We start from the raw sequence: 288,358 nt of genomic DNA on the forward strand, positions 1-288,358 counted from the left end.
AACTATCAAGAGCGCTAGTATATATATAACTAAATTAATACGTTTTAATGATGAATCTCGCTAGCAAGTTAGCTATTATTAGCTACCAATGCTAGCGATTGGTAGCTCTCAAACTGAAACCTTACGAAAGTTTACACAGCACGTCACTAATACATAGTTAACATTCATAGTTAGTATTCCATGAACATGAACACTTACCGATTTGTATGACTCAGAGGACGCTGTACTTTGCAGTTGCTGAGCAGTTCTGTGCAGTTGCCCGGTTCTATATGAACTCAAGTCCCGTGGGACCACTGTTGCCGACTTTTCAATAAGAAAAGTAGCTATTGGTTGTCCTGGAAGTCGCTTGATGACGTCACAATCAAATTGTATATAATTTGCTTGTGGTGCTGTAGGAAAAAAGCATAATCCAGTAAACACTTACAACACAAACTGCAGCACAGTATGTGATTTCACCATATTAGCAAACTCACCAAAAGTCGCTAACTTTGTCGCTAGTCGATTTTGAGAAAATATGTCGGCAAGGTTTGATCTAGCTCACAACACAGCCTACCTACTTTTGTTTAAATAATTATGTAAATCCTATAAACTTCATTTCACTTCTCATCTATGACTGCGTTCATCTGCTAAATAATATATTTAACTGATTTTTTTTATTAAACCAGTGATTTATAAAGGAAAATCTTTAAAATTATCAGGAGTGCCCAAACGTTTTCATATCGCTGCAAATGTCAGTCCTCCAATGATCCACTGAACGCTAGATGTCGCTGTAACACAAACAGGCTCATCGCTCATGACAATAGAAAGCTGCTTTCTCTACGTTTGTTTTCCCTGACATGGCAACCACAAGTGGCACATTAATCACTTTCAGCTGTCGGGATTCTGTAGCTAGCTGTGTATATTTTTACTTGGGCAAGTTTAGAAAGTTTAAAAGGTAGGTAGGCATTTAAACTGTATGTATACAATGTAGCTTAGTAAAGGAACCTACTTATGTTTCCAAGTTATTACCAGTACAACCTAATGGTTTAAAATGATGTAATCATTTTTGTAAACTTATCAAATTTTTCTCTTAAACCAAATCAAAACAAACAAACTCTTGTACATTAATACAGATTCACTCGAACACTGCTAAAGTAATGCAGGACATGTATTTTTTTATACTTCCTGATTTTTTTTCAACACTAACGTCAATACTTTGAATATAGAGGAACTAAATGCATAGATCTTTTTCAGATAGGTTGAATGGACTGATCACATGGACTAACTAATCCCCTCATGACCCTGCAAGCTGGACAACGGACTGACTGAGCGGAAGTCCACTTTGAAGCCATTCTGGACACCTTTGCTATCTGTCTTGCTTCCATCATGGGGGAGTGGAGGTCATCGTCACCTGCACCTCATTTGGACCTATACAATTTTGACTCTGCTGAGGCAGAAAAGAGCAGGTATGTTTTAACCAGTCCCCGCTCCTTGGAGTCCTGTGCACGACTGGGCATCAAACCAGTTGAGCTTCTTGTGAAATCCTTGAATGATTTACTATCCGAGCAGCGTGACGTGCCTTTGGAGATGGTCAGAGTGATGCATGAATCGTATGAAAAGGAGAGAAGCAAGTTATTGCAAATGTGCCGAGATGAGAGGGAGAGGATTATCCAGCAGGCTGCCAGGTGGCCGAGCACTAAGAAAGTCTCAAGGCTGGGGAAGCAACATGACAGCAAGCTGAAGGATGAACCTGCTATGGATGTTCCATATGCAGACCTGTGTTCTAAGGACAAATCTGTGAGAAAGACACCCTGCTCTGTTGCAGACAGGAGCACCATCTGCAGCTTAGGAGACCTCAGACATTCTCCTGCTATTGAGATGAAACTGCAGAAGCTCACCGATGACATCAGAAGGGAGATGTGTGTCCTGATATCACAGCGAGACCGCAAAATCGCTGCTCTCATGCTGGTGAAGCACCAGGTGGAGGAGGACCGTCTGAGTATTATGCAGCAGGAGGAAGAGGAGCGAGACGAGGCCCGTAGACGAGACGAGGCCCGGCGGGCACAGGCTGAGAAAAAAAGAAGGAAGAAACTGATGCAAAGCATGCAACGCTGGCATGAGGAGCTGGAGGCGCGCAGGAGGCTGAGATTGCATCGGGAAGATGAAAGAGTAGGGCAACTCAAACAGGAGGTGATGCTGCAGGAGGAGCGCTGGAGGAGGCTGAAGGAGCAGGTGGAGGCTCAACGTAGAGGGAAGACAGCAGCTGCACAGAAAGAAGCGGAGGGGAGGAGACGCTACCAGGAGAAGCTGCTGAGAAACTTTGAGGAGGTGGAGAAAAGGCAGCGAGAGATGGAGAGACAAGTGGCAATGGAGAGGGAGCAGAACGCAAGCAGGAGTAGGCTCCATCTTGAGAGGAAAGATAAGAAGCGTCTGCAGGAGGAGAATGGCAAGGAACTGCTGCGCCACCTCCTTATCAAGCGGCATGTGGAGCAACAGGTGGAGGAAGAAGAGTCACGTTTGAGGGAAACACTGGAAAGGAAGATGCAGCAGTCGTGTGAGAAGCACGGCCGCCACGTGGAGGCCCGACTGGCGGAGCTGCAGGAGCGAGCGGCTCGGGAGGAGAAGCAGACGCAGAAAGCCCGACTCAGGGCCAAGCTGCAGAGCATCCAGCAGCTCACACACAAACACCACCTGGTCAAGATGAGTCAGCAACGCATCCTCAGGGCAGCCGAGCACACATGGGCTCAGCACAGGAAGCGAGCCCAGCAGACACATCAGCACAACAAACACAGGCAGCTCCGCCACCAGAGGCTCAGAGAGAACGTGCAGAGAGCAGAGGAGGCGGTGAGGAACGTCAGGGAGAACAGCATCGTCATGAAGGAATGGAGGTGCGAGAGGCTGCGCCGAGAGCGAGAACACATCCAGCAGGAGGCGCACAAGCAGGCACTGGCATCCTTTCATTTTAGGGAGCGAGTGAGACAGCAGACACAAAGGCGCTCTTTTGCTCAAATGGCTCAGGAAGCTCAGCTGGCTGCCTCCATCAGTCGCTTGAACCTCTGACAACTCATTACAGTTTTTGGTCCATCGAGATGCTGAGCAATCAGGTCGACTTCAATGACCTCTGACCTTACAACTGTTCTTACAGATCAAAGGACACTGGGCAAACTCTCTATGAATGATTACATTAATGATGCCCATCCTTGGCGTAATTGCTTTGCAAAAAATAGAAAACACCTACTCATCCGCCTGGTGGTGTAATGCTACAGCTGCTGCCTCCAAATGAGTGCCCCAATTTGGCCTTGGGTGGCACTGGACACAAGTACTTTCATTCATTCATTCATTCATTTTCTACCGCTTTTCCTCACGAGGGTCGCGGGGGTGCTGGAGCCTATCCCAGCTGTCTTCGAGCAAGAGGCGGGGTACACCCTGGACTGGTCGCCAGCCAATCACAGGGCACATAGAGACAAACAACCATTCACACTCACATTCATACCTATAGACAATTTACCTAACTCAATTAACCTAGCGTGCATGTTTTTTTTTTTTGAATGTGGGAGGAAACCGGAGTCCCTGGAGAAAACCCACGCTCCACACAGAGATGGCCAAGGGTGGAATTGAACCCTGGTTTCCTAGCTGTGAGGTCTGCGCGCTAACCACTCAACCACCGTGCAACCCCACAAGTACTTTCAAACAGCTTTTTTTAAATTTTAGAAATAATTCTACACTGTGACCAAATACTGTATGTCATAATAAATGATAAGTTTGATATATGTATTTTTGTCATGTGACTTTATAGATTAGTGTTTAGTTATGTAGTGTGAGTGACACCCCACTGTAAGCATGGTGAAAAATATGGTACAATTAAGGTGCAATCGACAGTAGCAGTCAGTTTATGCAATTAAATGATTTGTAAAATTATGTTCTGTGGCCTAGTAGTTATAAAATATTGAAAGACATATATGTAATATTCTGGTCACTCGATGTCAGTGATGTTACATTGATGAGATATTACTTGATTTGCATTGCCTTAACACAGTGGGGGCAGCCATGGCATGTCTGACATGACAGCATTAAAACCCCCCATTCCTTGTGGAGGTGATAACATTTTGGTTTCTTACTTTATCCTTCTTCCCCACTGTCTGAAACCCTTTCTTAAGTTTAAATAAACATATTGAAGGCCAACTATTTAGCTCTGTATCTTCCTACCCTAAAAACCTGCACTTTAAAGTTGCACAATGTGGTGTAAACAAAGAATAATAGGAGTGTAAAGATGACTATAGGGGTGTTATTTCATGTCTACAGGGCTCTAATAATAGTAAAAACCATGTTACAGGTTTTCTATGCTCTATGAATATTCATTCATTTTCTACCGCTTATCCTCACGACGGTCGCAGGGGGTGCTGGAGCCTATCCCAACTGTCTTCGAGCGAGAGGCGGGGTACACTCTGGACTGGTCGCCAGCCAATCACAGGGCACATATAGACAAACAACCATTCACACTCACATTCATACCTATGGACAATTTAGAGTCGCTAATTAACCTAGCATGTTTTTGGAATGTGGGAGAAAACCGGAGTACCTGGAGAAAACCCACGCATGCACGGGGAGAACATGCAAACTCCACACAGAGATGGCCGAGGGTGGAATTGAACCCTGGTCTCCTAGCTGTGAGGTCTGCGCGCTAACCACTCGTCCGCCGTGCCGCCCCCTCTATGAATATATTTCATTGAAAATTCACTGAATTGAACACGAACAGTCCAAAACGCTTTTTGCAGCAATAGTTTGCACTATGCAAATATTATATACTGTATATACATGATTTTAAAACTGTGATATTTATCCATATATAGCTTTTTCACTAAGAGATGTGAAGAAAAAATGTGATTAAAAGCAACACATTCTTGTTACGTTCTTTCGGACAAAAGCTGAGGCTGATAAAACCACCTTATCTCAACTCCAGTAGATTTTCATGTTTTAGTTCCCACTTCAACTATTTAGACAAGCAATCGCATCAAATTTCTAATGAGACCAAACACAGTGGTATCTCAGAAGCAACAATACTTGTTACATACAAGTGTTCTCTCAGTCTTCTCTGATTACCAACATTTGGGAAGTCCTTACAGTGACATTCGAGTCGTGCATTTTGTTGTCTACCAAATTCATCAGTGCAGTATAGTACAACACCCAGTGGAAGGGTCATGTAATCCACAACAATTACTATCCCTCAGGGAAGGTTTCACTGAGATCAAGTTAACCAGGGTAAACTGGATCACAATGTGCTCTTTCATTGTGACGCAGGTCATTCACACCCACTTTGAATGCCAAGCGACAAGCAAAAGCAAACTAAACACTCATGTTCATTGAATAAACTAAATGTGCAGCATGTTCAGGGTGTCTGAGCTGTTACTTATCCCACTGCAAACATTTGCACATTTTTTTTTTTCTACAAGATGGTGATGTTATGGACAGAATGATGTCATGGCATTGCCCCAAGCACTTACAGTGCCATATTTATGAGACAATAACTGGCAGGGGACCAAATATTTTAGGCAGGCTGCCGCTGTGCAAGGAAGGAATAAACACAGTACATCCACTCATCCAACAAATCGTCATTCATTAAATAAAACTTATTTAGGTAGGTCGCGAGCGGTAACATTTTCCCTCTTCCCTTTTTTGTATCACTGTCTGTTGCTAGGAAGAGTTCATAGGGTTCATTTGTAACTTTAAAAAATTAAATAAATTAAAAATAAACTTAAGGAAGGCGGCACAGCGGTCTAGTGGTTAGCACGCAGACCTCACAGCTAGGAGACCAGGGCTCAATTCCACCCTTGGCCATCTCTGTGTGGAGTTTGCATGTTCTCCCCGTGCATGCGTGGGTTTTCTCCGGGTACTCCGGTTTCCTCCCACGTTCCAAAAAATATGCTAGGTTAATTGGCCACTCCAAATTGTCCATAGGTATGAATGTGAGTGTGAATGGTTGTTTGTCTATATGTGCCCTGTGATTGGCTGGCCACCAGTCCAGGGTGTACCCCGCCTTTTGCCCAAAGACAGCTGGGATAGGCTCCAGCACCCCCGCGACCCTCGTGAGGAAAAGCGGTAGAAAATGAATGAATGAATGAACTTAAGGAAAGGGGGCTCTTTTGTACCTTACAGAAGAGGAAGGACGGGGAGAGTTGGCAGGAACAGACAATATGAAATATAAGAAAAATAAGATTTTATTCATACAAATTAATTTAACTATTTAATCCCTTCTGTGTAAAATAAAGTAAACCTTTATCTTACAAATTCTGCTGGCTCAAGTTCCCACTGCCTGGTGTTACTAGCTCTACGCGGCTCTAATAGTAATTGATGAGAACATTTTAATTTTTCGTACCTGGTCTATATACTAAGTTCCCATAATGCAAAGCGGATACCATATTGTTGACGTAAACCACTACTGGTCGTTTATTTGACATCACCGTATACATGCTAATGTTGGCTTACTAATGTTGTACTTCACTTAACTGTGGCTGCCCTTAGTCTCCTCTTGAATAGGATTCATCTTACTGTGGTCAACATCCACAAACAGTAAAGTAAAGAGTGTCTTCTTCTAAGTGATGCGTTCAATGTTGTTGTTTTTTCTGCGTTTTCTCCAGCACCATTTGAGTTATATTTAGATTAGAGCAAAGTTGGTGCCGTGCAGTAGTAAGCATCCAGATACGCTTCTCTGAATATTTTGGGATTGCTATGATATGCGGTGATGTATTATCGAGTGGTATAGATCTCAATTGATTTTCCTTTGGCATGTTGGCTTAGCGACAGCATCTCTCATCATGCACACTTACACACCTTCTCAGTCATTATGAAGTCCCAGCGTAAGCAGCAGAGGAAGACCCACCCCGAGAACAAGAGTGAGGCTCTCCTGGGGGCCTAGGTTGCGCTGGTGCTGCTGCTGCTGCTGCTGCTGCTGGAGGTTACTGCTCGAGTGTTGTTGGTCTGCTAAACCGTGACTACTGCTGCCGATGATAACCTCAGGCAGAACGTGTACTGTGGCCACAAAGAGGAAAGTCCCAGCAGAAAAGAGCATTCCCACGCCGGTTGCAGTGAGCTGCTTTTCAGAGGATGCAGAAGACTGGTGGGGATGCAAAAACACTCCCTATCAATGCTGCAGTCTAAACTGGCAGGAGATGGTGTGTGCTATCTTACCGCGTGCAGTATGAAGTATGTGGCGATGGCAACTATCGGTGCGGCAGCTGAAAAGGCCAACAAATGTCCCTGGATGGACTTCTTTTCCAGGCCTGTATGCATCAGGAAGGCAACCAAACCAAAAGCTGCAGGGGCCTTGAAGACAAACGGGAGGTATTTTTAGATGCTGCTTCCAAGGTTTGTGGAATTCCAGAATACCGGGAAGTCATAAATTGCCTAACCTCTGACAAGGAAGATGTCACATTCTTATACTTCTACTTCACCAACATGCACAATAGCTGAGTCCATAGTAACACATTCAAAAAATACAAAACTATCTCTGTATTTATTCTTTACACTATAATGCCATTATATTCAGGGACACATATTCTATATCTCATTTCCCAGCAGTCTCAAATGCAGCATATGATACTCCACTGTGATAATATCCTCACCTTGTGTAGAATCACAGCAAAAAACACAATGATTTGCACAGTCACCTGGCCCGTGGCCACCACTGCACCCAGAGCGAATCCATCAGCTGTTTTCAAAGCAAAACACAAACACAAGTCACAACAGGAGCAGTCAGAGACCAAAATTCAGTTACAATATTTTGGCGTTTTTGTGTGCTTCACAACACAAAAACTATACTTATGGATCGACAGCAGGGGTTTCAAACCCCTGATCCTCTGAAAGTGACAGTAATAACTAGGCATTATCACACACTACAGTATTAATTGGCCCTGTACCCTAGAAACCGCCCATGAATGATACGGGAAAAGGCCGAAATAATACTGTGTCAAAGCCCAGGGCAGTGATACTGATAAAATATAGAGTTTAACCATGTCCAGTATCAGCCCCCGTAGCTGTCCACTCAGAGCGCGCTGCTCTGGTATCGTGCCCGTGAAACAACCAATCAGAACAGCACACGATCAACCCAAAACTTGATTAATGGAACTTTAATTGTCAGACATTGATAAGATAAGACTGTTAGTAAATATTGTTAAAATATACTGTTAAAATATTATTGTTGAAATATTTTTGCAATTGTTGTGTTTACACTGTTTAGATATAATACATGTATTAAACTGAACATTTTCTGGAAACAAAATGGTCTTCATCACATGGTTTGTCTGGTATCAGGCCCAGTATCATACCCCCGCGTGCCAGTATCAGCCCGAGACCCACTTGGGGGCATGATACCTGGCCTGATACCAGACAAACCATGTGATAACCTATAAGTATAGTGCTCTTACTATTGACATGGAAAGGTTTCTAGTGCTTTGCCTTTTATTTTATTACTGTTTCATTTGCCTGGTGGTTAGCATGTTAGCCACACAGTCAGGAGATCAGGAAGATGTGGGTTCGAATCAGAGTTTCAGCATCTCTGTGTGGAGTTTGCATGTTCTCCCCATGCATGCGTGGGTTTTCTCCGGGTACTCCGGGTTTCCTCCCACATTCCAAAAACATGCATATTAGGTTGGTTGCGAACTAAATTGTCCATAAGAATGTGAGTGTGTATGGTTGTTTGTCAATATGGGTTCTGCAATTGGCTGGCATCCAGTCGTTGGTGTACCCTGGAATTCAGTGCACATATAAGGCACACCGGATTATAAAATCGTTGATTTTTTAGAAATTGCAGCTTACAGTGCGGAAAATATAGAATTCTGTACGGTGGTCTAGTGGTTAGCGTGTAGGCCACATAGTGAGGAGACCCGAGTTCGATTCCGCCCTCTCGCATCTCGGTGTAGAGTTTGCATGTTCTCCACGTGCATGCATGGGTTTTCTCCGGCTTCCTCCCACATTCCAAAAACATGCTAGGTTAATTGGCGACTCCAAATTGTCCATAGGTATGAATGTGAGTGAGGATAAGCGGTAGAAAATGCATGAAAAGATCCGACTTAAACCAGAGTCAAAGAATAAAACTTGTCCATAACCCAAGAAACACCTATACTGCTCAACCCTGCAAAGATTATTTAAAAGGGTAATATTATGGAAAACTGACTTTTTAATTGCGTGTATTCACACACTTGGGACTCTGTGGCGCCTGCTCAATCATTATGTGTGGAATTACACTACCACACAATTTATAGTGTTTCAAATGTTTGCTACAATATATAATTTTACTAACCAATGATTTGCTCTTTTTCAAGCACATGAACGGCAAAACTACCAAGGCTTTAAAAGTGATTAAAGTGCACATGGTGAGTCACATGAAGTCTCCACAGTGCCTTTTGTGTTTGCGAACTGGAATTCATCAGGATGTGTTGTTGTACGCCTTGGGCAAACACAATATTACTTAATATTAAGTCAGGGATGTCCAGACTTTTCCCAGCGAGGGCCACAGTGGTGTTTGACTATTCATTATTTTATGTGCATGTATGTCACACTTAAATGTTTCAGATCACCAAACAAATTTAAATATTAGTCAATGACAACACAACTGAACACTGTTGTGGAGAAAAATATTTCTTAAGAAAAAAGAATGCCTGAAATAAAGATAGGGAGTTTGCAAATTGTGAAAGAAAAGAATCAGTTCTGAGATTCCACCTTATCATGAGGAGTAGCTGGCACTGTTTGTCACACCCATGCTACAGATAACCTCCTGATTGAGAGGTCAACTATGTGTGAAGGGACGCCCCCGAGGGCCTCATTGTCTATGGCATTAAATGGTAATACTTTTAATACTTTTTTTTCATGACACCCTACAAGTAAGTTTTTTTTTTGGGGTAGACCGCAGAAATCATGGTTGCATTTATAACAAGTCTTCCAGAAGTCACTTTTTCACACACGGCCACATTTTGTGTTCTGTTCTGACACATTTCAGTGTGACAAACATGCATAAAAAATAAGAATTCAGTAAAAGAGCAAACACTTTTTCACACCACTTTATGTGAAAGTGTGTGAGTATGAACGTATTTTCTCTTTGTTTTCCGTGTTTGTTGTTCTTTATTAAATATTCTAAATATTTCAACTTTCTTTAAAAAAAATCTGTACATTTTCTGACTGTAATATTATTCCCATATTTTGACATTTTCCCCATAATGTTGTAATTTATTTAATTAATTTATTAAATTTTAATAAATATATTTTATTTCTCATATGAATTATTAAATTTAAATATATTTTATTTTATTTCTCATATTACAACAAACTTATTACAACTAACAATTTGTGGCTTAATATTTTTACATTATCCTCATAAAATTACAGCTTTTTTAAAATTTTTGCTGTTAAGCACCCCCCCCCCCCCAAACCATTTTTTCTATTTTTTGTGATGTCACTTCTTGCGTGGAGGGACCAATCTCAAAGTTTTTAACTATTTTGGCACTTTTCCTGCCCATAGATAGACTTTCATTACAGGTCTCTGTTCTGACACCACTCACTTGTATACAGTCTAGCATGAGAAATTAACTCATTTTAACTTTATGCTACTAAAAAGTTATTTTTGTCATGTTATTCTTGTAAAATTACAAATAAAATTGTGAATTTTGTTAGATTAACTTTGTTTTCACTTTAAAATTACTGATGATTTTTCTAGTTTTGGTGTTTTTTTTTCTTGTTTTGTTCACTATATTTTTAGAATGTCCCACGCCAGTAAAAACACGATGAGTACTACAGTACCTGCTGCGTGGATCACCAGCCCTAATGTGGCTGTGATGGCGTTACTGTTTGGAGACGTTTGTCCTGAAATGACAAATAAGGTTGTAAAAAAAACAATAAACAATGACATCAAGTGACTGTGCTGCAAAAGGTGAGTTGCCAACTTGCCACACATGGAAAAGTAACTTCCGAGTTGAGCCACCATAAACATGAAGGTGAAGCCGAGCGTTAACGCCAACCCCATGTACACCTGAGGTGAGGGGCCTGTTGCTGTGGAGTTGGTACTGGCAGCAGAGGAAGAAGCTGAAAGAGAAGAGAGGTTGTTTACATAGTAGGTGATGAAATGGTATAATGATATGCTAATCACCTTGCCCATGCGTCCATGCGTCTTGCAGCAGATCCACTCCTTCAGGGATGGTTATGGCAAGAGCTGTCCCACACAGGAAGCCCGCACCCAGGATGGAGACAAAATGCAGGCTTCTCTAGAACACGTTTCTTTATTTAAACTTAGTTGAAAAACAACATTTCCACCAACCCCAATGACCAAATATGGGCATGGCTCTGCCCACTTGTTTTGGACGTCGGAGCAAATGAGGTTAACACACAGAGAGAGAGAAAGAATTCTTTTTCATACAACTTACCTGTGAAAGTTTAAACAAAAGAGGGATGAATCCGAGTAGGAAACAACCGACAAACATTGCGACCGATATCAAAGTAATGCTCAACCCTCCGTCCATTTTGACCGGTTCTTTAACGAGCGACCAATTTTTCTATTAAGCAGGGACTTCGTTCCCGTACGCTTTCATTGAAGGTGACAACGTCACTCCATGTCGCCTATATTGCTTCTAAAACCTGACGGTCTTGTCCTCCACGTCTTTCCTCTCGTCAACTTTCTCCTCCTCCCAAGCGCGCAATTTGCACGGAGGATAGGGGGGGTCACGACCCCAGCAAAAATCCGATCCCCCGAATTTAATCACATCACATCATCTGATTTAATAAAAATATGCATCATCTTGCATTGATATATTGTTAATTTTCTTTATTTATATAATTTAACAGCCAAACAGTAGCATGTTTAATCATCCGCTCATGTAATACCCCCACTGAATACTTGGTATTACCCAACCCGCTTCGGCATGGATGGAGACAGCAGAAGCGCGGAAACATGAAAAGAGAACTAAAAGGCGGACAGACAATACTTTTTTTTATTGTTGGTCGAGGTAAATAGCCGTTTTGTTAAGTTAAGTGATTTGTGACTGGGTTTGTCAAGCTAGTTGTTGGATTGCCAGTGTCCTGTGAGGTGAAGCCAGGCGGTGTCAGGGATGTACTGTGAAGGACCAATGTCAGTTTTGCTGACTTACACAGTACACAGTGTTCAGTAGCGGCGTTACTAGTTCAATTACATTTCTCGGTTTGAGTGTTTGTAACGTCGCCGTTTTCCACATCAAATATCTTGACAGTAGTGAAGGCATTTTACTGATCAAATAACGGAAGCTACATTCCTCCCAAGCATTTCTACATTTTAAATGCAGTGGAATTTCTGTTGCCATCGGGGCGGTAACCATGGTGATGACAGACGCTTCCTTCAGGTGACATTACGTACCAGTACTGCTACATACAACTTAGTTTCTCCTCTCTAAGAATGTGTTTGATACTTCCCAATCTGGATTTAGGCCCCACCGCAGCACTGAGACAGTGTCTCACTTTTAGTTCTACTAGACCTGAGCACTGCTCTTGACACAGATGACCATGTGATCTTATTAGAGGTTAGAAAACTGGGTGGGAAACTCTGGTACTGGCCTAAACTGGTTCAAGTCTTATCTGAAAGACGGTAAGAGCTTTGTTGGAATTGGTAACCGTGTCTCAGATCAAATGGGTATGACCTGCGGGGTTCAACAGGGGTCAATCCTGGGATCCCAAAAATTAATCATTGTCTGCAGCCCACAGAAACAAAGACAGTGATATTAGTCACGATCAGGTTAGAAATATAGGGATGATAATGGACTGAACTTTAAGAGCCAATCAATATTGTATTGTTTTAATTAATTTTTACTTTTTGTTTAATGGAATTTATGAAAGGATTTTATGTAACGGATGACAGGCAAACTTCATTCCGAAGGTCCCGTTCGAGTGTTTTATGGAATGATTAAGTGATCTTTCCCTTCTTTTCTGTAAAGCACTTTTAATTACCTCGTGTAGAAATTGTGCTCTATCAAAAATTTGCCTAATCACTTTTCAAAAGAGCAAGCTGACAACATCATTAACGAGTGCTTTGTTTAACAAAAAATACTAGTTTTATTTCCAGTGAGTCCACAGATGTATTGAAGATTAGGAAAGAGAACATGATTCACAAATGTGGATGAGTTAATGAATGGATGCAAGACAACTGTAAAATACTTGTCTAAAGCTAGGAGGGTGTGACACACAGCAGATGACATAAAACACCAGTCAGTTCAGTTCTATTACAAAATAGCAAATATCTCAACAAATGGTTTGTTATTTACTTATCAAAATTGTGGAGGTCAGCTCCTGTACATTCAAGGTTAAAGAAAGTGTTGTCAAAAGTACCCCCCCCCCCCCAGTTCCAGAGAGATTTCAAGACATGTTAGAGGTATACAAATGCTGAGGTATGACAAAACGATCTTATTACAAATCACACAAGAACACCACTTGAAGATTCTTTTGTAGTACCAAAATGATGTCACAGGGAGTCAGTCTTGATGAATCTATATGGTTTGTGTGTACCATGGCTTTGTGAGCAGCTCTTCATAGATTTGTCATTGTGAATGTAGTGGTCTGAAGCACGAGCTTTATCAAAAACTACAACAATGGCAGTCTCATGCTGTCATCTCCAAGAGATTATAAAATGAATGCCGAGTAAGGCCACAATCGTGTCACTTGGTGAAGCGTAAAAATTCTGATGTCAAGACGCATCTTACCGCACAGCTGTAGCTGTTAAGTACTTGTGTGATCTGCGTCACATTTTTTTAATAATAGATATGACAAGTTTGGTGATAAGTAATTAACAAAATCAGCTTTGGGAGGCTGTAACATTGCTGCCAACAACTCATAATAATATATCTAACAGGATCTACACAATCAAGTGCCTATACAAAAGTTAACAACCAGAAGGACCAGATTTTTCCAGCCACTAATTAATGCAAAATGTCCGAATCTGTGCGTAAAATGTAAACCTATGGGCAATATATGTGCATGTGTGCAAAATGACGAAGACAAAGGGAAATAGTGACAATGAGTATCATAACAGACGGATGCACCAACCTTCCTCTCCGTACTCATCAACTCAAAGTCCTCTTGTAGCAGCGGTCCAACAGCAGTCCCAACTGGCTGCTGTCATCTATTAACGTAGTGTGCTCACATATCAGGTCATCTTCCACACTACACTGTCTTCTCATAAATGCCCGAAGAGGCTTTTTGTCAATAATGTGCTAAAAATAGTGCTCTATAGAAATGTTTTAAGGCCTCTATGGGAAATGGTGAGCATTTTGGAAGCATCTACACCATCTTTGAACACTGTTTTCCAAGTGGGCGGGATATGTAGGGCTCCAGGGAGGGAATAGCGTATTACGTCGCCTCCACGGAAGTCTAGCTGACTGGACAAGTCTTCTCTTTTCAAGTGCACCAATGTCGAGAGAACCAGAAGCACATCACTTCTCTTCCAAGAGAGGCCCAAAGACTTTGTGATGCATGTGCTGGATCTTTGCAGCACATGCATTGCTTGTGCAAGAAGTAGTCTTTGATACGGACCTGGTGAAGTACTGTAAATGAAAGAATCCATGTAATCATTAGTCGACAATACATGTCTGTTAGTTCCTCGAGTCCCTCCATCAAGGTCGAGATGCTTTGGTGAACTTGTTTCCTGTTAGTTCATTTATTCAGTGCACTCTTCTCAAGTCAATCATCTGTTACTCAGTGTCGCACTTCATTATCAATGAGGCTGTCTTCCCCAGACTGGAAGTCCTCGTTCAGGCCATTTTCCATATTGATTATTTCCTCATCCTGTGACGACCCCTGACCGTCGTCCTCGCCACTGCCTGATCCGGCCTCCTCTGAGTTTCGATCTTGCAGAACCAGAGCAATGTACATCTGCTGTAGACAAAAAAATGTTTTGAGTTTAGATGTTGAAGTACATTCAGGTGTGTAAACAGCGACGGCCTAGTTAGCGTCTCTTGCATCCTCGGTGACAATATTATTTGGTTGCTTAACTTGAACTGCATCCTCTTCTATTTTTTTATGGACACAGGGATTTAATACATTTCATGAAACCTTTCTGTAAGATTTAGGTTATTGTTTCTCACATACCAATTATCAATGAATGCTGTTGCCATTAAGTTGACATACATATAAACAATTAAAAGAAATAGTCAAATATATTTGAACTCAACACCCATTGTAAATTATATTAATTTGCAAAATTGAACAAGTTTATTACTTTGCATTACTTGATAATGTAGTCGGAGGACATGTTATTTTAGTCTCTAAGGGACAAATAAAGGTATATCTTATCTACTACACAACATGTGACCTGACATTTTAGGTAAGAGATGCTGACTATATTGGTGTCAGAAATGAACAATATCGAGCATCTCTACTCTATTTTCATGAAAACGGTATTCTTTTATGACTATTAGGAACTAAGAGAAGTAAACAGACTACTTACTGCTGCTTTGTTGGAGTCAGTAGTGCACTCTGTCCGCCCATTCTCAGTCACCTCCAATTCGTCAGTGTCAATCTGAGAGACAAAAAGAGCACATAACTCAAGGTAAAAAACAAAAAAAACAAAACTTTTATCTGGCAGCCTTGTTACCTTATAGTTGTGAGCACTGAGATATTTGAAATGTCCAAAGCAGATATGAGAGAGGCAGACAGTAATTGTGATGATCAAAACTATGAACGTGAACATGGAGATTGCAGCTGAAAAACCTGCGGGAAAGAAAATCGGGGTGAAAATGTATTCATCGGTTACATTTTAAAAGAAAACTGCACTCCTTTTGTAGACAATTGGAGACATAGTGTAAGACATTCCAAATTCTGTGCGTCCTAAATAGAGAACAACTGCTCGCACGAGGCGACTAACAATGCAGGTAACTGGAATTCACCTATCACTGAACCCAGGAAAGAAGTTCTGGTAATACTTAAAATTACTCAAATTTACTCAAAAATACTGCGAGTATGAAATGTTATCATGAATGTGCCTCTTACAACATAGTCACAGCATGTATATAAAACATTGTTAGGTTAGAGGTGGAATTGGTGAATCCCAGTATGTGCATTATTAACTGCCTTATAATTCATTTTTTCCAATTTATAAAAACTACAGTTTTTCCTTTAAATGGTCTCAGACAAACAAGAAACTGATTATATGTGCTATTGACATGTATGGCCTGTAGATGGCATGCTCTCCTACCAGAACGCATAGTGGAGAAGAAAAGAAGCCAGAAGAGACAAAGAATTGGAGCAGCCACGACTTGGTTGACAGCTCCAGAATGAATCTTCTTGTCCAGTTTGGAAGGCAGGTAGGCGTAGTACATGTTATACCTGTCTGCTAGGTGTTTGAGAAGCATGTACATCAGCCCTGCACAGAGAAATGGAACATGAAGTCAGTGAAACAAATCTTGTTAGGGTGGCTGATGATTATCTATATGAAGAACAGAACAGCTTAATTGCATCAGGCAGCAGGAACAGAACAGCACAAACGGGGAAAAAAGGCAGAACTAACCGAAGGGGACAATGATTGGGCAGGTGATGCTGTAGGTCATAACCACTGTGAAGACACACATCATCCAAGCATAAGCCGCACCAAACTGGAACTCGTAGGCTTGATGCTGAAGAAAGACAGGATAAAATTAATCATATTATACTTAATTCCCACAATGATTTATTTACTCCTTTACATTGTTTTAATACTTCATCAAACATACAAATGTTCATAGGTGCAATGGAAATGAGCAAATTATATGCGGGTAGGTGTTGATAAAAAAGCTACATTACACTTTCTTCATCATAACAGAATTTTGAATAGAACGCCGATCGGATACAAACCCTCTTGACATTCCTCCGCTCAGCTGCAGATCGAGCTAGGCAAAGGCGGATCATGTACATGAGCAGACCAGGGATCCTGAGCAGGTCCATGGCATTACCGATGAACGCAGATGCAATAACATAGTTCACAAAGAAGGCTCCATTGTCAGGGAGGAACACACACCTGAAATGAATACAAAAGGATATTTTTAAATGAGGTTTATTTTGACCCAATACATACCCAATCGGTTACAGTAAATACCTATATCATTACTGACTACTACTATTACATAATGTACTCTTTAATTCATTTGTTCATTTTTAGATTGTCTCTATATTTGCAAGACTCAAAAAGAATGGCCCCTCTAGAACAACATATATATTTTCTGGTGAAAAAATGATTGTAAGACCTAATTGGGTTAGTAAAGGTGAGTGACTTTTGCAAATCTTTATTCAATGATCTGGAAGGTATGCTACTTACTCAAATCTGACTTTGGCATCTGCCAAGAATCGTTTGTCAAAAAGCCATCGGAAGAAAAGATCCAAACTGCAGAGCAAAATCAGAAATGTGGAAGTACATGAGCTGAGCGTGTATACGTGTATTTCACTGGGCCAAAATAAAATATATACCTGCTTAAACCAAGCGAGGGCAGCAAAAGAACCATAAAGATTAGGAAAGTGTAGCATTTATGCATAGTAGTTCTGTTCTCTCCAGACCTGCAAAAAGAAAAAAAACAAAAGATCCATCAGTAGCTAAATAAAACTAACAGGACACTGGCACAACATCAGATGACTGAAATAAGTGAGAACCTTACCGGGTCCAGTGGGCTTCGAAGAAGGCAGAGTAGTAGACAATGGTAGGAAGTAAGGCAGAGAAGGACCACAGGAGGAGGGTAGGGAAAAACTGAGTAATAATTGGATTCTGTGGACAAAACAAATACGACACTGACATGTTGAAACGTGCCTAAATTGAGCTTTTAAACTGAGGTTGAAGGTTAGTTTAGAACATACATGTTCATATACAACTTTTAATCAAACTTCATCAACCATTTGACAAAAACAGATATCTGCGGTCAGAAGCCAAATGTACATACTCCTTTATGGTCAACTGTCATTTTACAGTTTATATTCAAAACCTGTAAAGATTATTATTCAATGTAGAAGCACTTAAATGTCAATTTGAAATGCTATCTTACCCTAGCTGGTCAAGATAACTCGGGTTAAGGATCATATCAGTACATACAGTATTTGTCAGCACTCTACCGGTTGCAGTTTTAAACACGTTTTCCTGACTGATAATCAGTGATTGCGTCATGGGAACTGCACACAGTCATCAGCTCTCATTTAATATCTTTACTATCCTGTCATTCTTATTATTCTATCACTCTTGCAATATTTTTTGGGAAAATGATTAAGTACTTGAATGAATGGTGGTTGGAGAAGGAAATCAGTTATACATGATGAAAGACATGAAGAGTGCTGAAAACACATTGGCTCACGTTTAGGTATTCCACTGGTTTGGTAACGTTAAACTTGTCCATGGTCGAGATAATGATGGCAGGCGTGGTGAGGAAGAAGAGGAGGAGGAAGAGGACACAGTTGATGATCAAGCAGCGGATCCACCACGAGAATCCTCCCAACGATAAATGTTCCCTTCAGGGATGAAGGTTGCATATCGGTTATACGGACATTAGCCAGATGGACCAACACAGCTGTCCACTTAAGTAATATTGCTGATGCTGTCACTTTAATTCCCACTCACCAGTAGACATTGTGCGGATCAGGGGCGTAGCTTACAGTCCAGTTGTGTGTCTGCAGTTTCTCACTGAAAGGAGAGCTCTGAGGTTCTCTGCGACAGTGGCAGCCTTGACATTTGCAGGCATTGAAGTCCTTCAAGATTCTGAGATGAACCAAGAAACACGGTTAATCTGCATCTATCACTTTTCAAAAAAAAATTAAAAATCATCATTTAACTTACATAGCAGTTATGGACTCGTTTTGAAAGGTGACAAATGCCATTCCCAAAGGTTTCCTGTTGACCTTCTCTCTCTCCTTCCTGTAGCCATCTTTTAATTGGGCTTCCAGCTTGGTATAATAACTAACAGCTTCTTCCTGTTAGCGGCATGAAAATGCAAACAGAATGGGATTTGTACCTACTTCAGGATAAATTTACTTGAGCCAACACAGGATATATGCCATCATTTTTGTGGTGCTTTGAATGTCATAACAGCCAGCAGTTTCTATGTGACCACATAGACACATTGGGACAGAAAGATTTAAGTGTGTTATTTTCAGATAAAGCCAGGAAAACGGCCCTCTGACCTGTTCGCAACCTTTGATGATGCAACAGCAAAGATGTCCACAAGGCTTTGGGTTTATCATGGTGGTTATGTGCTCTTTGGCCTGCAGATCAAGGAAGAATTTCTTGCTGCGTTCTGCCTTCTTCCTGCATGCAAACAAATAAATACTATGTCATGCTACAATGGGAGGCACTTGACAATATCAGGATCACTTTTCAAATCTGTACAATTTTAATAGAAGGTAAACACACATTCATCTGCAGAACTGGTACCTTTCAGAGTTGAGATACATCAGCCTGGCTACATTGTAACAGATGCGGGCTTCCAGCACGGCACAGTTTTCATACGCCTGCCTATTAAACAAAAAGGAGAGATGAAATTGAATTATCGGTACAACAATCGCAGTTTTATAGTACAGAAAATCAATTGTCTGAAATATGTAGCAAAAGATAGAAGTGATAACAATGAAATGCTTATCGTTTGTAGTAAGAAAATAACTTACTGGCTAATGACATACTGGTGGGATAAGGGTCAAGCACCCCCTCCTTACTAGTTGCAAATGACACATGACTTGCATAATTGTTCTCATCTGGCTGGACATTTACACTGATAAGCCTACTATTGTGTTCAAGTTGTGGAAATGAACAATATTAAGAGGGAAACCATGTCTCTCATAACCACTAATACTGTTACAGAGTACATATGCAGGCAGCAAATGAGAATCTATGGAAGTCATTCAATGCAAAATTAGAAAACAGGCAGAGCAAAACAGGGTTCTTACTCAAAGTGTTGCTTTATGTCTGTCTCCTCCGCATATTTGGAGATTCCATTAACAAATAAAGTCCGTTTTACCTGTATTCAAATGGAAAAAATTACTAAGAAAAAGACATGTGGGTCTGTTGAGCGAATTTTGTGAAACGGCCGCCAAAACCTACCAGGTCATCCTCACGGTAATGCATCTTGGATGTGTGTCGTCTCATGCTGTATACCGTCAGTAGCAGGTAGAGGAATGCAAATATGGTGTGCAGCCATAAAAGGGCATCACTGGGTAAGACAAACAGTGTTATAGTGTAAATACGGCTAATGCGGCAATTACTACATAAAAAAAAAAACACTCACTCTGCATCCAGATTTCCTATTGTAGTTCTGCCAAAACTATAAGCATTATTTTCTGAAAAACAAATACACAATGATAATGATTTCTCTAGAAGGCTCCAGCTGAAATGCACTATATAGAGTACAGCAGAATGTGGCATATTTTTTAAAACATGATCTCTTTAAGGGGAAATGCCAAACCATGACACAAGATGGAAACAAGATAGCAGCATACTGTCCAACATGTTCATTGAACAGGCATTTTTGTGCAGCAGGAAGCACTGCTAAAACTGCAATTCCTTACCTCCTACATAACCATAGCGTACAAACAAATTGCAAAGCTTAGTTTACAGCTAGGAAGTTGATGACATATCTGTTCACTTGCCCTTCAAAACACAGTAAACTCACCAAGTAGGTTTCCAGAGAAGTTTACAGGCAAGACAATGCCCACAGAGAGTACCCCCACCACTACGAGTAGGCCGATGATGTGGCGCTGGAAGGACAAATAATGTACTGCATCCTCGCCACATTTCTCCCTTATCTCATCGTCCCTATAGGCAAATCACACCAAAAAATATAATTATTAAGTATCACTTCGTCTGAAGTACCACCTAAAATTGCATTCTTGCATTTTCTTATATCTATACAAATAGAGAGCAGCCTGACTCACTTGATGCGGAAGATGGCGGTAAGCCAGGAGCAGAAACCCTAAAACATATAACAGTAATGTAAATGAAACATGGCAGAAAAGACACCATTGTCCACCCTCTGAAAGGAAACGGCATGCTTACCGTGTCTCTTTGATCTATGTCCACTGAACTGGAAACTGAGGTGAGGCGCTCGTAGCGTTCAGGTGCCTCTGTCGTCATTGCAGCGGAAACGCTGTGTGAAGAAAACACAACATGCGGCATTTGCATGGTGTAACGATCAAAGATATTTGTGTCAACACACTGAGACTGTTGTTAGTAGTATGGGGAAGCTGATAATAGACACAACGCATGGTATAAAGGAATGCAGTAAAACTGGCTACACATAACCACAGGAGTACCTGCTTCAGTCCTGCTTGTAAATGTGTCATTGTGTGGATGCAATAGGAAGATATGTATAAGAAATTTTGAAAAAACAAGAAACCCAGTGATAAAGAGGCAGATCATTTGTGGGTTTGTGTCCAGCAAAGTCAACCTGCTATTCTGCTTAGTAAAAAGCATTTCTTTTTTTTTTATCCCAGACATTGTATGTACTGGCAGACACAAGCGCCACATTGGTACTTTCTGGACTATTTAAACAGGAAATTGGCTCTGCTAGAACTCAGACCATGTTTATTAAAAGAATGATACCACCCTGCGGTTTCAAACCTGTTCGCTCTCACTTCAATGAGAGACTTCAGACGGGGTTGTTCCAAGTGTACGATTCTACATGATGGGTAGAAAAAAGAAGCAAGCATGGCAACTATTCTGCCTTAGAGGATCCTGTCCGTGTGGCAAATGCAGAGCGAACACACAGAAGGAGGCCACGCTTCATAAAGAGGTTAATACAGAGATTAGTACAAACAAATCTGATTAAAGACACAAACACCCAGCAGCACAAGAATGACACTGACGAGGAGAGCAAAGAGAATCATTTAGGAGCCCTGGCACAGACTGGGAAACACCTGGAGGAGAAATACTGAGCCACCAAGAAGGGCAAAAATCTACAGCAGTTCAAGAGGAATGAATAAACTAAATGACCAAAAGTGACATATACACAGTATATATATGTAAACATAACATACTATTCCCGTTCATCCAGGCGACTGTAACGCTGATCCATTCTCCTGGTAAAAAGACAGGCAGAACAATGTCAGTTGGATATGTGGCAGGCCTGCTTGGTAGTACAGGCTCTGAGCTACATTGAAGAAACATCTCACACCACAGGCATACAGATGAGCTTCTCTGTGTGTTTTGGTGGAGCGCGTGCACACATGCAGGAACACGCTCTCTCTGACAGTGAATGGATATCAAACAGCAAATTTCTGTTTGAGACATTAAGCTTCAACACTGAGAAAACAGTCTGTTCATAAGATAACATTTGACAAATGATTTGAGCAGCTGCCACCCCCGCTTATTATCCCGCTACGCTGCAACCCAATTTCAGTTTAAGTGCAGCTGCAAAAATAGTGACGCTGTAATATCCCAAATACCGCAGCTGCAGTTTATGAAGCAGTGTGTCAGGGGGTAAAGCCTTTCGCATTCATGGAGGTCTGAAGTTATGTGCCTGGTGCTATGAATTGATTATTAACATAATCTTGTATGACAGCAAGGAAAATCAAATCAGACTAAGATGTATAAAGTTGAAATTTCTGAGTTGTAATTTAATTGTTATAAAACGGAAAATTAAACTGACAGAACTCACCTTTTATGTTGGGTTTATCCAGAAGTGTTTTGACCATATTCTTCATCATATTGGTTTATCAATATTTGGCAGTTCTCTTTGTGCATTTAATATTATGACTTTAATCCTGTAATCCTTTGTTGCAGGTTTTTTTCATGTTACAACTCGGACTTTATTCTTGTAAGATTGTGACTTTTTGTTGCCTAAACAATAATAATAAATTTCTATAAACCTTTAATGCTATCTTAATTTATTGTGTTAATTATATTTAGTAGCTGTATTTTTTTATTATAGGCCTGATAATCATTTGCAAAATCTGCTTGCATCATCTTCTGTCGGCAGTCCAGAAAATGTTTAAAGTTTTCCAAAGCTGTGTGGCAAAGAAAATGTTGGGAACCACTGAAGTAATATAAATAATGCATGCTTGAAAGAAGACAGAAGCTTTTTTTCAGTCTTTTGGGGAAAAGATTACAATACTTAACATATATTAATACTGTAGTTATCCATTACTATTACCTAGCTTTCAACCTTTAGGGCTCAGACTAAAAACCACACAAGTCAAGTGACCTTCATGCATCCATTCCTTATAAAAAACTACAGACATGAACTTCCTGTATGCGGCAGAACCCCTCATGAGATTTGCTTCTGATGTAAAGCTCTACCTTCAGAAGATATGTGACAAAAATAAATTTGAACAACACATTCACTTCCTTTGGTGCAATTCTGTCGCTGTTCAAAACCCACACTTCCCCACTGTGGCTTAATCATATAAAAGTATGACAATGGCTCGGTGTCTGTCTGCCACACAGGCACTCCAGAAAATGTCTCCCTGATTCTAACTGACCTCACATGTGTGGTTCTTCAGCAATGCTGAATAAACTGCACTTCCTAAATTCTTTCTATAAATACATTTATTTCACATTATAGGACTGCAGAAGTCAACATTTAAATACTTTCAGGGGAAAAATGTATAATATTTTAAAATGTATTACTTACTACTTCAACCTCTACTTAAAATGATTTACCTGTCAACGTCAGTCACTAGAGCGAGGCGTCCATAGTCCCATGCTACTTTTCTCAAGAAAGAGAACACAAATAGCAAGACCTGGAGGCACAAAATAAAATTTGAAATAAATTACTGAATTATGATGTAAATATAACCTATGTGGATTACATTTACAATGTCAAAACAACTCACCAAGAAGCACATAAAGTCCAGGGCGAGTACAGTCGGTACTCCACCAAAGGGTAAGCCCTGCAGCACTGTGCTGCGAATTCTTGCCGAGTAGCAGTACTCTTTGGAGGAAGAATTGGGTGGCGTTGTTGTTGTTGTGCAGGTCTGCGAATCCGAACAAGCCTGCGCCCCCAAGATGGCCATCCCTAATATCATGGCTTGCATCGCTCACTGTAACATGCTGACAACCTGTAAAAAGAGGCCAAGCTGTTGATAAACATTCTTCTTTTTTTCCCACTTTATTTTTTGGATATTGTTTTGTGGATTTATTTTTTGATAAACATTCAGTAAAGAGGACAATTCAGGTTAACTATCAATAATGTACAGAGAAAATAAGTAAGACAGAAAACATCAGCCAAAACAGAGAACCAAGTCTCAAGAAGTATCCCTGTGTTCTTTGACCAGAGTTGACATATCAGCCTTGTCATTTGTCACATGCCCGACTGCTGACAACACGTATGACAACTGGAACACGGTTGTTTCGATCAGCTTTCTCTTCCTGTTTCATGCTGTTCCAATACATTGGGCGGGTTCTCTCTACAAGAAAATGAGGATCTTACTTAACCTTTTATGTTCTTAATTATTGGAGATCGTATCATACTGCAAATTAACCCATGCTACCTAACATTCATTCATTCATTTTCTCACAAGGGTTGCGGGGGTGCTGGAGCCTATCCCAGCTGTCTTCGGGCGGGAAGCGGGGTACACCCTGGACTGGTGGCCAGCCAATCACAGGGCACATATAGACAAACAACCATTCACACTCACATTCATACCTACGGACAATTTGGAGTCGCCAATTAACCTAGCATGTTTTGGAATGTGGGAGGAAGAAGATTATTGAATTCATATGACTGTATGATTGATGATTACACAAATTAGCATATTGTACACAAATGACCAAAATAAATCCACTGGATGCTTCTTACAACCATATTAAATATGTTTTTCATTGGGGCTGCATGGCGGTCGGTGGTTAGCGCGCAGAACTCACAGCGAGGAGACCAGGATTCAATTCCACCCTCGGCCATCTCTGTGTGGAGTTTGCATGTTCTCCTCGTACATGTGTGGGTTTTCTCCGGGTACTCCGGTTTCCTCCCACATTCCAAAAAATTAATTGGCGACTCCAAATTGTCCATAGGTATGAATGTGAGTGTGAATGGTTGTGTGTCTATATGTGCCCTGTGATTGGTTGGCCACCAGTCCAGGGTGTACCCTGCCTCTTGCCAGAAGACAGCTGGGATAGGCTCTAGCACCCCCTTCGACCATTGTGAGGAAAAGCAGTAGAAAATGAATGAATGAATGTTTTTCATTGGTGACCAGTCCAATGTGAAACGCTGCCACTCACTCAAAGTCAGCTGGGATAGTATGCATCCCCCTGCTAAGAATAAGCAGTATAGAACAGGGATGGATGGATGGACAGATAAAAATCATCAATTGACTACAATTAATATTTAAGCACAATTTAAGCAACAACCTCAGCAACTTTGCCATTAACTTAACAAATTTCCAATGTTTTCATTGTTGAGAAAACATGAATAAATAGGTTAATAAATAAATCATTAAAATGTCATCATAAAAAACAGAACAGTGGCACAACACAGCGGCAGCAGTCCGCCCTCGCATTCATCCCACCACCATAGCTTCAAACAATTCTAGGGGAAACCTTGAATGTGAAGGTGAAAATGTGTTAACCAAAGGTGATAAATAAGGCAGAAAACCACTAAACCCTCGCACTGACTTTAGAAGTATGTTCTTCTTGAAATTTATGTTTAAATACCAAATTGTAACTTCACTGGCTGTAGAGATTTTACACTGAATTCCCCTAGTAATTCAACCTTGCCACATGCGAAGTAAGAATGTCATTGAAAACATCAGAGCTCTTTCATCTCCAATTTTCTACAAGATACAGTACATTCCAATACAATAAGCTGATTATACTATGTATGGTGGAACCTCAGTTTTCATAGGAATACATTTGAAAATAATCTCAACTTAAAACTATAAATGCTCTTTATGACAGTGTTTTGTGTTAACATTTTTGGGTGTCTGGAACTGATGCATTGAATTTACATTGTTTCCAATGGGGAAAAAAGTTTTGGAAAACTATGATCAAATGTTGTACTAGATGACACTGCTGTGGCAAATGTAATGTAAATGGTTTTGTGGCTGTGGATTACAGCTGCTGCATGTGTGCTGACGAGAACTAGAAGACAACATATCTCTTGTACTATCACTTGGGTTTTCTCTGGATAGTCTGGTTTCCTGCTATAGTCCAAAAGCATGAATGTAAAGTGACCTTAATGTAATGTGTTAATGTCAGGTTGGTTGGCTATATATGCGCTGTGATTTACTGGCAACCAGTCCAGCATGTACATTTCCTCTCATGTCATTTCCGATAGGCTCCGGCTTCCCCGTGATCCTGAACAGTATAAGTGGTAAAAAAAAAAGAAATGATGGATGAGATGGGGGATGTCTTTCTGTGTACTCCCACAAAAACACAGTACAAGAATACTTGGGAGGAGGCTTACTCAATCCAGAAATACCGTTTGTGGTAGAAGACGACCATCTGTTTAATATAGAGAGTATTTGTGTAGTAAAGGTTATCAGTTTGAGGGTCACATATTTTTGGCAAGATCCAAAACACAACAGTGGTCTCCAGGAGAGTACTGGCACACGTGTTTACTCAGTTGCACTCCTTGATATTTGCCCTTCGACCCACTCACTATTAGCAGCATTCACGATGCTGCTCATCTGCCCCAACACTAAATCGTTTATCCGCTCCCTGGAATGCTGTGACATCACTGGAGCAAGATGCAGCCCGAGTACAACAATAAACCAATAGAGACAGAAGGGTTCAAATGGGCCGATGTGAGCCCAAGGAGGACGCAGCATAGCTCACTATGCCTTCATCACCACGGCTGCACATCCTGAACCCCATGGCACAGTTTAGCCTGCTTAGCAGTCTCAGTCACCATTTTTAAAGAGCCTTAAGCAGATCTACTCCATATCTATTACAATGCAGTTAGTATTGTGTACATGTGTGTGTGTGTGTTTGGAGGGGGGGGGGGCAATGTCAGGTGGTTGTCTCAGGATTGTATTGCTAACGTCAAGCTGCCTGACGTGAACTACAGATTTGATATGGTCAAATTTCTACAGATAGAAAGTATAGCTACATTACCTAAAAGCGGTATCTTTACAATGCCCCCAAGCACACGCAGTCTTCATCAGCTGACAAACCACAGACGTCTGAGGTTAAGATACGTGTTCTAATGAGTTATTATCGGTTATATCATTAAAAACTATAATTCTAGTATAGGAGGATGAACGGGAATAGATTATGATGCGGTGATACCATAAATATCCCGATGTAATTCACAATGATAGCTCAAAAAGTAAAGTTTTTAATGGAATTCAATTTTTTGTGGATATGTGGCATTAGTTAGCGTGTCGCTAACGCTAACAGGATCAGTTCATTTATTGTTCTGTCAAGCGTGAACGTGACAATGAAGAACCAAGCCGACACCATGAAACTTTTAAGTTACGATATCGAAAGAAGTACAGTATTAATGAACAAAACAACACCGGCAAGCTTACCTTCCAAAATAGGTAGAGGTGATGAAAACTGCCACTTGTCAATGAGGACTAGCAGTCGACCATCGCGTTGACGCTAGCTATTAGCTGCTTGATGTAGCATTAGGCAGGTGGAGAATGTCGAACAACATCGAAGTGTTTTTGAAAAACAACAGTTAAAAAAACTCTCCTCCCAAGATACAGTTGAGAATTAAATAAAAGTTGAACAAATAGTCTAACATTAAGCTGTTTACAATGATACACTTGTCACCGTTGTGACTAATGCGACTGTCAGACAGCCGGTTGGACAACTCTCAAGACTCACCAGTCCAGCGGGTTGCGACGCCAATCATGTTTGGAGTACAGAAGTAAAATGTCTAGAACTTCAGCACAACTTCACACCAGTGTCGCTACCCCGCCTCTGTGGTTGGGTCATTTCTATTCTACGTATTTCTATGTTGCCTGAAGCGCATGCGCATGACGTAAAGAAAAAAAAACATGCTTTCTTCGTTGTTGTCCATATTAGAGATCACAACAAATTTGCTGTTTACGCAATGGTGTGTTGAAGTGCTACTTTTCATGTAGACATTTTAAAGAGAAATGTGTGTATTTCCAACATTATACATCTTTTCAAAAGTTAACATCACAACACACTGGTGCTGGTCGCTTATTAGTGACGTCACGTATTTGACATTGGCATGGGCTGTGCAAGAAGGGTAACGCAATTTTAAATTTCTAAATAATAGACATTAGAATGTTCATATCTTGATGTATTTAAATGGTAATTGATCATTAGGTTGTTATGAAATTTGAGAACACGACAGTCGACCATGTGATAATTCTCCATAGCTTGCCGTATAGCATTAGCTGATCTTGCTAATACTCTCTCGTATGTCCTTAAACAGCATCCCTTCTAGTTATGGCGATGCGTCAGTTTACAAGGTTGCTCTCTGGGCTCTCCGCCGAGAAGTCGTGCTTAAATCATCAGAGGTCATTCAGGTAAGTTTTCTGGTTATTTTACACAGCCACGAGGATTGCGTGTGTTGTGGTGATTCTTGTGTGTAAAGCTGGCAGATCATGCTGTAAAGTTCCATCAGGAGTATTTAAAATTTATATTATTTTAATTGTCGTTCCTGGGTTTTTAAATACTACTCCCTGAATTTAAATGTCATAATATTAGAATTAGAAAGCAGAGAATGTGTAGGGATGGATGGCTTATGCAGTGACGAATGGAAGAAAAGAAGGAAAAATGTTGAATAAATGATGTTAAAGGTAAAAAAAAAATGTAATAAGATAAAAATAATTAATGAGAAAAATAAGCACCAATAAGTACATTTATATAGGAAACATTGATAAGTGAACATTTATACAATACTGCACCAATAAAGAAATACAATAACAGTATTTAGTGTATCTTAATCAGTGTTAAGGGAAATAAATATGTAATCATTTTATATATTTGTATGACTATTATCCCAGAATCCCATCCCTCTCTTAAATGAATAAAATTTGCCTCAACAGTGTGTCAGCTGTATCAGCCGCCATTCAAAAGATGACCAGAGTGCGAGTGGTGGATAACAGCTCACTTGGAAATACACCATACCATCGGCCGCCAAGGGTGATCCATGCCTACACCAAGAATGGCGTTGGTAAAGTTGGTGACAAAGTTTTGCTGGCCATCAAAGGACAGAAGAAGGCAGCACTAATCGTCGGTCACAAAATGCCCGGAAAACCCATGACTCCTCGCTTTGATTCGAATAATGTCGTTCTAATTGAGGACAACGGGAACCCGACAGGAACAAGGATTAAGGTCCCAATACCTACACATTTACGTAAAATGGAAGGGGACTACTCAAAGCTGTTGGCAATTGCAAGTTCTTTTGTTTGAAAAAAAACTATTTTTCTTACTTCTCAGTTACATAACTATGTAAGAGGCTGAAGTTTTGTTGACAGTGATCACTGTGCTTACAATAAATATGACCTTTACCGTACTTGCATTTAGGTCAGCTTCATATTATGGACACAATGAACAAACATAAGAAAAAGTGATGTTAATGGTAATATTTATTGAAGGCACAACACACATTCTCAACACAAAACACAACTGGCACATTTTAATTGCTAATGACAGGTATAAGGCATTCAATATTGTGATCCCTGTGAATGTTAGCGACAGTGTTTCTCAATGTGAGGCATCTTTGCTAGCAGCTTCAACTAAAAATTCAGTGCAAAATAAAACCATAAGGTGAAACTTCATAGTTCAGCTGCTTGTTTTTAACAGAAAAAAAAATTGAGGAAAATTTAAGATCAAGTCTGTACTGCCACCTATGGATGAAAAACTGAATTAACACCTGTTAACTAGGGAAAAAAAAACACAAATACATGAGAATGGTTAGTGGAAACAATATGGTCACTATTTAAAGTACTAGCAAAACAAAGATCGGTTTCATTGCAAAATACTTCAGCAGACTCTTAAGAGGTAGCTGACCTAAAATGTATACTGTAGAATGTTAGGCTATCGTCATGCAAATAACTGCTGATTCTGTGGTTATGCATACTGTATACTCGTGCAGGACAGAGGTGACAGTGATAGCTGCATACTTTAGGTTTGCATAGTTTCTAAGCGTCTGGTTGGAGACACTTGGCTTGGAAGGACTATCCAGCTCCTTTGCTACTTTGGGTATGCTTAAGTGGGAAATGTTACTAGAGTATCAAGGCTGAGCGTTGAAACAGTCAGGGCAGTCTGCAGGGCACTGCGTCAGGGCATCCTTCACCCGGTAGGTACATAGCTGACTTCAACCACACATGGTCATGTAGAGCCACTGGCAATGAGATTTGAGGGGAAAGAAGTGGAAAACGGTCCACTATTAGGCAAAATTGACTTTTTCATCTTGATAACTAAAATGTATCCTTAGACCAAACAAGAGGAAAAGGTCACTTATTTGTGCAACTCTTGAGAAAAGATTTAGACTGTTCTGAAGTTTTCACAACATTAAACAATAGAGCATAGAAAACCAGTTTAACCTTCTAAATACGGTTTTTAACAGAGCCCACGGCGGTCTAGTGGTTAGCGCGCAGACCTCACAGCTAGGAGACCAGGGCTCAATTCCACCCTCGGCCATCTCTGTGTGGAGTTTGCATGTTCTCCCCATGCAAGCATGGGTTTTCTCCGGGTACTCCGGTTTCCTCCCACATTCCAAAAACATGCTAGGTTAATTGGTGACTCCAAATTGTCCATAGGTATGAATGTGAGTGTGAATGGTTGTTTGTCTATATGTGCCCTGTGATTGGCTGGCGACCAGTCCAGGGTGTACCCCGCCTCTCGCCCGAAGACAGCTGGGATAGGCTCCAGCACCCCCGCGACCCCCCCCTCGTGAAAAAGTGAAGAATGAACAAATGAATGAACATTAGAGCCCCCAAGACATGAAACAACACCCCTATAGTCACCTTTAGGCCCCTATTACTCAATATAGTAGACATTCATTCATTCATATAGACAGACAACCATTCACACTCACGTTCATACCTATTGACAATTTGGAGTCGCCAATTAACCTAGCATGTTTTTGGAATGTGGAGTACCGGAGTACCCGGAGAATAGTGCAAACTCCACACAGAGATGGCTGAGGGTGGAATTGAACCCTGGTCTCCTAGCTGTGAGGTCTGCGCGCTAACCACTCGACTGCCGTGCCGCCTACAGTAGACATATTAGGAGAAAATAAGACAGATACACTTTAGCATTGAGTTCCTTGTTCTGGTGGCTAATGTCTCACCAATGTAGCATTACTGACACCTAGTGACCAATGTGGAACATTACATATTCTAACATCTTTGAATGCAGAGTTAAATTTTGACACTTCAAATCTGAAGATGAAACTTGGAAAAAACACAAAAAGAATCACCTCTGTTAGAGTTAGTTCAGCAACTCCTGATGCCTCTTTGTCAAACTCCTGGAAAGATCCTGTTGAAAAAAAAGATGTTTATATGTTACTTGCATGACAACATGTATCCACGTGTAAAATAACACAAGTGACATCTGGTACTTACTGAACATGGCCTCCAGCTTGACTAAGCAGCAGATAAAGTTATCAAAGTCGATCATCTCATTCTCTGCATACCGGGCTACAAGAATCTGGTTCAGTTTGTTGTTCAGTTTAAAACCTGTTAAGAATGGTAACAATTAATATAAGGTTATGTAGTTAGTATAATATAAATGCAAAAAAAAAAATAGAATTGAGCATTTGTACCTGCTCCCTCTACCGCAAGACGCATCTCATAAGAACTCATGGCACCAGATTTGTCAAGGTCGAACTGTCTAAAGATAAGCTGCGGATAAAATGAAGATATATGCTCAGTGCAGGTAACATAAAAATGTTTGTTCTGCACATTTTACTCACTAACCAGCCACTTTCGAATCTTATTCCAAAGAATCTGGAACTCCACCATCCCCAGACGAGCACTTCCATCCTTCTGATGAACATGGTGTCATGGTGTTAACGACAATCAAGAGCTATGCTAAAATTACACACCAGTAAGAAAGTTTTTTTCTGTATTAATTCCCAAGGATACATCCATGAGGTTGACCATGGTTCTGCAGGATTCCATACTAAATCCATCCGTTTTCAAATCTTTGTCTGAAACAAAAAAGACTTAACATAAGTGGAGGTACACAGCTATTCCAGGAAATAGATAATATACAAAAAAGTGGAAACAGGCTACAAATGCATGATGCCAATCCATCACTGAAAATATACACAAAACTCACGACGGGTCACCACTCTGTTTAGAATGGTCCTCAGCTCCCGAATGGAAATCTCCATGTCCTGACAAAGACAAATAAGATATACTATTGTTAGGATTAAGGCTGCATAACCAGTGCAAATGTATAAAAAATACATTGGAATTGAGGATGTCTGATAATGGCATAAAAATGAGATATCACTTCATATCTGCCATAATGATATCGGCACAGGATTGTGCCTCATACAACAAGCTTGCTAGCACGGTGTGGAAATATATACCCTCGGCCATCTCTGTGTGGAGTTTGCATGTTCTCCCCGTGCATGCGTGGGTTTTCTCCATGTACTCCGGTTTCCTCCCACATTCCAAAAACATGCTAGGTTAATTAGTGACTCCAAATTGTCCATAGGTATGAATGTGAGTGTGAATGGTTGTTTGTCTATATGTGCCCTGTGATTGGCTGGCGACCAGTCCAGGGTGTACCCCGCCTCTCGTCCAAAGAGAGCTGGGATAGGCTCCAGCATCCTCAGCGACCCTCATGAGCATAACGGTAAAAAAATGAATGAATGAACTTTGTGTTGTAAATATGTAATTTGCAATAAATGTGCTAATATGCGAGGGGGGGGGGGTAGTAAAGCATCTTCATTACTTTAATTATCTGCAGAGATATGTACATTTCTGGCATGCTATGTTCATGTGTTACATGCAACATATAATCAGAAGAAGTGTAAATGTAACTATAGGGGTGTTATTTCATGTTTACAGGGCTCTAATATAATGTTTAAAAACTATATTTTGTAGGTGGTACGCCAGTTTTATGTGCTCTATAAACTCATTTGATGAATAAAGAAATCCTACTTGTGAATATTCATTTATCACGGTCTGGATGACTGTATACATGTTTGTAGTAACAAAAGTTCTGAATATGTACAGTAAGCATACCTCTCCTGCTAGTTGGGCAAACATGGACTTGAAGGAATCATCGATGTCACCTTCAGTTATTTCATCCTATAGGCAAAGTCGGTTGGTATTTCATAGAATGCACATAGTAAATTAGCAGATGCAATACTTTCCAATATAACATGTGTCACTCATACATACATCATCTCCTAAATCAGCTGAGATTTCATCGTCCAGCTCTCTGCAAGAAACAACAACGACAACATCACTCTTTGTTTCATGTACAACATGTTCTTAGAAGTAACCAAACACGGTGAAGAAAAACATACTCTGTTTCAGACTGCTTCTCGGTGAAGACTCGGAGGACAAAGTCGGCTTCTTTTCCGGGCTCAAATGTGGAGGGGACGATGAGGTACTCTCCAGGAGGTAGACGGAGCCGTGTGCTCACTTCCCGTAGGTTAATGAATGTCTCGGAGCGAGCGCACGATTGATTTCTCAGGAAGAAATTCTTTTTCAGGTGAACATTCTGGCAACCTCGAAACTGAAGGAAGTAAGAAACCGATGGAGTAAGAATCAGATGGACTTTCTCCTTTAATTGAAGCTGTTTTTCCTGCATATGCTCCTGTGAAATACTATGTGTATATTTTGGATATCTTGTATATATCTTGTTAAATTGTCTTTTTTACTCTACTTTTGTATATTTTTTTTTAAACTTGACTACTGCACTGAAAGGAGCTCTCCAATCTCGTTGTACATCTTGTATAATAACAATAAAGGCCATTCCATTCCATTTTTCAGGTTTTATCATAACAAAGCCATATTACTTTAACAATACTGTATCTTGTGGTTGTAATTAAAAGGAGAGAAATTTAGAGGAAGGGGATTAAAATGTTAAAATTACGTCATGGTGCACTTTTATACTACTGCTAACTACAAATATAACAAGTCTTTATTACACAATTGATACTGTGTGTGATGCTGTGCTTACCTCCTCTGGAATCTGCAAGAGCACACAAAAAGACACATGAAGCAGAGTTAATAACAGCTTCATAAAACCAAGGAAAAAACATACTAGATGGTCATCACTCTCACCTCGTACAACGCAAAGCCGATGGTGTGCATATCCTGACCCTGGCGCCGATATTTGCGGCGGTCCTTCTGCATTAGAGCTACCAAGAAACTACATGCGACATCATCATCCTCGGGGTCGTCATCTTCCTCCAGCAATGTGATCTTATACTGAGGGTTGATCCAGAATGTGTCTACAAAAAATGAGCCATTGGTGTGAAGATAATATCATGAAAAAGACGCATACGTATGTAGAAAGTAGGGGCTTACTGGGATGGTTCCTGCAGCCTCCGGCGGTGCTGCCTCTCCTCCACATGCCGTGAAACTTGATGGTGTTCCAGTGGCTGAGAGTATCCTCCTTCAGGGCGTCAGGAGTCAGGTTGCAGATTTCAAGACGGGAAAACTGCCTGAGAAACTCACTGAAGGCCATCCTGCATGGGAAGAAAAAAATGTCAAAAGTGTTTATAGACATTTTTGAATTGGTTTACAGTGGAACCTTGGTTAGTGTCGTTAAATTGTTCCAGAATACATTTTTCCTACAAGTTATACTGCAAATCTAATTAATCCATTCTAGAAAGTGGAAAATGTTAACACAAAATTAACACAATTTTTACAATTTCACTCCTGTACCTATGAAAATTTACAACGTAAACATCAACTTATAAACAACACTGGGCATCCATTGTTGTGTAAGTGTTCCACTTGCTTCATTTACTTAATAATTAATCTTTTTATTACAGTATTTTATATGTTTATTTAGGCATTGGTTAAGACAACCAGCATCAGTATACGCTCCTTTTTATGACATGTGTTTATTGCTTCACAGTGAAGCCATTTAAACTTCAGTTATCAAATAAGGTTCCCTACCAGTTAGAGCTAATCATGTTTAATTTGGTGCCATCACACATACCAGAACTCTCCATCTTCCATCTGCAGATGCAGTTCATCTCGTTCAGAAGAGTCAATTTGATCCCATTCGGATGAGCTAAACAGCGCAAGAGTGTAACATTGGACAACATTAAAAGAATAACTCCATTATCTGCTCATTAAAGGAGACAATATGGACATAGACTGACTCACTTGTCGCTCCAAGCGCCGGTCCACTCCACCTGACCCCAAGGATTACGAATTCGGATTAAACGCTCCAGTCTTCCTCGGTAATCCACCTGTGTGACACCAAAGCGGGAAATAACCTCCAACCTTGAATGTCATGGCACTCGTAGACGTACCTCTTTCAATCCGGTGACTGAATAGGCGTGGCCCTTCACCAGCTTCTTGAATGTTACAGCCTCCATGTCAAAAGCACTTGTGATCTGTAAGACAAATGATACACAGCAGTGTGAATTGCTAGTATAGAAAGATTGTGGAAGTGTTTTCAATGTACTCTAAATGACAAGAGCTAAACTGCTAATTTACACAACTATCTCTGCTTGATAAATAAGAGCCGAGCAGGGAGTAGTAAACCTTAAGTCAACAGTCTGTCTTGTTTTTTGCACCATGGACCGGACCAGCCACCGCCCTTGCATAATAAAGCAAATGCATAATTAATATAACAAACCACAACACTGAAAACATGGTAGCCCGGAGCTTGATCCTTGTCAAATTATGTTTTGAAGGCATTAGTGGGACTCTGTGTATTTTCCTTTCCATTCATCTTTGTTTTTTTGGAAGTAGTACTAGCTCTTCAGAGATATTTGTAAACTACCTTTAGCTAGGGTTAGGCAGTAAAGAGAATTGTGTGTAAAAAGCACAGACAAAAGGTGGTGTGAAGATAGTGTTATATTTCCCAACAAAAGAAGCCCTGTAGGCTTAGTCAAAAATAAATGTGCCACTGTATTTGCTTTTCAGGCAACTTTCAGGTTCATTAACGTGGAGGGTGCTTTTTTTCTGTGCAGCTCATTACCACATGATCAATATCCAAGCCATGATGCATTATGCTTAAAAGGCACACTAACAACATGTGCTATATGTTTCTTATGCTACATTTGAGACTCCTGGGAAGTCCAAATGCCCCACTTGCAACTTAAAAAGGTCCTCCAAGTGTTCCAAAAGTCAAAAGTAAACAAAACATACGGTTGATGAACGCAATAATTAGTGTTTGCTTTTCTTATTATACATTAAATACATTTTACTGAATGACTTCATGCAGAGATGATAAATATATCTCCACTCTAATTAGCATGTGAAAAGGAAATATACAGTAAAATCAGTACAGTCTTTTATATACAGTATAGATCAGGGGTCTCAAACATGCGGCCCTAGTTTGAGGCCCAAGCCTTGATATGAAAGTTTAATGTTAGTGCGGCCCGCGCAAGTTTGATATGGATGCTGTATGGTATCATGTACCCAGAAAAAATTATTACGTTCATGTTAAAGGTTAAATAACTTAATAATTATCCTCTCTATCCGTGTGGAAGTGGTAAGTTTTTGGCTTTTTAAGTTTAAAGGAAATAACTTGGAGGCTACCGTTTAGGTCGCTAGCTCTTTTTTTTATTATTATTTAATTTTACAGACTTCTTACAGGCTTCTTGTAGAGTGCTGTATCATTCCCTCTGTTATTTTCTGAAATCCGCAGTATTTGTGCTTTTATTGTCAATTTATTAGCCCACTTTTTTGTGACATTTACATATCATTTTCTGGATTGCATGTGTAAAGTTCTTGGTAAAGTTGAAGTACTGATTTGTGATGAGCCTAACTTTGAGCAACGTGCCAATTAACCAGGTGTCGGAAACGTCTGGCGTCTGAGTTTCCTGGAAAGCAACATTAGCTACGTCAGTGAGTTGAGCACTTACATCAATTGAGCATCCCAGCAGGGAACCCCTCTCTAGCGCTTTGCCCATGATCTTGTACAGATCTCTGGGAGCTTTGCTTAACTCGTACATCTCCGACACGCCGCCCGTGAAGTCCTCGAAACCTTCAGTGGTGCTTCCTCCAGACAGAGCCTCATAAGAGCCATTCAGCCTGATGGAAAAAAAAAAACCAACACTCTCGTTGTTCAGCATTGATGGGAAACTGCAGCACTTCCTGATGCGTTTTGAGATTTACACTTTCCTCTTACAGTGCATGCACTCAGCTTAATAATTTAAAGCTTCTAAACTACCTACTTGGCATAAGCCTTCTCCAGCAATGCACTCCAGAACTCATTGCCCTCAGCGGAATGGACAAACATCAGCTCGCCGTCTTTGACAGGGAGTCGGTCATCTATGACAACATCTACCCATTCACCAAACTGCCAGAACTATCAAAAAACATGAATTAACACAAATTAACAACAGCATCTATAAAAGAAATATGTTTGTTATGTTTTTTATATACCTGAAAGTGGAAAATTCCAGCATAGTTATCTTGGAAGGACTGGCCATGTGGAACAACCCGATGAAGCAGCTTATCATTTAGGGTGAGAGAGCCAATAGCTGCCAAGAGCCAGCAGTCTCCTACAAAGCAGGAAATGTTATGTATGATGAGTTTGGAAATTTCGGAAAAAAACAGCCTCTCACCTCGTCCTCTTTGCAGAATAGGTAAATAAAGCATTTACTGTACGTTGGAATCACAAACTACTTCTTCCTTCTTAAGTTTGAGCTACAAATATCAAAACTATATTTGAGCCAAAAGAGTGCAGGCTTTTAGAAATGACAGCATAATGATGCATAGGTCGTGTTAATTGAGACATATGTGAAGGTTATGAAAAGACTTCTCATTGGATGTAAGGCTGAGTGGAAGTGTGGAAGCAGCAGAGTGGGGTGAAGGGCCAGATGAATAGACTGATAGTGTCATCAAAATAATGGTGTATCCGTGAGGCATAATTTTTTTTTTAATTAAAAACAGAAAAATGAAAAAAACTTTGCTTTGGTTCAAATTTCCTCCAAGAAAAGCTCTGATAAAACATTTCACTGTTCTCAAATATCTTAATTTTTATTTTTCTGCACAAAATAAGATGAAAAATAAATAAACAAATCAAGAATAAAGAAAAGCAATCAATCAGTAATAAATAAATAAATAAATATAATAATCATAATCACAATCATAATAATCATAATAATCATAATACTACTACTACTACTACTACTACTACTACTACTACTACTACTACTACTAATAATAATAATAATAATAATAATAATAATAATAATAATAAAAACTTAAGAAACCACATATAGTTGGTGGGTAGACAAATGATTTTTTTCAGATTAAAATGAACAAAGCATTATTAGAGCCCTGTAGACATGACAAAACACAACTATAGTCACATTTATACTTTTTTTTATTTACAAAATATTGCACAACTGCAGGGTCTTGAGACACATGCTAACTCGCAAACTAGGGGGCCTAAACTAGCGTCCTGCGGGCCACATTTGGCCCGCGGGCCGCGTGTTTGAAACCCCTGCTGTAGATGGAGAACTAGATTGGGCACAAGATGGAACCTTGGTGCACACCTTTAAAGGTGATGGGAGAAAAAAGGGATTTATCAGTGATGATTATGTTGCCAAATTTCATAGAAGCGGATAGATTAATAAAATATGTATCTATCCATCCATTCTTCCCTACAATCAAACCATCAAATACAGTTGCTTATAAGCAACATTATAATGCATACCTAATGGAATTGTGGTTGAATACATTTGCAAAGACTATCATTTTCATGCTAACGGTATGACTTGGGGCTGGAAACAGGACTCACCCAATGCTCCCTGACAGATGTCCGTCCTGGTGGCACCATCTACAATGAACCGAGGCTGATCCACTAGTTCCTTTTTGGGGGGAAATGAAAAATGTATCACATTCATAGATGCATTACTATCTTATATAGAGTATACTAATTGAAACACAGTACAGTACATACATGCCTACATATGTTGGGATCTTGCCAGCATACTATTCTTGCATCTTGACTGCCAAGGACTAATCACGTAAACAAATGTCATAGCGGGGGAGTGGTCAGAGAATGCAGACAGCTGCAGTGCTCTGACAGACGCCTGCCGCAACTTGTCCTATTCTGTCTGCATTTTCAGACGTTTAAAAAAAAAAACATGTCATAGATATGTTGTTTGCTGTGATTCCTGTCATCACCATAAACAGGCACGCCTGTTATTTGAGACATGGCATAGACTAATTAGAAACATAAGTAGAGGTGAGTAGCAGTCATGTGAGCAATGATGTACTGTAATCACCATACATAATAATTCTCGGTCGGTATTCATAAGAATATATATCATAAAACACAATCAAATATGAGGAAATGATGGTAAATAAGATATGTAGGATGATTAATTATATATGTATCAGTGCTTGTGTGAAAATTTATCAAAATGTGACAATGCAAAATACAATATTTCATGTAAATAAAGTTAACGAGGTTAATGTTTTTTTTTAGTGTGGAGGGTACATGGCTTCAGGTGAAATATGTGAATGGGTCGGCGACTGTAAAAAGTTAGAGATCCACTAAACTGAACCATCCTTGTGTAATTGTGAATGAGACTAGTTTTCAAAGTGTACCAAAGTATTTCCTCAGATATTAAAATATGGTAGGGGTCTGCCCAAAACTATTGTTTTTGGAACATATTTAATTGCCTTTTCTTGTCACCCCAGACTTTCTGGCACCTCTAAGGGAAGCTGTACATTTGAAAACTGTAATATTGTATTGTATGTATATGTTCAACCATCAGGCTTCAGTAAGCACTGTCAACTCAGATACAACAGTCAAATGTCTTTGAATGATATTAATCAAAAATCATAATAAGGTACTAGGTTGCCTTACCGTGGGTCTCATCCACTCCACGTCTCTGGTTTTTGCAGAGTATGGTGCCAGCTCCTTGAAGCCAAGCGAAGGGGGCTCGGCTGGGAAACAGGGGTCTTCAAATAGGCAGCCCGACTCCACGCACTGTTGCTTCAATGCTTCATAGTCCTGGTTGGCAAAGTGCACCGCGTTCTCGTTGGAGCCCATGCCTTCTGCTCGCAGTCGGTCGGCTTGTATGGTTGCAGATATCCCTCCAACTGGATACATACTGTTGCAAGATAAAAATATGGAAGTGGGTGGTGTTGCACTGAGCTGACTCTATTATTAGTGTCAGTGATACACTCTTGTCAAAAGCCCACAGCACCACACGTGAAGAGCAAAACATACAAATAACTTGTAGTGACATGTTTGTTCTATACAGTTTCATCCTAAAATAGGACTGACCATTTAGAATGTAATGGTAATGGTTTTATTTCATTTGAACATGCATTGGATTACAATTGAATGCATCAGATAATGAGTTCACAGTTCCACATGTCCAAAAGGAGTAGGAAGAAGCAAAGCTTATTAAATCCTATCCCTCCATCTGGTACTTTTACAATCAGTAACTGTTACATTTGTTCACTTCCTGCTTTCCATAATACAGTTTTTTTTTTGTCCCGTACCGAAGTACAAGGTGATATGACCTTACAATGACATTATGTGTACCATGTGTACCACTGTCCATAAACATGAATGAAAAAAAATGTTTGATGATAAAACTGAGTTTGAACCCGCCACCATTTGTGACCTCACAGGAGACCTCAACATACCTCACTAGACTGAGAACATCAAAGGATTCATTTTGGATTAACCGTGCAAATATTTTGTTTTTTCTTTGGGTGAAAACGTGCGAAGAGTAGACATCTGTCTTGTATCTTTGATTTTCATTTGGACTCAGTTGGTAAAATCCCGAAGAGGACTTTGTCAAACTACAACCTCTGATTTTGGCTCAAAATGGTCGTTCCGAACCAATAACCTGTCTGTTTGCGAACATGGTTTCTTGAGACTTTGGAGTGTGCTGTCATGGCAGACATCTCCACCAAATTTGGTGACGATCAATATAACTGGTAGCAGGGGCTACATTTTTTTTTTTAGTTTTTTTGAGAGCGTTTTGGAGGTTTGAGTTCAGGACTGTGCTTGCAAACTTTTGTGTGTTTTCACTTTTACACCGCTATCACTCATTGCTGGAGCCGTATTTACAGTATATATCTTATTTCCGGTGTTTTGTTTATTGTTATACTGTGATTAGCCTCTGAGTGCTCAGAGCCAACTGCAGAATAAATACAGGAAGTCCGATGTGTGCCACATTGTAACAAAAATGGTAGAAAGACAATGAATAGATGAAGTCATCAAGATACTTTTGCTCCAACATTAAAATAGTTTTTTTTTTTTTACAGTAAGCATGTTTTGAAATGAGTGATTTTGTGCTTTTGTAAAGTTGTGTTACAAAATGACGCTAAAACAATGTTTATTTGTAGCTGAGAACTACAGTTTGACTTATTTTTACACTTGAATGAGTGTTAAGAAAGTTGCCTGCATATTTACATCTTATGATGTGACGGCTTGACCCTGAAACAGATCATTTCTTTTTCAGTGACGTTGCTAAGCCAAACAAACCAGGAGGTAGATCTGCAACTGTATTTCACCGCAAACGTTCCTGCTGTATACTTTTGGTACACAGCAATCTTTCAACATGTGTAAAATCAAAGCACACATATAGGAAATAAGGGAAAAAACACCCAAAAAAATCAGTATGTAGAGAGGAAAAAAAGAAACTATAAAGGTTAGTTAACACACATCACAGTCATGCTGGTCACAATAAAGAAGTTAGTAACATGATACCTTGAGTATGCAGACAGGCTGAGAGGGAGAGCGACACAAAAAGAAGAACAGAGAAATGTCATTCAATTGTGATTTTTATAAAGAAAAAGTGACTTTTTTTTTTGCTCCCCCAAATGCATTGACTTGGAAAGGTTTCCAAATCTCTAAGGGGGGAGATAATAGTGCTGCAAGACAAATGAGTCAGGCAGCTGGCTCTTAGTTACTCCTTGCTTCTCAATCAGTACTCTCACATTGGATTATCTTTTTTTGTGCTGCTCTGCACTCAACTGAATCCTAATGAGCGTGGGTGAGTAAACAATCCAGGCACTTGTGAAAAGGGATTGGTGGCTACTGTGGAAGACAAGTGGCAAAAGTCACCTGAAATGGGGGGGGAAGAGCAATGTTTTTTAGTGAAACAGGCAATGTTTTTCACACAAGCAATGCAGCAGGCAGTTATACTGTTTATAGGAGACCCTCTACCCCCTAGGGTGAAGCCCCCCCACTCTGCTACAGGAATGTTCTTGTAGTTCTAGTCTGGATAATGATGAACCGGAACTCCTGTACCCCACAGTTGCAAGCCAAAAAAAACGCTGATCCACGCAGTTCTATGAAAGTGATGTCATCACAGGGCCTCAGTAGCCTTTATCAAACTTCTGAACAGCAACTCTTAATATACACAAAAACACTCTAACGTTTCATTTTCAGTTTGTTTGCTGCTTGTTGATGATTAAAAAGTCAACAGTATGCCGGACATGTTCTGGCTCACATAAGAGCACCTGTTCTCAAGGCCTTATGTGTGTGTGTGTTTTCACTAGCTTACAATTCAATCATATTAAACCGCTTTAAAGAGACAATAGCACAAAAGGCTAAGTCATTACGTGAGCCACATAATGCTAACTCATGTTGTTATATTAAAGCAAATGTACTGCATTGTGTTCAATCAATCAAACCGCCCATTCTTACACAAGAGCGTACCGTTAACGTTAAATCACACAATATGGATGTTACGTGACAATGCAGAACGATTTAAAAAAAAAAACAACAACACTCACCACCGCCTTAAAAACGAATCGAGGCTTCCTCAATGTGAGTCTATTAGAGATAATCGTATAAATCTGGGAAGTGCAGACTAGCGGTTTGCAGAGCAGTTAGGGTAGATCCAGCCCTCTGTCACACTGTACACACACAAGCCCTGCAATAGGAGGGGCCACGTCACACACGCATGCGCTGCACTACCTCACGTCAGCCACTTGAGGTGCCAGAGTGACGACTTGTACATTTCATGCCACGCATTTCAGCTATACTATAATTAATGATACTGTCATAAGCACTTTTTGATTACACACATGGAGTTTGTTTTTGATTTGTTGCATTATTTGTTGCATATTGTAGTGGCTATATGTCCTTCAAAAATAAACTTACCTTAAACTATAATCAGTATGAATGTGAGTGTGAATGGTTGTTTGTCTATAGGTGCCCAGTGATTGGCTGGCGACCAGTCCAGGGTGTACCCCGCCTCTCGCCCGAAGACAGTTGGGATAGGCTCCAGCACCCCCCGCGACCCTCGTGAGGAAAAAATGGGAGAAAATGAATGAATGAATGAATAAACTATAATCAGTATGAATGTGAGTGTGAATGGTTGTTTGTCTATTTGTGCCCTGTGATAAGCTCCAGCACCCCCACGACCCTCCTGAGGAAAAGCGGTAGAAAATGAATGAATGAATGAATAAACTATAATCAAAAGGTTTGTGTTTTACGCAGGCAAAAGAGTCATTGTCCATACAAACCTTGTTCCGTTTCTTCATATTTCTTTATTTATTACCAAACAAGCAAACAAAAAGGGACCAAATGCATTGTCTCCTGTTGCCTCTCTTGTACCCCTTTGGTACAAAAACCATAGGCTCACCCCGATGCATGCTGGTCCTGTGAGCACCGCCTAGATCAATAGGTCGCAGGTGCCCAGGGTGTTATCCAATGACATAAACCCACAAATAAACTACTAATTAACCCCAACAAAATATGATAAATAAACAAATAAATAACTAACAAAAAACATTATCAGGTAATCCAAACAAAACAACAACAACAACAAAATAAATCAACATATATTAGAAACCTAGGAACACACTACTAAATAGCTCCTACACATATTCATAATTTTACATTAAAAAGAGAGAGCATTGAAACAGTAATACGTGACATGATGTGTTGTTTGCCATTCACTTAAGCTTTAGATACAGTGGCCTAAAGTGTAAAAAAAAAAAAAAAAAAGGCACCTTGGAGGGAAAAATTTGAACCCGCTTTTATCCTATTCTGATCTTGTGAAGGCATCTGACCAATGATTTACCTGCAACAGGCATGGCTCACCTCAAATACAAAAGTTTTGTACGTTTGTTGATCAGTAGACAAATTCTAACTGTATGAATAAGGATTAGCATTGCTGTGTTTAGCCAGCAGGATGTAGAAACGGATGAAGGACATATACATACGGATATAGAATATACAGTACATCTCCAAACAGGATTATATAGAATATTACAGAGAACTGACCATGGCTCTATAGGCACATTGCTACATTAGATTAAACAACTTGTATTCCTAAGTACAAAATGAATTAATATATTATGTGTATGATTATATGTATTATCCTCATTAGGGTCACTGGGTATGCTGGAGTCTATCCCAGCTGACTGTACAACAACATGCTAATCACTAGGCCGCCATGTGATATGTACGTGCATATAAAAAAACAAGTGATTTGATTGTTAATACACATTATTTAGTTAATTGCATGTATGATACATGTATTATATAGTTCACAATATAATACATGTATAATACCAATTGACGGGGTGGCCCGGCGGTCGAGTGGTTAGCGCACAGACCTCACAGCTAGGAGACCAGGGTTCAATTCCACCTTCGGCCATCTCTGTGTGGAGTTTGCATGTTCTCCCCGTGCATGCGTGGTTTTTTTTCCGGGTTCTCCGGTTTCCTCCCACATTCCAAAAACATGCTAGGTTAATTGGCGACTCCAAATTGTTCATTGGTATGAATGTGAGTGTGAATGGTTGTTTGTCTATATGAATGAATGTCTACTATATTGGGTAATAGGGGCCTAAAGGTGACTATAGGGGTGTTGTTTCATGTCTCGGGGGCTCTAATGTTCATTCATTTTCTACCGCTTTTTCCTCACAAGAGTCGCGGGGGGTGCTGGAGCCAATCACAAGGCACATACAGACAAACAACCACTCACACTCACATTCATACCTATGGACAATTTGGAGTCGCCAATCAACCTAGCATGTTTTTGGAATGTGGGTGGAAACCGGAGTACCCGGAGAAAACCTAATTGGCGACTCCACATTGGTATGAATGTGAGTGTGAATGGTTGTTTGTCTATATGTGCCCTGTGATTGGCTGGCGACCAGTCCAAGGTGTACCCCGCCTCTTGACCGAAGACAGTTGGTATAGGCTCCAGCACCCCCGCAACCCTCATGAGGAAAAAGCGGAAGAAAATGAATGAATACCAATTGAAAGCACATTTTTCATATATTATAATACTTACCTGAATTTGCCTTTAGGTGTGTCTCTGTTTGCCTTCCAATTGTGGCCTCAAAGCCATCCCACTGTACATTTACTCTTCTGTCTGATTTGTTTGCATCACCTGCCCAGTGTGAGCCCCTCCCTATCTGAACCAGAACTCCCCTCACTATAAAGAGGGTGGTTCCACTCACAATGTGCGAAATCCCATCATCCTGGTACATGTTTCAGAGGTGAGAATGACTTCCACGGCAGGTCGCCTGGCCCATCAGCAGGAGAGGAAGCGTGGTATTGGTACCAAACAGCATGCGATGAAATTCTACCAGCAGGACTATCACAGTCTGCATCAGCAGTGTTTGGAGAGGGGACGTCTGTTTGAGGATGAACGCTTTCCAGCTGAGCACAAGTCATTGGGGTACAATCAGCTGATGGGTCCATACTCATCCAAGACCAGAGGAGTAGTTTGGAAGAGGCCAAAGGTGAGAAGAAAGGAGACAAGAAACAAAAAAAGTTCCTATGAGCAAACCATCTAATTAGTATTGCTATAGTAACACTTATGTTTGCTTCAAAGAGATTCAATAAGTTATTCTTACACAATCCTATACTCACATTTTATATCATACTGTTTTGAATATGAGTATAGGATCGTGTAAGAATAACTTATTGAAAGCATTAGTTTGTAAACAAAGCATCAGATTGTTGTTTGTTGAAACGTTCTTGTTATGGTTCTCCATAGGAGCTGTGTTCCAACCCAATGTTCATTAACAATGGCGCCACAAGGACAGACATTTGCCAAGGAGCTCTGGGTAATCGACAAAGAAGAAGATGGAGAAATATACAATGACTCAGTGACAAAAACCAAACAAACACCCTAACTTATTATTGTATTTGCTTGTATTATGCAGGTGACTGTTGGCTTCTTGCTGCTATTGCATCACTGACTCTAGATCAGAGGATTCTAGCTCGTGTGGTGCCACCCGGGCAGAATTTCTCTGAGGGATATGCAGGGATATTTCACTTCCAGGTCAGAGAAAGCCAGACCCCGACATGGAACACAGTAGTACGGTTAGCGCACAGGCCTCACAGCTAGGACACCCTAGTTCAATCCCACCCTTGGAGATCTCTGTGTGGAGTTTGCATGTTCTCCCCGTGCATGCGTGGGTTTTTTTCTGGGGACTCCGGTTTCCTCCCACATTCCAAAATCATGCTAGGTTAATTAGCGACTCCAAATTATCCATAGGTATGAATGTGAGTGTGAATGGTTGTTTGTCTATATGTGCCCTGTGATTGGCTGGCAACCAGTCCAGGGTGTACCCCGCCTCTCGTCCAAAGACAGCTGGGATAGGCTCCAGCACCCCCTGCGACCCTCGTGAGGATACGCGGTAGAAAATGAATGAATGAATGTTTTGTTGACTTATGGGCAAGAGCGGTTTGTGATGATGGGTTTGCTACATGTAAAACCCCCAAAATGAATAAGCCAACACAATGTGATGTTTATTCATTCATTCATCCATTTTCTACCTCACAAGGGTCGGCAGGGGTGCTAGAGTCTATTGCACCAGAGTACACCCTGGATTGGTCGCCAGCCAATCACAGGGCACATATAGACAGACAACCATTCACACTCACATTCATACCTATTGACAATTTGGAGTCGCCAATTAACCTAGCATGTTTTTGGAATGTGGGAAGAAACCGGAGTACCCAGAGAATAGTGCAAACTCCACACAGAGATGGCCGAGGGTGGAATTGAACTCAGGTCTCCTAGCTGTGAGGCCTGCGTGCTAACCACTCTACTGCTGTGCAGCCAATTGATGTTTAATGAAAATACATTTCTGTAAATATCTCACTAAAATGCTATAATACACAATAAAATGGTTGATTCTGGTTGGTAACTTTAACCGTTATCATGTATGTTTTTTCTAGTTCTGGCAGTTTGGCGAGTGGGTAGATGTGGTGGTGGATGACCGTTTGCCCACCCGAGACGGGAAGCTGCTGTTTGTTCACTCTGCCGAGGGCTCTGAATTTTGGAGTGCACTGCTGGAAAAGGCCTATGCCAAGTATGGATTTGCTTTGACTTCATCAAAGCAAACATCTGCATGACTGATGTGAATCTGATGTGAATCTGATGTGAATCTGATGTGAATCTGATGTGAATCTGATGTGAATCTATGTTTTGCCCCACTGCATCTGAAAGATTGTGTGGCTGCTACGAGGCTCTCTCAGGGGGAAACACCATTGAAGGCTTTGAGGATTTCACAGGAGGGATTGCGGAAATCTACACTTTGGATAAGGCTCCACCTCAGCTCTTCCAAATTATGAAAAAGGCGCTAAAGCTGGGCTCGCTTTTGGGCTGCTCTATTGATGTAATTTTTTCATGTGTGTTTTCTGATTTCTGAACTTGAACTATGAATGACGATTGACTATTTTTTGTGTTTGTTGCTTTCAGATCACCAATACTAACGAGACAGAGGCTGTTACAGCTCTCAAACTTGTAAAAGGACATGCTTACTCGGTGACTGGTGCGGAAGAGGTATTTTTAACTGTGAACAAACAAGTTTGTCATATTATAAAGTTATCTTTGTAATGGAAGAATGTTTGGTACTGTTGGAGTACCTGATATTTCCACCAATGGGGTTCCACTGTTCATCTTGGCCCCAGGTTCACTTTCGAGGCAGGCTGGTTCAACTGGTCCGCATCAGGAACCCATGGGGGCAGGTGGAGTGGACTGGGCCTTGGAGTGATGGGTAAGTAAATTTTGTGAAAGCAGTTATAAAAAAAACAGAATCTTATTCAGGATTCAGAAGACTGATTGTTCACATTTAGATCCAGTGAATGGAAATACGTCAGTGGAGAAGACAAATCTAAACTGAACCAAGTGGCTGAAGATGGAGAGTTCTGGTGAATTGATTCATTTATTTAGAATGGAATATAAAAACAAACATGAAGAGAAATGAGGGGAAAATGGTTTGCTTTTATTAGGATGTCTTACTTGGACTTCATGAGACACTTCTCCAAAATCGAGATCTGCAATTTGACTCCAGATACGCTCATGTGCGATGACATTGGCCACTGGAACCAGTACCAGTTTGAAGGGATGTGGAGGGTGGGATCAACTGCAGGAGGCTGCCGCAATCACCCTGGTAACACGTTTGTATAAATATACAAGAAGGCAGGTTTCTTTCAAGGTCATGATGTAGTCTTTAGCCTGGTCAGCAGGTTAGCGAACAAAACTTCCAGTTTAAGGCGACACGGTGGTCAAGTGGTTAGCGCGCAGACCTCACAACTAGGAGACCAGGGTTCAATTCCACCCTCGGTCATCTCTGTGTGGAGTTTGCATGTTCTCCCCATGCATGCGTGGGTTTTCTCCGGGTACTCCGGTTTCCTCCCACATTCCAAATTGTGAATATGAATGTGAGTGTGAATGGTTGTTTGTCTATATGTGCCCTGTGATTGGCTGGCCACCAGCCTCTCGCTCCAAGACAGCTGGGATAGGCTCCAGCACCCCTGCGACCCTCGTGAGGAAAAAGCGGTAGAAAACGAATGAATGAACTTCCACTTACACTTGTGTGTCCTCCAGCGACCTTCTCATCCAACCCTCAGTTTGTGGTACGCCTGGAAGACGTGGATGATGATCCTATGGATGGGAAGGATGGATGCACCTTTCTTGTGGGGCTGATGCAAAAGGATGGACGCAGGCAGCGTAGGCTCAATCGTGACCTTCAGGCTATTGGTTTTGCTATTTATGAGGTATTATTATATTTGCACATTAAAGGGGACCTATTATGCTGATGTATTGAGTTGTGGTGTCCTGTAGAGCGGCTACACACAATAACCCACGCAGAAAACTGCACCTATTCCAGCTTTATTTCCTTTGATTTGTGCTTCCTGACAAAACGGTCTTTTTTAATTTATTCCTCCCACAGCCCGCCTCCAGGCATGCCCACTCCGCTGTGATTGGCCACACACCCAAAGTGCTTTCTATCTATGAACCATATAAGGAAGTCCGCCACTCTGTGACATCACAAAGGAACAGTTTTACCACGCCTTTTGAAACTGAGCATTTTGATCCATCCCAAATTTCTTCTAGGGCTCATTTGCAAATGTGAAAACCTCATATCTAAAATTTTTGCATAATTTAACACTAGAATAGAAAATTCTAACTACATTTATAGGTCAGAAAAGTGGAAAAAGCATAATAGGTCCCCTTTAAATACAACGTCTGTGAGTGATTACCTAAGAGTCTTTTGTTCTTCACAGGTCCCAGATGAGGTACGCCTTCAATCCTGCTTCATCAAAAGCATCACATATTCACCGCCACATGAATTATACTTTCATAGTACTTTTGTATGCCAATATGAAGTACAAAGGTTGCAGCAATGTTCATCTGGGTCCGGATGTGCTGCTGCGTCAGAGAGCTGTGGCCATGAGCAGCACCTTCATCAACACTCGAGAAGTTTGTGACCGGTTCAGACTTCCACCAGGAGAATATGTCATCATCCCGTCTACTTTTCACCCTCACCAGAATGGCAGCTTTGTTCTCAGAGTGTTCGCAGAGAAAGAAGCTGACACCAGGTAGGTAACTGCTCCCTCGGAGCTTTGGCCTATGCTGCTATCTAGTGGACAAGGACTCTGGCGGCAGTTGGGGATATGGCAGATAAGGGAAATGACTAATTCTGATTTAGTATCCCAGGTAGCCAGCTCTTAGCCCCGCCCCTAGAATTTGGTTGAATTTGCATATTTTCTGTCCCTTCTAGATTTGTTTGCATGATGTGTTTTTGCAGATGATGCAGATTGATGTGAGAGGTCACATGGATTGCTTGGCTCACATTTTCCTAACAATGTTACAGTACAGCCAAAAGAGTCATAAACACTTTATGGAGAACTTGGATGGGATGTGGTTGGGAAACAGGGAATGTTGACCGGTTAAGCACAAACACTTGCTACGCCACTGGTGTCTGATGAGATCTTTTTATGGACATCAATTTCCCATAATAACTCCTCAGTCCAAAAAATTGATTATTGCGTAACTCTTTAACATAAAAAAAACATACCTAACCTCTAAATTTGTATTTTAAAAGTCCATTGGAAGAAGACGTTGATGCTGAAATAGAGGAGGTAAGAAAAGGTCAACAATAATGAGCATTTATTATGCTTGTAAGTCGATGATCTCAATCAATATTTTGTGTCTACAGAAGGAGGAAATATCAGAAAATGATGTGGATCCTCATTTCAAGTACCTCTTTGGGAAGATCGCCGGCAATGTTGGTATCATATGAAATCAAACATGATCACCTTTTGACTCCAGCAATTGTTTAAATGCTGTATTATCTTCAAAATAGGACACAGAGATTTCCGTCTTTGAATTGGTTAAGATTCTGAACCATGTGGTTTCTCACAGTAAGTAAAGATAGTGAAGCATTCACTTTTGGACTGAAAAGTTGGGAGTTGTTTTTAACTTTCTTCCAGGGACGGACATCAAGACGGATGGCTTCAGCCTTGAGACAGGTCGTCTTATCATCAGTCTACTGGATGTATCCTTTTACAAATGGACAACATGAAAGCCACACTCGTTTAGCAAGGTTTTCTTATAGTCGCATGTGACTTATATATATATATATATATACACTGGCATGCTTTTACTATTATTCAATCTTGACATACTACAGAAGGATGACAGCTCTATGTTGGGACTAATGGAATTCCACACACTTTGGAATAAAATCCAGAAATACTTGGTAAAGAAAAACAAAACTTGTGTGCTCATGTCAATACAAATAGGCCTGCCTCTGATGACGCACTGTTTTCTATAGGAGATCTTTAGAAAACATGACCAAGACAACTCTGGCACCATGAGTTCCCACGAAATGAGAGGCGCTGCCATTGAAGCAGGTAACAGACATTTGAGCGATTTGGTCACTTAAACTTCAGGTTAAAATCTGGTTGCAATGCCAGGAAAAAATGTACAATGGCACTTTGAATACTCATCTTATTTAATTTCACTCAACTCTATTGTTGTAGATATGGATCAGGGGTGGGCAAACTACGGCCCGGGGGCCACATCCGGCCCGCCAAGTGTTTGAATACGGCCCGCCCAATCTTTCCAAAGTATTTCATTTAAACTCAACATACAACCTGGCATCATGGCCTGAGCCAACCTTTTGATGGTTTTATCAATTTAGTTTTTTTGACATGGTCTGTTGTTTACTAAGTGCTCCTGAAAAAAGGGACACAAGCACATAATAATAATAATAATAATAATTATTATTATTATTAGATTATTATTAGATTATTAGATTATTATAATTATTATTAGAACTATTATGATGATTATAATTATTATATTAATGCAAAATATTATATTAATTATATATAATATTATTGTTATATTTGCATATTTTACATAATAATAATATATAATTATTATTTTAATTTTATTGTAATTATAATATTTTATTATTTTTAAAATATTTAAATATAAATATAAAATAATAAATAATCATAGCAGATTGCATGACAATTTTACAGATACAATAATACCAGGTGGACTGTTACGTGTAAAATATATAGTCCCCCCCCCGTAAATTTTGTCATATCAATGCGGCCCGCGAGTCAAAAAGTTTGCGCACCCCTGATATGGATTCATGGGGTTTAACAAACAAGCCCTCACCTACTCCCGCCTTTACCGTTTACCATAACTTAAAGTTAATGTTTCTTACCAGGTTTGAAGAAAACATTTTTCTTTATTTTTCTCAAGTCGCAGCACATCCCCTGAAGTGTTCTGGCACCTCGCAGGCAAACCCACCTCACACTTTGAAAACACCTGCAGAAAAAAAAATCACACAATTTAACCATAAAAATATAGCCCATTGTTGAAATGTCATACATACATTTGAGTAAACTTATGCTTCAGAACATTTTCAGCCAAGTAAGATGCAATCCTATTTGTGTTTTCAGCAACAGATAGCAAAGTAACACAACTAATGGAATTAACTGATTATTTTTCCATTAAAATCAGCATCATTTATTATTTCAATATACTGTTTAAGTGACGTTTGGTGGGCCAAATAAAAAGCTTTGGCGTCCATTTACATATTTTTTCCGACTCTTACCTGATATCAGTATGTTTACATTTACTGAACACCCACCTGAATGCATGAATGAATGCTCTCTCAACATCAGACAGTGACAATAGAAGTAAATAATTGACATTTGAGCCCATTGTGTAAATGCAGCCTGAATAAACACCTGCAAATACTTTGATATTGAACAGCAACAGTATTGAATTCTGATGTTGTCGTATTAATATTGTAACATTGAAATGTCTTATATTGTTACAGTACTATTTATTTTTTTATTTCTCTATACCAGGGGTCTCAAACTCAATTTACTTGGGGGCCACTGGAGCTAGGGTCTGGGTGAGACTGGGCCACATCAGGTTTTCAAAAAAAAACGCATTTATTAAAAACAGAAAAATATACAAACTTTTTCAGTGCTTTGGTTCTGATTTTCTACAATAAAAGCGCTGATAAAACATTCCACTGTTCTAAATATCTTAATTTTTATTTTTCTGCACAAAATAAGATGAAAAATAAATAAACAAATCAAGAATAAAGAAAATCAATCAAGCAGTAATAAATAAATATAATAATAATAACAAAAAACAGCAAATAATAAAAACTTAAGAAACCACATATAGTTGGTGGGTAGACAAATTATTTTTTTCAGATTAAAATGAACAAAGCATTATTAGAGCCCTGTAGACATGACAAAACACGACTATAGTCACATTTATACTCTTTTTATTTACAACATATTGCGCAACTGCAGGGTCTTGAGACACATGCTAACTCGCAAACTAGAGAGCTAGCGACCTAAACGGTAGCCTCCAAGTTATTTCCTTTAAACTTAAAAAAAGCCAAAAACTTACCACTTCCACACGGATAGGGAGGATAACTATTAACAGTTATTTAACCTTTAACATGAACATTAATCAAACGTAATAATTTTTTCTGGGTACATGATACCATACAGCATCCATATCAAACTTGCGCGGGCCGCACTAACATTAAACTTTCATATCAAGGCGGGGGCCTCAAAGTAGTGTCCTGAGGGCCACATTTGGCCCCGCGGGCTGCATGTTTGAGACCCCTGCTCTATACAGACATTGCTGGTTTACTTTTGTAGTCAACATACAGTCCTTGCCAAAAAACTGGACACACCTCATTCATTGTTTCCTTCATTTTCCTGACTATTTACAGGTACATTGTAGATCCTGTAAAATTATGTACTTAACAAAAGAATGTGAAATAAGTTTAATATTTGTTTTTTTTTTTTTTATAGCACTCCAAACCCTTTTTTTGTTCTCTCAATAAGCTTCATGAGGTAGTCACCTTAGATGGTTTCCACCTCACAGGTGTGCCTTGTCAGGGTTACATTTCTTGCCTTATTAATGGGGTTAGGATCATCAGGTGTGTTGTGTGTGTTCAAACATTTGGCCTGCACTGTTCTGAAATGCCAAACACCTTATGATTGGTGAAATGAGATATGGATCTATAGATCGCTGACTCACTCAAGCTGAGAATGGGAGTTGGTCCAACAGTTAAAAGTAAACCGGATAAGCCAGTCGGACGGGGGTGGAGCACAGTATACTTCTTTCACAAACACGGGAGAGGTATTGCAACTTAACTCCGGTCATATGTGACACCCTGTAGGTAATCCATGAGCGTTGACGTTAACCTCAGCAGGCTGTGAAGAATAACGACAAGTGATGGTCGTCTTATATGTCCACAGGTTTCCACATCAACAGCGCCGTGCTGCAGGCCGTTGTTTGTCGCTACGCTGATGCTCACTATGCAATTGACTTTGACAGCTTCGTAGGCTGCCTCATTAAAGTGGAAATGCTCTTCAGTAAGCATACATAGACACATGCCAACATTCATTTCAATCACTATGTCAATATCTGCATTTTTCCCAATCAGAAATGTTTAAGGCTCTGGAACGAGCAGATTCTGGGAAGATTGAGCTGGACATGCAGCAGGTATGCTGGACATGAGTTGGTTTTAATATCTTGTTCATTTGAAGTATAAATGTTTTGTTTCCTTTTACAGTGGCTGTGCCTGGCAATCTACTAGCAACATAAACAAGGACGCTACTCAAATTCAAAATATACTGCCTCTCTATACTTTAATTCAAGAATTTGAGTTGAGGGGACCTTATACATAAGATTTTCACATTATTAGAGCCCTCTGGATGGGAAATAACACCCCTATAGTGACTAACATTTGTATTACCCGATACAGTACACATAGTATAATAAAAGGAGACATTCATTCATTCATTCATTTTCTACAGCTTATCCTCATGTGGGTTGCGGGGGTGCTGGAGCCTATCCCAGCTGTCTTCGGGCGAGAGGCGGGGTACACCCTGGACTGGTCGCCAGCCAATCACAGGGCACATATAGACAAACAACCATTCACACTCACATTCATACCTATGGACAATTTGGAATGTGGGAGGAAACCGGAGAAAACCCACGCATGCACGGGGAGAACATGTAAACTCCACACAGAGATGGCCGAGGGTGGAATTGAACTCGGTGTCCTAGCTGTGAGGCCTGTGTGCTAACCACTCGCCCGCCATGATGTTCAATGAAAGTATTAATTTTCTGTAAATGTCTCACTAAAATGCTATAATATTCAATAAAATGGTTGATAAATTGGTTCTCATCAATGTAACAATTTACATCTTGTTCATTTGTTGTATAAATGTTTTGTTTCCTTTTGCAGTGGCTGTGCCTGGCAATCTACTAGCAACATAAACAAGGACGCTATATCAATTAAGTAAACCAAATAAAAAATCTTGAAATAAAATATTGGGTCATAAACAGCCCTTGAAATAAACTGATGGAGTTTTATAATATCAAAACATCAACAAAAACATAAAAAATAAAGATGGTATACATTATAACATTGTGAACATGAATACATCTTTGTATATTAAGAAAACCGAAGAGGTCACACAAATGTGAAATAAAACAAGTGGTATTTGATTTGTATCAGGAAGATGGTGCTCCAAAGCTCTCCGGGAGGAATAACAAAGGTGTGGCTTCATCTGAGCTGTGCAGATAGTAACCAACACACCTGGTAGCGTATTCATTTTGGTACGAGACAGACACCTGAGAGGACCTTTGAAAATGGCCGGCATTGCATCAAAACTTCAGCACAACCGAGATAAATTGCATGGGATTGGAACTAACGATCACGCGGTACCATATCTCAACCAGGACTTTGAGTCTCTGAGGAGAAGCTGCCTGGAAAGAAGACGCTTATTTGAGGATGAAACCTTTGAACCTCTACCGGCATCTTTGGGCTTCGATGAACTTGGACCCAATTCATATAAAGTTCGAGGCATCAAGTGGCTGAGACCCAAGGTAGGGTACTGTAGTGTGGATGTAGCTTCTTGCATGGGGAACTGAGAACTTATTATTACTGATTTTGGCCGGCTCATTAATTGTCCCTATTGTTTTTATGTGCCTATTCTGGTTTGCAATATTAATACCTAAAAGGGGCGTGACATAATTATAGGCGTGTTTGTAAAAGGGACTCAAAAGAGTCATAATTGTTCTACCATGTAGTCTCATATTACTTATGTTGTATTAAGTACTAACAATAAACACTTGTTTGTCCCAGGATATTGTTTCCAATCCAAAATTTATCCTGGAAGATGCTACAAGGACTGATATTTGTCAGGGAGCACTTGGTGAGACACACACACACACACACACACTAAAAAAACTTTGCATGCTTGAAAAACTTGAAAATCTACATTTAATTCTCTGATCTGTATAATTAAAAATGATCCTGATTGGATTAAACGCCCTATCCTAGTAAACACCTGCGCACTGACAGTATCCGTCATTGTGTACAAAATATGCTCGCATGTTGTCATGCTCCTCTCTGCCTCCACCCTGTCTGGGAACAATGGGAACATAAGTGGGTGGGGCTGGGCGGTTAGTACATTTAAGGTGAAAGACGAGTCAAGACAAGTAACTGTGGTTTAACTGAGACATATATGTTTTTGAAAACAAGATTAATATCAACTTTCTCTGTTTAGGTGACTGCTGGCTCCTGGCGGCTATCGCCTCCTTGACCCTCAACAAGCAGATTCTGTCGCGCGTTGTACCACATGACCAAAGCTTTGACAAGGACTATGCTGGTATCTTTCACTTTGAGGTATAGTCATTCACACACACGTACTACATTCAAAATATACTGCCTCTTTATACTTTAATTCAAGAGTTTGTGAGGTGAGGGGACCTTATACATAAGATTTTCACATTATTAGAGCCCTCTGGATGTGAAATAACACCCCTATAGTGACTTTAAAATTTGTATTACCCAATACAGTACACATAGTATAATAAAAGGAGACATTCATTCGGGGTACACCCTGAACTGGTTGCCAGCCAATCACAGGGCACATATAGACAAACAACCATTCACACTCACATTCATACCTATGGACAATTTGGAATGTGGGAAGAAACCGGAGAAAACCCACTCCTGCACGGGGAGAACATGTAAAACTCCACACACAGATGGCCGAGGGTGGAATTGAACTCTGTCTCCTAGCTGTGAGGCCTGCGTGCTAACCACTCGCCCGTCATGATGTTCAATGAAAGTATTTTCTGTAAATGTCTCACTAAAATGCTATAATATTCAATAAAATGGTTGATTCTCATCAATGTACCCACTTTTCCACCGTGCAGCCATATAAAAGATAAAATACTTCTTATGGTGGCTATTGTCCCATCAATGTAACATTACTGACACCTAGTGGCCAGTGTAGAATACTATTGGAATGGCCTTGTTTGCGGTTAAGGAGAGCCTCATAATCGGCGAAGCACTTCATTCATGCATTCATTTTCTACAGCTTTTCGTCACAAGGGTTGCGGGGGTGCTGGAGCCTATCCCAGCTGTCTTGGGGCGTGAGGCTGATCGCCAGCCAATCACAGGGCACATATAGACAAACAACCATTCACACTCACATTCATACCTATGGACAATTTGGAGTCGCCAATTAACCTAGCATGTTTTTGGAATGTGGGAGGAAACCGGAGTACCTGGAGAAAACCCACGCATGCACGGGGAGAACATGCAAACTCCACACAGAGATGGCCGAGGGTGGAATTGAACCCTGGTCTCCTAACCACTAGACTGCCGTGCCGCCCCGAAGCACTTCATTCACCTCATAAACAAGCGGAGAACACGTATTCAGTGAATATGCACACAGGAGCTGCTGTCGGCCACAACTCATGCCAGTCACTCGCACTCTCCACACTGCTAACACTGGTGTATGATGGACCAGAATGACTACTATGTGCTGAATAGACAAGCTTATGCACCTTGTTTTCTTGTATTGCCAGTTCTGGCAGTTTGGCGAGTGGGTGGATGTGGTGGTTGATGACCGCTTGCCCACCAAAGATGGAGAACTCCTGTTTGTCCATTCAGCCGATGGATCGGAATTTTGGAGTGCACTGCTGGAAAAGGCCTACGCCAAGTATGAGAGCACATGTTGTTTGGTTTTCATTATTCCGTGTCTAGATCTTTATGGTTATTACTTTTAATGCTACAGGCTAAATGGATGCTACGAGGCCCTCTCCGGAGGAACTACTACTGAAGGTTTTGAGGACTTTACTGGAGGCATTGCTGAGCGACATGAACTATCCCAGGCCAATCCTCATCTTTTTAACATCATTAGGAAAGCCCTGGACAGAGGCTCACTTCTGGGATGTTCCATAGATGTCAGTTTGAGTGTTTCTGCTTCTCCCACATTCATATTGGTTAGTAAATGGTTCTATTTTCACTACACTTCTCTCCATCTTAGATCACAAGTGCAGCTGACTCTGAAGCCGTCACATATCGCAAGTTGGTGAAAGGCCATGCCTACTCTGTGACTGGAGCTGAGCAGGTAAAGAGTCCGTCCAGTAATATTGGTCATACCTGAGAGTCAACTACGAAATAGCAAACGTACCTAACAAAAGAAGCACCATTGAAGTAACTTAACCCTGTATAAATTCAACCTCGGTGTGTGCTAGCTGGATTACAGAGGAAACACGCAGCAGCTGATCAGGATCAGAAATCCATGGGGTCAGGTGGAGTGGACTGGAGCCTGGAGCGACAAGTGGGTAGTGAACATTCATTCATTCATTCATTCATTTTCTACCGCTTTTTCCTCACGAGGGTCGCCGGGGTGCTATCCCAGCTGTCTTCGGGCGAGAAGCGGGGTACACCCTGGACTGGTCGCCAGCCAATCACAGGGCACATATAGACAAACAACCATTCACACTCACATTCATACCTATGGACAATTTGGAGTCACCAATTAACCTAGCATGTTTTTGGAATGTGGGAGGAAACCGGAGAACCTGGAGAAAACCCACGCATGCACGGGGAGAACATGAAAACTCCACACAGAGATGGCCGAGGGTGGAGTTGAACCCTGGTCTCCTAGCTGTGAGGTCTGCGCGCTAACCACTAGACCACCGTGTCGCCCTACCTAAATCAAATCAATAGATATTTTTTTTTTAGATCAGAGACAGACCAGATCAACACAATTAATTTTTATTCTATCCAGATCTAAACTGCAAATTTGCACCTAATATTTGTCAACTGTATTATTCTAGGAACAACTGGCTGAACTGGCTTAAGGACTGCTCTCATGAATGTTTGTTGACTTCCTTGAATGTCAGCAATCCTCGTTAAAACTTTTAATCTATACTTTGTACTGATAGTCGACAACCAACAGCCTGCACACATAATATTCAGTATGAACTAATTCATATGGAACTAACGTGAAGAACGTAATGCTCATTGTTCTAGTTCCTCTGAGTGGAAATATGTAAGCAATGACGACCGGCAAAGATTGACCAACCGGCAGGAAGATGGGGAGTTCTGGTAATCAATCACTCACACGCACATTGACTGCAAATGAGAAAGACGGTGACGTTGCCAAGGGTGCTCCATGAGCCTTGGTGCTGAAATCTAATAAGTCACTCTTCTCACAGGATGTCGTTTTCTGACTTCCTGCGAGAGTATTCCCGCTTGGAGATTTGCAACCTCACCCCTGATGCCCTCACAGGGAATGAATACAAGAAGTGGGCGGAGACAGAGTTTGAAGAAACATGGAGAACCGGAGTGTCTGCTGGTGGCTGCAGAAACTATCCAAGTACTTTTTTTGACATCTTTCCATAATGTTCGCCTGATTGTTTTGTTTTGTTTTTTTTTACAAATAAAGTTCCTCGAATTTATTTTTTGGTAGCTGCAGTTGAAATGCTGTTGTATTGTTTGTTTAGATTCCTTTTGGACAAACCCTCAGTTTGTCATAAAACTGGATGAGGTGGATGATGACCCCTATGATGGAGAGGATGGATGCACATTCATTGTGGGCTTGATGCAGAAAGACAAGCGTAGGAGGAGGAAAATGGGGGAGGATATGGAGACTATTGGCTTTGCCATCTATGAGGTAGGCGATACTGTAAATAAAAATACACAACTTAGTGCTTTTGCAAACTTTCCTCAAGTGATTTTGTTTTTGTCTTTTTCTTACAGCTCCCTGAGGAGGTATGATTGCAAGGGAGGAAACGGTTGTTGTCGGAGAACACTAACTGATATTGAACGCACTCCATTTCTGCTTTTAAAACAGTTTTCCAGAGGAAAAACTGTCAAACTCTGTGTAACAAAGTCATAAAAAGCAATAGCCTTAACTCACTTTAAACATTAACAATTGTGTGTATATGATGACACATGCAGTAGAGTTTTACTGATTTGAATGCAATTCTGCTTACATGACTTGGGATGTACAGTCAGGGCCAAAAACACGGTTCTTCTTTTGGACTAAATGTTGCAGAAAGTCACAAAAAGTGTTAAATTGTCACACCAAATAGAACTGACCTATCCTTGTGTGACCTTTGGACATGTGCATCACATTACAGTACTCTGGTGCGAAGCAAGTGCACCTGAAGAAAAATTTCTTTTTGCGGAACCGCTCAGCAGCACGTTCCGAGACCTTCATCAATCTCCGAGAAGTGTCCAACCGCCTCCACCTACCCCCTGGGGAATACCTCATCATCCCGTCTACCTTTGAGCCAAACAAGAATGGAGACTTCTATGTGCGGGTGTTCTCTGAGAAACAGGCTGACTTTCAGTATGTACAACTATAGCACGGTATGGCACCAGAAGGATTATCACAAAAAGTAACGTAATGATCTGTTGCGGCCTTTTAGGGAGATTGATGATCCAGTTGACTGCCATGTTAAACAGGTAATGTCATTATAAGCATGTGGCAAGAAAGCATTAGAAAATGTTTCCATTTACTGTTAAATCCTTAGATTGATATCGATGAAAGCGATGTTGATGATCGGTTCAAGAGACTGTTTGGACAACTGGCCGGACATGTGAGTTTATCAATGCATTCATGTTTCATTTTGAAGTACTTCTTATATGTAAGCATTTTGATATGACTCTTAGGATGTGGAGATTTGTGTATTTGAGCTGCAGAAAATCCTCAACAAAGTGGTTGGAAAGAGTAAGAGAAATGATCGCCTTCTGAAATACATGCATGTGAAAGGCCGTGAATTTAAACCAGTGTTCATTTTCAGGAAGTGACATCAAAACCAACGGGTTCAGCCTGACTACGTGCCGCAACATGGTCAATCTGCTTGATGTATCCTTTGTTTTTAGCCGTGATTCAGAGTTCAGTTCAGTTAGTGAAGGTTTGGCTCAATAAAACCAAACCGTCCCAAACTTTCATTGGTACTCCAATTGAAAGGGTGCTGAAAACTGGAACGACACAGTTCAGACACTGAATGGACTGGAAACACAAAAGAACTGTAGTGTTTAATGGAAATTTGATTTTTGTCTCCTTGATTTAATACAGGTTTGGAGACGTGAGTTTGATTCCACCCTCAGGCATCTCTGTGTGGAGTTTCCTCCCACATTCCAAAAAACATGCTAGGTTAATTGGCAACTCCAAATTGTCCATAGGTATGAATGTGAGTGTGAATGGTTGTTTGTCTATATGTGCCCTGTGATTGGCTGGCGACCAGTCCAGGGTGTACCCTGCCTCTTGCCCGAAGACAGCTGGGATAGGCTCCAGCACCCCTGTGACCCTTGTGAGGATAAGCGGTAGAAAATGAATGAATGGATGCTTTAATATAGTATTGAGATGTTGACATTGCGACTTTCTCTCTGTGGTGTTCTGTACTGCAGAGGGACATAAGAAAGTAAGGTATCTAAATCATCAATATTGTTTATCCACTTTAACCAACTCTTCAAAGAAAGATGGAAGTGGCAAGTTGGGATTGGTAGAGTTCAAGATTCTGTGGACCAAGATTGAGCAGTACTTGGTAAATTCAATTTTTTCATAAACACTCACCAATCACAATGTTACAGGTACACCTGCCTAGAATCTCGAGCTTTTGCAGGTGTTCCTAATGTTTTGGGTGGTGAGTCTTCATTGCCAATTTAGTTGGTGTTAGCAACGAGCATTAATAATGTGTTTCTTTGTTCCTTTTAGAACATTTACAGAACAAGAGATGCAGACAAGAGTGGCTGCATGAGCTCTTCTGAGATGCGGTCGGCAGTAGAAGATGCTGGTGAGTACATTCCAAACAATATAGGACACTTTTTTTAATGGAGCATGACAGAATGCAAACACAGTTAGCAAAAGTTTACATTGATTTTGGTGTGTGTACAGTACTTGGTGGAAGCTGACGCCCTTATTTGATGTTATTCCTCTTTGGCAGGTTTTTCTCTCAACAACCCATTGCATCAGATCATTGTGGCTCGCTACAGAGAACCAAGCTACACCATTGACTTTGACAATTTTGTCTGCTGCCTGATCCGCTTAGAGTCACTCTTCAGTGAGTTCTTGCACTTAAAATGCTGTTATATACAGTCCTAACAACAATTTTCCTTTCAAACAGATACATTCAAGACGCTGGACAAGTCAGGGTCTGGTGTGATAGAACTGGGTTTTATGGAGGTAAGAGGTCATGAGGGATGGAGTCAAAATATAAAATGAAAATTTTACGAATAATGTTTTTTGTGTTTTTCTTTGCAGTGGCTTAATCTGTCCATGTTGTAGAGGATCCGCTCAGAATGTTAAAATGGAAGACTTAGTACCTGTGTTGTTGCCTGCAGTCAGAAATGAACTTCTTTTGGGTGTGGTGTTGAAGGTAGTTAAAAAAATCAAGGGAAAACGAATGATTATTATTACATAAATTATTGAATCTGTCGTAAATATAAATCTGTTTGTTCAATAAATATGTAATTTAAAAACACTGAACATGTGTATTCACTACATTGAGGCTCTATTATAATCACCGGTCGCCTCCTGGTGGTTAGTGCAGAAATCCCATCACTTCCGTGTTGACAGGGCTGAACAAAGAACACCCCATGTTTCATATAAAGTTATTATTCGATAGTACTTTAGATAGAAAATGAAGTCTTCGCCTGTAAAAATACAAAGTAGACAATATTGATTTAATAATTTGTCCGTCTTGTGATCAATTTTTTAAAATAAAATATTCCATTGCTAAACTTCCGGTTTCAAAATTCACTCCGCCCCCCAACCAATAGGCAACCATAATGCTAATGACGTGTTGCGTAGTGCTGACCAATCAGTTTTAGTTTTTTAACTCCACACAGGCGGAAACTATCACATTTTTTCTTACTTACGCTGGAGTCCGTGTGGCTTATAACCGTATAGTCGAATAGTAATCAAATACTTAATACAAACCGAAACGTGTCATCTGGACGGTGGCTTGAACACACAAACGGTGAGTAGAAGATTTGTATTTGTTGTTCTTGTATGGAGACGTTAGATTAAAAGTTGGGCTGTTCCAACTTCCGGGATCGATGTCGTAACCGTAATAAAGGCTTGACTTAGTCCCGTGATATAACTACATGTTCACAGTAAACAATTCAACGGAACCATAACCAATAATTGGTAAGTTACTGACGAGCTGAATATGTACTTGATGTATAATTACACTGCATCATAGCATTTTGTTTCTCTAACTACACGACAGGGGGCCACGTATTAAAAAAAAAAGAATATACAGTAATAGAGTACATGGACATACTGGTGTAAAATTACAATCGTTATCCTGAGGCCTGTGTCTGTAGTTCTGCGGTTTATTGTTTGCTACGTTGCTAATTTTACTTGACGCTGCTTAAAACATGACAAGGAATTGGTCGGTTTCGCCGCTTAAAAGACGACATAAACCGACATTTTTTTCGAATTGACATGTTAAAGTGTTAAACTAATTTGCTTCGTTACGCTGTAGCATTAGTGAAGGCTTTACACTTAGCATTTTCAGCGTATTCACACGAGAAGTAAAGAAAAAATGCAGTTCGTCGCCAGTACCCGGATGTTGCACTCGACGCGCCCCACATGGTGAGTGTGCAACGATGGAGACTTACCAAAAATCATCGCCATCTTGCCTACATAGCTAAGGAGGAGGGACCAACTTTAGCGGTTCCCTTTTTTCAGTCAAAAAGGAGAAAAAAAGAGGAAGGAGATAAATATTGCCATCATCATTTCCGGTAAATGCGCAATGGGCAGAGATCGATTTGGAACAGCACTACACTGACAAGAATTCACACCCTCAGGAACTAAGTATGTAGTGTATGTACTACATATTTAAGTGTGCGTGGAAGTGCACAAATGGAAACACAGCCATCATTTTATGTAGGCCGCAAAAGGGACCTTTCCCTGAATGAACACCATATGAAAAAAACAGTAATTATTTTACTTTTATCCATGCAGTCAATGGAAAGGACGTTGCGAGTGAGGTAGAAGCAAGGATTCTGGGAGGAGGAAGTCTTACGTTATTCTTCCGCTGACGTGTTAACTACTTACTGTTCTTTTAGTACACTATAGGAAACTTTTGCGTGACAAGTATTACTGACGTTAATGGGAAAATGCCTTTATTTTACATTTAGGGTAATCTAAGTACCGTTGTCGTAATAGAATAGATAGGTATACGTAGTTAAGTCATTGTATGAAAACATTAGCACTTAAAGCAACAGCTGTGTTAGAGACGGAATATAAACTTCTCATTAGGATGCATCCCAGAATTAAATGTATTTTGTTGTACCAGTTGTGAGCGGATTGTGGCCCAACAAGCAATGTGATTTGCAGTACTTCTCATTGCTTCAGCCATTTCCTGCCTTGTGTTTCAGCGGTGCAAGCCCCACCCCATTTTTTTTCCTTTCCATCTTTTTTTTTTTTTTTGAGCAGCCACAACTGGCAGCCTCATGTTGCATCAGACCTTCCCTGATTAAGAAACTGCATTTTTGCAGCCTCCTAACTCTTTCATAGGAGTGTGGGTGGATCGGCACAAATATTTATGCATCAATAACAAACATATATTTGTAGTTCTTGTCTGTGTTCATTTTCATAAGTTTTTTTTTTTTTGCATATTGTTTTAGTGTATATTTGTTAAATTTTTTTCCAATCAAGCTGCAAAATGAAAGTACATGCTGGGACGCGTGTTGGCATTTAAACGCCATTTTTGTTGGAGCGGCGGCAAGCCCAGACGGGGGTGGGCCTCCGGCATCCTGTGAATCACTGTAATGTCACATTGTCACATGCTACTGTGGTGTAGACATTACAGTCACCGCCCTCATTTTCAAACATGAATTAATTCACAAAAGATGCTGTTTCATGGTTGACTAAAGCCTTTTATTAGTCAAAATTTGCATATTTAAGCACATTTTTTGTTTAAAGTAAGCATTTTTAAGCATAAAAATGAACTTTAACACAAATACAGTGTAAGCCACTAAGACCACAACTTGTGACTGTAGTATTCTACATTGGTCGCTAGGTGTCAGTAATAGCACCAAGCTTGGATTAGTTTTTTTTATTGCATGTTTAATCAATCCCACAGCAGGCACAATAATAATCAGAGTAGGAGCATGGGTTACTATTGAGACCAAAACTCATCTATGAGCCCCTGACGTCACTTCCTGTCCGCCATTGATCCTGCTTTCCTACAAGGTACACTCCTTAAATGGCTTATTTTTACTGATTATAGTCAGTATATTAGGGAATATATGTTTTACACACATTGTGTTGGTGTTACTTTACGTATAGATGACTTCAGAATATTGTATGCCATAACCACGAAAATATTCAATTTATAAAGGAATCCTACTTGGCGGAAAGTCTGGAACCAATTCACTGTGATATATACGAATAATTACTGTACTGAGTTTTTGTTCAAATACAATTGCAGACATCCGAATCATCTCTTTGAAGTAGACAGGAACCGACTTTCTTTCGTTTAAGTTGCCGCATGTGATTGGTCAAAATGTGTGACGAAATTGAGCGGAAGGGGGAGGGAGGGGTCACACACACACACAGTACAGCCGTGAGCACACGAAAACGCATGGAGGGTGGCGAGAAAGCGTGACGGAACATACTTGTGTAATTTGAGACGACACACTGGAAAGGTGAGCAAAATGAACAGCAAGAAGACTGTGCTTTGTCGTCAAGTGTTAAATGTATAGTTTGTTGTACAATGTTTTGATGATGTGTCATTTTACTGTGAATAGTTGTACATTGACGAGTGCAATAAACCTTGGGTAATGCAGTTAATTGGTTCCAGACCTGACTGTGATACGTAAAAGTCTGTGAAGTAGGCTTCATTATTTATAAATGGAATATTTTTGTAGTTAGAACATATAAATGAATGAAATTTTTTTTCATATTAATACACATTTTTTCCTATATCAAAGATTTATTATAAATAAAAAATATATAATTTCTTAATGTGCAAAACATCAAAGTGGCCCTTGCATCCTTTCATTTTTCAGTACGTGTTTCTGTGGGAAAATGATTTAGGACAAAAATAATATGTGCTTTAATTTTTAAATATCAATAGGCTTTAGTCAACCATGAGACTGCGATGATTCATAAGTATATCACAATAATTAAGAAAATAAAATGTTATATAATTGGAGTCCATATTGGACTAAATCCTTTCACCAGAACATTGGGCCTCATCCTGCGTTTTACCATATAAGGTCACTGAACGCATCACAGCTGCAGAACAGATTGAGACAGGTTTGTTCTCCATATACGGGCATCCTCACATGCCACACCCACCATGACTCCAGCTCACCTGGGATTTTACCTCAAAAGAAAAGTCCCTACCTTTTTAAAAAGCAACACAAAAGGAAAACTGTGTCGTTTGTATGAAATGTGACGCATAAAAAGACGTGATTACGGGATAGAATTGTCATGTCGTGTTTAATCCGGAGCGTCGCTGCTAAAAGCGTCACACCTGAGAAGACCATCCGCGGGGAGGTGTGTCTTATCCGTAGCCCCGCCTTCACAAGTTTAACCTGCTCTCCTTCCTTATAACCCTTGAAAGGTTTTGACTGCTGCCATCTTCTTCTCTCTGCCGACCTCACGCACACCTCAAGCAAAAAATGGTGAGTAGCTTTCACAGCACATACCAATTCCAACGCCTCACTACTTCTTTGTCAATGTGTGCTTTTCAAATGTTAGTCTTTGAAGCGCCACTTAGACGCCAGTTTTCCTCTTAGCGTGATACAAGGAAGTGGTTTTCTTAGCTTAAAACAAAAAGAGGGGGTTTCGTGGTGCGTTCAATGGGTTTCTTCTTCAAGGTGTGGTTTTTCTCTGCAAAATGGAGGCAGCTTTGTTTGAGCTTGAAACTTATGTGTGCGTGTGTGTGTGTGAATCCCTCGGGGCGGTCTTTCTAGTGCTGACTTGTTCCACAATGACAGGAATGTGACAAGAGAGGGAGCTGGAAGGAAGCTTCGGCCATTTTATGACTGCTGCCTTGTTTTCAACATTAACTTTTTTATACTGAAAGTGTTTGCTTCCAATGCAAGGACAGCCTGATTTTTTTTTTTGTATTAAAAGATCATCAGTGGTAGTTATCCAACAGTAAAGCACACTTATTTTGAATTTGTTTGGGTTTTTGTTTTTAAGTTTTGTGTACTCTCACTCCACATTTAGGCACACTTGATACCAAAAGTGAGGTTTAGTTGACTAGTGGTACTCATGGTATAATTCCAGGTAGGCCTGGGTCCTTTTTGCCCTGCCTGTTATTCATGATAACCATCAGCTTTCATAAACGGGGTAAAAAATAACCCATTTGTGTTGTTGCATACTGACCCAGTTTCAGTACAGTACTTGGATTATGCTGATGTGTCGCCACTACGCCGTCCCACGTGCAGACACGCAATGGGCAGTGTTGTCCAAAACTCTCGTCGACCATTTAGCTTCTTGGCTTCCTTCTTTGCCAGCAAACTATAGTAAAGAGAGAAGGGGGGGTTGTTATTGAAGCTGGAACCAATCAGTGCTATAACGGTTACTTTTATTGCAAATATTCAGGGAAAAGGTATTTGACTATGGGCTAGAGGTGCAACAACTAATGGATTGATGATTAATCAATTATCCAATTAATTGACAAGTACTTTGGATTTAAATGTGTAAATGCCGTCTTTCAGCCTCTGAAGTGTGAATTGTTTTTAATTAACTATTACGGTATTTTTGTATAAATATTTCTGCTTCTTTTGACATGTTCCAGACCAAACCATTATTTTGATTTATGTTGATTTGGTCCGTCTATGAATAAAATTCTGTTTTGTTTTCAGGCATCCGGAGTAAAAGTTGATGAAGAAGTGAAAGAACTCTTCGAAACGATGAAACTTGAAAAAAGTGAAACGGAGCGTATACGCCTGATGGTGTTTGAAATAGTCAAAGACTTGATTAAGGTTACACACGTTTACAAGCAGAAGAATCTGAATGAGATGAACGTGGATGCCTTCAAGTTGTTTAAGGACCATCTGATGTGTGGCCGCTGTTGCTACTTACTCTATGACTGCCATTTTGAGAAGGCGGAACAAGGAGGCCAAGAGGATCTCATCTTTGCCATGTGGTAGGTCGACGGCGTACTTACTGGTTGTATTGCAAATGAAAATGGCCAAGAGTTACTTTTGTTTTTTTGTAATATTTTGATTTCAAACTGAATGCTTGTTTAACCAGACACAATACTGCTACCCAGAATGCATTCCTTCTGTAGCATTGTCACATTAACTGAAAAGCAGGCCTGCCTCGTGGTTGTGGCTACCTGGCATTGTTGTTAGTATGTCACTGACAAATGTCGTCTTTCTACCAGGGCCCATGAAGAAGCGCCACTCAAGATGAAAATGGTATACGCCAGCTCAAAAAACACCCTCAAAGATATGCTCAAAGGTGAGGATTTAATGAATTAAATGGGGGGAAAATGCTATTTAAAAATGTTGCAGGTTCCAAAACAAATGGCAAAGCAAAATGCTGCAAATGCCAAAAAAACATACGCATGAGAGAAATGACGCTCAGTCAACATATCTCTGAAAATGTTTTATAGCATGTATAATGCTTGTCGCTACGGTGGCGTAGTGTTTAGAATGTAACATGTAAATAAGACATGACTTACGGTAGTCTGTTCTGTGGCAACTGACAGCGTCCTCCTTTTTTGTCCTGTGCAAGCATAGCATCCAAAACATCGTACGTTCAAGCCAAATGCTTCGCCTTGAACCTTGATTTGAAATGAACAGAACATGAGACGTCGTACTTGTATTCTTCCATAAATAAACCTTCTGTCTTTTGGAAAAGAGAACCAACTTACAGTATCACGCGGGAACACCACAGTTTGGCCCGACCGAGAACTATAAATTGAAATTTTTTTTTTTACAAGTCTGTTCACTTAAACAAACAAAAAAAAGACCGTAGAGCATATTGAAGCAAATTTGATATAGTAAAGACATTAGCAGGAAGCCCATAAGAAAGTTGACTGAAAACGTCCATCTTTCTTTCTCCTTGGTAAACATTTAGTATTATGGCGCGTTACTCTAAAACTGTTTAACACACAAAAAAGTAAATTTTTCTTATGTTTAAGTATAGGTTTGTGGACGTGTTAAAATTGTCCAAAGTGACGTGACTTTTGTCTTCCACAGGTATCAAGCATGCCTTTGAGTTCCATGACATTGGAGACTGTTCATGTGAAGTGGATCTGGCTGCGAAACTTGGGAAAACTGTAATGTCGGTGGAGGGCCACTCCTGCAAACCTTAAACAGTCAAAAGTATACATGTATTTCTCTTCCCACCCACCCCTCCACCCTCCAACAATGTTTTGGTTTTTGTTTCAACAGATCTTACAGATTGGGGTTTGAGCTTTGGGTGGGGTTACAGTTCTCATGTTTGTACCCTGCTAAATAGCCAACAGACTTGCTGGTCTGTGAGTCACTTTTCAAGTCATTCATTTTTTTTTGCAGTTCAAAATAACTTTTTTTTTTTTCCCCCTCAAATTGATTTATGTACATAAAGTGGTCATCCATTCCTGTCCTGCGATAGATTTGATCAGCTACAACACATTCGCTGCATGCAACATCTGCTTACAGAGTCAAGCTTTGAGTACTTGACTGCAACGCTTTGGTAAAATACCTGTGGAAAATATGTCAATGTATTGCCAAAAAAATTAAACCAGTATCAAACATTTGAGCTTGACCATACTTGACTAGTAGATGTTTTGTCCCTTTAATCTTTTGCCTGTAAAGACCAATTTTGTTAGACCTGAATGTTCTGTGAAGTAGGATCATTTATTTGATATTTTTGTCAATCTAAATAAGTTAACATTAGAGTCCTTGACATGAAAATTTTTTGTCAGTCTAAATAAGTTAACATTAGAGTCCTTGACATGAAAAAAAACAAGTCATTTAAAACTAATAGACTCCTGCTTGTGTGTTGCTTTAAAGGTTTCCTAGGGGCGTGGCGTGGAGGGCGGACAGACTACATCAGGTGTTTAGTTTTAGCTTGGCGTGGGTTTCTGTCACGATATACGAATCGTACCGATAACCAGATCGATTTTGCTTTTCTTATTTTTTTTTTTTTTTTTGCAGTGTCAGGCAACTTGTTTTTTTTTTTTGCTAACAGTGATACGTCCTCCCCAAACAAATGTTTAGGTTCAAGAAATGACAACATAATTGATGTTAGCATATAAATGGTGCAAGTGGACAAGTCAAATACTTTACTCACCTCCAAGAGAAATTCACAAGAAAGTCATAAGCCCTCACTTCCTGGTTGCACAAGTAAGCTATTTTTGTGACGCCCATATTTTGTACCCCCACAGGATGTGCTGTTATTTTGAAGGCCGGAAGTGTCTGTCTACAGGTATCGTGATAGAAATGAGTAGGAGTAGAGACGAGCGGCGACAGTAAACGTGTCTGCTGCATTTCTTGTCCTGTGCTTTGTTCCCATCGCGCTTCTAAAACACTGGAGGCAATAGTCACCTGCTCGGTTACACATAAATTACGTTTTTGTTGCCACAAAAAACATTTGCTAGCAAGATGTTTGGCTGCATCCATCTTAGCACTCTGCTTTAGTTTACATTCAAATAGAAAGGAAGTTTACTGTATGCATGTAGATAATACGCGACCGGATATGACGTAAACACCCGTAGCGCTACGTGCATTGCGTAATGGAAGACGATAGAATCATCCGCATTCTAGCGAGTCTTAAGTAGGCGTCCCTATGAAAATATATATACAATATGCGACATATCAAGTGTCGTTGACTCCCTTCATAAACGTAAAAAAAACACGACGTCGCAGCAGCGCTGTCGTAAAAATTTACAAGGCAACGTGCGCATGTGCAGAAGTGATCATTTACCATGGATATAGACGCCGCATGGAAGTGGGGCTAATACGTTAACATCGCCACCATATTGGATAGGTCAAGGCTGCGCTGTAAATGAATGCAAGTCAATTGATTTAATGAAACTCCTTTGTACGAAGAAATGTAATTTTCCTCGTTTATACATTCACACGCCCACAATTATATAAAAGTACATTGACTTGTATTTTTTTTACAGCACTACTGTGACCTATCCAATATGGCCACCACGTTGAGTATGGCTCTATGAGCATAAGTCTGTTCCAACGAATCTGGTGCTGGTGTCCCATTGAACGTTACAGTAACGTTAGTGACACAAACTTATTAATTTAACCATTTCTATGATTGAAAATACTTCTTTTAGGAAAAAGGATGTAAAATGTTCTTACATATGAGGTGTGTTAGAAATGTTCCAGTACTGTTGATCATTCTTCACGTGGGGTGCATCTTCCACTGAGTTCTTGCCACAGGGCCAGTGTGTCTTCAAAGAGGTCCTGCAGCATTCGCTTCTTCCAGTGCACGAGAACATGTGAGCATTGCAAGCCAAGCCTGTTACCCTTTGGTTAGACCCCCACCACAAGATAGAATTGCAAGATAAATACAATATATAGTTCTTTGTATTGTTAGACGTGGCTTTCTGTGTATGCATCACTGATTATATTTAAGAAGAATATACAAGAAGAATATACAAGAATAGACAAGCCATGACATAGTTACACTGTAGTTTATTCATTCATACAAATTCAATGTGAGTTGGTGTCCCGCTAAGGCAGGAAGCCCAAAAGACTTGTAGTGTCACCGTAAAGTGTTCCCATCAATCAACCACATAAAAAAAAAGTAATTGCACAGGTTGATGTACGTCTGACGTACAATCGGTTTCCCTTTTAACACTGGACCATGGGGGAAATGTTTGGCTTTAAGGCGGTGAGGGGAGGGAGGAGGGGGGGGCTATAACATCTTCTGACACAGCCAGAATTGTTGATGGAACGGGAGTTTCAGTCAAGATTGCAGCAGGATTTCCTCCTCTAAATCTTACCTGGAAATGTTCATATCAAACATTTGATCACTAGCGTTGCAAAACAAATGCAATTAACTACAGTACAATAAAGTTTTTGGAATGCATAACTATGGTAATTATAAGGCATATTTGGTTTTGGTGTCCACATGTAGTGAGCGTCCTCTCAGACGGACGTTCCCTCCTTCAACTCCACATATTCTCCCTTGACAAGAGAAATAAGAACAATTGAGGCAAACCGAGCTGTGAACGGTTGCTACAAAAGTGTGTGTGTGTGTGTGTGTGTGTGTGTCACCTTGCCATCCAGGTGCTCCTGTAGTGTTATCACCGTCTCTCTCTCTTTGGTCAGCTGCTCCTGAGTGGCTCTGAGAAGTTGCTGGAGTTTGGTGGCTGCCTGTCCAAGATCTTTGGACAGCTTCTTCTCCTTCTCCAGGCGCTCCTGAGGCCACAGTACCGACAAAACTATTCATTCATTTTCTATCATTTTACCCCAAATGCATGCAAGTGCGGTCCGGTGGGGGGGGGCATTTTTGAAATGTAATAAATTGCATTATGACCACACCTTCAGCTGAGCAACATCTTCTGCGTCACCTTGCGCTGACTCTGCGGAAGCCTTCAGAAGATCGAGTTGAGCCTGAAGTTCTGTAATAGTTGCCTGAGCCTGCGAGTTGCCAAAACAGGCAGATGTTAGCAAATGGATTGCTGAAGCTAAAAAGGGGGATTTTCCGCTCTTCGTATTGATCTGTGGACTCCTATAGAGCAGTTACACGTGATAACCCGCACAGAAAAAGCTTGTTAGATCTTCCAGAATCTACACCTATTCCAGCTGGATTTCCAAAACGGACGGTTTTAATTTATTCCACCAATAGCCCGCCCACTACACTGTGATTGGTCACACTCAGCTTGTACCCGGGGACACCCATTTTAGGAACAGGGAGCCAGTGTCTGAAATAGAGTGTTCAGAGCCATCCCCATTTTGCATATTAGAAGACAATTTGCATGAAGAAAGTTGAAGTAGTTGGGGGTAAAAAAAAAAAACATTCTAAGTAAAAAAACCTAAATTAGGTTTGGGGAAAAGTTATACTATGAGAATAAAGTCAAAATATTAAGAGAAAAAAAAGTCATATTCTAACAGGAATAAACTTGTAATATGAGGACAAATGTCATTTTCATTTTAGTAGCATAGAGCTGAAATATGAAAGTAAAAAGTCTAATTCTAAGTAAAAAAAACCTAAATTAGGTTTGGGGAAAAGTTATACTATGGGAATAAAGTCAAAATATTAAGAGAAAAAAGTCATATTCTAACAGGAATAAACTTGTAACATGAGGACAAATGTCATTTTCATTTTAGTAGCATAGAGCTGAAATATGAAAGTAAAAAGTTTAATTCTAAGTAAAAAAACAAAAACAAATTAGGTTTGGGGAAAAGTTATACTATGAGAATAAAGTCAAAATATTAAGAGAAAAAAAAGTCATATTCTAACAGGAATAAACTTGTAACATGAGGACAAATGTCATTTTCATTTTAATAGCATAGCGCTGAAATATGAAAGTAAAAAGTCTAATTCTAAGTAAAAAACCTAAAATAGGTTTGGGGAAAAGTTATATTATGGGAATAAAGTCAAATATTATATGGATAAAGTCATAATATTACAAACAAAATGTATTTTAGCCCTTGGATCATTTCATTTTTCAGTACATGGCCTACTGTGAAAAAGTTTGGACACCCCAATCTATGTTTTTCTTAGCACACAGAATAAGTTCTTCCTATGTGGACGGACATTTTAGTCATGCAATAAAACAAAGTACATATCTTCTACTTTTTTTCAATAGAGAAAAAGATCACTACCTGCTCAAATTCTTCTGAGAGCTTCTGCCTCTCAGCTGCCTCCTCTTGGAGGTTCTCAGTCGTCCTGTCCAACTTGGATACAACCTGGTGACACACACACAAAAAAAAAACCCTATAAATATAAACACCTTTAATACAAGGCGTGCTTGTGTGTGAGCAAACATTCTTGCGCCCAACCAGCATCACACACCCGCACACAAAAGATGCTCGACCTGTTAGTTTTGTGTTCAAGCAAAGAGGTTAAACAGCTCAGATGTTGTTCAACACAAGAGGAGGAAACGCTAGCATGCAAGAAGAAAAAGTAAGGTGAGAAAGAATGGAAACACTATAGTAGTTTTGTTAGTCATCTGGAGGTGCATCCGTGTTCTGTGGTAACATTTTATTTTTTTCGCTTAGACAGCTGGAAGAAAAAGGGAGAGTGACTGTCTCTAACAGGAAGTGCCCCTGGTGCCCTGTGACTGTCGCACCCTGACCTGACTGGGATGAGCCTCAGTGGGGCCATTCTGTTCACGCTGACCACTCACGGTGATTTGGCTCAGTTGCTCTTTGACCTGAAATAGGAAGCTGTCGCTAGTCACTGTTGACATAACCTCCAGCCGCAGACGCCACCGCCACTCCGGCAAGACACTTGTCCATATTAAGGAGGGATTCCTCCAAGGGTGTGTTCACACTTTACATATCTGTTTCAAAATCTGGTTTGTTTCATTATGTTTGAATGCTGTCATCTAAAAGAGAAAACATTGTGGCAATGCGTGTCATGTATTTATTTATGGCACGGCTGAAAAGAGTGACGGCACTTGGCATGTCATTTGTGACCGAAAATGGTACGCACCGGCACAAAATGACTACGCTCCTGCATGGGTATGCATTATAACCAGCACTTCCCACATCCGTGAAGCAGTCATTGCATTATTTGGTCCCACTGTGTCCCATGTGCCAAGTTCATCAATTCTTCTATTTGTAAAAAGGACCTACAAGATGTAAATCTTGCCAGTATTGCCTTTAACAAACTAGTTTGTCTGTCCTGTACGGTATCGTTCCAAGAAATCAAGTGCATAAACAAAGCATCCTACGCTTTGCTGACTCACTGTCCATGCATTTTTACTGACCGCCTCTGCTAAATAACCTAACATGGGGCCAAAGAAAGTTCCACTGATTTAGAGTCATTTAGAGTTATTTTGCATTGTTTTCTGCATTTAAAAATTAAATTATTTTCTATAAAATGTATTTGTGTGTGTATGGAACTGATTCAATTAATTTGCATAATTTCCTATGGAGACCAGGGTTCAATTCCACCCTCGGCCATCTCTGTGTGGAGTTTGCATGTTCTCCCAGTGCATGTGTGGGTTTTCTCCGGGTACTCCGGTTTCCTCCCACATTCCAAAAACATGCTAGGTTAATTGGCGACTCCAAATTGTCCATAGGTATGAAAGTGAGTGTGAATGGTTGTTTGTCTATATGTGCCCTGTGATTGGCTGGCGACCAGTCCAGGGTGTACCCCGCCTCTCGCCCGAAGACAGCTGGGATAGGCTGCAGCACCCCCGCGACCCTCGTGAGGAAAAAGCGGTAGAAAATGAATGAATGAATGAATTTCCTATGGGAAAAAATCACCTCAGTTTTTGAATGTTTTGGTTTTCTGCGAACATATTGGAAAAAAATTGATCATGAAAAACAAGCTGCCACTGTATGATTTTCTGCTTTAAAACAATAATAATTCAAAAATAGTGTGAACACACCCTACACGATCCACAAATGTGCTAATGCTTGTAAAAGAAATCACCTTGGAAAGCTCCTCCTTTTGTGCCTGAGCCTCCTTGCGGGCCAAGCCCAGCTGGCTCTGACTGTCAGACAGCTGCAGTCTTAGCTGAACACAGGAAACGTCACACGGTTAGATGTATGAAGACACAATAGTGTCCTTTGAGAAGCTTCTGTGTACATATTTTGGGAAAACTACCTGTTCCATCTCCTCTGCGATGCAATGGTTGTCTGACTGCTTCTCCAGCTGTGCTTCCAGTAGCATCATCTGCTCTTTCAGCTGCAAAAGACAAGCAGTTTCACACTTTAGGATGCATCGGCTAAACATTATTTTTACTTTTAAAAAAGGGGTGAAATCCTAACCTGCTGTATATTTTGTTTTTCTGACTCCATCTTGTTGACCTTCTCCAAAGCCTGGTCGCAGAGGAGAAATGTTAACAGTAAAGAAATAAAAAGTGTAGCAACATAGCAGAGGGTAAAGCGGTTTCAAGTAAATATCAATTACTGCGCTCAGATGCTCCTCTGAGGTAGCCATCTTTGACTTCCACACCAGCTCCTCCTCCTCCACGCTCTTTTGCAGATGTTTCAGCATTCCTTCCTGAAGGAGAAGATGGGGATGGGGGAGGGGGGGAAAAAAACAGTCAATAAAGTCCTACTCTTGCCGTTGAAGATATCATCATTCTTTCACCGTTTCAGCCAAAACCGTCCTGTACTGTTCACATTCAGCTTGCAGGGAGCTGTGGATCTCCTCAGCCTCCTTCAACTTTTCAAGCGACTCCTGAAACACATTCATAATATCAAATTCAATTTCGAAACACTTATATGCTAGGACTACGTTAAAAAGCCATAGCATTTCAGTATATGGAATCAAACTATGGAATGGATTGAGTAAGACCCTCAAACAATGCACAACGATGAGCCAATTCAAGAAACAATACAAGCAGTTGATGTTTGCTAAATACAAGGATGAAGAGTCTTGAACCAGTCATGATGTGCTATACATATCACTATATTGACACTTACTATGGTACCCATTATGTCATTGGATGCTCATATCACCTCCTACTTTGGTACGTGACATAAATAAAATAAAAAAAAATAAAAAAAATAAACTGTATTAGGAAAGCAGGAAGTGAACAAATGTAACAGTTAATGTAACAGGGGTAGGATTTAATAAGCTTTGCTTTTTCCTACTCCTTTTGGACATGTGGAACTGTGAACTGATTATGTGATGCATTCAATTGTAATATGATGCATGTTCAAATGGAATAAAACCATTTACCATTACCAAATTCATACCAAACCAGCTGTAGTGTCAATGATTGGGGCTTACAGGTGATGTTTGACTTGAATGAGACTGCTGGCTCTGCTGCTGGTTGAGAAACTCCTGAGCGCTCTGCGTAAAAGCTTGTAACCAATTTGGCTAGACAGATAGAAAAAGCACAGTAAATATACGAATCAGAATAACAAAATATAGCACCAGGTTTGTTTACCTGTGCTGTCTCCAAGGGTACAAGTGGGAAGAGTTTTTGGAGAGATTCTTTGGCTTCACTTTGAAAAGCTGTCAGCTGGACGGTAACAGCCTAACGATACATAACACGGTCAGCAAGGTGATGGAATGCAAAGTGATCTAATGTGAAGATTCTCACTTCATTTTGCTTGGCTTCCCTCAGCTGCTCCTGTAGTGATGTGATTAGGGCCTCCTTCTCTGTCTTTATCTCTTCTATGGAGCCATTTGATTGCTGAAACAGAAAGGGGACGCAAATCAGTCAATGTGATCATTTCCTGTCCTGCAGCGGAGACAGTGACGTGTACTTACTGCTGTGTTCTTAAGTTGTACCGTCTCTTCTTTGAGGTTTTTAAGTTCGTCTTGAAGCGACGCTATGAGCCTGGAATCCTCACTAAATTAGAGATAGGGATCATGTCTAAATAATCAGTGCATTAACAAAGAGTTGGAGCAAGTCCTGGTCCAGATGTACCATACCTCTTATTTCGCTGCTCCAGTTCAGAAATGGTGTTCTCCTGATCAACATTTTGTCATTTTAAACAATTAGAAAATGTTCTTCCGATGATTAAAAAGGGACATAATTCATGAAAGATCACAGTCTATTCCAAACACTTACAGCAGCCTCCTTCTTCATTTGCAATTGCTTCAGTTCCTCATGGAGAGTATTCATCTGGCCGTCCCTCTCCTGAAGACTGCACACGACAAGCATTTGGAAAATAAGTTTTACAAAATATGATTGTTTTTACAACTAGTACATTTTGCAAATACAAATTCTGTAATTCCTACATGCAAAACACCATATTATAACATATACCATATATTGCAATTCCAATATTAAAGCTAAATGTCTATACTTCATATCACACCAACGCTATTGGAGAAAGAAAACAATCACAAGCACTCAGTCTCTGTGTATTTACTGTTAAAACGGATTTTATATACAGCTAAGCAAACAACTATTACTTTTTATTTGTTGTGTTTTGGCTTGCAAAGTAGCAAAAGACTGGAAATGGTTCTTGCCAATTTCCAGCATTTCATTCACCTTCACTGAGTTATGATCTTAAATTGCATGTATACAATGCACTGAATACATCAATAATTATCACACATGTACCTGAGCTTTAATTGTTGTAGTTCTACAGCAATCACCTGCGGAGTAAATGTTCATAAAAATAAAGAATTACTGTTCAATCAAACTGATCAGGAAAGTCAAGTTAAATAAATACAATTCTCACCTGATCAGATTCCTGCTCTTTTTTATTCTGACCGGCCTCCAGTAAGGAGTTGATGGATGTCAACTGTTGCACAAGCTGTTGTTTCTCAACCCGTGACTCCTCCAGCTGAACATTGAGCGTATCCACCTGGGAAGAGCGCTCCTTGACCTCGGTCTCCAGGTTGCCGATTCGCACCTGAAACCCTGCATGAAGAAAGACGACCATCAATAAACATGTCTCAAAGACTCAACTTATCCTATTTTCTTTTTTTTTGAACAAATAAATGCAATTGTAGCCTCTAATAGATGCTTATTATTCCCTGCAGTTGAATAAATAAAGCATAATTACTTTTCCAGACAGGTGCACAGTAAAAAAAATGATGTTAATTCTTCATGCATTTAATTCATAACCTGACCTGAGAGTGTGCCGCTGTCCTGCTGGGCCTTTTTCAGAGAGTCTTGCAGGTTGCTGTTAAGAGTCTGTGTTGTTCTTAGCTCCTCGCACACCTCCTCCAGTTTCCTCTGCAAGGCCTGCTCGCTCTCGGCATGACTGGCCTGCCAATAATACAAACAACTCATGAATGATGAACAAGCTGCAGGAGGCAGCAAAGATTCAATGCAACCTTCCTAGATTCAAATTCAAACACAGGTAATGTGGAAGCTTTTCCTGCAACTAACATCCCTGGGGAATTGCATATTTGTACCAAAAAAAATCATTATTAAATGAGCTTTGAGGAGAAACATAAGCGGACATTGATTTGTATGCCAGCATATTAAGTACTGACTAATGTTATGACTCATTGAATAATCGTCTGTTTAAAGACCTGAAATTTGTATAAAGGGTGGAGTTACTGATGACTGAAACTAAACACCTGACTGCTGGGAAAAGCTGACTCACTTGCGCCACATAGACAGAAACTGGCAGCATTTCCAAAGTAGGTGACTAAGTGGATGACAGATCAGCAGTATGCACAAGCTGGTGCATACTGTCATGATGTTATTTTTGTGCTCTTGTATGCTGATATAGAGCAAGATGGGCCAGAGAGATGCTCAGACATGCATACATTCCAGTTGGTGCTAAGACACATTTTCCCTGTAGGCTCATTATTTTTGTGTGGTTGCATTCCAGCCCAACCTAAAAGCTGTGCTTGAAGAGCAATTAAACTTCCCATAACATTATAAGGTTTATAGACAGTTTTATTGATCCTGCAATAAATGATAAATATCTTTCATCTAAATTACTGTATTTCCCATGTAAACATTTGACTATTACAGATCCACTGTGCCAGAGTATATGCGATCATAGTTACATTTAATATATACAGTTTAGATGTTGAAAAAAAATTGAAAAAACTTGAGTTGCAGCTGTTTAAACTGTCAACTTTACTTACTTTTCTTATGCACTTACACCGATTTTGAGAGACATAAAACTACATATTCTTGGCCCACACAGCCAAATCCAAATGGGAATGGTCACTAAACAGATCATCATTCGCCGAACTCAGAAAACAACATATGAGACATGACTAATAATGAACTAATAATGGTCTAACCTGCAGCGCAGAGAGCTGCTTCTCGGTGGCAGAGACCTTAGCCTCCAAGCCTTTCTTCATGTGTTCATCAGCGTGCACAATTTCAGTCTTCTCTCCAAGTTCCTTGGTAAGTTTTGCACATTCCTGATGCAGTTTGGCTAGCTCGGCATTTTGTCTGGGGACAGAATAAAGTGTGAGAAAAGCATTTCACAACACGTGTTTCTTATAGTGTGGAAGTCCAACTGGAGCTGTAAACGGTGTACATCATGTGCACTTACTTGCTCTCAGCCTGACTAGTGGCTTGGTTGAGGGCGTCACGGAGAATAGAGTTCTCCTGCTGGAGACGGGCCAGCTGGGCATTGGGACCCTTTTCAAGTTGGTCCTGCAGACCAAGAATCTAGCAGAGAATTTCAAAGTTTAATGCTTGATTTGTGAAACTCTGACCTTTTTATGTTACTGAATCTTGTATCAAACTCACTCAATCAATCTTGACTTCAAATATTATGTTAGATGACTGACCTTTGCATTGAGCTTCTGCGTTTGGGCTACGTGGTCCTGGTAGCTAGCCTGCATGCGGGCTTGCAGGGCAATCATTTCCTGCTCTCTCTTGCTTAGCTGGGAACTCAGCCTGGTCTCCACATTAGCTACCTTCGACTTCTCAGCAGAAAGCTCCTAAAAGCGGACAAACAAACTTTTTGACTGAGAAAACATACCGTACGTTAAATGTAAGAATCGTCTCCATCAAGTTTATGTTGCCTAAATCTTGACAAAAATTAAATATGGACCATATACTGTAACAAAACTGCACAAGTCTATGACATTTAGGACATCAAATGACAAAAACAAGTTGGTATTGCAATCAAAATATATTCTGTGTACAATGCATACTATATTGCATATTATATTGTAAAACACACTTCAGACTTCATAGGAAGAATCACATGCTGTGTCCAGAAGCTGCTGTCATAGACTCCTGTCAAAAATCAACGCTATCCTCAAGAAGACTTAGGTGAGTATCTTCAAGGTGCTGGACAAATTATTACTATTCCTCTAGTGCCACCTAGAGGACAAAATGAGGCCATCAGCAAGCCAATGTGTGCAAACAGTTTATATATACAATTTAACACTCACCGCCTTTAACAATTCTATTGTGCAAATGCATTGTTATTATTGTTGTATTTAGTTATTACATTACATAAAACTGATATGTTGTACTGCTGTAGGTTCAACTCAATCAACTATCAAGTATCTTCTAAACCTTTACAAAATGGCGATCTTAATGATGAGATAACAGTCTTACCTTTGTGAGATCTCTCACACGGTTCTTTGCTGCAGAAGAATCTTCTTGTTCAGCTGCCAGCTGTTTCTCCTTCTCCTCCAGTTGTTTCTTTAGCATAGCCACGGGGTCTCCTTTCTGAGTGGCCTGCAAACGCACACAAAGCGAAGAACATCTAAGTGTCGCCCTTAATAAACCAACCAAGCATTGAGTACGCCACTTCTTGTTCCTTACTTTATGCCAAGTATCCTGGATGATGCCAGCTTTCTCAGACAGCATATCGATGAGCCTGTGGGCTTCTGCTTCACTGAACACCATGCTGCTGATGGTGGACACCAAAACCTTGTAGGGAAGGTGCAATGGCGCCTCAGATGAATCCACTGCAGTCACTGTACAGGATAAAACTAAATGTTTAAGTTCAATAAGAAAAGAGGACTGTTTGGTCATCAGGTCAAATGAATTACGGCACACTGTGGCACCAAGCAAAGACAAGGAAATAAGAGAACCGCACCCTCTTCGCAACCAATTGTTCAGAGCACTGGTTGAATCTCAACACCTGCCCCAACATTTTGCAAAGTGATGTTTGGAATTAATTATTCAAAATTGAAGAAATAAAATTACACTAATAAGAAATAAAATACATTCAAATGTAACTTTGTATGATGCACTTACAAGTCTCTGACTTTTTCTTGGAGGCCTTCTTCTTGGGCTCCTGGGATTTTGGTGCAGCAATAGTGTTCTGCTGTGATCCCACTGGGGGCACGGCCATGATGGGGACATCTTTAGTTACAGCTTCAAGAGGCGGGGTAGACTTGGTAGATGATGAAGATTTGGCTGGTGCTGCTGAGGCCTTGGATGGTACTGATGCAGACTTTGCAGAGACTGGGGCAGACTTGGTTGGGGGAGGAGCAGGCTTGTCCGCCACGGGGGCAGATTTGTTCGGGGTGGGGGCAGACTTGGCCGAGGCGGGGGCTGGGGCAGACTTGGATGGGGGAGGAGCAGGCTTGTCCGCCACGGGGGCAGATTTGTTCGGGGTGGGGGCAGACTTAGCCGGGGCAGACTTGGCCGAGGCGGGGGCCGGGGCTGACTTGGCCGAGGCGGGGGCCGGGGCTGACTTGGCCGAGGCGGGGGCCGGGGCTGACTTGGCCGAGGCGGGGGCCGGGGCTGACTTGGCTGGGGCAGACTTGGTCGGGGCCGCAGCAGGGGTAGACTTGGTCGGGGCAGACTTGGATGAAGGAGGGGCAGATTTTGCTGAGGGAGGGGCAGATTTGGTTGAAGTAGATGCTGGAGAGGACTTAGCTGACGCAGCGGAGGCCTTTGCTGGACCAGATGCAGTCGACGGAGCAGCTGTTTTAGATTGGGCAGATGCAGCCGTTGCCTTGGTCTGGGCTAAGGCAGGGGCTGGTGAAGGTTTGACCGGTACAGGGGCAGCAGCAAGTGGACTAGAGGTCTTGTCGGACTCAGTCTTGACCGACTTCTTCTTCTTTTTGTCTTTAGGTGAAGGTACAGGTGAGGGCTCAGCAGGAGTCTGGGTTGGCTCAGCAGCTTTGGGCTGTGGGTGTGCTGGTGCAGGGGTTGCAGTTGGCTTAACCTCAGGAACTGGGACAGATTTGATGAAAGGAGTCGGATCAGAAGCCACAATTGCAGCAGCAACAGGTTCAGGGACTTGATCAGCTTGACTCGTTTCATCTGTTTTTCCAGATTCTGGGATCATTCCATTGGGTTTTCCGTCCTTCTTCTTTCCACGGTTCTTTTTGTCAGCTGTTTTATCCTTCTTCTTTTTCTCTGTGCGAGACGATTGTACATTACCCAACTCACTACGTTGTTTGGCCAGTACCTCTTCATAAGAAGTCTCCTTCATAGAAAAGGTGGAAACAAGAGCAATCCCAACTACAGAGATGACCATGAATCCACCAAAAACCATTATCCCGAGGGTTTGGGGGTCATAGATATCCATTGTTCTATTTTTTTTTGTTCACCTAAATGAGAAAGAGAGAGAGAGGAAAAAAACCTCAAAATACTATTTTGACTTATTAGCCAAGTAGGGCTTCATAGTAATAAAACTACATACTCTTGGACAAATACAACAAAATATAAACAGGAATATGCCATCAATCGCTGAACTACAGCTGAGCCTGACTACGATGCACCAAATTCTGAATAATGTTTTTGAAACAAACTCACAATACATTTGGAAATAGTTTGAAAAAAATGTAATACATCGTAAAATTGAATGTATTATCTTTACAGAGACGTTAGTTCTTGCATTTTTCATTTACTGCCTTTGAATACTTTAGAAAAGTACCTACAGATTGAAAGCTTTTACCACTAACTGCCTTAAGGTGTCGCTGCTCTGCACTTTCAAAAACTTGCCTTTAGGCTACACAAATCTGCTAACTGAGGCAAATGGCAGTTGGTTAAGTATCCAACTAATCTACTAAGTGGTCAAACTCAGTAGTCCCCCAACCTTTTTCGACCCACAGAGTGGGTCGTGTTCCCCACATACCTTCAATAGGACCAGGTAGGGTGTGATGGAGGTGGCTGATGTACAGTATAACGATCTAATGCTATTTATTATGTACAGTGTACAAACCTAAGACTGGCCTAACATCTGATTAAAAGCACAACATGAATATTAGCAGTACAAGCCTGGAGTTTGTTTTTGAGACGTGTGTTTGAGGCAGTGTGCACCAAATAGTGTAGCACTCAATAATGTCAACAAACCTTACCTTTATGCATTCTCACACAGTATCGGAATTTGGGAATGAATATGAGGTGAAGGAACAAGAAAATACAGTTTAAGTCTTATCAGCTCTGTAGGACCAAATTAGCACAATAAGTTTTGCTCGACAGGTCGCCGCTTGTTGAAACACAATGAAACAAAACAAACATGTACAAATTGTGAGATTTCTAACTATATATGTGTATATATTTTTTGAAACAATAATAGCCATTATTTCTGAAACTGAAATGCATTTGATTGAAATATGATGAAGTTATTTATAAAAAGGGTCATTTAAATGTTTTTTTTAATTTAGTTTAGAGATTGAATATGAAATGTGGTTACCATCTTCTGCCAATTCAGAAAAATACTCGTAGGATGAATGAATGCATGTTTTTTTCCAAATGTGCATAGACATTTTCCTTGTTTCTAAAGTACAAAAGTACAAATGTAGAGTTTCTTGACAATGTCCATAGGACCTAAAAGGTCTAAAAAAAAATGCTCAAGAGATGGAGAGTCAAGACTTTCTACAACATTGACACTTTAACTTGAATGTGACAGGTTGCATTTATACACCATCATGCGAGTGGATTTATTTAATGTAAAAGTCTTCCATCAGTGTTTTTGTGTAACGATAGTTAGACGCTAAAGTGACAAACTTCACATACAGGTCAAAGTGTGTGTGCATGTGTCGAGCAAAGTCAATACGTGTACGTTGCACAGCAGCAGCAGTAAGAGTTTCACTCACCCACACATTTGACGCATTGCTAATAAAGGCCACTTTTTATTCCATATTTGAACAGAAACGCATCCAACTACACTTCCGCATATTTATTCGATATTTGTGTATTGCTAAATGACTGGACTGCACAGACTAAAAAATACTACATAATTGAGGACAAGAGCAACAGCTGTGGTAATGTTAAAAATGCTTTTTTAAGCAAATGTGGTGTGCATTTAGGGCGATAATACGTGACATATATGCTTTTCATCACTATTTTGCACGCTAGCATCTCTGCTAACGCAGTGAATCAATGAACTTGGCAAGCGTCTGGAACTTTTTTAGAATGACGTGTCAACACAAATGCATCCAAAATGTTATGATAGCTTGTGCCGACGAAACAGATGGCGGGTGAAATCGCCAAAAATCCTTTAAATTAAGTTTCTAATAGCTTACAGCATAAGAATGCAGCTTTAGGGTTAGCAGCAGATAGCTTGCCAAGCTAGTACTGTAGTTGTCGCTGTCTTTATGAATGTGAAAATTCCTATCCCCGCACTTACCTCGCTAATGATGAGAACGTTGTCTGTTCGGCTCAAAGAAAACAGAGTGACGGAAGATAGCTTGCAGTTGAAGATGGAGAAGCTTTTGAGTGAAGTTTCCGGTATTTGCAGCGGTCTAGCTTAGTTGCTTTTTCCCAGATATCTCCCCCTAACTCCGCTGGGCAATCGCTGGACTACTGTGAAGTCGTGGCACTTCGAGCTGGCTAGACGTGCTGGCCCTGTGCCCCAGATAGCTAGCGTTAATCCAGGAGGCTTCCCATTGGCTGGAAGGTACTCATACCGGAAATGAGAATGCTGGGGTATGTAGTCTTTACATAACTCGCCTTATGAATAGGCTTACAGTTCAGTTCTGTCAAACAAAGGGCGGCTGTTTAAAATGAAAAGGGATTTGCTCAAGTCGCTGTAAGTTTGTATGCCCTCATCTTTTTTTTTGAAGAATTTTATTCCATAACTTCAAAAGCAAATGGTTAAACTATTATTGATACCTTTAAAAAATAGTCAACACACTTCACTATGCTATTAATAAAAGAGTGGAAAGAGAACTCCTGGATTTGGTGCATTTTTTTCTATATCTGTAATTAAAACTGAATCAATTGTATTGGCCACATTGTACTGAGGAGTCAGATTTGTTCTATATGCCGTAGTAAATCCCACTTCTAGTCTATGGTTATCATTAAAATGATGGATCGAACTCCAACTATTCTTTGGAAATCACAAACAAGGCTGGCCAAATTGATCAAATGGGCCTTCAGTCTACTCTGAAATATAAAGACGCGATAATATCGAAATACAAATATTGCATAATGAGATTAAATATTTGCCTTGTTGGTGTTAACATAATGGTCGTTCAGAATGTGGAGCTTTGTTGGCTTGACTGAATGCTAATGACAGGACACACTGACCTGGTCAAAGCGTACACTTCAGCCTTCACACACATTTAGCATTCCATGTTTAAGACACAATTCTAATGCGGATAGAAGGTGCTACAACATTTATGTCTGTACTCAAGTTTGATTAACTGTCCATGCAACCAAATGGCAGTTAATTTATCATAAGAATAAACTGTTGATGAAACATAAAGACTTAGCCTGGGAACATAAAACTTCACTTAAACTTTTCCTTATGACAGTACAATATATAAACATTCTGTAAGTACCCAGATACACAAGCGAACACAAGAGCAGCCATGGTCTTTGGACCATACTCCCAATGCTATCTAAAGCTGTTTGCTCTGCGTAATTGCAGTTGCCAAACTTACCTGTTTGTACTGATAAGGTGTAAAACTCCCATTGGCTCAAAACATCTGTAGTTTTCAGCCAATTAGTGAAGAGTTATCCATCCATGTGTTTTCTATGCCGCTTATCCTCACTAGGGTTGCAGGCTTTCCAGAGTTACATACAGTGGTGTGTTCTGTTTTTCCACATAGGGCCATGTAGTTTTTTTTCTCCCTTAATATAAAAAGTTTCATTGAAAAAATTTGTGAACACATTTTGTGTTGTCATTGGCTAATATTTAAATTAGTTTGATGGTCTGAAACATTTAAGTGTGACAAAAACAGAAGACATCGGGAGCAAACACACCACTGTATATGTTTAAAATGCTGTACTCGTGTTCTACATGATGTGGAAGTTCCATGTCATGGATTCTTGAAGTTATGACACTCCTAAATTTTGTGAATGGACTTTCAAGGTCAAACGATTTTATGAATGTCACAATTTCCAGTTCCAGCGGACTGCTACTCAGAACTGTTGGTCGCTTTTCATGGTTGTCTGTCTATATGTGCACTGCGATTGGCTGGCGACCTTGTCCGGGATGTACCCCGCCACTCGGCCAAAGACAGCTGGGATAGGCTCCAGCATACACGCGACCCTAGTGAGGATAAGCTGTATAGAAAATAAATGAATGAATGTCTGGGGATGGGAAAACTGCCTGAAAAGGCAGCAGCTGTACCAGTACACCACCATCTCTTTTTTTACCTCTCCTACTTTGGGTGACTTGGTGCTCTATGCCTCACGGCAGCAGTGCACGTCATTTGCTGAGAAACAACCCCCTTTAGGCAAAGTATAGGTCGCCATGGATTGTGGGCTCGTGATCTGTTTGTAGGGAAGGGCGGCTCTGAGCGTAGTTAGGGAGGAGGCTGAGAAATCCAAGTAGGTCAGCCATGTGGTTTTATCCTACACGAAACTTGAGATTTATGGTGTATTTGACTTCCAGAACCTTAGTGTCCCACTGGGATCCAATATCTGAATTGAGCAGGATAGGCCCCATTAAGGGTTAAGATTGTACCACATCGCCAGAGGTATTCAATTTGTTTAAAGGACTGTATCATAGTATTGCAATTTGAGAAATTAACAAAACTGTAGTTAGCAAATAAAACCAAATGAAGGCTACTATAGTTTATTGTTGCCACTTCCTGTAGTTTCAGTGCTCACATGGCCAAACACTTATCTATAGATTTACAGTGGTATAGCACCATCTAGTGGTATAGTAACTGCCACCGTGGTTTGTGTTTTTTTATTAACTTGCTTCAAGAATTTCACAGCAGACCAATTTTGGGAAAGTAGGATTTATTCAATATTGCTACAAATTTATAAAAAGCGAACGTTGAGTTAGAAAATCCTTGCATAAAGAAATTCACTCTTGGTATCAATAACAAATACATTCTTTTAGAAATCTATAATGTATTAACATTTTCATAATTGTTTCGATACCTGGGAAACATGATGGGCCTACCAAATGAGACCCCATCAAGGCGATTGAGGATATGGGGCAAAATGAGGTCAAAATATCCAAAACATTGTAAATGGAAGGATTGAAAGGGCACAATTAGTAGGAAGGTACAGCAGACAATATCATACCTGTACTAGAGGTAGTATGACTGCCTTGTGCAAACAAATTAAAAAAAAATCAATCTTTATATAGGATGTGGTGCGCTAAACCATCATCTGGGATTATTGAGAATGTGTTGGCAGACCCTAATTCAAAATTATTCTGGTGAAAATCATATAGATGTGTCAGACTATTCACAAGAAAGAAAATTCAAATAGAAATGGCGCTGAAAAGCATCAATGAATTGTATGAAAATGAGCTGTTACAAGAAAAAGAAAACAAAAGGTAAACTTCAATGCTAGAGTCAAAAATCGGGTTGGGTGTAAAGAATATGCGCTGCGGACCAGAGGACATGGTTTGAGTACATAGAAGAATGCTGTGCTAACAAAGCAATAGGTCAAGAGTCAAGTGAAAGCCAAGATGGGGCGTGAATTCATGTCAGTGTGAGGCCCCAGAGACACCAGAATTTCACTGGCCATACCTGGTCATATGGCAGTTAGGACAAGAATACTGTCATTTGCTGTCAGTTGCTCTTCAGCAGCTCAATACACCCCTGCAATAGCGTCACATTGCTCTGTGGAAGAGGGAGGAAAAAACTGCATTTATTCTTTCTTTGGTTGGTGGCAAAACATTCAAAACAATACAGCTGCAAAAAACAACAAAAAAGCTGAATGTGGCCAGTGGCCGCCTCTGTTTTGTATTTATCAACATTAAAGAGACAATTCAAAAGGCAATGACAATGAAGAATATTTTTAAGACTCAAGTCAGTTTTGGATGTTGTACTGTAAAATTGAAGGCCGTTGTTATCTTTGCCCCTCGAATGGCTGCTTGTTTTAGCTACAGTATATGCCCTTAACAGTTTTTTACAGGCTGACTGCTATAACTAAAACAATTCAAGAAATGAAGCTCAGAAGTATAAACATTTCAGAAAAAGATTAGACCACTCACCTTGGCATGTTTAATCTCCAGTTCGGCCATCTCTATGAGATTCTTTCGAAAAGCCACAACTCGCCTACCCTTGAAACTGGTGAGCTCTGCAGCAAACACAATGGGGTTTGTATTGTGCATACAATAGTCACTCAAGGACAGCTGTTGCATGGGAAAAAAATAATTACCTTGCAAAAATAATAATGCTCAGTTTTGACTGACACGGTCAAGAGGTATTCATTTGACAATATGCTATTATTGTTATTGTTAATGCCATGGTAGCTTTCAGTAATATTTTGATTACCTCATTTAGCTACATGAGGTGTGCATGTGGCTTGGACAGCATACATACAAAAACAATTGCGCAATAAATTCAATGGTCTCTATCAGGAGTGCAATACCAATACGAAGTACGAAGTAACAATACCAAATTTAATTGTTAAGTAATTGAATAACCAATGAATCATCAATTTGATTAATTGTTGCAGCTCTAGTGTCAATTTATTCCATGTGGATGCACAAACCTTTCTTCCCAGACTCTGAGAGCTTGTCAAACTTCTGTAGACACTGCTGCTGGTGTTCCTCCGCCTGAGGAATGTCCTTACTTTTCAGTCGAGCCTTATCCAAAGCCTTGTTGGAGTTCTCATAGTCGGCCAATGCCCGAGCTCGTCGGTACAGAAGATCCTAAAATATGTGTTATAGACAGGACTGAACAGGAGAACAAAAACAAGATGCATTTCCAACAAAATGTTTCAAGCTTTCTCCAAGAGGTTTGCAGCATGGACAACCAAATATACAGAAATATAAAACTAGACAGTTTATTTGAAAAGTATTGTGTTAATCTTTGCTTTGAAGAAGCTAATGTTTAATTTGAATTTTCTTTTTTATTTGTATGTGGAGAGAAGGTGTGACTCATCACTTACCTTTGCTGCCTGAATGTCTCGCATGTAATATCTTAGCAACTCTGTGAGCTTTAGCTCCTGGTCAGACGCTACTCTTCCCTCCACTTTCTGTGGAAAACATGAAAAATAAAAATATAGTTCATAAACCTTATTGACCCCACTATAGGGTGCCATTTTCCCCCCTTATAAAAGGATGGGCTGTTTTGTACAGTTTTTCACCTTAAGTCGTTAATAATTGACAAACACATGATAATACATTTTAAATGTACAGCATTATAGTGCACCATATAAGCAGCATAACGATGTGACATCAGTACAGGACTAAAACTGCACGTTTTGTTTTACTTTGCCCATCATCCACAATCCAGAGACATGAACACACACCTTTTCTGTGTGATCTAAAGATAAAACAACAGCTTAATTATATTCATATATTTACACTGCATTAAGTGATACTTACTCGGAGCTTCTCAAACAGATCCGACAGCTTCTCCATGTGCCTGAAAACAAACACAAAAAAACCCCACAATCCAATGTTAGTGATTTTCCAAGTGTTCTGATCATTAACCTTACACTGATGTGTAAGTGCTAAAACACAATACAACTGATTCTTATTCATTCATTCATGAGACAATCATTCGCTATACCCACTTCCTATTTGCTGTACTATCTTCAGCAGAAAGTGTGTTCAGAGTGGCCGAGATCTGAATGTAGTCCTCTGCTATATCTGAAAGAATAAAAAGAGGCACAAGAAATATACTATTTGAAAAAAGATTCTGTTATAAGTGTGATTCTGTCATTCATCCTCCATCCATTGAAATGTTAAAAATATAATAAAACCCCTCAAGTACTTTTGTGTGTGCGGGTCATTTTCTCGGCTTTGGCAGTGGAATCTTTAATTTTGCTGTAGTAGTCAAGAAGGAACGTTTTCTCCTGCTCAAAAAAGTCATCCACTTCCTGTGTGGGAAACAACAATGAGAAAGGAGATGGTCAGGACACTTTATGGCTGAAAAAGATTTGGATTCAGGATGATCACTTCAACGCCAAACCTTTATTCCTGAGATAAGGACCTCGTCTGCTGACTTCACCATGTTTTTAAAGAATCCCCCAAACATCTCCTTGGCATTCTTTCTTCTGACACTGAGCTAAAATTAGAAAGCATGAGAATATAAATGCACATAATCAATAAGATATTCATTTAAGAAATTACTATGCAAATAGGACATAACAAATTAATCACACTATTATGCAGAATGGTAAAATACACACATTCTGCAAACACAACATGAATGAAAATGTCTCCATAGATAAGCACAACTGCTGATCACAGCAGGATGGTGTGTGTCACAACTGTTCTGTAAAAAAAAATACTTCCCCTCTTTCCAACAGACAACTCAAAAAAGGAAGTCAGCATTATATGGTACTCACATCCTGGTCATATTCTAGGAAAATCTGGAAGTTTCTGTCTTTGCTTAGAATGGGATGAGAGGATAGCCGCTGCAGGAAAATTTCATGCACTTGGACAGTTTTCTTGAACACAGCCAGGTACTCACTGAAAAAAGCATATATAAAGAAGGTTGAAAAGCAATCCAGTTGTCTATGACTTATATAATGTAAAAGGAAAAAGGAAAATGAATGTGACACTCACGCTTCCAACTCCTGCTTCATTTTAGTGTACTCCTCCTTAGTCATAGTGGCTTCACCTTCTCCCAGTTTGTGCATCTTCTCTCTTGGACTTTCAAAGTCAGGCTTTGGGGGTGCTGGGGGAATCTAAGAAGGATAACCACAAGCACAATTTAATTAATTGCCCTGTTCCTCATAGTTTGCAGAAAACATTTTAACACTCACTATAAGGCCAGCATAGTCTTCTGTCTCAACCAGAGTGTCATGTAGCCAGATGAAATCTTCATGCTGCCTGGGAACGGAGATTTCAGGCTTCTGGAAAGTGGTAAGTGTGGTCTGGGAGCAGAATTAATTTATTGAACACTGCTTCGAAGGGAAACGGTTTCACCATTGTGACTCTCAGGTGACATATCATTATAGAAGTGAAATTTTACCTTTGTGTGGACTGTAAACTTGACTTTGTCCCTCTCACACAGGGCATCAGGAATGTCAATAAGCAGAGACACATCATTACTCAGGTCCACAGACACTGAGCGCATCTACGGAGAAACAAAACACTAATGTAATGCTAATCCTAACTAAAATAAATACATTGTCATACATTGTTCCTGTGTTGAATTCTATTAGTCTTGAATAACCGCACAGACTACAAATGACAACTTTCATAAAGCAAAAATGCTTGCATCAGCATTCTTGAAACGTTTCTATGAAAGCTACTATTACAGTCGTCAACAGAATACACATTTCGTCTATTGTCACTACAATAAAATACATGTTTATATCACTGTATGACAGCACATTTAGACTGTGTAATTCACAACGATGCCTTTAACTTAATCGGCATTCACAGTGTCATATTATGTCATAGACAATTTGACTAGTTTTGTAAACGAGCCGATGCTAAGCCTACAGCCGGAGGCTAATGGGAACAAGTTAGCAGCGATAGACAACATTCGTTCATCAAACTTATTTAAGCACGTTTAATTATTCCACAAGAATGTCAATTTCCTGGCTATGATCCGCTTGACTTACCTTTTCCTTGTCGGTTTGGTCTAAAGTATCAGTCATAGCTGGAAAGAAGTCGAGTGAAGAAGTGTCGGCAGGCAGGGCAGGAAGCGTTGTGTATGTGTACAGCGGCTAGCGGCTTGACGAGCTGTCAATATTCTTCCACTTTGTTGACGATTATTGCACCGGACGATTTTTCACTGCAGTAATAAAACTGACAAACAATACTTAAACTATATCATATTTTTGTCTATTTGAGGATATGTTACTTAAACTCTTTGTAAACCAACCATTACTGCTGCTGTTGTTGTTTTAGTTACCACAAAATGATGGTAACAAGAGGCCGACAAAATTGTAACAAAATAGCGTATCCGCCCGTATCTGACGGATGTAGTTTAATGAGCAGAGCATTGTGGGTAATGTGGTTTTTGCGATGTATCACGACTGTTTTAGTCTATGTTTTTAAGCCATGCTGAGAACTACAATGCCCAGACACTTTAAGTGTGCAACTTTCACAATCATTGCCACTTGGTGGTGTAAGCACACTATAACGGTATGTACCCACCATAAAAGAAGAAAGTTGTGAAAACCTTCATGGCGGGCACTTAAATCACCTGACTAGGAAACATGTTGAGACACGTCCTGCTATCGAAATGCAAGTATCCAGAGCATATTCATAATATATACATGTAAGTAACAGTCTGATATAACACATGGTGTAAGGACATTGCAATAATGTTCTTTCTTAAACGTTTGCCATCCGCTGGAGGCATTTCTGTCCGGATGCTTCAGTACACCTCCCTCACTTTCGGTTTTTTGTCAGCCAGTCACCGTCTCAGTTCCCGCAGGGGACCGAGTCCGTACAGCTTAGTGGACAGTGAACGCTACATTTCTCTTGTTAAGTCTGTCATGTCTTCGAGGGTCACTTCTCAAACACCCGAGACAATTAAAGCTGAGGATGAGCACATGTTCGGACCTATTGTCAAGGCTGCGTCAAAACCAGAGACCAGGCTCCCTAAAACCATGCATCCATTCTTGCACTGTGAGGACACTCCAGAAACACTGGATTTTGACTCAGGACCTCCAATCCGGATTGTATTAAACCGGGATCAAGGCAGGTCGTCAATACCGAGTGTGACCAGGATTCTTCAGGCAACACTTTCATCAGAGCAACTCTTCTACCTTGAGAGATGGAAGAAAAGGATGGTGGCAGAACTTGGGGAGGAAGGCTTTAAAGAATACACAAAAAGTATGTTTTGGAATATGCTGAAAATATGCTCACTCTGCTTTGTTTCATCAAATTTGTTTTTAAAATCAGATTTATTTAGACAAGGGAAACTATTCCATTCCGCCCTGGAGGAGGTTCTAATGGCAGGGAATGACAGACCGCATGCACCACATCCAACTGAGGTATTGGGATACATGGAGAGCGTCTCTCACATACTGGAAGATGTCGGTGCTGCAAGAGCTATTGAGAGCACTGTGCAGCATGACACTCTTAACTACTTGGGAGTTGTGGACTGTGTGGCCCGCTACAGGTGAGTTTTATTTGGTTTGCATTGTCAGTTTGTCTCCATGTCCGATTGACTTATAGACCCTTTCGTCCTTAGAGGGGTTCTATGTGTTATTGACTGGAAGACTTCAGATAAGCCAAAACCATTCCTGAGCAACACATACGACAACCCCATTCAAGTGGCAGCCTATGCAGGAGCCTTGAACAATGATGGCAAATACAAATACCAGGTAGTATCTTCTATTCATGTATACAATATCTCACAAATGGGAGCATCCCCTTACATTTCAGCAACCATTTCATTATATATTCTCAAGGGACAATACTATAGAACAAAATCTTGGATATACTGTGACTTGACAACAGTCAAATACAGAGGTGGTCATGGTCTGGGACTGCATTGGTGCTGCCAGCAATAGGAAGCTGTGTTTAGTTGTACTGTGTACTTTCTGAAGCAGATCATGAGCTAATTGTGATTCCATGCCCAAGAGGATTAAAGCAGTGGTTGCTAATGCTGCTCACACCACATATTCATCGATTGGACATCTTCACTATGAGGTGTTCTCACTTGGGTTACCAGCTGTTAGGACAATGATTGTGTGTCGAGTGCACTGAGTGTACATTATACTGCTATACAAGCTGTACACTGACTACTCTAATGTATACAGTCTATCAAAGTTTCATCTCGATAGTATTGTCCCTTGAGTATATGTTCCAAAGGGGCTGCTGAAATATGAGGTATGTACTCGCTTTTGTGAGACGTAAGTGATTAAATTATATGGTTCATCATCATCCCTCACTTTTTTTTCCAGGTGCAAAATGGTCTCATTGTTGTTGCTTACAAGAATGGCTCACCTGCCCACGCACACAAATTGAACTCTGAGCTCATGTCAGAGTATTGGGAAAAGTGGTTGATTCGCCTGGAAGAGTACATAGAAAAGAGGTGAAAGAAGGTTATAATATCTATTCACTACATGTGGTTGATTTAGGGATGGGCATAAAAATCAATGAATTAGCTTTCTCGCAGCATTGAATCGATCAGGTCGGACTGCTCAAGACAACCTGAACAGTCCGGATGAGATCGATTCAGTGCGGTGAGGATACAATGACCTGGATGAATGAGAATATCCACAGGCACTGCCTGCCTGCAGCCGGCAGAGGCGCTGTTGTGTCTTATCGTGTGTGGAAGCTACTTAAGACTGTGGATTATTTTGCAGTCTTTTTGTTGATTTTCTAGTTATGAAATGTTATGGCAGTTGTGAAATGTGTGCACATTTGTGTTACTGTTTGTCAGCCTGACATAATTGTTCCTTTTCATTTCAGATCTAGTGAAGTCCCCTCTGTTTCTTCATAGAGAAGGTGAATCCATTTTTTGCAGGCCATTGAACATAAACATTACGATGACCATTGTTTGGTTAATTCCACCAGTTTTCTGTACACTAACAGTGTATAAATGAAAACTTTATTTTCCAATGAGTTAAGAGGTAAAACACACTACTATGATGTCTTTGATTACTTTATTTTCCATGGGTGTGCAAACTGAAACAACATGTATAAGGATAAAATCAAGAATGCACACAATTTTCCAAATAGCATGAAAAACTTAATCACATCTGCATACTGATAGCATAATACATGAAGATATCAATGGAGAGTACCTTCTGCTTGTGGAATTTGTTTGAGCTGCAATGTGCATATAATATATTGGTACTGGTATTATTCATTTATTTTACCCCCAAAAATAAGTTGGACATTTGTATTCCTGTAACTGATATTCATTTTACCATTTTTTTTTATTTCTGTTAGCTTTGACTCATTGTTAAGTAATGCCCTGGAAATCAATCAATAAAGTTTTACAACTAAAACAACTGCTAGTTATTTCTCTTTGTGTGTGTCCAGTGTTGCATAATAAAAAAGCATGTTTTTTGCAGTAAGTGATTCTTTGTTGATTATCTAGTGAAAAAGTTCCACATAGAACCTTATAATTAATTGTCTCATACATAAATGGAACTGAAAGATTTTCTTCATACAAAAACCAGTTGGGTGTTTCAGTACACCATGTCACAATAACTACTTGTGTATTGATTACATAGCATGATGATTACACACATTGGGTTACAAAATATATTTGAAACAGTATTAAGTGAGAGTGTGAAGAAAAATATTAAACTCATGTTTGAAGGTATAATAATGTAGTATTGTAAGTGTGATAGTTATGTTAGTATCATTAGATAATTTGTAAACATATTTTTACTATGATTGGAGAAGTTATACTGAGTGAGTGAACTGGTAATATGTAATGTCTAAGAAATGAATATGAAATGATAAACTCTTGATGAAAATTTTAAGACCAGTTGGAAAAATAACAATAATTTACATTTTGCAGTGTTGGATTTAAGGAGGTTCTAAGTTGAGCTTCAAAATGCAAAAAGAAACCATGGTAGTACGCACTTTACTAGAAACACTTGAAATTTTTCAACTGGTCTTAAATTTTGATCAGGAGTGTGTGAAGGAGCTTTGCCAAGTCTCAATGGGGATTACGACAAGCTGTAGACTTGACAAAGTAACCACAAAAGTCATGGTTGAATTTATCGTGTGCTTTATGCTGCAATGAGAGTAAAGGCTTAATGATGTTGCTAATGCCATTATTGTTTTCCAGTAACGGGTGATCTAAATGCAGAAATGACTATTTCAAATGTTACAGAAAGTGAAATGTGGCACGCTATTATACACTGATATCTATACATGATCTGTTTAGGTGGTCTGTTTGGTGAACAGCTTTCTAGTGCAATTATTTAGTGCAAAAAGCGTTGCTCTCTTCAGAGCTTGGCATTCATCAGTTGCAAAGAGTTTACAAAAAAAGGACTTCATTCAAAATCACAACATTGATTGTGTTGACGAGAGAAGATGTTGATCCCCTGGTTGACAAATTTTAAATTGTCTTATTAAAGTCACCCTTAGTACGGACTATTTTACTCACAATACCTCCTAAAATAAAAAAAAATATGGTTCATCAGATATGATCCAAATTAGTATCGTTTGCTGATCACTTGTTTAAATGAAGCCATTGTGCTCTGTATGAGGGATGCTCTATAAAGCCCAGGCTTTTAAAAAGCTTATAGGAGACCACATTGTCCTCCTCGATGTAGCAGAACACTGGGTAACCCTGATCAAAGAGCTTCTGGGCCATGGTATGGACCAGCACTTTGGCATACCCTTTTTGTCTGTGCTCAGGCAGAGTATACAACATGCCCATCGCCAAGTATTCATACATAAGAATCCATGATACAGGCTCACCCTGGTCATCAGTGATGCAGCATGAAGGCAAATTGCTGATCTGGGATTTAATTTTGTTGTACCCTTGTTTATCCCCTCCAAACTTCCAGGTTTGATTCACCAGGTCAGCATTGGAAATCATGAGAGATGAAATCCTTGATTCAAGCTCACTGTAAAACAAAATTAAAAATGTTAAAGTCTGAGAAGATAAAATTATATGAAAGTCAACGGTCAAATACATTTGTGTAAGTCGTTTACATTGAATGAACAGTACTGTTTCCAGTGTTGCAGTACAGTGGGACGTCTGTCCCAGGTAGTGTGATTTGGGGTTTTGAAATATTTTGTCTTGCTTTGCGTACAATACGGCATGCATCTTGTCGTGTTATTACACTTTGTGAGGCCAATCGTGTTCCTAATGTATTATCACAAAACGACCTATTGGCATCCTTACTAACAAAATGGCAACTAGAACCAGAAGTCGGCTATGTTGCCTGTCTATGATGTCATCAGCGGTTGTTGTGAACACAACACAAATTTTAAAAGTTTTACACAGTTATAGTTCTACATGGATAAAACAATGCTAAATGTATGTAGATGACAAATGAAACATATAAGGTTACTTACTTCATTGAAGACATGACTGTCACCACCACCCTCTTCATAAACACCTTCCTGTTTTGTCAAAAGTTATTTACGGAATTCAATAGTAGCAAAGGCCATATAGCAAGGCAAAACAGGAAGGTGGTGTTGAAGAGGAAGGTTTTTGGGAGGTCATGTCAAGAATCATATCTTCAATGAAGGTAAAGTAACCTTGAACGTTAACATAGCCCTTTCATTCATCATTTACACTGAATGTATTTACTGTAAACCCTCATTCATTTATCATGATTGGTCAATTTATGAATATAGTTCAATAAAAATATATGAATATATTTATCAATATTGGTCAACTGCGATAAATTAATGTATGCAATGTAGGATTCCTTATTTCATTGTGGCCCCCGGAAGCATTCCGTAAGATTGAAATACCTGTTGTAGACTCACACCAGCTACATAGGATGCAGAGGGCGTACGGCAAAACTTTGGTTGAAATTGTCCTTTGTATTTCATTTTTTTTCCTTTACTATGGCAAGCTGCAAGCTATTGTGTTGGGTGCATGTGGTTGCATCACGGTCTGTCAACCTGTCAATTGCCGGTGTGATCAGATGACTACGATCGGGCAAATACAGAAGATGGGCAGATGTCAGAAGTTTGTATCTGACATGTCTGTTAGATGAAACCTCTTTCAGCATGGCCTCATGAGAGCTGTCATAGCCTGCAATGATATTGAATCTACTGTAACCAGTTTCATTTACTTTTCCATGGAAAATACAGTTACTTTTGTATTAAATTCATTCAAGTCTACTTTTAGATGCATGCACTTTTGTCCAGCATACATTGCAACACACTATACTTGTGTCCACAGCCGAATTGGATATCTAAGGTTACTATCATTGAACATTTTTTGAATCCCATTTTGAATGACTTTTACGAGACATATTGTAACTATAAAAAATTACCTCCAAAATGAAAACGATCATTCCAGTCAACTATCTCTAATAACATTTTCTTCAGAATCTGCTCATCCTTGCAGTGGAATGTTATCTTTTTTGTCCATTCCAAGGCTAGCTTGTTCTGTGAAATAAAAACAGAAATTTAAAGTCAGAAGGAATCAAACAAAATATACTATATATAATGTATAGATATTTTTTTAAATCCCAGTGGAATACCTCGGGGTCAGGTCGGCAAATGATGACCTTAAAATCAGGCCATGTATCAACAATGAACTGTATGTTACTAGGTTTGTTCCGATTGTAAGCATACACGAATCCATAGACCTACAAAGACAGAAAATGAGCAGCAGTTTACCAGCATAATGATTTATGCTTTGCGCCAATAAAACATGAATGTCGTTTATACAAATGTCCGCAAGTCTACCTCAAAACAACTGGGTAGATCTTTCAGCAAAACCTTCTCAGCCATCACAAGCTCATCTTTTTGTAGGACCTTCATTTTTGGGGAGATTCCGTCACCCACTGCTGTGTGCCCTTCAAGCTTCACTTGCAGCCTGTTTCCTTTTGAATGACATCAAAAGCTCAGGCTTAATCAAGCATTTAAAGTTGATCATCACGATTCACCTTCCTTCTGGGCCTTGCAGAACTTTTGAATATAAAGATCAAGTAAAACAAATAGTCATTATGCAACTCCCGTGATATGCAGATGCTTTGTTTATATAGTAACTCAATGGAGAATAGTCCTTTAGTATATCACTAGAGTCACAAGGTGGTGCTCTACCATTGCAAATGTTGCTGTGGAATACATTTCCAACCAACAGAAATATAGCTCTTCAGGATAGTTATTATATTTATATTTAAGATATTTTATTTTTACATGTACAGATTACAAGTGTTTTTAATATTTAAAAATTCTGGTAAAATAAATGTAACAACAGCATATTAATATAATTAGCTATGTGTATTTCAAACATACATAAAAGGTTACATTGGAGTGCATCTCATATTTAGTGTTCCACATTTCAACGTGTGAAGAAGCCTATTTAACCACAGTCCTTCCCATATCACAACAGTTATTTCAATATTAATATTATTATTACCTTCTTAGTAGTATTTATGTTTATCCAATATGATGGTTAAATGTTATATTATTTACCCAGACGAGAGACTCAATGGTTGCCACATCTATAAATAACAATAAGTACTTGGCAAAATATTATTTAGTACTTTTTGGTTGTTTTGTTGTTGTTTCAGTCGATGTAAAGTCTCTTTGATAGTAATGTATTCCAAGTGTTATGGTAGGGAAGTCAATTTTGTAATTTTATTTTGTTGATGTGTTGGGTTTGTTTTAAATAACAATACGCTAAAAAGTCGTAAATGTTTTATCGGTTTTATCGATTTTACCCTTCCGTTATGTGGCCAAGATGGCGATTGAAGGTCCATCATGGCACACTCACCAAAATGGGGGCGTTCTGAGTGCAACATCCGGGTACTGTCACCTCACTACATTATGACGTGCGGTACTTTTCAGTGTGAGCGCACTTGTGCACTCAGAAGGCAAGTAAGTACGAAAGTGCGCGAATTGAAACAGCCAACGTCTGTCCGCTTTTTCAAATAGCATTATGCTAACCATAACCACAAAAAAAAACACAAAGCACTGAACATCATGAAAACTAAAACAAGCACACTTAAATGTTGCTTTTGAGTGCGTCGTAGTGGTATTACTCAGAATTTACTGGATTAAATGTCTCAACTCACCTTTGGTAAATTGAATCTGTGCCTAAGACCATGAAGCTACCGAACTACTGAGAATCAGGAAGTGATGTCCGGTTGGACATGAGAACCAACACAATAAAAATAGATATCAAAATAAAAGCTCCTCAGGATTATGTGCACAGAAATGTAGCTATGTAAAATAAATTCAATAACAAAACGCCAAAATGATAGTAGACTTTTGGTGAAATCATATTATGTATAGATGGACTAAGTATAGACAAGGGAAGGGGTTTTGTGTTGTAGATATTCCTGACACGTCTCAGATTCCATCTCCTAAAATCAAAAAACCTATAAATGCCTTTACTTTGATAGCAAGTGATGACTTTCACTGTAAAATTCATTGGTTGGTGACACTGCCACCACTTTATTTTCTTGATCTGCACAGCTCTTTGGGGCTGTTTGTTTTAAATGTGATTTATAAATAAACCTTGACCTTGATGCTGTCAACCCTGTTAAACAATTTTATTTTTAATTTAACATTTTTTAAATCTACATTTTGCATTAAAATATCCCCCAGGATATGGGGTATTTATCGATATTTGTGAAAAAAAAACTTTAAGACTCTCGCAGTGGTAATTTCATCCAGCTCAGCTGTGCCAAAATGGGTGTGGCGGCATTTTGAATCAATGTGACGCCATAGACATGTTCACAAATTCAGCTTGGCAGTGATAATTTTGTGACAAAACAGTGCGCCAAAGGTGCGCTGAAAGCTCGTCAACTCTGACCTGGTGTATTCTCAGTGCAGCCGAAATGCATCCGGCGCAGTCATAATTTGGTTGACAGGTGCACAAAAACCTCACAAGCAGGTTTTTCAGAGTGTCAGGCACATTTCAATGCAATAAACATTCAAAGCAACCACTGTTTAATGTAACCGTCTGAACCAGCACATATGTACATTTATATCTATATTACTGTATGTGACCCACAAGGGAGTGTACTCCATTAATTAATGATGAAGGGGTGCGGTCAGGAAGATACCCTTTGATGTAAATTCTTTAGACTAACCTGAAGACTGAGTGGCACCAAGAAGGTGTCCTTTCTTCCATAATTGCACGCTGTTGAATACAACAGTTTTAGCTCCGACTTCAGCCATGAAGGATGTACTGTTTTGTAGTTTCTGTGGGTTGTCTGACCCCTTTGCTTTGTAAAGGTAAAAATGTCTGTATTTCAGGCATTCTATTTTCCAACTGGGATGATTTTTTTCCACAAAAGTGGACAGTTAGACTATGTTGCATGCCAAGAATTTGAGCTCAACCAAGATCTTTTTCCTATAAGTAAATAAGCCCATATTGCCATAATAAGAAACATTCTTGCAAAGTAAAACTTTACAAGTCATAAAGCTGAAATGATACCAAATTATTAGAATGACCCAAAGATATGTCAGCTTTTACGAATTAGATGTTTATTTCAAACGATGATGTTCTGTATGAGGGATCCTCAATAAAGCCCAGACTTTTGAAAATCTTATAAGAGACTGGGTTGTCTTCCATGACGTAGCAGAACACTGGGTAGCCTTCAGCTAGGCGTCTCTGGGCCATGGTGTAGATCAACGCTTTGGCATAACCTTTATGTCTGTGTTCAGGTAGGGTATATAAAATACCCAGTGCTGCGCATTCATACACAAGAATCCATGATACAGGTTGACCCTGATCATCAATGACGCAGCATGAAGGCAAGTTGCTGATGAGGAATGTGAGGTTCTTGTATGTATGTTCAGATCCACCAAACGTCCAGGTCCGATTTATTAGGTCAATATGGGAAAGATTGAGAGATGAAATCCTTGATTTAAGCTTGCTGTAAAAACAAAAAATAATGTTACTTAAAATTTGTAGTAGAGTATCTAATTAAACTGAGCACACCCCTCAAATTTCATCAATGTCATAGAAATTAAACTGGGCTATACTTTAGAGAAGTCAATGTACAGATTTTTAAAATATTAGAATATATATTAAGAATAGAATATATATTAATATTATTTCCTCACAGTCAAAACTGACAAAATGCCCCTCCCCAAACTGAGTGGACTCACTGCGTACCCTGAGTCAGGGTCCCATGAGAAGAGTCATAGATAATATGGTTAATAATGCTAATAGTTGCTGAAATGCTGTGAGATACTAGAATGTGCATGTGTATGTGTGTGTGTGTGTTATTACCATCTACACACCTATCAAATATCGGTGTGACCAGATGACAGCTATCTGGCAGATACAGAACGTTTGTGGAAGCCACCCAGTGGTAGTTGAGTTTTCTGTTCAATAAAACCTCTCTGAGCGTGGAGGTGTGAGAAACGTCACACCCTGAAACGACATTACATGATATTAATTCAAATACACTTATTATTCATGCAATCATTACACATGTACTATAGACACATTCATTTTACATTTGTATAAGTTTCCCCTTAGGGATAAGCCCTCCCTGACTTTCAGTCCCAACAACACCCCCTGTCTCAAAGGAATTGTAATTTTTACAAGACACTTTCTTTTCTTACCTCCAAGTCGAAAGTAAGAGCTCCAGTTGATTGCATCCTCCTCTGACAGCATTTTCTTTAAAATCTGCTCATCCATGCTAAAGATTGCCACCTTTCTTGTGAAGTCTTGCTTTTTCTGTAAAATACCAAAGTGAGAGGGGGTACTAGCTCTAGGAGGAATCAAACTCACCTCTGTATCAGGTCGGCAAATGAAGACTTTAAAATCAGGCCATGTATCAACAATGAACTGTACGGGATTAGGTTCATTCTTGTTATAAGCATATACCAAGCCGTAGAGCTGCAAAAACAACAAAGGAATGGCAGTGGGTTACAAACAAAACAATGTATCAGAGCTGGCTGGCCTATTAGGAAATATGGGCAAATACTAAGGGTGCTGTGACCTTCATGGGGCACCAAAAATCTGGAAAAAAATTCACCTTTAAGAAGCTCACATTAACTCCGACGTAAAACAATGCCTAATTAATATTACAGCAAGTTAATTTTGTGATAAGTGTAATTATATTAATATTAATGTAAATAAATTAAAATAAATAAATAAAAATGTTTTAGAAATAATATAAATTTGTATTAATATCATATTTAATTTTTGTTGTTTGTTGTGTATTTATTTATATTTATATATATATTTTTTTTATTTCTTAGCCATGGAAATTTGGTGACACTTTGCCTTGCAAATTAAAGACAATATAAAACATAATCGGCTCCACAGGGACAAGTGGTTAGCGCACAGGCCACACAGGTAGGAGACCCGATTTCGATTACATCCTTGGTGGCTGTGTGGAGTTTGCATGTTTTCCCGTGCATGCCTCCCACATTCCAAAAACATGCAAGGTTAAGTGGTGACTCCAAATTGTCCATAGGTATGAATGTGAGTGTGAATGGTTGTTTGTCTATATGTTCCCTGTGATTGGCTGGTGACCAGTCCAGGGTGTACCCCGCCTCTCGCCTGAAGACTGGGGATAGGCTGGGATAGGCTCCAGCACCCCTGCGACCCTCGAATGAATGACTAAATGAATGAATAAAACATAAACTTGCCTAGGGCACCACTTTGGTTAGGGCCGGCTCTGCAACTTACTTCAAATTCAAACTACAAATTTCTTCACTCAAATATGTAAATGATTAATGAAAACGTTAAGGTGTCAGCAGATTATACCTGCAAGGACTTTGGTAAGTGTTTCAGCAGGACTTCTTCAGCAGTCTGGAGTTCGTCTTTTTGTAGGATCCTCATTCTTGGGGACCAGCAAGTCCACTGAAATCATACCCGAGTACAATCCTCATCATATATCAACACAGACAATGACCACCCATATGCAAGTCTCTTTTGATATAATATGCCATCAAGGGGGGTTGGAATATGGCCAGATGTCAGATGTAGCGACAAAATCGCCAAGTTGGGAATACCAAATCTAAGGCACACCTGTGCAATAATCATGCTGACTTATCCCTTATCACACACAAAACACAAAAATATATGAACATCAGAATACATTTTTGCCAGCCAGCATGAATGTAAATATGACATACCTTATAAACCACAGCAAAACAAAATATTCTTCTTTCAACTATCCCACTCAGTCTTCTTGTTCCTCATTGCTGTGAAGGTAGAGACAGCACACTTGGATACTCTCTTATACTGAATAACTATTAATCCATGTCTCTTTATTAGGCTTATTAGTCTAAGGCTAATAAGCCTAATAAGGATACATTGATTAACTGTGTTTGTTTAGGCCCTAAACAAACAAAATGAATGCCAGACTCGTCAAATTAAAACATGTAAAAAAATCTCGAAAACAAGCCTTGGATGACATGCAGACATGCTGCAGGTCATCCTACCAAATTTGGTTTGCTTTGGTAGTTTTTGTTGGTCTTAGGTTTACACTGTTCAACATAGATACACACTTCCAGGCAAGAACACCCAAGAAAAAGACGAAGAAGATTTGGACTTGGTGCAATTTGACTTAATAGGGTTTACTTATTATTTTATTGATTCTTTGGCTAATATAGCAAGGTGTTTATCACCTTAGACACGTTCAATAGATGTCAATCAACCACAAACTTAGATCATCCAAATGTAAAGACATTTTTGGTATGGACACAGTAATACTGAATGGTCTTAGCACATCAGCTACCTGTTATCTCTGAAAAAAGCTCTTGTGACTCACATTTTTTAAAGCGTAGATCCTTATTCCATCGCAGGCGAGAGATCCAGCAGCGAATTGCCCCGCGTGTCACAATGGCAGAGAAGCTGGGAGCCAAATGATCATTTAAATATAAATGTAAATATAAAAACTCCATTACACCCTTTCCTCCACACCCCATTCAGAGACCTCTAGACATGAAATAACACCCCTACAGTCATCTTTACACACATATTACAAAATATTGCAGACGTCATAAAAGAAAATAGGATATAATGTAAGCTTGTTACTGTTGTCTCATCAATGTAACATTACTGACACTCAGTGACTAGTTTTAGAATACGGCATATCATCATATCTCTTTGTTGTACAAACAATTACCTATTACCCTAAAACAGGGGTCTCAAACACGCGGCCCGCGGGCCAAATTTGGCCCGCAGGACACTAGTTTGAGGCCCCCGCCTTGATATGAAAGTTTAATGTTAGTGTGGCCCGCGCAAGTTTGATATGGATGCTGTATGGTATCATGTACCCAGAAAAAATTATTACGTTTGATTAATGTTCATGTTAAAGGTTAAATAAGTGTTAATAGTTATCCTCCCTATCCGCGTGGAAGTGGTAAGTTTTGGGCTATTTAAGTTTAAAGGAAATAACTTGAAGGCTACCGTTTAGGTCGCTAGCTCTCTAGTTTGCGAGTTAGTATGTGTCTCAAGACCCTGCAGTTGCGCAATATGTTGTAAATAAAAAGAGTATAAATGTGACTATAGTCGTGTTTTGTCATGTCTACAGGGCTCTAATAATGCTTTGTTCATTTTAATCTGAAAAAAATAATTTGTCTACCCACCAACTGTATGTGGTTTCTTAAGTTTTTATTATTTGGTGTTTTATTATTATTATATTTATTTATTACTGATTGATTGATTTTCTTTATTCTTGATTTGTTTATTTATTTTTCATCTTATTTTGTGTAGAAAAATAAAAATAAAGATATTTGAGAACAGTGGAATGTTTTATCAGAGCTTTTCTTGTAGAAAATCGGAACAAAAGCAAAGTTTATTCATTTTTCTGTTTTTAATAAATGCATTTTTTTTTTTTGAAAACCTGATGCGGCCCAGTCTCGCCCAGACCCTAGCTCCAGTGGCCCCCAAGTAAATTCAGTTTGAGACCCCTGCCCTAAAATGTCATACAATACTTTTATACACGAGAGAAATATGATCTCAGTGTGAGAACACTCAAAACCCCCAGCATTTCAGTATGTGGAATCAAATTGTGGAACGGATTGAATAAGGACCTCAAACAAAGTACTGGGATGAGCAAATTCAAGAAAAATACAAGCAGTTGATGTTTGCAAATTACAAGGAAGAAGACTCTTAAACTTGTGTGTATCTATATTTATTATCATTTGTATTGATAATTATTATGATTGTGAAAAAAATCTAAACAATTACATTACAAGTTAAAAATCACACAAGGAATACAGGAAGTGAAAAAATGTACTGAAATTGATGCGGGAGTGAAGCCGCATCATTTGCAAAGTGGCAAAGGACAACTATATTTATTTGGAAATACTAGTTTAAAATTGTCCACACGCTCCAAAAATATGATAATCATTATACATATCATTGTACTTTATAAGATTGACTCACACAGGGATACAATAGTCTAAAGCTGATTTCAAACACATTTTCTAAGGTGGTTCAATGTGAGCATTCTGTCTTCGTCAGAGTCATTTCGCCCAACCATAGCTTGCTCACAACCTCGAATGTGCACTGGTAAGCCTGAGGAAACAAAATGTGAAATATAAAGATATGATTAGTCCACGTGGAACAGTATGTACTGTTTAGATATATTGTTATATCGTTTATTCTGTGTACATAACAGTAAAAAAAATAAAAATAAAACTCCCTGTCCGGGTTTGTTGGATAGCCTGCATTTCATCACGTTCTCGGCTCTTTGGGTTCCTGGATGCTGCACTGTGATTAAAACCCTGATGTGCATTTCCTTTCTTAATCTCTGCAACCCCTTGCATCAAACAGCCTAAAGAACACATGCTTTGCAAACTAATCAACCCATGTTGTGTCTAACTTCATGAACAACTTAACTTGAGAATGCTTAATTATACAGTAGGCCCATATGTGTTACAAAAATGTGTGCATCACTAATTAGCTGCAATCTCTGTGTTAGTTATTGATAACACTTAGCTACAATGATGATCTAATGATGATTACTGTATGCAGACTGTACAACATATAGTTATTAGCTAACAGAAAAAAAATAAAATATCCAACCGTTGACAATACATTTTCAAACATAAAACTGAACAGGACACTTTGTCATTTAAAATATCGAAATAATATATTTAAATAAACTAAATATGCAGAATCTTACATTAGCCATTGGCGGGTCTTGGAACACAGCGCAATGTTCCTCTGGGTTGTCCTTCCTGCAAGAGGTCTTTGCCAATTTCACAGTGAGTCTGTACTTAATGCCGTTGACTACCTGCAAGAATACACAATGCCACAACTCTAATTGTGCATTTAAAAAATGACGAGACAATCACACCACGGATATACTGTACTGTATTTGAAAAAGCAGAACCCACACACGAAACACAAGCCTTAGCTGTAGTGTGAATAAAGCTAATGTAAAGATGGTTTAAATTCTATAAACGCTACAAATAAAGCGCTTTTAGATCAATTTTGTGCTGATCGTCGCACGTCACTAACCTGCTGCTGAGCCTTCACAAGTTCTGTCATTTGGTTGAGGTACAGATCGTTCGTTGCCTTGTTGTGTTCGACAATGGCAAAGCTCAGGGCGTTTTGCATATTCCGGTTATTGGCATCCACATCGGAGAAGCCACCAACTAAACCAGCGGCACAAACTGCCCCGGGTATAAGGAAAAGAAGCCTCCAAAACATCGCGACCTTCGTCTCACTCCGGAAACAAACTAGCAACAACAACGTACTGCTCTTTCTTTTGTATAAAAAAACTGCGTCACGCGATGTGATTGGCTGCTGTGTGCCCCAATCAACATCGTCCTGACAAACTTGATTTCCGGTTTGTGGTTGCTGGCATATTAGGCTGTGCTCGTTTTTGCTTTTTTTTTTTTTTTTTTTTTTTTTTTTACTCTGGCTTTGTAGAAATAAAATTAGATTAGAATTAAAATTAGAATTTTTAGACCGGGTTCACATTTGGTCGTGATATTCTTATCTAGAAAAACTAAAAACTTGCTTAATATTTATACTGGTATTTTTTTCAATTTTTTTTTACCATTGGGCCAATTCTGCACACTGAGGAACACGTTTTTGCACTTCATTTGATGAGCCAGTAGTTCACAATATTGAACTTTTTTTCAACAATTGTGCACATTTTATGAGATACTATCCATCCATACATCAATACACCAACCCATCCATCCATCAATGTACACTTTGACACTCTCATGCTGTCAAAATTTCCCTGAAGCTAATGTGTTTCGGGTTCTCACAGTTCTGTGTGCAGGGAGATGACTGGGGCTCCATCATCACCGCCAACATGACTTGGATGCAACCTCAGTAAGTCTTCAAAACAACAGTTTCCCAACAATTGACAATGTATTATCACTACATGACAGTACTGCAACATTCTTATCAAAATTGTGAAATAATGCTTGCAGTGCACAAAAGATGCTGATGCTGCAAATTCCTTCATGGAAACTGAAGGTATATTAATATTCATATTGTTTTAGTTACTCATCTCACAGTTTGGCTTGATACACCCACATGATATAGACAACACTTAGTCGTGGAACACATCAGACTGATTACTTTATTATAACCCGTTTTACTGGTTTAGTTACACACAGATGGAACACATATGGAACAAAGAGTGTCTGTGCAAAGCAGACACACACCCCCATGAGTTACGGGTTATGGGGAAATATCGCTTGCAGTTTGCTTGCAGGTCAGGAGGTCACCAGCGGCATCCACCTACCATCTCCGACTGGACAACATCTGCCGCAGTCCACGGCGGTGGCAACTTCTTATTGGCCAGCCGATGCCACATCTGCACAATGTGAAATATGTAAAAACATAGGGATTGAAGCTGCTTTTTGCAGCTGCGCTGTTCTAAGACCCGCTTAAAATGGTAGGCCGACAGGGGGTGTGATAAGGCCGGACGTCTGTATTAGGTTTGTGGTGTCAGCAATAAATTTTGGGCATATTCTATCTTGGTTTGTGTATGGATCTCTCCCACCCTCCACTCGACACCCACCAGGAACTTGCCTCAATGTACAGGGAGGCTGTGAGTTTCCTTCAAAACTTGCAGTGCTTGTCGCTTCAGTGGCTTTATTTTGGTAAACTCTTATCTTTTGCATGTGTGTGAAAGGCCTCCACTTAAACACGTGTAATTTGAAGGGTTAAAAGCAATATCCCTCCAAATAAAAGAAATATATTAAAACTCAAAACTTAAGTTACTATTTTTTTTATATTGGCAATCCTCTCTTCTCTTTCTTGTAAAACCTGCTGCCCTTGACTTTTGTTATGTTTTACGCGCTCCAATTCCGACCCTTATATCAGAAATGCCATCGTCATTCCGTCCGGGTAAATATGAGACCACGTGACACAACCAGGAAGTGTGAGGACTGCTGGTCGCTGTTGGAGGAGGAACCTTCGGAAGTCTGGCCTTCCTCGACCGAGTAGGCTGGGTCCTTCGTCGGCTGCAGACCCTTGGACTCATAATTTATTTCTGTGGTCTTTGGTCATATTAGGGGTGCTCGTGTTTTAACTCCTGTAGATATTTGAGGAGTTGGCTCATTTTAAACATTGTCTTATTCTGCCGTCCGTTAGAAGTCAATTACGTCTGCTGTACTATTACGACTATTATTATTACGATTACTGAATCACACATTTTTGGAACAAAATGCAACGGGTGCAGTTTTTGAAGTAAGTAAACTTTTACCACCATCGAGGGACGCAACTAGGATTGAAAGACAGGGTTAGTAGCCCCTGATCATTTTGTCCAAAGTTCGTCCCTGACTCATTTATTATTGGCCCTTGGCAACAGACAGACAAGCAGACAGAGACAAAGTATAGAGAAAAAGCAGAAACAGAAACTTTAACTATACAGGTATATAAAAAAGACAATAATTTTTAGTTATTTATTATTTTATTTCATTTGTTCTTATATCCTATAAAGTCACTACACAAAGAGTAAAATATTTCAACAATGTATTGCCCAATAGGTTTAATGATAATGGCATACACTTTATAACAAACCAAAAAAAAAAAAAAATTAATTAATGTGGAAAAAAATTTAATATTGTAAACTGGACATGAACAGATTTTGTGTTTACCCCTCTTTCAATTTTTTGAAACATAATATGAGTAAAATGAAGTTGTGATTATCAAATGCCCCCCAGTGAACTTTCTGAAGTGCTCCATCTTGGCTGTGACGCCGCATCGAGAGACAAAACACAGCCATGGATGGACAACAAAGCGAAGAAAGAGAAATATTTAGAATAATATTCACTAGTATTGTGTTGTCATGAATATGATATAACACATTAAACAATTGATACAGTATGATGTTTCACACAAATAGAATGCTATAACTTAAACCACTACAGACAACAATCAGGATGGAATTCTCGGACAGCCAGACATGTATCACCATGGAACATCACTGATGTCCTACAAATCTCCTTTGGAATTCTGCACCTTATCTTTGGGCTCCTGCCACTCAGCTTAGTATTGTGCAACATATTACATTGTTTTATGACATTACATCATAATTGTGATAAAATAAATATATTAAAGTTTAAAATACATTAGATTTGCATCTAAATTTGAGATAAATGAACAGATAGACTCAAGGACACTAGAGTTAAAACTGTCATGGGGCCGAGGACTGCGGTTGCACTTCCGTATTATGCCCTGCGTTGTTTTGGCCGCCATGATGGTGAGCATAATCCAGGAACATTGCATTGGAACATGTCCTCGACACTGTTCAACCATTAATTGCAGTAATAGACAGCCTAAAAGAGAAGATTTGTTATTTTTCAAGTTCCCCAAAAGCAAAGGCAGGTTTGTGTCATAAAAATGTAGATTTATAACACTGGTTGTTGTGAGTTAACAGGACATTGGACAAGACAAAGTGTATGTTGAGGAACTCCCACACAATATAAATAAATACCAATTAAATATCAATATAATATAAGTGCATTTAAATAACATTTATGTTGTTCCTTGTGGTCATGAAAAGAACATAAAAGACAAAAAATACATTCGTGATTTATGATTTTGTATGTTAATTGTTAAGCTTTCGTAACACTATAAAGGTTTCTTTACTGCTACGCAGGTTTAGGTCATATTTCTGCAGTATAATTTGCATATTTATATATACAAATATATTCATTGTGTAAATATCCATCTATTTTATAAAAGCACGTAAAAGCATAAATGTACGCACAGCGTGTAACTTTATTTTATACTCAGCTCGGGGCAAGTGAATATATTGTACACTGCGTTATCATTTATCACTTCCTGCTCCATAACGCCTGGTCGTGACGTCAGTGTAAATATGACAACATGTGACACAACCAGGAAGTGGGAGGATTGCTGGTCCCTGCTGGAGGAGGAGCCTCTAAAAGTTTGTTGTTGGCCTTGGTCGACTGTTGCAGTTGTTTTTGTGATTTTTGCGCAGATTAGAGGTGCTCGTTTTGACGCGGGGAAACTCCGTTCATCCACTAGTTGGCGCAATTTAAACGGGTTCCATTAGGTGCCAATACCTTATTTTGCCTTCCTCTAGAAGAGATTAGAGTGAATTACCTCTGCTCTACTTGAGATTTCTGAACCACACGTGGGCGTTTTGGAACAAAATGCAACGAGTGCAGTTTTTGAAGTAAGTAAATTTTCAACCTCTTTCAGGGACGTCAGACAGGGACAGGGCTATTAGCCACTAGATGACTCATTTATTATTGACCCTTCGCACACTGTAGAAGAAAAAATAAAGTAAACACAAAGACGACAACGACACAATGAAAGAAAAAGCAGATACATTGATGCTAATATAACTACTTTTGTACTGTAAGCTTTGTATGTATTGTAAGTATACTGGTGCATCTTCAATTCAACAAGTAAAATTCTTATTTTCTATAATGTGTCCATATGCAGAGTGAAATATTTCATTTCTTAAAAGTTTGGACACATCTGCTCTAGTTTTGTCATATTTATTTATTCATTTACTACCGCCTATCCCAGCTGTCTTCGGGTGAAAGGCGGGGTACACCCTGGACTGGTCGCCAGCCAATCACAGGGCACATATAGACAAACAACCATTCACACTCACATTCATACCTATGGACAAATTGGAGTCGCCAGTTAACCTAGCGTGGGTTAATTGTGGGAGGAAGCCGGAGTACCCGGAGAAAACCCATGCATGCACGGGGAGAACATGCAAACTCCACACAGAGATGGCCGAGGGTGGAATTGAAATCGGTTCTCCTAGCTGTGAGGCCTGCACCACTCGCCCGCCGTGCAGCCCGTTGCACCTACATATGCTTCATCAATGAACTGATAATTTGAATAGCCTGTTATCATTCTGTTACATATCACGTTATTTATATCTGCTTGCCACTGATGTGTCAAGTTTATATTTTCTTTTCACTTCCAATAATTGATTAGAACAAGATAGTACGATATTGTCTGAATACTAATGCTGTCTAAATTCATGTTAAAATAACTTACTGCAATCGTCTTTTCTTCCCCTTAAGTGAACATAACTATTACTGACAACAACTTACAGTTGGATGATTGGAAGATTTGCTGTTAATGGAGGCCTGTTCTTCTAATAAAAAAAACCACTCTTCTGTCTTCCGACCTTTTCCTGTGCTTAACAGAGATGCAATGACATGCAGCTTCTTAAAACGCACCCAACAGTTGATATACGACGAAATTGAATCATTCAAATGGTGTGTTTACTTCTCTTTTCATTTTGTCCTGCAGAGACTCATTTGCTGGTTTGGATGCTTTCCAAAAGCAGATCATGATTGGGACAAGTGTGGCTGCAGGGGTTGTGCTGCTGTACATGCTGCACAGAAGATGCCAAAAAGTCCAAACTATTCCTCTTGGCGAAGGATGGTGGGGAGCAGGCGAGAGGCCACAGTCAGAGGATGACAAGATCTATTCCTTTGAGATTCAAACCTCAGATGATGAAATTAAGGTATTTGTTTCTGAAACATGTTCCCATGTTATAGTACAAAAGCTTGACTAGAAAGCAAAATGTATGCATGCCAATTCAACAGGACCTCCATGAGCGCATTGACAAAGCCCGCTATGCTGACCCACTGGAAGACAGCGCCTTCCACTATGGGTTCAATTCAACGTACCTGAGGAATGTGGCTTCCTACTGGAGACATGAATTTGATTGGAAAAAACAAGTGACAGTGCTGAACAAATATCCACACTTCAAAACCAAAATAGAGGGTAATTAGTTTGATGTGCCTCAAAAAGGAGTGTTAGATGCCTTCACTGAAAAAAAAAACATTTGTAAAGTTGTAAAGAATGTCAACTTTCCCCTCTCTCAATAGGAATCGATGTTCATTTCATCCACGTGCGTCCTACTCAACACAAGAATCAAAAGATTGTCCCACTCATGCTTGTCCACGGATGGCCAGGCTCCTTCTTTGAATTCTACAAGGTCCTGCCACTTCTCACAGAGAACCACAATGGTCTTACCTTTGAGGTCATATGCCCATCTATACCTGGCTATGGTTTCTCTGAGGCGCCTCATAAACAAGGTATGTGTCCATAATAGAAAATGGGCATGCTGTTTGTAATTTTACACTGCGTTTGCACTCTTGTTTCGAGACTCTGAAGTGTAAAAAAAAACAATTTTCAAAAAGGAATAGAATTTACAAACATTTTATTGTTTTGTCTTTACTTGTTCCTGATTTGACGTCCGTTTTGGTTCAGACACTACTGACAACATGAATCACATGGCATCGCAAACATCCTAAAACCGACTTAAATGGCCACTCTAATTTACTCCACCCCCGGCCCTTCTTTAGCTACACCCACTTCGCTGTGATTGGTCACACTCCCAAGTGCCCTTGAGGACTTCCGGACACATCGGTCTGCATTTACTACTGCAAGTGCTGGCCATCTGTATAACCAGAAAAGTGGAAAAAGTACAATAGGGCCCCTTTAATATGTGTTGCACCAAGTGTATGCATTTTTTGGGATATTGTGTATTAAGTAAGGACTCGAAAAGGCAGTTTTTTGACATACTATATGATGTAACTATTCCATACCAAAATTCAATTTGCGGGATTATTTTTATATTCTGCCAAATTTACCATTTAAAATTCCCGAAAAGTTTAAAAAACATACTTTTAAACAGCTTTTTTGGTTTGTTTTCACACACACAGAGGAAGAGGTAGTTCAAACATATTTTTGCTTACACGTAAACTCATCTCAATTTGAATACCATGTAAAGTGTTTTAAGTTTTATTGCAGTGTATTCGCTGAACTGTGAATGAGTAAGAATTTTTCTAATTTGATGAGATACTAAATTTAGGGTTTTTATTAAACTTTTTATTAAAGTATTAAACCTGTTAACCAGTTTAATTCTGGTCTATGTTTTTAGTTTGTGTAGTATTCACAATGGAGCTCAAGAGAACTGAACCACCCCGGAGTTTACTTGTGCGATCTCTCACGTGGTCTTGGTCCATTTGGTGCACACCAGGGTTTTGTACCAGTAACAGTGTTTTTTTTCACACTTAGTTAACACACCCTTAAATATCTCTATCTTTATACTTCTCTGTAGGCTTCAACACTCTGGCTGCTGCTAGAATTTTCCTGACGCTGATGGAGCGTTTAGGGTTCTCCCAGTTCTATCTGCAGGGAGGAGACTGGGGCTCCTTCATCACCACCAACATGGCACAGATGAAACCTCAGTTAGTAAACAATTTTTCGACAGTTGACAATGTATTGTCACAGCATTGGAATGTTCTTCATACAAGCTCCTGTGGTGACAATATTGCAACATTTTTTTCCAAAATGAGAAATCGTGCTCTCAGTGCACAAAAGACACTCAATGGAAAACTTGCAGTGGCTTTGTTTTGGTAAACTATTGTCTTTTCCAGGTGTGTGAAAGGCCTCCATTTAAACATGTTTAATATAAGAAAAGGGTTTAAAGTGATGTTGTCCCTCCTGATTGGCCCATACCTGCCCTTCTTGGTGGGCCTGTGTCGTGAAGATGTCCGCCGCTTGTTCCCGTTCTTTGAAAAGCATGTGTGGGAAATCTTGAAGGAATCTGGGTACTTTCACATTCAGGCTACTAAACCTGACACAGCAGGTAGGAACACAAGTGCTTTAATTCAAGTTGAACTCAGACAAAATTTGCAACAAAAATTCGCCTCTCAAAAATTTGTCGTTCAATCCGCTGTCCTGTGTGACGTTACATAAGACTTCACTATAACCATAATCAATAAAGAAACCTCACTTCAACAGACATCTATGTATTAAATAGCATATTTTGTGCTTCTTCGTCTTTTTTGTGGTACTTAACACCATAATCTTTTCATCAAATAGACTTTATAGAAGAGAATATACTTTGTTTGGGCACTCCACCAGTTTGTTATGCACACTGCAAATAACCGAGAGACAGTTTTCACGTAATTTTTGTAAAATTTCCTCAAATAGACTTTATAGAATAGAATATACTTTGTTTGGGCACTCCACCAGTTTGTTATGCACACTGCTAATAACCGAGAGACAGTTTTCACGTAATTTTTGTCAAATACCGAGGTATTTCACTACTTCACTATCTCTTTGTGCATACTGTACAGCGCAACCAGAATAGAGATGCACCACTTTCCTACCTTTGTAATAAGTTACCGGTGCTATGGTTATCATCACATTTTTCTACATTGTCATCATTGGTGACTTTGGGTTGAAGTTGTAACTTTAACTTTGGTGCTTTGACTATATTTTGGTGTGTAAATGCATGTGAGGTGTACTAAGCATGACTGCTTTTGTTTTAATAGGCTGTGGAGTGAATGACTCTCCTATAGGCTTGGCTGCCTACATTCTGGAGAAGTTTTCCACTGCGACTGACATGAAGAACAGAGACCTGGCTGACGGTGGACTGGAAAAGTTGAAGACTATATTTTCTCTTTTATTTTTTTCAAAAATGTTTATGAGCTCTCTAATCACTGTGTTTGTGTTTGTGCAGGAAATTTAGCCTGGATGATCTCCTTACAAACGTCATGATATATTGGACTACAGGCTCCATTGTCTCATCCATGCGCTTCTACAAAGAACACTTCAGGGGGAATCCAGAAAAAAGAGTGGATGCAAGGTATGTGTCTTCATCAACGCACTACAGTGCTTGTGTGTTTTTTTTTTTGCTGTCATGTACTGAATACTATGTTTTTTGACAGGACAAATATATTTGTTCCCACTGGACTGGTTGCTTTCCCCGGAGAGGTGATGCATTGCCCTAAATCGTGGGCCCAAATCAGGTTTCGTAACATTGTCTCATACACTTTCATGCCTCGTGGTGGTCACTTTGCTGCCTTTGAGGAACCTCAGCTGTTCACCACTGATCTCATTCAGTTTGTTCAAAAAGTGGAGAAGATATAAACGTGCATGATTTTGAAAGCGTTTACTTTATTTCATATACATTTCAGTTTCCTCTGTGGATAATGTTTAATTCCTAAAAAAAACATTGGATGCCTTTGTATCTATGAGGGTTTTGGTGATCCAAATTTGGATTACTGGGTGTTGGTGGAAGTTTGTTTATTCTAATTGGTCTTATCTTTTGTTTCTGATTGGTAGGTGTTCCTAATGGGTTCTTATGTTTCTTTGTTTCCAAGATCATGCAATGAAATATACTCTGGGCACTTTAGAATGTTAAGCGCACTCAAGTGCATCCAAATAACAGTGATATTATACACTGGCACTTTCACATCATGCTTTAAATGTTATTTACATGTATTTTTTTGTCAGATCTTCTTGAAAGTTATTTAATTTGGCACCATTATAATGGACAAAATTGTAGTTTGAAACTGAAACATCATGTTGACATGTTTTTGCAGCATTGTAGGAACACAAACTGTTCATGGATGTTTTGGTCTGCCTCTGATTTGTTGCGAACGGTAAAAATGTGAAAATCTGTGAATTATTGAGACACCCTTAAAATGTCTTTTTGTCAAACGGTTCATTCCTCCTAATTCACACGCTCCTGCTTTTCTGACGTTGATGTAATCATTTGCAATAGGAGTGTTGCAATTATCAGACAAGATTCAGCTCGAGAACCCTCATCTGTCTTCGATATGCTTCACAAATGTACATTATATGTACTCACCACTAATGACTGATAATGTAACATGATAGATGATAAAAAGATTGACTTGGAGTCACGGTGTACAAGGTATATTTCTTTGATTTTTAGAACTCACAGCATGTGTGGCGCAGTCGAGGATGCTGAATAAACGATAAAATGTCAACGATTGACAAGGAATCAAGCATAGACATAAACATTTGATTTGACTGTTTATTGTACTTAATGTTTTGAAACAGGTTTTACAGATGTCAAATATCAGTCATAGCCTCCTGAACTTTCATTCTTTTTAGCCAATTCAGTGCCAAAAATAACCCTGAATGGGTTTTCTCATGATCGTTGGACTGAAGTATACTAAAGACAGCTTCATGTTTTGATACCTGAAAAATAAGTCAAAAAGATTAAGTATGCATTTATTTGTTTTTATACATTGTGGTAGTTACAGTAAACCCAAAAAGTTTTATAATCATTAAAATACATTGTATACAAATGTCAAGTATTAAAATAGAGGCTTCTAATTTAAAAAGCAGCATACAGAACACATTCCACTCAGAGACAAAAGCCTTTGATGGCCGTGGGTGATTGAAACCAAACATATTCCTGACAGTCCATGTCTGTCTTTGTATTCTTGCAGCTACACGGATCACTTGAAAGTGCAATGATTTTGTTTTTCACACAAGTTGGTAGTTTAAAGTGCAGTTTAGGGTGGAACCAACCTACCCCACAGTCCCTGTGGGCCAGCGCTAATACTGTGGTTGTTGTCAAACGGACCGGTTTGGTGTCAGACAAGAAGTCGGCGACAAAAAGCGTGCGGAAGAGATGTCTTAAGCATGATGACACCCGGAGGCACTGATCCCCACTGTCCAATACCAGCTGCTCCATGTTGATCTCATAGATCTCCTTGGGGAGGACGACGGATCCACCAATGAGCAGCAGCACCCGGGGAACCTTGCTCAGGGTGAACAGCACCTCCAGCTGCTGTAGAAGCTCCTCCAGGTCCTGTAGCGTCTTTTGACACTTTCGCCACTTTAAATCAGCAAAATACATTTGTCTTTGGCTCGCAGCAGCTTTATCCTGAGAGGTGACGAAACAACCACATTCACACTTTATTAGAACTAATGTGTACATCATAATGATAAAAATACATATGCAATATTATCAGACATTTACCGATATTGAGCCTTGCTGTTTTCTCTGCGAGTATACCAGCTGGTCAAAGGTCATGGGCAGTTGTTGTCTCTGATATAAAACACATTTGAGGACCTCGCTGACGAAACGGCAGCAGCCTTCCTGGGTCACACTTCCTGGGAAGACCACGTTCACGCATCCGTCCTCCTCTGCGTTGCTTTCAGATGTCTTGCAATTCTGATGATTGGATGTTGCGCTGCAGTCTCTCTCGATTGTGTTTCCTGTCAACAAAAGGAAACAAATAAAGAAACAACATAAGGTGGCCAGAAATATTTAAGTATTGAACAAAGCAAAATTTGTTCTCAATCAGAAATCTTTATTGCTCTCTGGTTCTACCGTATCTTACTTATTGTATGGAAATATGGGGTAATAACTATAAAAGCAATCTTCACTCGCTAAATGTACTGCAAAAAAGGTCAGTAAGGATAATTCATAATGCCGCCTACAGAGAACATACTAACTCCTTATTTCTAAAATCACAAATACTTAAACTTGCTGATATAGTTCATCTTTAAACAGCTAAAATAATGCATAAGGCTAAAAATAACCAATCACCTAAAAATGTCACCCAATACTTCTCTACAAGAGAAGAGAAATATGATCTCGGAAGAACTACATTTGAAACACTTATATGCTAGGACTACGTTAAAAAGCCATAGCATTTCAGTATGTGGAATCAAACTATGGAATGGATTGAGTAAGACCCTCAAACAATGCACAACGATGAGCCAATTCAAGAAACAATACAAGCAGTTGATGTTTGCTAAATACAAGGATGAAGAGTCTTGAACCAGTCATGATGTGCTATACATATCACTATATTGACACTTACTATGGTACCCATTATGTCATTGGATGCTCATATCACCTCGTACTTCGGTATGTGACAAAAAATTTAAAAATTAGAAAAACTGTATTAAACTGTATTACGGAAAGCAGGAAGTGAACAAATGTAACAGTTACTGATTATAAAAGTACCAGATGGAGGGGTAGGATTTAATAAGCTTTGCTTCTTCCTACTCCTTTTGGACATGTGGAACTGTGAACTGATTATGTGATGCACTTAATTTTAAATCTGATGCATGTTCAAAAAACCATTACCATTAAAAATGTGATTGGGATTAGCAATGGACAACTTTCCTAAATTGAACATAATATTAACGAAAACATGTACGCTGCCGGTCAAAAGTTTAAGATAACCCCAATCTTTCCAGTTATTTGATGAAATGAAAGTTGTTCTGTCCAATGAATATCTTAAAATTGTATAAAGGTAAGTGGTGAAGTGCCAGAGGTTTAAAAAGGCAATGTTACCCATAAGTGAAGAATAACATGTATTTCAGAATGATACAAAAAAGCCTGTTTGCGGGACCACAAAATGGGTCAGCAATTTAAAGCTGTTCTACAGAGATGGAGGGTGATCAAGCCTTGGCTGTTGGTGCAACCAATTCCTCCAGATGTTCATGCTCTGGAGAACTTACTACCTCCTCTGTTTGCATAAAGACGGTATTCGGAACACATTGTGGTACTATACTCTCGAGAAGATAAGTTAAACAGCATTGTAATGTACAAAAATGGCAAGAAGATGGATATAACAATGGAAGCGACGGACCATCTTAACACTTAGAATGTAGTTTTTTTCCTCCAGAAAAATTATAATGGTACCAGTGAAAATGAAAACAAAAAAAGTAGATTACTCATCTTTTCAGGCACATCAACTCATCATAGTATAACTGATGAGATGAAAACATAATAGCAATTTTAAGGAAGCAGCCATCATCAACTTAGTGTACATTCATAAATTCTTGATTTACAACACTGCACACTTACAGTGAATTTCTTGAGCGACATGGTGATAATCTATTTTTAGACGCCAAGAACCTGATGATAAGTTACTCTTACTTCGTGCTGAGAATGTACAAACATTAATCAGATTTACCTTCCGGGGAACCATGACATGTTGAATCCTCAGGAACATTTAGCGTCGATGCTGTTGCCATCTTACCCATTTCTTCAACTTTGTTTTTAGTAGGCGGAGAGGGCTGTTTCATTATTTGGAAGTTATAACTATTATTAATTGGGATATTTTCGATTAGACAGGTTGTTAAATATTTGTCGGATGAGTTCGAATGTTCCTGCACACATTTAAAAATCGCAACTCTCCGCCGCAATGCATCATGGGACAATTGATGTCATGCTGCATTCATACTTCGTCGGAAATGTGGGATATCCCAGTTGCACACATAAGAATACGACCGTACTCTGTTTCTTCTTTATCTTCTTTGTTTTTCGACCTTTTCCGGATTATTTTAAGTAATTACTGTATGTATGAAAAGCATTGAAGTTGTTATTATCTACACTTTGACTGCCTTAAAATACGAAACAATCTTACAGTAGTTAATGGTAAAAGCAGACTTGTGCTACCTACTATCGCGAGTCACTATATTAGTTCTTTTGTTGACTCAAAATGAAAGCAGACAACATACACATACACATTTAACAGAAAAGTCATACAAAACGAGTGTAAGCACACACAATGTGATTACATTGTATTCCAATTTCAAAGCACACTGTAGTTTGTAAACAGCGACCCCTGCTGGAGAACAGATGAATGACACTAAACCATTTCTTACGGGTATGGGTCACATCACAGGTGGTTTAATTAGGTGTTGGTCTTTTCCGTGTCATATGCTCGTAGCCTCCCCACGCACATTTTCCACACGCAAGGCCGCAGTCCTTACCACCGCCATGGCTTCAGTTCGTGTTGCTGTTCGAGTTCGTCCCCTTAACAAAAGGTAAAATGTCACACAGTCAAATACTTACTTTATCTTTAACATGTTTGCTTCGTAACAGAGAACAGCAACTGGCATCCAAGGAGGTGACCCATTTGGATGGAAACACTATATTCTTGTATAAGGTGCTGTATACTTTCAGCAGCAGTGCAGCATGTGATGGATATTAATGTAAAATAATGTGTTTTTGAACATCTGTAGCCATCATGTGTTCAAGACAAGAAGAACACAAAGATCTTTTCTTATGACTTCTCATATGATTCAACTGACAGAGGAAGAGCCTCATATGCATCACAGGAGATGGTAACTATGAAAAAAAAATCACATTGTATTGACAGTAATCTGCATAATTGTGCTTTTTTTTTTTTTTTTTAGATTTTCAATGATTTGGGGCGTGATGTTTTGAAATCTGCATTTGAGGGATTCAATGCCTGTGTGTTTGCCTATGGACAAACGGGATCGGGGAAATCCTACACAATGATGGGTCACACTGTAAGGCGTTTTATTCTTCTACTACTACTTCATGTTTTTCCCTAATATTCTCTATATAATCCACTGTGTTTCTAAAATCACTGCAAACCATAAACAATATGGACACTGCCACTCGTTGATCATCTTGATCAAAACATCATTGCCTCTATGAAGACAAAAATGTGGATTTGTATTGGAACCTAATCAAATTGTGCAGCTGTACCTAATAGTTCATCCACAGAATGTGCCTTTTACTCTAGAGTTTAATTTCACTTTCTAATCTTGTAATTCCGCCCCTATGCCACATGTTTTTACCCTTGCCCTGCAAAACATCCCAGTAGTGATGACCCAGCATTGAGTTTAACACTGACTCTTTGCGACATTCGAAAGTCACCTCATCAGCCGTCCCTCCTTTGCACTCCATTCGTCTCAATGTTTCCCTCCGCTAATCAGAAAACGTGATGAGTGCAGCAGCCCGTAGCTTTTCCATTTCCCACCTTGCACCCTCATGTAGATTTCACATTACCAAGAGGTAAATGAATGTCTTACCAGGACTGCATCACAGCTGCTGTCAACCTCTGATAATTACATAACGTTCCTAATGCTTGCTATCTGCTTCTTTGTAATTAAAACAAGAGATCAAGAGATTGCTCCCACGCTTCAGTAGTTTTATATTCTGGTTGTGTTACACTGCCTTTGCTTGCGCTTTTGTGTAAATAGCAAGGCATTGGCACTCACAGTTAACAAGTAAAGAGTGCATTTTGTTCTAAATGTATCACTTTCTCCCGTTTTACTGTGACAGGAGGAAAAAGGTTTAATCCCAAGGATCTGTGAAGGCTTGTTTTCCAACATATCGGAAAGAAGCTCAGTCGACTGTAATGTGTCATTTCGCACAGAAGTCAGGTAAGGCACGATCATGCATCTTTCTAATTAGGCTGCAACTAATGATACTGATGATGTACAGGAAATATTTGGAAACATTTATATTTTGTACATGGTAGTGTGGTTAGCACCTTGTTTTTGCTTCTGACACACACACACACACACACACCAGCTGTAAAGCAAGAAACTTGGCTATAGTTATGGGGCCAAATTACTCCACATAACTAAAACATCTAAAAATCATGAGGTGTCCAAATCATCACCATTATCACTGACTTTGATGAATGTTTTAAGTGTAAGGTTTTATTTGCTACTGTTTTCTATGATTGAATACTGGTGGAAAAAAAACTGCAAATTCTGCAATTGTATCAAGGTTAGTACCTTTATACACAAAGGTCAGGAAAGAAGCAACTCTAACGGTGTGCAGAAGCATGTACTTGTGAATGCTGCCACATCCCCAACATTAACACACGCGACTCTACTAGTAAAGTTAGGCAAGTACACGTTGTTTGATCTTTCAAAAAGCCGAGATTGCTCCACTTTACACCTCACTACCTGCTGAATACCTTATTGGCGCACAATGCCCTACTTTCTTTGCTTGCAAAGCGGTAAGACTCACAAAGCATATTGTATTTCTGTGCCATGTTTCCTCCAGCTAAATATGAGGAACCTTAGGTTTATCCACCTGTTTTGGGGTGTGGAGTGTGCTGCTGCTACTCATTCATTTATTTTCTACCGCTTATCCTCACGAGGGTCGCGGGGTTTGGGGTGGGTGCTGGAGCCTATCCCAGCTGTCTTCAGGCGAGAGGCGGGGTACAACATGGACTAGTCGCCAGCCAATCACAGGGCACATCTCGACAAACAACCATTCACACTCACATTCATACCTATGGACAATTTGGAGCCACCAATTAACCTAGCATGTTTTTGGAATGTGGGAAGAAACTGGCGAAAACCCACACATGCACGGGGAAAACATGCAAACTCCACACAGAGATGGCAGAGGGTGGAGTTGAACCCTGGTCTCCTAGCTGTGGTGCTGTTGACTCATTATGTTGAATTAAAAAACGTTAAAGTTCTGTGCTTTTTCCAATGGTGTCGCTTATGCTTCAGTTTCAGATGCATTGTCTAAAAACAAACTCTAGTAAATGCTAATCTTTCTCAAATCGAGGTAACTGGTTGGTGTCTGACTGGCCACTGTAGCTTCAGCTGTTGTGTGCATTATATTATATTTATTTTTTTTGGAGCTGGGATATGTATCTAGCTTGTTATGGCGGTTAAAGCAACTTTTGGTTCTCTGGTTTGTAAACAAAATCTAAAATTTGACCTTTTTCGCTTCCTAACGCAAGAGCCAGAGGCAGCTTTACTCATTTACACAGGGAACAATCCTTATGAGACCTGTCCTTTTCTCCTCGATTGCCTGCTGCACTGCAGTATTTAATGTGTGGAGCCAAAACCTATATTGCATATGTTTCATCACTGCTAGTGCACTCTAAATAATTATACTTTAAACCTCCTGTGAGCCATTGAAGCGGTTCTGTGTTGTGTTCTTTATTGTTTGTTATTCACAAATCGACACTGAAATCCTTGGATGTTGCCTTTTTGGTTCTTTGTGTGGACACCAGCTTTATGGAGATCTACAATGAACGTGTACGTGATCTTCTCCAAAAGGAGGGTGGTGGATTAAGAGTGCGTGAACACCCAAGGGATGGGCCATACGTGGAGAGTAAGATTTTATGAAGCTCTTTGTAATATTGCCGACTTCAAGGAATTTCTTATTAAAACTTCTTTGTTTAGATCTATCCAAGCACGTGGTACACAGCTACAGGAACATGGAGGAGTTGATAGCTGCTGGGAACACCAAACGCATCACCGCCAGCACAGGAATGAATGACTGCAGTAGCCGCTCGCATGCCATCTTCACCATCAGCTTCACTCAGGTGGAGTATACAGGAGACTTGCAACTGTGTAGCATTGGAATACATTTGAAAAGTTTCCTTTTCATATTTTGGAGGTTAATAAAGGCCATCTCTCAAGAGTTCTAATTAGATCTGCTTCTCTGCTGCGTGTCCTGAACTTTTATCTTTTTTTAAAGAACTTCAAAGGCTCATTTTCCTGTCATAAGAAGCTCTTTTGTTGTCACGTTGCAAATGTGCTCGAGTATTCCTCTGTGATACTTTTCCTCGCCACAGGCATGGTTTGATGCCGAGTTGCCGTGTGAAATGCTGAGCAAGATCCACCTGGTCGACCTGGCTGGCAGCGAAAGGGCGAACGCCACACGCACGTCTGGCATCAGGCTGAAGGAGGGCGGCAACATTAACAAATCCCTCGTCACCCTCGGCACTGTCATCTCTGCTTTGGGTAAATTACTCTCTTCATTGTTTAAGCTTTTATTCATTGACTTGGAATGACTGATATCCTGACCACATTTTGTGTTCACATATTTTTTTTAGCTGGAAATTACTCAAAGTGGCAAACTTCTAATATATTAAGAGCTATTGTGATTTACATTCTGCCAAAAGGTTCAATTTCTATAGTGTTCTTTCTCAATTCAGCCATGTCTATTCTAAATGTATAATAGGTGAAAACGCTGTTGATCAGGGTGTCCAACGTGCGGTCCACGGCTCTTGGAAACGGAGCAAAAAGGCACAATTGAAAGAGAAAAATCTGTATTGCCAATACTAATAACACTAACTGTTTTTAAGCCCTATTTACACAATTTAAGTAGGCTAATTTCCATGGCATCGTTCCATTGAAAAAGTCTGAACACAGACATTTCCTGCCGCTTATCCTCACGAGGGTTGCGGGCGTGCTGGAGCCTATCCCAGCTGTCTTCGGGCGAGTGGCAGGGTAAACCCTGGACTGGTCGCCCGGCAATCACAGGGCACATATAGACAAACAACCATTCACACTCACATTCATATTCCTATGGACAATTTGGAGTCGCTAATTAACCCACACATACACGGGGTGAACATGCAAACGCCACACAGAGATGGTCGAAGGTGGAATCAAACTCGGGTCTCCTAGCTGTGTGGCCTGCGGCATGGAAACAGACAATGTTGAGGAAATAATCTTAAAAGGATCCTTGTAACTTCTAGCATAATCACAGTTAAGATCAAATAAAATGGTTTATTCCTATTTTTAACACCTTTGTCATTGTTATTGTTCACTTTCATGTTGTAAATGTGTTTGTATGACCTTCTAGCTGACCTCAGTGTGGGCGGACTAACAACCAAAAAGATGAAGATCTTCATCCCTTACAGAGACTCTGTGCTGACATGGCTGCTGAAAGACAGCCTGGGTGGAAACTCAAAGACCACCATGATTGCAAGTACGCACTGTTCCTGTTTGCTAATCTGGCATGTTTACATGCATTATCTAACTAATGCACATGTACCTGTGTGCATTTCTATACTTGCAGCCATATCCCCCGCTGATGTGCATTATGGGGAGACCCTAAGCACATTGCGCTACGCTAGCCGTGCTCGAAACATCGTGAACTCCCCGACAGTCAATGAAGACAGCAGTGTGAAGTTGGTCAGGGAGCTGAAAGCAGAGGTTACCAGGCTTAAGAATCTACTAGAAGAAACCAAACGGGTCTGGTTTGGTTTCACTTTTACCAAAAGCATGGTATTTGCAGGGCTTTTGCAAAAATCTAATTGTCATGGGTCACCCCAGGTTTCTCACAGAGACCCGTCTTCCTCATTGAAGGTAGAAGAGGAGCTGCGTCAGAATGAAGCAAAGGTGAGTCACTTGGTACTAAATTGAGGATGCAGCTTCTTTGTAAACTCCTGCAATACTTTTGGCAGGTTTGTACACTAACCAAGAGGTGGACATGCAAATGGGAGGACACACGTGGTGTTCTGCAGGTACAATTGTTACTGAACGTATATTGTTTCTTCCACATATATATATTTTTAATAATTCAGGAAGTTTCAAAGGGGCACTTGCATCCCAATGTACGTGCTCCTACATGCAAGAATGGGGAAAATTGCAAGAGGCAAAGCCCTTAGGAAGGAAATTGGGATGCCAGTTTTCTGTGTGCACACAGGAAAACCTTGCACACAGCCAAGGGCAAGGCAGAGGAGGAGCGCATGACTCGTGTGTGTGTGTGTTGCCTGTTTTAAAAGTACATTGTGTATATATACATTGCACTACCACAGCAGCGGCTCCTCCCGTGGTGGTGACGTACTCTGCCAGCTGTACACGCTATTTCTCCTGGCCGCCATGGACACACGGCGGCTACTCACATCCCACTGTACACTTTAGTTCCCCCAGTCACGATAGCCGTAGGAAGCCAGTAGGAAGTGAGTAGGCTGCACGAGCCTCGTATGTTGCCCACACACGTATGTCCCCAGTGAGTGAAGCGTACAGCCTTGCATAAAGCAGATGCAAGTACCTCTGAAGGAAATAGAATTCCCAGTAAACCAATTTGTCATCTGTAACTTTTGATTATGAGGGATGAATTACAAGATGGAAACTAACTGTATGAACATCTGTAGACTGTTGTTTCACATCTAAAAATATATTGCCCTCAAATGAGCAATCATTGATGGATGCTTGGATTATAGCTTAAAATTTAATATTTGCATCATGTTCTTGACTCACTACAATAATGGTTTATCAGAAACCTTTCCAGGCACGGCGCTTATGGAGACACTAGTACTTGCAGTCAAGTCACCCTACCAGTTGGTGTCTCTGCAGCTCCTGTAAACAGCCAGACTGTTGGAAGTGGCAAGCGAGAGAGAGTCAGCCTGGCATGAAATATAATGTTGCATATATTAAGATTTAAATGACACCCAAAAGCTGAGTTGTTGAAATACTCCTCAGGTGAGAGTGCGACAGTGTTTGGAAGTCTGGCAAAAAAGAAACCAAACTGACATGCCCTCTCTTGCAACCTAATATTGCTTCAGAGGCTGTGAGCTTCCAAAAACCCTGAGGTGCTTGGAGAAGAAAATGCTAGTGTTCAACAATTCACAGTGAGTGCTGAACAATTTTCCTCTGCTGAATGTGTGCCCAACCCTCCCAAATCGCACCAAATGTCATCATTTTGGGCCTCATCATATTTAGCCAAGTACTGCTGTAGGCTGTTCTATTATGCATACACTGAGAATCGTGCTTGTCATGAGAAGTATGGGTTGATTTATTGTCCAATAATAAGCACTACATGATATACTTTTCAGTATTTCACATGTTTTTGAGCAGGTTTTTTTCCACACTGCTGCTACTTGTATTTTAGACGATATCGATGACAATTTTATAATTAACTGGGTGATTTGGTACATTTTTGGTTTTATACATTTCCGTGGTCATCAGAACAATATCACTACTGTCACTAAAAGTGTGTGTGTGTGTAATGAATATTCTATTATATAGAATTGTTAGCAAGTGACATTTGGGGTCTTGACAGTCCACCATTCATAACAATGTATTAGATGTCATTAGCCGCTGTCACTGCTCCTGATTAAGAAATCTTGATTATTGACTTGTGGCACTTTTTATCTTGGACTTTCAGGCATGCTCATAAAAGGGCTCAATATCGGTATTTATTTTTCAGATAAATATTGTCAATTTGACAGTAAAATATGCAATATGTTTTTCTTCCCTGCGGATACTTTGTGGCATCTCGGTGAAAGGCCACTGTGCTGGTGGCCAGCAGGCGCTCTGGTGATGCCAAAACTAGGAGCATTTGATGAACGACTTTATGGATTTGACATTTGTCTCGCAGTGCATTTGCATTTTGTGTGGGTGGGGAAAAAAAGTGGGATTTTGTTATGGAATACTTTTGCAGACAACAGAGGTGGAGTTGCTGCTTAATTGAACCAGCTTCACTTTTTTTTTTTTGGTATACATTCTGATTAATGTTTTGATGTAGGAAAGCATATATTTGAGGAATTGGAAATTCATTGGCAATGTCGGCTGACAAGTCTGATGGGTATTGAGTGTGATTAGTTGGCTTGATGTAAGTTGATTTAATATGTATATTTGTAACTTGGCGCTGTCAAAGTGTTGGAGGGGAATAGTGCCCAACTACAGATGATAGTACTTAATTGAAGCCTAAATGCATCCTTGGCTAATGCCAACATTAATTACTGTGTGTTCATTAGCTGCTTCAGTCAAAAAAAAAAAACAGGTTTTAGTTGTTTGTTTTTTTGTGTTTTTCTCCTTTGGTCAGCATGGCTGGCTGGGTGAAGATCAGCTTTCACTGCCACATGCCCCAATGTGCGGTGAATCTAAGAGGATCTCATCTGTTCTCGATGTCCGTGGAATGTGACACTGTGCATTAATCTGTTTGGCTTTGCCCAACTTCTAATGAAGTCTGTGAAGAATCCCTTTTAATTAAGTAATGGACTGAGGTCGATACCTCTCCTGGGGGATGTCTTCAGTCTTTTGTCGTGGACACATCTGTCGTCACTGTCCAATTCCTGCAAAAAGGTGTAGGACAGGGGTCGGCAATCTGTGGCTCTGAAGCCTTCCTGTTGTGGCTCCTTTTGGGCATGACAAAAGGGAAAAAAAAGAATTTATCTTCTACTGTGGTTTCTTTTATATATTGGAGCTCAAAGTGAAACTAACACTGAATTTTTAAAAATGTTTGTCGCATCCGTCATATATAGTCTTTGCCTTTACCTGCAAGTGGTTTCTTGATTTGTGCAATCCCTGCAGTAAGGTAGTAAGTAATAATTCATCAATATATATTTTTCTTTCATCTAAGAAGGAGCAAAATGACACTCTTAAATGATAAAGGTTTCCAACCCCTGGTGTAGCAGAACTGAAAGAGATGTGTTCACGATTCACCATACGCAAGATGTCCCGTTTATGATAATCAATGGTAATGTGACGCACTAGTCTATCTTAACAGAAGCACACCTCTTGTCAGGGCACTTGTTCACTGTGGATTAGTGGTCCATAGCCATCGCCCTGGGGGGAGGTTATTGGTCATGAACACTTGACTGAATTTAATTTTCTCTTCTATGCCTTAATTTGGTGTCCTTTTGAACCCGGTTTAATTTTTTGTCAAATACGTGGCAAATTACTTTCTGAACAAATAGTCTGCAGCCAATGGAGTCCTCTCTAAACCATGTTTATCCTATCTGAAGTAAAAAAATAAATAAATAAAAAGTTAATCACTCCTTGATTTGACTTTGACTTTTCCCTAAATAAAATTGTAGGAGGCAGTCAAACACTTTAGAGCAGGGATCTCAACTTACTCAATTTACTTGGGGGGTGGGGCACTGGAGCTAGGGTCTGGGTGAGGCTGGGCCGCATCAGGTTTAAAAAAAAACAAAACAAAACAAACACTTTCAGTGTTTTGATCTCAGTCATGGATGATGAGAGAAAACGCAAAACAGGCGGGCTCGTTTGCGTGCGTATGGGCAGGGCAAAATCGCGTCAATTGTGTGCGGTGTGCATACAGCTTTAAGCTGTCATTTCTGGGTTCATGAAACCATATGTCATCCATATCAAACTAGGCGGGGGCCTCAAACTAGCATCCTGCGGGCCGCATTTGGCCCGCGGGCCGCGAGTTTGAGTCCCCTGCTTTAGAGGGTCAGCTCGTTTGTATTTGACTATAGAATTAGGGCTGTAACAATTATTTTCTTAGTCCATTGCTATGAAAATTGTTTGGATCAATTGACTAATCGGTTAGGCCCCGCACGGACCAAATCGATATAAAAATGTCTATCACTGTTTGAAAACTGTATGACTTTAGGGGCATTTGACTTTAGAAATTCCACTCTTGTAAATTATAGCTGTATATTTGGCTTGTTTGACACTATAAATGAATAAGATTACTGTGACGCACATATATACTATCTTGATGATGTTAATGACAACATCCAGACTTGATGGTTATATCAATGGTGCATGTTATACAAGCCATTGTGTGGAGGCAGCTAGTGGCACTCTTTTTCGCTCGGTGAACACAATGTACAGTTTGACTCTCGCCACGGTAATCTGAATGATTTATCGTGTCTCTCTCGCCGTCAGCCACGCGACTGTTTCATGGCAACACATGGCTGGAACTGTGCTATTCTGCTGTGGCCTTCAGGCTAGGAAGAGCAGTCATAAAGAATTTAGTTTTTTCTGCTGGTTGCCATTAAATGTCTGTCAGCTGTTTTTTCATTATTATTGTGGGCCATTTCCGCTACAGGCTACCGAGAGCATCTCTGTCCTTCTCAGAATGATCTCTTGTGTCCCACAGGAGGAGGCGGTGGCTCTGAAGAAGGAAGGCAGTGCTGTGGTTTTGGACTGCCAGCTTCCCCATCTGATAGGCATTGATGAGGACTTGCTCAGCACTGGCATCAGTCTCTATTATTTGAAAGTGAATGGCGCATTTCATGGAATCAATTCACACATTCAGTCGGCTTTGTTTATGTGGAATTAATTACCAGCCAAGGTCTATGGTTGTTTATAATCACAGCAAAACATTATATTGTCTCCTGATTTATCACCACTGTAGGAAGGCAAAACCCTGATAAAACCTAACAAAGCATCCTGCGGTGTGGATATCGGTGAGTCAGGGTTACTATAGCATATTGCATGTTGCTGCAGAAGATAAACATCGTTTTTTTCTCTATGTTTATACTGTATTGCAGCAGTTGGTGCGTCCGGGCTCGGCAGTGAGCACTATGTGTTTGAGAACCACGCTGGGATTGTGACTCTCATCCCTCAGGAGGGTGCAGTGTGTTCCGTCAATTGCGCTGTGGTAACTCATCCCTGTCAGCTGACTCAGGGTAAGCTCACCTTATAATTCTCAAGCATGGAAGAAAAAGCAATGAAAGGTTATCCTATTCTATTCAGTTACTAAAGCAGGCTTCATCTGATAATGTAATCTGTGTTGTCCTTGGCTCCCCCTGCAAGCATCACACGCTTGGCTTGAGTGCATTCTGAACGCAGCCCTTCAACAGGACAGATGCTGTTTCTCTTAATAAACATGCTGAAGAGTGAGTAGCTCTCGACAAAGCCCGAGGCCCATTTTTAATTGGCAGATGGATTTGATTAGAGCCCACAGGTTTCAAGTGGTGGCCGAGCATTACCCTTTCAAAAGACCGAGCCAAGCAGAGGAGCAACTCCTAACCGATCGGGCGATGCTTGCAGGGGCTTGGAGCCTTCCGGCTTGCTGCCTCCTCCTCCTCCACAGGGCTTTGCTTTTGGAGAGATAAGAGCATACTGATTTTGAAAAAAAGCGCAGCGCCCAGCTATGCTAGCCTCCTTTTTATATCCATTTCAGCTGATCCAATATCCCCTTCACAAACAGCTGTATCTGAAGGCATTTTCTTGAACAAATGGTAGTAATTTTCGGTCCAAAAGCTGCTGGAATCTATCACCGGCTGCCCTCGCAGGTGCTTTGTCACTCGTCTAAGTCATTTGTAGTTGCAAGATTAGAATTTGCCGGAGACAGCCAGGAGGTGGAGATTGCAGAGGAGGCCTTGAGAAAATGTCTGAATGTGACTGCACGAGTCTGAGTTTGATATATAAACCCTAATATCACGTCAAGTCTATCACCATTTGAGAATTATCGAGCCCATTTTCTCTGGTAGATCATCCCGTGGTTTAGGTCACTGCCAATCACTTTAGAAATTGCTTTCTTCGTGGCAAGTTGTTCTCGTTTGCCGAGCTGAGAGAATGTAGGCCAACTTTTGTGCCGTGTATATGCCAGCAACTTTTGGTGCAGGTTCTTCACTGTGTTGAAACATTGACAGGAAGGTTTCCATCGGCCAAGTCTGTGCTTGGTAACTTTTCATGCATTATGGATAATGTTCTGACACTCCGTATCATTACTCAGTGGCAAATCATGTGAAGAGTCTCAAATCTTTAATTGCTGCACCTGTCTTAGTAGGGTTTCCATTATTTATTCCAAATACTTTGAGCTTGCAGGTAGCTTGGTGATATGCCACACTCAAACATTTCACCACTTTCCCTTCAGGTGCCATCATACAGCTTGGGAGAAGAACCACATTACGCTTTAACCACCCCGCTGAAGCTGCCCACCTCCGAGAGAAACAGCAGGTGCAGATGGAACCTGACCACAGCAGACGTGTACTTTTCTACGTGCTCCAATTCCACTGTCACTGAAAACTTCTGAATAACACGCATTCACAATTTAATTGCCTTCAGCTAATCCAATAGGGATGACATTTTTTTTGTCGAAACGACACTGTTTAGAATCCAGCAATGAATACAAAATCTATAGAAAATATTAAGACTGGGCAATATGGACCAAAACTCATATTTAGAATATTGATATACAATATATACCAATATTTCAATATAACATCAACTTAACTCTGATTTATGCTAGAAGATACAAGGATCCTTTTAAGACTATTTCCTCAACATTGTCTGTGTCCATGCTGCACGGCGGTCGAGTGGTTAGCGCGCAGACCTCACAGCTAGGAGACCAGGGTTCAATTCCACCCTCTGTCATCTCTGTGTGTTCTCCCCGTGCATGCGTGGGTTTTCTCCGGGTACTCCGGTTTCCTCCCACATTCCAAAAACATGCTAGGTTAATTGGCAACTCCAAATTGTCCATAGGTATGAATGTGAGTGTGAATGGTTGTTTGTCTATATGTGCCCTGTGATTGGCTGGCGACCAGTCCACGGTGTACCCCGCCTCTTGCGGACAAAAGAACAAAATACGCCTGGTTTTAGAGGAAATTTTAAAGTCAGCAACTCGAATACGTTAAATTGTACAGTTTCTTTTCGGTAAACATTTTTAGAAGATAGCTTGTCGTGCTAAATAATGGCGACTGCGAAGCTTGCTGGACATTGTGCGTTCAATTAGACCAGCATGTTTTTGTGTCCAAAACATAAAATTCAAACTTGTACAGGCTTAGGTGAAATGCAACAGATTAAATAAATCTGACTTATTTTCATTCCAGTCTTGTCTCATTCTGATCTCTACAGATTGTGCAGATGTCGAGAATCACCTTGTCACCAAAATTGGAGGCTCAAAATCCCCCCAAGACGATACGTGCCACCCCAAGGTAGGAATTGAAGCGCAGCGCAAACTCTTGAGGTGAAGAAGGTTCAGTTGCACCTGGTTTCCGTCGCCACATCTTTTTTTAGCAGAATGTGTCGGCGTAATGTCAAAGCCATAAATCATGGCAGCGTTTCGGTGTGAAGTGAGATCATGCAAATGAACACGGCAACCTGAAGTACTTCATGCTGTGCCAGTGTAAATCACAGCTGGTCCAGACAGCTGAGGGGGTGTCCCAGGTCGGCATCTATAGTTCAATCGGAGGTGAACTGAGTCGTGTCCCATTTATAAAAAAAAAAAAAAAAAAAAAAAAACCCTCACTTTTCACTTGACATTAACCTGCCCAGAACTTACTAACTATGCTCTTTTGAGGTGTAAAAAGAGGACATGATGGATGTGCCGAGTACCACATTTTCATCTGTCCAAATGCTTGGAGAAGATATTGGATATTAGTTGTCAAGCGTATGTTTATAGCAGTCGGCTGACACGTTAGGCAACTTGATGCAAAGAGTGCAGTGGCCACAGGGGGGGTGGCGGCACCAAAACATCAAGGAAAATTTCACATTCATGATAATACTAGTAAATCCATATTCGGTTTCAACATTATGGTTTAGTTATGTCACACCAGCCACGTTTACATGGACCCAAATATTCCAATTCCATTCGGGTTATTTGCTCAAACGGAAAGAATCTATTTATTAATTTATTACTTTTAAACTATTAATTATTACTAATTTATTTAAATTATTTGGGCAATTTACTGTTCACGCTGCACTTTACATTATGTTGTTCATATTTGGTGTCTATTCTATTTATTCTCCACATTATTATTATTATTTATTATTATCTTCTTTTGTGTCTGTTATTATATGGGAGCCAGGCAACGACATTTCGTTGGCAATTTCACTACTGTGTTTTTGTGCAATGACAATAAAGGGAGTCTAGTTTAATCTAACCTTTTGTATACACCTCATTCCGAAAGAAAAGCGCCAATCCGAATGAATATATAATCGGATTCACAGGGGTGGAATATTCCTTTCCCCACCCCGATTAAGGTATCTTGTACCCGCTCAATCGGAAAGTTGTCGGACTGCGTTCTTTCAGCGCATGCTCAGCTGTGACGTAACAGCTCAGGTTTTGAAAATGGCGGCGAGCAGTCATCACTGGACTACAGCAGAAAGTTTGTTTTTGATAACTTTAAAAGAACTGAATGTAATTGCAAGACTGGATGGCCGAAAAACTATTTATTTATTTTATTTATTTATTATTATTTAATTTATTATAAAAAATTAATCCCATCCCCTCAACGCCTCTTCTTCGCTGTCATTTTCCGCAAGATCGCATGGGTTTCAAGTTGCTGCTTAAAAAAAAAAGCAACTGTCCCAAAAATCGTGGTAATCACACACTCGTCCGTCATCTTGGATGAATCATGTGATGCTGTTTACGTTTTACTGCGCATGCCCCATTGACTATTCCGTTTGATTATAACGGTGCATGTAGACAGGAGATTGGAATATTCCATGTATACAGTGTTTTCTGTTATGTCATTCAGAAAGAAAAAAATCTCATGTAAACGTGGCTAATGTTTCCCTTGGCTTATTTGATTATTTTGTTCTGAATATAGTCCAAGTAGTTGTTTCGGGTAATTACAAAATAATGATTGTTCTGGTCTAGGCAAAAAAAGGACATGTTCATAACCTAAAGCTAAAGCCTGTTTCTCATGTGAATTTATCTTGAAGGCATTTCTATTTGTACAGAACAAAATTGATTGTATATCAGCTTTTCTGTGAGAGCCAAGCTTGTAGCTTTTGAACTTTTATTATCACTTTCTGCTTTTCATCCCAAAACTTCTCAGCATCAATCCGTACCATTTTTCTGTTTATTGGCTGTACACTCTGTGCCGCTTACGGCTCCTTCCCCCCCAGCTTTCATAGCGCTTCTCCAAAGTTTATATTCTCTTACAGTAAACCTTAATCACACATCAGTGCTCGACTTTAACATTTTTATAGTGCCTGGGGAAAAATGTACCATTATAAATGTTTTTACATTTAAAGCTCTATGCTGCTCAGGAAAATTATAATGGTATTGACATATATGTATGTGCATGTGTACTTCTCAGCAGATTTTGTACGAAGGCGACTTTTAAGAGATTTCAGAGCTGGTAATGTCCCTAATCTTATCCTGCAATTTTAACCATTTTCCACCAACCCAGGCTGCTTTTTGTGAGGGCTGTCTCTGCAAATTAGTCTCTCATTTCATACCAATTGATGACATTTGCTTTGCAACATGTCAGTTCATGACAGCATGAGTATTTATTTAAATTGGTTATTAACATACCTCACTATGCTTATTTCCAGGGTGATTGATGTACTTGCCTCAAGGACAACACAGTCCAAGCTGGTGACTCGCTCTTCTGACTTCATAATGACCGTAAGTGTACACACCTCTACAATTACAAATGGTAAAATAACATTTGAGATTTATCATAGTGTAGATTGAAGTGAGGTGCATTTGCCAAAAGCAGTTAATGCTAACACCTATCCCCACTATAGCTGGGCCCAATACTTGTTTTTTTTTTTTTTTATGATGCATGAAATTATTTTTCTCTTGGCCTGTTCCGGTGGATTAGTATGCACATGTTTACACCATATTACACTCTACCACGGAGGCTTAAATGAAATGAAGTATTTGGGGTCAAATATTTCATCAACCGCACTTTTGAAATATATTTTATGTATTTGGGTAATGCATATAGTATGTAAAACGGCATACCTTTTGGCCACTTGTACTCAAATTAATTATTGTACTGTATGAAAGAAACTCAAAATCCTACTTTTCTCTCTTTGTCTACCCACACAATATAAACTAGGAAATACCTGGAAAATGTCCTGTCTCTCCGACTAGTTTGAATTTGGAAGGAGACACACAAAGGAATGGGGTAAGCACCAGGGGTGACCTGGAACAGGAGACAGTTCGGTGTCATAAATCACGGCCAGAGCTTACGTCTGAGCACCCTTTGAGGGAAGCGGAGAATGTGGCTGAAGTAGCATGTTGCACGACAATGGAGGTGTGGTCAGGGGATGCCAGCCTCCAGCAGACAAGTGTCCTGGGCCTAGGTGATGGATGTGTCATGAAGCCGAAGGGGAATGCTAATGAGATCCAAGGAGTTGTGGCTCAGTCCTACAAGGGAAGACCTGGCTCTGGTGGGAGCTCATTAGGCAACGTGTCTCACCTTCAGCATACAGGAAGAGATGGTTCCATGTCTTTCCCCCAACAGACCAGCACTCCTCAGCTCAAGGAACATGCTCTCGGCAGTCAGGGATCCCGCCCTCTATACGAGGAAACTATCTTAAAGGCACAACAGTGCTCTGGAGACATGATAGACTATGGATGTTTGGAGACCCAAGTCCGTGTGGGAGCTGCAGTTCAACAGTCACGACTGAGCGCCTTTGTCAACAGAGTGAGTTGGATTGTCCAGGATGCTCAGCATTTCCTTTGGAATATGGTACTGCATCCGTCTGGAAAAGAAAGACAAAAGCCTTTTGTGACCGACTGGTCCAATTATCTAATTTCTCTCGTTAGGGAATGCAAGGTCATGTCTGTAATTGACACCCAAGTCTTCTCTCTAGTTAGAGGGGGTTATGTCTTGTCACATTTTAAAGGTAGTCGCATGTATTCAATGGTCAAAGAGCTACCACTGATGATCCAGATGGAGATAATGGACCATCTTTGGGCAAGTGAAGCTACTAGGATTATGCAGGACTACAATCATCAATGCCCAGTTTTGTCCCAGACACAAAACATGCAATCCGAGTGCATTCCAGATAGCTGGCAAACAAATATGACACCTGATCTGCAGTTACAAGAGCAGGATATGGATATTGATTTAATACAGGAAGGGATAAGTACTGAGGGATTATCTGTGGAAAACATAATTAATCATGCACCCACAGATGGGGATCAGGTATTCAATAACTCTGCATGCGGTCAAAAGTGTGAGGTCCAAAGGTTTTTTCTGATGTTGATAGAATACCCCCTTCCCCTTGCTAATCTACAAAACCTCTCATTGAGAGATCTTAAAACATCCATACAGTTAGTTCTACCAAGCACACTGATGGATAGTGAGAACATTTTAGCTCTCTTTTGGCTCAATGCAGCTAAATGTAGCCAGCCTGAACCCCGTCCTGCTCTGCTGGTTCTCTTGGAGGCGGGACTTTATACATTGACTGCAGAATCTGGGCAGCTGATGTTGTTCCATCAGCTCCCCATCTTGCAGCTGAAGGAATTGCACATAAGCTTTGCAGGCCATGGTTTGCGTTTGATGGGCTCAACAGAGGAAAGCATCTTGGGTGTGTACACCTACAGTCGGACGCTTACTAAAGAGTTGTGCTCAGCCATACTCAAGGTCATATATCCTGAGGACAGCAGTGTCTCTCAACACCCACTGTTTGATGAGTGGGGGACACTCTCGGACAGATTGTCGTTTGACTTACAGGCCAGTGTACCAGACCTTGTGTTGGATGCTGGTGTCCGGGTCTGCTGCCAGTTTGAGAGGAGTCTTGCAGATCTGGTTTATCTTCTTCACTGTAACATGGAAGAAGAAGTCATTGCACTTGGAGAGGTGCAGCTTTTACTATACACAAGCGTAAAGGTCTGCATGAGCTCCATTAGTGACCTTGAAGGCATGGCCCAGCTGATACTTACTGATACCCACCTCGGTCTGGTCGAGGAGGATGTTGTCTTTCATCCAACCCCACGCTCCGTTTCCATCCGGGCCTGCCATCCCCAGTTCCACAACTTGCGTCTTCGTCAGCGCTCAGACGTGCGCTGCATGCTGGTACATGATGAAGACGAGTGCGGAGCTGTTAGACTGGAGCTAATCCTTTCAAACGCGAGGACCAGAGGTCACCCTGAAAGTGTGGCTAAAGTAGCCAGTCTGCTTGCCCGTGCTTCTAATTTATCTCCACAAGCAGAGGTGTGGAAATTAACTTTCGTTTGCTCCACCGAGGCTGCATGCCTGATTAATCATTTGTCAAATGTCTGATGAACAACGGACAGACCGTAATGAGCTGCTCAGCTTGAAGACATACTGAGAATTACCAACCAGGGCAAAAAAAAAAAACACCTGTTATGATGAATACTATGACCGATTTTGATGTTTGGGTCTTGTCTGCATAAAATTTAAATTTTATATAACATGACTTTAGCTTATAGAATTTTTAATATTTTTTCTTTAATGTTTTTCAATTTTATTTTAACCACAACCACAATGACCCCCATGCTCTTTTACCATATTCCGCAAAGGTGGTCCAATACATCATAAAACGTGTCTGTGTGTAAATTTAATATATTACAATATTTGCTATTTTTATGGATTTTAGTTATCTTGAATAAATGTTGTGATTTAACTTATATGTGCTTGTCAAGTTTTTTTATATTGAATATTTTATGTAAACAGTTCTGTTGTTTCTGAGAGTATGTAAATAAAAGGAAGGTGTTAATCCCACTGCTCCTTTTTTGAAGTTTATTTACCACAGACCCAAAAAGCTTGTGACTGTTCAGCCTGCAAATTTGGTTTCTAATTTCACTCCTTTCCTTTCCCCAGTCTACAAAAATCAGACCCTTTATCACCATCCTCTGCTTAGCTTCAAGGCCCTATCTTCAGTATTGTATTAACTTTGTAGTTGAAGTACTGTATATTTAGTCTTTCTATTGGAGTTTAAAATGAACATATTCATATGCTGTACTTAGCCGATGTGACATTGGGCACTCCAGGATAAGACCTACCGGTACTCACTATATAAATCTATCAAAAGGATGAAGGATGCTTCATCCCGAGAAAGACCTTCATTCTAACAATTCTGTCTATGCAGAGGCAAAGCCACAATTCCAGCCCAGAAAAAGGCATTCAAATGTTTTTTTTTTTCTTTCCACTTTAGACTAATGGTTTAATTTTTGAACATGCATACAAGTTACAATAGAATACACTTCCATAGTATGTCCAAAAAGGCGTAGGAATAATCAAAGCTTATGTAATCCTACCTCTTGTGCTTGCAATACATACACTTCCTGTGTTTTAAAAGTACTATTTGCCAACTTCACATACGTATGTAGTTATGACAATATTGTAAAATAGGAGTCAAGGTTTGTACTCACTGTAAAATTATATAACAGTACACACAGTTGGTTGACTGAATAGACTATTATCGTATGAAAAATGAAGTGCAAGACTGATTAGACGTGGCGTGGTATTTACACAGTAGTTCAGGACTCTTCCCCATTGTACTTGGAAAACTACTTCTAGTACTCAATTTGTGCCATTATTTGATTCCATACTAAAATGCTGAAGTTTTTTTTTTTAATATATATATTCTTGTGTAATTTTCCCCTAGATTTAAATAATTTCTCCTCTTGTTGAATATTCAGTGTTTTGAGTAGAAGGTTTTTGTTTACTTTATAAGATGTTTACTTTTTTAAGATGTAAAGAGCACATGCTGGATGTGCAGAGTACCACATTTTTGTGCTAGTGTGCATACTAGAGCCAAAATGCCTAGAGAAGATGTGCCCTTGTGATTTTGGAATAGGAAAAACCTGCAAAGGTAGTACTTTGGTTCTGGTACTGGACATTTTTTATTATTTTGACTGTATTTATTTTGATTTTTCAAGGCGTTTGTTAATCTTGTGGACAATACTCTGTAGTATTGTTCACAAGATTACAAACGCAACAAAAAAAGGTACTCAAACAGGACTTGTACCCTTAAAAGCTGAGCGAATTCACCGCAGAGAGATTTAGGAAAGGTGCCGGTTTATGTTGCAGGATAATTTGCAGGATAATTTGCATGGGTCTGTATTTAAAGTCAAGGATTGACTCTTGCTGCTTTATATATGAGAACATTACTTGGATAACATTCCGAGTCCATTGACTGGTTTGAGAGGGGAAAGGGACCTCGTGTCCCTCTTGCTGGGTTCCGACAGCTGAAAGGGAAATGGTCGTTTCAGGACAGACGGCAGATCCACTGGTGGGCTCACTCACTCTCTAATTACCCCTCGTGACTTCACTCTGGGTTCCCTGATCCGAATACTCTCCGTCATTGACGGCCAATAACAGGGTAATTTGTTTACCTCCTCCTTTGGAAGCATGTGAACGTGACCCAGTCAGTTCTCTCACTGCTTAGTTGTTGATTGGCTCAAAAAGATTCATCCCATCTTAATCTTTCTGCCTGCCTTGCAGTGGTCAAAGTGATTTAATGATTTACCTTTTCTGCAGGGGTGTTGCAGGATAAGACTTTCCCAAAAGATATTGCTTAACTGGAAATTGGTTCTGGTTATGTTGAGGAAATCATTTATGCATGAACTGAAAACTAATTCTTGTAGTGGAAATACAATTATCTGGTGAATTTAACATCTAAACTAGTCTTTTAAGGTTGCAGATCAAGTCAGCACAGATTGCCACCCTTTGCAGCAACAACTGCAATCAAGCGTTTGAGTCTGAAATGAGTCTGAAGAATTTTGGCCCACTCATCTCTGCAGAATTGTTGTAATTCATCTCAATAGGATTTGTGTCAGGACTTTGACGAGGCGACTCCAAAGTCTTCATTTTATTTTTCTTCCGTCATTCTGAGGTGGACTTGGTGGTGTGTTTAGGATCATTGTCTTGCTGCGGAACCGAGTTGGTTTCAGCTTGAGTTCACAAACAGAGGGCTAGACATTGTTCTTCTGGATTTTTGGTGGTTCCATTTATCAAAGAAGCCATCCAGGTCCTAAACCAGCCAGAGACCATCACATTTGGTATGAAGTTCTTTTTTTTCCAACTGTGGCATTACTTTAATATCAGGTGTAATGGAACACACACCTTCCAAAAAGTATTTTGTCAAAGGTCTTTTGGGTCATCAAGATTTTTTCTGCCAAAATTAAGATCTGGATTTTTGGTGGTTCCATTTATCAAAAAAGCCTTCCAGGTCCTAAACCAGCCAGAGACCATCACACTACCACCACCATATTTTACTCTTGGTATGAAGTTCTTTTTTTTAACTGTGGCATTACTTTAATATCAGGTGTAATGGAACACACACCTTCCAAAAAGTATTTTGTCAAAGGTCTTGGGGGTCATCATAATGTTTTCTGCTCAAATTGAGATCTGGATTTTTGGTGGTTCCATTTATCAAAGAAGCCTTCCAGTTTCTAAACCAGCCAGAGACCATCACACTACCACCACCATATTTTACTATTGGAATGAAGTTCTTTTTCCTAACTGTGGCATTACTTTTATGCCAGGTGTAGTGGAACACACACCTTCCAAAAAGTATTTTGTCAAAGGTCTTTTGGGTCATCAAGATGTTTTCTGCCCAAATTGAGATCTGGATTTTTGGTGGTTCCATTTATCAAAGAAGCCTTCCAGTTTCTAAACCAGCCAGAGACCATCACACTACCACCACCATATTTTACTATTGGTATGAAGTTCTTTTTCTTAACTGTGGCATTACTTTTATGCTGGGTGTAATGGAACACACACCTTCCAAAAAGTATTTTGTCAAAGGTCTTTTGGGTCATCAAGATGTTTTCTGCCAAAATTAAGGTCTGGATTTTTGGTGGTTCCATTTATCAAAAAAGCCTTCCAGGTCCTAAACCAGCCAGAGACCATCACACTACCACCACCATATTTTACTCTTGGTATGAAGTTCTTTTTTTTAACTGTGGCATTACTTTAATATCAGGTGTAATGGAACACACACCTTCCAAAAAGTATTTTGTCAAAGGTCTTGGGGGTCATCAAGATGTTTTCTGCTCAAATTGAGATCTGGATTTTTGGTGGTTCCATTTATCAAAGAAGCCTTCCAGTTTCTAAACCAGCCAGAGACCATCACACTACCACCACCATATTTTACTCTCGGTACAAAGTTCTTTTTCTTAATAGTGGCATTACCTTTATGCCAGGTTTAATGGAACATACACCCTCCGAAAAGTATTTTGTCAAAGGTCTTTGGGGTCATCAAGATGTTTTCTGCCCAAATTGAGATAAGCCATGATGTTCCTATTGAGTGCAGTCAGATGCTGAACTTAAGATGTGGGGTGTACTGTACAATATGTCTATTCAAGTTTGCACTTGCTAAGCAGCTGTAAGACTATACTGATGTTTTGGTGATATGTGTCTTGCTAATTGTGGTGGGGGGAGGAGGGGAGAAATCAAGAGTCTTATCAGGAAGAGATCTCATTTGTAAACTTTATTCATACCCACGACTTCCCTGCACTGATGCGTGTGCTATGCTTCATGCGAGGGTTGTTAAATCACGGCGCCGCTGTCACTTTTATTGCTGTCCTGAATCTCCACGATGAGGCCGCATCATATGGGGCACTCACTACTGGTCCGCTCCCTCATGCAGCTACGGAGCTCCCCTGCTGAGTTTCATGCGTGTGGCTTTTTTGTTTGATGTTCTCATGCTACTGAATTATGGAAGGCTATACTAAACCAGATGACTTCTTAGAGTTTATATAATAACAGCTCTTTGTTGGATGATATTGCATGCTGTTTTGAAGAACATTTTGCCATATGGGGAAGTCATGCCTTTTGTCACACTCAGGCAACATATTACGACTAAAACTGCAGACGGTGGAGCAGCTTACTCTGCTGCTGTTGCTGCTGATTGCCACTTCAAGCTCCCGTACTCAGGCAGTATAATGCGGCTTGTCATGACACATAGCCATAAAAACAAATCCAGTCCATTAATCTCATATTTTTCATGTACATAAAAAGAGCTTAATGCATAGATGCACCATATGGACACAGGTATTATAACATGACATGCTATGCATGCACCATTATCCAGAGGCTCTTTCTATGTCCCTTTGTATTTGTACTACGGTCAAGGCAATATGCTTCCTACTTTGTGGATATGCTTTTTTTTCTTAAAACACCTTTGGGATGAACTTTTATAAGCCAGATTGTCTCTTGGGTGCAACGTCATGACCTCTCAAACGTTATGGTTGCAAAGGGGATGTAATTCTATGTTCTGCATAGTCGAGCTCAGAGGCTCAATCTTAAAATCCTGTTTTTAATGATTGATTTATTCAAATGTAATTGTTCACTTATCTTATTCTAACTATATTATATATCGGAGGGTGATTCCCCAAAGGAGATGACCTGGATGTCACAAGTATCTGTGAGCTGCCCTCATTTGGGAATGTTTCTGTCCAATAGGAAGATGAGCTTGTCATACACTGTCATTTTAAAATTGGACTCCATCTCTTCCCGTACAAAGTCAGGGCGACATTTACCACCGTGGATGTGACCGATTTGGCAAGTTTCATTTTCTTCTTGGGTCTTAAATTGTGGCGCCTTTTAGCTAATTCCTAATTTCTGTAACTCTACCAAGGGTAAACATGAATGCAAGAGGTATTGTTTTCAAGATTATGCAGAAACTACAGTAGTAGTAGTAGTAGTAGTAGTCGTAGTAAAGCATGTTTGCAATGCTGAGACAATGGCAGTATTCAATGCAAAGTGTTCTTTGGCAGTAGTCCATAATGTATGCTTATTGTCAAGTTGGTTGTTTCAGGTCCTTTGATCAGAAAAATCACATTCTCGATAGAAAGCTTTAGCTTTGTTGCATGGAAATCTTTAATGTGCACAATCAGTTTTGACACCAGTTGAACAGCGAGGGTCTGAAGAGATGTCTGGTCTGAAAGCAATACTTTTAATTCATAAATGGAACGGACGCGGTTACTGACCCGATTCCTTGGCAAAGCAAGTCAGTTTCTTTTTGAGTGATGGCGAAGCTGCACTGCTGTAAGATTTACTAATGATCTTGAAAGAAGAGATGACGCTGATGCACAGTGGGTTGCTCAAATGATTGGATACTCTGTGTGAAAGTGCTTCCACATGGGACTCCTTAAATATGGGCAACTTCAGATGTTCATGTTGAGTGATGAACAAAAGTCTCCTCACATTGCAATTTTAATAAGGATCTGAGAGATTTGAAGATGGATGTCCTTAAAACCATTGCCAATTATATTTCTCTGAAAGCATGCACTCCTGGATGCATGAGTGTTATGTAAATCATGTATGTTAATAAATACTTTACAGTAGTTTAGCAATTAGAACACAATGTAAAATGAGGTTGTGTTGGCTTGTACAGGTGGTACTCAGTTTATGGTGTTTTGCTAAGTTTCATTTTGCAAGTTAAGTACTTAGGGAAGAGGAAAGAGGTTCCATTAATGTTTAAAATGATCAAAATAAGGCAAAAATGCTGTAAGCATTACATGTTATGAACGTAATACATGATCAGCATGTATATAAAAGTTTTTTAGAAGACTTTATATGATTTATATGGCTTATATATGATGTCCATTACTAATATTCTCTTTTTGGAATGTGCAGAAAAAGGAGAGAAATATGTGTACATATTTCAACAAAATAAAATGTTTGGAAAATTTATTAAATTTATGGAAATTAGGTTGGGAGAAAAAGTTATATTATTATGGCAAAAAAATCACAAATATTTTAAGAAAGTCATAATATTACAAAACAAGGTTTATTTAAGAAGAAAGTTTAAATAGCTGGGGGAAAAAACTGCAAAATATCACAAAACTGAGATGCAGTTATCTTTATTTATTAACATACACTTGCTGAGCAATACCGACTGGCATCTGTTACATATTTACAATACTTCATTGCACATACAGATGATTAACATTGTTCATACATCTGGCAAAAAACCCCCAAACCAAATAATTTTCCCAGAAATTGTGTAAATGTTGACAGTGATTAATGCTAATAAATCATATCATAGCAATCACCAGATGTTACACAAATATGCCACTACTACATTAGTTGGTGCATCGTTAGTGATACGGTCTTTGGGCAATTGCTTTTGCTTCAGACAAAAAAAAAAAAAACGTTTTTGTCACATACACAGTGAAAACGACATGACAAAGTTAAATATAAGACAATGTAGCAAAAAAGAGTTCTAATGGAATGGGAAATGTCATTGCTATTAAAAGCCCTTATGACATTATGCATAATAATAATTAAAATGAACATTTTCTCTAATCCATGCTCTAAATGACATGTAAATGAGTATTACCTTGCAGAACAATAAACCATGCTCATATGGCACAATGGCTGATGAATGTGAGTGGCACCAGGAGATGACAGGTATGGTGGTGATGAGTGCTCACGCCACATCTCTCTCCTCTAGGGGCCGGCGAGTGCATTATTTACGACAATCCCTGTACAAACAGGACAAGGCTGTTTTCTCCAAACCTGCTGCATTTTACTTTTATGGGAAGTTGTGCAGCACACTGACAGCTTCAGACTGCTGATGCAGGCAATGCACGTTCCTATTTGTAGGTTTACAGCATCCTGCATGGCACGATAAATCAAAGTTTGAAAGTTAAGTGTTAACAAGAAACATTGAAGCAATATAAATTTGTATGAGACATACTTATTTATGTATGAGTTTATATACCCAAGCTCACCGGGAGGTGATCAGACTTTTACAACAAAGTATCAGAACGTTTTCTGCAGATGGATAGCTTTGTCCCATTGTGGTTCCAATTTTGCTCCCTCACTTATCACAGTTTTTCAAAAAGCTAATTAACAAATAATTGCGGTTTTGTGGTTGACTCCGACCCATTATAAGTCAAAAAATATGAAAGACAGGTTGTACTGTATGTACTATTTTTGTCACTAGGCGTCAGTAATAACCCAATGCATTGATGAGACATGACATTACATCACATTACCTTCACACTGCATGTACTCAGCCATGGTACGTCCAGAGAGTACGTCTGACATGACAGTGGAAAAAATTACTCCTCCCATGCCGTGTGGAAGTGGTATGTTCTTGACTTCTTACTTTGTCCTTCTTCCTCACTCCATTTGAAACAATTTCTAAGCTTAGAATAAGTGGAAAAAATTACTCCTCCCATGTCGTGTGGAAGTGGTATGTTCTTGACTTCTTACTTTGTCCTTCTTCCTCACTCCGTTTGAAACCATTTCTAAGCTTAGAATGAGTGGAAAAAATTACTCCTCCCATGTCGTGTGGAAGTGGTATGTTCTTGACTTCTTACTTTGTCCTTCTTCCTCACTCCGTTTGAAACCATTTCTAAGCTTAGAATGAGTGGAAAAAATTACTCCTCCCATGTTGTGTGGAAGTGGTATGTTCTTGACTTCTTACTTTGTCCTTCTTCCTCACTCCGTTTGAAACCATTTCTAAGCTTAGAATGAGTGGAAAAAATTACTCCTCCCATGTTGTGTGGAAGTGGTATGTTCTTGACTTCTTACTTTGTCCTTCTTCCTCACTCCGTTTGAAACCATTTCTAAGCTTAGAATGAGTGGAAAAAATTACTCCTCCCATGTCGTGTGGAAGTGGTATGTTCTTGACTTCTTACTTTGTCCTTCTTCCTCACTCCGTTTGAAACCATTTCTAAGCTTAGAATGAGTGGAAAAAATTACTCCTCCCATGTCGTGTGGAAGTGGTATGTTCTTGACTTCTTACTTTGTCCTTCTTCCTCACTCCGTTTGAAACCATTTCTAAGCTTAGAATGAGTGGAAAAAATGACTCCTCCCATGTCGTGTGGAAGTGGTATGTTCTTGACTTTTTACTTTGTCCTTCTTCCTCACTCCGTTTGAAACCATTTCTAAGCTTAGAATGAGTGGAAAAAATGACTCCTCCAATGTCGTGTGGAAGTGGTATGTTCTTGACTTCTTACTTTGTCCTTCTTCCTCACTCCGTTTGAAACCATTTCTAAGCTTAGAATGAGTGGAAAAAATGACTCCTCCCATGTCGTGTGGAAGTGGTATGTTCTTGACTTCTTACTTTGTCCTTCTTCCTCACTCCATTTGAAACAATTTCTAAGCTTAGAATGAGTGGAAAAAATTACTCCTCCCATGTGGTGTGGAAGTGTTTTTTTTTCTTGACTTCTTCCTTTGTCCTTCTTCCTCACTCTGTTTGAAACCATTTCTAAGCTTAGAATGAGTGGAAAAAATTACTCCTCCCATGTGGTGTGGAAGTGGTTTGTTCTTGACTTCTTCCTTTGTCCTTCTTCCTCACTCCGTTTGAAACCATTTCTAAGCTTAGAATAAATTGGGGGCTAACCAATTAGCTTGCTGTCATGCTATACCTAAAACCATGACCGTGTCTTAACGTCCCTGCAGTGATCCTGTAGCCTGCACATAAGCACATTATGTCTACAGGTCTCTAATAATGGTAAAAACATTTCGATAATCAAACAGGTTGATATTGATTTCTACTTTGCACAAATACACTTATCACAATCAGGTCTGGAACCAATTAACCATGACGAAGGGCGGATAAAGGTAAAAAGATAAAGGTGTTAATAATATATTGTGTCATTATATATACAAATATTTGTTATTGTTATTCTCTGAATGAGCAAACTATATTAACGTATTCAAAATGTGTTCAATAAGTGAGCCATATTAGGGCTTGTTTCTATGCATTTAGTTTGTTTGCTTCCTTTGTCACGGGCAAACAATGGCAATTGAAGAGAGACGTGGGTTGTGGAGCTGATTTTAATTTAATAATTAAAGCAGGCACTTTTACTGCAAATGTTGATCTGAAATCGGAGGAGAACATCAATGTCAAGGTTTGGACTGTGAGGAGCGAGCCAGCATTACTAAATTACGCAGGTTGATTTGCTATTTGTGGATGTAGAATAATCTGTTATGGAGAGTCCAAATGCTCTGGAATCCCTTTGGGATGGAGCATCAAGCCATACCCGTCAAAGCTATTTTCTGTATGTCAGCCACTCCTTCCATAAACTTGTGATTTCTTTCATAACTCATAAAGCCGTATGCACTTTTGAAAGGTTTTCACATTTCCATGCAGGTTGACACAGCTCTGTGCTCCATATTTCATCTGATACCACATCTGCTTCAAACTCAAATAAGGGGAACTCGCTCATTACTCCCCAAGTCTATCTTCACGACGTTAACCCGGGGAGGCACTATTTCCATCTAATTGGTGCTGATGTTGCTCCTGCTGCCATTTAGTATTTTAATATAGCCCTTCCTCCTGAAGGAGAGCAACACCATGCAAAGTTTCCCCCTCACGACAGGCGGCAAATTACTCCTTAGAAGTCAACACACACTCCTGTGCAGTGGCTTGCTGTTAAGGCAAAACAATTTGTCCAACATGAATAGGCTCCCTGGGGACTGTCTTTAAGTGTTAAATGACCTGGCTGAACCCAATACTAATCCACGGCTGGGAGATTTTTAGGCTTGGATGGCTCACACTTATACCCTCGGCGCAGCCATTTGAAGACTGTTTATGCAAATTCAAGGTGATCCGATTTTTCTCATGGCTTCGTTGACTGTCTCTCTCGGCTCCCCCCCCCGAGGGATTCCCACGGTCACTGCCAACAGCATGGGCCTACACGGGTGCACGTCAGTGGGAGTGAGTATGGGTGTCACATAATACACTTGGGCTATTTATATTATATAAATGAGGCACTTTTGTAGTAGTTCAAATTGGACGGGGATGTTTTGCTTGTAATTCCACAAAATGTGTTTGTGTCTTGGCATGAGCGTCGAGAGATAATGACAGGCTATCAAGACCAAGCGCCACTGTGACGATGCATAATGTTTCTGACGTGTGTTGATGCATTTAGATGCAAAATTAAGACCCCCAGGCTCAAAGAAAACATCAGTTTTGCACCACTGGTAATATTAAAACCTTTGGGGTGACTCCTCTTGGAATACTGTTGCTTGTCCATTAGGGGGCAGCAGTGTGCCGTTGTTATACCATTATTTCCCCCCTCTCTCTTTTTACATAAATAGGATTGTGGCCTGCCCTCCAGACATCTGCTTGGTTGTAAAGGGAACAGATAAATAAAAACAAAGCCCTATGAATGAAACGCCAATAATTTATGTGCCATGCAAATATATCTTTGGTTTCAGTACTATAATCCTTATTGGTACATTTATTGTGCATGTCATCATTTACGTTTAGGCTCATTCTGTTATGTCTCGGTAAAATAAAAACAAGAGGTCATTCAAGGGAAGTAGACAAGTTAAAGAAATGACGTGCCTAGCAATCAGTCCGATACAAGGAGTAGATTTTTAATTAATGCTGCTGAGGTCGTGATGTGAATCGATTCACAGACCCCCCCCCCCCCCCCGTCATGCAGACGCTTTGTGGGACAGTGGTGCTGCCTGTGGTGGGAATTCACTGCCCCCCTTGACAAGTCACCTTAGTTTTAATCACTTCTAATTATATCCACTGCTGCACAATAAACATTCAGACAGAAGAAACCACAAATACCCGCTGGCTCTTTTAATCACAATCCTTTCTCTCCTTTATGTTGCGTGTGTTTATTTTGCCGTCCCTCTGTGAGTGCATTGATTCTAGTAGTTGCTGTGGATGTGGTTTTTTGGTTCGGTCTGTGCCATGAGCGTACACACGGAAGACAGTATGTTGCTCCTGTCAGGGGGGGTGACAGCTGCTTCTCTCTGTCCCAAAGAGACTGGGACTGCTGGAGTGTGACCAGCCTGTAGGCCGCCTGCCGGTCTTACAACCTGCACAACCCTTTTCTCCTCTCTGCACTCCAGCCTGGTCGGTCGGCCCTGCAACTTTGCCTGTGGCCCTCTCTCTCTTTTTTTTTTTTTTTTTTTTTTTACATCCATGAAAACCCGCTCAGCCCAATTAGAAGCAGCCGCCAGCTGGGCTTCCCTCTCCATTCTCCAGTCCTCTTTCTCTAGCCCTGCTCGTCTCCAGTGGTTTCACGCTCCAGCACGCCACAATCAGAGCTTCTCTCATGTCCGTGATATTGCCAGGCTGATGGGCACACATGCCCTGGGTTGGTTACAGCGGTTTGGGACACACCTTGTCTCTGCTTGTGCACACACACACACACACACACACAAAAAATCCAAATATTAAACGGATGTAATTGGTTCATTCTCAGTAAATGGACTCTAGTTTATAGTTTGGCTCGTCTGGCTTCATGGACACAATGGTGGGAGGAATATAACCAACAACAATTTAGATGTAAATTAAGTATATGGTGTTTACGAAAAAGGGTTTGGAACAATAAATCAAAATGGCGGATATCCGGTTTGAATAGCGAGAATAGCAAGTCTGTAGCATACTCTTTGATCGCTAAAAATCAGCCACAAATCCTTAGATTAATCGATAGTAGAGACATACAGCGGGTATCACGAGGCGAGCAATCGTCAATACAATACAAAACAAAGCAAAAGTGTCGTTTTTGTTGCGCTTGCGCTGTACCTTACAATGACTGCAGACGAGAATGTATGTAGCAAGTCAACGCAAAATATTTTCAACACACAAAGAAAACAAAAAATATAAAGTTTGATATTTTCTGTCTGACTCACATTTCTTTATTTTTTAGCATTTTGAAGCGTTATGTAGAATTTTTTAACTGAACTTAACATTTTGTTTGACCGACAGTGCTTAACAAATGCATTAGAACACCACCAATTTCCACAAATAGTAGTAGTTTATAAATTACATATATTTACACATATTTACATATACATTTTGATAAATAGTTAGAAAACCTGTTTATGACTTTCTGAATATGTTTTTTAACATTATTAAAAACATGTCGAGATGAAATAAAAAGCCTATCGACATCTTTACTCTTGTATTATTCATTGTTTACCACATTACACAGCTCTTATGCTGCAGGGACTAACCAGCAAGCAAACCAGTTACTTTTTCTAAACTTAAGAAGCCAAAGCTAACCACTTCCACATGGAATGGGAGGAGAACCTTTTTTTTCACTTTGACTTCATGTAGTGGTAAAGTAATGGAACGTAAGGTCTCAATGCTTTGTGTCATTACTGACCATAATACTACATTTCACTTGTATTTCAATACGTTTTGGTTAATAATAGACCATAGTCTACCACAAACAGTAATTAATTGTTAATTAATTACTGAAAAAATGACCTATAACAAGAGTGGTCACTGAACCTCAATATTACGAGGGACGGCTGTACTGATTTTACAAAAACAATGAAAAAAAGAAGTATATTAAAACAATTTCATGATTTAACATGTCATTATTTGAATTCCTGAAAAGAAGAAGTATTGCTAGCTGCCAAAATATTATGATGTTTGTGGTAATTATCACACAATACAGGCAAGCATACCGAATGAGGATGTTAAGTGGTATTTATGGGCGGAAACACTCCAATCTGACCAGGACAAACCAGTATAGGATGCGCTTCCATGGAGGGGATATCAAAGGACCCCCCCCCCCTTTCTTGATTTGGGGCAGACAGGGATGGTATAAGCGTACCTGGAAACAGGAGAGGGAGGACCGTGAAGAAATAGAATGTTCCTGTCCAGGGCGACTGCTCTAGATTTATATATTTTTGTGTCAATCGATCATAGTGTACAATAAGCGATGATGATTGACAGTCGCCTGGTACGTTTTTTTTTTTTTTTACATAAACAAACATTGCCATTTCAGTGCTTAACGGTCACTGGTGATGACCTGCTTGTACATGAAGAGGCTGTTTCAGTGGGCATGAGGGTTGTGTGTCAAATTCCTTTCTGTCCTGTATACGTATATAGATGTTTGGAAGCTTGAAGGTCCTTTTTGTGGACGCCGTCTGACGTGACTTGTGTCAAGCAGAAGCAAAGGCCATAATTGATTTCTCTCTGCTCGCTGATTCCGCCGGTGTCTCTCAGATGCTGGCTGCGTCCCCCCTCCCCCGTCAGAAAAAGAGATGAATAGCAAGACCGAGCGTGAAGTATATAGCCAAGAGTTGGTAGGACTGGCATACGGTCAAACCTCATGTTATCAGGGCTTGATATAAGTCTGGAACATGGTGGTTATCTCCTGAATTGGCTTTGAAAGGAATCGGCCACACACATATACAGCATATTAGGGTGGAGAGCACTGGGGAGGAGGAGGAGGAGTAAAGATAGGACATATTAGGGAGCCCAGACATGAGGAGGGTCTATGTTCAAATCTGACAGGCAACATTTATAGATGCAGGATGTAAAGAAATGGTGCAACGAATAACTGATTCAGCTTGAGAGTTTGAACATTCAACCTTTTGCTGCAGCTTAAGTTGTTACAAAGCTAAATTGAATGATCAGATGTGAAGGCAATTGAGTCAAGAGTGTTATTTTGGACATTTGTTTACATCACAAATGGCACATTAGGGAAGGAAAACATACATTTGAGGATGAAAGTTTTATGAAAAAGGGCCCTGTATTGTTTCTTTCTATAACAGGGGTGTGTATTGTTCATTCATTCATTCATTCATTTTCTACCACTTTTTCCTCACGAGGGTCGCGGGGGTGCTGGAGCCTATCCCAGCTGTCTTCGGGCGAGAGGCGGGGTACACCCTGGACTGGTCGGCAGCCAATCACAGGGCACATATAGACAAACAACCATTCACACTCACATTCATACCTATGGACAATTTGGAGTGGCCAATTAACCTAGCATGTTTTTGGAATGTGGGAGGAAACCGGAGTACCCGGAGAAAACCCACGCATGCACGGGGAGAACATGCAAACTCGAGGGTGGAATTGAACCCTGGTCTCCTAGCTGTGAGGTCTGAGCGCTAACCACTAGACCGCCATGCCGCCCGTGTGTATTGTTATGTAATATTATTTTATTGGCTTGGGGAAGCTGGAGCCTATCTCAGCTATCTTCAGGTGAGAGGCGGGGTACACCCTGGACTGGTCGGCAGCCAATCACAGGCCACATATAGACAACCAACCATTCACACTCACATTCATACCTAGCATGTTTTTGGAATGTGGGAGAAAACCCACACATGCATGAGGAAAACATGCAAACTTCACACAAGGATGGCCGAGGGTGGAATCGAACACGGGTCTCCTAGCTGTGAGGCTTGCATGCTTACCACTTCTCCACCGTGCAGCCCTAACTTGAAGTTACTATCAGTAATACAAGTCAGGAGTACTTGTGGCTGATGCATTGAAAGATAAGGGTACGTACTCAATGCCATTAATTAACTAAGCCTGGCTGTCTTAGTTAATAATCAAGGCGATGACTGGGGTGTTCAAAAACCGAGTAAAGCCTTCTCTCGCTCGATTTCAGAAGGAATAAATGAAACAATTAGCACTGAATATGTATTTGCAGATGTGGATTTTGAGCTGGGAACACTGTGACTTTCCGTGAAAGGAAAGCTTCTATTGAATCCTCCTGAGTGAGTCAGATTTAATAATATGACTAAAGCTTGATGCGCGAAAAAGAAACATTACAGATTTGGCACCCATGAAAGTTGCGTATTAATGATAATAGAGGATTAAAGGGATGAGCTATTCATCTTAATGAGGATGACACACACATAAGTAGTAGGAAGCATTAGGACTTGACAATCAACAAAGACATTCCGGCCCACCTTTTAGCACGTCCTTCACCCGGCATCAGCCCGGCGGTAATGACGAGTATGCCCATCAGCATTTATCCACACATCAGCTCTGAATGATTGCTCGTCAGACGCTTCATGTAAATTTGTGTGCTGCGTTGAAGAGATTTTCCTGCCTACCTTGATGCACGTTCTGTTATGGAAATCTCAGGATACATTAACATAACGAGCAGGAGCTGGGAGCGGAAAATAATGACTCCTGGTGTGAAGGAGCCGGACGCTCTACTCCTTGACTCCTTCACGTATGTATCGTCGGATCATACCACGTACATTCAAACACATGCTTGGACGCTTAGACAGCTTTGGCTCATTGTTAAGTCAAGGATGAAAGCTTCATATAATGGCCTCTATTTAAATGGGCAAGGTGGTTTGTGGGTAAGAATATGTTAACAATCACATGGGTGATGTCCTAACAGAAGGTACACTTCAGTGGAAAATGACACCCGTTCTCATCTTGTGACTTACTCCCGTATAGAGTAGTAATTGTTAGTCTATTAGATGGCACAAAAGACAAGCTTGAACATTTTTGGAAGTACAAAAAAAATGAGTGATATCTATAATCCATCCACCGGATTGTCCTCATTTGCCATACAGCCTGTTGCTATGGCTACAATTCTCAGTCACATTGGAGGGCTGCAAAAGCTTGGTGCTGTCAGTCAGTGCTAACAGCCAAAGATGCTGGAACGCAATCAAGCATATCTGTTTTCTAGGGAGGTGATCTCAGGTTTGTTGTTGAAAATAATCAAGCTGATGTAAGTCTTCCCAGCCACCGTCACGTCAACAATCAAAACCAAAAAAAAAAAGGCAGCAAGCATGTCTGAATCCATGTTGAATTTTTAGCAGACATTTTACTTAAGTTTGAAGCATCGTTCTTGGCGACAACATTCGGTTATGGCGGCCAAGAACCCGTACAGTGCGGTCGGGCTTCATCACACACGCGGGCGTTTGATCCGGGACTCATTTGAATAGCTGCAAGACTCATTTTGTTAATTAGAGCCGTGGGTTTGCATGACCACAACAAAATGAACCTCCTCCAGTGAGTGTAGTATGTGCCAGGGAAATTTCGGAAAATATTCAAATTCAAGAATGAGTATCCTTCAAGTTGGATATTGTTGCGATTTGAAACATATCATAATAAAATGATTCTTAGTTAAACCTGTTTCATGCAACACTGATTTTTAAAATGATGTTCTAACGGTAATATGTGTTCCTAGAGCTTGTTTATGACCACCAAATGTGAGAAAAATGTATCATCTTCTCTTTTTGCTCCACTTTTGAGAAATGAGAGGATTGGTTTTTGAAGCAGATTTTGTTTTGGACATGATACCAGCTATGACCCCCCCATGCTGGATGATCTAGCACTGTGTTTGCAAATGTAAAATGTGGCAACAAAATATGAATATTATGAGGAGTTATTTTCATTACTTTTTTTTTCCGATTCCACCCTCAGGCATCTCTGTGTGGAGTTTGCATGTTCTCCCCGTGCATGCGTGGGTTTTTTCCGGGTACTGCGGTTTCCTCCCACATTCCAAAAACATGCTAGGTTAATTGGCGACTCCAAATTTGAAAAATCAATTTAGTGACGTTGCACAAGAGTGACATCTGCAGCTGAATCCACTTCAGCCCTGTTGTCAAGAAAGAAAAGCTTGGATCGGAGTCAGCGTCGCCAAATGGGAAATGACAAATTGTTGTAGCAGAAGCTTAAAATGATCCAATTTTGAGGAAAACTATTGTACGTACCAATACTCTGGACCATCTGCTACATTAAAACGTATGTATAACGTAGCTTGTAATGTAGTTTTACCTTTGAATGAACTAAAAGCAGCTGCACGGCGGCCAAATGGTTAGCACATGGCCTCACAGCTAGGACACCGGGGTTCAATTCCACCCTCTGCAATCTGTGTGGATTTTGCAGGTTCTCTCCGTGCATTTGTGGGTTTTCTCCGGGTACTCCGGTTTCCTCGCACATTCCAAAAACATGCTAGGTTAATTGCAGACTCCAAATTGTCCATAGGTATGAATGTGAGTGTGAATGGTTGTTTGTCTATATGTGCTCTGTGATTGGCTGGCGACCAGTCCAGGGTGTACCCCGCCTCTCGCCCGAGAGAAAATTTCCACGGTCCAAGTGATTCATCACCAAGAACGATGCTTCTATGTCTATGAAGTGACTGCAGATCAGCCAGTCTCTATTATTTTATAGTAAACAGCAGACTGTCACAATATATATATTTTTTTTATTGACAATTGACATGCTGTAAAGAAATGCACATTAAATTATGTCTCCTCCACTGCAGTACATAAAAGACTCAACCATAAACAAATCAACTTTATGATGTATTTCTAGAAGAAACTATTACATTTTAGCACATGCACTTCCTGATCAAAATTTTAAAGCCATTTGAAAACCTGCAAGAATTCACATTGTGGGATGTTGGATCCTAAAGAGGTTCTAAGTAGATGTTAAAAATGTCAGTCGGGCATTGTGAACTGTCCTGTGGAAAAAACTAGTCATTACCATGCAGGCGGGGGGGGGGGCCTTCAGTCGTGACGGATGTCCCCTGCAACATCTCCACATAACCAGCTGCGATAAGTGCATTTCTGCAAAGTAGGATTCCTTATTTATAAGTTGAATTTTTCAAGCATATAAAACTCAAGACCTTTTAAATATGTTTTTTTTTGGCATTATTACAGCCCTCTAGACAGGAAGTAACACTACTATAATCTCTTATATTACCCAATATAGTTCACATCCATCCATTTTCTATACTGCTTATTTAATTAGGGTCGCAATGGTATGCTGGAGCCTATCCCAACTGACTTCAGGCGAGAGGCAGCATACACCCTTGGACAAGTCGCCAGCCTATCGCAGTATAGTTGGCATAATAACAGAAAATTAATTCATTCATTTTCAACCGCTTTTCCTCACGAGGGTCGCGGGGGTGCTGGAGCCTATCCCAGCTGTCTTCGGGCGAGAGGCGGGGTACACCCTGGACTGGTCGCCAGCCAATCATCGGGCACATATAGACAAACAACCATTCACACTCACATTCATACCTACGGGTGGCGATTGTTTCATCAATGTAGCGTCCCTGACACCTTGTGGCTAAGGAAGTACTACCACTAATAATACTACTACTAATACTACTGCAATGGTGCAATGAACATTCACACAGGAGCTGCTGTCAGCCACTAATCCTGCCAATCACAGCCACTCCAAGAACACTAACATTGAATAGGACTGTCTGTTCATACGCAAATGAATGAAACTGGGTGTAACTGATTGAATTAAAATAACACAGCATGTGGTGATGTGTGTTAATTCACTAAAAAAAAGATCAATTTGCCGTATTCACAGGATAAAACTTCCCTCTTTTTAAAGGACTTTATGAAACAATGTTTCTACAAACTGACCTCTGCTGCTTCCCAACTGCTGTGCTCGTTTCCATCCTGTTAGTGACTGCACTTAAGTGCTTTGCCATTAAGTGGCTGGAGTGGAAAAGCTGCAAGACTCCAGTAAAACCTCTGATCTTAACTCAGCTTGACTTGGAAGTTACTACTGATTCATTCTCACCAACACTTACACACGGGTTGATAATTTGCTTTAATCAATGAGAAAACAGCATCAACTAATCACGCAGCGTTTTTCTAAACTTGAAGTGTTGCAGATGACAGTGTGTTGTCCTCATCATTGATTACCACTGAGGAAAACTGGTTGGAAATTGCAGTTAGAATACCTTCAAAATGTTTTTCTTTCTTTGGCTTTGAGCATTTTGACATGAAACGTTGGAGAAGAAATTACTGTTATTATAAATACATTGGTTAGCGCTCAGGGCTCACAGCTACAAGACCTAAGTTCGATTCCACCCTCGACCATTTCTGTGTGGAGTTTGCATGTTCTCCCCGTGCATGCGTGGGTTTTCTCCGGGTACTCCGGTTTCCTCCCACATTCCAAAAACATGCTAGGTTAATTGGCGACTCCAAATTGTCCATAGGTATGAATGTGAGTGTGAATGGTTGTTTGTCTATATGTGCCCTGTGATTGGCTGGCGACCAGTCCAGGGTGTACCCCGCCTCCCATAACTACGGTGGGGACTTGGGATGTAAATCTCATTGTGATAGATGATTCAATTCAAATGTAGATATACGACAGATTTCATAAAATTTAAAAAACAATTAAATTCTACCATTGATGTTTGTTAATGTATATAATTATGAAATAAAGATGTCAATAATATGACAGTGGTAAAAAAAAAGCACAGCATAAAATCAACAGAATAACATGTCAAATATATACTGTATATTGTTCAAACACAGAACAAAAAAGACTTGCTGAATGAACAATTCTATATCTTATATCTACGTTTTTATACCTGTTACATTTGGAACATTCCAGTTTTAACACGTCCTAATGTTGCCAGAAATGGAAGTGCAGCCCCCAAACTAAGGTTTTTTGTATACTGTGAGCAATGACATAAACATCGATCCGTCGCTCTACACATATAACGATGAAAAAACACAAGTCTTATCCTTCAGTCTAATGAATAATACATAATAAATAAATAGTGCAAAGCCCCTTAAATAATGACACATCTCTTCCAAGCACAGATAAGTAAATAGAACGATTTGGCTGCAATGAAAATGCTGTGTTTGGAAAAGTAAACAATCCCAAACTTGAAATGTCATAACAATAGTAAATGTGCCACATTTCAGACTGAGCATAATGTTTTCAACACTCCAGGTAGGGAACAAAGGTGCAACATTTCAAAGTCAACAAGTTGCAAAGCAATAAAGAAGACGTTCAAAACTTTAGTGTTTTTTTTTTTTTTTGGTGATGTGTTGAAAATCTTTTGTGGGGACGACCTAGTAAGTCCGGCCTGCCACTATTTACGTACATTCAGTCTCTTCTGCAGGCCTAGCACGCTATGGAGCATGCATGACAAACCCTTCCCCGGCAGCCAAGGTTCTCACTTTTTTGCTATTGTGTCTCAGTGCATGTGTCCACAATTTATTGATTTATAATGATTCTAAAGATTGAAGATTTATAATGATTCTAATTGATACAAGAGGCTGCTACCTGAATCGTTCGCTCGTCAAACCGGATATCCGGTCGCATCAGTTTATCATTCACACCCCCACTGAACTCCCAGACTGAAACACAAACTACTAATGCGTTCCAGTTTCAAACCAACTTCCATTGAACGATAATAGCATATTGGTCCAAATATAAGACGACCAGCGGATTCCATGACTGTTTTAAGACACGCGGGGGTGCTGGAGCCTATCCCAGCTGTCTTCAGGCGAGAGGCAGGGTACTGGTGGCCAGCCAATCACAGGGCACATATAGACAAACAACCATTCACACTCACATTCATACCTATGGACAATTTGGAGTCGCTAATTAACCTAGCATGTTTTAGGAATGTGGGAGGAAACTGGAGTACCCGGAGAAAACCCACACATGCACGCGGAGAACATGCAAACTTCACACAGAGATGGCCGAGGGTGGAATTGAACCCTGGTCTCCTAGCTGTGAGGTCTGCATGCTAACCACTCGCACGCCGTGCAGCCCAAAAACAAATCATATTACCAAGCTGTTGTTACTTTGTTGCTAAAAAATAACATAATGCCTCTTTTTTTTCTTACTTGTATGAATATAAGTATATAATATAATATATAAGTATGAATTTGTAGACGTTTTCACAGTGATAAGGAAAGAAAAATTATGCTTTCATCATTAGGGTTGAAACTGTAAAGGCTATTTCCTATCTTTAGGCTATCTTCCTGGTCCTATCAGAGAACTAGTCAATCATTTTGCAATTGAATTCTGCATTCAAAGAAGTAATAAAAATATATTTGGTTACAGTACTGGACTCTTTGCATCAATGGGGAAAATCGAGGAAAGAGCCCATAATGAAAGTGCACAGAGTAAATATAGTAGCAGTTGCAGTAGAAATGAAACTTGGGTGCCAGGTTAATTTCGCCACTTACAAAGATTCGAAGATTCATCCAATAGCAGCTCAGAGTCCGATCAATCATAATATCATATCATCAAATGTCATCCACGCGGTCATCCAGGCTGATGGTCAGGAATACTGTATGCCAGAATGTTGGCGTTGAACTACTTTGAATGTGATCACTTTAGAAAATGTGAGAAAGCTTGAAAATATAAGAAGAATCCTTCGGGGCTGAGGCTAAATCCTCATTAGCGGGGATGCTTTGAATTGTTGTAACCACGGCCGCTCTTTTTCGTTTTATTCACTTCAAGCCATAAAACAGATTCTTAATTTTTTTCCAACAAACAGCCACTGCACACACATTAGTTTCATCTCCTGCTGAGTTTTTCTATTTCCTTGAAATGACTCCGATCAATGTTGCCAGACGCAGGATAATGATGCTATTTGTACTATGATTTCACACTGTGTACCATGTACGATCAATAATCCAAAAATCACATAGTGTACAATAATTTGACCACTTCAATACATGCCTATTAGCAAACACAAACAAAATACATCCTGCGTCTGATGTTTAGCATCGTATCATGTCTTACTTGGGTTGGGGATGGAGTCTGGCACATCAATGGGAACCAAGACCAAGACCATGTTGGCCACACAGTCAGGAGATCTGGAAGATCCGCGTTCAAATCTGTGGCCATAGTGAGGACAAGTGTCTTTTGATGTTTCCTCTGTCTTACCCGTGACCCTAATGGCGGTGTAGCAACATTACCGTCGACAGCCACGAGAGGGCACTCTAGGCTAAATCAATGGATTCATTGATGTGGAATGCGATCGGGAGCTCGGTGAACTTGCTTACTAATAACTTATTTGTTAGACTTCTTCACTTGTTATTTTAATTGAAATGAAACTATTCAGGCGGCACGGCGGTCGAGTGGTTAACGCGCAGACCTCACAGCTAGGAGACCAGGGTTCAATTCCACCCTCGGCCATCTCTGTGTGGAGTTTGCATGTTCTCTCCGGGTACTCCGGTTTCCTCCCACATTCCAAAAACATGCTAGGTTAATTGGTGACTCCAAATTGTCCGTAGGTATGAATGTGAGTGTGAATGGTTGTTTGTCTATATGTGCCCTGTGATTGGCTGGCGACCAGTCCAGGGTGTACCCCACCTCTCGCCCGGAGACAGCTGGGATAGGCTCCAGCACCCCCGCGACCCTTGTGAGGAAAAGCGGTAGAAAATTAATGAATGAATGAAACTATTCAGCCTCTGAATGTATATATTGTATATATATGTGTGTATTTTTTTTCCTGTTCGTGACCTAGTTTTTTGATGGATGCGACTTCAACTCTGGAGCAATTTATAGTCTGGTATTAACAGATAAAGTGTCAAAACATTTATGACCTTGGTACATGATGTTTAAAAAGATGGTGGCTGATATGCTATGATTAAACCTGCACACTTCAAAGTGTGGGGGAGTGCTTGTAGTTTATTCATTCATTCATTTTCTAACACGTATCCTCACAAAGATCGCAGGGGTGCTGGAGTCTATCCTAGCTGTCTTGGGGCGAGAGGCGGGGTACACCCTGGACTGGTCGCCAGCCAATCACAGGGCACATATAGACAAACAACCATTCACACTCACATTCATACCTATGGACAATTTGGAGTCGCCAATTAACCTAGCATGTTTTTGGAATGTGGGAGGAAACCGGAGAAAACCCACGCGTGCACGGGGAGAACATGCAAACGCCACACAGATTGCACAGGGTGGAATTGAACCCCGGTCTCCTAGGTGTTGCGTGCTAACCACTTCACCGCCGTGCAGCCGCTTGTAGTTCATTCAAAGGTAAAACTACATTATAAGCTCTGTTATACATACTCTGTGGTGATGTTTTAATGTAGCAGATGGTCCGGAGTTTTTTTTTTTTTTTTTTTACGTACGCTAATTTTCCTCAAAATTGGATCATTTTAAGCTTCTGGTACAACAATTTGTCATTTCCCATTTGGCAACGCTGACTCCGATTTGAGCTTTTCTTTTTTGACAACCGGACTGAAGTGGATTCAGCTGCGGATGTCACTCTTGTGCATCATCACTACATTGATTTTCAAAGTAAACAGACGGAGAATCATTGGAAAAATCTCCCAAAGCTTACATTGCTGCTCGGTGATGAAATTTATTCAGATTTATTTAAACAAAAGAAAATAAAGCTGTGCGATGCTTGCTTTTTATCTGTGCTGTTGCAACAATGAGAAGGAAACTTTGCTGTTCACCTGAGTCAGCGCATTATCAAGGTGACAATTAGAGCAACAAAAGGGAAACGGCCAAGGACAGAATTAGTTTATCTAATCCTTTTTCTCTTGTATTGTCACAAGGGGCCATCAGTACGAGACAAATGGTTTTTAGTTGCACAATAAATGTAATGTGGGTCCTGTGCTGATGGAGTTGAATGGACATTATTCACTCCTGTCCTGTTCAAAGCAACGCTGGAGGTCCTTTGAACGTTTTCACAGCATCTCCCCACCTTTGAAGACAGGCATCTGTAATGAGTGGCGTCAATTTTCATCCCAATTAGAGTGTTTATCTCAGCTTAGTTCACCTATGGTGTTGCCTTTGCCTCTTGTGGGGCGCTGATGAATTTTCATGAAGGACAAACATTGTAGTTCAGATAAAAAAAAAAAAAACACGCTTATCATGTGCCAGGATTTAAGGCTTTAGAACTGGAATTATTTCTCCTCAATTTGTTTGTGCCGTGTTAACAGCGAGTGAGGCGCCCAGTCGGCACAGTGATGGGGGGGTGGGGTTGGGGTGGGGGGTGACTGGCAAGCCATGTTTATGTAAGAAGGGGCTCTCGGAGCTTTCATGTGGAAAATGGAAGAAATGCTGCACATCACATATCATCCCCCAGCACTTTGATGAGACCCCTCAGATAGAAAGTGACACAAACATGGCCGCTACACGCGTCAATCAAAGCTCTGTCACAAACATGAAAGCTGTGCTGCATTCATGGCATGGACGTAGTTTGAACCCATTTGTTACATTCAATCTTCGCACCCCTAAGCAGCATTGTAACATAACAATTGAATATGTAATGTTATTACTGTACAGTATAACGTCAACTTCATAAAAATTGCTAAAAAAATGAACCAAAATACAAATTTAAGACATTCAGAAGACGCACACAGACACTGTGATAATATATGTATTATTCTACATGATCACTAGGTGTCAGTAATGTTACTGTAGTGTCCAATGAGACACACAAGTAGCAGACATAATTGCAGGAACAACAGGCTTTTATTGAACACACGCCTAGCTAAAACTCAACTCTGAACCACCGAATATCACTTCCTGTCTTCCCCTCACTTAGCTCCTTTTGACCGGAACACATTTACAGCAACACACACAAGCACCAGTCTTATTTATGTTAGAAAGCACTTATTTCTATTTTTATATTTACTATATTGGTTGATTGGAGTGTAATGGTAACTGTAGGGGTGTTAGTCCATGTCTAGAGGGCTCTAATAATAAAAAACATATTTGGATTTGAAACATATGGATTGAGTAAGGACCTCAAACAATGCACAACGATGAGCCAATTCAAGAAACAATACAAGCAGTTGATGTTTGCTAAATACAAGGATGAAGAGTCTTGAACCAGTCATGATGTGCTATACATATCACTATATTGACACTTACTATGGTACCCATTATGTCATTGGATGCTCATATCACCTCCTACTTCGGTACGGGACAAAAAAAAAACAAAACAAAAAAAAAACAACCCAAAACCTTAAACTGTATTATGGAAAGCAGGAAGTGAACAAATGTAACAGTTACTGATTATAAAAGTACCAGATGGAGGGGTAGGATTTAATAAGCTTTGCTTCTTCCTACTCCTTTTGGACATGTGAACTGATTATGTGATGCATTCAATTGTAATCTGATGCATGTTCAAATGAAATTAAACCATTACCATTATCATATTTAGGAGGTCAGACACAAGTTTATGACACTCTAATTATGAAAATATTCCATTTATGAATAAAGACCCTTATCAAAGACTTTCACGGTCGAATCATAATGCAATGTGTATTCCAACATCTAAAGTTACTGTAGATGATGTTGTATTTGAACATGCAGATCTGCAGTATTTATCACTGGTATTGCTGCTATTCAGCGACGTATCAACAGTTAAAGCCACAAAACTCCAACATTGGTGGCTAGAAAGAAAGGCCACGGGCTGTTTTTGTGGAATAGACGCTTTGTTATTGTACCACTGAAGTGGCTGTTATTCCAAAGAGCCGGTGCTCAGCAGCAGCAGCAGCAGGGCGATGGAGCCGTTTCCCCTGACACTGATCTATGGCTCCGATTCAGGGAACCCTCAGCTCTGACATGCAACATTTAAATGAAGTCATTAACATTTAAACTCTTTTTATTCCAGGGACAATCTGTCCTGACATCCGCTTGGCCTTTCAGCAAGGTGGTGGATACACAAGGAAGCTGATGAAGGGGTGGGGAAACTTGTCAGCGTTTCACCAAAAACCTTTTGGAGGACATTATGATTTTATATCACCTATTAAGATGCACCAGATTACCAATTGTGTCGGTATTGGTCTTAATAACTTAACCACTATCCAAGGACGTCCTGTTGACAGAGGGCATAGGCTTGATTCCTAGCCGTGAGGAAGTACATTGAAGTGATCACAATTTTTTGTCAGATTCATCTGTAATTAATTAAAACAAACAATTAATTTATCATAATTAATCACACTATGTCTGGCAGTGGCAGATTAACTGAAAATGTAAATCAAGTTAAGAGATGCCACACGTGTATGAAAATCTATTTCCCTATTTTTCTACAAGAAAAGCTTGATAAAACATTCCACTGTTCTCAAATATCTTACTTTTTATTTTTCTATACAAAATAAGATCAAGAATAAAGAAAATCAATCAATCAGTAATAAATAAATATAATAATAATAAAACGACAAATAATTAAAAATTAAGAAACCACATATAGTTGGTGGGTAGACAAATTATTTTTTTCAGATTAAAATGAACAAAGCATTATTAGAGCCCTGTAGACATGACAAAACACGACTATAGTCACATTTATACTCTTTTTATTTACAACATATTGCGCAACTGCAGGGTCTTGAGACACATGCTAACTCGCAAGCTAAAGAGCTAGCGACCTAAACGGTAGCCACCAAGTTATTTCCTTTAAACTTAAAAAGCCAAAAACTTACCACTTCCACACGGATAGGGAGGATAACTATTAACAGTTATTTAACCTTTAACATGAACATTAATCAAACGTAATATTTTTTTCTGGGTACATGATACCATACAGCATCCATATCAAACTTGCGCGGGCCGCACTAACATTAAACTTTTATATCAAGGCGGGGGCCTCAAACTAGTGTCCTGCGGGCCACATTTGGCCTGCGGGCCGCGTGTTTGAGACCCCTATAGTAGACTATGAATCACAACTGTGAAGAATAGTGAGTTGCGTTCATAGACAACATATCCTTACATGGTATGAGTGAATTTGCTGGGATTTCCGAGCATACTTAAATGCAGCAAATTCTTAATACCACTTATTGTTGTTTTTTTTGTTTTTTTGCATTTCTGTTCATTTAGACCACACATACACGCCTAATCAAGATGTTATAGCGATGTTCAGGGTGTCCGTGAATGCATCTCGTGGTCAAGTGACTGCAGATGTGTTTGTTTGGAGTTGGAGATACATACATGGTGTTGGAATTGCACTGCTGTTGATGTGTTCAGGTTACATTAAAGAGTGTCAGACCGTGTGTGACTCTGTGGGGAGCTACACTGTGCAACCGTCTGTCATCATACCGTAGAACCGTGGCTTGCCATGATGCATAAGCATTAATTATGCAAAAAAAAATTAATGTAATTCATGAAATCAATTACTTACCGCTGTTAATGTATACATTTTGACAGCCACTATATGTATATACAATGTTAACTTGAAATTAAAAGTAGCCATGAGATCGATAAGTCTCCAGTCACAACAACTTTTTGTCTGTTGAACGAGCACTGATGAGGAATCCAGGTTCAATATATCAAATAGATTGCGTACATTGATTCTGCCCCTCAGACTTTGTTTGCTACAACAATGGAAAATTATAATTGCACACATCGACACATATATGGATCAGTGATAATTTTCTCCTCTTGTATTGTTGAGTTAGTAGAATTAGTAGACCCTGCCTGAAGTTGGTTGATCAATGCATGCATTGATCTTTTTTTTTTCGCACTTGTGTCTTTGGGTTGCATTACTTTTGCAATTGTTCCGTTGTTTTGGTTTGATATACTCATATCCGTAATGTTAAGGTTTATAAGACAGTAAATCCTGCATACATGTACTAGTACAAAAAACAAAGCTTTTTGTGGTGGCTTGCTTGCATCTGTAGGACTTCGGTGTCTGATGGAGCTGGGGGGCTAAGACAGATGTTTTATTCGTCATTTGTACTGGAAAGCATTCACACTAATGGCAGTTCATCACAAAACCTAATCATCTTTTTATTCCTGTTTTTATTAATGTGCTTAAAAGAAGCACCATATCTCAATTTTATGTCTCAAAAAACACCCAAAGTCACCAAAAGTGTTGGACTTTTTCCAGAAAAAATATCAAAAGTGAGCTCATGGACATAAAATCAATGATGATGACACAACGTCATTTGAAAGCACTTAATGTCCACTCCAATAGGATGTGATGTCATCCACCGACTAATCACATTTTGCTAATTATTTTAGCAATAACTTGTGTTATCATGCCATTATTCAGCAGACCTGGTAGGCAGACTGGCGTTAAACATATTGTGTGTTGGCGTTCCTGCATCTACCATTCACACTGTAAACATGAATGTTCAAAGTACTTAAATAAATTAAGTTATACATACTCAAAAGTTCTTAAAAAAGTTCTAATAAATTCATTTAACTAAGTACTTTTAACTAATATGTTTTGATTAAATTAAACTATGGCTATATTAAGTAAGATTAACTTAAAAACATAGTTTACATACAATGTAAGACACTGTAAATCGGAATGCTCGAAATAATTAATTGGTATAAGTATAGTTTCTTAAAAGTTCTACTTATAAATGTTGATTGCCAGTTGCATTATCTGTCTTTTCAGTTTATTTAACTTTAAATTTTAAATTTAAATTTTTGATTAATATGAACTTTTTGCAGATTTGTGTAACCTACTTATAATAATTAACTTATAGTTAATTAAAAAGTAAAAAGTATCTATTAAACATGAATAAATCAAACCAAAAATCAATTAAGAATAAATATATTGCATCAGATAGATTTGTACTGTGTAGGTTACACATGCACACCTTCTTCCTATAGAAAGAGTTGAAATGAACAAAAATAAAAAAATGGAGAATGCATAGCAGACAAAATGCGAAAAAGAAAGATATTTCTCTATTCACTCCAATATTAAAAAACTATATCTAATATTCATTCATTCATTCATTTTCTACCGCTTTTTCCTCACGAGGGTCGCGGGGGGTGCTGGAGCCTATCCCAGCTGTCTTCGGGCGAGAGGCGGGGTACACCCTGGACTGGTGGCCAGCCAATCACAGGGCACATATAGACAAACAACCATTCACACTCACATTCATACCTATGGACAATTTGGAGTCGCCAATTAACCTAGCATGTTTTTGGAATGTGGGAGGAAACCGGAGTACCCGGAGAAAACCCACGCATGCACGGGGAGAACATGCAAACTCCACACAGAGATGGCTGAGGGTGGAATTGAACCCTGGTCTCTTAGCTGTGAGGTCTGCGCGCTAACCACTCGCCCGCCGTGCTGATATCTAATATCAACTCCAAATATTTAAGCACTGATATACTCAAATGTTTGAGTTTATGAACTTGAAAAAAATGTGGCAACTGATTGCCTTACTTTTTTTGAGTTCTGCTAACTTATTTGGGTTTACAGTGCAACTGTTCCAATATTATGTATGAGTGCTGGTTTTACAAAATCGGGGCACATTTTGACCCCAAACCCTATCACATTGCATGCTCGATGTGTGGAAGTGCTCTAACATGTAAAGACTACTGTGGATTTGTGTAAATAATTTTTTATCAAAAACCAAATCCTATATTCCCTGTATGAAAACTAGGTTCCACTGTACTTTGTTATGCTTGTCACATGGCATTGGGTATTTGAGACATGAGTTACATGATAGCGCAAGTATCCTAGAAATGTGATTTACAGTGAATTCGGGACAGATAGCAGTGAGCAGATAGCGTGTTAGGAAAAAAAAAACTGTGAAGCACTCACTTCTACTTCACTTCATTGACCTGCCAGCACTCTATCTGGCAAATATTGAAGTTAAAGTTGCATGAACGGTGGTACAGGCGTGAAGAAAGCACGCACGCAAACACATAAACTCTGCAGCTTTTTTTTTTTTTCTATTTTGATGATGCGACAACCCCTGTTGATGTTGAAGGCAAACACCGCAGGCATTCATGTCAAGGCTTAACGTTTCTCAGTCTGAGTGGGGGGGGGGTTTCTGAGGTGAGAAGGTGTACCGCACATCTCGTCTCATCCGATTCAAGAGGGGGGCCCTGAGTGGTAGCGTGCAGGAGATCACAGGACGCACTAATTGTTCCTGACTACCCCCAGAGACGCACACTGATTGCTCTGTTACAGCGGCTCACATATAATGTATGAGCTGAGGTAACGTTAACTATCTCCGATGCAATCAGAACAAAATAAAACATGAGCTCCTGTTACGATGCAAAAAATTAGAATCGTGACATTTAAAAACCATGACGTGGATCTCACTTGAATCTTTATTAGTTCTTTCAGTTATATTTTAGCAAAGCAAAACATCAAAGTATGAAGGCATCATTTCATAGACTGTGACCCATTTGATCCTCAGTGTGACATCACTGAAGGTAAGTTTAAATCATACAGAACTAAAAATTTAAAAAAAACACATATAAATCAACAAATAATAAGTATTACAATGTTTTAAATGATACAATCTAATCTGAAAAACACAACCTAGGATTCATACTCGTTAAATCTGTGATAATGATTAGATGTTTGATGTGAAATAAGGCAGATTCTTCAGTATAATTAGACAATCTGATAAGGAGACACGCGGAAGCCGAGATGAGTGTAACTTTTTGTTCAAAGCAATCTGCTGGCATGCACCGAGAATGGTGAAAGAAAAGAAAGAGAGCGGGCTAGTCCATTTGTTAGAAGACAATCACATGCTTTTTAGCGTGCGTGGATGTTTGATGAATTTAAAAAAAAAAAAAAAAAGTAGAGCGGTGATTAGTGAGGCTCAGTAGTGGTTTGGCTCAAAAAAGGTCGCTCGCTCTGAAGCATCGTTTATGGCGTATGTGGAGAGATTTTTTGACAAGTGTGAAGCATCACCCAGCCTGGAGTGCCAGGATGCTCTTCTAGTGGGCGTGGCTCTGACTAAGAGACTCGCTTCAACTGATGACATTCGACTGGCACAATAACAATGTGACGACACAGTGTGGTATGGCTCATTTTTTCTGGTTGATATGTTCAAACCCCGGAAGGTTTTCGATACACACATAACTCCAAGGGGCTAAAGGACGTATTGACAAATAAAGAGCTAAATGAAACTGGAATCGTGATCGGTGACTGAATGTCTCGGACATGTGACAGCACCCGGACCGCCATTGGTTTTGTCTGACACTGCTGTGAATGGCCGTCGCTCAGTTTGCTGGCTGTCAGAGGAGGTTGATTGTCCTTCCCCAGGCGGTCATTCTTTCTTCTCAGCAGCGTCTGCACACAAAATAAAGTTAGTGTCTGAATGAGGATTTTTACTGGGTTTCAATTTGGGTTCCGAAATGCATTTATACGGACAATATTGTTGTGTAGACCTGTGCCTCTTTTGTGCTTCTCAAAATAGAAGTTGCAGATACAAAGTCTGAAGTTAGTCAAAGTCATTAAATGTCACTTCCAGACAAAATATTCATATTCATTCACTATGATCAAATTCTGAGTTAGTGTTTTTTTTTTTTAATTAATAGAATGTTTATTTTTATCTGGAAATGATACAAAAAACTATGTACAATGACAATAGTGATTACTTTTATTTAATTTTTCCACCATCTCCAACATCTATTGCCAAATTTGTCATTTCAAGCATGTAACTATTCAACAACAAAAAAAAAAAATAAATCAAACTACTTTAATTAAAAATTTGGCAAGGGTATGAATCCTCATTCAATCCCAGCCATTTTTCAAAAGACAATCAGCACTTCAGCACCGGCCATTTTACACCATTTTGACTCATTTTTCAAGGCACACAGAATATTGTGTTCCGAGGCTATATAAACATGGAACCTACCAAAAGAAAGATATTAGACTCTGGTCTTTCATTACAAAAAAATACGGTATAAATTGGATCGTAAAAGTGAATTATAGCTAAATGAACTCCTACTGTAAGTCACTCACACAGTACACAGAACACATGAAGTAACAAAAGTAACAAAACTAAAACTAAATAAAAGAACTAAACAGTAATAAACAATACAAGTCAAGGCAATAATAACCTTATGTCGCTATTATGAGTTACTGTCACTTTAAGAGGATCAGTGGCCTGAAAGCAACTTGTTCATCATCTGGGTAAACGTTAAAATATGATCTTTATCCTTAATTAGGGTGGTGACCATACTCTGTTGGTAGTAGTGAAGGTGCAAGTGATGTGAGTAGTGGTCTGCAGAATTGAGTAATAAATGAGAGTGTGTACATAACCACATAAAGGCGAAACTCGGAGCACTGTAAACCGAGGACCACTTACACTTAAAGTATAAACATAACGTAACTGAGATTCACTGAGATCTATCAGTCTGGGAACGGTTATAAAACCATTTCTAAAGCTTTGGGACTCCAGCAAACCACAGTGAGAGCCATTTGCTGAGATAAACGGAATCATAAATTCTGCTGTCTGCCAAAAATCCTGAAGTAGAATACCCCTCAAGCTGAAACCAACTTGGGTTCTGCAGCAGGACAATGAACCAAAACACACCAGGAAGTCCAAAATGAAGACTTTGGAGTGGCTTAGTCAAAGTCCTGACCTGAATCTTATTGTCTTATTGTCTTAATTTATATTTATACTGTTATTCTGTATATTTTGTATTTTCATATTTTGTATTTCATATTTTCTATTTTAACAAATTCCTAGTATGTGTTTGATCATACATGGCAATAAACCATTTCTGATTCTGATTCTGATTCTGATTGAGATGCTGTGGCATGACCTTAAAAAGGCGTTTCATGCTGGGAATGACAACAATTCTACAAAGATAAGCCGGCCAGAATTCCTCCACAGCTCTTTGAGAGACTCATTGCAAGTTATGACAATGGCTTGATTGCAGTTGTTGCTGCTAAGGGTGGTCAAAGCAGTTATTAGTTTTCGGGGGCAATCACCTTTTCACACATGTAGGTTTTGATTTTTTTCTCCTTTAATCATACAAATATTAGATTTTTTTAACCAATTTAAAAAAAAAAGTTTTTTAACTAACTAATATTTACATTAGTTTCCATTACACTTTCTCACACCACTGTGTATGAATATACTCCCACCTTTGTGGGAACAGTTTGAGGAGGGCCCTTTCCTGTCCCAGCACGATTGTGCCCCCAGTACACTAAAGTATGCTGAGATGCCTTGCACAGAATCCTGACATAAAGCCCATCAAACACCTTTGTGATGAACTAGAACAAAGATTGTGAGCCAGCAAGGCTCAGGTCTCAGTGAAATCCCTACAGACACACTGTGAAAACTTCCCAGAAGAGTGGGAGCTGTTTTAGCTACCCCCCCCCCCCCCCCCCGGCAGTTATTTCTCTATTTTCTTCTATTTTTACCTCTTTAAAATTCCACCTTCCAAAACCAACCTGTGTGTCTCTGCTAATTTATTTCAAATGCTGCTCGCTTGTCAAATGTGTTTACCCCTGACAAACTGTTCATATTTGCTGCCTCACATTTTTTCACAGGAAACTGATGATGATTAAATCAGAATCGCATTATTTAATTAGAAATGAAAGAGCAAAATACATAACACATGCAGACATTCAAATTGTAGGCACTCTGCAGATCCGCATTCACATTACATGCACTGTTATTATGTCCAAATCTCACAGGGACCTGAGTTTAACAACAGTGTGGTATCCTTATCAAATATGATTTATTTGCATGATTATTGCCCCCACAGTCTGTCTTGTCTGCATCTTGGAATAATATGTATTGCTCACTTGATTTATTGAACGTATGATAGTGGAGTTTGCAGGCCATTCATCACACTCAATCTCCAAAGACGTGCTGACACATTTATACCAAAATATCAGGGTCATCGCTGTGGACCTGAAATGAGGGAGGGGGGAGCATTTACAAATGCATTTGGCCCTGAAGGTAGCACGTACAGACTGACTGCCTGATGTCATTGCCTGCTAAGAGCCTAAGATGGAGACAGATGGGGAGGAGAAGATGAGCTCTGCAGGAGAGATGGCACAGAGAGACGAGGGAAGGTGAAGCTGTGCCGCACTCGGCAGCACAGCAGGGATCGGCTCATTTGGCTAAATAATTTCAGGGAAACCTTGGGATGAAGTCAATTTTAATATAGCAGCTGCAGCCTCTAACGTACGTCTATTAGGATTTTTGTGCATGTTCTTCTTACCTTTGGATTTGATGTTGTCAGTCTGAGTTGATGTCGGTTCCTCTGAGCCCTCAACTGGATGTTTTATGCCCTCTAAACAAGAATATGGGAGTGAGAAAAATATAAAAGAGGCAATGTTATTCTTTGTCTTTACAGAGATAAGGGACATCATTCACAACAAATTTGCCATCAATATTCCAGCGGAAACATCTGTGTGAGCGAGTATGATGGCAAACATCACGTCTTAAGAGTTGTGCTGGTCTTTGGATGAAACACTCTGGCAAGTCTTGCTTAGTGCATCTCCCGTTGCAGGGGTTCGAGCTACTGTAAGTCAAGCACGGACCCAGTATAAGGCAAACCCCTGGTCAGGGATGCAACCAACGACCGCAATGGTGGAGGATCAGTTGGAAGTGGTATCACCAGGGTGTTTGCTCTCCATTAATTCCTCAATAATTCATATCCAAATGCATTTATGACTGCAAATGGAGTGAATAAATAGAGACCATCATGTCACAATGGGCGGCACGGCGGTCTAGTGGTTAGCGCGCAGACCTCACAGCTAGGAGACCAGGGTTCAATTCCACCCTCGGCCATCTCTGTGTGGAGTTTGCATGTTCTCCCCGTGCATGCGTGGGTTTTCTCCGGGTACTCCGGTTTCCTCCCACATTCCAAAAACATGCTAGGTTAATTGGTGACTCCAAATTGTCCATAGGTATGAATGTGAGTGTGAATGGTTGTTTGTCTATATGTGCCCTGTGATTAGCTGGCGACCAGTCCAGGGTGTGCCCCGCCCAAAGACAGCTGGGATAGGCTCCAGCACCCCCGCGACCCTTGTGAAAAAAAAGCGGTAGAAAATGAATGAATGAATTGCTGTTAAGAAGAGAGGCAAAAAATTGGGCAAAGGACAGTTGGGGAGGTTTGTCTTGAAAGTCAAATGTTGATACATCATTTCACTTATTTCCTCACCTCCATTGCTGGTGTCAGTCTCAACGGTCTCGGAAACATCTGTAATTTGAAGCACACACATAAAAAACATGTCTTCATTTTTGTTTCAACTTTGCCCTTCAGGGCATATCAACCGACTCCATCCAACCCTGTCTTCTGAATCTGTCTCTCTCACACCAACTACCCTCATGTCGTCCTCTTTGGTCTTCCTCTATGCCTTCTGCCTGGCAGCTCTAAACGCAGCATCCTTCTACCAATCTATCTATGTCCGAACCATCTCAGTCTGGCCTCTGTGACTTTATCTCCAAGGCCTCTAACATGTAATGTCCCTCTTATGTACTCGTTCCTGATCCTATCCACCATAGCAAACAAAAAGGGGCTCAGAGCTGATCCCTGCTGCAGCCCTACCTACACCTTTAACGCTTCTGTCACACCTCCAGCACATCTTACCACTGTCTTACAATCTTCATACATGTCCTGCACCACTTTAGCATACTTCTCTGTCACTTCAGACTTCCTCATACAATACCAAAGTTCCTCTCCAGGCACCCTGTCATAGGCTTTCTCCAGATCTACAAAGACACAATGCAGCTCCCTATGACCTTCTCTGTACTTCTCTATTAACATTCTCAAAGCAAATACTGCATCTGTAGTACTCTTTTTTGGCATGCTCACAAATGCTGACTTCTGCCCTTAGTCTAGCTTCAACTACTCTTTCCCATAACTTTATTGTATGGCTCATTAGCTTTATACCTCTGTAGTTGCCACAGCTCTGCACATCACCCTTGTTCTTAAAAATGGGCACCAACACACTTCTTCTCCATTCCTGAGGCATCTTCTCACCACCTAAGATCCTATTGAACAACCCAGTCAGGAACTCTGCTACCTCTCCTAGACACTTCTATACCTCCACAGGTACAGCATCAGGACCAAGTGCCTTCCCACTCTTCATCCCTTTCAATGCTCTTCTCATTTCATCTTTACTACTTCCTGGTCCACAGCAGACACCTCTTCTACTCATTGTTGTCTCTCATTTACGTTATTGTAAGTAAATTCATGAAATGCATTTGGGAGTACACATCTCCTATGTACACTTAATGGCCTCTTGTGCCTGGAAATAAAGTGCTTTCCTTGATTTGCACTTAAAAAAAAAAGAACAAAACATACTCGAGACGGGAGAGAGATGCGTGCAAAATTAATTACAAACTGACATCCCTGTAAGGCAGCCTGAGAACCCCCCCCCCCCTGCACCAATCCTCCCTCCACATCCTCTATACGGCCTGTTATCTCTGTAGTCACACAACTCCTTCCTTCTTCCTCACTCCCCGAGCAAACCTCGCCGCTTCCCTCCTTTGCAGCAACAATCAGGCAAACAAAGCACACCATAAAAATACCCACTCTCCCCCGGCGGCGTGGTGGCGCAGTGGCAGCGTGAAATACAACCGCTTAGCTTTGTAAGAATGGGTAGAATTGAAAGCATTTTGCAGTCTGCAGTGAAGGTCAAATAATCTCCAAAAGGAAATGCAAAGAACTGGGCTACAATCTGTGCAAATGAAGTCCTATGACAGTTGACAGTTGCTATAGGATGCAGGGAATGCGGTGTAAACAATGATATAATGCAATGCACCTCTTCTATCAGCGCATCTTCAGTTCTTTGTGTTTGTTTGCTTTCAGCCATCACCTGTCTGCTTGTGCCAGGTTGCATCATTGTTTGACATTCAGCCTTCTATTCTCTGGAAATCTTAACCCTTATTGCTTCGAGCTGTCTTGCGCTTAATCAAAAATACTTTCCCCCAAAACTGTGTGGAGTTTATCTGATGCAACAATCTCAAGTAAAGTTTCTAATCCCTGATAGTCCAACAGCAGGAAGGATGAAGCAACAACAGTCTTACACTTTTTGGTGTGTGTAATTTAGTTTTAAAGCACAAAACTACCCAGAGGGGATGTAACAATCTACAAAGCAAGTTTAGTGCTGACGTTTTAGAAAGGCGGCGTCATTGCTTAAAATGAGGCCAAATGCAGTAGGAAATACAAAATAATAAGTGGCCATGCATCACTTACAGTTAGAGCTTCACTTTTAGTACTTCAAATGTAAAATATTCATAAAAATTACATTTTCTTTTAACATAACTTCTTACAGTCTTTGGTTGTAGTAGATAATGCTTTTAACATGTCTATTTGCAGGCGGCACGGTGGTTAGCGCGCAGACGTCACAGCTAGGAGACCAGGGTTCAATTCCACCCTCGGCCATCTCTGTGTGGAGTTTGCATGTTCTCCCCCGTCCATAACAATAACCCAGAAAGTGAAAAAAGTCAAACAATAAACGCACCATCTTCTGATAATGCTGGGAAAAAGAAATGGAAATCTAAGCAAAAATTAACTACCTGAAATTGAGGTCTAGGGCTGCACGGTGGTCGAGTGGTTAGCACGCAGACCTCACAACTAGGAGACCAGGGTTCAATTCCACCCTCGGCCATCTCTGTGTGGAGTTTGCATGTTCTCCCCGTGCATGCGTGGGTTTTCTCCGGGTACTCCGGTTTCCTCCCACATTCCAAAAACATGCTAGGTTAATTGGCGACTCCAAATTGTCCATAGGTATGAATGTGAGTGTGAATGGTTGTTTGTCTATATGTGCCCTGTGATTTGCTGGCGCCCAGTCCAGGGTGTACCCCGCCTCTTGCCCGAAGACAGCTGGGATAGGCTCCAGCACCCCTGCGACCCTTGTGAGGAAGAAGCGGTAGAAAATGAATGAATGAATGAATGTCTATTTGCACTCTTATGCAAAATCGGTCTGCATGTCTACATATCTGTCCATCATTTCGGGGGTGTCACATATGATTCAATTTGTTGTAAACTGCATTGACAGTATGCACAGTTTATGCTTTCCACCACAAGATGGCCCTGTTGGCACATTGATATGATATTCTACCTGCATGTATCAGTAAAGAATCAGAGCTTACTTAGATTGCAGTCAATGCATAAGGTGATGGCGGTCCTTAATTAATGAACTTGGATGTAAATAAACCTGATGTTCATTTGTTTTGAGACAAAACAGAAAGTTAATATATCAAATTCCCATCCCGGACTGGCCTAAACATTATCACGTCCTGTAAATCCAGGATTTGGTACATTCCCCTTCCGGTTGCGGTAATTTGAATTTCTTTCACTGTTGGTTAAAGTGTTATGCCCCGCTCAGCCACCTTAGAATACATAATGTTAATAAATCAATAAGACTCAAACAAAGTGTGTCACTTGTCACATACCGCCACAAAATTGTGCATACTTTGCATTTGCTGCTAGTCGTAAAGCTGATGCTGACCCATGCAACATGAGTGGGAAGAACACTTCTGTCATGTCTGCCTTATTAACCAGGCTAGCATGGCATCATAGCACGCTACAAGATGTGTGCAGGAGCAGCAGCAGCAGGAGCTCACAGGAATATTGGCTTTATTCCAGATGCTCCTTTCTGTCTTCCCTCTGCTTGCTTTACAGCGGGAACACTGCTGGGTGTAGCAGAATCCCCTTCTATAAAACCAATTAGTGATTGGAATAAAAGCAGGAATTCCATAATCTCTACGTGGCACTGTGAATTTACCATTCCCAAGGCAGTGTTCGTCTGATTTATACTACAATTTGACTCCTGTGTGTGCTGACAGTGGAAGGACCATCATTTAGAGAAGTGTGTGTGTGTGTTGTGGTAAACACATAAACAAGATGGGGGTGAGAGAAAAACAGTCTTCTGTCAAGGTTCTAGTGAAGGAGAGGCCCAGTCCACAGAGGGCTGATAAGAAAAAAAAAAAAAGTGGAAAAACAGTCCACAGAATTGACTCCCTCAGCAGGAAACTAGACCGCTTACACTAGCGCTTCCAAACACTAGGACCATGGACCCTGAGGGGTACTTGAAAGCGTCTCCCGTTTTTCTTTTTTGGTATGTAAATTACTAGTATGCTTGGTGAAAGAATTGGAGTTAATCTGTGGCTGTGCAGAAAGATGCCATAAACACAAACAAACTCCGCAAAGATGAGCAACAACAATTACAGATGCTCGGTGAAAACATGCACAATAGAATATCAATCAATAGTTCAAGTGCGTGTCTGCTCATTTGCATACGTAAAACAAAGGAAGAGAGATGGACGTAAGTCATCCTCATATGCAGACAAGCAGAAAATTACATCCACTCCAATGTCCGTTCATTTATTGGACGAGAGGTGGCAACAAGACATTGGCACTGCAGCACGGTACTCAAGCATTGCAGTGACTTTGAACTGGACTACAGCAAGTTTAGAGAATATTTATAAACTATATATGGTCATTTTGGCGTTACTATGGGGTACCTCTTATGCTCTCATTCAATGCTGTTTTTTCTTCATATGTTTGATTTCCTCTGCACATACAGAGGCTACTCTAGTATTGACACCCTATTGACAAAACCAACAATACACCTCATTTTCTCTTTATGGGGACCAGCAGTCAAACGACACCCCCCACACCTGATTTGTTTTGAGGTGGAAATCTGTCTGCCTCAAACTATGACTGGTACTGCTACTCACTGAGTAGTACTACTGTCCGATATGCTATTATTCATTCTGATTCCAAAAGCATTCTAAATGATGTTCCCCTTATCATTTATGCATTTGCGACTTCATTCATTATTTTTGCAATTGTATTGCTTGTCTATAATAGTAATAATAACAATAATAATAATAATAATAAATTTTATTTGTATAGCGCTTTTCAAAATACTCAAAGACGCGTTACAGAAAAAATTAAGTTGAATAAAAGCAAGTAAACAGAGTAAAATATACATTAAAATACAACATTCATTGGTTAATACACAGTTAAAACATGAGTAAAAGCGGGGCGGGGCACAGCAGTCAGATATAAAAAGTTAGACATTAAAAACAGATTTAAAGAGGAGGGTTTTTAGTTGTTTTTGGAAACTGGGAAGGTCAGGGCAAGCACGGAGCGAATGGGGCAAAGAGTTCCAGAGAGTGGGGGCAGCGATGGAGAAGGTTCTGTCTCCCCAGGTTCGGAGCTTGGTCTTACAGAGTCTGAGGAGCGAACGGGACGCGGGGGGATTGTGTGGATGGAGCAGGTCTGTGAGATATGGGGGGGGGTCAGATCATGGAGGGCTTTGTAGGTTATGACAAGAACTTTGAAGTGAATGTGTTGGGGGACGGGAAGCCAGTGGAGGTTTTGTGAATATATTGTAGTTTGTTGAGGGTTTTAGAAGGTGTACCGTAAAGAATACTGTTGCAGTAGTCCATTCTGGTTGTGATGAATGCATGGATCAGGGATTCAGCGGCAGAGAATGGAAGTGATGTCTGTATTAAATAAACAATTCCTACCCATCTGTAGGATCTCTGATGGAGCTCCTGCCTCTAATACCACTAATACCTCCGATACCAATACCAATAGAACAAGTTATACTACACTGCTCTTGTCATTCTGGCCTCGTAAGCCCACAGTGGAGTCCCTGCAGGTTTATCCAACAAAAGCAGCATGGGAACAGTCTCTGCTTAATGTTCCAGACAGAAGTCTTGGCCAGAACAGAAGGTTTCTTTTGTTCCACAGGTATAGGACTTTCTGTTGTCTAGGATCCCTCTTTTCTTGAGAAGAGTAAAAAGATACACAGTAGAATGTATCTTCTCTAAGGAAAAAGTCTTCTGTTTTTTGGGTGTCCAAATTGGAGTTGTCTTGCTATTTATTCCTCAATTTATGAAAACTACCCATCATCCACAATCCCTATGCAAGACAAGAACACTCATGTCCCTTTTCTGTGTGTTCTAGATAGCCGCCTCGTGCTGACAGTTTTTCACTAACAATGCAGGTAATGGGGATTCACTTATTCTGTCTACAAAGCCCTCTAGAAAAACACCCCAAACTCTGCAACAAAGTTTAATATACATGTGGTAACCATGCAGTAACAGGTATATTCAGGTATATTTATGTTAACATGAAACTTACATTATAACGTCCCATATTATAGTTATTGTAAGCATTTCCAGATCCTCTTTACTGTGTATGCTTCCCTCAACAACAACAGCATACAGAGCATGTTCTGTGTTTGCTACAACTAATCATGGCAGACTTCTTGTGATGTACTACTACTCCGGGACAAATAGAGCATTGTTGGCGATTTCTGTTTTTTTTTTTTTTGTTTTTTTTTTAGGGCTTTATAGGTGAAACAGGTGAATCCCCATTAGTGGAAAAAACTGCCAGCACGACACAGCTATTTTGAACACACAGAAAAGGGAAAGATGTGTGTTCTTGTCTCACTTAAGGATTGTGGATGATGTTTTTTTTTTTCTTTAGAGTGCAGTTTTCCTTTAAGGACCAGAAAGCTGAATATATCACACATGAAAATCAATTATTGACCAAATCGGTTTAATTTCTGTATTTTCTTAAGCTGATTATCTGGTGAAGATCTTAACGTTTTTGCAGCTTTAATAAAGCAGACAGAAGGCCATTGCTTGCCTAACAGCACTTCATTTTCAGACAATAAGAGAGGGAAAACGTCAAGGTCAGTACCAGAGTGTTTTTGCATTGCTTTCAATGTCTGTGTGAGAGAGAAGAATTTCATTCCAAATGCAAAGCGGGTGGTCTTTGAAGAACTTGGTCCTGATCTTTGCAAGGCCATGTATATTAAACAAGCATCAAAGAACCCCTCATTAAACTTGCCATGGACTAATAGTCAAGGGTCTGATATGCCCAGTGCAAAGATAATTAAATACATCTCTCCACTTAAGCTAAGCAAGAAATGGTGGGCCTCAACAGGTGCCCGACCAAAAGATGTAATGAGCGAGTAAATGTGGAAAGAAGCCCATTTTCATATGTTAATGTTAAGTTTGTTGTAGAAGCTTCTGCAAATAGCTTAGCTGCTCTCAAAACAAGAGCGGGGGGAAATAGTTTGTGTCTAAGGGGGGGTAAGTGTTTCATCACTGGAGTTTTCTTTGCTGTGAGATGGAACAGTGTCTAACAATCTGAGCCAATTAAGGAGCACTGAGCTGTGACCTGCAGGCTCAGGAGATGAAAACAAGCCTGCTTTGTAAACTCTGTGACCGCCTCTCTCTCGACTGCTATGCCCCCTCAGAAGCCAAGAGTCTTCATTTATATTCCCCCTTTCTTCTCCCCAAGAAAGGCCGAGGCGTTGTGGACATTAAGTAGCATTGTGCTCCCCTGCGGGTGTGGGTAACCTTGCGGGGGCAATGGCAGTGGCTCAGAGTTTGCGTTGGGGGTCCTTTAAACAAGACTGAAAAGTCCAAGCTTATTACGCAGGCTTGGACCATGCTTGGCAAGATGAGAGGGTATTTTGATGGAGTGAAACACAACAGGACAGGACGCCATCTGCTTTGGGTTGGGTAAAAGCAGAGCGAAAGAGGAGATGATTGGATGGCAGAAGAAAAGACAAAGTTGATAACATACTCTGCCAAAGATGAATGGAAAATTACCATTGATGAACCTTTGATTAGATGAAGAACGTGTCTCTACTGGATACGTTGATCTCTCTAGTCATTTTTAATCCACCGCCCAAAAATAGTGAGAGACAACCATTGTAGTTTGACGGGACACAAAAAGAAGTACTTTAAAAAAAAAAAAAAACTCAGAGATGAGAAGGCGTAAGTGAATACCTGATTAAGTGAAGAACTAAAAGAAGGAGATGACACGAAAATAGACACCGGAGAGGGGTAAAATGCAAAAGAGGCCTCCCCCTGTGTGACCTACATACCTGCTGTCAGTGGTGGCCTGCTCCTCTCTCATCACTTGCTGAATAACTTTACATAATCGCTCCCTGCGCTTGCTGCACAAAACCGAACGCCGGCGTCTTCAATCCTGATTGTGGTTTACTATATCAATCCACAGACGGTCTGGGGAATGCTTAATTTGACAAGGAGGTGATGTAAAAACCTGGGATACATTAATAGGACAAACCGCAGGGATGAATGTGTAGACTGGGAATGTTTGTATGTGTGACAAGAGGCTGTGGCTCGGGCCTTCATTTGCAGTTAGGAAGCAATGCCTCCTCTGGGCTGCTCATGGTTGTCCACAGGAGATCATGCAATGAAGCAGTCAGTGTAATCAAAGTGCTGCAGTAAAAACTCGGAGCACTGGCAGACTGCTGCCCATCTTCGGAAAGGTCAGCCACATAAGGCAGAGTGATTGACAGACCTCGAGAGAACGATGCATGCAACAGAGATAATATTAAAAGCACAAACAGTGAATAACATTGACTATCTTGTTGATACAATGGCAGCTGTCGGCAAACAGAAATAGAATGCAAGATTTATATTTACATTTGATGTGCGAGGAGCATTCAAAACAAGCTGGCTGTGAAAGACACCCATCAAGTCCAAAAACACTGCAGTGCTTCACTGGAAAAGGGCAGCTAGTCTATTAGACTGTGAGCTATGCCGTCGCTACTGTGAATGATAATACTTGTCATATGGAAGTGGGAGTGAGCCAGGCAGGATTAGAACCACACATGCTCTACAACACAATTTTTTTTCCTCTCATGCCGTGTGGAAGTGGTAAGTTTTGGTTTTTTACTTTATCTGTTTCCCCTCCTCTTTGTTTGAAAGACTTTACATTTTAGAATAAGTAAATTCAAGAGGCTAACTAGTTTACTCAGTAGCTTGCTTGCCTAGTATTCTATGGCGGATATTTCTCGTGTCCCTGCAGTAATCCCATAGCCTGTGCAATGTGGTTTAAACAAAGAATACGTGTGTAAAGATGACTATGGGGATGCTATTTAATGTTTGCTGGGCTCTAATAATGTTAAAACCATGTTTAGAAAGTCATAAACAGGTTTTAACTACAAAACTACAACTACAAAAATGTCCCTTTTATTAATATGAACGTATTTATAATTTTTCATACATTTTATATAGATATATATTTTATATACATATAGAAATATATATTTAATATTTTATTAATATTGAATCCTACTTTGTGGAATTTCAATATGATGGTCGAATTTGGAACAAATTAACTGCAATAAGCAAGGCAAAACATTAGTATATGTTAGTAGTTTACATTATTTAACATATGCAAATTAGGACATACTGTAGCAAGAAAAATGAAAGAATACATTCTCAACACTGGACTGACCAGAATGAAGACTTTAAATTATTAGAAATTAATTGTAAATTAGGGCGGCACGGTGGTCTAGTGGTTAGCGCGCAGACCTCACAGCTAGGAGACCAGGATTCAATTCCCACCCTCGGCCATCTCTGTGTGGAGTTTGCATGTTCTCCCCGTGCATGCGTGGGTTTTCTCCTGGTACTCCGGTTTCCTCCCACATTCCAAAAACATGCTAGGTTAATTGGTGACTCCAAATTGTCCATAGGTATGAATGTGAGTGTGAATGGTTGTTTGTCTATATGTGCCCTGTGATTGGCTGGCCACCAGTCCAGGGTGTACCCCGCCTCTCACCCAAAGACAGCGACCCTCGTGAGGAATAAGCGGTAGAAAATGAATGAATGAATGAATTATAAATTAATCGCTTTTACGTATTTTAAAGTCTACTTGGATGTTGCAAGGATGACTCGGCGGTGGTGTATCAACAATCTATTGACGGCACGCAGCCATGCAGACAAAATCACAAACCAGATTACACATACAGTAAATGCCAAGCGACAGTAATAATTAGGCAGTGTTGTCGTTTTATAATTGAGATGGAAAGGTTGCTATTCCGTTGGGTTTTATTTTTACATTACTGTATTTCCGTCATGTGTTCTGTGTACCACCTTTTCATATTTTAGACCTCAATTTCATTCATTCATTTTCTACCGCTTTTCCTCACGAGGGTCGCAGCGGGTGCTGGAGCCTATCCCAGCTGTCTTCGGGCGACACCCTGGACTGGTTGCCAGCCAATCACAGGGCACATATAGACAAACAACCATTCACACTCACATTCATACCTATGGACAATTTGGAGTCGCCAATTAACCTAGCATGTTTTTGGAATGTGGGAGGAAACCGGAGTACCCGGAGAAAACCCACGCATGCACGGGGAGAACATGCAAACTCCACACAGAGATGGCCGAGGGTGGAATTGAACACTGGTCTCCTTGTTGTGAGGTCTGAATGCTAACCACTCAACCACTGTGCAGCCCTAGACCTCAATTTCAGGTATTTAATTTTGCTTAGATTTCAATTTCTTTTTCCGAGCATTATCAGAAGATGGTGCGTTTATTGTTTGACTTTTTTCACTTTCTGGTTCATTGTTATGGACCAAGTTTTTCATACTCTGAGAGCCAAGTTTCTGAGCGCACATAGAGCCATCTCAACTAAATTATAATGGCAATGTCTCTGATGAATCTCATTTTCCTCCACAAGAACCACAGAGGAAGTGTACGTGTGCTAGGCTGTGTTTACCTGGGGAACAGATGGCACCAGGATGCACTGGAGAAGAAGGCAAGCTGGTGAGACACTTACACTCTGAGCTATTCTCTGTGGGGGAAACTGAGGCGCTTGGAATTCAGGTGAAAGGTACTTGGAAACATATGTATCTAAATATTACTTCACACCGGGTAAACTCTTTCATGGCAAACCTGATGGCATTGGGCTCTCTCAGTGTTGTGGTATGCTCCACTACACTACAAAACATGCTTATGAATGGCTTTAAGTAGATATTTGTTATATTACGGTAGTTTTATATTGTTGCCCACTTCCCACCTACCGTCTGGCATGTTTGGCTCGTTAGTTCAGCATATGATTGGAAGAGGTGGGCCAGGGCACGGCATGACTGTGAGCATATGCACACACATGCATGCACGTAGTCCAGTCATAGAATGACTGTAATAACCTCTGAAGTTCATTTTTGTTTTTGTTGCTACTATGTTATTTAGAGTCTTATGGATAGCTCACCTTTATAGGTGGATAAGACATGACATTCATATTCTATTCTTCAAATGTCACATCTTATTCTTTATTCGCCTCCATCTGTCTCTCTCACACCAGCTACACTCACAACATCCATAAACCTCCTCTTTGGTCTTACTCTACGCCTCCTACCAGGCAGCTCTAAACGCAGCATCCTTCTACCAATCTATCTATGTCCGAACCATCTCAGTCTGGCCTCTCTGACTTTATCTCCAAGGCCACTAACATGTAATGATGTACTCGTTCCTGATCCTATCCATCCTGGTCACTCCCAATGAGAACCAATTCTTCAAATGTCACATATAGTTCTTTGTTGTAGTGTACTACAGTGTTGGGAATTACAACATTTTCTTTACATATGTGGTGCATTCAAAGTGAAGTAAAGAAAGTTTATCAGTGTTTAAAAAATATGTTAACCCATTTGTAATCCAAAGAATGAAGAATTTATCATGTCTACTGTGATCTTTTAGTCTCAAAGACAACAGTTGTCAGTCGACATGTCACTTGGGGTTTACTCCTTTTTCCATCTGAAGCGGCAGCACCTTCAACTCTTCCTCACTTCTCCTACCAGGCAGCTCTAAACGCAGCATCCTTCTACCAATATATTCAGTATCGCTCCTCTGGACATGTCCGAACCATCTCAGTCTGGCCTCTGTGACTTTATCTCCAAGGCCTCTAACATGTAATGTCCCTCTGATGTACTCGTCCCTGATCCTATCCATCTTGGTCACTCCCAATGAGAACCGATTCTACAAATGTCACATATAGTTCTTAAAGCATATTCTTTGTTGTAGTGTACTACAGTGTTGGGAATTACAACATTTTTTACATATGTGGTGCATTCTAAGTGAAGTAAAGACTTGGAAGTTTATCAGTGTTTAAAAAATATGTTAACCCATTTGTAATCCAAAGAATGAAGAATTTATCATGTCTACTGTGATCTTTTAGTCTCAAAGACAACAGTTGTCAGTCAACATGTCACTTGGGGTTCACTCCTTTTTCCATCTGAAGCGGCAGCACCATCAACTCTTCCCCACTGCCTCCAGGAGACAGGCAGCCCATACAGACATCACTCAGACGCTGTCTTGGGCTTGTGTGAGCTTTTAAAGCATGTGAGTGTGTGTGTGTGTGTGTGTATGCACATGCTGGAGAATGACAAAGATGTGTTCCAGACGTTTCAAGCACACATCTGCTGCATCTCTCTCCACTAGCTGATAAATTCTCACTCTGTTCAGAGTTTATTCATTTGCCGTTTTTTTGTGAAGCAAACAGATGGGCAGAGATAAAAGAGCTGATTAGAAGAGGAACTTCAAAAGGGAATGAGAAAAAAAAAAGGGTGTCCCTGTTGCACAACATGACCCCTCCCTCTTTGAGGCAGACTCGCGGGCCAGAGCGATGACCAAACATCCTGCCATTTGTGCACTCTGTGGCTCTATTCTCCATTTCCACAGCGACTTCAAGCAGACTGTGATTGGGTTTTGACATTATAAAAACCATAAAAAACAAATTCAAATCCAGCATCCCCATATTAGCATAACAAGTGAACACAGGGCGTCAAAGAAAGTTTAGAGCGAGAAGCGGAGCCAATAGAATTCAACGCTGCATGAATGGAGAAAAAAGATAAAAACTATGAGTCGTCTCCATATTCCAGATGCCTCAGCAGGGTTTCTCAGTATGAAAAGCTATAAATCACTCCCAGAGGAACCAGTCCCGACTGCCAAAGGTTAATTGTGTGCTGTCTATAAATAGATTTATGTCACTACTGTCCTATTGCTCCCAGAAGCTTTGTAGCTTGTCAATATTGTTGCCAAATTTTGTTACTTTTTGAATTAAAACAGACATTAAAAATAGATACTGGTATAAGTCATTTTCTTCTCATTGGAAGAGTCTATACCGCTATATTGGTATATAAAAAATATTGCCCAAACCTAGTTTCTTTCAACGTGAACGCCTGGTCTTTTACGTTTTTTGAGCAAGAGGCAAAAATAGGTGATGACACAAGGACGCAATAGAAGAGATCATGTCCTGTGCAATTTGAAGCCAATTTTAAGCAATGGCCACAAAGTGGCAGAAGTGCATTTGACAAGAGGTCAGCGTGGCTCTTTTCCATGTATTAAAGCACTCTACAGCAAGGAGGTGGAAAGTGGAAAAGCATGGAGGAGTGTAGCGTGCAGAAGGTTACACATTAAAGGGAGTTTTTAATACATGCAGACACACACAAACGTGCGCACACACAACTCAGTTCCAAATGTGAAAACTGTAAATAGTTAATGTCTGGTAGTGAATGAGTTAATAAATTATTGCTGTTTCATGGTCAACTATGGCATATTATTTATTATTCAGAAAATATTGAAAGAAAAGTCATATGTAGTATTCTGGCCACTTGGTGTCAGTAATGTTACACTGATGAGACTGATGTTTACTGTGTTGCATTACCTTCACATTGTATGGAGTCATAACATAGTGGGAAAAAGTTGTCTCTTTTCTGTGTGGAAGTGGTAAGTTTTTGCTATTTAATTTGACATTCTTCCACACTCTGTTTGAAACATTTTAAGTTTAGAATAAATCATTTGGAGAGGCGAGTTGGCTCTGTAGTTTACTATGCCAGCGGTGGCCATGTCTTATGTCTCTACAGTGATCTTGTGGCCTGTGCTTGGTGTTATTTCTAAAGGCTATAATAATGTTAAAAACTTTTACAAAGTCATAAACTTTGAAAAAAATTTAGTTTATTAATATTAAATCCTCCTCTGTCACGTCTGGACTCAATTAAATGTGATAAATGAGGGATGGCTGTATAAGACGTGAAGCAGAAATGTTTACATTACATGTATATAAGTAGAAATAATCATTATTATTATTATTTTTACAGATCATTGTGATTGTATGACTGTACATTTTTTGGTATTGTTGTTTAAAGTTACTTTGCCATACCTAAATGTTACATAAAACAAAAACATATCTGCGTGAGATTCATTTTTGCATAAGAACAACCAAACACCCTCACTGTGCTGTGATAGTTGAGTCTATCTTGACATCAATAAAAAGCCTGCTGGATTTCCGGTGAGCCTTTTGTGTCAGCTTGTTGTTGTACTCCACATAAATGTTACCACTGAAGGAGTCAAATATAAACTGAATCAATAACAAGCTCTCACATAACACCAGCAGGCTTGAGAATAAAAGTGATTCTCATAACAGTTGTTCAAGGGAGATTCATGGTGCCTCCGTTTTTTGATGCACTCTTTTATTGTGTGGATGGATTTTACAAGCAGGGGAAATAACTACATGATGAAGGTGTGTGTGTGTATGTGTGTTTAGTGCTCAGTGACATTGAGACAATAAGCTCTTGTAGAGTTTCAGTACTCATTGAAACCGCCCAAGAGTCAAGAGTCGGGAATTTCCAGGAACACTAAACCAAAGTAAGTCAAGGGAAGCGTTGGAAGTGACGCTATAGCAGCCTTGAGGCTATTGTCATGGCAGGCTGGGTGAGCCTTTGTCTCCATCCTCTTCCTCACTATCTCCTCTGCAAGGCCCCCTCTTCCCTGACTTTTGAATGCATTACAGGCTGCAACCAACCATATCCTGGTAGAGGCCCAACAACAAGCACATAGCCAGTAATGAGGTCCTTTACTTCTGGAGCTTGGTCATACATTTGCCTCATAGCGCTTTACAATATGCATGGTGCATGGCCAGACTTTAGTATTTTTTCATGAGAATTGCCATACATGTTTGCATTAGCTGTGTATGTGAATGGACAAACATCAATTTTGTGTTTATGTGAGTGAGAACTGCCAGTTATAGTATCTGCATTATGTGTACATTTTAAAATGCATACATTATTATGTAAATACATGATGTGTGTATGTGAATGGACAAACATCAAATTTGTTGTTTATGCATGAACTGCCAGATATATCTGCATTATGTGTGCATTTGAAAATGCATACATCTTTTTGTAAATACATGATGTGTGTATGTGAATGGACAAACATCAAAACATCATACATTTCCCTCATAGCTCTTTACAATATGCATGGTGCATGGCCAGACTTTTTTGCATTTTTTCATGAGAATTGCCAGACATGTTTGCATTAGGTGTGTATGTGAATGGACAAACATCAATTTAGTGTTTATGTGTGAACTGCCACATATATCTGCATTATGTGTGCATTTGAAAAGGCATACATCCTTATGTAAATACATGATGTGTGTATGTGAATGGACAAACATCAATTTAGTGTTTATGTGTGAACTGCCACATATATCTGCATTATGTGTACATTTGAAAATGCATACATTATTATATAAATACATGATGTGTGTATGTGAATGGACAAACATCAATTTTGTGTTTATGTGTGAACTGCCAGATATATCTGCTTGATGTGTGCATTTGAAAATGCATACATCTTTATGTAAATACATGATGTGTGTATGTGAATGGACAAACATCAAGTTTGTGTTTATGTGTGAACTGCCAGTTATAGTATCTGCATTATGTGTACATTTGAAAATGCATATGTGTGTATGTGAATGGACAAACATCAATTTTGTTCTTTATGCATGAACTGCCAGATATATCTGCATTATGTGTGCATTTGAAAATGCATACATCTTTATGTAACTACAGGATGTGTGTATGTGAATGGACAAACATCAATTTTGCGTTCATGTGTGAACTGCCAGATATATCTGCATTATGTGTGCATTTGAAAATGCATACATCCTTATGTAAATACATGATGTATGTATGTGAATGGACAAACATCAAGTTTGTGTTTATGTGTGAACTGCCAGTTATAGTATCTGCATTATGTGTACATTTGAAAATGCATACATCATTATGTAAATACATGATGTGTGTATGTGAATGGACAAACATCAAACATCATACATTTCCCTCATAGCTCTTTACAATATGCATGGTGCATGGCCAGACCTTTTTTGCATTTTTTCATGAGAATTGCCAGACATGTTTGCATTAGGTGTGTATGTGAATGGACAAACATCAATTTTGTGTTTATGTGTGAACTCCCAGATATATCTGCATTATGCGTGCATTTGAAAATGCATACATCTTTATGTAAATACATGATGTGCATACGTGAATGGAGAAACAGCTATATATTTTGCCTTTTAAGTGACTTCCCAGACATGTCTTTGTGAATAGACAAACAGCGAGCCAGAGATACATTATGCGTGTACATGAATGGACAAAACATCTACAGTATTTTGTGTTACTCTCAATTACCAAATATGTTTCAATGAGGTGTGTACATGAATGGACAAACATCTCTTTGGTGTTTATGGTGTTGCCAGACATGTTGCATTATAGGCCACACGATAGTTGAGTGGTTAGCATGTTGCCTTCACATTCAGGAGAAGGTTGGAATCTAACTCAAAGGGCTCTATTTTTGTGGTGCAGGGTAGGGGAGCGTGGGGGCACCCAACAAACGACCAAATAATATAAAAAATGTCTCAATCAGCCGTTAAGTAATTCCTTTTGTTATGGGGCAGAGGTGAGCTGAAGCCTATCCCAGCTGACTCTCTGACAGAAAGGTAAACGTCATCTTGGATTGGTTGCCAGTCAGTAAGAAGTTATAGAAAAACCCAAAACCTTCTCACTAGTTGTTGCCAGTTAAAATTATGTTGAGCATCCAACCCTGTTTAAGAGGGATTTTCTATGGAGAGTGCAGAGATCAACTTTAATAGAAAGTAGGAAAGTGTCCAACATGTATACTTTTAATATTCAGTCATTGTGTGCATGGTGCTTATTTATGAGGAGGATTCCAGGAGGTGGGTTGCATTTGGAAACATTATCAGATAAATAACAAAACCTATTTATGCTTCTTTTTCAGCAAGCATTATTATAATATGTGAAGGAAAAAAACTTGCTAAAAGTTTGAGTTGTAAGAATGATGATGCCGCACGTGTACTTACTGGGATTGAATCTACGCTGCCATTAAATCTTACCTTCGGAGCAAAGACAATAGCTATTGACTTCTAGCGGAGAATCACAATGCATGAAGGAAAAACAATTTCTGCTCACAACTCACATTTATTTATTCCTTGCTTAAGGCAAAGAGCGTCTTACGTTAATTTATGGGTGTTGCATGAGCTTATTGAAGCGGGTGCCCACTCACAATTCAGCAGAACAAGGATGAAGAGCTACACAATAAGAATGCAGCCTCGATTTCCATTTTTAAAGTATGTTATGAATATTCATAAATAAAGGATGATTGGATTCTGATTCAATTTGGTGAGCCTTTATAAGCACAAATATCGGGCTAAGAATCTCATTACTTGCATGTGCAAGGTGATATTGAATACATAGAACTCAAATAATACAGCCCGCACCTTCATTTAAAATACAAATATTTCCACTGTCCACCATCTTTCATATCTCTTCTCCACATGAATATTCCAGCACACAATAAAACCCCTACATTGTTGCATTACTACTGTTTGCTCATGTATATAGCTTGCATAAATGGGACTCATTCTGCTCAATACTACACAAAAGTGCACCAATATATGACATGTTGATGTCAAATGTTGATAAGAGAAGCTCATCAGTACCAAAGCAGCGTCTGCATGTGAAATTATAACATCAAATTAATAGGCAGCAAAGCTTTTTTTTTTTTTTCATAGTAAGTGTAAGCGAGCTGGGACTAAGATGTTTCGCCGTGAAGACACTTCTATATGTGCAATAGTCAGCTGTGTTAGAACAGTGTTAAGTGTTAAGACAGTAGAAATGTGTAAATGCCAAACGAGGCATTTGAAATGCTAGTCACTCCTCGCAAGGTGGGATCAATAGCTTTTTGTTATGACTGTTTAAAATAACTTAAAAGTGTTCACGGGCATCTTTACCTGGTTGGTGCCTTCTAAATTTGGTAATGCTTTGTTTTTATTTCAAATTTGATAATCATATCTATTGGTTTGAGTGTGGTGTCAGTCAAAAGTTCAACTTTCAGCGTTGTTTATGTAGTCTGTTACACATTCATGGTAACCAAATTCAATGAATTAATTAGGAAAAGGGCGGCACGGCGGACTAGTGGTTAGCGCACAGACCTCACAGCTAGGAGACCAGGGTTCAATTCCACCCTCGGCCATCTCTGTGTGGAGTTTGCATGTTCTCCCCGTGCATGCATGGGTTTTCTCCGGGTATTCCGGTTTCCTCCCACATTCCAAAAACATGCTAGGTTAATTGGCGACTCCAAATTGTCCATAGGTATGAATGTGAGTGTGAATGGTTGTTTGTCTATATGTGCCCTGTGATTGGCTGGCGACCAGTCCAGGGTGTACCCTGCCTCTCGCCCATAGACAGCTGGGATCAGCACCCCCACGACCGTCGTGAGGAAAAAGCGGTAGAAAATGAATGAATGAATTAATAATTAGGAAAATATGGACATGGAATATGAACAAAAAATGTCTGCAGGGTTAGTGTATTTATGGAATATAGGCTTGGTGTAGACTAACTATCTTACTGGATTACATTTACTGGCTTATTGTCAATGTAAATCAACCTTTTCCAAGAATGGGCATGTTAAACATGTTCCTGTACACTTCATATAGTATGTAGGTTTTACAATACAGAAAGCATATCATATAATTAATAATATCCCAGTTTGGATTGTGATCAATTTTAGACTGTAATTTGATTCATTGCTTATTCTTCACATCATCACGAGTCCTTTTATTACTCCTTCCAGTGACCAAGATCTGAACTACGTCCATCAGCAAAGAGCCTAATTGCAGATTTTAAAATAGGGTATTTGCTCTGGAGCCATTTGTCATGTGATCAGCTGGTGATAAGCCTGGCTCTGCATGAGATTCAAGATCCGACACAGTTTGGATTTGCGAACCGAGACCCTGCTACTTCACACAAAATGCAATCGGCCCGCAATCAGGAATGACACCACTGTTTACTGCTTGACAGTGCCACCCCCACAGCCATCCACAGTAACCCCTAGCTGTGACAGACGATGGCAGGCTCAGTCCAGACACGATCAATGTGGTGGAGTGTAGCTCTCCACTGATGGAAAGGCTTGTAGTATTTGCGGGACGTATTCCAATGGCTTTTCAGAGAGGATGGAGGAGGCTCTCTCAGACAGATCTATCTGGAAGGTTCATGCTCACACTAAATTAATTGAATGTCACTCAGAGAGAAGGTGAAGTTGTGAGAAAATGAGACGAGAGAGTGACTCGGACCTTTGTCTTAATGCAACGGTGGTAAGAGAAACTCCACTCAATTTATCCTTCGCTTCATTTGTGGCTATGAGGACCAAATACAATTAGGACTATTCTGAGACTTTCTCCTCAACCATGCTGTGTTGATAAGCAACAGTGTCTAGCTGAGGCTACAATATTTCAGCAAGAAAATGAAGAAAGTTCCAATCCTCTTGCATGAAATGAGGACACCCTATGCTAACTATTTGAGCAATTTAAAAATAACAATCACAACACTGAACTGCAGTACATACTGCACACAATTTGTTTATAGACTATAATCATCATATATAGTGTGTGTGTGCAGGAGTATGGATAATGTACAGTCATTCCTTGTTTATCACAGTTACGTAATTGGTTTCAGACCCAATCATGATAAATGAATTTATGCCAAGTAGAATTCCTTATTTATAAATGGAATAAATTCATAGTACAGGCATAGAAAACCTATTTACAACCTTTTAAGTACAGATTTAAACACTATTAGAGCCTTCGAGACATGAACTAATATCCCTATAGTCACCTTTACACTCGTTTTACTCAAAATAGCAGACATAATTACAGAAAATAAAACATAATATACGTTAGTATTGGAAGAGTTCCTTTTTGTTTGTAATTTACAACCTTCCAAGTGCAGATTTAAACACTATTAGAGCCTTCGAGACATGAACTAACATCCCTATAGTCACCTTTACACCTGTTTTACTCAAAATAGCAGACATAATTACAGAAAATAAAACATAATATACCTTAGTATTGGAAGAGTTCCTTCTTGTTCGTTCTTTTGTTTTTTTGTATTGTAACGTTCACAGAGACTGTGACGCTCCCTGTTTCCCCACAACAACACTTCCTCTTCCCTATCCTTATCCACCAATAACATCAACAGGTTGTTACTGTAACATTACTGGCACCTAGTGACCCGTGTAAAATACTACATATCAACATGTCTTTCAATGTCTTGTATTTGTATGTTACTTCATTCAGTCATTTCTATGCTGGCATATGCAAGCCAATAATGCCAAAAGGCCAAAACTGCATAAATTTAGCTTAAACGGAAGCCTATTATGCTTTTTTCACTTTTCTGACGTATAAATGTTGTTAGATTGTTGTATTATCATGTTAAACGATGGCAGTTTCAGATCAGTTTGAGACAATGAGCTATGCGTATTTGGAAGTGAGCCCTGAATGTTTGAAAGCTCCACCGTTTTTCCAAAGGCTCACCGTGACTTCCATCCAGCCGGTGAGTTTTTTATATGGGCATGCCTGGGTACAAACTGTGTAAGCTGTTAGTTAGCTGTACAAGCTGAGTGGGATCAACCACAGCGCAGTGAGCGTGTCCGGAGGCGCGTCATGGGTGGAATAAATAAAAACAGATTGTTTTGGAAAATCAGCTGGAATAGGTATAGATTCTGGAAGATCTAGAAAGCTTCCAGTGCAGTTTATCCTGTGTAGCTGCTCTATCCACAACTCAATACAAAGGGCCGAAAATAAGCAAAATACGTCCCCTGTCAACATGCATATTTAAAAAAATAATTATAGACCCGGGCGGCACGGCGGTCTAGTGGTTAGCACACAGACCTCACAGCTAGGAGGACCAGGGTTCAATTCCGGTTTCCTCCCACATTCCAAAAACATGCTAGGTTAATTGGCCACTCCAAATTGTCCATAGGTATGAATGTGAGTGTGAATGGTTGTTTGTCTATATGTGCCCTGTGATTGGCTGGCGACCAGTCCAGGGTGTACCCCGCCTCTCGCCCGAAGACAGCTGGGATAGGCTCCACCACCCCCCGCGACCCTCGTGAGGAAAAAGCGGTAGAAAATGAATGAATGAATGGACGAGCAGTTAGCATGTTGGCCACACAATAAGGAGATCTGGAAGACCTGGGTTTGAATCTCTGTTTGGGCATCTCTGTGTGGAGTTTGCATGTTCTCCCCGTGCATGCGTGGGTTTTCTCCGGGTACTCCGGTTTCCTCCCACATTCCAAAAACATGCTAGGTTAATTGGCCACTCCAAATTGTCCATAGGTATGAATGTGAGTGTGAATGGTTGTTTGTCTATATGTGCCCTGTGATTGGCTGGCGACCAGTCCAGGGTGTACCCCGCTTCTAGCCCAAAGACAGCTGGGATAGGCTCCAGTCTATTGTGAGTCTGATAACATCAACATTTTACCTTCCATCTCTACAGTGGACTTTCCTGTGTCTTCATCATCTGTCTTTGTAGTAGTTTGCGCTTCTTCAGCTGCAAAAAAAACAAAAAACATTGGTCTTATTGGTCTTATATTCACATAACGGTTCATGTGACTTTAATCACGATGTGTTGATCAGCATGAAGCCTAAAGCCTATATAGCCTAAAATATGACAAATATTTTAACAGTCTGTGATTTAAGCCATTAAGGTATACTACGATATGGACAAAACGATTAAGGAACCTGCTATCACATCCACACAAAGTAAAATGTGTTGTGCTGCTTTAAGAGCTTCAACTTTTTGTGGGTCAATTCACTTGTGAGGTCACTGATTTTGGACCTGAGGAAGGGTCTGCTGGCTCACAATCAGTGGTCAGGGCTCTGCACTTATTCTTCCACAACAAACTCAACCAAGTGTGCCTTTATGGATCTTGGTTGCACTGTGGCACAAACATGCTGGAACAGGAAATGGCGTTTCCCAACGTGTTAAATAAAAGCATGGAATTGTCATGGTAAGATCCTTAATAGAACAAGAGGGGTGTCCCGTTACTTTTGACAGTATAACTAAAAAAAAAAAAAAAACACATGAAAATGACACAGAACCCTTTTAAAAATAAATTGGACCACAAAACACTTTTAACAGTAATGACATTTAATTAAAGATACACTTTTAAGTACCTTCATCTTTATCCTTGCTGTCAAAAGTCGTGTCTTCATCATTTTTATCGATGCTGGTGTGATCATGTTTGTCTTGGCTGTTATTTTGATCTTCATCTCTCTCTTGACTCATCATCTCATGGCCCAAATCTTCATCTTGATCAACATCAAAATACAAAAAAAATAATAATTAAATCTGTCACATCGTCAAATGAGGACCTCAACAGTTCAGTTTTTAATACGGCTCAGATTATCTGGTTCATTTATTTACATTTTCAGCTACCGTCGTTTTATATAAACATTTGTTTGGTGAGGATGTAGCGAATGGGAATTAGAGTACCGGTACATGGAATTATGGAATGCCATGATAGTGGTTAAACTGAACGACTTTGTAAACAAAAGGGAAAAGTCAGTGGTCAAAGGTTGCTTTTTTGAATGCAGTCAAAAGCTGTTTAAATATTCCCACAATGGGGCTATGACATTCACCATAGAAACCATCATTTCTCTGCCTTCATTCATGTTAGCGTATGCTTGCTCACGAGGCTAATTTGCTGCTCTCAGTCTGTAGCCACTCACTAGTAGCCCCGCCTCCGCAAAAAGAGGAGGGCTCACTCTCTCTGTTTATTACACTATAGAACCAATGCACACAGACAGATGCAGAGTGAACCCTCCTGTCATCCGGCCTGTGGTACAGAGACACGAGGAGATGATTATCGACATAGTTTGTTTTAATCGATTATCATGACAGGTCTTGAGTTTTGTCTTTCTTTGTATGAGAACCTAGCTATGATAATGGTGACATATATTATAATGTTTATAATGAAAACAAAACATTTAATTCCATTATTTATCTACATGATACATTTACTGAGTCTAGAAAAAGTATGGGATTTTGAAAAACATATTTTGAATTTTTAAACTGTACTGTATTTTTTTTTTTGCTCATTGTAGCTCTTACCTTTATGTTTGCGTCCCACAAGAAGGTAATTACAGATCTAAGGCCTTGGATATCGACCCAGGGATGCATTTACCACAACACTCTTATTGAATATCTACAAAATTCATGTTTGGAGAGAGACTGTGTGCTCCATCTGTCAAAATGTTGTCAATGGAATGGGATTTACATAAAAGAAAAGAAGCAAGGCGATGCTTTCTGACAGCAATGCAAATCCTGAATGTTAATTATATAGGGAGGCAGAAAAGTTCAGAGAAAAATAAATGGTCCTTGCTCTCAGTTAATGGTTGCTTTTTGTAACACACACGCACATGCAAGAAGTCTATGTGAATACACATAAGCCTCTTTCAGGGGCTGCTGGACCACATTTATATAAACTTGTGCATGTATGAGTTCTTGAATAGGGTCGGGTAACGTTTCCCGGTTCCAAATATTTACTTTTGCCTGAAGGTAAACAAAAAATGTGAACAGAATATTAATGTATATAATTCAATTTGTGTGGTATCTTCTAGCTTGAATGACATTTATAATATAGTACATACTTTTGTACAAACATATATACAGTGATGTGTGGCGACCAGTGCAGGGTGTACCCCACCTCTTGCCCAAAGACAGCTGGGATAGGCTCCAGCACCCCCGCGACACATAATAACCGCACATAAACAGTATGTTACACCCGCAAACAAAATAACTGCCCACAAACGTAATACAAATCTGCAGCTTTGAATGTAATAATCCCGCAAATGTAATAAATTTCCCACAAATGTAATAAAATTTGCCCACTGCAAACGTAATACTAAATTTCCTGCAAATGTAATAACTATCACATTTGCAGGAAATTATTACATTTTGTTTGTAGTTACAGTATATTATTATATGTGTGATTTGTGTATATATGGGGAATAAATAATCAAAAGAAATAATAAAATATAATAATAACAATAGTAATAATAATTTTATTAAAACAATTGCAATTATCACAATTATGTTATCTTTTTTAATTAAAAATAAATTATAATTTAATAATTAAAGATTCCTTTAATTCTTTCAAATGATACTCTGAATAATATTTTTTCCACATAAAAAAAGAAAAAAAAGAATTATCTTGTTAAAATCCTCAAAATGACATCCACACCTTCTCCCTCATTAAAAGAAGAAAGAACAAACAACAACCACAAAGATCATTATTTTGTCTCATATTACATTTGTGGGAAGTTTATATATTTACATTTACAGATTTTCACTATCCCACATATGTAATAATAATGTGGGTGTAATTCAGTATTACGTTTGCAGTGGGCAAATTTTATTACATTTGTGGGAAATTTATTACATTTGCGAGATTATTACATTCAAAGATGCAGATTTGTATTACGTTTGTGGTTTATTACGTATGTGGGCAGTTATTACGTTTTGCGGGTGTAACAGCGGTAGAAAATGAATGAATGAATGAATGAATATATACATTGTCCCCTCGTTATATCGCGGTTCACTTTTCACTAACAAACGGATGAATGACAGAAGTGAGAATCAGTCTGTTGTGTTTGTGTAGTGGAGTAACACAACCCCATAAATAGAGGCTTTGTTTAAAAGTGTACCATACCTGGGTTCTGACTCTCCATCACCACATCTTCAATTCCTTCCACATCTAGAAACAAGAGAGATCCAGAAAAAAGTACAAAATATTTGTGCCTGGAGTGAAACTCAGATTTCGATATCACCTCAAACAGCTTTTTCATTCCATCGCTTTATGTCGCTTTGTCTTTGTACTGCAGTGTGAGAGCAATGGAACCACAAAGGCATGCATAAATTAAGTGACAAAAAGAAGGGGGAAAGAATGTCACTTCCAAAGCCATACATAATTGAGGGATTTCTTTGTTTCATGTGTCTGTGATAAGAGAACTTTTTTTTTTGTTGTTGCAGTTCTTGCATGTGGAATGGAAAGACTGAAATGGAGCGAATAGTAAATTCAGTTTTTGATGACAAATGACATCAAGAAACACTGGCAGAGCCAAGGGGCTGTGAGCATGTTAATGAACCATAAAGTGACATTACCATTGTCACCCTCGTCTTCATCACCTGCTTCCTCCTTTCCTAGAAGGGGAAGAGAACAAAAGCATGTCACACACAAACCATGGAAAACAAAACAGACAAACGATCGCAACATTTTCCCTAGATAAATGATTCATGTTGTGAGCATGAGCATCACCTGAAAAAACCCCCAGAAACTTCCTGTGTGTCACAGTCTTAGACCATAGACATGGTAAGAGATAAGATAAGATAAGATATGCCTTTATTCGTCCCTCAGTGGGGAAATTTGCATTGCACAGCAGCAAGAGTACAGAATCAGTTAAGCAGTACAAAATACACAATATAGAAAAATAAACAATATAAACAACCCAAGTATTAACAAAATCAACAGTTTTTCCCAGAGTTATATACAATACAGTATGTAGATAATATGAAACGAGATGAGATATATGACTAGTCTATACACTGAGATCTTGCTAGTGAGTTAATATGAGGCATTATGGAAATACTTCACATAGAACTTAGTATATTGTATTTAGAGCCCTTAATATTGCACATGGAGGTTGATCAGATATTGCACAGTGAATGCGGTCTGGAGTAACTATACTAACTATAAAAGCAAGTATGGTATTGGTTTTGTTTTTTACAAACATGCAAAAGAAATTATCATCAAATATTTGGATATTCACACTTCAACTTATCAAAAACGGAGAGTAGTCCTACTCTTCTGTGTACACACTCCATGTAGACATGTTGAATTTAAACATAATACACGCCTAAACATACTTCGAATAAAGTAATACATTGACAAAGCTCAACCAGGCAGCTTTTGTTGATATTACAGGCTTGTGTGAGGGTTGCAGGGGGTGCTGGAGCCTATCCCAGCTGTCTTAGGGCGAGAGGCGGCCAGTCAATCACAGGGCACATATAGACAAACAACCATTCACACTCACATTCATACCTATGGACAATTTGGAGTCGCCAATTAACCTAGCATGTTTTTGGAATGTGGGAGGAAACCGGAGTACCCGGAGAAAACCCACGCATGCACGGGGAGAACATGCAAACTCCACACAGAGATGGCCGAGGGTGGAATTGAACCCTGGTCTCCTCGCTGTGAGGTCTGCGCGCTAACCACTTGACCGCCGTGCAGCTGTTTGACCAACATTCATTCATTCATTCATTTTCTACCGCTTTTTCCTCACGAGGGTCGCGGGGGATGCTGGAGCCTATCCCAGCTGTCTTCGGGCAAGAGGCGGGGTACACCCTGGACTGGTGGCCAGCCAATCACAGGGCACATATAGACAAACAACCATTCACACTCACATTCATACCTATGGACAATTTGGAGTCGCCAATTAACCTAGCATGTTTTTGGAATGTGGGAGGAAACCGGAGTACCCGGAGAAAACCCACGCATGCACAGGGAGAACATGCAAACTCCACACAGAGATGGCCGAGGGTGGGAATTGAACCCTGGTCTCCTGTGAGGTCTGCGCGCTAACCACTAGGCCGCCATGCCGCCCAATAGGAAAATATTAATTGTAGTATTGGAGGTCTTTAGCCTTAAGAGTTGAACTGACAGAATTGCTTGGTGGAACTTTTAAAAACAAAGTTGACATGTCCAGGAACAGTTGTTGTTCTAAACATCCCAAAACTCTGCTAAAACAGAGGACATGTTCATGCACGAGTATGTCACATTTCATCATAAATGAATGAACAGAGGGCTGTTGTTGTGCATGTCTCTCCCGATAATGAGCTTGATAACGCTTCTCCGGCAAAGTGTACATTTTCTGACGAGCTGATACAAATTACTTCCATAACAAAAAATTCTCTACCCCAGATATACCGCAAGTATTACTTTTGGGTAAGACCAGGAGGACAAGCAGATGGTGTGCATGTGTGTGTGGTACTGGCTCGGCATGCAAATTACTGTGTCTTACAGCTTTCGCAACTTTGTGTGATTGCGGATTGTGAAAAACACGCATTTGCATATTGCATTAATTGAATGCATATGTATGTTTGTCAATGGACAGCAGCAACAAAGAGATTTCCAAAACATTTCTTAAAGAGCAACGTGAATATGTCTCGTCTGTTTTTCACATTGTTATTTTATCTAATTTGAGATTTATTTGTACCGGGCTTATTTTTATTGATGTGGTGCAACAGGGAGAATAAGGCGCATAATGTATCTTAAATGGAAGCAAACATTACTTTTTTCCTCGCTACTTTTAGTGTCCATGTAATTTGTTGTTTAGTTTACTAGCTAAAAGCAGTAACCACTTATTTCAGGTATTTATGTGTTTTTTTTAGATTAGAGGAAGCTGATTGATCAAGCCTTTGGGGTGCTATTACTTATACAGCAGTGCTTCTCAAATAGTGGGGGGGCATGGCGAGGTGTCAGGTAGACCAATGAGAGGCAGTGGGGGGCTTTCAGTATTAATTCTTCATTATGCTACAGCGTCACAGCGCTGCTTTCAGTGACGCCGCCTAGCTCCTGCCCCTCGAAAACCTCAGACAGTGCTTTAAAAATTAACACTTGTACATCAAAATTTTAATGTATATTTTATAGGTACTTTTTGAGTGTTAGGTTGCTGTGTGGTGAGTTTAATGTTGTTTGTAAGATGACGCGGTGAGTCAGGCTGTTATAGTGAGTAATGACCTCTTGAAAAATGTAAATGTATATTTTATAGGTACTTTTTGAGTGTTAGGTTGCTGTGTGCTGAGTTTAATGTTGTTTATAAGATGACGCGGTGAGTCAGACTGTTATAGTGAGTAATGATCTCTTGCAATTTACAATGTATTGGCAAGCCTGTGGTGAGTTATATCATAACTCATGATTGGTTCCAGTCAAATAAAAAGATGCCTGGTCCTCAAAGACTGATGTTTGACAGTTTATACACCGGTGGCACAATCATGTCTTCAGTTTCTTGTTCATTTGAATGCCTGGTACAACTAAAGGTACCTTTATTTGGACAAATATGACTCCAAACATGGCTCATAAGAGTTTAATTTTGTGGCAGTACAATGCTATATTTATTCATGTAATTGATTTTGGTTATTATCAAGGACACCATGGAAGTTGCTAGATATCGGCTCTTAAATTAAACTCTTATGACCTATTTTTGTAATCATCATTATATTTGTACTTTTATACCAGGAATTAACATGGATCAGTGAACTGGAGAAAACAAAGGTGGTCTAATAATTTTTTCCATGACTGTGTATGAACAAATAGCGTTTTTAATGTACATTTGGTGGGCGTTCACAGGATATATAGCCCAACATTTGCAACAAAAACGACTGTTGCATTGCATGATAAGTAATCTGGCGCTGCACTGACTAAACTAAACTGTATCAGCACCCCTGGAATGATGTGATAATAGGACAGGATTGTAATAGCACTTTAAATGCAATTCCTAATTACTGACCACAGATGAACAGTTAGGTGTTGTTGTTTACATAATGAATAATAGTGACCATTACGATTGCAGACTGTGACTTATATATAAATAAGAGGTAGTTTGGTTGTGACATCAAATAAATGTAATGTTAGGCACTCTTATACATGTGTAAATGAATGACATGTAGGACAAAGTGTGTAAATGAAAGCCATGACACCAATAAGAGAACATGCTCTACACAATGGCTATTGTGCAGATGCAATAATTGCTTTTTTTTTTTAACAAGCCGCAGAGAGAAACCATTTTCCATATCTATGCTATTTTGCCCTGCACCCAGAACAATAAAATGGCAACCTCTATTAAATACACAAAAAAAGTCTAGTTCTAGCAAGCACTGCGCTGAATGTTTGTGCAAAGTGCCTCTGTCCATCACGCAGAATGCTGGTGACATGCAGTCGATGAAAATCCTCTCTATTAATCATGACTGACATTTGGAGATAGAGCCTCATACACAGAGGGGCAAAAGAATACTTGAGTGGAAATGGCTGAGGTCAAAACATGAGTTGAAAATACCCCCAATGACTGTCATAATTGTATAAAGTGATGCCAAACAACATGTCAGATGTGGCAAGAGGTTGCATTCAAGTTTATTTGATCATTCATATTTGGCTTATTGAAAAGAACAGTCTTCCATTTGCAATAATGAATTCTCCGCTCACGCTGCATGACAAAACTTCCTATATATAGGGCAGCTGTGATTTATAATGGCTCTAAGATTAGTAGCATTAGAAGGGTGTCTTTCCACAATGTAAACCTCCTTGCAATGCTACTCACTCATGTATTACAAACAGCAGGTGGCAGCATTGTCACAAGGTTCCATTGCAAACATTAAGTGTACTTAATACTTCCTATTCATGCTCCAACATACTTGACCAACTGCATACAAAAAGCCTACCATCTCATATCTACCCTTCAACACTCAGCATTAATGATCTGGCCTAAATTTCATTTTTAGAAATGTCAAAAGGTGAGCATCCACATAAAGGTGTTGTGTTAAAAGACATGTCTTACAGGCATGTACATGATTTATTTACATCAACAGCACGGGTTAAGTATTACAAGGACATAAAGAATTTAGAAGTTGATATGCAACCTCCCTACTGTGTCCTACTTGACCAGAGTGGTTATCTTACATGATGGATCTGGTACTCAAGGAATGAATGGAAATCAAACACATACTTCCCACTGTCCTCTCATCCACCTCGTCTATTAAAGTTAACTGGAGCAAAGAAAAGAAAAATTTCATGAAGCGTATGTCATCTGGGATGACCAAAAGCTCACTTTTTGCATGTGTTGGTCAGCAGTGGCTGAGTGCTGGCCTACTCAGCGTTATTTATTTCTATGTAGCATTCATGCTCGCCATTCCTCTCCTCTCCCTCAGCCTTGTTCCCAGAAACCTTAGCAATCCAGACAAACACATTCAGCAAGACATTGATTTCTGGCTCAAGGTTCACATTTTATTGTGCCCAGTGACACCCACTAATCTCACTAATACCACCCTGATGCCAAATAGTAAATATTGCGGGGCTGCTCGCCAATTCAGGTGATGCTTCTATTGCAAAGTGTGGATGTCAGTACATCTGTGAATGCTTGCGTGTTGGCTTAGCTACTTTTGAAACACAAACATGTAATTATTGTCTTGTATGTTCCATGAACAGAAGGATCACAGAGAGAAAAATAAATAATATCAAAATGTGAGCTTGGCTATTGCATTACAGTTGGAGTTGTAGGTTTGTTGTCATTAAAGGGACAATTCAGATTTTTTGACATGAAGTTGTATGACACCCCCATAAGCAGCAACTATTACAATTTTAAAAATAAACATTTTTCATGCAATAATGATTTTATAGAGCAGATTGTGCAAGAAATGTACATATTCTTAATAATTACGAGTCTACGATTCCCTTGTTTTTTCCTGTCCACGCTGTGCAACAATGGCCTGTTGATCCCAATGTACAGTGAAATATGGGCAGCTCTGATGGTGCAAGTTTAATGTGAAAAATCTGTCTTACTGTTGACGTCATCTTTTGCAGAATATATTTAGAAAGCAAAAATGGTTGTATTTCAGACTCCGGCATGTTTTAAAATAGGTTAATTTTAGCAATTTAAGGTTAAAAACAAGAACATGTTGTAAACATTTTTCATGCAATAATGATTTTATAGAGCAGATTGTGCAAGAAATGTACATATTCTTCATAATTACGAGTTAAACTGAATGAGATTTGTTGTTGCATTAAATACATGTCTGTGTTTGCACACACATAAGTACACACAGTGTCAGAGAAGTCGTCCACAATTAGCAGGAAGAGGACGGGATATATCGTACGTTGGAACGCTATCAGCCCCACCCTGACAGACAGCAACTTTAATAGCTTCTCCTGAGTTTGTGTGATGTTTTGGGGATGTTCTGAGATAATTAAAGTCAGTATGACAGGTATGTTTATTCGGTAAATAGCATCTGGCTGCTGGACAAATTAGCTATTGTGGCTCGCCTGCACTTGTTGATTTGGGACTGCAGTTTGATTGACACTTCTTGTGTGCAGGTATATTTGCTGTTATTGCTAATATTTATATTTAGTTGATAGGCAAGTATAGTTGGTTTCAGGGCGAAGGAATGGTGGTGTGTTTGTTTCAAATGCCAATATTCAAAGAAGTTACATATACTGTACATATATATAAAATAACAAATATGTAAATAATTAAATGAAAATAGTATATATGAGTTCATATAGCAGCTGATGTTTGTGTTTAGTTTAGTGTTCTCTCCCTCCACGGAAGTAACACTATATTACTCCTCTAACTAGTATATTTATATATGGAGTGTGTACAGTGGCTAAAAGCCTCTCATGGCTGACCCATGGGGGGGTGGGGGTGTGGAGCATGACGTCCCTGAGGACCGTGATGGATGACACAGAGGCATATTGACAAGCACTCCACCAACGCCACCGCAAGAGTGTAATTTATTCAAAAGACAAAGACTGCACACATCAACAGCAGCCAACATACGAACCGCGGTAATGACACACGTTGAATTCCGTTTCCGAACGGAAGCATTTGGTGCCGAGAGGAGACTCATGGATGTTGAACTCAGCAAAGCCGACATCTCCCCTGCTCAGCGTTATCGTGACATCTGAGTGTTTTGTATGATTAATCCCGCCTAGTGCTACATCGGCACCTAACCTTTTTACAGTGGAGGCACTACGAAATCATTTCATTCCCTTCTTGAGCGAGAGGTTGTCTCAAGGACTGAGTGTTCCCATGCTAGAAAGCTGTGCCAAGGCCTTTTGTGAATGGATTAGTTACTATTAAGCTGCTGGGCCTGATAAATTAGGATTTATAAAGATTATTACAAAATACTTATGCCCTCCTAATGCTGCTGATTGAATTTGTGACTCATATTGAATTGCTGCAGCGGGATTCTATAGAAAGGTATGTTGAAAAAACAAGCGGAAACGACTGCGCCTTGTTTAAAAACACAGAATTATTGACGCCCTTGAAGTGACTGTGCTATCTAGTCCAGTCTCTCACAATCAGCGAGATGAGCCATGTCCCCCAGAGAAAACAACCATGACTGCTATCTTTAAAAATTCCCTGCAACCTTTAGGCTCGAAGACAAATGGATGGTGTACCATTTTAATTGCCTACTAACACCCTCCAGTGTAAGAATCTAATTATCTTTGGTCCATCGTATCGGAGAAGCCTATAATTGTTTCAATATTACACATCCAAAGGGGCTGAAACTGCAGAATAGCCAGATAATGGCTTCTTAAACAAGTTTGCCTGCAAGAAAACATTTGTTTGAAAAGGACCAAGCTTCATGTTGTATTCATTCCCCCAAAGAGGAACCTGGGACTAGTGAATCGTAGCCATCAGTTGTGCTTGTTGAACAAGAAAACATTTCATAAAAGCAAAATATATATATTTTTTATGTACACACACAATCTGGTGTTGAGATAATTAATGGCACTGTGAGACACATGAAACAAATCGTCCACATCAGGGGTCTCAAACACGTGGCCCGCAGGACACTAGTTTGAGGCCCCCGTCTTGATATGAAAGTTTAATGTTAGTGCGGCCCGCGCAAGTTTGATATGGAGGCTGTATGGTATCATGTACCCAGAAAAAATTATTACGTTTGATTAATGTTCATGTTAAAGGTTAAATAACTGTTAATACTGTTGATTTTAATCTGAAAAAAATTATTTGTCTAGCCACCAACTATATATGGTTTCCTAAGTTTTATGATTTGCCGTTTTATTATTACTATTATTATATTTACTTATTACTGATTGATTGATTTTCTTTATTCTTGATTTGTTTATTTATTTATCATCTTATTTTGTGTAGAAAAATAAGATATTTGACAACACTGGAATGTTTTATCAGAGCTTTTCTTGTAGAAAATCGGAATCAAAGTAAAGTTTATTCATTTTTCCATTTTTTTGTTGTTTTTTAGGAAAACCTGATGCGACCCAGTCTCACCCAGACCCTAGCTCCAGTGGCCCCCAGGTAAATTGAGTTTGAGACCCCTGGTCCACATTATTTGGTATTCCTACATAAAGATACAATACAGCAGCTGTATTTATTGCAAATTCCAGGAGATTTCATTCCACTTAGATTAACTCCACTAAGTGTGTTTTCTGTTGAAGAGAAAAAGTGTAATAGTGTTGCATTTACTACAATATAATAGCGTGTAACTACATTGAATATCCATTATAGTATGTACTAATACATTGTTGTCTCACCTAGTGGTTAGCATGTTGGCCACAAGGTCAGGAGATCTGGAAGACCTGGGTTCGAAACTCAGTTTGGAGATTGATCCTGGGTACTTCTCCGGGTACTTCATTTCCACCCACATTCCAAAAACATGCATGTTCGGTTAATTAGAGACTCTAAATTGTCCATAGGTATGAATGTGAATGCTTGTTTTTCTATATGTGCCCAGTGATTAAAAACAAGCCAAAAACTAATCAAAATATTCATTCATTTTCTACCGCTTTTCCTCACAAGGGTTGCGGGGGGTGCTGGAGCCTATCCCAGCTGTCTTCGGGCGAGAGGCGGGGTACACCCTGGACTGGTGGCCAGCCAATCACAGGGCACATATAGACAAACAACCATTCACACTCACATTCATACCTATTCATACCTATACCTATGTTTTTGGAATGTGGGAGGAAACCGGAGTACCCGGAGAAAACCCACGCATGCACGGGAGAGCATGCAAACTCCACACAGAGATGCCCGAGGGTGGAATTGAACCCTGGTCTCCTAGCTGTGAGGTCTGTGTGCTAACCACTCGACTGCCATGCCGCCCCTAACCAAAACAAATGCTGACAAAAACCATGATGGAATGATGTTCAAAATATTGAACAAATTGATTGACAGAAATTAAATCCACAATTTTGTCAAGTAGATGGGTGGGAATATCGATTCACAGCTATTTTAGTTGTGTTTGGGAGAGGAGGTGGGGTATGCCTTAAGGAGGAGATCCAATCAGAGCGACTCTCTTTGTGAGGTAGGGCTAGTGGATTTTCCACAGCAAAACCATACCATCTGCTGCAATATTGTAACAAGTTAGTCGCTGTAATATGTCTACACTTGGGAGAAAGAGCATATTAGACATATGGACGCATTTTATGTTTTGAAGCTTTGAAGAACAAGACACCGTATACATTATGTGAGCAATTAGAGAAGTGACAATTTGCACAATTTATTTCATGTTATGTTTCCTGTTTTTTTTTATTGCTGAGATTGAGCAGAGCTGCATTGCAGGTGCATGACGGCAGATGGTAGCATAGTAAGGTCTGTCTAGTAGGCATTTTTATGATGAAAATGTATTATGCTTTGGAACGCATATTATAGAAGCCAAACTCTTTACTTAACTGCCCCCCAGCAACTAGCTGGAACTACTTTCCTCAGCACCGGAATCTTAAATCGAATCTTTTAAGGGTGAGCAGTTTGACTTTTCGTGTTATTATTCAGTGGTTGACTGCCTCTAGTACTGTAAAGGCTTCATAACGGTGACAATTGGAACCTGGGAGAAATATTCCCAAAAGAAATTCTGTTTTGACAATAGAACAACTTGGAATTTCAGTGGCATCACCTGAGAAAATGTGTACAGCTTTCAACACTTCAATATGATGCAAAACTAATTCCACAATAATACACACATATTGTTGAAAGAAAGCCTCCCGGATGGTGTCTATGAAAACATACATGCAATATTCAAAGAGACAGACCTTTGTTGCTGTCATCGTCCTTGGTTGTTGATTTTGTAGATGGTGGTGTGTTATCTACAAGAAAAGAATTCAGTGACAAAGAGCTGACTGATATGTTCATCAATTGGTTAAGGTGTAAAGGGCGTGACATCATCTGAATTCTGATAAAAGACTGTGATGGCGTCAGACCTCCGGCACCATAAGGGAGAATTCTGTGGCTTTTACATGCTGTTTGTCTTATAACTGCCTGACAAAAAGTGACTCCTGCGGGGAAATGCGAGACTTTGAGAGTCACCCCAGTGTACAGTCAGGGACAAAAACTGCCAGAGAATGTGAAAGCGGCGGCCATTTGAACCTTTGAATAGACTCCATGCAGCAGTGGGTCCAAGTGACTCCGATGGAACAAAATACAGGGCCAGCATTTGGCACTGGAGCAAAGGCCCATCAAACAAGGCCCAACTGTACCAACACAGTGCTGGCATTACGATATACTACTATGTGGACCATCCAATAGGCTTATTGAAATACCATGACACTGTAGGGTAATGTAATGTAATCTGGTTAAAGAAGCAACTGGAACTACAGAAAACGACCATTTCACAAATGTCCCTACACACCTCTAAAAGTATGTTTTATTTGGGTTGGCGTGGGGGGAAATATTGCTCAATGGATTTGTACAAATCACTGACATCTTGTTGATGCTTGCTTATTTAATGATAATTTGACTTACACCTCACTTATGCTTGGTGGTGGTTACAAAGAGTCTTGAACCAGTCATGATGTGCTATATATATATATCACTATATGGCCTGTTACTATGGTACACATAATGTAATTGTATGGTCATATCACCTCGTACTTCAGTACGGGCCAAAACCCCCCCCAAAAAACTTAAACTGTATTATGGAAAGCAGGAAGTGAACAAATTTAACAGTTACTGGTCATAAAAGTACCAGATGGAGGGGTAGGATTTAATAAGCTTTGCTTCTTCCTACTCCTTTTGGACATGTGGAACTGTGAACTGATTATGGGATGCACTCAATTGTAATCTGATGCATGTTCAAATGAAATAAAACCATTACCATTACCATTACACACATTCTGTCGCTCTCAGTTTAGTTGCAAGTTTCTGATATTCTTTTTCTTACACTGGAAGAAAACTCCCAAGATGAAAAAAAATTAAAAATCCATCTTAACTTTGTCTTTATTATCAACATTTAAGCAAATCGGCCACACGGCTTTGTATTAGTGCCAATCTTTATTCAGGACATCAGTGTATGGACAAATGTCAATAGTTAAACATGATAAGCAGTAACTGGGCGCTACAGGCGACTTGCCAAGATGGAGCAGTGATAAAAGCACTACGCGCTGATGGTTGTGTTTGTTCTCGAGCCTAGCACACGCTGCGGGGAGATGTTTTTTTGCCACTCACTTTAGGTGGTCTGGAGGCACGGTGCCAGTGAGCCACACGAACAGAATGGTGCTGGGATTTAGCTGTGGACGTAAGCTCTTGTAATGCAGTGTACCTGGCATGAAGTATTTTTAATAGCAAAGCGTCAAGAGCGTGATTCAACTTGTCAACCAATGAATAAACATTCAATTTCCTCTGACAAATCACAAATCACTGTCACGAGTTAAAGCTTTACCACTCGCTCTGGTTGTGTGTGCAGGAACGGAAGGTGTTAAGGTGAAAAGGTAACCATGAAATATTCTGTCACTCACCTCCCTTCAGCTGATCCTCTGCATCCTCCATGTCATTGTCTGGGAAAGGTGGGAAATAATGTTGTCAAAACATGTTAATAAAGTGTGTCAATGTCTTCATTTTCATATTTAATCCAAAATGATATTTTTTTTAAATATTTCACTGGAATGAAAACGCCATCCATGCACGCTCTTTCTGTGATGGGTTGCATTCAAGTGATGTCATGACAATAACACATACAGTATGTCTGTCCAAGGACATTGTACAATAACGCTCTGACCTCCTCTTTCCTTTCACACCGGCCCAGACATTTCACAACAGTCTCGCTCTGCTGCACCACCTGACGTCGCTACATCAAGATGACTCCTTATGTGTGTGTGTGACATTCAGCAGACATCCTTTTTCAATTAAATCTATAGCAGTTGCCTCGGCATACATTACAGAAAACCTTCCATTTCCTCCAAATACAAGGAATGTAAGCCAGGTTGGACAACTGGGTTTTAAAAATCCCTTTGATTTTCTCTGAGTCTGACGGAGTGAACCAGAGGTATTTCTGCTTGGATGAGTTTCGCTGCAAAGTGGGAGATGAGAGGACGGCTTTGGATGTTGCTTGAAGAGGCAGATAGAGAGGAACTGTGCCTGGCTCCCATTATGCAAACACACACACAGTGAAACACAGACAGATGTAGCTATAGAAGCTCTGAGTCATGTGACACCATATGCTGCTTTTAAAATGACTCGGTATTAGTTACTACATGCGAAAGCATATGTACAGTATGGCTGCAACTTGTGCATGTACGTATGTGCCATGATTGTACCTTCGTGCACAAGCAAAAGCAAGCATCCAATGTGATGAAAGGCTTTTGTCATCTCCTCTGAGCGCATCAGAGCTCCCAGTGGAGTCAGTGACAGCCTTTTTTCCTATTGTATAACACGGGATAAAAGGCTACACTGCATTCATCTAAGCGTGCTTTGGGAAACATGGGGAGTCTCAGCGACTGTCACATGCTATCACATTATTACCACTCATCAACACTGTTTGCATCTTTGTTCCCCCCTTCCCCTTATTGTGTCTGTCACTCACTCACTCCTTTCCTCTGTATATTCCTTCCTTCCTTCTGTTATCCTTTAAATGCCCATTAATTATAAAGCATATTTGAAGCATTAGAACAGAATCACATTAATCATGTTCAAATAGTATACTTACAGGTACTCTTAAAGCAAGGTAAATTAATAAAAAAATTATTATAATATAATAAAAAAATATATATATAATAAATAAATAACAATAACAAATATATTTTTTATTTTTTATAATTAAAAAAGGAAATTAATACAGGTTTTAATTAATGCAGGTTGTGGTCAAAATGTTTTGGAATACATCAAGCGTACATCTAATGCAGATATCCTCAAAAAATTATTAGAATATAATAAATATATATATATAATAAATAAATAACAATAAAAAATATTTTTTTATTTTTTTTAATAAAAAAAAGTAAATTAATACAGGTTTTAATTAATGCAGGTTGTGGTCAAAATGCTTTGGAATACATCAAGCGTACATCTAATGCAGATATCCTCAAAGGTTTAGAATCACTAGACAAAAGGTCAATGACTAATTGGCAATTACCGTAATTTCCTGCGTATTAGACGCTACTTTTTTCTTAAACTCTAAACCCCGTGGATTATACAGTGGTGTGGCTAATTTATGGCCACGTTCTAATCTTGTGACATCTCCAATACTTCAGAACTTCAGGCCATTGGTCAATGAACTGCTTAACTGGGAATAAAGCATTATAGGAAGAAGTTAACATAGTTGCTGTTTTATATTTGAAACTTGTATTGGGACTTATACATTTCTTAGCTGTCTATATATGCCCTGTGATTGGCTGGCGACCAGTCCAGGGTGTACCCCGCCTCTCGTCTGAAGACAGCTGGGATAGCACCCCCAGCACCCCCCGCGACCCTTTTGAGGATAAGCGGCAGAAAATTAAAGAATGAATGAATATTTCTTAGTTTGAGGGTTGAGCTGCTGTGTGATGATTTTAGTCTTGTATCTAAGATGACACTATGAGTAAGACTGTTATATTCAGTAATGACCTCCTGTGATTTCTGATGTGTTGATAAGCTTATTGTGAGTTTTCTAAAGACTTGACTTTGAAGTTCCTGTAGAGCACATTAAACTGTGTTCCAAATTTCACTGGGTTAAATTAAAATTAATTTAATTGAATTTAATAAAAGAAGCAGAAGAATAATAGCACAAAGAATACCTTTGGGGTGCATGTTTTGCCAAATGTTTTTGAATGAATTTGGGCTTTTTTTGTGCCCACAATGATTTCCTGTTTGGAGACACACTCAATTTGAGGGAAGGGGCTCATCAATGGAATCACCTGCTGGAGTAACTGGTTGGAGGGAAAACCTGCAGTGCCTTGACACACTATTGTTGACTCATGAATGTTCCTACCGAATCCTGGAACTTGTGTTTGTGCCATGAGGACTCCTGGCTTTCCGTGCGCTCTGCTGAGCCTCCTGTTGCTATCCCTGCGGCCAAGCTTCTAAGCTCCCTTTGTGTGATCCCTACACTCACTTTTTGGTTAAAACTTTGAACTGCCTTTTTGTGTCTTCCTGCCATGCTTGCTCCTCATGACTTGCTCACCTGTGAGCTCAGTACCTTTTTTTTGGAAGTTTGACTTTTGCCTACTTTATCCCTTTATGTCCATTTCTATGGTGCTTTTTTTTTTTTAACTCCTGTTTTTGTTTTTGTTTTTATCACCGTCTAGCTCTTTGGGAAGCACCATTTTTTTTTATCCTGTTGAGTTTTCATTCCTGTGTGCTGCATTTAATTAAAAACGTTATTAATCAGACCCACCATGATGTCCTTGCATCCTGGGGTAATGCAGCACTAAATTTAATGACTTTTGGATAGTACTATATATTGTCACATTTGATAGATAGCATTGACATAGAGTACAATAGACTACATTTACTAGTTTATGTGAAGGCCAAAAATTACATTTCACAAAAAAAAAAACTACAATTCTGACAAGGTAGTTAGTGTATGTATTTGCACATCCCTGCCCGTGATATGTTCACAGATGTGCTTGAAGTGTATTCTCATATCTGCTAAAGCTGACTGAAAGGGTGTGAGCCAGCCAATGCGCTTTCTGCAGATCACATCACGAACACACCGTGGTCTTCTCATTTCCCTGCCCCGAGGGAAAGCCTTGTGAAATCAACACAGACTTCATTTCACTCCTCACAGGGTTGCTCCAGCCTCTCATATCCTCTGTCAACATATTACGTGTGCGTGATACAAGTGTGTGCGCAGTGCAGCTTTACCACTTCCAAAGCAGTAGGGGGCATGGAAGAGGGCGCTTGTATTACAGACATGTGGTTGTGGGTGCATGGCATCATGAGAATAGAGTGTATTAATAGCCATGTAAACAAATGCCGATTGCAAAGTCGGTGAAACACTTGGAGAGAACAGAATAACCCCTGCAAAGCTGAGGGCTGGTTTCCTATTGTCAGCACTGGGGATGACCCGAGAAGAAGAAATGATAGAAACCAGCTTGTGGGCAGTCACCCAGATCATATTAGTACAGACGTATAACCAGAATCAATGTCAATGTGGTTCTACTATGCACATACGACCACAGCTGCCTCACTGCCTCCATTCTTACAAAGGCAATCAAGAACTACCCAATGGAATCGCGGTGTTCAAGATTAATGGTGTCACTTTCCTATGTTCTAGTTAAATGGTTTCTTTGTCAAATGGAAACAATGTGTTTGGAATAACATACACAGGCATGTGTATGTGCCGACTGTTCTTTACTGGTTTGGCTGTGGGTAGTGTGGGACCCACCATCACACATTCAAAGACAAACAGTGACCCAAATGAACATATTTAACCCTGTTTTCTATGCCGCTTATCCTCACAAGGGTCGCTGGGGTATGCTGGAGCCTATCCCAGCTGTCTTCAGGCAAGAGGTGCACACCCTGGACTGGTTGTCAGCCAATCACAGGGCACATATAGACAAACAACCATTCACACTCACATTCATACCTATGGACAATTTGGAGTCACCAATTAACGAAACATGCATGTTTTTGGAACATGGGAGGAAGATGCCCAACGGAGTTGCGATGGCCGATGGTCACGCAGGAACTGGTAGAATAATGGTGCGTGCATGTGGAAAATATGTCTTTAAATTGATAATGTTACTTATAAATGAAAAATATATTATATGTTTATTTTTTGTGTAGCTGAATAACCATTGTGTTAGCATACGTTAGCATTGTTAGAACTTGCCTTCCAAGAGGACGTAATGTCCGTTTTGGTCAAGTAGTTTGGAAAATAAATTACCTGCCAAAAATGCGACTTGTAAAAAAAAAACTCCAAATGTAACGGACTTAAAAATGCACTTATTAGTTATTTTCTAAATGCGTGAATTAATTATTGTTTAGTTATTGTGTGAATTTTATCTCAATTAGTTATTTATTTTTATTATCTTGTTTACTCTATTTCCATTGCTTTCTTAGTATGTGCTTTATTTTATCCTTTCACTTCTGCTCCTCCCGGGCTTCCGTAGTTGCCCCCAGCTCTGGTAGCACTTCCTCTCTTTGCCACACAACGTGGTTAGCATTGACGAGGGTAAGTTCAGTTAAAGAGCTGCAGACAAAATGTGTTGTTTAGTTTAAGATTTGGTCATCCGTGTTGTGTATATTGTTTTTATGTCGATATATTTGTCATTTCAACTGGTTTTATGTTATTTCGATCGTTGGTTTTAGTTAAAAGGGCTTCTTTTCATTTATACTTCTGGCGGGATTTTCATTACATTAGGCCCGTCGGGTTTTTGTAATTTATGTTCCGTCTGTGTAGGGTGCAGAAGTGGAGAGGAAAGACACTTCATTTTCATTCTTTTGTCCATCAGGTATGTGTTTTTCATATTTGTAATCATAATACCTTTTCACGTGTCATTAATCCCTCCTTCCCCTTCTCTCCCCCACTCTGTTACTTATGTTGGCCACTAGTCGGCAGTGTTGTGAAACATTGTAAATATAAAATTTGTGTTTTGTTTAACATTAAAACAAGTACTTCCTCTCTTTGCCACACAACGTGGTTGGCATTGACGAGAGGTGCAGAAGTGGAAAGGAAAGAAACTAAAAAGAACAAAGGCCGTTACACAAAAAAAAACAAAACTTAAACTATATTAGGAAAGCAAGAAGTGAACAAATGTAACAGTTACTGATTGTAAAAGTACCAGATGGAGGGATAGGATTTAATAATTTAATTAATTAATTAAAAGGAATGTGTGTGTATATATATATATATATATATATGTGTGTGTGTGTTCACAAGGCAGTTCACATGTGTGTGTGCAAAGTGACCGTCTGTTGACAAGTCCACGGTGTACACCACTTCTTGCCTGGAATCAGCTGGTCTAAGTTCCAGCTCACCACACTAATGAGGACTAGCGCTATAGAAAATGAATGGATGGACACATCGGTAATAGATTATAAAGTGCCATGAAAACAAGGAGAGGAATGAAGCGGGAACTAGTGAGGACCAGAGAAGAAGATAAGAGGGAGCATCCATGTGATGCGACACATCAAAAGCTCAGAGGGCCCAGGATCGTCTCAGGTGTACGGTTGATGCATTGCAAAAAACGACCTGATTGTCTAACTGTGATCATGTGAAATGATGAGATGTTCTCTGGCACAGCTGCTGCCATTCTTTGTTAGGAGAAATGTCTTCCAACATTCTGCAATCATACCAATCAGCATCTCTTTGTCCTCAGAACCACAGCGTTCTCAATCACAGCCCGGATAGCGTCATAATTACATTCACATTCTGATTTGTTAAAGAGCAAAAGTTGTCAGTGTGATGTGGACATGTAAATAATATGGCTGCAGTACGCGTGAACAAAGGGGCAAGACCTAATCTCCCTCTTGGACTATCACGGGAGTAATAATATCCTGCCTCACCAGCAGTACCTACCGCAGCAGTCAAAGGTCAAATGCTACAATAAATAAGCATCATGGCACTTCATTGTAGCAAGAAGGATCCTTTTTTACAAAATGTCACCACGACCTCACACGTGCATCAAAAAGTCTATCGGAGGAACAAGGTAGGTGTTGCAACACGGACCAATATTACATTGCTCTGCCAGTCTTTACACCACCGACACTCCACAGTAGCCACGTCTTTACATGACAGGCTTTTCTCTTTCCGAATGACATTTCGGGAAACAATGGTATCCATGGAAAGGAATATTCCAATCTCTTGTCTACATGCACCGTGAAAATCAACCAGAATAGTCAATGGGTCATGTGCGGTAAAACGTAAACATCAACATCACGTTTTTCTTTCACTTGTTGGAATAACTCCGTATTGTCAGTTTTTCGTCTGTCCAGTCTTGAAATTTAGTTTCAATCAAAAACAAACTTTGCTTAGCAGTCCAATGCCGATTGCTGGCCTCCATTTTTTAAAACTGAAGAACGTCTGGATCTGCGTGTTACGTCATATCTGAGCATGCGCTGAAAGAACGCACCCGGGATAAATTTAAACAGGAAAAGATCAAATTCAATCTTGCTAATATCTTATAATTAAACTCGGGGCATGTTTTATATAGATATATATTTTCTTTTTTAATAAAACTGGACTTGTGAATAAAGTATAGAAGGGTTTAGATTCTGTTCCACGGATGGCGCTAATGCACACGAAAGCTGCTTGCCAACCGCCAATAAACAACTGAAGAAGAAAAACACCACAAAGAAGAACGCACCCTGACAAATTTCCGTTAGAGCGGGTACAAGATACCTGAATTGGATTGGGGAAAGGAATATTCCATCCCTGTTCAATTCTTTCAGTTTGAGCAAATAAACCAAATGCAATTGGAATATTTTGGTCCATGTATACTCTTGACATAATGGCTATTGACATAATATTTGCAAATGATGATTAATCAATGTTAACTATAAAAAGCGATATTGGATAATTCCTCACGGCACACCTGACGGTTTCTCAAGGTACACTAGTGTGCCGCGGCACAGTGGTTGAAAATCACTGATCTATATGAACATCAAGATTGTTATTTCCTTTCTTTACCATTGCCGCTTATGTTGCAATGTCGAGCCACCGACAGTTCTTGTAAGTGGCTGGAGTGATAACTGGAGGACAACAGCTTCAGATTCTCATCTCGGAGCACTAATATGATGAGGCAGACATTGGGTACACGAGGGCAGGCAATATAATTAAGGTCTCTCCACACAATGTAATCTTTCAGGAAGGAGCTCGGGCGGCGAGTGGGACAGATGATGGGAGCATGCGGGGAACAAAACACTCTCCATCTGGGAGAAGCGAGACGCACAGGCCTGAGAGCCGCTATTCCGTTGGGGAGGTGTGGGGTGAAAAGTAAGGTAAATGGGAGGTAATGCAAGGCTGGTAAAGCCAGACAGCCTCAGCTCAGTGGCTCCCAAGCTATTCAACTCAATCCTCCATGGAGCCCCCATCAGAACTTGTAACGCCTTCTGCCCTCGCCAAGAAATAATGCTGCTCCCAGGGATGGGAGGGTGAGCGAGAGAGCCGTAAAATAAAATTGGAACAGAAGATAACAGATGTTTATCTCGCATATAGAATTGAGGAGCTCTAACCAAGGATTATCAGCGGTTGCAATTCATTGCTAAATTTGGTTCTTTCCAAATGAATATGCAGCCGAGGCCCTGTCATTTAAATCTGATATTAAAGTCTCATTGGAATATCAACAATTATGTTTTAAACATTGGTTGCTGCTCCACTGACAAGTGCTGAAAGTATTCCCATCCTTTTAAGGAGATCTATAAACACTTGTTTAACAAACTGTCAGCATAAATTCTCACTGTTAATCTCCCAGAGGGTACTGTGGGTGTATTGAAATACATATGAAGGTGTCAAAGACAACAAGATGCTGCAGATATTTCTTGGCATGTACACTGGAGCAGAGCGACCCAGCTCATCTCAAATGTTCAGTTTGGTGAGTGGAAAACATACGATAAATAAAACATCTTCAGAAAGAAGAAAAAACTAAAGTCTCAAACACCTTGAAGCTTGTGGAATTGGGATTTTAGACCAAATTTTGGTGGCAAAAATATGCCATTGATGTCTCAATGTTATGTGAATTATATCATGCAAGAACGTCACAAGCAATATGAAATGATGATAATGATGGTAGCCGTGGAGATGACTGAGCAGGGGCCTTACTCATAAAACTGACTAAACCTCTGCGTAAGCCAGAAATCCAAAATGTATGTACGGACAAAAATATTCAGACCAAAAAAAGTGATGTACGCACACTTGTGTGCATCAAAAAACCCAATTATTGAATTTTGATATGGCTGGGTACTAAAAGTGTTCCAATATGTATATGTAGAAACAACACATAAAAAATATTTTTCCAATACATGATTATTTAGGGGTGCCACCATACATCTGTTTTTGTGGAATAAAGTAGTGAACAGTGCTCAATGGTCGCCATGAATTGTTATTTAAATATGTTACTATTGCCCCTTGTGTTTACAATAAAATACAAATAAAATAAAAAAATGTTTAAACTTTATATGTATGTCAAATATCCATCACTGCTATAAAAAATTCAGGGTAAGGCCGTGTGAACATGTCCCATTTACCGCCATTCATTTTGTCAATAGGACAAATGAATGGAGAATCTTGAAAGTTGAATTCTGAGAAATACACAATCTGCCCAAAAAGAGAAAACAAATATATTTACTTTAATAACCCTATAAAAAATGATGTTGTATAGAAGTTCATTGTACTCAATATGTCCAGGTCAACTTTTTGGCAATTAGAAATTAGAAATTGCACATTTTCCGAAATTTTACAAAAGTATTTATGTGTGAGGTGGCACCCCTAAATCTCAATGGATTTCCTCAAAACTTTGCAGAAGACATTTTTATTATTCATTAGAAAAAAATGAAATGCCAGCCAAATTGATATTATGAAATAAAAATTTCCAATTCAAATTTGATGCACCCTAACGCACACATTCACGCAATTTGAGCTTCACCTGCTGTCCAAATGTGCAACTCCACATCACATCACGCATTCGCCACACCTTCAATTCGCCTTCACTTAAGAAGTGAAGAAGAAGAAGTGCAACTTCACTGAAATTGAGGTGGATATCTTAATCGGAGAGCTGGAGGCCACATTTGGAGGACACAGCAGTGGCATGACAAGAGGAAGATGAGCAAGTCCGCTGTCAACAGCGCACCGTGGTAGAACTACTGTATTAATATACTACTACTACTGTATGTATTACAGTATATCACACTTATGCATGGAAAAGACTAAGTATAAGTGTGGAAGTGCATACTTTGGAACCGAAGACTGCCACGTTAGCTACTTGCCCCCTGTACTACTACTACTGTATGTATCACACTTATGCATTGAAAAAACTAAGTATAAGTGTGGAAGTGCATACTTTGGAACTGTAGACTTCCACGTTAGTTACTCGCCCCTACTTTGTCTCCAGCTATGCTCAAATGTGCTCAAAAGGTTGAGTTTGTGTGTGGAGAATGCCTTTGAAATTAGAATTGGAAGGAAATCAAACTCTATTCAATTTCAAAGGCTCGATCAGGTTTTAATTGCAATTTCTCTACTGTTAAAGGAGTGTAAGAACGACTAAGGCAAAGTCAGCATTCATTAAAACACTTACCTTGAAAGACAACCGCCATCTTCTTCTTGTAGATGGTAAAGTCAGTTTCAAGGAAGACACAGAAAATGACTCGTGTGATCTGCATGGAAAAAAAAAGAAGGACAAACAATTAATTGTAAACTTAGTGTGTTCAATAATAGAGTAACCAACAGGAAGATTTTGGTTATTAAAACTTTGTGCATTAGCAAGACGCAATCAGCTTGGCTCAGGAGTCTGATTAGGTACTAGCCCTATCGAGACCCCATGAATTAGTCATCAGAGATCGCTTTGAGCAAATACTACAGCACATAACCAGAATTAGCATTAGTGAATGGGTGCATGTTACAGCGCAGCAATATCCTTCAAGACAACAAAAGGAATAAGCAATTTGGAGTGCTTTCACTGAGCATGCAATTTACAAAATTAAAATGGCAACTTCATTTTTTAATGTCACTTCTGGGGGTAATAAAGTTATAATTACATCGATATTGCTATCTTTAAAAAAGTACAGTAGCCTGAACAATTTGGCTAAAAAGAAAGTTAAGCAAGTTTCATGTTTATATTCTTGCAGTTTCACCTGTATACTAAACGGTCAAATAAAAACAAAATAGCATGGACACAAATATATAATAAGCTGACTTCCAATGATCCTGGAGCAGGGGTCTCAAACACGCGGCCCGCGGGCCAAATGTGGCCCGCAGGACACTAGTTTGAGGCCCCCGCCTTGATATGAAAGTTTAATGTTAGTGCAGCCCGCGCAAGTTTGATATGGATGCTGTATGGTATCATGTACCCAGAAAAAATTATTACGTTTGATTGATGTTCATGTTAGAGGTTAAATAATTGTTAATAGTTATCCTCCCTATCCGTGTGGAAGTGGTAAGTTTTTGGCTATTTAAGTTTAAAGGAAATAACTTGAAGGCTACGGTTTAGGTCGCTAGCTCTCTAGTTTGCGAGTTAGCATGTATCTCAAGACCCTGCAGTTGGGCAATATGTTGTAAATAAAAAGAGTATAAATGTGACTATAGTCGTGTTTTGTCATGTCTACAGGGCTCTAATAATGCTTTGTTCATTTTAATCTGAAAAAAATAATTTGTCTACCCACCAACTGTATGTGGTTTCTTAAGTTTTTATTATTTGCTGTTTTATTATTATTATTATATTTATTTATTACTGATTGATTGATTTTCTTTATTCTTGATTTGTTTATTTATCTTTCATCTTATTTTGTGCAGAAAAATAAAAATTAAGATATTTGAGAACAGTGGAATGTTTTATCAGAGCTTTTATTGTAGAAAATCGGAACCAAAGCACTGAAAAAGTTTGTATATTTTTCTGTTTTTAATAAATGCGTTTTTTTTTTTTTTTTTGGAAAACCTGATGCGGCCCAGCCTTGCCCAGACCCTAGCTCCAGTGGCCCCGAGGTAAATTGAGTTTGAGACCCCTGTCCTAGAGTATCATCAGTAATAACAACAAGTTGACCTGAAGAGGGTAGAGGGGGTAAATAGATAATTGAACTCTAAATGACAACCACAAGGCAAATAGAGTTGTTTCATTGACAAAGAAAACCTAAAACAGCAGCATTTAGTACAGTGGCATCAACACTGCTGCCTTCAGGGGTCTCATTCCCAACCATGAAAGCTGATATTTACTAGATTGAAGAATAGCAATTTTATAAACCAGCCATAAGAGCAGCATAATAGCTACCATTATGGCTATTAGGTAGTACTCATATGGAGGGACAAAGGCAGCTCACTAGCTTTAGTTCCATTCTGGACCCTGTTAAGAAGAAACGGCTTCAAAGAGGCCCCCTCTGGTTCCCAAACAAACATAGATCCATAAATAGTTTATGATCAGGGCTTTGTAGTAAATGTTAGGGGTCACTTCAGGATGGGAACATTTTACTTTGCTGGATGTCTAGTGGGGTTTGTTCATAAAATAAAATGAATAATAAATGAAAAATCTACCATTGAGAAGCAAAAAAAAAAGCTATTGGAGTTGTATACTCACTGACAAACAATGTGTGAAGAGTGATAATATTCCATTATAACGCATATGACAATGTGCTGTATGGAGAATGCCGTAGGACAGAAGCTCCACAGGAATTTCCATTAGTCTTTTATGGAGCTTGGTTCTCAAAGTGATTGCCCACTGTGAAGCAGTACAAATCATGATTGCCGACCTTGTGGCAAATCACAAAGACATGCTGCTACGAGACCGTGCTTATTCTGTTTGTTACTTAACCTATTCATTTGGTTCACTTCAGTCTGGATGGAGCTTGTAGCAAAGATAAAGAAATAAACTTCAGAGTGACAAAACACGCTACAGGGGACAATGTGTTGGAAAATTAAATAACTGCAAAATGGAACTGTACAAAAATGAAAACACGTTTGCGCATTGACACAAAATTTTAGGATTATAAATGTAATGCTTGTTTCACAATTAGGAATGTTAAAAATATGAGTACAGTGACCATAATTGGGTTACTGAAAACCAGGACACTCGGCCCGGGAATTAGATAATAAGGATGAGCGGGTACACCACTATCTGTATTTGTTCACTCATCTAAATGATCTGCATCCATATCTGCACTCGGAATGGGCGGGGCATAAACCGGAAGTGGGTAGGATTTAACCGGAAATGGGCCGGGTTTAAATCTGTACATTATTTTTAATTCTGAAATTATTCGGATATACTGTATGTGTACTGTGTATATGTCAGTAAATAATCTGTTATCTTATTAGTTTTTGGTACCAACTCTTCTACAACTTTCAGTTTTTCTTAGGTGCCTTTTGTTTTTAAAATGTTTACAATTTAATTTTAGACTTGATTTCTACAATGTGCCGTTCACAGGACTATAAAATAATGGTTCCACAAATGGCCCGTCGGCCGCACTTTGGACATCCCTGGTGTACATATATTAGTGTTATAAAATGAGTGCATCCATTCAGTTTTTTTTGTAGCACTATCAACATATGACCCCCACTATAAGTACTGGCTGATGCAGGCTTCCACAGTGTTGCACACACACCGCGTTTGGGAGGTGAGCACCAGCGGAAAGACTCTCATGCGGATTACACAGTAAATGCATGATGAAAGAAACACTTCATCACTTTCTCTTTTAATGCGCGCTGCATGGGAATTCGGAGCGGAGTTACGATGCATAAAAATTGCCAATACTTACGTCACACAGAACAGTCACCTTTCAATGGGAGAAATTGTATTGGAATCTTAACAAATTACAGTTCAACATTCATCACTGAAAAAAAAATGTTTGGCATAAGGAGTTCCACTGAAAGCATAAGGAGTTATTATACTTAAGTATGATAATGACACAAGCTATGAGATCGCAATCTCACCCTGCAGCTTTCATTTATACCACTATATGGCTCTTTATAATACTAGCGTTAGAATTGGACCATTTTATTTCACTGCATTAGTCTACTAATATAAGAAAAAAGATACTAATTAGGGTGAGAGTGGGCATAATTTAAATCAGTAATGAAGATTAGAAAACCTACTATTTAACTTTAGATTTAAGATTTAAAAGAAGGGGACCAATACACATCGTGTGTGTGTGTGTGCAGGTCGGTACGTGCATACCCCACAACCATCAAGGTTAAAAAAGTTAATGGAAGACTAATTAGAAATCTGGGCTCCCTGCATGCCACCTTGCCTGGTCATTACTCTTCCCTGATTGGAGCGTCTTTGCCAAAGAGCGAGCGCAACATGATTGGATCCCCAGGCTGGTAAAGAAGGCAGGCATGGTCATCTTAACGAGAAGAAAATGTATTTCACACAATGAGGTGAGAGTCTGTACTTCATCACTTCAAAAAACATTGAGTGTTCCACTGTTGGGTCCGGAGGGCCGCGAGTTACTGTTCATTCATTTTCTACCGCTTATCCTCACGAGGGTCGTGGGGGGTGCTGGAGCCTATCCCAGCTGTCTTCAGGCGAGAGGCGGGGTACACCCTGGACTGGTCGCCAGCCAATCACAGGGCACATATAGACAAACAACCATTCACACTCACATTCATACCTATGGACAATTTGGAGTGGCCAATTAACCACACATGCACGGGGAGAACATGCAAACTCCACACAGAGATGGCTGAGGGTGGAATTGAACATGGGTCTCCTAGCTGTGAGGCCTGCATGCTAACCACTCGTCCACTGTGCAGCCTACCCATGAGAGGAGAGAAAATATTGAGGAGGTCACCCTGTTTATTTACACACACATGTCAGCGAGTGCGAGTGTCCCTGAATGCATCTTGCATTCTTGTAATCAGAATAAGGAAGTACTGTTCTCAGGATGAACTGACTAGTATGTGAGTTGGAGATACATACAGTATACAGTGTTGGAATTGTACTGCTGTTGATGTGTTCAGGTCAGAATGAAATTACAAAACAGCTTCAGACTCTGTGTGACTGTGTGTGGACGCTCCACTGTACTTGCGTCTGCCGTCACAACAGAGATGCGTGCTTGCTCTGGTACACATGCACTAATTACACAAAAAAATTGATCATAATTAATGAAATAATGTGTTATTTTTTTTACAGTCCTACTTTGAAACTTTCAAAACCAAACATTCAACACATATGGGAAAGCCAGTGCATTACAAGATTAATCTCGTCAGAAATCAAACTAACGGTGTGGCCACTGGGCCACCTTGCACAGGAAAAAAAGGTGTTGAACCCTTGCTAAGCTATACTTAAATAACCTCCTATCATTGTGTTACCAATTCAGAGTACATTTACATGCATTTTCTTTTAACAAAACTTAAATTTATTAGTAGCGAACTAAGACACATTTTGTATTTTTTATATAATGTATGTCATATTTATGTCTCTGTATGTATGTCTCTTCTGGCAACTCCAACTCCACAGTTTGAAAACTGGCCTGCATGGTTCAAGAGAACTAAAAACTAATATATTTTAACTGTATATTATTATATGATGAACAAGCACCATTACATGGTGTTGAGAGGCCATTTCCAAGTGTTTTCATGCAGAGAAAAATGATTTGCGCTTTGATCAGTACATTAAATGACTTTGAATGTTGTTCTTTTGAGAGAATATTACACTCCAAGCTATTTTGATGTATGTGACTCAGTTGCGCATAATTGTGGTGCAAGGTTCACTGGGTGACCCCCGACTTCATCTGGCTGGCAACAGATGAGCTGTCACCACCCATGCCCATAATTAAATTGGGGGCACTGGCACCGGAATAAGACATGCAAGCACAATTTCATGCATTTTTTGGCCTGTTGTATTCCTGTTTCCAGAACAGGGACTAAAAGTTGACCTTGCATGCTTACTCTAGCTGATGTTTGAACCCATTAGAAAGCCGTAACCGCCACTCCTGTACTTCCTTGTTAAAAAAAGCATCAGCTTAAGAAGCAACCAAACAAAACAGACATACATTATTGATGTTTGCTAAATTAATTCATTTATTTGCTTTTGTTCAAGGTTGTAGCAAAAACACATAATGCACTGGGCGAAAAGGGTAACCTTCACGAATCATCACATTATTACAGTTACTTTACATAGTGGATGTTGTTTAAAATGCACTCTCCCAAACACACCCAATTAGATACACTAGCATAATCTAATGAGATGCAGTGTGCCGGTATGAAATTGTGCACATACAAAGATAACAAATGACAATCATGAGGTGTAGACCTCTGCAGAGGCTAAACAAATCTGGACATGTCTTGAGTTGTTTCAGAAAATCTGACGTTCCAGGTGATACTGGCACAAACTGGGTGCCAACTGACAGACATCACAATTATTGTTTCCTGCAGCTGGTCCATTAGCTAAACATAGTGACTGAACCACTTGGTACTAACGCAAGCAGACAATTATAGCCGAGTTGTACCATTTTGGAGTTCAACCAAATTAGTTTTTTTTGATCAAAAATAATCTTTAAAAATCAAGCAAAAATTGGATTTCATACCATTGTCATCCTTGATGTGAAGCTTGTGTTTTGAGCACAGTGAATTTTACCAGCCTGTTATCGAAGGTAAATAGTAAGAATGTCATAATAAACATGAACCCAAAAATGTAACTCCTCAAAATAATGAGTACAAATTTACATATATTAGTTACATACACAAATTAATTGTAATAAGCATATGATAACATAAATAACATAAAGACACTCATGAATTACTACCCCAAACACTTATTCATTGTCGCAATACCGATCCACTGATCTAAATTCCACTGCTTTAAATGAACTTTTTCTACAGTGGTTAGCTCTCACTACTTCTACGATAGACGGTAACGTTCAAATGTCACTGAAAACACCTCCTGTACAGTTAAAGATTTTCGAATAGTGACAATTTAAGCATGGGAAATGATCACAAATTAATATGGGAAAAATATGACAACAACTAAATTAGAACGACTTGGAAGTCAACAAGCATGGCGGAACTGATTGTGTTCGACCTTGTGTATTATTTCTTGTAAAGTCTATTCATTACTGACACGACATGCCGTATATGACAAGAGTTGTGTGTGATGCACGAGTAGTGCGTGTCATTATTCTAGAGGGACTGAATAATTCTGCAGCCAGAAATATCTTAATAAATGACTGCATCATCACCAAGAGTTGGCCTCCTTTGTTGTCTACAGTGTAGGTTTGGTTAGAGGGTTCACTTTGAGGTAGGTGGACGGCGTCCAGGCCTTATTGCTGATGTAATTACACACACCTGCGTCTCTTGGCTCACAGCGCAAGCAGCCTGATAAAACTAGAGGGGGGAAAAATGTTTTAAAGGCTATGTTATAGTTAGAGCTTTGTAAATTTTGCTATGTTATGGGTTCTCTCACACTTTTAATCAGCTCTCTGAATCAGCTGGTTTGTAAACCTGATTAGTTCTGGTTTACGTGCATGTAAATGTAGCACACCAAATTATCCGGTCTTTCCTCATTCCTGCAAAATTTAAACAGAAAAAAAGGTCTGAACTCGGAAGTTTGGTATGGACTACTGAGACAAAGATTGCTGATAAACACCACACGGAGCCATAATGGCATTTCCTGTTAAGTGTAACAATTATGTAAAACATGTACATCAGAAAATAGCCAATGTTGGAGTTTGTTTGGGTTACTGTGTTTAACCAACTGCACAAAAGGGTAAAACCAAAAAGCATAGGATGTCAAAGTACAAAGGGTTTTCCTTGCAGTCTCCTGGGCCCCCCAATTCATTAGCTCAGTACATTTTCAGTCTTGTAGCTTCTCATAGTGGCCATTTTGACACACACAACACAATCAGAGTTGCACAAGACTTAGATATGACTCATGCAAAAGTCCTCAACGGGGCACACAATAGATGCATTGTTCTCGTTCACACAAGCTTAACTTCTAATATATTGCTCCGACATGCATGCATTTCTGTGAGCACTGAATTGTTGTGCCTGGGCTCACATCTTCCAATCAGAAGCAAGAGAAGTGTACCTTGCATGGGTGCGGATACCAGACGCGCCGTGCTTTAGATGTGAATCAGGCGCAGTACGATTGGCATACTGTGAATATGTCCTAAGACTCCTCCATGAACATGGCAGGAACATCTACTCATGGGCATGGTCTGCTGCTTTAAAAGCCTCTCATCCAGACGACACGCTTCATAGAGATGATGTGGCGTGGGCCGACAGCAACATCAACCAAGGCACTAGCATTCGCCGCTTGGGGAAAGCTGTGAGCAGCTCCTCCATTTGACTTTGATTGACCCCGAGCAGAAGCTCCACCTGCAGCAAGCCTGAGCATTATCATTTCAAAGAAGGGCTCAGAAAAGGTTGTCCCTTTGAACAAAACGCCTCCATCCATACATCAAAGTCTGACATTGGACTCACAAAAGCCGCGGTTACCACCAAAGCCCGAGAAGAATGTGCTGGACCCAAAAATCTGAACTCCCAAAGCCGATCGATGTTAGATACTGAATAAATCACAGTCAGGGCAGTAGGACGGTCAGTGCAGTCGGTTAAATATGGGTTAAATATCGCTTAACTTATTGCTTGCTTAACAGACGACAAGAGTTTTGTAAATGCTTATGTACAAAATTATGCATGAGTGCTCAGCGCAGTGTGACTAAATAGAAGTGATAACATTCTGCTAAGCTGCCTGCTTATTTCATCAGTGTAAAACATCACAAAGCGGCTTCCAAAAGCTGCATGTAGTGCAGAATATCAAACATTTTGACAGGAAAATGCTGTCTCGCCAGATTTGAAAAAAAAAAACACATACGATAATATATCAGCAATTTGTATGTTAATTCAACAAATGCTCCGAGTGCGTCATGTTTTTTCCACACATTTGAGCTCAGCTGGAGTGAAGCACGTATGAGGCATCAAACATTTTATTGCTCATTTTCAAAGATGATTCTCTCAAACTGAGAGAACAGCTCCTGCCAACTCCACCCCTCCAGTCATAAAAAATACAGAAATGAATTCAGCTGGAAAGTACATCATTCATTTGCTATTATTGTATTGTATCCTTTAATATGAATTTTGAATATTTCTATAAAATATACATCACATTTTTCAAAGAGAAGGCCAGGCTTTATGGATTTTAGATGCGTCGGTAGAGTTGAGCCAATGTCAACACTGGAATTTTTTCATTAGCAAGCTCGGCGTCATCTACATGAAGGAACACGTCAATAGCATTTCGTGATGACTGCACATCATGTTATCACCGGGCAGAAACTAAGTGTTTACAAATCATTAAGACTGACAGAAATAAAAATTATTTCCCAAAAGCAAACAGGACATATGTATGTATATGTATATACTGTATATACAAGGGGTCCTTGAAGAATTCAGCATACTACAGTGCCTGTGTCACCATTGGTCCAATAGATATGTCAATGAATATGGATCCTCAAATGATGATAATAATTGAATACTCATGCCTGAGACTGTGTGGAATAGTACGAGTGTGAAGGGGAAATATTGGGTTATTTTCAAGTCATAAAGACGAGAGCAAGTGCAGCTGCGTACAAGGTCAGGAAAGACAAATGTGAGAGCTTGGATCTATGATCCATGACTGCAATGGTAATGATGTGGCCTCTGGACTCTGGCCTACAACGGTCACCGCTGATGAGGTAGGGTAAGTGTCTGTGAATGTGTGTGTGTGTTTCAGTATGTATGTATGTATAGGTGCACACGGACGTGACAGCATGGACTCTCATTGGATGAGTGTACCTAATGTTGTGGCTTATTATTGTCCTTGACGCAATTAAATAGATAAACCTTGCATGCTATTTGTAGCCTCGTTCAACTATTAGCCCGGCTGGCAAAGATAATAAACACACATGAGAACAGATCCCGGGATATAAAATTGTAGAAAATGTAGATTCCCATAAGGTAGGCCATGCAACTCAACTGTCCACTTTAGCCACGTTTACATGGACCCAAATATTCTTATTCCGTTCGGGTTATTTGCTCAAACCTCATTCCGAAAGAAAAGTGCCAATCCGAATGAATATGTAATCGGATTCACAGGGGTGGAATATTCCTTTCTCCAATCCGATTGAGGTATCTTATACCCGCTCAAACGGAAAGTTGTCAGGGTGTGTTCTTCTTCATGGTGTTTTTCTTCTTCTGTTGTGTATTGGCGGTTGGCAAGCAGCTTTCGTGTACATTACCGCCATCTATGGAACAGAATCTAAACCCTTCTATACTTTAATCACAAGTCCAGTTTTATTAAAAAAGAAAATATATATCTATATAAAACATGTGCCGAGCTTAATTATAAAATATTAGCAAAATTAAACTTGATCTTTTCCAGTTCCCGGGTGCGTTCTTTCAGCGAATGCTGAGATATGACGTAACACGCAGCTCAAGACGTTTTTTGATTTAAAAAAATGGAGGGGAGCAATCCGCACTGGACTGCTGCGGAAAGTTTGTTTTTGATTCAAACTAAATTTCAAGACCGGACGAACGAAACACAAGTGAAAGAAAAACTGGAGGAAATCATTATCACGTGATGTTGGTGTTTACGCTTTACTGCGCATACCCCATTGACTATTCTGGTTGATTACAGCGGCGCATGTAGACACGCGATTGGAATATTCCTTTCCATGTATACCATTGCTTTCGGAAAGGTCATTCGGAAAGAAAAAAAGTCCTCATGTAAAAGTGGCTTTTGATTCAACACAAAATCCACTGGACTGAAAGAATATTTTTGCAAAAGGCATTTATCATCATAAAGCTCTTGTACTGAAATAACAGTGACGCTCAATACATTGTGTTGATACTTACTGTAAAAGTAGAAGTATAGGTGTAGCACTACAGTATTATTGCTATTTACTAGGGTGTTGCAGTGTTCCTCTCTGAGTGACGTATTGAGCTGCTCTGAATCAATAACAGATCTCTTAAACCGTCCTGGTGCTCCCATTGACCACCGATAGGCAATATTACATGTCAGGTTGAAAAATGGCTGCTTCATACTCATGTGTCAGGCTCTGTGTTGGCTCTTCCGTGCTCTACCATCGAGCACGATCCATTTTGTGAGGTTGTCAAATGCACTAAACTTTTCATTTCTCCTGCTTCTTTTTAGTCAATACCTGTTCAGTTTCTGGGATCAGGACAATAAGATGCCACCAGGGCACCTCGGAGGCACAGGCATGTTTTGAGCAGATCTTGTTACTCCCAGCTCACGTGCATGGCAGTACTCTGTGTGAAACCTTTTTTTCCCACACAACTGTGGCAAAGTCTTTCGGGCAGAAAACTGTAAACGGTAGTGGAAAACACAAATGAGATCCACGGATGTGCTTGAAGGAAAATACAGCACTAGAAATGCCTCTTTTTATTATTCACAGATAAATCACGTTTGATATTTCCCTCAAGTGTATGCAGGATATGGAGGATTCAATCCATGTTTTTGTGTGCTGGTTTTCCACGTCCACCTTCTCCTTCCTGCTTCATGTTTGCCCAGTCTAGACTCCACTACTGGCTGTCTTGGGAAATGTGTGGTATGGTATGAGCTGCCAGACTAATGGGAATCCAATCACAACTCCCACTAGCACAACTACACAAACTGCTTGAGCGTAAGTCTGATTTCCAGAGAGGATCACAAGATTATATATTCATAAAACATTTAATAAAAATTGCAAACCTAATGTAATTTCATTTCTCTTTTAAAACACATTAAAATACATAAAAATGAATAATTATATTACAGTGAATATTATTTTATTACAATACTGTAACTATTACTCAGAAATCCTCCCATTTTTTAATGTTTAATGTGAGCTGCGATTTGTCCCACTTTTTTTGACGGTCATTAAACGCGCCATTGATAGTTCTCCAATGCACCGAGGGATGTATGGATGTATTTGGATGTATTTCCCCCCTTTTTCTTTCACCTCATATTTGCTCCTGAATGCTGTTACTATGTGGGAATGCATAAAGGTAAGATTTGATGACTTTGAGTGCTAATGTGCGCAATTGTGGTAGTTCGATGCTAAATCGCTAATGCTAGCATAACACAGGACTTCAGCCACAGTCATCACATTGATAGCCCGCCAATAGCAGCTGGAACTCCAATTTTAGCTGGCAGTTCAAAGCAAAAATCATCATAGAAATGTAGAAATGTTAAAAACACAAGTTAGTTTGGCCACTCTTATGCTAAGATAGCACTGTATATGACAATGTAATCTGTGGCCATGTAATCTGTGATAAGTCAAACACAGCGACAGTAGATATATTACGCGCTAACAATGGATCTGCGCGATCGATCGATAGTACCGCGCCTGAGATGGATCCATCGTTAGCGCACAAATTGATCGATTTCTGCGCTCATGATGGATATAACTGCCTTGCGCTGGAGACCGATGCTTTGACACTGCGCTGACGATATAATGACAATCGTTGATCTGCTAATTGCATACAATGACAGGGTTAGGGTTAGGGTTAGGGTTAGGGTTAGGGTTAGGGGTTAGGGTTCACACTCCCCCCGCCGAGAACGGTAACAAAGTGAATTGCTTGACAATTAAACAAAGATTTGAAATTTGCATGCATCGACTTCTTGTTGATTCTTAAGTAACAACGCTCAGCGCTGCCATCTGTTGGCACCTAAACAAATTACACACATCCATACCGGGCGCAGTAATATACCATCGATCGTGAGTGCAGAAATCGATCGATTTGTGCGCTAATGATGGATCCATGTTGGGCGCAGCGCTATCGAGGGATCACACAGATCCATCGTTAGCGCGTAACAGATACAAATAACTTGTATTTCTACAAGCGCCATCTGCCAGGGCTTTGAAGCTAACTTTACCAATATAAATACTCTTTTCTTTCTCCATTTCTCCTCAATATTTTTTCCAGCTTGTGGCTACGGTGTGGGCCGAGGGTCAAACAGGAGGAGCGCACGTTAATCGCACGTCAAAAAAAATTGTGAAAGGACACTTCTGTTAATGCGTCGTTAATGCATTAACTTTGACAGCCCTCATAATAATTCATCAAAGTATAATCTTTCACTTGTAGTAATTGTAGTTGTATCTTTCACTGGATAATGCTAATGTCCCGCCCACCTGTTCTCACGAATACATATGACATCATGCGGCATTTCCTTTATGATGTCAACATAAGTCCTACTTTGTGGGTCTTGAAAGCCATTGAAATGCTGCTTCTAATGTGATTTAAATGGATGGATTGATTAGTAAAGAACGACATTTTGATGGCATGTAAAAATGTCCATCATGGACGCTAATATGTTGTTGTCCATTAACCGCTTTGTAACTGACATCACCGAAGACCTCAAAGCCAACCAAACTCGTCTCTTGTCCTGTAAGCCACAGGAAAGAGAGGCCCTAAGAAGCAAGATGGATGTCCAGGTTGCTGTCCTGGAATACCTCCATGGAAAGAGAACAAATGAGGCAAGCACATCGCAGCTATGGGCCGAGGTCATCCATCTGAGAGCAAAGCTAAAGACGTCAGACGAAAGGAAGCAACATTGTGCCGATAATTTGTGTGCCAGCTGGAAAATAATGAAAGACCTGAAACTCCAGCTTCAACAGAATCACTCAAAAGAGACCGCCAAGGCAGAAGGTGCAAGGAGGACCATTCGGGAGCTTCACTGGAAGCTGAGGGAGGTTATAGTGCCTGTGCACAAGATGAAGGTACAGCTCCTGAACCAGGCTACTGACATTCTTTCCACTGAGAGAGAGGGTGAGATGTCTGCATCAGAGTTGGAAGAGAAGCTCCAGGTTCTACAAACATGCATGGATCTCTTTGACAAGCTGCAGGAGGTACAGAAACACAACATAAACTGTGAACAAGACACCATACAAAACCTGCTAGCACAAACTGCAGAGGCTAACAGTCACACAGAGTCAACTAATTCAGAACTTGAGCAAAAAGATAACGTAACTGATGGAACCAACCTGAAGAGGACGTGCCACCATTTTCCTGATTCTACTCCAAATTCAAGTCCAGATGTTCAACATTCAACTCAAGTCGATGAACAGGAAGAAAAGGTGCAAAAGACGGACACTACAGATGATTGCATGCAAGAGAATGAACTGACTGACTCACAGAAGACCTCAGAAGCCATTTTGGAGAAGGACAGCGTTACTGGTGCAGCGTTTTTAGAGCAAGAACAAATGAGAGGAAGACCAACAGAAAGAACCAATCAGAGGAGCAACCGGTTTCTGAAGATATTTTGTTGTGTCTGTTGGAAGACACACTCGGACAAAAGTAAAGATCGTTTAGTTGAGTTGACTGATTTCAAAAAAATATATGATTGACAGTTATTTTGTTCTCTTGGTTGTCGTTTTCCTTTGAGTGACACGCAAAACATGGTTTACCACAATTACCAGCCATATGTATGTACAGTATTTGTTGTTATTGTTCCATCAGTCCATACATTTTCTATACCGCTTATCCTCATTAAGGTCGCAGGGGTATGCTGGAGCCTATCCCAGCTGACTTAGGGCAAGAGGCGGGGTACACCCTGGACTGGCCGCCAGCTAATCACAGGGCACATATAGACAAACAACCATTCACACTCATATTCATACCTTAGACAATTTGGAGTCACCAGTTATTATTATTATTATTAATAATTAGCTATTGTTCAATATGAAAAATGAAGTTGTAGCTTAATCTGTACTTTTTTAGTCAACAGTTTAATAGTTAAAGAACAAGCAAGAATTGTACCCATTTTGAATTACATCTGAATCAAGATGCCTTAAGGTGTCATTCATGGAATATGTTTGACGCTAAAGTTGACCCGTATAATGCACTTGAAGGTGCTGCAAGGTTTTGGCAGATTTACACACAGTTAAAGACAAAATCAGACTGCTATGTCAGGAAATAGGAAAACAAAAAAACCCTTCAGTGAAGTACCAGGTGCGTGGGAAGCGGGAAAAAATGGTTGAAATCAGAGGTGCTGCTTGACATGTATTGCAAAGTAGAAGTGAATAGCCACAGAGATCCAATGTGTACAGATGTGTCAAGCAGACCTCTTGTCAGATTAGACCAGGAGTGTCCAAAGTGCGGCCTGGTAACCATTTGCAGCCCTTGACACATTTAAAAAATGCAATCACACACAAAAACGAATAAATAACATGAAAAATTGGGAAGAGAGCTGTGATTTTAAGAGAATAAAGTAGACATATTAGAATCTAGTCATAATGCAGTATTAAGAATTTTTTTTATTAGGTTCAGAAAAAGCTGAATTTCCAGAAATAAAGTCATGAGAATAAACTGAAAGTGTGAATATGACCAAAGACATTAAAAAATGAGGCATGCCACACAACTAGGAGACCCAAGTTCAATTCCACCCTCGGCCATCTCTGTGTGGAGTTTGCATGTTCTCCCTGTGCATGCGTGGGTTTTCTCCGGGTACTCCGGTTTCCTCCCACATTCCAAAAACATGCTAGGTTAATTGGCGACTCCAAATTGTCCATATGTGAGAGTGAATGGTTGTTTGTCTATATGTGCCCTGTGATTGGCTGGCAACAGCTGGAATAGGTACAGATTCTGGAAGATCTAGAAAGCTTTCTGTGCAGTTTATCCTGTGTAGCTGCTCTATCCACAACTTAATACAAAGGGCCGGAAATAATCAAAATACGTCCCCTTCAAACATGCATATTTACAAAAATAATAATAGGCCCCCGTGCAATGAACGAGTGGTTAGCATGTTGGCTGCACAGTCAGGAGATCGGGTAAACCCGGGTTTGAATCCCCGCTTAGGCATCTTTGTGTGGAGTTTGCATGTTTGCCCTGAGCATGCGTGGGTTTTCTCTGGGTACTCCAAATTGTCCATAGGTATGAATGTGAGTGTGAATGGTTGTTTGTCTATATGTGCCCTGTGATTGGCTGGCGACCAGTCCAGGGTGTACCCTGCCTCTCGCCCGAAGACAGCTGGGATAGGCTCCAGCACCTCTGCGAACCTTGTGAGGATAAGCGGTAGAAAATGAATGAATTAATGAAAGAATGGAAAAAACAACAGCAAAAGTGGAAAAACAAGCAGTGTTTAAATGTAATTTGTCACTTCTAACACAAAGCTGAGATGTAGCCTGTTTAAGATGGCCTCGGATCCTTCGATTTTACCACATGGAAAACTTTGGACACTTCTGGATTAAACGCAAGACTTCAGTTAAGACTAATTTTGGACTGCAGTGTCAGCAAATGCAAGCTTGTGGGAAAGGATACAGATGGAAATAAATGATACGTATTACAGCATGTCCCAAACAGTCCTTGAAAGCACTCTGTCTGCTTTTTGCATCTAACCCACAGACTCTCAGGAGGTGCCAAAATGTGTTAGCTCAAAATCAAAATATCTGATTAAGTATTGTTAATGAAATTTTGCCAGAAAGTTTGTAGTACATTCACTGACCATAGAACTGTATAAACGAGTGTCATCTACTTCAGGGTTGTACTTTTTTTTTGGAATGGAAAACAGCTGTGTAATAGTAGACTCAAAGGCCCAGTTACAGGCTGACACAGTGGTTACCTTAACATGAGTCTCACATATGGAGCCCATTTGAAGTGAACCTGACAGAAAGACACTGTCCCAGGAAACACACTTTACTTAAAGATCTCCTCTTTTGCGAAACTGACTTTTTAATGATGTAATATGTGTCCCATGAGAATGTTTATGACCACCAAACGTGAGGAAAATCTACCATCTCTCTCACTTGTTTGCCCTACTTTTGAGAGAAGAGGTCAGTTTTGAAATTCCAAGTGTTGATATGATAGAAAGAAAAAAAACCTTCATGGACATAGATCAGTCCACCCTGTGAAAAAGAGACTTCAGTACACATTTTAAAGTAAAGCCTGGAGGTCTGCTTTTGTTTTTCTTCAGCAAGTAGTGCAACCCAGTAGTCTCCAACTTTTCTGAACCCAAGGAACGGCTCGTGCGCTTTCAAACCATGAGGGAGGAACTTAATGTGATGCAATATAGTAATCTATTGCTATTGTCATTTACTGAAAACAAAGAAAAACACAACACCAAATTAACAACACAAAACTAGTTGTGTTATAAGTAGTATACAGTAGTTATAATACATATTTTTTGTTTAGTTCGGAAAGTTTTCTGTGGTCTGGTTTGTCCTCGTCCAAAGAACAGCACCGGATTGATTTCCTATTTTGTTCCTTATAATTGTTAAGGTCAAATTAAATTAAATTCCCTTCACTGCTTGTTATTTCTGACATGTACAGAGTGGACTACCCCTCTTGTCCAAAGTCAGGTGCTATAGGCTCCAACATACGCCTTCAACCCCAGTGAGGCCAAGCGGTATAGAAAATGAATAGATGGATGAATGCCTGTTCTTTCAACATTGCATCTTTATAGACCTTGACTTGATCTACATGCAATGTGTTCATTGCTACTTGGAGGAGTCAATTAGTGGCTGCTGTAGCCTTTGCTCAAATGCACGCATGTGTGTCATAAGTGGTGGGGTGGTGCGAGGATGAAGATCTATAATTAGTTTCTAATTCCCACTTTTATTAGATGCTGAGAGGGCCAGAGTCCTGTCAAGCTGAATTTGTCACAGCTTATGAAAGAGGAATTATAAAGCTATTGATTTATTTGAGGAAAGGAACAAGCACGTCTCATTGAACTACATGACCTTAGTTCAGTGTCCTCTTGTCAAGGAGATATAATTTAATATGTGAGGAAAACAAATGAGGGGGCGGTATTGGCATCTTAATGTCTATATTAGAGCAGCAGGGAGGAAAAAGTTGTTCCACCAAAGCTTTGTTCCATTTGACAACATTACACAGGTCGAACTAATGAAAGCAGGAAGGCCTTCATAGATACATAAAGGCTGAGGTTTGACTAGCACTGTGATGAAAAATTGGAATTAATCATATACTTATGAGATGAGGAAAAAACTACACCAGAGTTTCAGGATACTTTTGCATACGTTTGCATAGCAAAAACACAATACAGTTTGGTGCATATTGGAATGAAGCAATGGCTACAGGATTTAGAATGCAGACCTCCATCAAGGCCTAGCATTGATAATATGCATTAACACCAAAATGTGCACCCTTATTTACTTTATTCACACTGAAAAAGAATCCAGGAATATACTATTTTGAACAACATATAAATAACGTATACACTCAAAATTTTAAGCAGAGCTTGAAAATGCCAAAAGAAGAAATGGGAGTGAGACAAAAAATAAAGTTGAGTAAGCAATTTATTGAAAACAATCAATAAAAGTGAAATAGGCTGTTCATCAACTGATCAAAAGTTTAAGACGACAGCCTTTAAAAGCTAAAATCTTGGCAAAAATTTCTGTCAGGTCTTCACGCTGTCATGATCTCTTGATGGCAAAGGCAAAAAAAAAAGTTCTCTTTTTGAATGTGGTCGGATTGTTGAGCTGCATAAACAAGACCTCTCGCACTGTGCCATTGCACACTAACCTCCCCACTGGACGCAGTAAGTCGGTAATTTTAAACTTCATCAATGATCTTGAGAGTTATGGAACAAAAAAGTGGTAGACCCCCCCCACATTGTAGAACCTCCTCAAGATCCAACAGTGCAAAATCAACTGGTGTGGTGGAAGTATTGATTCACTTGAGTAATCCTATCCATTAACAAAGAGTGACATAAACACAACTGTCTTAGGTTGGGTGGTTACCATTCATTCATTCATTCATTCATTCATTCATTCATTTTCTACCGCTTATCCTCACGAGGGTCGAGGGCGTGCTGCAGCCTATCCCAGCTGCCTTCGGGCGAGAGGCGGGGTAAACACTGGACTGGTCGACCAGCCAATCACAGGGCACATATAGACAAACAACCATTCACACTCACATTCATACCTATAGACAATTTGGAGTCGCCAATTAATTTTTTGGAATGTGGGAGGAAACCGGAGTACTCGGAGAAAACCCATACATGCATGGAGAGAACATGCAAACTCCACATAGAGATGGCTGAGGGTGTGATTGAACTCAGGTCTCTTAGCTGTGAGTGGTTATCTGCGCGCTAACCACTCGACTGCCGTGCAGGCGATCCTGAGGGTTATGGAAAAAAAAGTGGTAGATCCCCCCACTTGAGACACCCGTCTCATTCCCATTTCTTCTTTTTGCATTTTGAAGTTTCACTTAGAACCTCCTTAAGATCCAACAGTGCAAAATCAACTGGTGTGGTGGAAGTATTGATTCACTTGAGTAATCCTACTCATTAACAGAGTGACAAGAACACAACTGTCTTAGGTTGGGTGGTTACCAATTAAAATTAAATATTATCATTGGAACCCAAGACACTAGTGAGCGGAAGCGGCATAGAAAATGGATGGATTATTATCCTAGAGGCAGAATTGTTGATACAGGTGTCAATTATATTTTATGTGTGTACCTAATAAAGTGTCCTTCAAGTGTGCATTCTTATCAGAGCGCGTATGACGTTGTACTTCATCTCAGGTTGCAGCCACATCCTTCTACACACAGCTAAAGTCACTTAAGACGGGATCAAGACGGGATCCCTGTAAGGACGTTGATTCTCCACTGAGTTGGCCTGATGCTCATACAATGGAAGTATGGGGTGTTACTAAAGTAGGGCAGCCCTGTGCTTTTCAGAAACCAAACCACTACCCAAAAAGCACCAAAAAGATCCCTGAAGTAGCAATAAAATAGCTTAAGTGTGTCTAATTAACATGGTGAGGGGGTGAAAGAAAGAGCTGTTTCACTTGTTGGTAGATCAAATAAAAACATGAAAAACAAATACCAAATGACTTGATGGCTTTAATGGAATATGTGTGGGTGAAAAGAAGAATAATACACTCATGGATGGGAACTCTTGCAGTTAATGCAAGAGAAAATAAAACATTATAAACAGTAGCAAGACCGGAAAATTGTGCGTATGACAACAACATAGCCTTTCCCTTCATTCTTACACACTAAATTGGACATATTATGGATAATGGAGTTACTAATCACATTTGGATCTCTGTAGTGACTGTCCATAACAACAAGTGTGAAATTGCACAGCCAATTTTTTTAGGTAATTTTTAGGTTAGCTGCCAGAAATGTCAGAAAATGTGTCTATCAGCAGGCGGGTCAGGTTATGACTTTTGTAAAAAGCAACCACAGAAGATATAAGATCAAAATTGATTCATTTTTATTAACAATTGGTTGTCGTAGTTCCATATACCATGGTTGGTTGCACAGAAGAGCTCCCTCTGCTGCTCTCAAGCTGAGGTCTGCAATATCTTGACTTCTGGGATAATCTCATTATTTCTTTATGGTGTAGAATTCTGTATTTACTATGATATTTTTACTGCCATACTGTTGTTGATATTTGTACACAACTTTGGGGCAGTAGTCACTGTTTTAAGTATGCTATATAAATAAAATGTGACCTTGGGCCATGACCTTGACCTAGAAGTAAGACTGGGGCTGTTGTTTTCTGCCTGAAACTTGTATTTTAACATGCAACATGCGGCAAGCTGCTTTGTTCCACTGTATCTCTCTCTGTACCGGTTCCTCACTCACTTGCAGTCACAGGACCTCAATTCAGCTCATGTCAAAAGATTAGCTCATTCATTTGTCCATGTTTTATGATTTTTTCTGATTTTTCAAGGCACACAGTTATAAAATATTATGTTTGACAATGTTGTGTTCATGCACTACATAGAAAATATATATATAACAAAGAAAACGTTTTTCCTACCCTTTTTCATTCTTCAGTAGTCAGTAGTAGAACATACTGTAGGTAGGTTTCAGCAAAATATCAGTTCTCAACAAAAAAAAAAGGGAGAAAAAAGGCTTATTGCTCATGTTGACCAAAATGCATCCATATACATTTTGGCAAAACGATGTCGCAACATAAGCAACACAAAAAATGGTTGTCTTGCATGAAAATAACATTATTTTTTAAAATATAACACATAAACTATTTACAGTTAAGACATTTGCAACTGAACTGCGTGTGTGCACATGTTTATGTGCTTAAATTTCCCCTTCAATCTGTAGTCTCCTTCGTACAACACACATGCCTTTTCACTTCCTGGTTGCTGTGGAGTGTTTTTCAATGGGAAAGAGGCAGGCCATGCTTTTATTAAATGCACTTCTGCCACCTTGTGGCCATTTTTTTTACTTCAAACTGCCAATGTGCTCGCTTCTATTGTGGAGTTGCATCATCACTTCTTTCTGCCTGGGGAATGAGTTAACCGTGAATGGTTTTTGCTTTTTCTTTGGGTTTTTGTGATGCTTATTCTAAAAGATTCAACATGCACATAGGGTGAGCAATCACAGCAGTGAAACTGTGCAACATTACTTATTGTAAAACTTAACGTTTGTGTGTTATGGCCATTATGATTTCATATTAACAGTAATACATATTTTTACACTTACAAAGTGAATCAAACTAGAATAAAATGTTTGTGCATTTACATAAATCTCTAAGTCTCCGACAACTTTTCTGTGTTTACATCAGCAACGCCCGTGTTGACGTGTGACGACATCTCAGCTCTACAAGATGCACTTGTTGCTACCGGATGTAGCTAACGAGCTATGCAGAAACTAGTCTCTGTGACATATGCCTGTGCACTGGATTGGATGCTAAACATAGAATGACCGTAAACACAGTACATGGGAAAATTATTATCTCATTTTATAATATTTTTTTTTTTTAAATTGTACACCATGTCACCATTAATTCCTCCAAATTTGTGCTTTGTTTAAAGCAACATCAGAACAGCAAAAGCAAGTACTGCAAAGCATCTAATCTTCTCACCTGATAGACTCAGAAGAGATGGTTCGGACTTAATTAACTGTTGGCATAATTAATAACATGAACACAACATCACCTTTTATAAGTATGTGCACTTAGAAAAAGACAAACAAGGATAAGTAGAAGAAAACACACAGCAGAATGGGTATGATAAATGAGCAGGCTTACCAAGTGACTAATACCTGGGGATGAGTAGTTGCTCCCGCTTGTTGTTAATACTCAATAAACAAGAACACTATTTTCAAAGTAATATACCCAGTATAGGATCTAATTAATGTCCCTGATAAATACAAGCCCTTAAAGATGTGCCGAGGGACTAATTATATCACCAGGACAAGAGTCGCAAAGCATGCTGTGATGAGGGAGCACCTACTCTATCATGAATGTGCAGATCCAATCAGCTTATTTTCAAGTACATCCTCCCAAGCCCATCAAGAGTGAATCAAGCACTCATTTGATAATGCTCCTCAGTGTCCAAAAAAAAAAAAAAAAGGAAATTCATCTCTATGTGGCCAATGGCATCTTGAACAACGTGTGAGGTGTCAAGCAAAGCACGGACGGGGCCTCAGAGGGGGTAGGAAGGAAGCATCAAGATGGTGCATGGGGACACACCAGTCTCCAGTAAGGCTGTCTTAAGCACACTTCTAACCAGGTCCAGGTGGACGCGCTATCACTGCCAAGTACACCAAAGTGGGTCAGCCACAGCAAAAGGAGAGTGCTCAAGGAGTTCTATACATTCTATGAAAATGCTGTTTATTTTTTCAGCATATAACACGGAGTGGGTCCTCACCAGCTGCAACATGCTTGGAGCCTGGACTGACCCCGTAACCTCCATTTTAACGCACTCCTATATCACCATTCTCCATGCCTGTATTTTGACCTTTTCAAATCTCACTTTAAAGGTTGCGTGTTCATGCGTCTGTGGGCTGCGCAGGCTCTGCAGGAGGAACCGGCTCGGGTGAGTGCAAGACTCCTAGTGACCTACAAAAGCTATTGTTTGAAAGGAAGAGTATTTATCACAGCCCACCACACTGCTCTGTAGAAGCTACTATGCGAGGAACAGAACCCCTCCTCAAACTCAAGTGCTGCTGAACTCTGCACTTTGAAAAGCCTTTTAGGCGCAATTGGTTCGGGGGATCTCTGAAAACGAAGCCCATTGCTTGGCTGCTTTCAGAGGTGAAAATGGTGTTCAGGAGCTATTGAAAGTTTAATCAGTCTGTGATACGTCTGTGTAGGGCTGAAACAGGCTGAGCTGCTGACTGACTGCTGAACTCTACTCGGCACTGATTACAATACCGTACGTCTAGTTTCAAGAATACCCCTCTTGGCATGACAGCTGTAGTATCACACAATTTCCTCAGTAATTATTTAATTAGAATGTCATACTATTTCAGTATCGGGATGTCCTATACTTATTTCTTTACTTCAGCCAGACAAAATAGTTTTAAATCGGCATATGGGTTTGGCAACACATTTTGAATAATGTGTGCCCTGTGATTGGCTGGCGACTAGTCCAGGTTGTACCCCGTCTCTCGCCCGAAAACAGCTGGGATAGGCTCCAGCACCCCTGCAATTAGTGAATAATGTGGAAGTGATAATCAATAACCAATAGTTTCTGTTTTTGTCACTGTGAATGCTGCTACTGGACAACAGGAACCCAACCAGATAGCACCGACACCAAAGCAAACTGCATATACAGTGGGACCTAGAATCATAAATCCCTTCCAGAAGGTCAGACTGTAACTGAGACATACGATAACCAAATAATTTTTTTCATTTGGTTATGACATGTAAATCCGATTCATCTGTTCCAGAAAGCCCGTGGGCCGCCGTGGTGCACTGGTTAGCATTCTGGACTTCGGACGGCTGAGCTTCAAATCTCCACTAGTAAGCACCATCGGTATTCGTCAGGAAGGGCATCCGGAATATAAATGGCTCGAGCCAAAAATCAGTATATATATATATATATATAAAATAAAAATATATAATAATAATAAATAATACATAAATAATAATAATATGTAATTTACATGCAGTAAAAAAAATCCTTAAATTGATTCAAATCACTTGGAAATAAAATAGGAAAACTGGATGCTACAATGTTCCCAGGATCTCTTTGGGATTAATTATATGGTAAATCTCAATTTCTCCACTAGTAAGCACCACTAGTAATCTCCACTAGTAAGCACCACCGGTATTTGTCAGGAAGGGCATCTGGAATATAAAGGGCTCGAGCCAAAAATCAGTATGCGGCTCAAAAAGATCCGCTGTGGCGACTCCGTAAAGAAAAAAACGAAAGAAAAAAACAAAACTGTTCCAGAAAGCCCAAAATGTTATCATGTTTTTAAAATTACAGCAGTAAATAATAAGTATAATAATAAAAAATAATATTTATAGAAATTATATATGTATATAATATATTATATAAAATATAATATTAATAATAAATAATAATAATAAGTAATTTACATGTAGTAAAAAAAAATCCTTAAATTCATTCAAATCACTTGGAAATAAAATAGGAAAACAAAAAACTGAATGCCACAATGTTCCCAGGATCTCTTCGGGATTAATTATATGGTAAATCACAATTTCTAGAAAAGAGAGAAGTTAACACTGGAACTGTGAAAGAATGACAGCTCGCCTCGTTAATGTTTCGCGTGGAGAATGACAATCATGCAGTGTCTGTCATCACAACAACAACAACGCACAACAGCAACATGCTGTCTCTGCATGCATCTTTAATTCTTTTGCTCTGTGTGTGCAGACGACTCGGTGTGTTTAGGTAGACGACTGAGGTTATGTTTTTTTGTTTGTTTTTTTTGCTACAGCTGTGCAATATGCCCATGTGTGGCATTACTGCAGTTAAAATGGACTTGTATTGTTAGGAATTTTAAGGGCAGGTCTCCACTTCCTGCCTGTCGTAAAAGTATGTCAGCAGGGTCAACAGACAGCTTTGCAGTCCAGGAAGAGAGAAGGTCACTCTCTCATCAGTAAGACGCACTGAAAAGGAAGCCAACGAATGATCACAGCCGCACACGGCAAGGCAGACTGGAGAGTTTTATATCTGCTGCTTTTCCTGATAAGAAGCTGAGCATGACAACCATTTCATTTCTGTGTTCTCACTTATTTCATTTGATTGAACTTTAATAAGTTTTTGTGGATAACTTTCCCTTTTTTTTGCTATTTTTCTAATTAAGATTCATGACTGAGGCAAAATGAAACCAAGCTTCTTTTCTTAACAGGAGGGCAACCATTAGGAAGCGATTCAGTTTAGAAGCGATCTAGCAGTGTTTCACTTCCACCTTGGGGCTTTAATGAAAATTATATAATCTGTTTTCTGTTTCTAATTGGTTATTACCTTGAAATAAGAAAAAAAGCCCCCCGAAACACACAAAGCTGACAATGTGGTGTAAAGTTACAATACTAGAGTTCAAAGTAGCTTCACTCAGACTCTGTGGGGGGTTGTCTGTGTAATTTAAGGAAGAAACAGACTGTCTGTCATTCACTAGAAAATACATGTTTTACTTTATGTTTTACCCTTTTGCTGTTCGTCTTACCTCACTGTAATCCTATAATTGGTCCGAGTCAGTAACTGAGCATACTGTGTGAATATGAATGAATACGTATATTCTCGCTTCCAAACTAGGCATATGCCAATTAAATTTGACATACTGTGTAAGATAGCTTTGAGAGGGAAGTTTACACGTTTATGAATATATATTCTTTCCCCATGTCAATTAAGCATTGGATAAATATCCATGATAGATTTTTTTTTCCTTGCTTGAGAGTAGTGAGGCTACATCTAATTAGCTGGTTTATATGAGACGTTGAGATTAAGTGTAAAGCTGTTCCATTGCCACAAGGCTATTAGGCCATATGTGAGAGGGAGGGCGTTTTGTAGGAATAATAAATGCTCTCACATGTGTTGCACTTAAGAGGCATTCATCCTTCATGGACTGCTCGCCAAATTTCACAAGGAAAAAAAAATGAAACACACACAGACATCTGTAAGATATTTCCCACGTTGACTGTGTGAATTAGAAGGTTTGATTTAAGTGTCCCAAGTTACTGACAGTAGAAATTCTCTGCTGGCTAGGTGACAGGAGACCGGATGAACTTTCAGAGGTTTTATGATGGAGAAGAGGATCTAAAAGTTTGAAGCAGAGACAGAAAATGTGCATGGAAACCTCTCAACCCAGTACAGCGGGAATATTTCCAGAAGGAGGATTATGGTATAACTTCCACCTGTGTGATGGACAGATGTGCAGTACTTAGTACTCAACAGACAATTGTAATCCTTTAAAAAGCTAATAAAAGCAGCAACAAGCTGTTGGAGCATGAGGACTTAGTGAAAACATTTGCTGGCCTCCTATTGGCTGTCTGCTGAGAATAGGTACACATTTTGGGTCACAAGGGTGAACGTCAGCTCCCATGTTAGTCCTACAGTAATCACAATGGAACCGCTACATTAAAATAAAATAAAAAAAAGGATCTAAAGCAGAGGTGAGCAAACTATGGCCCGGGGGCCACATCCGGCCTGCCAAGTGTTTAAATACGGCCCGCCCGTTCTTTCCAAAGTATTTCATTTAAACTCAACATACAACCTGGCATCATGGCTTGAGACAACCTTTTGATGGTTGAAGTAGCTGTTTTATCAATTTTGTTATTTGATGTGGATAATAATTGGGGCTGCACAGCGATTTGAGTGGTTAGCGCCCAGGGTTCAATGCCATCCTCGGCCATCTTTGTGTGGAGTTTGCATGTTCTCGTTCTGTTCGTGCATGCGTGGGTTTTCTCCGGGTACTCCCTCCAAAATTCCAAAAACATACAAGATCAATTTGGACTCCAAATTGTCCAAATGTATGAATGTGAAAGGTTGTTTGCTCTGTGATTGGCTGGCAGACAATCCAGGGTGTACCCCGCCTCTTGCCCGAAGACAGCTGGGATAGGCTCCAGCACCCCCACGACCCTTGTGATGATAAGCGGTAGAAAATGAATAATAATAATAATGAATGTGAGTGTGAATGGTTGTTTGTCTATATGTGCCTTGTGATTGGCTGGCGACCAGTCCAGGGTGTACCCCGCCTCTCGCTCAAAGACAACTGGGATAGGCTCCAGCACCCCCGCGACCCTCGTGAGGAAAAACGGGAGAAAATGAATGAATGAATGAATAATAATAATAATAAATTTAATTCTTAATGCACTTTACATTAAATAAATTATCTGAAAGTGTAACAGATTGCATGACACTTTTACAGATACAATAATTCTAGGTGGACTGTTATGTGTAAAATATATAGTCTGGCCCCCCCGTCAATTTTGTTAAATCAATGTGGCCCGCGAATCAAAAAGTTTGCCCTGATCTCAAGTCTTCAGAGTTAAAACTGCCATGATGCATGATGTCACGCAAGACATCATGCAATCATCTCCCATTTGGACATATTATAGCCCGATGCCTTCCTACCTAAAGCATGCAGGCCATGCTCAATGTAGAACACACACATTTGTCAGATCCCTGTCCCCATGAAACTGTCTCATCAACACGCTCATCAAAATGTCTGATCCAGTTGTGATACACATGCTCCTCTCTCAAGCAAACCCCCTTCATCGTCAAGATTGTGAATGACGGGCAAAAATATGAGCTGTTCTGTTGGTTCCTTTGGTTGGTGATCCTCCTAAAGACAGATGGTTGGAAATAAGTCATCTTATCAGTCGTGTCCATTGAGGCCGATTGGACAAGTTGAAGATGCATCTGGAACAAGATTGCTTATATCGCGATAAAGCCATTGCAAATGTTGTGGTTTTATCTTGACTGTTGGGATAATCTCACGCTGGATCAAAACATAGACAGTATGTTCCTGCTATTGGTGGCCGTTAGAGGAGAAGCAGAACAAAGACATGTCACACATTATGCTGGCATGCAACAGATCTGCCTTTTGTAGCCTGTTACATTTCGACATAAACCAGTGACACCTTACATATTAGAGGGTGAATCCAGGCCCGTCTCTGCAGCTGATATGTTTTAGTTAGTCCTTTAGATACCTTCTATAGACCATGAATCACAAAGCAATTCCTTGAAGAAGGAAGAACCTGAAGTGACAGCTCGTTAAGTTTGATTCATTCCTGTCAGACTTCATGTCATGTCATGAGTCACGAGCGGCACAGTAGGCAAATAAGCCTGTGTTACTTTTTTTTTCTTTTACCGGCTGAATGTCAAGCTCTTGAAAAGTGAATTCACCCCATGGAAGACATTTAACGCTTACCTTTTGAACTTTAGAAGGAGAAAAGATAAATGGTGTCAGGTGTCACGACTGAAGACTTTATAACTACAGCCTGTTATGGATTTAGTGGTTCATATACTTTGATGGGCCACGTTGTTTCTCGAAATAGGAACTAACTCTTATTTGCAAGTGCAAATTTGCAAAATACAAGCCCCAAAAAAGGGCAGGTCCACATAGAACTGATGCATCCCGCTGTGATTATAGAATTTTAATGCAAAAAGTGAAAATACCATACATGCCTCTGCTTTTTTTTTTAAAGTTACTTAATCAATGTGTGTTTCAAAAGCCCATATTTCCCAATTACTGATCTTTCAATGGTTATATACAAATTATGGTGTAAATAAAATGCAGTTGAATATGTTCAGTCTTTGACTTGCATCTAATTCCAAGCTGAGAAGACAGGTTTAAATCCCTGCAATTCTATCCACTGAATGCTTTTGAAATTACATTAACCTTTTTAGACACATTTTAGATGATTTTGAACGAAGCCAGGTATCACAGCACTAATTGACTCCTAAGGACAGGAAATGTGGTGGAAAATGAGAATGTAATGAAGTGCCAAAAAGAGGGCATGCAGGTAACACCTTTAAAAAAAAAAACAAAAAAAACCCAAATAATCGCTTGGCCCTAAAAAGCCTCCCGTGCGAGGCATCAGACTCGGCTATCATATGATCTTGTCCACTCAGACAAGGTTAAAGTCATAAGCTCAGCCACATGATGCTTGTTACGTTGTGCGTGAAATTATGAGCAGAGCTGAGAGGATCAACACAGGCTGCTTAAGTTGCCTGATGTGTAAACATGTTAAATTCAATAAAAGCTTGATACTAAAAACAAAGACACACAGTAATTGAATGTTGTTTTTCTTGCGCAGAGCCCCGCAGATCACATTTCTCAATTTAAGGCTGTTTTGTAATATCCCGTATCGCCTGCAGGAAGACTTGCATGTTTCAGTAGGCCGCTTGGGTTTAGTTCTGTAACCCCAACCACATGTGCATGGCTAATGCCGTAGTGCACAACAGAGAGAAAAAGACTGCAGGCCTCATACAATTGTCCATAATTATTACTAAATAAAAGATTAAGCCAGAAAGTATTACTCACAAATTTCAAGACAAGCTTGACATAACTCTCAAAACTTTAAAAACAAATCCATATCAATTATAATGACATATTGATGGAAACTATTGGTGAAAGTAAAAAAAATACAAAAGTGGTTTTGTCTGTTACAAACTATGGAATGGACGGTTAAAGCTGCACCTCTAAAGGAACTACGATCCAGTTCTCGCAGGAACTGAGTCATACCTTAATGCTTAGTTTGGTCACTCTTGGACCATATGATAACCGAGACAGTGTACAAAAACAAAACTGGGACATATTTTTGGCAAGTCGAATCCTACGAAAACTAGGGTAGAAAACAACTACGGATCCAGTGGATGACATTTTCATTTTCACATTCGATGGTGAGGAAACCTTTTTTTCATTCATTCATTCATTTTTCCTCACGAGGGTTGCAGGGGGTGCTGGAGCCTATCCCAGTTGTCTTCGGGCGAGAGGCGGGGTACACTCTGGAATGGTCGCCAGCCAATCACAGGGCACATATAGACAAACAACCATTCACACTCACATTCATACCTATGGACAATTTGGAGTCGCCAATTAACCTAGCATGTTTTTGGAATGTGGGAGGAAACCGGAGTACCCGGAGAAAACCCACGCATGCACGGGGAGAACATGCAAACTCCACACAGAGATGGCCGAGGGTGGAATTGAACCCTGGTCTCCTAGCTGTGAGGTCTGTGTGCTATCCACTCGTCCGCCGTGCCGCCCTAAACTTTTTTTTTTGGTAGATGAAATCACCAATCTGTGTACCGTTATATCCCTAGTTTCTATTTTGAAAGAATAAAGGAAGTCTGTCGTGAACAGAAACCTCCACAAAAGTTTTAGAGGTCACAGCTGCATTTGTTCACACAAATAAAAAAAAATTGTTTTTACAGATACCAACAAACTTCGTGACATTTTTGTTCCGACTGAGGGACTTTTAAGCGTTAATGACGTCACCGTTTCCTCCTATTGAATAGTGACACCCTCCTATTGTCGCTGAAGTCACTCAAATGTAACACTGTTAAATGACAAGGAACAAGTGTGCGTACAAGTCCTCGCTGCTCAGCTCACCTCATTGTTTGATATGCTACACTGCACAAAAACACAGGGCCAACGCTTATTACACAGTACAAACACCGCTGCCGGTGAAAAATGGCTCAGGCATAAAAAGATGCACTAATTCTGAAATGGGGCATGAAATACACAGGCCTGCAGATTATTGCTGGTTATGGAGAGCTAATAAGCTCTGCAAATGACTGATGAGGAGAGTTGAAGCGATGCGTCTCTCTCGCTCTCTCTCTCTCTCTCTCTCTATTACGAGGCGACACGCTGAGAGGCTACCTGGTGTGAACACACAGACTTCATGCATGTGCGGTGGGCGTTGGAACACGCTGGGCATCCTGCGTGCATCAGATAATTGGAAGAACACCACTATGTGGAACGGTGTGCCGAGAGGCTAGCACACAGAGAAAAAAAAAACACACACAACTTCAGCAGATGGTTTGTCTGATGAATAAACAGCATGTAGACACATGCAGAAGAAGGACGATTTCTGTCTCAAAATATCAGAAAGCGGAAGGAAAAACAGACATGGGCGTAAGCGAGTGACACAACATGGCAAAAGTGGCAAGATCTGATGCTGACTGACAGCGGCATCGTTCATTATCACACAACATTGCATTCTATCAGCATTTCCTAACAATCGCAGGTGTCAGAAAATCAAAAGGCATGTGAGCAGCCACGCGGGGAAGAGGATGTCACAGTTAGAACAAAACACCATATATTGGGCTTTTGACGACACAATAAACAAGCAAGATGAGAAAAAAAAAGGAACGAGAGGTGACTGGGAAATATCGTGAAAAGGATATCATTATATCCTTTTGGTGGTTTATTCCACAGCATGGGTCAGGCAAAAAAAAAACAAGCCAACGGGGCTGAATCAATGTGACAAGGTTAATGACTGTTTCTCTCGTCTAAAGTCGGGATATGGAGCAGCTGGGCCTGAGGGACCCCAGGTGACAGTTAGATTCTTGTCATAGCCGCCCAGTCACACTTCATTTCTTCACCTCGCTTTAGCATCATGTGGCCATGGGGCCCTCTCCCTCGACACCCGCACTCAACCATGGTGCGGCGGCTCCTCATCTGCAGGCCTCCCGGGGCCTCGGTGCACCAAAATCAAAAGCGGTCGATCATTAACAACCATATCACTTAGCTAATGGGGGACAATCAGGGTTAAGTAAAGAAGCACTTAAAATATAATTGTTTGTTTAATATTATGCCAGCAGGGTGACATTTTACGCTCTCAGAATAGTAAAACACATCAAGGTCTAATTAGACAAAGTTTAGTATGTAACACACTCAGTGGCCACACAGAATGGAATGAGATCCTTTTTTAAAGGCTGCTTGACTTCCACCAACGCTAAACAATCGTCAGCAACTATCACCGACATGTACGTATAACAATGCTGTTTCATCCCAGTCCTGTAGGTGGCAGAAATGTACTCATTCAATACCAAAGACTTGTAAGTTTTTATAAAGACAGAGACAAATTTATACGTTAGTGCACTACTGCAGTAAAATTTCAGAGCACTTTTAAGCCATAAAAACAGCCACAAGGTAGCAGACGTAGATTTGATGAGAGTTCAACAAGGATCATTTCAATGAAGAATCAAATTGACAGGAGGAGGAGGCGAGAGAGTGTAGAAGAGTGTGGTGTGCGTAGGTTAGGCCAGTGTTTTTCAACCTTTTTTGAGCCACGGCACGTTTTTTTACATTGGAAAAATCTTGTGGCACACCACTAACCAAAAATGTTCCAAAATGTCACCACGACCTCACACGTGCATCAATAAGTCTATCGGAGGAACAAGGTAGGTGTTGCCACACGGACCAATATCACATTGCTCTGCCAGTCTTTACACCACAGACACTCCACAGTAGCCACGTTTTTACATGACCACTTTTTCTCTTTCCGAATGACCTTTCGGGAAACAATGGTATCCATGGAAAGGAATATTCCAATCTCTTGTCTACATGCACCGTGAAAATTAACCAGAATAGTCAGATATATATTTTATTTTTTAATAAAACTGGACTTGTGAATAAAGTATAGAAGTGTTTAGATTCTGTTTCACAGATGGCGGTAATGCACACGAAAGCTGCTTGCCAACCACCAATAAACAACAGAAGAAGAAGAAGAACACCACGAAGAAGAACGCAGTCTGAATTGGATTGGGGAAAGGAATATTCCATCCCTGTTCAATTCTTTCCGTTTGAGCAAATATACTAAATGCAATTGGAATATTTGGGTCCATATATTCATGGCTATTGACATAATATTTGCAAATGATGATTAATCAATGTTAACTATAAAAAGTGATATTGGATAATTCCTCACGGCACACCTGACGGTTTCTCAAGGTACACTAGTGTGCCGCGGCACAGTGGTTGAAAATCACTGGGTTAGGCATTGTAGGGGAATATTTACGCATAATTCTGTACCAAATATGATAATTGTGAATAGTTCATGGTGTTATATTTGTAAATAAGTTGCTATTTTGATGTAAACATCTACTTTTGTGTTGTTTATGTTGGTAGTTCTTTAGATATTTCAGCTGTCACAAAAGCAAAAAAAATATTTGTTGTTACGTCTGGGCTTCGGCATTGTGACACGACCCCAGCATGCAGAGAGCAGGAGACCCAAGTGCAGATAAAAAGTCTATTTTAATAGAAATGGCTGATATACAGCAGCAGGACACGAGCGAAGACGGTTGGAGTAGCGTGGGGAGCTACAACAAACAATGCAACAACAAAGAACACAAATAGCAACAGGTGCCAGTGAAAAGCAAAAGCAGGTAGAAAAACAGGAAATGTTACCAAAATAAGAGCATAAAACAGGAACTCAGGAATAGAAGCGGAAACTAACTAAACTGTCGGATCGTGACATTTGTGTCTTAGTGAAAGTTATGTTTGAAATGCATCTTTTCACAAAAAACTTTTCTTCTCCATTTTTTGTCAGGAAAAGTTACCTATGTTCTACTGTTAATTACGAAAGAACAGGCATAGGTAGAAACTAACTTTTTTCTGATAAAAGTCCAATTCTGTCTCTTTTGATAGGTTCCATGTTTATATAACCATTGAACACAATATTCTGTATGCTTTGACCAATCAGGCCTTCCATCATTGTTATTATTGTGTACATACTTTTTAAAAATGCTTTACTTCTGTTTTCAGCACTCGGAAGGCAGCCAAAGTGTTTTGCTATACTTCACTGATATTTCACTGCATTGTGAACGGATGAATGATAAGTCCCAAATTGTTTGTAGAAATCACGAGCCACTGAGTGATGTCCTTGCACTACATGCAACCAGCGTCATTTTGCACACACTGCAGCTGAAACTGAATAAGCTATCGACAGTGTTAATTTATTATTGCCATTTATACAGTAGTACCTTGGCATGTGAGTGTCCCGACTAACACTTTTTTTTAAGACACAATATGCCTTTTTCCTTTCAATTGCTATCTGAGACTTCAATTACAAGCTACTAGTTACTAGCAGGCATAGCCGAAGCCAGCTATTTGAAGGGCTTGTTAGTATTTTAGTATGCAGGGACAAACGTGGAAGTGAGCAAGCAAATAGAGTCCTCAATGTGATAGCAGTATATACTCACGAGTGAATATATTAGCATCATTATTATTATTTATTAGCATTTGTGCTGGAACTGCATGTTGCTGTTGAAATTGTGCATAAAAGAGTGTTTCAAAGTGAAGTATAAGCTATAGCCTGACTGCACTATATGGGCTACTGTAAAGTACTAACTCTTCTTGTAAGTTGACATTATTTATTTATCTAACATATTTATATATTTAGGGATTTTTGTGGACCTTCATTTGTGATTAATTATATTTTTTGAGATTTATAGTGAATAATATTTGAGGGATGGACAGTTTACCATACTGACGTTTACTTGTTGCACATTGTGTCGGTTTTGGATACATTGAAGTCATTTTTTGTGGAGCCATTAAAAATTAACAAAATGTTTAATAATTAAACATTTGCATAAAATGTAACATATTGTCCAGTCCCGTGTTGATAGAATTATTAAAGACTTAAAAAAAACTTGGAAAAAACAAAATCTATCTGCAATAGTCTTTAGTGATCTGCAATTAATTTTGATTAATCACAAGTCAACTATGGACAAAATGTGATTAATTGCAATTAAATATTTTAATTGACTGACAGCCCTATAAATGTGTGTTTACTATTTTCACTGTATAATGACAAGTGTTATTAAGAAATGCACTGAATCTATATTTAAAACACCCAGCCTCATTTCTTTTTATACTGGCGAGACTTGAGTTTGGTATTATTATAGAAGAGGAGACTGGAGACTTTCATTCATTCATTCATTCATTCATTTTCTACCGCTTTTCCTCACGAGGGTCGCGTGGGTACTGGAGCCTATCCCAGCTGTCTTCAGGCGAGAGGCGGGGTACACCCTGGACTGGTCGCCAGCCAATCACAGGGCACATATAGACAAACAACCATTCACACTCACATTCATACCTATGGACAATTTGGAGTCACCAATTAACCTAGCATGTTTTTGGAATGTGGGAGGAAACCGGAGTACCCGGAGAAAACCCACGCATGCACGGGGAGAACATGCAAACTCCACACAGAGATGGCCGAGGGTGGGAATTGAACCCTGGTGGAGACTTTCACTCCATTTTTATTGTTTCATTGTGATCTACAGTGAAGTGTAAGGGGGGGGGGGTTCGGGGTAGAGCCACTACATCTTCACATCGGGCAGCTAGTCCTGGACGCCTTACTGGTAAGGTGTCCAGAGGCAGGCATAGGATAAGGGTGGGTGTCCTCCCGGAGGAACTGGAAAGGGTGGCAGGGGACCGGGAAGTCTGGGTTTTCCTAATGAGACTACTGAAAATGGATGGATTTCTGTGGCGTTGAGCGATATAAAAGAACAATTATAATGCGTTGGAGTGTGAATCAACTCACTGCATGTTGGGGGTAGACGTAATGGCCCATTTTTCACACTCTATTTATATATATATATTTTAAATGCTGATTTGGTGCAAAAGACCATCTGCACCCTTTTCTACTGACCTTCACAGGGATATTGCCATAAAACCTGCATGTTATACAGTATATGATTAACGGATAGACAGACAGACAGATGTACAGACCTTCTGTCTGGTCACAGAGCTTTGTCAGTTCACCTTCCATAATCCAGTAACACATCAACACCCAAGGACAATCCACCTTCCTGGCAAGTCAGGCAGAACCAATTCCGAATACAAAACCATATTCACAGCCATCTGACACGACTGCCCACCAGAGGACGACAATGACGCAGCACAGCAGGGATGAATCCTCCTCCAAATCTGCCTTTCACTTGATGAAAACACCGCGCTGTTGCCTCAGGCTATACTGTCCAGATCTCACTTTATTTGTGCTCAAAATTCACCTCAAATACCAGTCATCTTTATTCATGACAATGACCCGAGACAGAGCTGTGATCTTATACTGCACAGGACATGTAAACATGAGACCGCAGCAGACAGAGTGCCCTCTTGAAGATGTGACCGAGTTGCCCCCGAATATCCCCACTGAGATAGAGCAGCAGCCTCTAGAATGACTTGACCCAGGGATGGTGGTGTTCAGACTGGTTCCCAGCTGGACTGTGAGTGAAAGGGGATGTCATCACTGCTGTCACGCCCCGGGGGCACCGCAGTAAGACCAAGTTACTGGTCCTCTTTGATGACTGGGGCAAAAGCTTGTCCACACAGCTGTCGTGGAGCAAGAGACAACTCATGCATTAGCACTAACATGCAAACATGCCAACGAGAGAATATCTTGACAGGAATATATAAATGAATACATATTTATGTGCATTGAAGCTTATTATATTATTACCTATTTGTGCTGAAATTTAAATATTTAACATATTTGTTTATCAGAAAACAAATGATTTGAACAAGCTGTAAGAACATTAGGTTTAACCCACACCCACTATTTGCTCTAAAATCTCTTGGGGCTTCGGAGGGTTGAAAAACTATACTGTGGCTCAGTACTGGAGCAATAGCTGGATGCTTTTGGCACCATGTGCATTTTTTCCTGAGGTTGTTTCCAAATGTTTTTCATGAATATTGCACAACATCGAAAATGATTTATTTCCAGTACAGTCTTACCTCAGTTTTCGAAAGCCCCAGTTTTCATAAGATTCAGTTTTCAATGAAAAGGAATTAAAAAAATATGTCTCGGTGATCATACAGTCAAACGTGCACCAAAAAACCTAGTCCTCTTGCCTGTGTATTATTCCACGGAATTGAGCGCCTAAAGGATCCACACATTGGTGACTCAGTCTCTGTGACTAATGGCTAGTGGTTCTTTGAGAATTGGGACCCAATAGACAGACTCCAGCCAGGAAATCCTTTAATCATCCAATCTACTTCTCCTGTCTTTCTCCTATTAATAACTGTGCGGAATGCACTGATGAGGTGTTCAAGTGCACTGCATATTTCTGAGTGTTAGGTTTTTATTTTTTTCATGACGTACTTCTGCAGAATAACTCACCATGGGGCCAAAGAAATTTGCCAAAAATAACGTGAGAAACACTATTCATTTCAAGAGAGACCTATTAGCAAAGGACAAAGGTAGCATTGTAATGTAAATGTTCTTGCAGAGGTAACATGTACATTAATTATCATTATTTTTTGAGTATGTAGCTTTAACTATTCAGTTTTTAAAGTTCGATTTGTAATGGACTGGACTGAAACAGCATCCACGTGGTTGTTCACCTGATGTTAAATGCTCATTTATCCATTATATTATATATAATAATATATATACATTATATATTATGTATTTTCGCCCCAATTTTCGTCCGATTAAAGGTCCACAGCTATCTCAAATTCTTATTTTTTGAGGTGCCGAAACAACACTTTTCTGTTCCGGAAGGTGGACACAACCCAACACACATTCATCAGGGGTCCTGGTAGGACCTAAAGAAGGCAAGAAATCCCACTTTTGTGATGCTTTGTATTTTGCCCGTTTTTCAAGTCCAGGGCTGTTTAAATGACACTTTCCTGGTCCGGGTTGTGACCAAAACCCACCACACATTCATCAGGGGTCGCAGCAGGACCCAAACAATGCAAAAAAATCCCACTTTCCGATGGGCTGATTTTTGCCCGCTTTTCAGGTCCCCAGCAGTCAAATGTTAGACAATTATGGCGATGCATTTATGCATATTGGTTATCATTCCCATCCCTACCTCTACCTAGAACGTTAGGGCTCACAATCTAATGAGATCCAATCCACAAACCGTATGTACATTTTGCCATTCTGACACTTGGCCATTTCTTTCATTACAGCCTGCAGCTTGATTGTAAAAAGAGTGACAACACATTCACTTGAGTGCATTTATAATATTGGCTCACTTAAGTTTCAGAATCTAGAGATGCACTCTGTTTCACTTGACCGCAAAAGTTGATTTGGACACTATTTCAGAACTGTCCTGCATGAATGGGTCATCCATTCTGTCAGAATGTATGTGAAAGCAAGTGACAGGCAAACGTTTGATAGTGGGACACCGCCCGCCTTTACTATCAGCTGTGCACAGCCATCGGACGGTTCTGAACAGGCCCGTTCAAACAGTTGCTGCATGCATTGCTGATGGAAACTGATGAAACTATGGTATCCTGTCAGCCACAGCAGATGAAACCTGTGTAGACTCGATTTTCTTCAGGGGTTGTGGTGGCGGCAGTAAAAGATGGCATCTGTCACTCTGATATTGCTGTGATTAAGCAGTTCTCGCAGCTCTGATACAGCTATCAGTGTTAATGCTGAAAGCTGATGGAACAGCCTCTCCAGCTCAAGGGGGAATAGTGTGGCTGATGGAGTGGCTCAGCTCCCAAGGCAGCTGGAGTGACATTACACTGACACTGTGCCAGGGCACCCAGAGATGCTGTGAGGAAAACAACATCAGTGCAAAATGAATCACATTGGTCAAGTTGCACTGAGTGAAAGGCAGACGTTGCTAATGAAATCACATTCAGCTTGAGAAGAGAAGAAAAAAAAACGAACATTTACTGTGATGTGGGCAAGAGATGATATTTTCAAATTTGTCACTCTTGACATTCTCTAGCGGTTATATGTATTCCATTTGGCATATGAAATGGAATGAATGTAGAATGAAAATTAGGTTACCTTTGGAGTCAAAGCTGCAGTGTAAAATGGCATTATAGTGATACATGGAAGCGTATTCACATTCGTATTCAAAAAGAAGTGATTGGTAAAGATGCACATAATCTCATGAATAGATTTTCAATAAAGGCTGTTTTGTTGCGTGTGCTCCTTCATAGATACAAAATACAGCATTGCAATCAATCAGCGCTTGGCTTGAATAGAAAGACAGCACATTGGATTTATTATGTAAACTATTTTAGATTAGACGTAAGGGTATCCTTTTAAAATGTAAATTATTCCAATCCAAATTCTGTGTATTTCAAAAAAGTCAAGCTTGCTCATACTTTGCTGATTATCTCTCAACGCTACATTGTATAGAATTCGGACTATTTGAAGACACTCATTTGTATAGCTGAACTTCTTTAGATACAATGAATAGTTTTGCTCATTATCTGAAACTGAGCATGGTCATTATCCACTGTCCAAAAGCAATATGCAGCTAGATGATGCTCCTAGGAGCAACATTGAGCTGAACTGGCTGGGTATTATGGAATAGAGGTGAGGAAAGATTCAAACAAGCGGGAAATTTGGTAAGACATTCTAAAATGCCCAGGTCTATTCTTCGCAGCGTGTAAACCAACAGTCGTCGAGTGACATTATTCTGTACTCAGAGGACAGGCTGAGTAACAGCAGAGGACAAGATAAGAGCAGCCCTGCAGGTCCTAAAGTCACAGTGGCTGTCCTCTCTTTATCTCCATCTCACCTGTGGCCCAGTCACTTTCATCCGACCTGCTCTGTGTGCCTTTCTCGGGTGACATTCGATTAGTGGCCCAATTAGAATGAGCTTTCAAGCTCTTCCCCCTCATCTGCCTGAGTATCGTGCATCTATTGCAGCTTGATAGAGTTCACTTGCTACTACATGTGCACTTAAAGCTGAGCCTGCCAAAGTAAAAGTCAGCAACAAGAGCACTCAGAGAGGGCAGGCCTATGTCAAGGTTTAAGCGTTTATAGAGAGACAAGTGTCTAAAGATGGTAAATCGATGTCAAACTGTAATTGCTGCTAAATGACAGTTGCATCGTCTGACCCCGCAAACACATTTATTTCCTTGAATTGACAGACATATTAAATTAAATTAAATTAAATTAAATTAAATTAAATTAAATTAAATTAAATTAAATTAAATTAAATTAAATTAAATTAAATTAAATTAAATTAAAATTATTATAATTTCTTGGTGGGTAAAATATTAGGGAACATGCTGTCATGAAAAGAAAATGAAAGAAAAAAAATTATAAAAATATATTAGGGGTGGAGTCAAACCCAAATACGGTATTCTTAACGGCACAAATAATTACTTTTTACGAATAATTAGTTTGTACAAGGACTGCATGGTGATGGAGTGGTTGGCAAGCAGACCACACAGCTAGGAGACCTGAGTTCAATTCCACCCTCGTCCATCTCTGTTTTTACTTTGCATGTTCCCCCCGTGCATGCGTGGGTTCTCTCCAGGTACTCCGGTTTCCTCCCACATTCCAAAAACATGCTAGGTTAATTGGCGACTCCAAATTGTCCATAGGTATGAATGTGAGTGTGAATGGTTGTTTGTCTATATGTGCCCTGTGATTGGCTGGCGACCAGTCCAGGGTGTACCCCGCCTCTCACCCTAAGATAGCTGTGATAGGCTCCAGCACCCCTCTTGAGGATAAGCGGTAGAAGATGAATGAATTAATGAATAATTTGTACATAATACTTTTAAAAATATTTGTATTTGGGAAGAAACATAAACTTTTCCCCTTCAATGTAATCCCCCTGGAGTTTGATGCATTTTCCCAGCCTTTTCTGCAACACCTTCATGCATTCCTGGAAGGATTTTTACAGGATCCTTCAAGGCTTTGTCTGTCAAGGCCATCTTGATTTCATCTACATCTTTAGCCACAAGTTGTCCTGCTGCAACTATCACCTCTTCTTGGGCACTAAAAGATGCAAAGGCTGCAAAATCTTTTTGGAGTCATACTATTCGATTGTCTGGCCCTGTGATAAGAACTCACATTTTGTATTTCATAATGCATTACCGTTATTCTGACTTTTGTCGCAACAAATGTTTGTGTCTGAGGATACTTTCATGCCAAGCACGGTTACACATGCTAAGTGTTCAACAGGTACGTATTTGCCAACCATTAACAGATGCTAAACCTAAAACTGCGTGAGGAAAATAAGATGCTGGTATGCAGCTGATGAAAGACATGTTTGAATTAACCGTCAGTATTCCCTTCAAGACTTCTATAGATTTTCTTCAAAGAAGGGAACCATGAATCTGTTACTGATATCTTGAACACAATTAGTGAGGCATAGGTGGCAACAAATCACTGTCACTTACGTAGGTTAATTGATTTCTAGTTGTTCTCATTATGATCAGTTAGTTGCGAGTCACAACATCAAGGAGTGGCTACGGGTTTCATTTAGTCACACCGAGTGGGGAAGCGTCACAGTGAAAAAAAAAAAGGAGCGACCCAAGATCTCTCATGCATCCCTTTCACACAGACATACACATACTGATTGGTTGGCTGAGCGTGAGTGGTTTCTCACCAAATTTGCAGGGATGTGATTTGGCATATGGTCCTGCTATGGCAAGGCGTGTGAACAGGATGGTGTGAATGACTGGAGACGCAGCAAGGTACAAGCAGCACCTTCTGTCACCATCTCCACTGGTGTGATCAGCCTCAGAGCAATTGGTGTTTTCTGGGTCATCAAATCACACTGCTTTTACTAATGGCTTGAGCTGCACCGACTTATTTCATGTCACTCTTACGTCTTTGATGGAAAATGGAGAGAAGTAAACGTTATTGCCAAGACTTACTGTACATTCACTGGGAATATTTTTTTTAAAGCTCAAAAGACTTGATTACGACAAGGATGAAACAACTGCCCTTTGCCAGAGGCTTCGTTTCTAATATTAAACACCAAACTAAATTTAAGATAGCAGCAGCAGGGAGAAGTCACGTTTTATGATGAAGGAAAACAAGTTTGAAAGCAGTGCTGAGAGTCAAATTCAAACACCATTCACCTTCAATCTCTCATTTTGGTGGAATAGTGAGAAAAAATTGATCTTTCTTGGCTAATTGTCAACTAAAGCAGAAGAGGCCTCTATAGATGTTCTGTAGAGGGAAGCCCTAATGCACTGTGGGAAAGCACCCTGGGTCTTGGGAGAGTGACAGGCGCTAACACACAATTGTGCAATGTGCTCTGAATAATGCAAATGATGTCAGGACTCGCACATATCCACCTAACAAGACTCTGGTGGTCTCACACGGCATCATCTTGATCTGTGACAAATCCCAGTGTGAAGCAAATTAAAACTGTGTAGGAATTTTTGTTTTGAACTGAGGTGGACCACCAGTGCTGGATTGTGTACTAATATATTAACCTCTGCATGGCAATACTAATAGATGCTTGCTGAGACACTAGTAATAGTATTGTTGGTTTAATAAACATCAATATACTCTATTCAGACAATGCTGGACTTACATTGCTCAATTCCAATATAGTACCTATATCCCTAGATTATTTTGACATGTATTTTCAAGTGACAAATATTAAAATGTGTTTACTAAACACCCTAAAAAACCTTCAACTAGAGTGTCAACCTAAAGTAAACACAATAAACAGTATAAAAATATTATAAACCTAAAACAAAATATAGCAATTTCTGATCAATCCATATAAATTTCAGACTTAAAATAATGTACCAATGTAAGCCCCACACATTTCTGGTTAAACCACGGCCACTTCCGGTTTATACCATGCCCACTCTGAGTACAGATATGGATACAGATCAATTAAGTGGGTGAACTGATACAGATACAGATAGTGGTGTACTCGCTCATCCCTAATACTAGACATAATAATAAAAAGTAGTTCCATTTTTCTTCCAGTTGACAGTTCTTCCTGTGGTGGCTTTTGCCTCATCAATGTTACAGTGTACCATTACTGACACATTGTGACCAGTGTAGAATAATATATATATATGTCTTTCAATGCATTTTTTAAAATTAAATAATTTAAATAGCTCATATTTTAGCTCATTTAGCTAATGCAGTAGAAATAATCACAACGACTGAAGGTGAAGTATGCTAGAACGAAGTCTGCAGTACGGCCCTTCTCACAGCTCTTGATCCATTTATAGCTCTGCCTGTGCACTTGATGTGCAAAATCTCACCAAAACGCTAAGGGCAGTGTTTTCATAAGAGTAAGCAACCATTCGCTCGTGTTTCTCTGTGACTAGCTGGAGTATATAGCTTCCAGTGTTGTAGTAAACAATGGCAACTGAAATAACATCCACATAAAAGGTGTTCATATTTTCTCGTTTCTTTACTCAGATGCTTTTCAACTTGCTCCATTCTTTCTTTTGTCATAGCGGTCATAGTTAGGGCGCATTGTGAAATACTGTAAATGAATCTTCGGTTCATGGAGGATTACCAGGAGGAGTAAAATACTACAAAAGGAGCAATATGTTTTAACAAGGATACAAAAACGCTACAGCTGGGACAAGGCACAGCTAATGACTGAATACAATGAGTCACTTAATGACTGAAGTGTTAATAAATAAATGTGAGGACATGTTAATACCAGTATATAATGATGGTAAACAATTACAACTGGGTACTTGATGGATTTCACTTATTGTGGGTTATTTTGGGAACTTACCCCCCGCGAAAAACACTAAGAAAAACACACAAAACACTATATTCAGTATATACGACATTATATTTTGTGTTGTGCCACCTCTTTACCACTGTGGTCGATGGTTTGATAGATGCACACATCTGTCTTTTGTTTTCTTAATGAAACTGCCAAAAATGTCACATTGTACCAAACTCATTGGAATTGTGCCTGGTGGAAATTAGGTTTTAGAAGACAGGGTTCCTGGGCTCCTTTCACTTCTGCTGCTCCAGTCATCCGCTCTCGATCGGATCAAGGCCTTTATCTGCAGAGTAGGAAATTTGCCAGCAGGGACGGAGGCTGATGATATGTACCAGACAGACACACACACACACACTCACACACTCATGCCATGGTGCAGCCAAAGGGGTGAGTCATCCTACAATTGGAGGACTGATGTGTGAAAGTAATATTGTTCATGGAACAGACACATGTAACATGGCCAAAAGACCATCGAACAAACACAGTCATGGAGAACGTTGCAAGAGAACAAATCTGTCCTTTTTGCAACCTCCAAGCCACACATTTTCTGCAGTGACAGATAACAACATGCCATTGTACTGCTGAATGTGATGATGCTTTGTCCCTGTGCACCTCTTGTGGGGGATTGGTAAGCATAACAAGATGATATGTTGTGCAGAACAGTAGTTGTAGTGCAGTTCCGGCCTCCCTGGGGTCATATGGGAAGCTTCAGCACCGTAACTCACTAAAGGCCATTTTATCACACCACAACATGATGAGACAATCCATGCATGATAATAGTGTGTGACTTTACAAGCAGCAGGGACGCTATTAAGTAAACAGTGTTTCAGGCTGCCAATTGATGTACCCATTTTGGTGTGTCTGTCATTACATGATTTCCATTTGGCTGGTCCCTGACATTGTGACCCTGGAGATGGGCATACCAATGACAAAGTGGGTGCCACCACTTTTAATAAAGTATGAAATGGGGAGTGTTAAAATGTAATTATTAGTCTAATGCATGAGATGTGATCACACAGGCTCCACAGTGATGAGGAAATCATCTCCCATAAGACTTCACATTGATAATTACAATAACATTAACCTTTGCCTTGTTAATTCAGGCCCTCATAGCAATTCATCTCAGGTTAGAGACCTATCAGAGCAATTCTTCACACTAGTTTTGCCAGATGGGGGGAGGCACTGAGGAAGTGTGGATAGAAATCACGCCAGAACAAGCTCACTCTGTTTATTTCAAATGAATTAACAAGGAGTGTCATATTTGCATGAGCTAATAACCAAGTTGGTAACCAAGTCCCATGTGGGTGACACTTGATGTGTGAGAATTTCATACATTTTCCAGTCAATATCATATAATATATTATTCTATACAGTACAATAAAAGGGTATAGTATAAGACTTTCCACCACACAAACACATTGTTCAATTATGTATAGTGCAGACCAAATGGAGATGAGGACAAGATGGACTCCCAAGAGAAATCTGACCAAATGGAACAGAGTAAGTATGTTCTTTCAGGAGAAGCAAGCTACTAGTAGAGGTTTTGAAATTTCCCCTTGTGGGACTAATAAAGGCACATCTTATCTTATTTTCAAAGAAGACACCCAGAGATATCAAAGACAACCCTTCCCTTGACCCGAAGGTTATGGGAGAGTATAAGGACGATTCTGATCTGGGAGAGGGTAGACATTTTCCAGAGGAACCAGGAGCAGAGGGGATGTCTCCCTTTTGTATCATTTTGATTCAATCGATCTCACTGCAGAATAAACCCAAGACAGTGAATCTGAAACTGACGGATGCTTGGTGAGTTTTGACAATCAAAATTTCCTGCGCTAACACAAGCTATATTGGGGTATATATGGGAGGTATGGATCTCTCTTCTTTCCGAGTAAGTTTTGTGGTGTAATTGTGTTACTGTATTGGCATGTTTTTATTTTGAAGGATACAACTTCCCCAGATACAGGAAGTGTTGCCCCGATGTTTTGCAAGTAGCCTCATAAAGAATCTTGCCTGTGGAAATACGCCTTGTGGTATGTTTGCAACCCATATAGTGGAACCATCATGAATCCGTTCTCCTAGTTATTTCTGGAATTCAGATGTATTTATTTATAATTTATTCAAAATAACCAATATAATAATAATAGAGCCAAAGAAATTTGCAAGGGTCAGCATTTGATAACGGAAGTGAGAAACAATATTAAATTTAGGAAATAACTCAAAGGTGGTGTCTATGTTGATCTCACTGCCACATCATCTTCTTTGTCAACAATCCCATCTTCAATGGTAATAATTATTATTATCATTATACTTAAAAAATAGTGGGCAACAAAATAATGCTCTGATGGAGGTTGAGAATTCATCGAGTCTCGTTGAGTAAAAGTTCATGACAACAGGATGGGAATTTTTACTGTTGGACAGCTGATGTGATGTGCCGTTATCCATTAGGCAACCACACAATGTTCCACGGTAAATGGTGGGAAAGCAGTTCTGTTGTCAGAGCAATCACTCATACTTGGCACTGTACAGTTGCATGATTGAGCATGAGCTTATTTACCAGCCAGTCATGCCTGGTCGCCTTCCTGGGTTTTTCAATCCTGATAGAGTGAGACATTGCAATCGCCATGTCACTGATGTAAGTACAACTACCAGCACCAACACACCCGAAGCAAAGACAAGTAAATAATATTGTAAAACAGTATATCTTATGTGAACTGCATCTTAAACTTCCAGGTTTTGATAGTGTTCAAGCAAACAATTACAAGGTATCATTATAATTCAGCAAGATTATTACTGTGGAAAAATATGACTATCAGAGATAAGATGCATTTTATAGTGTATAACAGTATTTAACATACTCCATAATAATAAAAAAAAGTCTTGTTTGCTAACGATGGTCAGCATCTTGGCGCTCAGAATTCATCACAAGAATTGCTTCAAACATATTTACTGGTTTAACCTTTTGGATAATTAAAATGACACCTACATTAATTGCCATTAGATTATGACTGATTCTACTGGCGTGTTTCGAAATTTAATTAATCAATTAAGCTATGACACCATGCCACACCATGCGTACAATCACACACACGCTAAATGGGGACATTCACTTATTCATTCCTAGAGCGGGGATTGCTGCATGGATTTACATATATACAGTGAGGAAAATAAGTATTTGAACACCCTGCTATTTTGCTATTTCTCCCACTTAGAAATCATGGAGGGGTCTGAAATTTTCATCGTAGGTGCATGTCCACTGTGAGAGAGATAAACTAAAAAGAAAAATCCAGAAATCACAATGCATGATTTTTTAACAATTTGTGTGATACAGCTGCTAATAAGTATTTGAACACCTGAGAAAATGAATGTTAATATTTGGTACAGTAGCCTTTGTTTGCTATTACAGAGGTCAAACGTTTCCTGTAGTTTTTCACCAGGTTTGCACACACTGCAGGAGGGATCTTGGCCCACTCCTCCACACAGATCTTCTCTAGATCAGTCAGGTTTCTGGGCTGTCGCTGAGAAACACGGAGTTTGAGCTCCCTCCAAAGATTTTCGATTGGGTTCAGGTCTGGAGACTGGCTGGGCCATGCTAGAACCTTGATATGCTTCTTACGGAGCCACTCCTTGGTTTTCCTGGCTGTGTGCTTCGGGTCGTTGTCGTGTTGGAAGACCCAGCCACGACCCATCTTCAATGCTCTGACAGAGGGAAGGAGGTTGTTCCCCAAAATCTCACAATACACGGCCCCAGTCATCCTCTCTTTAATGCAGTGCACTCGTCCTGTCCCATGTGCAGAAAAACACCCCCAAAGCATGATGCTACCACCCCCATGCTTCACAGTAGGGATGGTGTTCTTCGGATTGTACTCTTCATTCTTCTTCCTCCAAACACGCTTATTGGAATTATGACCAAAAAGTTCTATTTTGGTCTCATCTGACCATAAAACTTTCTCCCATGACTCCTCTGTATCATCCAAATGGTCATATGCAAACTTAAGACGGGCCTTGACATGTGCTGGTTTAAGCAGGGGAACCTTTCGTGCCATGCATGATTTCACATCATGACGTCTTAGTGTATTACCTACAGTAACCTTGGAAACGGTGGTCCCAGCTCTTTTCAGGTCATTGACCAAGTCCTGTCGTGTAGTTCTGGGCTGATTCCTCACCTTTCTTAGAATCATTGAGACCCCACAAGGTGATATCTTGCATGGGGCTCCACTCCGATTGAGATTGACCGTCATGTTTAGCTTCTTCCATTTTCTAATGATAGCTCCAACAGTGGACCTTTTTTCACCAAGCTGCTTGGTAATTGCTCCGTAGCCCTTTCCAGCCTTGTGGAGGTGTACAATTTTGTCTCTGGTGTCTTTGGACAGCTCTTTGGTCTTCGCCATGTTACAAGTTAAAGTCTTACTGATTGTATGGGGTGGACAGGTGTCTTTATGCAGCTAACGACCTCAAACAGGTGCATCTGATTCAGGATGATACATGGAGTGCAGGTGGACTTCTAATGGGCAGACTAACAGGTCTTTCAGGGTCAGAATTCTAGATGATACACAGGTGTTCAAATACTTATTTGCAGCTGTATCACACAAATAAATTGTTAAAAAATCATGCATTGTGATTTCTGGATTTTTCTTTTTAGTTTATCTCTCTCACAGTGGACATGCACCTACGATGAAAATTTCAGACCCCTCCATGATTTCTAAGTGGGAGAAATAGCAAAATAGCAGGGTGTTCAAATACTTATTTTCTTCACTGTATATATATATATATATATATATATATATATATTTTTTTTATCAAAACAAAGAAACAACAGGGAACCTCTGTTTTTGTGTGCACCTGTTATGGTAGGATTTGCAAAATCCTACCAATTTGAAAAATTATTGTCACAAATACAGGTATGTCCCTTTTTTTTTAACATTTTGATTGTCTTTATTATATGTTTGGGTGGTTTATTATGTTTCGCTGGTTGTGTCTCATATCTTCTTCCAACAAGCTTTGCAGTGTGAGCACTGTGAGTGTTTAAGCGCATTACGTATTTGTGAGTGTTATCCGTCTGTCTGTCTCACTATCTGTAAGTAATAACCTAAACAATTAAATAATAGAATGAAGACTAAACTGAGACAGTATTTACCCTGATAACGCTGTGGGTTATGGAAAAAAATATATTCAAATGGAAATGGCACTGGCAAATACAATATTAAAAAGTAATCACATTAACATTAGCAATTTACATGACGTTTCAATCAGCTTGATGATTGTTTGCTCTTCTTGACAAAGGGCAAATGAGCTAATGTGTGTGGGTTGGCATGCTCATGTTTTATTGGTAAGCACTTGCAACAAACATTAACAATAATGATCCCGCGGATAGCGGAGTCGGATATGCAGTCAGCACAACATGCCCTCTGATTTTTCCCGATTTGCATGTAGATAGCTTTAATGATGAATAAAAGTCAAGTTACCTGATTGCATGGCAAAGTGGAGAATCGATTGGCAAGCATGAATAATTACAAAGGGCACACCCCCGCTGCTTAACACAGCTTGAAAACCATATCCGTTTCAATATTTGGCACAATAAAACCCTAAAATGTACCTCACGCTGGTATGCTATGCACATGTTTAGCACTTCTATGACCTTTTAAAAGACCGGAGGGTCAAAGTTTTTTGTTTGCATTTAAAAGTCAAATTACAATTAATACAATTCCCAAACGTTATAAGAAAACATTGCTCAATCTGGCTTCACACCACCGGCAAATAGAATGGTTGAGTCAAGGGGTCAAAGTTCGAACAAATTAGTTTCTGCACAAAACTTCACCTGGTCTATCCTAACCTTGACCTGTTTGGTTATCTCGTGTTGATTACATAATTATCTACAATACACATTCAGTGTTTCTAAATTGTGCTGACCAATTTAGCCACATAATTGTAACATCTATATATCTAAATATGATGCAATGCAAATATAAACTACTTTAACCACCACAATTATAAACATTATCATCATTTATTCATTAATTCATTCAATTTTTACCGCTTATCCTCACGATAAGGTCGCAGGGTGTGCTGGAGCTTATCCCAGCTTTCTTCGGGCGAGAGGCGGAGTACACCCTGGACTGGTCGCCAGCCAATCACAGGGCACATATAGACAAACAACCATTCACACTCACATTCATACCTATGGACAATTCAGAGTTGCCAATTACCCTAGCACAAGGATAACATGCAAACACCACACAGAGATGGCCGAGGGTGGAATTGAACTGCGGTCTCCTAGCTGTGAGGCCTGCATGCTAACCACTCATACACCATGCAGCCATCTTTAATTATTAGTATATTAAATTACATATTATTATACTACTTGTTGCTATTTTTAAAGGCTAAACATTTCTTGAATTACTTCTTGTATTGCTTGGTTGTCCAAACTTTTATTATAATTCATTTGATACATTTTACGCATTAAAAATGTCTAAACCAATTCAGTGTAGGGCAATATATGCTAAGCTATTTGAACAAAAATGTCAACATTTTATATTTGTGTAATAGGTGACAATTTATATATATGGATGTGTTTTATAACAAAAAAAAAAACAAGCTGGTCCATGGGCCATACTTTGGACACGTCTGTTCCATTGGCTCTCTCTTAATAGCTTCCATGCAACTTTTCACTAGCACCGGAATTCCTAGGAAAAGTACTAGGTTTAAGTACTAGTTTTCCTAGGAAAACTACTTTTTTGATCTCCTTAGAATCCACAACAGGCCTTTCCGCTACATTGTTCCGTGTGCTCTAATAGGACCAGAGCATCAACACAATGGCCTGATTGGACTCTGAAGCCCACTTCACGAGCGTAGGCCATGTCTGCTAGTCCTGGTGAACTGAATCAGGCCATAATGGCTTCATTAAAAATCACCAAGACTGCAGACATTGGGTGGAGTGATTAGTGTGATAAGCATGCGATATGAGCTTAATGGAAGAAGAGGTGGTTCACCAAGATTAAAAGCCTTTTCCACATCACTGCCATTTTCCCTCCAATTCAGCAAATCACTTAATTGAATTTCTTTTAATTTTCTTTTTAATTTTCTCCACAAAACTCCTCCTGGAATTGCAACACCAAGATGAATGGCGGACTGAGGTACAAATGTGAGAGGTATTTTAACTTCTAACTAGGGCAGAGTCTGACAATGGCGATGTGGTCATTTACGGAAAATGAGATTACTCCAAAACGGTCAAATGTTTTGCTAACTAATAATGAATTTAAAAACACAACAACATAATAATACAGTCCAGAAGAAGTACATCTATTGAAGGAAAAATTACTTCCTTCTTTCTTTACTGTATTTTTGTAATATTTTAGTAACATCAATATTTTGCAGAATTTCTTTTTGATTAATCAAGTAATTCAAATTATTCAAATAATCGTTGCAGCCCTACTTTACTGTAAAATCATGGGAAAATACACAGTGCTAAGTGTGTGTAGTGCCATTTTAGTAAAATTTAAAATACAGAATTTCATTACTCATTTAACTAAGTGTCGGCCTCCTTGTGCATTTGTATCATGAATAGACAACAATGTTGTTAAATAAAGTAGCCTTCTCAGGTCAAATAAAGAGTACCTGGGTGAAGGCCTTTTGTTGTACTAATGTGTTAAACATTATTATTATACCTTTAAATTCATTCAATTTGCTCAGTATATTCATAGGCTTCTCATAGAAGGTCTTCTTGACACACCAGAGCTGTGCAACACTTAAATATGACTCATGAAAAAATACCGGGACACGGCTACTTTTTTATATGCTCTGTACGCCCATCATTCACGTCGTCGAGTCCATCGCTTTTTTTTTGGTGATGATTACTATGGTGGAGCAAAGAACCAGCAAGAACGACTAAAGAGAAGCAATAGCCTTTATAAATGTATCTTATAATAATGTTTAATAACATTAAATGTTATTTAACAAATAAATGATTTAAGAATAGTGCATGTAGGGTTGTCAAAATACCAGAATATTAGTAGTCGATACTAATACATACAGATAATTGAGATATGACTAAAATGCTTTTGTGCTTGTCCATCTGTTCATTAGTTAGCTGGTTGGTTCATGAAGCACAGTAAACAGACAATGGGTCGTAAAGGCTATTGCTTCTCTTTAGCCTTTTTTTCCTGGCTCTTTAGACGGCATTGCTATTGGAAAAGTAGTCAATGATCACACAAATTAAAAGGTTTTACAATTGCATTAATAAATAAGAGCAATATATTTTTCATTCATTCATTCATTTTCTACCGCTTTTTCCTCACGAGGGTCGCGGGGGTGCTGGAGCCTATCCCAGCTGTCTTCGGGCGAGAGGCGGGGTACACCCTGGACTGGTCGCCAGCCAATCACAGGGCACATATAGACAAACAACCATTCACACTCACATTCATACCTATGGACAATTTGGAGTCACCAATTAACCTAGCATGTTTTTGGAATGTGGGAGGAAACCGGAGTACCCGGAGAAAACCCACGCATGCACGGGGAGAACATGCAAACTCCACACAGAGATGGCCGAGGGTGGGAATTGAACCCTGGTCTCCTAGCTGTGAGGTCTGCGCGCTAACCACTAGTCCGCCGTGCCACCCAATATATTTTTATTTACTGTATTATATTTCTCATTAATTACAGTGCTGGACTATCATCAATGAGGAAGCTTGAGATGGAGCCCAAAATGAAAGAATCAGTTGCCGCACCCCTCTAGAGGGTGAAAGTTAAGTTCATGTGAAAATGAGATTTAAGCTTGTGTGAGTGAATGAGTGAGAACAATGGAACTTTATTTTGTGTCACTGTATTTTTCCAACTCTGGTTTCCTCCCACATTCCAAAAACATGCTAGGTTAATTGGTGACTCCAAATTGTCCATAGGTATGAATGTGAGTGTGAATGGTTGTTTGTCTATATGTGCCCTGTGATTGGCTATTAGACTGAAAATTGTACTAAGAATAATAATATCTTACACTGTAATGACACATTACGGTTCCGGCCTGTTTATCCAGATCTTTGTGGTTTGGCGGACATCAGTTTTGTATTTTTTTGGTGTAGTTTTACTGTACTGTACAGTTTTACTGCGTTCAAATGCACATACTACACAAACTTGAACCTCAACAAGTAACACTATGAACCACAGTAGGCATGTACGGTCACAGAGGACACTTATTAAAATCTTGAAAGATCCTCTTTAGGAGTTCCATTACGTAATTACTTTAGTGATGAATTCAGAGGACGAGCCACAACTGAACAGCTGAGCTCAGAGCCTTTAGACCAGGGTCCAGTGATGATGTGACAGGCTCAATGTGGTTATGGTCCTACCCCTGACTGCCTCCTGAGGCAGGCAGGATGAATGAGGTTCCATCAAGTTGTGTTGGGGGAGCTTAAAAAAAAAAAAAAAAAAAAAAAAAAAAAAAAAAAAAAAAAAAAAGAGGCTCAAAGCCTCTCAGAAATCTTTATCCGTCAGATGAGGACGAAAAGTGTCTATGCTCATGCTCGCTGATGCTTCTACTTTAACGTCATTCACTTTGCCTTTTGACAGCTGACATAAAGTGGGCAATTAGTTTTATACTGTACTTTTCCTTAAAACAACGCTTGTGTGTAAATTTGAGTTAAATAAACACATGCGGTACAAACACATCTGAGGACACTCTGCTCAAAGAGGATGTGTCAGAGAAGCACTGGAGAATGGAGACGGTTCAAGTGTACTCCGAGCCCTGAAGCTCATGACTCATCACTGTCTGATTCCATTCCGCCCTTTCTGTGTTGTACTATACACAGTACCACATCAAGCACATTTGGGAGAGGCTGGCAGATGGCACCTTTAATATTTCTTCGACTTTCTCTGCTTCTCTAAACTCCACCTAAGTTACAGTAAAGTCTCGTTATATCGATATCGGTTAAAACGAATTACTACTTATTACGATACTATCTTCATTTCCCGGCAAATTTCTAGTCTTTTATGATATAATTAGCTCCGTTAGTACGATACCCGGTTATTATGATAATCCGGTTACTAGGATGCCCTTTTCATCTCCCGCCAGCCAATTTGGTCTGCTTATATCGATACAAAAGCAGCTTAAATCAATCTTTGCTTAAGGATTTCAATACCAAAAAAGAACACGGCGAACGGCTGCTTCCAGTCAACTTTATTTTTCACACTTCCACCACCAGAGTGCGGCACACAGAGCGGAAAACACCCGTCCCTCGCGCCTACCCCTCTGGGTGGCAACACCTTCCCTATCGATAGTTCCGGGGTGAATTATGTCCCGGTAACCGGTAATCACTACAGTGTAAGTTTATTTTTATTTACTGTAGTACAACATTTATTGTAGTACAAAAGCATGCTAGATACGCAATCCATGAACTCAAGGAGAAAATTACATGCCATATCAAAGATCCGTCCACTTTTAATGCAGTTCGGCGCAGGATCGGATATATGGATAGTCCGGTTATAACGGTATTTTTTCTGACTCCCGAGAATATTGATATAACGAGACTTTACTTTATTTGTAATTTAAGGAACAATTTGACTGAACTTTGTTCTAGCACATTTTGACTCATAATGCTATTTATGAGTCCATGTGAGCCATTGGAGTGTGATCTCTCTCTCTCTCTCGCTCTCTCTATAATATTCATATTTCTTACCCAATTAAAAAGGATCACAATGCTCAAAAATAAAGTCTCTGTAGAACCTCAAAAGGGATTCAAGCTACACATTCAGTTAAGCTTCCCCACAATGATTTATTTTCTTCAAAGCCTCTCCAATTTTAACATTGCTGCAAAAAAAAAAAAAAATTAAAATGCTTATTCATTCATGTTAATGCAACAAATGGGATTTATCTCATTTACTTTAATTTCTTCTGATATTTCAACTTCCCGAGACAACTGAATAAACAACAGTAAAATAAATAGAACTTATTTGCTTCAAAATGTATGGATTATATGGGAGACGTACACAGCCATGCAAGCAGTCACATATGAAATAGTGATTAAGGGCTTCAGGCTGAGTCAGAGATTTTGTAGATGTTGCGCACCTGCCCCGAGCTGGGTACAGTGGTGCGCTGGACGAAATTACGACTGTGAGGGGTGCGCCACACTCCGCCACCCTGTGCTGCACCACGAAATTAGAGCCCTCAGTGTTCATTTATTCATTCATTCATTTTCTACCGCTTATGCTCATGAGGGTTGCGGGGGGTGCTGGAGCCTATCCCAGCTGTCTTTGGGCGAGAGGCTGGGTACACCCTGGACTAGTCGCCAGCCAATCACAGGGCACATATAGACAAACAACCATTCACACTCACATTCATTGGAGTCGCCAATTAACCTAGCATGTTTTTGGAATGTGGGAGGAAACCGTAATACCTGGAGAAAACCCACACATGCACGGGGAGAACATGCAAACTCCACACAGAGATGGCTGAGGGTGGGAGCCCTCAGTGTTTATAAGTGCAAAATTTGAAACATGAATTAAGACTTCTTATTTATAAAATTAATTTTATCACAGTTATCATTTGTATCACTTTGTCCATTTTTTTAATTTTAAATACAGGGCGGCACGGCGGTCGAGTGGTTAGCGCGCAGACCTCACAGCTAGGAGACCAGGGTTCAATTCCACCCTCTGCCATCTCTGTGTGGAGTTTGCATGTTCTCCCTGTGCATGCGTGGGTTTTCTCCGGGTACTCCGGTTTCCTCCCACATTCCAAAAACATGCTAGGTTAATTGGTGACTCCAAATTGTCCATAGGTATGAATGTGAGTGTGAATGGTTGTTTGTCTATATGTGCCCTGTGATTGGCTGGCCACCAATCTAGGGTGTACCCCGCCTCTCGCCCGAAGACAGCTGGGATAGGCTCCAGCACCCCCGCGAACCTTGTGAGGAAAAGCGGTAGTAAATGAATGAATGAATGAATTTTAAATACTTTGTCCAAGTATTTAAAATAGAAAGGTACTTTTCAATCACTATGTACTAGAAATAATAAAACAAAAAACATTTAAGACATTAATAAGACTCAAAGTTGTGAAGCTGTTAATGTGATCTGGTATTAGGGAGGGGGGCAGGAAGCAAAGTCTTATGGGACATTGCAGACATAATATTACTGACACCTAGTGACCATTGTAGAACACTACATATCATCACTACATGTTTGAAGATGTCATCTGAATGCCTTATATTTGTACTTCATTTCAGTTATCCATTTGCGTACTTTAACATGTTAAATTAAAGCAAAACATATCTGAAAAATTAGCAATTTTGTGACTTATCGGCTGTATTCAACCCCAAAACAGTATGATTTATAAATATATTTTGGAAAACTGCAACACAATTCAAACTCAAGACAAAGTTGTCTTAAAACTTAAGTCGGTATCCTAGCAGTGTGAACGGAAATCTATAATACTCTTCATATTAAATATGGAGTGCTCTTAATCCCATGACACTACTGTAAACACAGCTACTGGATGAATTCACAAGGTCTTCAGTTTCACTTCAAAATTCAAAACAGACTGTTATCTGATTAGAAAAGGAGAGCTCATTGAATTGTTTTGAAACAAGAACTAAAGGAAAGCATGGTTCTTGAATTGCAACTCAATACTTGCAATGTATTTTTATTTTTTTTAGTCTCAGTCCACACTGTCTGCTTTAGCCATGAGGAAACCAGAAAAGCAGAGGACATGTGAAACAAAAGCTACACTATTTTAGCGATGCAGGTTGGACAGGGGCAGACTCTGGTGTGCTGTGAAAGTTGTGCACATAAATAGTAATTCAGTGCTTCAGGCCATGACAACACAGGAGTGTACTGGGGACCTCTCTGCAGGACGACAGCTTTTTAACTGCTTTCCCTGAATGAGAAATAGGGACTCCAGAGTGATAAGAAAAAAAGGTTGGGGAGCATCAACTGTTCTCTTTAATAAGTTTGGGAGGAAGAAGAATTTAGGCAGAACCTTTCTGCCCAGCACAGCAATTTGTCTGTGAAAGCAGGTGAATTTCATGTAGACACAACATAAAATTGAAATGCACTTTAAAAAAACAACAACATAAAAAATGTGCACAGTAGTAGAAAAAGGTCCGGTTATTATAAATCTAATATTTTTGTAGTTAGACCACAGAAAACAATGTTTACGAGCTTCTAATTCAAATTTTTAACATGATGAGAACCCTCTAGACACCCATAGTTACCTTTACACTTGTAGCAGACAATAACTAAGCAATTTAAGACAAACAGTAAATAAGACATGATATAGACTCACACATGTTCGCACTGGCGTTTTTCCTTCCTTACTTACAGATTCTGTACTTCCTGTAATGGCTATTGTCTCATCAGTATGACATTACTGACACCTACTAGTGTAGAATACTGCATATGACAGAATGTATTTGAATGTGTCTTCTCAATGGCTTATATTTGTATTTTAGCTCACTAAGCCATTTTTATGGTGAAAAATTAAAAATTTAGGCCAAAAATATGCTAAATTTTTGGACTAACAGGCCAGAAAACTGTGATGATATATTAAGCAGTTTAAGAAAATTTAAGACAAACAGTAAATAATATATGACATAGACTCACACATGTTAGCACTGGCGTTTTTCCTACCTTACTTACAGATTCTGTACTTCCTGTAATGGCTATTGTCTCATCAGTATGACATTACTGACACCTACTAGTGTAGAATACTGCATATGACAGAATGTATTTGAATGTGTCTTCTCAATGGCTTATATTTGTATTTTAGCACACTAAGCCATTTTTATGGTGAAAAATTAAAAATTTAGGCCAAAAATATGCAAATTTTTGGACTAATAGGCCAGAAAACTGTGATGATATATTAAGCAGTTTAAGAAAATTTAAGACAAACAGTAAATAATATATGACATAGACTCACACATGTTAGCACTGCCGTTTTTCCTTCCTTACTTACAGATTCTGTACTTCCTGTAATGGCTATTGTCTCATCAGTATGACATTACTGACACCTACTAGTGTAGAATACTGCATATGACAGAATGTATTTGAATGTGTCTTCTCAATGGCTTATATTTGTATTTTAGCACACTAAGCCATTTTTATGGTGAAAAATTAAAAATTTAGGCCAAAAATATGCAAATTTTTGGACTAATAGGCCAGAAAACTGTGATGATATATTAAGCAGTTTAAGAAAATTTAAGACAAACAGTAAATAATATATGACATAGACTCACACATGTTAGCACTGCCGTTTTTCCTTCCTTACTTACAGATTCTGTACTTCCTGTAATGGCTATTGTCTCATCAGTATAACATTACTGACACCTAGTGTAAAATACTGCATATGACAGAATTTATTTGAATGTGTCTTCTCAATGGCTTATATTTGTATTTCAGCTCACTAAGCCATTTTTATGATCAAAAATGAAAAATTTGGGCCAAAAATATGCAATTTTTTTGGACAAAAATATGCAAATTTTTTGGACTAACAGGCCAGAAAACTGTGATGATATATTAAGCAATTTAAGGCAAACAGTAAATAAGACATGATATAGACTCACACATGTTCGCACTGGCATTTTTACTTCCTTTCTTACAGATTCTGTACTTCCTGTAATGGCTATTGTCTCATCAGCATAACATTACTGACACCTAGTGTAGAATACTGCATATGACAGAATTTATTTGAATGTGTCTTCTCAATGGCTTATATTTGTATTTCAGCTCACTAAGCCATTTTTATGATCAAAAATGAAAAATTTGGGCCAAAAATATGCAATTTTTTTGGACAAAAATATGCAATTTTTTTGGACAAAAATATGCTAATTTTTTGGACAAAAATATGCTAATTTTTTGGACAAAAATATGCTATTTCTTTGGACTAACAGGCCAGAAAACTGTGACGATGTATTAATCTATTTTGAAAAACAATGCAGTGCAATGTGGCAAGGGAAGGCTGTATTAGTTTTCTTTGTATACTCAAATTCAGTTGGTTAACACTTAAAGGGGCCCAATAGAGGCTTGCGGTGATGTTGTAGCTGGACCTGGTTTCACCAGTGCAAAGAAAAGAAATAAACATTACCGAAGAGCCGGGAGGCAATATAAGACACTGGCCTGAGAGAGTCTAATGGAACGGGATTTGTTTTGTCAGCCTCTCATGGTGATAGAATGGCACCCACTCTCTTGTGACAGTGTGATATTGGCTTGGCACCAGCTTGATGAATGTATTAGCCACAAGTCAGACAAAACGCTGCCCTTCCATGATGTTTATGCAGGCGCATGGAGACAGCCAGTTATAGTAATAGGAGCGGCGCTATTGTCTGAAATAGGTTTATGTAAAATGGCAGCCCCAATTCAAATTTTTGCAATTACTTCAAACGGAATGGCTTGACTATTTTAGGTTAGCTATACTTACGCTGAAAAAAATAAGATGAGCATTTGGCTGGGGTGACTTTGTGGCACCCCTTGAGAGAAAGCCCCACAACATCGACTGCAACATCCTGGTGTTTTCTTGTGGCAGAAAGTAAAAGGAGAGAGAGGGAAATGAGTGGATGAGCGGTGCCTTTTCGGCGGGCAGGTGATGACCTGCCCCAGACCACCTGCTGTCCTGCCAGGGCCAAGCAATTAATGCTGCCTCCTCAACTGATTACCCCAGACAGCCTGGGGATACAGCAGGGAGCAGATAATATAAAAGAATGTTTGCACCAAGCAATGCGGAGACAGTTCTGATGAAAGTTCAAGCTCGGGTCACATATTTAACATACACAGCCGTTAACAAAACATCACAAAAAGTAAGCCTCTTTGCCTAATTATTTTGCATTTGCATACTGAAGCTGCACAAACACATTTGGTTGTCTTAAGGCTTTGTCAATTCTGCCCACAGCTTCAGCATCTTCACCTTCAGTGAACTTATTGTTACAATTTGCAGGGATTAAATACAAACTTTCAGACACCAGGTGCTTTGCTTCAAGTGTAAACTTCTTTATATTCTTGATTATAACCATAAAACTGTTGGCGTCATGGAACCTTTATCACATAATGGTAATGGTTTTATTTCATTTGAACATGCATCAGATTACAATTGAATGCATCACATAATCAGTTCACAGTTCCACATGTCCAAAAGGAGTAGGAAGAAGCAAAGCTTATTAAATCCTACCCCTCCATCTGGTACTTTTACAATCAGTAACTGTTACATTTGTTCACTTCCTGCTTTCCTAATATAGTTTTAGTTTTTTTATTTATTTTATTTTTGTAACCTACCGAAATACGAGGTGATATGAGCATCCAATGACATAATGGGTACCATAGTAAGTGTCAATATAGTGATATGTATAGCACATCATGACTGGTTCAAGACTCTTCATCCTTGTATTTAGCAAACATCAACTGCTTGTATTGTTTCTTGAATTGGCTCATCGTTGTGCATTGTTTGAGGGTCTTACTCAATCCATTCCATAGTTTGATTCCACATACTGAAATGCTATGGCTTTTTAAGTAGTCCTAGTATATACATAAGTTTCAAATTGAGTTCTTCCCTGAGATCATATTTCTCCTCTCTTCTAGAGAAGTATTGGATGACATTTTTAGGTAATTGGTTGTTTTTAGCCTTATGCATTATTTTAGCTGTTTGAAGATGAACTATATCAGCAAGTTTAAGTATTTGTGATTTTAGAAATAAGGAGTTAGTATGTTCTCTGTAGGCGGCATTATGAATTATCCTTACTACCCTTTTTTTCAGTACATTTAGCGAGTGAAGATTGCTTTTATAGTTATTACCCCATATTTCCACACAATAAGTAAGATAGGGTAGAACCAGGTACCATAAAGGTACATATAGCACATACAAGTAAACCAATATTAAGATGCTAAAACAATAAAACACTAAAAACAAGGGCTGCTCTGATCGAGTGTTTTCATCAAACGTACCGTCCAAAAAATGATGCGCTGCACGGCGCATCTCAAAACTGTTCACAAAAGCAAAGAGGCCCAAATGATTTGTGGATTTTGTCTATAGCAGGGTTTGAATCGGGCGAGAAATGTGAGAAATATTGACCTTTGAAACATTCCCCATTCATTTCCAAAGGGAAAAAACATTACGTGAATGATAAATAAGCAAGAGGGCTAAAGATCAATCCCTGCCTATATGAAGAGATGCCATATGAATGAAGCCATTTAGTGCAAAGCGTATTGCGGAGCAGATGGAAAGATGCCTGGTGCCGCTATTTATAACGAGCACTCAAAACCATTCACATTTGCATATGGCATTGTGACATGTCGTTTTGGATTTCTAAGCTTTTAAACTAACCTGCATAATGACAAAATGTTATTCACTCAAAATTCGAAGATTTTTTCTGAAAATTCATTTTCGGTACTCTGGCCCGCTGGACATATACAGCTTGGTAAGATTTTTAATCAGGCCTGTCGGACGTCTCCAAATAATTTATTTTAAACCTTTCATATCGATGTTGTGGCTGTCAGTAGGACTGAAATGCTATTTTTAAATTAAAGTAATTAAATTACTGTTAAGTCTTCATTCATTCATTTTCTACCGCTTATCCTCACGAGGGTCGTGGGGGGTGCTGGAGCCTATCCCAGCTCTCTTCGGGCAAGAGGCGGGGTACACCCTGGACTGGTGGCCAGCCAATCACAGGGCACATATAGACAAACAACCATTCACACTCACATTCATACCTAATTTGGAGTCACCAATTAACCTAGCATGTTTTTGGAATGTGGGAGGAAACCGGAGTACCCGGAAAAAACCCACGCATGCACGGGGAGAACATGCAAACTTCACGCAAAGTGGGATTGAACACGGATCACCTAGCTGTGAGGTCTGCACGCTAACCACCTGTCCGCCGTGCAGCCCCAGTTAAGTCTTGAAATTTTGTGAGGTGGTCTGTCATTGTAGCATTTTTAGCATGCATTAATGCAAAGCAACCGGTGGATGTTTAAAGTACCTAAAAATGGTATCCAAGCAGAAGCACTTTTTAATCCAATGTGGCCGAAGAGTCAAGTCAAGTCAAAAAGTTTGGTCAGACCTGCTTGTTGATGTCCAGAATCTTAGTAGATGTTACTCAAGTGTAAAAATAAGTCAACGGTTATACAATGTAAAAAAAAAAAAAAGACCAAAAAACTAAGTGACACCAATGCCAATATTAGTGGTGCATTACACTGCTTACACAGGAAAAAGCTTTAGTAAATACACACTCTCTTTTGTGATTTGTGGATGGCTCATGTAACACTACAGGGACATTAGAGAGGTTCTATTACCTCATAGTTTACCTCAACCACAACTCTTAGCCTAGCTGGCTTATTTGTGTCACACATAAGAAGATATGTACTATAATTTCCAGACCATAGTGCACTGGTATTAGCAGCACCCACTAAATTTACAGAAAAAAACAGATGTTCATGTTGTAACATCGGTAAATTCTTCAACGGGCCAACTGACCAACCATGTTTTATCGGTTACATACATGAACTTCTTCTATGTACAAGTCTCAAGCAGTTTTGATACAAAAATGTGACTGTTTTCCATAGGCCAGAAAATTGTCAACACTTACTGGGTTGGAGAATATGTTCTAATAGAAAATAGGCCATTGCTTGTAAGTAATAGTTGCATTTAGAGCAGTAAATGCATTTAGTATATAATTTAGAGTGAAATTGGAATAGCAGCACTTTACCGATGCAAATCAAGGTTACTTGAATGTCTCAGACATGATGGCTTAATATCAGCTCAAGTGAGTGACAGGATGTTGGAGTGGTCATAATGGTTTTCACTCACTATCTCTTTCTGCAGGCTATAGATAGACTACATAATTAATGGCTGTGATGAGAGCTTGGGTGGTAGCCCGTCTTTTTTTTTTTTTTTTTTCCCCTATATGAGCATCTTGATATGACTTTAACAACATACTGATTACTATTTCACATATAACAAAAAGGCTATGTGCATACAAATACTGATATTTAAAAAAAATTGACATTTCCACAGAGGTGTTTAAAAACTCTCCATTCCCACAAATGGAGTTAATCCACATAAATAAAAAATAATAATAAATAAAATATTGGCTGTCATTTGCATCATGGCCAATCAGAAGCCTGGAAAAGTTACCACAGCTGAGTTGGTCGCACATTAATACCTCTGTTCATCAATAAATCAATCAGTCGTTTAATATTCATGCTCATGTGTGTTTCAGTAAATGTCTGGTGGACAAGTGGACAGGAAGTGACATCAGCGATTCAGAGATTATTTTACGCTGGATTACGGGTCAGAACAGTACCCGTATTATGATGATGATGGTGATTATTATATTTACTGTTATTATTGTGACTGTTATGAGGTAATTCAAACCTGCAATAATTGTCTAAGTGCTGCCAGGGCGTTGAGGGAATTCTTTCGTTTGCTGCAGGATTTTGCCTCTGCTTTTTGCAGACGAAGTAGTTCTGCTGGCTTCATTAGGCCATGATCTTCAACTCTCACTGGATCGGTTCACAGCCGAGTGTGAAGCGACTGGAATGGTAATCAGCACCTCCAAGTGAGAGTCCATGGTTTTCACCAGGAGAAGGCTGGACTGCCATCTCCTGGTTGGGTGATTAGATCCTGTCCCAAGTTGAGGAGTTTAAGGAGCCTGTGTCTTTTTCACACGTAAGGGAAGACTCCAACGCAAAATCAACAAGTGGATCGGTGTAGCGTCTGCTGTGATGCGAACTCTGCATCGAACTGAGCCAAAAGACAAAGCTCTCAATTTACCGGTCGATTCGCATTCCTACTCCTGGGTAGTGACCGAAAAGACAAGATCGCGAGTACAAGTGGCCCAAATGAGTTTTCTCTGTCAGGTGGCTGGGCTCTCTCTTAGAGATAAGGTGAGAAGCATTGTCACCTGAGAGAAACTCTGAGTAGAACGGCTGCTCCTCTGCACCGAGAGGAGCCAGATGAGGTGGCTTGGACACAAGGATGCCTCCTGGACGCCCCCCCTGGGGAGGTGTTCAGGCACATTCGACTGGTAGGAGGCATGGGGGAGACCCAGGACATGTTGGACTGGCCTGGAAATGCATTTTGAATCGCCGGGAGGAGCTGGACAAAGTAGCTGGGGAGAGGTGTCTGGGCTTCCCTGCTTAGGCTGCTGCCCCCGAGACCTTGCCTTGGATAAACGGAAGGAGATGGATGGATGGATGCCGTATTATAAGGTACACACATAAGTCTCAACCGTTGCACAAAAACACCGGTAAGTCAATAAGTTAGTAAATTCATTCATTCATTTTCTACTGCTTTTCCTCACGAGGGTCGCGGGGGGTGCTGGAGCCTATCCCAGCTGTCTTCAGGTGAGAGGCAGGGTACACCCTGGACTGGTTGCCAGCCAATCACAGGGCACATATAGACAAACAACCATTCACACTCACATTCATACCTATGGACAATTTGGAGTCACTAATTAACCTAGCATGTTTTTGGAATGTGGGAGGAAACCGGAGTACCCGGAGAAAACCCACGCCTGCACGGGGACAACATGCAAACTCCACACAAAGATGCCCGAACAGAGATTCAAACCCAGGTCTTCCAGATCTCCTGACTGTGTGGCCAACATGCTAACCGCTCGTCCACTGAATGGGGGCCTATTATTATTTTTTTAAATATGCATGTTGACAGGGGACGTATTTTGCTTATTTTCGGCCCCTTGTATTGAGTTGTGGATAGAGCAACTACACAGGATAAACTGCACAGGAAGCTTTCTAGATCTTCCAGAATCTGTACCTATTCTAGCTTTATTTCTTTGGATTTCCAAATTTATAAACTCCACACAGAGATGGCCGAGAGTAGTAAGTTGGTAAGTTCTGTTGTTAAATGAGGTTTAAAATATCTCAAAACGTCCACATTGATGCAGAAACCAGAGTTTTTGAAAATGTCCACTCTCACTGGAGTTTTCCAGAGGCTAATTTTTTAAGGACACAAACCAGCAGATTGTGATACCCAAAACAGCGAGTGTCATGCAAAGACCTACGGAATATGTGCGGTATAGCAGTGAGCAGAATGTCGTCCTAAAATAGTCTCTCCGCACACAGTGAGTTTACTGTATTTACAAAGGAGTACAGTGAACACACACAGACACACTCCTCCACTGTTCAGGTCTCCATGAATCAGCATGAAGTGCAGCAGTGTAAAATTGTGTTCAGAGAGTGAAAGAGCTGCTTGGAGTTTGATGAGCCTCCTGTCTTCTTCTAAACCAATGGCTCGACCCACTCTGGCTTTATCACGGTGTGCCAGCCTACTGTTATCTGCGCTACACTAAATCAATTAGCATGTCATTAAGATAGCTCGTTCCAGCACAGTAAGCGCGAAGGTGGGAATTGAACTTAAAGGGCATCATATCGAGGTGTCCGTGCGTTGGTGTGCAGTGTGTGCGTCTTGTATCAGCAGATTATATTGAGTACAGTAACACCCAGATGAGGGAAAACCTCAACAACTAAATAAGTCTTTCATACATTTCAAATTAAACGCAAACATTCTGTATCGTCTATACGTGCAAATCATACTGTAGTTCCAAATGTTTCTTTCATTTTGAATGCCTCCGCAATCTTCTACTTCTACTTGCTGTTATCACAAACAATGTTTCAATTATTCCACCTTATCTGACTAAAGATTGAATCCAGCAAAAATTAGATTTGCATCATTTTCATTTTCTTCATTTTAGATAGGGACACAAAGCTACAAGAATAATTTATGTTTCTCTCATGGTATCTATTGGAAAAAAAAACATATCTATCATGAAATGTATTTAAGAATTCAACCATGACAGTCGTCTGTCAACACTTTGTGCTTTGACTACCATAGTTGACTATCATCTACTATTCGCAAAAAAGTGCATATTTATGAAAATTGTATGTATAAATGGTAAATCATTCAATACAAACATAAGGCATGCAGAAGACATACTGTACTCATGCAGTCAAAGGGCTTGGACAAGCGTATGTAATAAAATATCAAAATCATCACAGAAGAAGTAGCAGTATTTTTACAATTTAGTGGTTGTGTGTAAGAACTATGTGTGTATAATTAGAATATACATGTACTGTATGTACGTATTATGACTATATAAGCAAGTAGTAAGCATACCAAATGAAACAAATCATAGGCTAGGGGCATGTGCATCGGCCTTGCCAGTTGCTTAAGGGGGAGTTACATTCAAATGTACGTGCTCCTACGTGCTGGCTATGTGCAAAAATAGGGAAAATCACAAGGGACATGCATGTTGCCTGCACGGATTTTCAAACCTGCAGACAGGTTTGGGATTCAAATTATTTTCTGTGGAATGTGTGACCCTTGCGTGTGTTGAAAGTTAAAAATGACATTGTGTAAATTGCCTGGCCATGGCCATCGGGGGTTCAGTATCTCGCCCAAAGATACTTGGTCAAGATGGCCATGATCATGGGAGGATCGTGGATGGTACCCAGCCACATGTCGGTCCTGGGACATTGCCATTAGCCACTTCACTGACAATATATACATACAATATATGTATATATATAGGTCACACAACTAGGAGACCCAAGTTCAATTCCACCCTCGGCCACCTCTGTGTGGAATTTGCATGTTCTCCCCGTGCATATGTTTTCTCCAGGTACTCCGGTTTCCTCCCACATTCCAAAAACATGCTAGGTTAATTGGCGACTCCAAATTGTCCATCGGTATGAATGTGAGTGTGAATGTTTGTTTGCCTCTCGCCCAAGGACAACTGGGATAGACTCCAGCACCCCTGCAACCCTCGTGAGGATAAGCGGTAGAAAATGAATGAATGAATGAACCTTGGATTACAAGAAGAGCTTTCATCAACATCTGTGAGTACCTTCTTCCAATTATTGGTAAGCATGGCAAAACACGGCTTTCAGTGACGTGATTGTTCAGACTGCGGTAGTATCGCAGAATATTGGATTTATATTATACCAATGAAGCCTGAGTTGCATTTAAAAAAATCTGAATTGTGCTGTTTACACTGACATGAAAGATAATCAGAAACAGGCCACTTGTGAGCAAAAAAATTACAACTGACCTGCAGTGTGAACTTATTCTTTGTTACTCTACATTATGTTCCCGTTAATGATATACAGTACATTACCTCAAATGAAGGCAGATATTTTCATTTGAGAACACAAAGATCTGGTATTGAAAGTGTCGATATTTCAATATCAAGCTGCACATTGCTAATACATGCAGAAGTTATGTGAAGTGGACCCCAGTCACAGTAGTAACAACCCAGCATCACAGTTTTTTTAATTTAAATTTTCACGTAATTAACTTATTTTTGCACTTCAACTGTCGAGATGAGACAAAACTAAGTCTTTCAACTTCTGAACAAATTGGGAGCCATTCTGCCTACCGCAATGCACTGTGTTCAACATCAGAGGTTCCACTCTACTGCTGTAGTAAAAAAAAACATTTTTTGTTCTGTAATGTACTGTGGTGAAATATACAGAAGAAGTTAGTTCCACCACATGGAGGGGTCAGTTTTGACTCCTGCAACACACCCACAGTTGTGTGCTGCCAATTGCTTTAAAGCAGTTTATTAAGAACTATCCATGTGTGTATCCATGTTGTTATATAATAAAAAGGCAAAAGGTATCATGGGGATTGGTAGCACTAATGGAGCTGAGGCCCAATTTATTTTTTTGGTTTAGGATGATGGTCAGCAGGACAGAAAAAAACGAAAAATAGATGGCTTTCCTCAGATGTGTTTTAAAGGGAAGGTAAACAATTTATCTATAAAACCAAACTTTCTAAAACCAAAGTTTCTTTAACAAACTTGTTTATCACAGAAAGCAGTGACAAATAAGACATGAAGCTGCTGCGCAAGTCTTTATCTAATTGCTTGGAAAAATAACAACAGAAGAAATTGAACACTATGAAATCTTAATTCAACAGAGCACCCCCCCCCCCCCCTCAATCTTCACAAATCCACACAATCATTCTACTGTTACCAAAGCATGTTGGTCTTTGGACTTGATGGAGAGATAAAAGCTTTAATCCCCGTTTGGGCAAAAAAAGATTTCATTCAAAGGCGCAATCAAATATTTCCTGATAAATGTCAAAAAATACTGTCATATTACTGCTTGCGATAAACTTTTCTTTATCTTTTACTCAACACACATTTAATCACAACCACTATTCATCTCCAGATAAAATAAAGTGGTAAAAGTTACATTTTAGAAATAACTTTCACCGGAATCAATTCAGTAATTGAATCCATATCTTTTTAAATCCACCCAAAAGACTGAATTTCCTCTCGTTTTTAACTACACCAAGTGGAGGTCAAGGGAATCAGAGACCACACGTCATATTATTTCGAATGAGGCAGATAAAACCCTCAGATCATAAAAGCCATAAAATCCCCACTATGCAGCCTTGGGCCAGTGCCACTAATGTATCACACTACATAACGTACATTAGATGTCGGAGGAAACTAAATTGCTGCCAGAGAAAATTGCAAGGGTACGGCGATGCCAAACAGAGAGGGTACAGTCTCGTCAGGCCAAACGGTGTGTCACATACAATGGGCGGAGCCAAATGTTTAGTCATGCTCTCGACTGCTGATTAGACCGCATCTTCCTGATGCTCCCAGTCACAGCGGAGGATTCAAATGTTGCCGTCTCTCACTTCAAAAGAGCAGCGGTGGCTTTGAACGCCATGCCAGTTGCACAAACCATCAGAGAGACATCAGCAACCTTGAGGCACGCATGGAGAAAATGTGAGTCTCCCACACTCACAGATGACACCCTTTGGCAAACTCTGCTTGGACGATATATTGAGCTTCACTGCCTCCCACAAATTCTTAATTTCACACCTAGATTATTATTGCTTTCAATTACAAGGACATTCTACTTTGGTAACCCTGGACTGGTTGCCAGTCAATCAGAGTCTGTAGCGAGAGAAAACCATTCACGTGTAAGCCAGTGAGCGGGAATCACTCCCAACCTGGCTGCACTAAGTTCAGCAGTGTCTACCGCTACACAAACAATGACCCTCATATTACCATACAGTAGCTATGTTATTATATATCAACAAAATCCGAAAAAAAAAATTGTTCACATATGAAAATAATGCCAATCCACCCAAAAATGTTAACACAAGACAGTTTTAATTGAGTCATCCCTCGTTTATGATGGTTAATTGGTTCCAGACCGTGATAACTGAATTCCCGTGCAGTTGGATTCAATGATAACAAACTGAATATTTTCATAGTTAAAGCATAGAAAAGCTCTTCATGACTTTCTAAAGATGATTTTTTTTTTTACATTACCAGAGCACCCGTAACACCCGTATAGCCCCCCTTGTTATTCATTCATTCATTCATTCATTTTCTACCGCTTATGCTGGAGCCTATCCCAGCTGTCTTCGGGCGAGAGTCGGGGTAAACCCTGTACTGGTCGCCAGCCAATCACAGGGCACATATACACAAACAACCATTCACACTCACATTCATACCTATGGACAATTTGGAGTCGCCAATTAACCTAGCATGTTTTTGGAATGTGGGAGGAAACCGGAGTACCCGGAGAAAACCCACGCATGCACGGGGAGAACATGCAAACTCCACACAGAGATGGCCGAGAGTGAAATCAAACTTGGGTCTCCTAGCTGTGTGGCCTGCATGCTAACCACTAGATCCCCCTGGTTATTCTCTCTTATTTATTCCATCCTGTTGTTCATTGTACAGTCTACAGGAGAAGCAGGAGCATAAGAAAAGACCGCCGCTAGCAAAGCAAGTTTACTAGTTAGCTTCTCCAATTTATGTGTATACTAAACTTAAGAAAGTGTGTCAAATTGAGTGGGGAAAAAAGACAAACTAAGAAGCCTACCACTTCCACACAGAATGGGAGGATAACTCCCATTCAGTCAGACATGTCATGGTTGATGACATGCAGTGTAAAAGTGATGCCATATAATGTCATCTCTCATCAATGTAACATTACTGACACCTTGTAACCAGAACACCAGGACTTTTTTGACGAATAATAGGTCATATTCAACCACGAAACAGCCGTTTATTTATTAATTACCGGTAATTCTTTTTCTTTTTTTTTTTTTTACTGCTTGTGAAGTCTCTGCAG

The 288,358-nt window shown here is 39.8% G+C and overlaps 18 protein-coding genes and 1 long non-coding RNA gene across 31 annotated transcripts in view; 8 read left to right on the forward strand and 11 right to left on the reverse strand.

Moving 5' to 3' along the window:
- Positions 1-1,217: 1,217 nt before the first annotated feature.
- LOC131108282 (uncharacterized) lies at positions 1,218-3,393 on the forward strand. 2 transcript variants are annotated; one of them, XM_058059238.2, is made up of 2 exons: positions 1,231-1,445; positions 1,549-3,393. In XM_058059238.2, the coding sequence occupies exon 2, from the start codon at positions 1,567-1,569 to the stop codon at positions 3,037-3,039; it is 1,473 nt and encodes a 490-aa protein (XP_057915221.2). In that variant the 5' UTR covers positions 1,231-1,445; positions 1,549-1,566; the 3' UTR covers positions 3,040-3,393. The 2 variants fall into 2 exon arrangements, with proteins under 2 accessions (XP_057915218.2, XP_057915221.2); XM_058059235.2 differs by having other exon boundaries at positions 1,218-3,393.
- Positions 3,394-6,221: 2,828 nt separating this feature from the next.
- Positions 6,222-11,636, reverse strand: LOC131108284 (zinc transporter ZIP9). Of its 2 annotated transcripts, XM_058059240.2 has the most exons (7): positions 11,388-11,636; positions 11,114-11,228; positions 10,915-11,049; positions 10,768-10,830; positions 7,599-7,684; positions 7,165-7,299; positions 6,222-7,090 (listed from the first exon to the last, which is right to left on the reverse strand). In XM_058059240.2, the coding sequence occupies exons 1-7, from the start codon at positions 11,481-11,483 to the stop codon at positions 6,812-6,814; spliced, it is 909 nt and encodes a 302-aa protein (XP_057915223.2). In that variant the 5' UTR covers positions 11,484-11,636; the 3' UTR covers positions 6,222-6,811. The 2 variants fall into 2 exon arrangements, with proteins under 2 accessions (XP_057915223.2, XP_078655487.1); XM_078799361.1 differs by having other exon boundaries at positions 10,768-11,049.
- Positions 11,637-12,864: 1,228 nt separating this feature from the next.
- LOC131108281 (mechanosensitive cation channel TMEM63B) lies at positions 12,865-27,752 on the reverse strand. Of its 3 annotated transcripts, none has more exons than XM_058059232.2 (24): positions 27,385-27,752; positions 23,752-23,976; positions 23,579-23,658; positions 21,955-21,996; positions 20,975-21,065; positions 20,854-20,891; positions 20,592-20,734; positions 20,208-20,259; positions 20,024-20,132; positions 19,870-19,940; positions 19,361-19,441; positions 19,111-19,234; positions 18,767-18,900; positions 18,551-18,688; positions 18,288-18,441; positions 17,604-17,710; positions 17,419-17,505; positions 17,270-17,335; positions 16,810-16,972; positions 16,487-16,592; positions 16,175-16,342; positions 15,575-15,690; positions 15,428-15,499; positions 12,865-14,853 (listed from the first exon to the last, which is right to left on the reverse strand). In XM_058059232.2, exons 2-24 carry the CDS (start codon positions 23,950-23,952, stop codon positions 14,677-14,679), a joined length of 2,520 nt encoding a protein of 839 aa, XP_057915215.2. In that variant the 5' UTR covers positions 23,953-23,976; positions 27,385-27,752; the 3' UTR covers positions 12,865-14,676. The 3 variants fall into 3 exon arrangements, with proteins under 3 accessions (XP_057915215.2, XP_057915216.2, XP_057915214.2); XM_058059231.2 differs by having other exon boundaries at positions 12,874-14,856; positions 27,385-27,748; XM_058059233.2 differs by lacking the exon at positions 21,955-21,996 and having other exon boundaries at positions 12,873-14,856; positions 27,385-27,749.
- A 201-nt stretch (positions 27,753-27,953) lies between these two features.
- Positions 27,954-29,616, forward strand: mrpl14 (mitochondrial ribosomal protein L14). The gene is made up of 3 exons (XM_058058541.2): positions 27,954-28,076; positions 28,266-28,359; positions 28,882-29,616. Exons 2-3 carry the CDS (start codon positions 28,280-28,282, stop codon positions 29,246-29,248), a joined length of 447 nt encoding a protein of 148 aa, XP_057914524.2. The 5' UTR covers positions 27,954-28,076; positions 28,266-28,279; the 3' UTR covers positions 29,249-29,616.
- Positions 29,407-42,848, reverse strand: LOC131107984 (calpain-1 catalytic subunit-like). 2 transcript variants are annotated; one of them, XM_058058537.2, is made up of 23 exons: positions 42,718-42,848; positions 41,687-41,704; positions 39,824-40,070; positions 38,747-38,816; positions 37,384-37,502; positions 37,173-37,306; positions 36,861-37,029; positions 35,298-35,381; positions 35,149-35,234; positions 34,979-35,053; positions 34,339-34,499; positions 34,093-34,262; positions 33,989-34,000; positions 33,330-33,541; positions 33,202-33,241; positions 33,043-33,108; positions 32,126-32,183; positions 31,930-31,994; positions 31,762-31,830; positions 31,608-31,686; positions 31,408-31,521; positions 31,263-31,321; positions 29,407-30,182 (listed from the first exon to the last, which is right to left on the reverse strand). In XM_058058537.2, exons 3-23 carry the CDS (start codon positions 40,067-40,069, stop codon positions 30,156-30,158), a joined length of 2,115 nt encoding a protein of 704 aa, XP_057914520.2. In that variant the 5' UTR covers position 40,070; positions 41,687-41,704; positions 42,718-42,848; the 3' UTR covers positions 29,407-30,155. The 2 variants fall into 2 exon arrangements, with proteins under 2 accessions (XP_057914520.2, XP_057914521.2); XM_058058538.2 differs by lacking the exon at positions 41,687-41,704 and having other exon boundaries at positions 42,718-42,731.
- Positions 42,849-45,419: 2,571 nt separating this feature from the next.
- On the forward strand, positions 45,420-54,975 carry LOC131107828 (calpain-2 catalytic subunit). The gene is made up of 21 exons (XM_078787240.1): positions 45,420-45,684; positions 45,942-46,011; positions 46,111-46,229; positions 47,132-47,265; positions 47,403-47,571; positions 47,655-47,738; positions 47,867-47,952; positions 48,032-48,106; positions 48,188-48,348; positions 48,786-48,955; positions 49,466-49,477; positions 49,569-49,780; positions 50,287-50,323; positions 50,404-50,469; positions 50,548-50,605; positions 50,675-50,739; positions 50,875-50,943; positions 51,019-51,097; positions 53,999-54,115; positions 54,187-54,245; positions 54,316-54,975. The coding sequence occupies exons 1-21, from the start codon at positions 45,445-45,447 to the stop codon at positions 54,337-54,339; spliced, it is 2,106 nt and encodes a 701-aa protein (XP_078643366.1). The 5' UTR covers positions 45,420-45,444; the 3' UTR covers positions 54,340-54,975.
- On the reverse strand, positions 51,891-68,983 carry LOC144894475 (uncharacterized). Its single transcript, XR_013625092.1, has 3 exons — positions 68,727-68,983; positions 67,421-67,555; positions 51,891-52,028 (listed from the first exon to the last, which is right to left on the reverse strand). It is a non-coding gene; the product is annotated as an uncharacterized LOC144894475 (long non-coding RNA).
- Positions 55,369-62,722, forward strand: LOC131107966 (calpain-2 catalytic subunit-like). The gene is made up of 21 exons (XM_058058506.2): positions 55,369-55,637; positions 55,897-55,966; positions 56,321-56,439; positions 57,633-57,766; positions 57,842-58,010; positions 58,094-58,177; positions 58,305-58,390; positions 59,089-59,163; positions 59,274-59,434; positions 59,562-59,731; positions 59,818-59,829; positions 60,201-60,412; positions 60,492-60,528; positions 60,597-60,662; positions 60,736-60,793; positions 60,867-60,931; positions 61,545-61,613; positions 61,784-61,862; positions 62,013-62,129; positions 62,193-62,251; positions 62,330-62,722. The coding sequence occupies exons 1-21, from the start codon at positions 55,401-55,403 to the stop codon at positions 62,351-62,353; spliced, it is 2,103 nt and encodes a 700-aa protein (XP_057914489.2). The 5' UTR covers positions 55,369-55,400; the 3' UTR covers positions 62,354-62,722.
- cfl1l (cofilin 1 (non-muscle), like) lies at positions 62,924-69,801 on the forward strand. Of its 3 annotated transcripts, none has more exons than XM_078787237.1 (5): positions 62,924-63,048; positions 66,653-66,711; positions 67,903-68,186; positions 68,427-68,503; positions 69,247-69,801. In XM_078787237.1, exons 2-5 carry the CDS (start codon positions 66,709-66,711, stop codon positions 69,360-69,362), a joined length of 480 nt encoding a protein of 159 aa, XP_078643363.1. In that variant the 5' UTR covers positions 62,924-63,048; positions 66,653-66,708; the 3' UTR covers positions 69,363-69,801. The 3 variants fall into 3 exon arrangements, with proteins under 3 accessions (XP_078643363.1, XP_078643364.1, XP_078643365.1); XM_078787238.1 differs by lacking the exon at positions 62,924-63,048 and adding an exon at positions 63,198-63,218; XM_078787239.1 differs by lacking the exon at positions 62,924-63,048 and adding an exon at positions 65,664-65,728.
- Positions 69,802-71,667: 1,866 nt separating this feature from the next.
- Positions 71,668-85,355, reverse strand: rrbp1a (ribosome binding protein 1a). 2 transcript variants are annotated; one of them, XM_058059120.2, is made up of 26 exons: positions 85,111-85,353; positions 81,780-83,086; positions 81,342-81,496; positions 81,132-81,254; positions 80,351-80,503; positions 80,110-80,228; positions 79,853-80,006; positions 78,716-78,854; positions 78,322-78,503; positions 78,201-78,235; positions 77,703-77,778; positions 77,564-77,601; positions 77,399-77,480; positions 77,229-77,321; positions 77,073-77,162; positions 76,913-77,002; positions 76,268-76,357; positions 76,085-76,177; positions 75,943-75,993; positions 75,779-75,859; positions 75,605-75,688; positions 74,298-74,375; positions 73,825-73,908; positions 72,538-72,636; positions 72,271-72,414; positions 71,668-72,180 (listed from the first exon to the last, which is right to left on the reverse strand). In XM_058059120.2, exons 2-26 carry the CDS (start codon positions 83,062-83,064, stop codon positions 72,142-72,144), a joined length of 3,657 nt encoding a protein of 1,218 aa, XP_057915103.2. In that variant the 5' UTR covers positions 83,065-83,086; positions 85,111-85,353; the 3' UTR covers positions 71,668-72,141. The 2 variants fall into 2 exon arrangements, with proteins under 2 accessions (XP_057915103.2, XP_057915104.2); XM_058059121.2 differs by lacking the exon at positions 74,298-74,375 and having other exon boundaries at positions 85,111-85,355.
- A 2,305-nt stretch (positions 85,356-87,660) lies between these two features.
- Positions 87,661-92,792, reverse strand: snx5 (sorting nexin 5). Its single transcript, XM_078787250.1, has 13 exons — positions 92,424-92,792; positions 91,826-91,930; positions 91,617-91,727; positions 91,417-91,538; positions 91,197-91,320; positions 90,818-90,913; positions 90,620-90,725; positions 90,420-90,495; positions 90,229-90,268; positions 89,790-89,876; positions 89,391-89,550; positions 88,888-88,973; positions 87,661-88,513 (listed from the first exon to the last, which is right to left on the reverse strand). Exons 1-13 carry the CDS (start codon positions 92,457-92,459, stop codon positions 88,463-88,465), a joined length of 1,200 nt encoding a protein of 399 aa, XP_078643376.1. The 5' UTR covers positions 92,460-92,792; the 3' UTR covers positions 87,661-88,462.
- A 167-nt stretch (positions 92,793-92,959) lies between these two features.
- mgme1 (mitochondrial genome maintenance exonuclease 1) lies at positions 92,960-95,631 on the forward strand. 2 transcript variants are annotated; one of them, XM_058058904.2, is made up of 5 exons: positions 92,960-93,645; positions 93,715-93,934; positions 94,007-94,139; positions 94,722-94,852; positions 95,233-95,631. In XM_058058904.2, the coding sequence occupies exons 1-5, from the start codon at positions 93,132-93,134 to the stop codon at positions 95,261-95,263; spliced, it is 1,029 nt and encodes a 342-aa protein (XP_057914887.2). In that variant the 5' UTR covers positions 92,960-93,131; the 3' UTR covers positions 95,264-95,631. The 2 variants fall into 2 exon arrangements, with proteins under 2 accessions (XP_057914887.2, XP_057914888.2); XM_058058905.2 differs by lacking the exon at positions 95,233-95,631 and having other exon boundaries at positions 94,722-94,856.
- A 1,297-nt stretch (positions 95,632-96,928) lies between these two features.
- On the reverse strand, positions 96,929-100,578 carry LOC131108115 (glycine N-acyltransferase-like protein 3). The gene is made up of 6 exons (XM_058058908.2): positions 100,497-100,578; positions 99,163-99,299; positions 98,955-99,062; positions 98,745-98,859; positions 98,368-98,500; positions 96,929-97,355 (listed from the first exon to the last, which is right to left on the reverse strand). The coding sequence occupies exons 2-6, from the start codon at positions 99,235-99,237 to the stop codon at positions 96,956-96,958; spliced, it is 831 nt and encodes a 276-aa protein (XP_057914891.2). The 5' UTR covers positions 99,238-99,299; positions 100,497-100,578; the 3' UTR covers positions 96,929-96,955.
- Positions 100,579-101,901: 1,323 nt separating this feature from the next.
- LOC131108302 (glycine N-acyltransferase-like protein 3) lies at positions 101,902-105,276 on the reverse strand. 2 transcript variants are annotated; one of them, XM_078787172.1, is made up of 5 exons: positions 105,168-105,276; positions 104,159-104,254; positions 103,006-103,282; positions 102,679-102,811; positions 101,902-102,308 (listed from the first exon to the last, which is right to left on the reverse strand). In XM_078787172.1, the coding sequence occupies exons 2-5, from the start codon at positions 104,231-104,233 to the stop codon at positions 101,909-101,911; spliced, it is 885 nt and encodes a 294-aa protein (XP_078643298.1). In that variant the 5' UTR covers positions 104,234-104,254; positions 105,168-105,276; the 3' UTR covers positions 101,902-101,908. The 2 variants fall into 2 exon arrangements, with proteins under 2 accessions (XP_078643298.1, XP_057915253.2); XM_058059270.2 differs by having other exon boundaries at positions 103,006-103,120; positions 103,175-103,282; positions 104,159-105,270.
- Positions 105,277-106,519: 1,243 nt separating this feature from the next.
- cst3 (cystatin C (amyloid angiopathy and cerebral hemorrhage)) lies at positions 106,520-108,108 on the reverse strand. The gene is made up of 3 exons (XM_058059150.2): positions 107,870-108,108; positions 107,532-107,642; positions 106,520-106,921 (listed from the first exon to the last, which is right to left on the reverse strand). Exons 1-3 carry the CDS (start codon positions 108,059-108,061, stop codon positions 106,841-106,843), a joined length of 384 nt encoding a protein of 127 aa, XP_057915133.2. The 5' UTR covers positions 108,062-108,108; the 3' UTR covers positions 106,520-106,840.
- Positions 108,109-111,783: 3,675 nt separating this feature from the next.
- On the forward strand, positions 111,784-117,742 carry ephx5 (epoxide hydrolase 5). The gene is made up of 9 exons (XM_058058457.2): positions 111,784-112,022; positions 113,126-113,342; positions 113,425-113,605; positions 113,710-113,919; positions 114,948-115,077; positions 115,267-115,478; positions 116,170-116,278; positions 116,358-116,483; positions 116,566-117,742. The coding sequence occupies exons 1-9, from the start codon at positions 112,000-112,002 to the stop codon at positions 116,765-116,767; spliced, it is 1,410 nt and encodes a 469-aa protein (XP_057914440.2). The 5' UTR covers positions 111,784-111,999; the 3' UTR covers positions 116,768-117,742.
- mad2l1bp (MAD2L1 binding protein) lies at positions 117,681-120,848 on the reverse strand. The gene is made up of 3 exons (XM_058058729.2): positions 120,592-120,848; positions 118,638-118,876; positions 117,681-118,541 (listed from the first exon to the last, which is right to left on the reverse strand). Exons 1-3 carry the CDS (start codon positions 120,701-120,703, stop codon positions 118,017-118,019), a joined length of 876 nt encoding a protein of 291 aa, XP_057914712.2. The 5' UTR covers positions 120,704-120,848; the 3' UTR covers positions 117,681-118,016.
- Positions 120,849-121,298: 450 nt separating this feature from the next.
- Positions 121,299-139,274, forward strand: kif16bb (kinesin family member 16Bb). Of its 2 annotated transcripts, none has more exons than XM_058059147.2 (19): positions 121,299-121,447; positions 121,506-121,569; positions 121,646-121,747; positions 121,820-121,936; positions 122,718-122,818; positions 124,423-124,523; positions 124,595-124,737; positions 124,990-125,158; positions 126,006-126,131; positions 126,222-126,397; positions 126,479-126,544; positions 126,610-126,669; positions 131,001-131,120; positions 131,259-131,310; positions 131,395-131,532; positions 132,726-132,808; positions 133,706-133,785; positions 136,136-136,208; positions 136,648-139,274. In XM_058059147.2, the coding sequence occupies exons 1-19, from the start codon at positions 121,341-121,343 to the stop codon at positions 138,820-138,822; spliced, it is 4,053 nt and encodes a 1,350-aa protein (XP_057915130.2). In that variant the 5' UTR covers positions 121,299-121,340; the 3' UTR covers positions 138,823-139,274. The 2 variants fall into 2 exon arrangements, with proteins under 2 accessions (XP_057915130.2, XP_057915131.2); XM_058059148.2 differs by having other exon boundaries at positions 131,398-131,532.
- A 29,937-nt stretch (positions 139,275-169,211) lies between these two features.
- macrod2 (mono-ADP ribosylhydrolase 2) overlaps positions 169,212-288,358 on the reverse strand; it is a 452,466-nt gene continuing 333,319 nt past the window's right edge. The window contains exons 9-18 of one of the 2 annotated variants that reach the window (XM_058058339.2): positions 219,811-219,889; positions 210,118-210,156; positions 208,417-208,470; positions 198,738-198,776; positions 198,286-198,330; positions 195,749-195,883; positions 195,054-195,122; positions 173,792-173,830; positions 172,847-172,918; positions 169,212-169,952 (exon numbers count right to left, since the gene is read on the reverse strand). In XM_058058339.2, coding sequence (XP_057914322.2) covers positions 169,930-169,952; positions 172,847-172,918; positions 173,792-173,830; positions 195,054-195,122; positions 195,749-195,883; positions 198,286-198,330; positions 198,738-198,776; positions 208,417-208,470; positions 210,118-210,156; positions 219,811-219,889 — 594 coding nt within the window. In that variant the 3' untranslated portion in view covers positions 169,212-169,929. The remainder of the gene's footprint in view (positions 169,953-172,846; positions 172,919-173,791; positions 173,831-195,053; positions 195,123-195,748; positions 195,884-198,285; positions 198,331-198,737; positions 198,777-208,416; positions 208,471-210,117; positions 210,157-219,810; positions 219,890-288,358) is intronic. The other variant, XM_058058340.2, reaches the window with a different exon arrangement.

This window comes from Doryrhamphus excisus, linkage group LG20 (assembly GCF_037039965.1).
Source record: "Doryrhamphus excisus strain RoL-2023G ecotype Guam linkage group LG20, RoL_Dexc_Guam_v1.1, whole genome shotgun sequence".
In the NCBI taxonomy this organism is placed as follows: Eukaryota; Metazoa; Chordata; class Actinopteri; order Syngnathiformes; family Syngnathidae; genus Doryrhamphus; species Doryrhamphus excisus.

Coding starts and splice junctions, on each gene's coding strand:
- kif16bb (XM_058059147.2), top strand. CDS start 121,341: ATGCTCGTAGCCTCCCCACGCACATTTTCCACACGCAAGGCCGCAGTC. Junction 126,670..131,000: donor ACACACGTGGTGTTCTGCAG/GTACAATTGTTA, acceptor TGTGTCCCACAG/GAGGAGGCGGTGGCTCTGAA. Junction 131,121..131,258: donor TCAGTCTCTATTATTTGAAA/GTGAATGGCGCA, acceptor TCACCACTGTAG/GAAGGCAAAACCCTGATAAA.
- LOC131108115 (XM_058058908.2), bottom strand. CDS start 99,237: ATGAAGGTCCTACAAAAAGATGAGCTTGTGATGGCTGAGAAGGTTTTG. Junction 99,063..99,162: donor ATCTACCCAGTTGTTTTGAG/GTAGACTTGCGG, acceptor CTGTCTTTGTAG/GTCTATGGATTCGTGTATGC. Junction 98,860..98,954: donor TTTGCCGACCTGACCCCGAG/GTATTCCACTGG, acceptor TTTATTTCACAG/AACAAGCTAGCCTTGGAATG.
- mrpl14 (XM_058058541.2), top strand. CDS start 28,280: ATGGCGATGCGTCAGTTTACAAGGTTGCTCTCTGGGCTCTCCGCCGAG. Junction 28,360..28,881: donor AATCATCAGAGGTCATTCAG/GTAAGTTTTCTG, acceptor TTGCCTCAACAG/TGTGTCAGCTGTATCAGCCG.
- mad2l1bp (XM_058058729.2), bottom strand. CDS start 120,703: ATGAAACAGCCCTCTCCGCCTACTAAAAACAAAGTTGAAGAAATGGGT. Junction 118,877..120,591: donor ATGTCATGGTTCCCCGGAAG/GTAAATCTGATT, acceptor TTTTGTTGACAG/GAAACACAATCGAGAGAGAC. Junction 118,542..118,637: donor AACAGCAAGGCTCAATATCG/GTAAATGTCTGA, acceptor GTCACCTCTCAG/GATAAAGCTGCTGCGAGCCA.
- LOC131107966 (XM_058058506.2), top strand. CDS start 55,401: ATGGCCGGCATTGCATCAAAACTTCAGCACAACCGAGATAAATTGCAT. Junction 60,413..60,491: donor GAGAAACAGGCTGACTTTCA/GTATGTACAACT, acceptor GCGGCCTTTTAG/GGAGATTGATGATCCAGTTG. Junction 61,863..62,012: donor GTCGGCAGTAGAAGATGCTG/GTGAGTACATTC, acceptor CCTCTTTGGCAG/GTTTTTCTCTCAACAACCCA.
- cst3 (XM_058059150.2), bottom strand. CDS start 108,061: ATGTTTTGGAGGCTTCTTTTCCTTATACCCGGGGCAGTTTGTGCCGCT. Junction 107,643..107,869: donor TTGTGAAGGCTCAGCAGCAG/GTTAGTGACGTG, acceptor GTATTCTTGCAG/GTAGTCAACGGCATTAAGTA. Junction 106,922..107,531: donor AAGACCCGCCAATGGCTAAT/GTAAGATTCTGC, acceptor TTGTTTCCTCAG/GCTTACCAGTGCACATTCGA.
- LOC131108282 (XM_058059235.2), top strand. CDS start 1,366: ATGGGGGAGTGGAGGTCATCGTCACCTGCACCTCATTTGGACCTATAC.
- LOC131108284 (XM_078799361.1), bottom strand. CDS start 11,483: ATGGACGGAGGGTTGAGCATTACTTTGATATCGGTCGCAATGTTTGTC. Junction 11,050..11,113: donor CGCATGGACGCATGGGCAAG/GTGATTAGCATA, acceptor CTTCTCTTTCAG/CTTCTTCCTCTGCTGCCAGT. Junction 7,685..10,767: donor GCTGGTGATCCACGCAGCAG/GTACTGTAGTAC, acceptor CTTTGAAAACAG/CTGATGGATTCGCTCTGGGT.
- LOC131108281 (XM_058059231.2), bottom strand. CDS start 23,952: ATGCAAGCCATGATATTAGGGATGGCCATCTTGGGGGCGCAGGCTTGT. Junction 20,133..20,207: donor ATAGGAAATCTGGATGCAGA/GTGAGTGTTTTT, acceptor TGTCTTACCCAG/TGATGCCCTTTTATGGCTGC. Junction 18,442..18,550: donor GATCCGCACAATGTCTACTG/GTGAGTGGGAAT, acceptor TCATCCCTGAAG/GGAACATTTATCGTTGGGAG.
- LOC131107828 (XM_078787240.1), top strand. CDS start 45,445: ATGACTTCCACGGCAGGTCGCCTGGCCCATCAGCAGGAGAGGAAGCGT. Junction 48,107..48,187: donor GCTGAAGATGGAGAGTTCTG/GTGAATTGATTC, acceptor TGCTTTTATTAG/GATGTCTTACTTGGACTTCA. Junction 54,246..54,315: donor TTGAGCTGGACATGCAGCAG/GTATGCTGGACA, acceptor TTCCTTTTACAG/TGGCTGTGCCTGGCAATCTA.
- LOC131108302 (XM_078787172.1), bottom strand. CDS start 104,233: ATGAGGATCCTACAAAAAGACGAACTCCAGACTGCTGAAGAAGTCCTG. Junction 103,283..104,158: donor ACTTACCAAAGTCCTTGCAG/GTATAATCTGCT, acceptor TTGTTTTTGCAG/CTCTACGGCTTGGTATATGC. Junction 102,309..102,678: donor GTCACACCGATATTTGATAG/GTGTGTAGATGG, acceptor TTGTTTTTACAG/CAAGCTTAAATCAAGGATTT.
- rrbp1a (XM_058059120.2), bottom strand. CDS start 83,064: ATGGATATCTATGACCCCCAAACCCTCGGGATAATGGTTTTTGGTGGA. Junction 77,779..78,200: donor CTACAACAATTAAAGCTCAG/GTACATGTGTGA, acceptor TGTCGTGTGCAG/TCTTCAGGAGAGGGACGGCC. Junction 76,178..76,267: donor GGACGGTTTTGGCTGAAACG/GTGAAAGAATGA, acceptor CTTCTCCTTCAG/GAAGGAATGCTGAAACATCT.
- ephx5 (XM_058058457.2), top strand. CDS start 112,000: ATGCAACGAGTGCAGTTTTTGAA. Junction 113,343..113,424: donor CCTCAGATGATGAAATTAAG/GTATTTGTTTCT, acceptor CCAATTCAACAG/GACCTCCATGAGCGCATTGA. Junction 113,920..114,947: donor TGAGGCGCCTCATAAACAAG/GTATGTGTCCAT, acceptor ACTTCTCTGTAG/GCTTCAACACTCTGGCTGCT.
- snx5 (XM_078787250.1), bottom strand. CDS start 92,459: ATGACTGATACTTTAGACCAAACCGACAAGGAAAAG. Junction 91,931..92,423: donor ACCAAACCGACAAGGAAAAG/GTAAGTCAAGCG, acceptor GTTTCTCCGTAG/ATGCGCTCAGTGTCTGTGGA. Junction 88,514..88,887: donor TGGAGATTAAACATGCCAAG/GTGAGTGGTCTA, acceptor CCTCTTCCACAG/AGCAATGTGACGCTATTGCA.
- LOC131107984 (XM_058058537.2), bottom strand. CDS start 40,069: ATGTATCCAGTTGGAGGGATATCTGCAACCATACAAGCCGACCGACTG. Junction 34,263..34,338: donor AGGCTGCAGGAACCATCCCA/GTAAGCCCCTAC, acceptor CATTTTTTGTAG/ACACATTCTGGATCAACCCT. Junction 30,183..31,262: donor CTGAACTAACTCTAACAGAG/GTGATTCTTTTT, acceptor TCTCATTGCCAG/TGGCTCTACATGACCATGTG.
- mgme1 (XM_058058904.2), top strand. CDS start 93,132: ATGTTCTTTCTTAAACGTTTGCCATCCGCTGGAGGCATTTCTGTCCGG. Junction 93,646..93,714: donor CTTTAAAGAATACACAAAAA/GTATGTTTTGGA, acceptor TTTTAAAATCAG/ATTTATTTAGACAAGGGAAA. Junction 94,140..94,721: donor ATGGCAAATACAAATACCAG/GTAGTATCTTCT, acceptor TTTTTTTTCCAG/GTGCAAAATGGTCTCATTGT.
- cfl1l (XM_078787237.1), top strand. Junction 68,187..68,426: donor GATCTCATCTTTGCCATGTG/GTAGGTCGACGG, acceptor TCTTTCTACCAG/GGCCCATGAAGAAGCGCCAC. Junction 68,504..69,246: donor CCTCAAAGATATGCTCAAAG/GTGAGGATTTAA, acceptor TGTCTTCCACAG/GTATCAAGCATGCCTTTGAG.